This window comes from Chaetodon auriga, chromosome 16 (genome assembly GCF_051107435.1).
Source record: "Chaetodon auriga isolate fChaAug3 chromosome 16, fChaAug3.hap1, whole genome shotgun sequence".
In the NCBI taxonomy this organism is placed as follows: Eukaryota; Metazoa; Chordata; class Actinopteri; order Chaetodontiformes; family Chaetodontidae; genus Chaetodon; species Chaetodon auriga.
In genome coordinates this window covers 19,633,977-19,914,721 of record NC_135089.1, presented here as the reverse complement: position 1 = coordinate 19,914,721, position 280,745 = coordinate 19,633,977, and the positions used below count along the sequence as shown (strand labels likewise).

The 280,745-nt window shown below is 42.3% G+C and overlaps 11 protein-coding genes and 1 long non-coding RNA gene across 23 annotated transcripts in view; 5 read left to right on the top strand and 7 right to left on the bottom strand.

The window, feature by feature from the left end:
- Positions 1-58,272: 58,272 nt before the first annotated feature.
- On the top strand, positions 58,273-79,655 carry col1a1a (collagen, type I, alpha 1a). Its single transcript, XM_076752426.1, has 49 exons — positions 58,273-58,515; positions 60,695-60,886; positions 61,341-61,363; positions 61,704-61,739; positions 63,220-63,312; positions 65,208-65,276; positions 65,365-65,409; positions 66,300-66,353; positions 66,446-66,499; positions 66,607-66,660; positions 66,762-66,815; positions 66,908-66,961; positions 67,395-67,439; positions 67,552-67,605; positions 67,710-67,754; positions 67,881-67,934; positions 68,701-68,799; positions 69,009-69,053; positions 69,201-69,299; positions 69,673-69,726; positions 69,815-69,922; positions 70,655-70,708; positions 70,841-70,939; positions 71,035-71,088; positions 71,184-71,282; positions 71,392-71,445; positions 71,552-71,605; positions 71,798-71,905; positions 71,996-72,040; positions 72,733-72,831; positions 73,013-73,120; positions 73,493-73,654; positions 73,773-73,826; positions 73,954-74,061; positions 74,194-74,247; positions 74,514-74,567; positions 74,653-74,814; positions 75,077-75,184; positions 75,545-75,652; positions 75,746-75,799; positions 76,364-76,471; positions 76,623-76,676; positions 76,776-76,883; positions 76,980-77,033; positions 77,181-77,288; positions 77,444-77,723; positions 77,873-78,063; positions 78,355-78,597; positions 78,938-79,655. Exons 1-49 carry the CDS (start codon positions 58,434-58,436, stop codon positions 79,082-79,084), a joined length of 4,344 nt encoding a protein of 1,447 aa, XP_076608541.1. The 5' UTR covers positions 58,273-58,433; the 3' UTR covers positions 79,085-79,655.
- An 8,786-nt stretch (positions 79,656-88,441) lies between these two features.
- Positions 88,442-95,665, bottom strand: LOC143334705 (uncharacterized). The gene is made up of 6 exons (XM_076753625.1): positions 95,430-95,665; positions 93,302-93,738; positions 92,312-92,457; positions 91,975-92,143; positions 91,724-91,886; positions 88,442-90,737 (listed from the first exon to the last, which is right to left on the bottom strand). Exons 2-6 carry the CDS (start codon positions 93,605-93,607, stop codon positions 90,445-90,447), a joined length of 1,077 nt encoding a protein of 358 aa, XP_076609740.1. The 5' UTR covers positions 93,608-93,738; positions 95,430-95,665; the 3' UTR covers positions 88,442-90,444.
- Positions 95,666-98,710: 3,045 nt separating this feature from the next.
- pex12 (peroxisomal biogenesis factor 12) lies at positions 98,711-102,462 on the top strand. The gene is made up of 4 exons (XM_076751665.1): positions 98,711-98,913; positions 99,866-100,001; positions 100,463-100,998; positions 101,704-102,462. Exons 2-4 carry the CDS (start codon positions 99,879-99,881, stop codon positions 102,140-102,142), a joined length of 1,098 nt encoding a protein of 365 aa, XP_076607780.1. The 5' UTR covers positions 98,711-98,913; positions 99,866-99,878; the 3' UTR covers positions 102,143-102,462.
- A 176-nt stretch (positions 102,463-102,638) lies between these two features.
- hdac5 (histone deacetylase 5) lies at positions 102,639-160,707 on the bottom strand. 8 transcript variants are annotated; one of them, XM_076751663.1, is made up of 30 exons: positions 160,464-160,680; positions 150,741-150,814; positions 146,523-146,683; positions 131,343-131,429; positions 129,018-129,286; positions 128,771-128,915; positions 128,543-128,648; positions 126,916-127,049; positions 123,348-123,479; positions 123,052-123,161; positions 121,439-121,555; positions 121,008-121,119; positions 120,682-120,795; positions 120,376-120,569; positions 120,180-120,298; positions 119,860-120,055; positions 117,122-117,233; positions 115,776-115,909; positions 115,243-115,363; positions 114,481-114,530; positions 114,291-114,398; positions 114,149-114,204; positions 113,924-114,011; positions 112,502-112,621; positions 110,554-110,651; positions 109,952-110,070; positions 109,705-109,838; positions 108,644-108,725; positions 108,322-108,499; positions 102,639-107,788 (listed from the first exon to the last, which is right to left on the bottom strand). In XM_076751663.1, the coding sequence occupies exons 3-30, from the start codon at positions 146,593-146,595 to the stop codon at positions 107,749-107,751; spliced, it is 3,348 nt and encodes a 1,115-aa protein (XP_076607778.1). In that variant the 5' UTR covers positions 146,596-146,683; positions 150,741-150,814; positions 160,464-160,680; the 3' UTR covers positions 102,639-107,748. The 8 variants fall into 8 exon arrangements, 7 of the variants coding, with proteins under 7 accessions (XP_076607778.1, XP_076607779.1, XP_076607777.1 ...); XM_076751664.1 differs by lacking the exon at positions 150,741-150,814 and adding an exon at positions 138,861-138,934; XR_013078286.1 differs by lacking the exons at positions 146,523-146,683; positions 150,741-150,814; positions 160,464-160,680 and adding an exon at positions 138,861-140,531 and having other exon boundaries at positions 102,639-105,505; positions 105,542-107,788.
- Positions 160,708-167,570: 6,863 nt separating this feature from the next.
- On the top strand, positions 167,571-177,757 carry cyb561 (cytochrome b561). Of its 2 annotated transcripts, XM_076753678.1 has the most exons (6): positions 167,571-167,850; positions 169,632-169,839; positions 173,907-174,005; positions 174,091-174,194; positions 174,302-174,459; positions 174,923-177,757. In XM_076753678.1, the coding sequence occupies exons 2-6, from the start codon at positions 169,635-169,637 to the stop codon at positions 175,113-175,115; spliced, it is 759 nt and encodes a 252-aa protein (XP_076609793.1). In that variant the 5' UTR covers positions 167,571-167,850; positions 169,632-169,634; the 3' UTR covers positions 175,116-177,757. The 2 variants fall into 2 exon arrangements, with proteins under 2 accessions (XP_076609793.1, XP_076609794.1); XM_076753679.1 differs by lacking the exons at positions 167,571-167,850; positions 169,632-169,839 and adding an exon at positions 173,043-173,263.
- A 749-nt stretch (positions 177,758-178,506) lies between these two features.
- tanc2a (tetratricopeptide repeat, ankyrin repeat and coiled-coil containing 2a) lies at positions 178,507-223,439 on the bottom strand. Of its 3 annotated transcripts, XM_076752244.1 has the most exons (30): positions 213,698-213,799; positions 213,523-213,631; positions 209,846-210,008; positions 209,505-209,609; positions 200,560-200,699; positions 199,703-199,871; positions 199,290-199,610; positions 196,280-196,405; positions 195,925-196,191; positions 195,109-195,245; positions 193,703-193,934; positions 193,440-193,612; positions 192,305-192,385; positions 192,017-192,217; positions 191,623-191,757; positions 191,007-191,203; positions 190,810-190,918; positions 190,173-190,295; positions 189,936-190,073; positions 189,742-189,840; positions 189,195-189,386; positions 188,930-189,023; positions 187,100-187,233; positions 186,871-186,994; positions 186,247-186,422; positions 185,850-185,982; positions 185,115-185,206; positions 184,858-184,992; positions 184,407-184,507; positions 178,507-183,523 (listed from the first exon to the last, which is right to left on the bottom strand). In XM_076752244.1, exons 3-30 carry the CDS (start codon positions 209,901-209,903, stop codon positions 181,600-181,602), a joined length of 5,916 nt encoding a protein of 1,971 aa, XP_076608359.1. In that variant the 5' UTR covers positions 209,904-210,008; positions 213,523-213,631; positions 213,698-213,799; the 3' UTR covers positions 178,507-181,599. The 3 variants fall into 3 exon arrangements, with proteins under 3 accessions (XP_076608359.1, XP_076608358.1, XP_076608360.1); XM_076752243.1 differs by lacking the exons at positions 213,523-213,631; positions 213,698-213,799 and adding an exon at positions 223,168-223,439; XM_076752245.1 differs by lacking the exons at positions 209,505-209,609; positions 209,846-210,008; positions 213,523-213,631; positions 213,698-213,799 and adding an exon at positions 223,168-223,428.
- LOC143333874 (uncharacterized) lies at positions 205,575-208,145 on the top strand. The gene is made up of 3 exons (XR_013078313.1): positions 205,575-206,776; positions 207,829-207,899; positions 208,009-208,145. It is a non-coding gene; the product is annotated as an uncharacterized LOC143333874 (long non-coding RNA).
- A 6,225-nt stretch (positions 223,440-229,664) lies between the features above and the next one.
- Positions 229,665-249,683, bottom strand: LOC143333450 (synaptic vesicular amine transporter-like). Its single transcript, XM_076751489.1, has 16 exons — positions 249,619-249,683; positions 247,412-247,513; positions 245,770-246,091; positions 245,605-245,663; positions 242,817-242,900; positions 242,502-242,594; positions 236,476-236,565; positions 236,312-236,355; positions 236,098-236,158; positions 235,330-235,425; positions 235,067-235,148; positions 234,784-234,835; positions 234,132-234,195; positions 232,132-232,251; positions 231,209-231,342; positions 229,665-230,192 (listed from the first exon to the last, which is right to left on the bottom strand). Exons 1-16 carry the CDS (start codon positions 249,620-249,622, stop codon positions 230,172-230,174), a joined length of 1,428 nt encoding a protein of 475 aa, XP_076607604.1. The 5' UTR covers positions 249,623-249,683; the 3' UTR covers positions 229,665-230,171.
- Positions 249,684-252,267: 2,584 nt separating this feature from the next.
- LOC143334186 (ornithine decarboxylase-like) lies at positions 252,268-257,068 on the top strand. Of its 2 annotated transcripts, none has more exons than XM_076752825.1 (9): positions 252,268-252,346; positions 252,705-252,826; positions 252,964-253,137; positions 253,252-253,424; positions 253,659-253,875; positions 254,707-254,790; positions 255,463-255,625; positions 255,980-256,101; positions 256,543-257,068. In XM_076752825.1, exons 1-9 carry the CDS (start codon positions 252,325-252,327, stop codon positions 256,798-256,800), a joined length of 1,335 nt encoding a protein of 444 aa, XP_076608940.1. In that variant the 5' UTR covers positions 252,268-252,324; the 3' UTR covers positions 256,801-257,068. The 2 variants fall into 2 exon arrangements, with proteins under 2 accessions (XP_076608940.1, XP_076608939.1); XM_076752824.1 differs by having other exon boundaries at positions 252,278-252,346; positions 252,702-252,826.
- A 645-nt stretch (positions 257,069-257,713) lies between these two features.
- On the bottom strand, positions 257,714-262,567 carry LOC143334360 (uncharacterized; the record flags this gene model as incomplete). Its single annotated transcript, XM_076753130.1, has 4 exons — positions 257,714-258,391; positions 258,563-258,694; positions 259,657-259,980; positions 262,501-262,567. Coding segments are annotated over 4 exons (684 nt in total), but the record flags the coding sequence as incomplete, so codon positions are not given.
- Positions 262,568-263,368: 801 nt separating this feature from the next.
- LOC143333904 (scavenger receptor cysteine-rich domain-containing protein DMBT1-like) lies at positions 263,369-268,130 on the bottom strand. Its single transcript, XM_076752280.1, has 8 exons — positions 268,100-268,130; positions 267,219-267,533; positions 266,593-266,907; positions 265,396-265,710; positions 264,530-264,838; positions 263,838-264,131; positions 263,479-263,666; positions 263,369-263,386 (listed from the first exon to the last, which is right to left on the bottom strand). Exons 1-8 carry the CDS (start codon positions 268,128-268,130, stop codon positions 263,369-263,371), a joined length of 1,785 nt encoding a protein of 594 aa, XP_076608395.1.
- Positions 268,131-272,728: 4,598 nt separating this feature from the next.
- rarab (retinoic acid receptor, alpha b) overlaps positions 272,729-280,745 on the bottom strand; it is a 16,406-nt gene continuing 8,389 nt past the window's right edge. The window contains exons 2-9 of the mRNA XM_076753011.1: positions 278,728-278,882; positions 277,968-278,109; positions 276,679-276,839; positions 276,403-276,579; positions 276,051-276,255; positions 275,847-275,914; positions 274,786-274,876; positions 272,729-274,282 (exon numbers count right to left, since the gene is read on the bottom strand). Of these exons, the coding sequence (XP_076609126.1) occupies positions 274,005-274,282; positions 274,786-274,876; positions 275,847-275,914; positions 276,051-276,255; positions 276,403-276,579; positions 276,679-276,839; positions 277,968-278,109; positions 278,728-278,882 (1,277 nt within the window). The 3' untranslated portion in view covers positions 272,729-274,004. The remainder of the gene's footprint in view (positions 274,283-274,785; positions 274,877-275,846; positions 275,915-276,050; positions 276,256-276,402; positions 276,580-276,678; positions 276,840-277,967; positions 278,110-278,727; positions 278,883-280,745) is intronic.

The window sequence follows — 280,745 nt, the reverse complement described above, 5'->3', positions numbered from 1 at the left end:
AGACATATACAAGGCCCCTACCCCTCCCACACAGGAAGTTCACTTTGCATCCTTTTGTTTTCTCTCTTGGTAGTCATTTTGTATCTTTTATTGTCATTTGTGCCCCTTTCCCGTCATTTTACGTCTTTGTCTCCTTATATTTGTTTTGTGCCCCTTTGTAGTTGTTCTGCATCTCTTTGTAGTCATTTGACTTTCCACCAAGAAAACAGTCACTTCATACAGAGGTTGTGATACTCATAAGTCAACTACCAATTGTTTTAGGTCTACCTTTTGACACTAGTATGGGGGGGGGCGGGGGGTGTCCAATCGGATTCCAGGGGGCCTGGTCCCTCTGGCTCTGCCTCTGCCTGAACTTGTGTTTGATGTATTGATATCTGGGGAATTTTGCCAGAAAAGTTCTGTGGATGTGTACATTTATGAGATGAAAGTGTTTTTTTTTTCTAACCCTTTTTTTAAGAGAGATGTGAGAATAAATTACACACACACTCACACGGCCACACTAAACATGCTTTTGTTCAACATGAGTTTTGTAGGACAATCTGTTGTCTCATCATATTTCTAAGTGTTTACAATGCTCCTGCATCAATTACTTCTCCATTTAAAGCATGCATTGGATTGGAACATCAATGTTTAATGCTCTTTTGAAGTAAGTATAAAAAAAAAAAGCAGAGAAGAAGAGTAAAATCTATGTGATCCTGAAGAAGGACCTCAAAATAACACCCAGCCTGTGTCATTTGCCTACTTTGGTTTGGATGTAGAAAAAAGCTGGAAAGACAGAGTTAAGCATTAAACTCAGCCATGTGCAGAAAAACCACAATACTGAAAGTAGACATCCCTGTGTGTGTGTGTGTGTGTGTGTGTGTGTGTGTGTGTGTGTGTGTGTGTGTGTGTGAGTACCGCAACATAGAATTACATGAGGCTGGTCTGGTGGTGGATGGGTTTAGATGGCTGAGGTCAACTACACATCCAGTTAAAACATTGCCAAGCTTCAGCCAAGTGACCTGATTGGTCAGAGTCTGGCCCACGCCATGCTGAGAGCTCCCTCATTGCACGGCTCTCCCTTTCTGTGGTGGCCAGGCTGCTAGTTTGCCAGCTCTGCTGCTGGAGAAAACAGTACACGTGTATATCCGATGGGTACGAGCAATGATCCACTAGAGGGAGCTTTACACTGAGGGACATCCAGCTGCTGCAGCCTCAGAGATTCGCCCACTCACAGACACACTCGCTGACTTTTGAGGTCCAAACAACTGCACACAGACAACAGAAAACACAGGCGTGGAATGATATATGGCTTGCAATCATGGAGTATACCATTAAGTTTATTTATATGGCACAGTTCACAAAGAGAGACAAATTTAAAAAGCTTTGTAAAAGAAATTATTTTGTAAGAAACAAATATTTACACACACATTCAAAGCAACAATAATAATGAAGACATAGAAACCACAACATTCAAAAGCAAGGAGAGCGAGAGACCATAAGATCACAGCCGCCACCATGCCCATCAGCATGCTGGCCTTCTGACCCATGAATACTCAGTAGCCATTACTACATTATTACCCAGTACTGAGCACTCATGGGTTGGACCACACCCGACGTGGCCTTCGTTAGATCTCAACTACACATCTTTGAAGTTTCAGAACTCCGTCTTGCACAATTGTGACGCTATTGCATTGAAAAAAATCTGTCCACAGACAGACAGACAGACATATAAACACCTGCCAAAGTACTGAAAATCACATCAGTGGTACTGCAGGACCACAATTTGCCATGATGACAAAGACATTGCTCTGAGTTCCATTCATTGTGGACAACCTAACCCTGATTCAAACCTTAACCACAATCACTTCATGCCTAACCCTAACCTTTACCTAATTTGGTTCACACGTTACCACTAACCCTAATTTAACAGGACTTCAAAAATCATGTTTCTACTCATTAGGACTGGGCTTTGGTGCCCATGAGGACTACTGGTCCTGACAAGGTTAATGTTTACATACCAGCAAGGTGGCGGTGGATGCAATGGCCTCTACTTCCTACCCCCCTGTATCTGTCGTCCTTTCTTGGACCGCACCAGCCCATCCTTCGTTTTGATCTCAACCACATGCCTGTGAAGTCTCATGACTGCGTCCTGCACGGTTGTGTTGCATCGACAAAATCTTTCTGCAGACAGACAGAAAGGCATATAAAGACCTGGTAAAGAACTCAAAACCACTTCTGCATTAGTTCCCACTGCAAAAGGTGTTCCCAGGACCACACACAGACTGACAAGGTGAAAACAATACCAATAACAAAAAGGCTTCCCACCAGTAAAAGATTTTCGTCTGGTGATGGTAACTACACCAAACTCCAGATAAGAACAGGAAGTAAACCAGTTCCGGGTGATCTGATCTGGAGTTTCACATCTTTCAAACCAGATGGTTATCTCAGAGGAGTTCTATTAGTCCTCCGTATGATGAAGCCAATTGTTTGCTGCCTTTGTTGCAAAGATTTTAAAAGAATTACGCCAATCCAAGACACATTTCACAAAGACATATCAGAAAAAAGACTTTGTACAAGTCTTAATTAGAAATTGAATAGGATTTTGATGCTTATTATTTTATAATGATACAAAATGTACAAAAATGTAACATTTGTTGGCTCAGTGTGTCCTGGTAACTTAGTCTTTAAGACACATACCATGTTATTGCAATGTAACTGGTTGGAACATGTCACCCCTCTCTCTTCCTCTCCATGTTCTCTGTGCACATTCACCTCACACTGGAAGCCAGTGTAGGGACCAAAGATGAGTAAAATGCACTGGTCTCTGCACAGCTTCAAAGCAGCAGAGCAGCAGAGTTCTGAACAAGCTGCAGACATGAGCAAGACTTTTCTTTGCTAATGCTGGTAAACAGGACATTATACTGAAATAGTCAAGATCTGAAGTGATGAATGCATGAATGGCAGTCTCCAGGAGAGAAATGGCTTGATCTTGCAAAATGTTCCTGTGATGATTGAAACAAGCCTGAAGAACTAATCGAGTATGATTTTGGTGCTTTTCACCTAACTCTCAAAATGTCAAACCATTCCTTTAAGTGCTGTGAGTTAGTGTCTCCTGCAGGCTGTGAAGGCCACACTGTGATGCATTTCTCTGCAGAGCAGCTGCAAGAGCACAAGCGCCATTCCTTTATTTCTTGCCAGTGTGATTGGCTGTGATCTGTGCTGTACAGCAAGTGAAGCCAGGAAGATATTCCACACTAGCATTCACCACAAGGATAAGAACCATCTTCTTGATAATATTTTGGATTCTTCTCTCTGCATTGTGTGATATGGACAGTGCAGAGTTGTGGACGGCACACCTGTGTGTCCTTCTTGTTGGCTGCCCATCAAACAACAGATTTTCAAGGTGGGTTCAGAACCAGTGATGATAGATTTGTCACAGATAATCAAGTCAGCATGGCCTGAGTAGGATCTGTCATGCGCAGATGCCCAGTCCACATCGAATAGTTCTTTTTAATGTAGACGCGGTGGCACTACTTATTTTCCATATCTAATCTTCTCGCTCCGATGATGAACTGTTGTGCATCAAGATGTCCTGCACACATATGTGCATGAGTGTATCCCTATACCCACAGCAGCATGCCTGTCCAGGCCTGTCTCTATGTGTATGTATAGGCAGAGGTCAAACCAGTGTAACCGAATGAGCCTACAGGTGTGTGCGTTTTTAAAGGCTTGGGTGATCATTGAGTCATTCTGCCTTCCGGGCAAGTTTAAATGAACACAAATGCTGTAGAGGGCTGTAGCGTTTCAGTAATATTGTAATGTGCTTCTGAAATGAATGAAGCCAGGAGAGCAGAGAACAGAATAAAAAACACCTACAGGGAGAGAAGAGGAAGAGAGAGAGGGGAAAACTATTAGGAAAAGTGGGCTGGAACTTGAGGTATGCTGGAGGCAGGCACAGACAGGCTGACTGAGAGAGGCAGAGAGACATAGACCAGAGAGAGAGAGTGAGAGAGGGGGTGGTGGGTGTTGAGATTAAAGAAGAAACAGATGCAGCAGTGTGAACAGAGGGCTGTGCTGCATTTAAATTAAAATATAATTTCACATAATTTCTATTTATTATGTCACATTTCCCTTTTCATTATGACACTTTAATACGAGGACAATGACTGGCTCTACACTGCAGTGCAAGAACAATGCTGCTTCTTTATTTCCATGTCTTCTACGTGGAGCATCAGCTGGTAAGGGACAGCGTTTAACCCAAAGCACAGAGCTAACATTAGCTTGATAAGCTAGCTACCGCCTCACAATGAGTACAGAACGTTACATACATTTGAAGTAGGCTAGCACATTTTCTGCTGCAAATGATACACAAGAAAACAAGTGGAAATGTGACTCTATTTTCCCTGACTGATCACTACAGACCAACGTATCCACTTGAACGTCTTTTAAGTCAACAACAAAGTGCAGCCATGCCAGCATACTTTGAATAAACGCCTCAAAGCAGAGTGCTGTTCAAATTTCAAAACAATTGGTACTGAACCCCGGCATGGAAACTGACAGTACTCCAAACATTTATTTTACCTCTGACATACTGTAATCATAGAAGCAGTGATTTTTTTTTAGGTGATGTAACATGTGAACATGTTACTTTGTGTTTTTTTATTTTTTTAAGGAGTAATTTAGTCCATTTCTGCAGGGGTGGATCTGCCCAATAAGACGACCCTGATTATAGCATCATCATCTGTGACCGTGGTCATTTTGGCTGTTCGACAGCAGATTCAGCCCATGGTGCGTTTCTGCAGGAAAGACGTGATGAGATGCTTTCCGTTCATTTTCACTCATCATGAATTTATTTCCTCTGCAGTGGAAAAATATGTTACACAAGCACCGGAGACTCCTGTAGATGAAACTAGGCTAACAAAACACTTTTAAGACTGACTGACTCTAAAAGACAAACTATGAACAGACGATTATCCAGAGCCAGCACACCAACTCCAGACAGCGACACTCACAGCTCTCCTGCTACTACAGCTAGCATCACATCAACAGCATATCTTGGCAAACTAGAGAGTAAGCTGAATGTCCGTGGGCAAGTAGTCGAACGTTACCTGACGCAAATCACAAACATGACGTCATCAAACCATCACATATGTTCCACACCTATCATGCATCTTCATGCCTTTCAACCCTCGGAGGTCTGTCCACCGTTTGAAAGCCTCACCGATCTCATGTTGTATGTTAACGTCCTGTGTACAAGCGTGAACGCCACCTGGCTGGAATAGTGTTCTGTGGCTCTGTCTGTCTCCCATTTACAGAGCCAGGGCTGTGTACATAGAGGGTGCAAATATTCGCTGAATTTGACAAAAAACTGGGTTGGATTGACTAACCTCAACTTTAAGGCCACAAACAACCCATAATGCAACACTCTCCAGATGAGCTGGTGTGGAGGTGCTCTCTCCATTCAAAAAGAATATCAGACATCATCTAAGTCTTTGAATACAAACAGTTTTTCAACTTTTTCAAATGTAATTCACACAAGAATTTGGGCCAACACATTAAGTACCAGCATACATTTGAGGTACTAGTACTTTACTTTATACTTTATACTTATACTCTACTTTTACACTAAAATTCAGGGGGAGTTATTATACCTTTTCTTGGACCACATTTTTTTTACTAATTGCTTTTCAGATGAAAACTTTACATAAATGCAAAAAATGAAACATAATTAGAATTATAACACAAACAAACAAACAAACAAACAAACAAACAAACAAACAAAAACCACCTAAAACCAGGGGCACCTTCAGATATCTATGAGTTCCACCAAGTTCCACAGGCATACAACATAAATATGATGCATTGTTGTGGATAAAATGGCACAACAGTATAAAATTGATTAAAAGACATTCGTAAATTGCTAATGTCAAATTTCTGCATCTACAATACTGATAAAGTCATTGTATTCATTCAATACTTTTGATACCTGAAGCACATTTTTGCTAATAATACTTATTTTGATTAAAGTAACTGTAATGACATTTTTGAATGCAGGACTTGAAACAGAATATCTATACACTGTGCAGTGGCTACTTCTGTTCTGAAGACTACTTCTACCACTGATTCGGGGAATCTTGTACAAATGGTGACTCAGTCTTTCCAGTCAGATGATTGGCTAGAGACTAACGGTACAGTTTCTTTGTGTTGTGTTATTTGATCCCTTCATTTCAGCCAGTTAGAAGGCAGAAAGCCACTGGACTATTTTCCCCATGTTGTCTGTACATTTGCTAAGTTTTAACATTCCCATCAGAAAAGGACTGAATGAATGTAACAGTCATTAAAGACTAAACTGGATGTCCCACATGTGCTTTGGGCTGCAGTGATTCATTAGACATTAATGCACACACACACACACACACACACACACACACACACACACACACACACACACACACACGCATACTGATGTCTTCGGGGGCACCCTTTTTGCTGCTTTGCCACATGAAAGCACACACATGGTCAAAGAAAGTACACACTAATAGAAACACATTAAAAGCTTGTGAAGCCCTTTGGCTGTCTCTCTTCATCCCACATTCCAGGGGAGTTCTCTAGCTCAGGGTGAAAAGACACACCCTGTGAGGAAGGAGGAGAGAAGGGAGGGAGGTAGGAGGTGTACAAACTCAGCCTCCTCTCAAACACTTTGCTTCAACCATGACTGACAGAGGAGGAGGAGCGAGGGATGAAGGGATGGGGTGTTGCTTTACTGTCTTTTGTCTTTTGTCTGTTTGCCTTTTGAAATCAGCTGTTTTAAATTATTTCTTCTAATCCAACATGTACAACACTGCCTTGATATTTTATCTCTGGTTATGCTGAGGGACGTATGCCAGCCTTTAGAATGAAGCTTGATCTGCTGTTGCCTTTGTGGGTCAGCGTCTTTCTCAAGGATGCTTCAACTTGTGGATCCACCAACCATAAAATGCACAGGCTACCAGCTCTGCTAGCTAAGACTCCAGCTGCTGTTTGACGTAACCAAACTGCAGCTGTCACCTGAAATGTTCTTCAGCAAACTTTATTTTGAAAGTCTAACTGGACGTTGCATATTTAATGCGCAATGACAACGTGTTGTTTTTACGTCTAGGTGAGGCAAAATGGAACGCTGACAGAGTGGTACAGGGGTATTGGGGGTCTATAACACACTTTGGTGCGATATTGTGATAGACTTGTGTTGTGTTTAGCAGGGGCGGGGCTTCTGCACAGGCAAGCCAGGCAGTTGCTTGGAGCTCCCTGCCAGTAGGGGGGCCCCAGCCTCTTATTTACAATAAGGATTTTTGATAGGCCCTGGCTTTCAGGGACCTCTGTTGGTCCCTGGACCTCACTTTGAGAACCACTAATCTATTTTTTTCAGTATTCACCTCAAATGTCTTGAAAATTGTGCATTTATGTGTGCCAAAACCAAATTTTTGCAATGTGCACGGGTGGGGTCGGGGCCCCAAGGATTTCTTGCTTGGAGCCCCAAGAGACCCTAGCAACGCCACTGGTGTTCAGAGCTTGTTGCACTGCTCCCAAGTGGCCAAAAAGTAATGTTTTCGTATTGTTGTGGTGTAGTACATTTCTGATACAAATTCCTTTAAGAAGTGTTATGAAGAATCAGAGCACTTTTTAATATTCGGTAAGTCATGCAGTTTCCCCTTTAAGAAAGTGAACATGTTTTCCAAGCAGGCCTGTTGATAATAGTACTGAAGTGCTGTACTGAATCAGGATTTCAAGTGCATGGTTATCAATATGTTGAATAGAGCACGCAAGTTGCCATCAATCCGAGCAGCCGGTTATTTAACTTTCAGTTGGTTAAGCTAACAATCGAAAATAAAAACCAAAACAAACAGGTTTTTGTCTTATTGACGCTGACTTGTGCAGCAAGGAGAGATTTAAACAGAAAAATCATTTAGCATCAGTCACGCTGAAATAACTTTGTGAGAAAGTTGAATTGCAGTGAAGGAAACACTCAGCTGGGAGGTTTTCTAACCAAAACCAGCTTGTGTTTCTTTCCTGGTATGACCTGATGGTGAATCTGCTTTTTCCATCCTGAGCAGACGGAGGGGGCGATGAGTGTGTGTGATGTGTGTCTGTGTGTATGTGTGTGTTCATACTTGTCGGACTGAGAGCAAAGAAGAAGAAAATAGAAAAATCCAGCAGATATTTCTTCTGCCCAGAGTGCATGTCAGTGACTCACATCGTCATCCACACACAGCCAATCAGAGAAGACTTCCCCTGCCTTCAGCTCAACCCACCCATATCTGCACACACACACACACACACACACACACACACACACACACACACACACACACACACACACACACACACACATACACACACACACATCTGGCCTGCTGATGTTCCTCGCTGATCCACATCACTAGCAGAGAATCCTTTTTAGTTAGACTTCCCCACTGCAGTCGATGGCCCCGCCCCCTCAGAATTTGATGCCTAGAGACTGTCCAGACCAACACACACACACACTCACCCACATACACACACACACACACACACAGCAAGAGAGATACTGCTTAGCCTCCAGCCTGTGATCTTTCTCTTCCACACACATATTTTAACATAAACTATCCTGCTGGGTCCTGTGTTGGTCCAATAAACACATGGCCTGTCTTGGAGTTGGGGTGGAGGGGTCGGGGTGGTATGAGGAGGTATTTCTTTCCAACTGCAAAGCAAACTCTGTTTGAAGCCTTTTCACACTCACACATAAAAAAGTAGCTTATCTTATTTGAGTAAAACAAATGCATTGCATGAAGGTTTGCAGCCGATCATTATAGAGCACAAAACCTGCATCAGAAATTGGAAATAAAAATGTAAATCATAACTGTCGTTTAAGTTCAAATTAGATGCATCTTTCATTATTAACAAATGCAGGTATGATTCATCTTATTTTCTTGCAAGAGCCCAAAAAAAGCCCCAGGTTCACCATGTGCCAACTAGTTTATGGCCATCTGGTGAATTGCTACTTTGCATGGTAATATGCTCCACTACCACACACTGATACATTAACACTGGTGCATTAAGAGCCTTGAAGTGATAGTAACTACACTGGTCACAAATATATAGTTTCAGTTGTAAAAACTGTAATTTACTAAAACAGCAGGCCTCTTTCATTTTTAGCAAACGCAGCTCAAATAGGAGCAATTTGTTGGGATCTATTTCCAGCTGTGGATTGACACACATTTGATGCACTAGTGTAGTGGTTCCAAAAATGCTGTTAACCATGGCTCCTCTGCATAGAGTTTTTTTTTGTGGCACTTAGAAAGCTAAAGGACGTAGAGGTCGTAGATTTCCATGTTACCAATCTTAGCTATGGTGGAGCTGCTTATTTTACATGGTTTTTGCTTATTTCTTCCATTGACTGATACATCTGCATCATAAAAATGAGGTAATCTAAAACGTCACCTCGTTTTTCTTACACGTGGTGAAACATTAGACACAGACAGTAAAAATGGACATGAATAAATCTTGCAGACCCTGTGGCCCCTCCTTAAGGCACTCACTTTGAGAAACATTGCTGTAATGAGTATTTGGGGCAGCAGGACGACATGTGGGTTTAAGCCAAAACAAACTACAGCGTGTGTTCATGGTCATGAAGGAGCATGTCAGCCAGTGCAGAAGTGTGGCTCATTGATGTGTTTCAATAGGTTTCAGACAACAATGGAGCTCTATGGTACAGAGGAAGAAGATAAATCAGGCAGTCTTTCTATGGGGTTTGTTGACAATAAGAAAATATGGTCTATCACCAAACAGAATTTTTAATCCTATAAATCAATTATGTTCTTATTAGTGCAGTCAGCTATGTGACCCAGATAATGCTGCTAATGGTTTGATTTCAACCATAATAAATATGGAGATGAACTTGGAGGTACTGTAATGTAAGGCGACCCCTGCATATGCTGAGGCTATGATCTGGCTCACTCAATGTATTTGTTCATCAGCAGTGTAGGTTTCATGCACTCGGTGTGTGTATGCTGACAGTCAGAACAGTGTGGCACATGAGAGGAACAGACAGCATCTTGGAGTGTTTTGTTCTGCCTCCTTTCGCCTTCCATCTGGAAACAGGACACCTCCTTCCTTTCCTTTAACTCCACCCTTCCTCTCATAAATCACGCCCCCTGTTTCGCTCCGTGGTTCTACCCTCAGCCGCCCCTCCCTCACTCTTGCCCCCGACACCCCAAATCTGCAGTGTTTTCCCACTTATAGTGATCGCTTATATTAACCAGGTAATCGATTGTGTTGTTTCTTCCTGTTCCACCACCGGTAAACCAGTCCACCACTAAGACCAGTACTGGTACCAGTACCAGTACAGCAGCTTGGTGGAGCAGCAGGGATCCAGGGTCCGTGTGTGTGAATGGGAGTTCTGGTTGTGGGAGAACAGGTACCTAAAGTGACCACCAGTGGGCGCCAGGACAATTCTGTCTATCAAAGTAGAGCCGCAGAGATCCCAGGTACTGTTAAAACTACAGACAGAATTGATGGGAGGATTAGTCTGTTATTATTGTTGACCTCTACTGCAGTCATGGACACACATATAACTGCTTACAAATAACAGAAGGTTTGATCAAAAGTGTATGTTAAAAAAAGGTTTTCAGGTACTTGTGTGTTGATCACACAGAGAACATATTAAAAAAAATGATGACCTGAGGCCTCCACTGATTTACTGCTGCAAGTGCTGATCATCTGCATAGTTGTGGCGACTTGGATTTTTGGCCGAAAAGGGAAAACAACGAGACTGAAGTACAACTGCAGTTGGAGTTTTGTACGGAGGAAAAGCAGCATTTCAGACTGGCTCCAGACCTCTGAATTACTTCCCACATCTTAGATTTTTTCAGAGATTCAAATAGGTCTGTTGCTGTGCTTACTGGCAGCAGCTGAACAAAACTAGAAAGCCAATCAGAGTTTTGTAGGCAGGATTAAGAATGAGGACGTCATCTTTGTGTTCCAGAGCAACAACTGTGGATAAAATCAAAGCAGCTGTGCAGGTTGTTGTATGCTGACTTATAGAAATAGCAATTTTTAAAGTCCTGCAAACTTGGTTTCAAATCTTAGGCATTTTTCTATAACCTTAAATATTTATTGACTAAATGTGCAACAATGAAAGTTAAAATTTGGGCAAAAAAGACCCCAGCTAGTTATTATTTATTCACATTTAACACCTAAAAGGTCAACAAACCTGCTCCATCAGAATTCTGGGGCTGTGCTTTGATCAGATTTCATTGGCAGTGACCAAACAACACACAGGCTGTCATTTGAGTCAGTTTGCCCTGCTGAGCCCCACCTACTTCAACCAGTCAGAAAAGCACAGATGCAAATCTCAAAAACCTCTGTCTCTCTATCTGAAATAACTGATTTTAAATAAAATTAAACTTAAAAGTTCATGTTTATGTAGAAAACAATGAGTCATAGTGAGAATGTGAAGGTGAAAACATGTTTTAATCCAACATGTTTCTTCAATTGATGTACAAAAACAAAAAGTTGACTGCTCCTAGAATAACATGTCCTCATACGTCAAGGACAGAATAGATCAGGTATAGGCTGGTTAGGTACAGGCAACAAAGTGCTTGGCTAGGTGTAACAAAAGAAAACGGTGTGGGTTAAAATAAGTACATCAGTTACATAAGTTAACCTTTATACTTAAGCTGACATTAAGTTTTGCTTCCACATGGGACACGAACAACCATCTCCTGGGTGAAAACCCTGTTTTTGTTTCATCTGGAGTTCCTACTGGTGACAGCTGTCGGGAGGTCCATGCTTAGAGGTGTTCTACATTTTGAAACATACGCTTTTCTGTTTCTTTCTGAGAGTCAGGTGAAGAGATTGATACCACTCTCGCGTCTGTTTGCTACTATAAATATGAAACTACCACCAACTGCTCCTTAGCTTCTAGCACAAAGAGCCACTCTCGCTGTTTCCTGTTTCCAGACTTTGTGCTAAGCTAACTGGTCTAGCTTTCCTTTGCAGACATGAGTGTGGTATCAATCATCTCATGTAAAGCTGGTCAAGAACGCAAATTTCAAACTGTTGCTTTATGAAGTTGCTAGCATCTAACCTGTCCCTGCTGATCCATGAATAGAAAATATCTGACAATTTTGGAAACACCTGGATTATGTTATTTGGTTTTCTTGATGTTCAAAAGCAAAATTACATACTGAACAACTGCAAAGTGTGAAAATAAGTCAATAAGAAAAGTCAAAATCGCAAAGACTAAACACTTTCCCAAAGGAGAAGACAAACCCTGCAGTTAACTATTACAGGATGGGAATGTGCACGTGATTGCAGCGTCATAAAAGAGGCCCTGCTCCGTCAGAACTTTACTAAGATTACAACAATGAACTTTACTTTCAGACTCAAAGGTGACCTACAATTCTTTGGATACTGTGACCGTGAACAATTTCTGTTGGAAGGAAAAAATTTGATTGGGAAGAATAAACAGTGCAGATCAGAGGGACAAACGCAGATAAACACAGAGAAGCAAGAGAGAGAGGAAACCAGGCCGCATATAACTGTTATAGTGTAGGCAGTGATGAGTAATACGTTGGCTGTGTGTGTGCGTTGGTCCTCTGCAGATCTCATCAGCCAACTGAGATTCCAGCATCTCCAATGTCCCAGCGCCACATCAGCCAATAGTATGCAACCTACCTTGGTACTGACCAATCACCACCAGTTTAGATGAACACCGCACACTTCTCCACTAGCTCCACCCAGCAGCGGCTGCAGGGCCCAGGCAATCATCTGCTGCAGCTCTCGGGCTTCTTCTCAGAGGGTTTTCTCTCAAAGTGAAAAACTTCCAGCTATTTCCACTGCAAATCAAACTTCATTAATATTCCTTAATGAAGAAATTAGTTTTTATTGATCCCCACAGGCTTCAAAGCATGACAATGTGCAAAACTAAAACAGGGAATGTCAGTTAAATTTCACCATGTATTCCTCAGCACGCTCGAATGCGGTTGTAAATCTATCCAAAGCAAAGTTCAGGGTTTTCTGCAAAAGCCTCTGAATAGGGATGTGCTACTTTCTGAAACTTTGAAACCAGATCTCATCAGCAAGATACTGGACTATCCAGCAGAGAGTTTTTTTTCATGCCCTTCCAGTCCAGTGAAAACCATGCATCTCTAAATTTAGTGATTGTGAATTTGGATGTTTTTGACAAACTGAAGGATTCAGTGTTCCTCTATGGGCTGAGAAAATTCTCCTACTTCTTGGATTAGCTGGAAAATGCAATGTCACACAGATGAAAACCAGGCTGTGCTCGGGAAAACTTGACTTGTTAGAGATACGTGGTTCTCACAGGACAGCAATGCTACAAACATATGATAATATTATAGGATATGATGCATTGCTAAGCTAACCAGCTGCTGGTTATAGCTTCATATTCCTAACACAGACATGACAGTGGTGTCATCTAACTCCTAGCAAGAAACAAATAAGTCACTACTGGACTGAGCTCCACTGGTAGACCGAAGTTACTTGACAGTTTGACAGGCCGCCATACAGTCACGCCATTTTGCATGCATCATGTGACCCGTAGCACACACACTTCACACAGACAGAAGAACTGTACAGTCGCCAAGATGTACCAGTCCAGGTGAATACAGTGTATGAATCAGTTACTGCTGTTCTGGTTTCTTGACATGTGTCAGTGCAAGGAAACTGGACAGTGCTCCTGATGTGATGTGATGCCCGAGTAAATTAGCATCTCCTCTGTCATTCTTGAAGCTAAGAAGAATGAAGATGCATTAACCAACGTGCAGAATTTTGTCCCCACCATGAGAATCTAAAAGTGAAAGACAGGAGCAGGTACGAGTCTAGATAGGAGATAAAACCTGAGGGTAGATATTAAGAGATCTCTCTTTTCTTCCTGCGACTCAGCGGGAATTCCTCAGTCTCGCTCTGCTGAATCTGAGCGCATCAGGATTTATCTGAAGTCACTGAAGATCAGCTTTCACTCTTCCTGCCTGGTCTGGTCATAGTCTAGTTGCTTGTCTCCTGATTGTGATCTCTGGCCCACACAATTCAGACAGCAGAGTTGCAACTGCTCATACTGTGCCTACCTTTTGTTCAGCACAGCGACAACATTTCCAGAACTCAATGTAAAATCCAGAGAATTGTGGGAAAATAGTTCAACTGTAGTGGTAGATTTTTGCAGCTATAATATTGGAAGACACTGATTAATCAATGCTGATGTCTGTCAGCTTGGTATCATAGTCTATCTATCTGTGTTGCATGATGCTCCAGATATGAGTTCTCAAAGCAAAACTCTAATGAATGTGGAGGTCTTCGGCAGGTTTTGAAGCCCCGGGTCTCAGGCTGAATTGGAAAAGATGATGGCCTCCATACAAGAAAAATAAAGTATCCCACGAAGAACAAGGCAGAATGAAGCTGCTATAAACTACCCATTTTGTAACGTAAAGCCACAGAAATCCCATTTAAAACACCACCATAAAACTTCAAAAACATGCAGGTCCAATCTAAGCAGTTCCTCCTCTCCGTCCCTGTGTGGAGAGACTGCCTCTTTATCCATAACCCCCCTGCTAACGTGGCTAAGTGCTAACAGAAAACAGCAGACAGCAGTTTTAAAACACTCTTTAGAGGTGTGCAGGAGTGTGGGGGGTTAGTTAATAGGCTTTCAGAGCAGCTAATATGGAAAGAAGGAGTGTTTAAAAATTGCTGAGAGGAGAGGAAGAGGAACATGAAAAGAGGAGAAGAAAGGAGAGGAAGAGGTGACCTGTGGCCCCCCGATGTCATACTGGAAACCCCCAGAGGGGGAGGGCATTTTAAAACCACTCCATAAAGAAATTTAGGAGTTTGGGGGATGCCAGCGTGGCAACCAGGTAGATGCTGATCTTTGAGCTTAATGTGTGTGTGTGTGTGTGTGTGTGTGTGTGTGTGTGTGTGTGTGTGTGTGTGTGTGTGTGTGCCACTGCCACTGAGCTGGCCATCTTCTGGTCTTGTGGCAAGAGCCGATGTTGGCTTTTAGCATCGGGACAGGTAAAGCTGCAGAGGTCGGAGATGTTATCTGTCAGCTGTGGCTGTAAATTAATCAAGGTGAGGATGCTGAACTGGTGTCTGCAAAGCCTCCACAGCCAATCTGATGCCAGCGTTGGCTTTTTTGAGCACACCTGAAATGTTTCCCACAGGAAAACTGTGCGGCAAGTACTGTGTTACCTTAGCTGATAGAAAAATTATGAAAATAAGACCCCAGTCTGGCTGTCTGTTTACTGTCAAAAGCAGAAAACCCTGCGTAAGAAAGGATGAAAGAACAATAAGAAGAAACATCTCATGAGACGACAAGAAAATTATGATAAGATAGGAAGCAAATGTAAACAAAGACGGAGAGAAGAAGACGAGAAGATGGACGTAAGATGAACTGTTAATTGAAGAAGTTTGAAGCACATTTAGCTTAGTTTATTTAATACTGCTCTCTCTCTCTCTCTCTCTCTCTCTCTCTCTCTCTCTCTCTCTCTCTCTCTCTCTCTCGCTGACTTTACACAAACACAGTAACAGCCCCATAAGAGGTTCTGGTTTCTAAGGAAGCAGTAAACACACCAGGTATCCCACCATGCTCACTGGTTCTCCTCCTTGATCTTTTGATGTGTAAAAACTTGTTGCCGCCAGTAACACCAGGCACAGTGAGAGCGTGCACACACACATGCACACCGCACCAGTAAAATCAGGTCCAATATATTTTAATGGATGTTTAGCAATAGCCTTAACAGACTAGCAGCAGCATTGCTGATAGAAAGGAGGATTTTATACTCTTTCACTGCTTTATTCTATATCATTTATTTGTGGTGTTCAGTGCACTTTCATATCTAGCAGAATGCCTTGCAAAGTCCCATGTAATTGTAATTCATTGTTACTGTTTTTAATTTAATATCAGGCTTACTGTTCACTCTGCTAATGCTGTGTTAGAGCTATGTAGCATTAGTGCTAATGCAAACCCATTATTTCACATGAAAAGAATTCAACTAGCCAAACGCAGGGCAGCTTTTATTGAAAGTATTGGTCGGTGAGGTTTACAGTGAAGTCATCATTGACCAAAATTGTTCTTTGGCCTTTTTTGACAGTGCATCAGTTTTCTATATATAGTGGGGTGTGACAGAAGAAGTAGCAGCAGCCATATTGAGCCGTTAAATGAAGAACTGCAGGCAACAAGCTGCAAACCTCCAGCAAAAGTAACCAACTCTTGTTATCAGACGTCTGCTTCTCTGGAAAATTGCTCATGCCATGTGCAGGTACGGTCGCGACTACGTTTGTCTGATTTTCGTATTAAGAGTCTCTTTGACTGCAGTATAAACAGACACACCAGCTGCTCTTCTTTTGCATTTCTGGCTAAGTATCTGTCCACCGAGTGCCTGATAAACTAAATTTCTTGTCATGTCATCTTCACTGAATCTCCTGTATCCATGATATCTGCCATGGCTCCCTTCTAAGGATTTTTTTTTTTAAGTTACTCAGCCTTACAAAGCAGTCACCTGCTCTGGGACCACAGGCCACAAAGAGCCCCGACAAGCCTCCAGCTCACCATGTGGCATTTGGGTCAAGGTGATGTGATTAATTTCAACTTTGAAAATGCACAATATCAACTAACATGATAAGTGCCTTAAAATGGGTCTTATTTGATCACCTGATCTTGTGGCCCTATATTAAGGGGGATCATAGGCAGGTCATGCCATGTTGCTCCAGGGCCCCCTTGCAAAGTGGTTCCGTATTAGCTGCCTGCAACCATGCGCCACATGTGGGGAGTACAACAATCAAAATACAGCAGTCCCTCCTCAGATTGTTTTATTTAGATATGTTTCAGGGGTTATCCAGCAATCCATTATCACACCACCCCCAGATTTATCTTACCACCCAGTGGAGTGGTCATGGGCTTGTGGGAAATGTTCGTCACTAAAAACAAATGGCATGAACAGCACCTCATATTATGTGTCATGGGCATAGGGCTGGACTTTAAATCTTTTTTTTTTTTTTAAACATTTTAAACTGTTAGAGTTCTGGCTTCACTTTGCATCTTTAATGTGTCAGAGAACAGAACAATATGACTCACTGAGAAACAATGAGACAGACCAGCACTGTGCACATATTTCACGTGCAAACCAGCAACATTTCTACAAAGATGGAGGCTGCTGCTGCTGAAATGCATTCTGGTCTACTGAGGCTGTTTCAGTAAATGTTGGTGTTACTCATTGATCAGATGACACATTTTGGCTGATGTTTAAGATCCCTAAAACACTTTCTGCTCTCAGACTCCACCGCAGAAATATTTGGATATGATGTCATGTTATAGACAACAAGCCACTTACCCATGGGCAGAAGAAATATTCACCAAATGACAAAATGCAGCCAGGAATGAAGAGAACAGAACTGACAGCTGTTTTGAACCCAGTTACAATGTTTATTGAAGTTTTCCTTTAATAGAAGAGCACCAGTGGTAGTAATGTTAATAGCAGCGTGGTGAACGGCTGCTTAAACACACAGATTGTCTCTTCTCTCCTCACTGTGCCACTAAATGAAAAGGTTGGAGGCTTTTAAATGCCTCATCACACCTGCTGCCAAACACAAAGTATGTTAAGAGCGGAGCAGAGGTGATGTGGAAAAGAAGGAAGCTGCTTGTTGATGGACACTTAAGAGTTTTATTCCTCAATGGAGGCTTGACAGGGCAGGCACATTATTACAGAACGGAAAAGAGACAAATTTAGCTTTTTCAGCCTTTAAGTAATGCAACATCTCTGCCGTTTCTTCTTTTACTTTGTGATTCCAGAGAAAAAGCGCGGCTATTCTCAACACACTGTACATCTGTTGAACTGTAGAGATGACTGCGAGAGAAAGAAAGAAAGAAAGAAAGAAAGAAAGTATGAAGGAAAGAGGCCAGTGGTCAGTCCGCAGACGCAAGCATTGTAATCTACACACACAGAGGCAAATACACAAATGTTCACGTTCTCTCAGCCCAAGGACCATTAGTTCCCACACACACACACCAAAAGAGAGTCTCTAATTTAATGTGTATATATAGCAGTCTGAGTGGCCTGGATGCCACGGTGGATGGAGGAAAATGTAGAGGCGTGATTACACACTACTATTCCCAGCCCTCCCCCTCCCTTCCTGTAACTAACTCACCAAATCTGTGAGAGCTTTTATTCTGAAAGGTCAAGAAGCAAGAAATGTAAGAAATGGCAAAGCAGGCCGATGAGTAACACTAGCAGTAGTGTGTGTAGTGTTACTCCAGTTGTAGATAGAGGGCTGGAGATGCAAAAACAGCTTTAGATATGAATAAGACAAAATTAGGAGATTAAAAAAATAAAAGTTGTGGCATTGTATCGGACTGTCATGGTGAAGAAGAAGAAGCTAAGCACAAAGCTCTTGATCTATTAGTCTCAACCCTCAGCTATGATCAAGAGCTTTGAAAGACTGACATCACTGATACAAGTGGTTTTCCTCACATGCTGTCAGGGCTCAAACTTACAGGGCGTCTCCAACGCAGGAAGTTTCCCAGGGGACCAGGAACTTTTTGAGGATATCAGAAACTAAACCGACACAATTTCGACACAAAGTGTGGAAACAGCTAGCCTGGGTGTGTTCAAAGGGAATGAAATCTGCCTACTAGCACCTCTAAAGCTCAATTAACACAACATATCATACCTTATCAGTTTAATTCCTACAAAAAAAGAACAAAAAAGGTCTTCATTTATATCTCTTTTTCCACCTCTGCAGCCACTCCTTACATTTATTCACTGCATTCACAAAAAACATCAGTCAATCATTAAAAAGCATTTCAGATGCTGTTGGAATGCCATTGATACAGTGGGGCCAATGTAGCAAGGCCAGCAAGTGGAGCAGGCAGCTTTCGAGGATAACGGTGTTCGTGTGTCTGTGCAAGAGCAGAGAAATACATCCACGTTCAGGTTTTCCATGAGACCCCTCAGTCCAAGTTCAGTCAAAAAAAAATCTTACAAATATGCAGAAGAGTCAAATTTAAAGTACTGGACATAAAAGAAGAATGGATAGTTCTCTGGATAGTTAAATTATTCCTGCAGTGTGCATATAAGCGTGCGTGTGTGCTTGCATGTGTGTGTGTGCATGTGTGTGTATGTGTGTGCGTGAATGTATTTCTGCATTGAAACACCTGGCCTTTCCAAAAGGAGGAGGGGATCAGGCGTGGTTTCCATTGGTGACAGTACACCTGCTGTACAAATATTCACAGTTATGATGAATTCCTTCCATGTGTTCAAATCATCGCAAAAAGGACACACACACACACACACACACACACACACACACACACACACACACACGCACACACACACACATACGCACGCACACGATCGTCTTAAGCTTGATCTTCAGTAAAACCAGGTCCCTTTGTCTCTTTCTGAATGCCAGTGTGCGTGTGCATGTGCAAGTATGTGTGTGTGCGTGGGTGTGTGCGTGTGCCTGTGCGCGTGTGAATATGCATGTTGGCACAGCAGTGAAAGGGAGAATTGAGAATTTCTGGAACAGAAAAGACGATTTCTGCTCTTCTGCGTCCATCATCCTGTCTTTCCAGATGACTGCAGGATCGATCTTTTTCTTTATTTATTTATTTCCTTATTTCTTGTCTCTTTTTTTTCTTGAATTCATTTTTTAGTCACTTTAATGAAAGTGACACACAGTCCCACAGTATCATCAACTCCAGTCTCATGACTGTTTATTTTTCGTGCAGCAGTTCATATTTTATATCATATCCCTGAAAGGTCAGCCCCATTTAAGAGGCAATTCCATTAGAATGAATTGATTTTGTTTGTTTGTTTGTTTGTTTTTCTATATGGACAAATTCCCAAACACACATGTGCCACAAACCCACATGCATGAGCACATAGATTAATATATGTCCACCCACACTCACATCAGCTCCAGTGTCCTGGTGGAAAAACAGCAGCAGGTTTTTTAATCAGGCCGCCAGCTGATATACACACACACTTGCGCGCGCACACACACACATTTAACAGTCACACATTCATCCCAGCAAGAATAGAAAGAGAGAGGCAGAGGTCTGTGGGTTAGCTGTGTGTGTGTTCTTTTCCCCGAAGCAGGAAGTGATCAGAAAATTAAGGAGTAAAGATGATGTAGTGTAATATTACAGCTAATTATAATATAACTGTGTTTTGTATATGTGTGCACCTTTCCTCATATACAAACAGTACACACATTTTTCTTCCTGTCACTTAAATTTACCCACAATGCCATCAGTCTAATTCATAGAGGACTTTTTCACATGTGCAGTTGTGCTGTGGAACACCTGTAAACAGACTTTTACAGGTGTTCAGGAGCACAACTGCATGTGTGAAAGTTCCCCTTAAAAGTTTTAGCCGTTCCCCTTTAAAGTTTTAGCCGTTCGGCTCCCACACGTCAGTATGTATTAGCAGAGCGAGTTTATACCATGTTTTTCCTCACTATCAACAAAATGCCTTGAAGACTAAAACCAACAACTCAGTCTCTCAGTATTTTTCTGTGTCCCTGGCCTGTCTGTAGCACCCAGCAGCAAGACTTTTCCTAATAATGACACAAAACTTCAAACACATGCTGCATTTGTTGGGGACTATTTCTAGTAATGGATTAATACACATTTCAGTACATATTTTTGTGGGAGTAAGTCAAAATAAATGACAGAGACTGTGTCCGTGCTAATAAACATGTCAGTTTGTGCAATAGTGTGACTCACTGATGTGTTTGTAAGAGAATGTCCTCACCAGATAAAAGTCTCAGTATCAATCAGTAGATTGTACAAGTAGGTTATTATGACCCATATTTATGCCTATATTTAAGCGGCAGTCACTAGTCGTAGTCATTATGATGGGAGCAAAGGAGGAAGTCAGGTGATGTAGTGTAAAGAGCGATAATGTCGGCATCTGGAGTAAAGTGCAGTGAATGGCTGCGTCAAACAAACGCAGGACTTCCACCCAGGAGACCGCTGTTCATGTTCCGTGTGAAACCAAATGTCAATGTTGACCTTTTTCAAGCTACATAACATACTTGTGTGACATCATGTACATAACAGTAACAGACTTACTTTAACCCATGATCCTTTCCTAAACCTGAACTAGTACTTTTGGTGCTGAGTAGTTTTTGTCTTGAGAACGAACATGTGCCTCCCTCATCATACTGGCTACTGTCGTACTCTCCAACGGTGATATATGTTGTATTGAGAGTCAGTGGCAATCGAGCTATTCAGTCACTGAGGTATGAGGATGTGTTGGTTTGTAATAGTATTTGGACGACAGTGGAGCCCTACAACAGGAGGAATGCAAAATAACGGAGAATAAGATATATCATGCACACAATACTTGTTAGACGGAACTATTCAATCTTGCTTTGGGTCTTTTCGTTGGATTTGATGACAAAAAAAAAAAAGAAAAATGTGGAATATCACTAGACTTATCCTTCAATTCTCAACTCCTGTGATTTCTCAGCGTGAGGTGAGGACAGTGGGCACGTCACTCAAACTTCTTTCTAAACCTTCCATGAATGTCAGCTGCCTTCTGTACTGCTGCGTCTGTGTGTGGTTTCCTGAAGTCTACCCTGAAAATGAGAAGAAAAACTCACCACAAATCAACTGACCTCTCTGTTAAGAAGTTATTATTGTCCTCTGTCTCTCTCTCTTTTTTTCTTGCCTGCTTCGGCCGTCCTTTAATCACTCAAACCCGACAACACATGATCATAGGGTACGACTGTGTTTATGTATTTGTGTGTGTGTGTGTGCGTGTGCGTGCGTGTGTGTGCTCTGTATTCTTGACCTTCTTGACCTTGACCATCTCTACATCTGTAATATTGCACATATGCAAAATCCCAGATGGGATGAACAAAAAAAAGCTTCACCTTTCCTCACCTTTAATGCTGGTCTGTGGTGCCTCTCCTCATCCTCCTCTTCCTCATCCTCACACACACAGACACACATGCACACACACACACTTATTTCCAGTAGGTGAACCTCTAATCATAAGAAAATAACAGGGGTGTCAAGGTGATCATAAAACCTCACATATTTCTCCCTTCTGCCTCCATAATGTCACATATTACAGACCAAGTGGCATCATGGGAAACACCTGCTTCAGAGCACACAGGTGGTACTGAGAGAGAGACGGGTGGGGGATTTAGACAGAGAGGAGGGGTCTTCAGGGGATGTGGAGAAACATGTAATTTGAAGTGTTTTAACAGGACAGGTGAGGCCTGTTCGAGGAATGTGTTTCGAAGAGTGTAATTATTTTTGTAAAAGGGATACAGTTTCCAGCAGATTGTCTTGTTGGTCAGCTTAACTTTTGAAAGAGGGTAGACCCAAAATTCATTCGTGAGTGCATTCTGCATTCTAGCATTTGGTGATGGCTGGAGCCTTACTTTAGCAAACAAACACTGTGTTGTGATGGCAAAGTGCATGCTAAATAGATGCCTGTCAGGCACAGGGTTTAGCCAAGAGTCTTCAGTTTGCCACTCCATTCACAAACATGTGCATGCTTTGCGAGTAATGTTTATATTCAACCTTCACAGGATAACTCAGTATCAAGCAAGGGTGCGTAAATGAAATGATGTTTTATTTTTAAAGCTAATGAATCCTGCCAACAAGTCCTCCAACCTACATCACAAAGTTGGTCATTTCTCAAGTTAATTAAATCTGCTTGCTTAAAGGAAAAGTTGGACATTTCTTCTTCACTTCCTTGCTGATTTTTTAGATGAGATGACTGATGCCACTCTCGTGACTGTACGGTGAATACAAAGCTGCCGCCAGTAGCAGCCATCTAGCTTAGCTTAGCACAAAGACCTCAAACAGGGGTCAACAGCTGGCCTTCATGCTAAGCTAAGCTAATCGTGCCCAGGCGATGGCTTCAAATTTATCATACATTTGTGAGAGTGGTGTGTATCTCCTCATATAACTCAGCAGAGAGTGAAGATTAGGGATATTTCCTCTCTCAACCTTCTTTTCCTTTTGTAAGCATTAGGACTGTGCTAACTGACTTCTTAGTTAATGATGGTGCATGGCGATAACCTATGTGGTCAATTGTTTTCATATTACACAACGTAGAGCGATAGAGGACAGAACTGTGACTGCAGAATTTAAGGCAAAGTAAACAAAAGAAGACAGAAGAGAGAGAAGGAAAAGAGGAAATGGGTGAAGTCATGTGGGTGAGACGTTAAGGAGTGTAGGCAACAGAGAAAGAGAGAGAGAGAGAGAGAGAACACACAAAGTGAATATGCAGACTGCAGTAACAGGAGTCACAAGGAAAAAGAATCTCATGCCAGACAGTAACAGTGAAGGAAAGAGAAAAGAAAAAGGCAGATGAGAGAGAAGAGGAACAAAATGATTAACTGCAGTCACACGTCAGCAAACTACCCACGCAACTACAACATAAGGCCTACTTCACGAAACCAGGGTGGTCATGCTTGTGGGTATGAGGGGACAGATATCAGATGGAAGTATCTCTGAGCATCATCAGCACAAGCAAAATATCGGTCTGCAGTTTGGTTCTCCTTCCACCTCTGACAATGAAAGAAATGCACCACAGCTGATTCCAGCAAGACTCCAAATCCAGCTGGGAGGAAGGAATGGAGTCTAACACACACACACACACACACACACACACACACACACACACACACACACACATGCACGTGCACACACGCACACACACAGTGTTGTGGTGGACTGTAACTCATGTTAGGGAGTGGTGAGAGTGTGAGAGAAACCAGAGCAGAGAGAAGTCGTTGAGAGAGGGGTTAACTCTTCGTGTTCCATCCACACTGACCACATGGTGAAATTACAGGGCTTCTGATATAAATAGTCTGTGTGCATGTGTGTGTGTGTGTACATGTATGATACATCATAAGAACATCCCATTTTATTCCTTTAAGCAGTCTAGTTTATATAGAAAAAGTTTTTGTCTGTAAAATCAAATTTTTGTTCCCTTGACAGCAGAGGCAGCAGCTGTCGCCATCTTTGTTGTGTACCGTTAACATGGACTGGATTCACTGTTGACTAAAATACTCTTAACTGTGTATAACATTAGTTTGAGACAAGCAACTAAAACCCTGAAAAACTTTAATGCAATGCTGTTCTTGAAGCAAAGATAACAGTAATAATAATGAGAACGTAGATACCTTTAATGGAAAATAGAGGAATTACAGCGCAGGAGAGGGAGGAAGCCTAAAAGTCTTATTTAATCAAATCTAAAAAAAAATGACATTGTCACTCATCAAAAACAAAACAAGCGAACATAAAAAAGAAGACATAGCACAAAGAATATCTATACATAGCAAATGTATTTAAAAAATGTATTTAACAATGGTCAGTCAGTATAAAGAGCGAGAAAGCCTGCATGTGGAGGAAGGTGGGGTGGATGTCGGTGTCCCAGGTGAAGCCGAAAATCAAAGGTGATCTATTTGAAGTTACATAAAGTACTTAAGTTGTGCAACATATGTAACAGTTATGTTTTTAACCAATGAGTATTTTTCGTCACACACATGCTACAGTTATTTTAAAGTAAAGTTTGCAAAATGTGGACTTAACAAATTTTTTCCCGATTCAGATATTTTGTTCCTGCTGGCCTGAATCTCAGAGGAGAGAGGGAAGAGAAACACGAGGAAAAGGCAGATGGTGACGACATAACGGTAGAAGAAAAGAAGGAGGGAAAGCGGAAAGTTGAGGCAGAAATAAAGCAGAGGGAGAAAAGACATTGGAAATTGAGCGGTGAGGGGCGGCGGAGAAGGCGGAGAAAGAAAATGATGTCGCAGACAAAAGGAAAGACAAAATAAGAGATAGAGAAAAGGAAGGAAGGAAAGGAGGAAAAAAATGGATAAAACCAAAGGAAAGATAAAAAAGAGACAGTGAGAGTAAAAGAGAGGGAGAGAAGAAGAGAGAGGAGCCATGAAAAACAGTGAGGACCCGGGAGGGAAGTCAGACATTTGAGGAGGAGAGAAGAGACAGAGGGAGGAGAAAAATGGAGGGAGGAGACAGACAGAAGAATCACACATCATACATGAAATCCACACAGATATCATGCAGCTCCTCTAAAAACGACTTATTATTCAAAATAATTATCATCCAAACTGACAGAAAGTGAAGGTTTTAAGTGCTGGGCTGAAATGCATCACGGAGCGACGAGCTCTAAACATCTGGCAGTGATGTCATAATTGTGGGACCGTGCTGACGCGTCACTGGAGAACAAAAGAGAGTCGAAGGAAGTCAAAGGCGTCGCAGACTGACTATCGATGATGACCAAATGACCGAGTCCTCGTCTGTCCAAACTGCACATGAACCCGTTCTTCTGCGGTCAAGTCGCACACACATGCACACATGCGCACACACACAAACACACAAACACACATATACATACAGTAGACTCTGCAGGCAGTGGTCAAAGGCTCTGTAAAACATTGACCTCAATGGAAAAGAATGCAAACCCTCTCTCTCTTTCTCCGTCTCCTCCCCTCCTGTGTCAGACACACACATATTGGTTAGATTAAACTGCCACGGAGAGAGAGAGAGAGAGAGAGAGAGAGAGAGAGAGAGAGAGAGAGAGAGAGAGAATATTCTTTTCCCCACATCTGACCCAGACGCTCTGATTTTCCTGTCATCTCTCATGTTACTTTTCTTTCTCACTTCAGCTAAGAAAGCTGAAGTATCATAAACAACAAACCGCTTTTTACCTTTACAGCACTTTTCTAAAAGCAAAGTTTACCTACTGTAAATAAGAGTCCATTACAAAGTTTGTGTATAACGGACTCCTAGTTTCAAACTAGTAATTTACTCAATCGAGTTGTACCATTTAAGCTTGAGGAATGCAAGTAAATTTCAGTAATGTCTAAATGTGTTATTTGGACATGAGAAAGTAGGTCCAGTAAAAACAAAAGTCTCAAAGCAATGTCAGTACATGATTTGGTTTTTCAGTACATTCCTTTTCTTCATCAGCAAGTTTTCATTATGCCCCATGGATGCAGAGGAGTGAGTAGCAAGCCCTGGAATGAGTGAGTGTCATCTGCAACGCAAGCACCATGCTGGCAGCATTCCTACGAAATTTTGTACAGAAAATCATGGTGCCCAGAGGATGAATCCTAATAACTTTTCATCATTGTCAGGTCAGATTTCAGTTTGTTCAATACTTTGGTTTTTGACCAAATGCCTGGAAAACTAATGACATTACATCAGCCTCAGCTGTTTAGTGTTAATTCAATGTTACCATGTTATGATGCTAAGCTAAAATGGTAAACATTGTACCTGCAACATACTTAAAGGTCCAGTGTGTAGGATTCAGTCGATAGGTGACTAGACATCATTTTACCAGCCCCTTTTGAAGCTTGTCGGAAAACCTATGGTGGCTGCTAAAAGACGTGAAAGGCGGTCTCTAGAGCCAATGCTTGGTTTGTCTGTTTTGGGCGTCTGTACAAACATGGCAGTGTAACATGGCAGACTCTGTGGAAGAGGACCTTCTCCCTCTGTAGATGTTCATAATACTTACTCACTTCCACTTAAGTAAGGTTTTGAGAGTAGGACTTTTGTTTTTACTGTGTGGTATTGCTACTTTTACTTCAGTAAAGTAAAAACTCCAACTTAAATAATGGATTGCAACACTTCTTCCACCGCTGTCCAACACAGAGCTGGAGGCAAATGTGTGCTTGCTCAGAATGACTCATGGAATCACTTCTGCACTGAAGGGGATATCTGAAAAAAAAAAAAAAAAAAAAAAAAAAAAAACTACCAAAAACTAGCAGACTTTTAAAGATGTATTCTCAATCCTTACAGATTTCTATCAAAATGTATCATTGCAACAAAGTATTTCGTATTTTGAGCAATTAGCTAGCTGTATTTTCATTAATGACCCTAAACAAAGATAGCGGAGAGAAGTTTGTATTTGTCAGTGTTAAGTTCCCAAAGCCAAAAGCAACATCATTTAACTGCTGCCCTGCTAAGCTTCAACGACTCAAACCTCAAACTGACTTATCTGAGGAAATGAACAAAGGAAAGAGGAAATGATAAAATGTGACACTGTTGACCAAGCACAGCTGGGTGGTTTTTCAAGCAGCCAGACAACTTGGACTACTCCAGCTACCAGACCGTGAATGTTGTTTTGGTTCCAAACCGACCATTCTTCCAATGGGACCCCATCAGTTATACATTTGTACCCCTGGTTTACATTGGCTGTGCCTCGATATCATCTAAGAAGCTGAAGTAAGTGTCAGATACAGAAGCTTTAGTTGGTTTTGTACCCAAGACGAAGAAATTGGCACCATGGGGAGTTTTGAGAGCAGTGCTATCAGCTAGTCTCTAGAAACTGGCTACAGGAAACCTTAACTGTATTCCATCAATTGGAAGAAGGAGGTCAGCACTAAATGATTATTTCTGTTAGCTATGCTAGCATTGGTCAGTTTGTGCTGATATCATGGTTTTTAAATGAGATGTGAAATGTTTCTGTGAGTGTTTTTACACATTCTATATTCTCGAGGACAAAAGGACCCTCATGTATCTATTCTGGAGGTTTATATTACGACCACCACTTTTAAATATTTCAACTTTGCTTCTAAGAAATGATGTTTCATCAGTCACTTTGACATGACAAACAGTTGTAAATGTTACAAAATGCATGAGGCCTGGTAGCCAAGAAGCAAGTAAGGGGCACAAGAGTTGTAGCAAATTCATAATGCTTCATTGCAGCAGTTGAGAACAAAATGCTGTGCCATAGTTGGTCAGTTCATCAGAAATTGACCCAGAATTTAAAAGTACATTGATTTAAGCTGCATATTGTAAAATCAGCTTTCTCAACAGTGTAATCATTAGGTACCACCAACCGTTAGCAGTGCACAGTGGGAGCCGTTTTGAAGGCTTGTATGGTTGACTTTTTTTAAATAGAACCATATATTTTCTTACATGATTGTTAATCTTTTGTACTGATGATTCAATCAGCAGGGTTTCATGCTGATCCAAGCCACAGCAGTGGTCCAACATGTAACATTGTCTGTGGGAAAACTGAATGACGTGATTTTCTGACTTTGCCTGAAGTACCACCATCATCACCATTTATGTCCAAAGGCCTGTGGAACCAATGACATTCCCATCAACCTCAGCAATGTGCTTAGTTCTAATTAGCAAATTTTACCAACTAAACATCAGTAATGCACTGTGAGCATGTTAGCATGACGTTAACATTTAGCTGAATGGACAGCCTCACAGAGCTACTAGCATGAATATAGACTTTAAGGGCCCTATCTTACAGTCTGCACAAAGCATCACACAGCACAGTGCAGGTGTCTTGACTACTTTCAGACTGACCAAGTAATACCCAGCACCCACATTGTCTAAGTAGTAAATGTACTTACATCTATCTGTGCACCCACGTGTTTGTTGGTGTTAAAATGGCATGTGGTCAGGTGCATTGTTGGCACATTGCTAACTTGAGGCAATAGAAACCATTTGCAGCATTGTGTAGAAAACTGTTCACTTCCAAAACTTGTCAAATCCGACATTTAAGTAGCAGTGAAACCGGCTTTTGAAGGGAATTGGAGGTGACACTGTTCGGTTTAATTAGTGTTACGGCAAAATAAAACTATGATTAATTAAGAGGCATAAATACAACCCGTTTGTGCCCTGGGCCATGTTTTGCACCCAGAATATGCAGTGTTTTACCAGCAAAGTGGAGTTGGACACACCCAAAATGCACTTGCACCCTGCACTTTCGACCATGTGCTATAGACTGTTCAAATAGGGCAGCTAGTCTGGTTTTTATGTGCGTCTCAGTGGTGAGTTGGAAAATTATTGTCCCACTAAATGCATACTTCCCGTTACAGGAGGATATGTTTGGGAAGGCTGTGTTTGCATGATTGACAGCTGTCTCAGCCAATCATAGCCACAGTCACAGTCACAGTGGTTGCTGCTTGCTTGTCTCTCCCCAGTGCGACACAGGTGTCACCCCTTTGCCTAAATTAGGTGAAGGGGTTTCTTTACCAAATACCAAAATATTATTTCCAACGATAAGCCCAAACACCAAGTTACGTTAGCTACAGCTGCCATGTTTTTTAGTCTTTGTGGTGGAAACCATGCTCATTTAAAAGGGTCTAAACATATTTGATTTTATTTTAATCTTTCTACTGTGTTACTGTTTATTGCTTTCTAAGCATAATAAACCAAATCTCTGTCACGCACAGGCACGCACAGGCACGCACAGGCACGCACGCACGCACACACACACACACACACACACACACACACACACACACACACACGACTACAAAAGGGCATCACAAAGCACAGTGTATGAGAATTTTTTCCTCCTTTCTTTCTTGTATCATAGTTAAGAAAAAAAAAACTTACTAAGGTATGAGTGTTAAATAGCCACTGTGTCTAAATAAACGGTTAGGAAAATAGAACTGCCTCCTCCCCCTCTATCTTTTGCTCTTTCTCTCTGTGTGGTTGTCTTTCAGCCAGTCTCGGGGTTTGTCTTCAGGTTTTGCAACGTCACCCTGCCACGTCGAGGATAGGCTGTCTGCCTCTTTCCTTCTCTCTCTCCTTCACACACACACACACACACACACACACACACACACACAAGATAGAGGTCAAGAGAGGTAATGATACGGAGATGAGAACTGTTTCTAAGTGAGGCTGCGAGAGAAGAAGAAACAAGTGAAATAAGAAAGCACAGAGGAAAAATTCCTTTCGCGTGTCACACATCACAGGGACTTGAAGACATGTTATCATTATAAACATTAAAGCAAACCACAAAAGTACATCACTTTAATCTCTTCGAGACAGATAAGTGAGAGAGAAAAGACTGGCAGAGCAGGAGAAAAGAGAAAATGTGAAGCTAGCAGACACAGAAGGAGCAGTAAGACGTGGGGCTCGAAATAGACTGAGAGTAAATGGAGTTTATTCTGAGAGCTGTATGGGCAGGGCCGCCTGGAAGGCTTCCTTTAGGTCCTCATCACCTCACATCAACTCTGTAAACCAGCCTGGAGTTGGGGAACAGCAGGCATTCTGGGTACTAACAGCTACCAAGAAGCAGGTTAGTGTAGTTTTCTCAAAACGATCAAAACTGCTGACTACAGATGGTGTCCAGCTGCACACGAATAATAATCTAATTAGTAATCTAATTTGGTCAATTACCCATTTTAATTTAGTGAGTTGAATCAAATATCTGTGTAAATGTCCAAAAGATATATCCTAAGATTACCCTCAAACCCCTTCCAAAGTTCCAAAAGATTTTCTTCCACTAACATGACTAAATGAAGATATACTGCACATCTGGTACTTTCCCACCTGCAACAAATCCATCAAATGGAAATATCCAAGTCAGGGCCATCATAATGTGGGGTATAGTGGACCTGCGTATCCAGGGCCCCAGCATGAGGAGGGGCCTCAAATAGCCTGGAATTAAAGGTGTCTTTTTCTCTCAACCAGACGGATATATCTCCGGTAACAGCTATAAGATGGATTAGCATGAAGTTTTGTACAAACATTCATGGTCATTCTACCTTTTTCTTATGCCCACGGTGTGTTCAGGACCTTGTATATACTGATTTTGCAGACTGTGCAGACTTTCTGAAATGCACTTAACTCTTTATTACTGCTTACTCTAATAATCACTACAGATGCATGTGCTCACTTGTTGATTCAATTTTATGTATTAAAAGGAAATAGGGGTCCACTGAGGCTGCATTTGTATAGGCCCACTGATTCTAGTTGTCTTGTGTATCACTTTGAATCATATTGCCTCGTAATTCTGTCTGGCATGTTTGGATTTTGGATCTCCATAACAAATTTAAGTAGTTGGGGCAGACCTCAGATCAGCAGGTTTGCTCCTTCATGCCTGCAGTAAATGCTGTTTGATCACCAGGGATGTGATGAAGATGAGTGCACAGTGATGTTCAGAGATCCACTCAGCTCAGAAATAGTGAGCATGTCAGACTGTATAAAGCAGTATATAGCACTGTGTAAATAAGGAAAATGGCGTCCATCAGTGCAAGCGCATTTTATGGGAAAAGGAAAAGTAAGTGCATCATACTTTATACTGAGCAAATTTTGGCTTGAAATATTGTTGCCATATTTTATATAAGTCTCTTAACAACACATTAAAACATTGTCTGACTTATTAGGGCCACGGGGCAAGCCACGAGCACTACTGCCTACAGCAAAGCTGTAGACAGTAGTGCTCGGGGCGAAGCCCCGAGCACTATTGTTATCCTGCGGGTTTTTTCTTATTATTATTAGGGCCACGGGGCAAGCCACGAGCACTACTGCCTACAGCAAAGCTGTAGACAGTAGTGCTCGGGGCGAAGCCCCGAGCACTATTGTTATCCTGCGGGTTTTTTCTTATTATTATTATTATTATTATTATTATTATTCTTCCTCTTCCGGACGTTTTTCGATTCGCTACTCCTCCTACAGTTTTGGGAGCACCCACGCAAATGTTATATCAAAACGTGCGTCTCGATCGGGATCGCTATGCTATTATTTTTCTTAAATTTATCGCAGTTTTTCGCGACGTAAGTCGCGAAAAACTGCGATAAATTTCCCATAAGAAATGAATGGGAGGCCGTAAAAATTGTCGCACTTTTTCTACTGGCTACTGCTCCGGCATACTTTCACCTAGAGACTCCATTTAAACTTTAAATTGTAGACACAAGTCTTGTCTATTGGTGTATTAAGCCACGTTTTGATAACTCGTGTAGTTTTTGAGTAATCCCTCATCAATGACCATGAGCGTTTTTGGAGAAATTCTCTGATTTCAATGGGTGTGTATTGCGCGGACAGTTAGAGGCTAGAGTGGGTGACATCATCGCTAGAGTGGGAGAGAGCCGAAAAAAACGCCTGGATTTTTGCTCTTTCCACGCTCCTCCCGGCCACAGTTTACACTCTACAGGCATGATTTTTTCCACAGTTGTAGACAAACTTGTCCTCTCTCTCACAATGTGATCGAAAAATCTGTGAGAGTTACAGAATTTGAATTAGCAGCCTCTAAGCGCGGCCACGTCTGTCTCTGCTCCCCATGCACTCCAATACAAAGATTTTCGGAGAGAAGCAGAAAGGAGCCCCGTTTTCAACTCGCGACTGTGTCCACAATATATGCTGTAGAAGCATAAAATTACACCAAAACGTTCAGGAAGTCCTCAAGGCGCTCACGGTGTCTTTGTTTTTCTGATAGGAGCTTCCGTTCTCTCAGGAGAAGCCCAAATGTGAGAGGAGTGCAGAGGCAGAAAATCGCTCGTTTTCTCCGCTTTTCTGTCGCCCCTCTCTGTCTGCCCCTATCGTCATGGGCAACCAAGCCAAATTGCCATGACAACCACTGGGCCTCAGTGGCAGAGAGCCTAAAAAAAACTCCAGATTTTCTGTCTTTCCAGGCTCCTCCCGGCCACAGTTTACACACTACAGGCATGATTTTTTCCACAGTTGCAGACAAACTTGTCCTCTCTCTCACAATGTGCTGGAAAAATGTGTGAGACTTACAGAATTTGAATTAGAGGCCTCTAAGCCCGGCCATGTCTGTCTTTGTCTCTTTTTCTCTCTCTGAGTGCATGTGTGCCTGAGTGCTTAGAGGGGGCGTGTGTGTGCGTGCGCAGCTGGGTCTCATAGAGCATGATTGGGAGGGGCTCTGAAGTTGCTGTGGCAACCTCTGAGGCTCAGTACCTCTGTGAGCACTTCTCTCTCATGCTCCCTCACACACAGAGAGGCATAATGGGCATATAATGTAATGTATATGTACGCGGTCGGGCAGTAGACCCCGTGGCCCTTTCAAAATTTCCCGCAGGGAAATTGTCTAGTTATTATTATTATTATTATTCTTCCTCTTCCGGACGTTTTTCGATTCGCTACTCCTCCTACAGTTTTGGGAGCACCCACGCAAATGTTATATCAAAACGTGCGTCTCGATCGGGATCGCTATGCTATTATTTTTCTTAAATTTATCGCAGTTTTTCGCGACGTAAGTCGCGAAAAACTGCGATAAATTTCCCATAAGAAATGAATGGGAGGCCGTAAAAATTGTCGCACTTTTTCTACTGGCTACTGCTCCGGCATACTTTCACCTAGAGACTCCATTTAAACTTTAAATTGTAGACACAAGTCTTGTCTATTGGTGTATTAAGCCACGTTTTGATAACTTGTGTAGTTTTTGAGTAATCCCTCATCAATGACCATGAGCGTTTTTGGAGAAATTCTCAGATTTCAATGGGTGTGTATTGCGTGGACAGTTAGAGGCTAGAGTGGGTGACATCATCGCTAGAGTGGGAGAGAGCCGATTAAAAACGACTAGGTTTTTGCTCTTTCCACGCTCCTCCCGGCCACAGTTTACACTCTACAGGCATGATTTTTTCCACAGTTGTAGACAAACTTGTCCTCTCTCTCACAATGTGCTCGAAAAATCTGTGAGATGAACAGAATTTGAATTAGCAGCCTCTAAGCGCGGCCACGTCTGTCTCTGCTCTCCATGCACTCCAATACAAAGATTTTCGGAGAGAGCAGAAAGGAGCCCTGTTTTCAACTCGCGACTGTGTCCACAAAATATTCTGTAGAAACACAAAATTACACCAAATCGTTCAGGAAGTCCTCAAGGCGCTCACGGTGTCTTTGTTTTTCTGATAGGAGCTTCCGTTCTCTCAGGAGAAGCCCAAATGTGAGAGGAGTGCAGAGGCAGAAAATCGCTCGTTTTCTCCGCTTTTCTGTCGCCCCTCTCTGTCTGCCCCTATCGTCATGGGCAACCAAGCCAAATTGCCATGACAACCACTGGGCCTCAGTGGCAGAGAGCCTAAAAAAAACTCCAGATTTTTTGTCTTTCCAGGCTCCTCCCGGCCACAGTTTACACACTACAGGCATGATTTTTTCCACAGTTGCAGACAAACTTGTCCTCTCTCTCACAATGTGCTGGAAAAATGTGTTAGACTTACAGAATTTGAATTAGAGGCCTCTAAGCCCGGCCATGTCTGTCTCTGTCTCTTTTTCTCTCTCTGAGTGCATGTGTGCCTGAGTGCTGAGAGGGGGCGTGTGTGTGCGTGCGCAGCTGGGTCTCATAGAGCATGATTGGGAGGGGCTCTGAAGTTGCTGTGGCAACCTCTGAGGCTCAGTACCTCTGTGAGCACTTCTCTCTCATGCTCCCTCACACACAGAGAGACATAATGGGCATATAATGTAATGTATATGTACGCGGTCGGGCAGTAGACCCCGTGGCCCTTTCAAAATTTCCCGCAGGGAAATTGTCTAGTTTTAACTGTAATTTAACTTAGTATTTAAGTAATTTTAAAAGTGTCCTAAAAAAAATCTTAAAAAAAATGTTTTCAGTATTTTAATTACCCTACAAAGATTGGGGCTTTTTTTTTTCTTTTTTTTTTTTTTTTCTTTTTTAAATTGTGATTGGACAATATTTTTTTCCTGGTAGTCAAGAGGATATAAGACTCTACTCTTTCTTTACCAGTGCTTTGAGTGCCAAAACCATGAAAGATGTAAATCATGCCTCAGTTGGTTAGGGAGGAAATTTTAAGGAAAACAAATATGTCAGTGAGCATTGTGCTGAGTTTTGTACAAACCTTTTGCAACTCGGCAGAGACATTGACTAAAACTGAATGCCAAATGCGTCGAGTTCAGTTTCTCAAACTGTATTGGCTGCAAAGAAGTCACACGGGGTCACATACTGAATCTGAATAATCACAGGATGGCTAATAAGATAAGAAAGAAGGAGAAACACACAGCTTATGACTCCTTATCTTGTTTCTTTCTTACTGTAAAGATTCTGTCTGCAGACAGAGAAAGGACTTCTGGGTAACGTAGTCCTCAAACAGTTACCTTTTGCTGCCGTTGTGGTGTGAAGGAGATGACAATGCTCAGCATCACAGTGGATGGGAGGACCCACACCTTGACTTTACTGTGTGTTTTCACAGGCCGTTGGGGTTGCTGACCTCTTAGCCAATGAGGCGCAATCTTCAGCAGTGATGGAGAAAACACATGTAGGACCAACAGGAGGCAGGTTTTACGTTCCACGGCCCCAGACTAACAGACAGAGTCCCATCTCCCATCCAGAGCCCAACCGGGTAAATTTGTAAAGGTCAAAACAGTGGTTGTAGTGGTTCTGAAAGGTTTCAGGCTCAGGTCAGGTTAAAGAAGAGCAAAAACAAAGTCAAACTTCTCATGAAAATCATACAAATGTGAGTACTTTTTATTATTATTAAACAGCACACCTGACACCATGTGAACCACCTTGTGAAGTAAAGCCATCTAGAAGCTCAGGGGTGATAAAACAAATGGCAAAGGATTAATGGAGGCATCCTGAGCCTCGAGCAGAAGCAGCTGGTAAAGCTTTTACCGTGTCAGACTGAGCAACTGTTCCACGCCGGCAACACTAACCCCTGACCTTTGACCTCTACCAGGGGATGAGCAGTGATGTCTCTCAGAGTGACCTCTGCTCTCACGTGGAAGTTTGTAGACACACATATACACACTTCTTCGATCGACGTCCCTTTACTCTTTTAGCTTTCTAGCCAGGACCCCCAGCCTGGAGGAATCCTAGCTTTCCCATCATGCCTTTCTCATCCTGGAGACAGAGGCAGAGGCGGATTTACACCGCCACTTTGTCCATCCCTTGGTTGGAGCCGTGGTAACACGGGGCTGAACGTTTCCAGATGTTCCACAAACAGAAACTTTAAGAGAAAAATTAACAAAGTAAAGGCTGTTGTGTTGCGCTGGCTGAAGAACATTAGCTAATGAAGTACAGCATGCACACAGGGGGAGCCAAGGAAATGACACGAGATCAGTGTTTCTTTTACAATACATTCATATACTATGAAATGTATTCACACTCAGAGAAAGCCCCTTTTCTAAATAGTATAATGTGGGGTCCAACACACTGATTCAAGTATATCAAAATGACACAACACAATCTAAAACAGATCATTTTGGCAGATCATATCACAATCACTGATCCCTTCTGTTATCTCCTCACTGCTGATTGAGCTGATAAGTGTGTGTGTGTGTTCGTGTGTGTGTGCGTGTGTGTGTGTGTGTGTGTGTGTGCTGGAGAGTGTCATTTTCTAACCGCTGTGTGTTTGGACAGTAGGTGTGTAACCGCAGAGGTAGTGCAGATAAATGTTGCTGCGCTCTGTGTGTTGTGTCTCTTCCTTTTCCTGGGCTGTGGGTTTGGCTAGCAGCCAGGGAAAAAACATTAGCTAACGGAGCTGCGGGGCGCTGGAGAGCTGAGGCTCTGCAGACCGTCCTCTGACCGTGGAGGAGTTCTGAATGTAGGGAAGGGTTTAGTACCGCCCACTCTCACTTGATTTGTTACACTTTTTAAATGGCACAGAAAGGGATGATACAATACACTCTAGCCACATGGCCGGGTTATCGCGTCTGCTGTATTCCTCCTCTCTGCCTACTTCTCTGATTCTTCTACTGGATTTTGTTGCTGTTCTGCCACAAACGTCAACGATGTCTTGAGATGTTCATCCACACAAAAGTCTATAATATATAAGACTGTAATATATATTGTCTAATGAAATCAAGAGTGGACAGACCTATCAGGGAGATGGTCTGGTTGAGAGGAGACCCCTGGTATTAACATACAGTCTGAGTCTGAGATGTCTAATGTGAATGTTAGAATGCATCAAAACTGGAAGGTGATCTCATTTGTCAGACCATGACTGGAGGTGGTCTGGCTTGCATTGTAATGCCGTTTAATGAGCCATCTTATGGGTCAATGCATCCATACAGTATGTTGAAATGTCACCTAAGTCCAGCTGCTTGTCAAAAAGCTACAGGAGACTCCAGGAACTACTGTCATATGCAAGACAAGGGTAATGTGACCAATGGGGCAGGTGGACTCTGATCACCTTCTTACAGTTTAAATAATGTCATCAAGGCTGTTCAAAAGAAGACTGCAACTGCCTTTGACCATCTCTGTCTTTAATGTGACCCTCGCATGTTGTGACAGTTCCTCTGTTCTTTGCACTGCTTCACTCAACCAGACCTGTGTTTGCACACTCCTGCCTTATAATAATAAAGCCCTCAAGCACATGGATTTATCACTCAAATCAACCTTGCTGCATCACATCTTAACATCTCCCAAAACAAGACACCCAAATTGACACCTGACACAACAACACAGGACACTGTGGGGATGTGTTGTTGCTGGTTTCAGCCTGCATGCCTGGTTAGCCTAGCGTAATCACTTTAACATCACCTCTCTAGGCAGCACACAGCAAGACTGCCTTTATAAATGCATGCTAATGGCGCCTAAGCGCACCATGAGGTGAAGACACACACACGCAGACACACAAACAAACACACACACACACACACTAAAGACACACACACAGGTGTGACTGGAGACTGGAGGCTGTGGATTTACTACACAGGAAATGGAGGACAGGAGGAGGTTATGACATGTCATTAACACACACACGCACTCGCACACACACACACACACACACACACACACACACACACAGTGCTAATACAGTGCCACTTGTAACACACAGCAACAGTCTCCATCATAAAGGAACACTGGAAAATGGAGCTGATGGTGTGTAGTCAGTTGTAGATTAGCAGTAAATGAAGTTGCATAGATGAACTTGTATTCTCTGACCACACAGAACGGCATTCATCTGTTCGGGTACAATCAGAAACTATGTATGCAAGAGTGTGTGTGTGTGTGCATGTGACCAGTTTACACTTTTTTGCAGTAATATTTGCACACACACTACTAAATTACTTTGCAGTGGTGGCAGGGCTTCCATTGGCCACTGAGGATAAACATCCATGGAAACAGGGACAGCTAGGAGCCGAAGCAGTCTGACTTTTTATGATGAAAATGTGCCAAAAAGTACATAAATGGGCTATAATTTAATATTCAGACATTCACTGAGGTGCATCCCTAATAAAATTTCATCTGTTTTTACCAGATGTGTCATTTGGTGCAGAAGTAAACACGACTGATGTCTGTGCTGAGACTTGATTGCATACAAAACCCACAAGCTGAAGTTAGGGACTGTCTTGAAAGTGCATGCAGATGGAACAAGAGAAGTTTTTTGTGGACCTCCCCTTATTTTTATGCACAACCTCCTTTGAAAAAATGCAGTATGGTCCAATAAGCTTTTACGCCAATCCTTCTACTCTGTCTTCTTCTTCTTCCTTTTCTCAGGTCAATACTGTTTTCATTTTGCATCATGGACCCTTCAGACCAAACCTTTTGCTTGCCCTCTTCTTACAACCTCTAGTTTTTAAGGAAAAAAAACTTCCTCATCTATTTCCACTGCTCATTAACAGTCTCACAGTTTCTAATTCAACTCAGTTTAGACTTAACTTTGTGTGTTTCAAATGTGAATCGTGCCTTCTTATTTGATTGATTTAGGTACATGGTTAAAATATTATGTTCTTAGTGTTATTTAGATGTGTTGTGGGCAGCTAAACTGAAACATCTGTATAATGTGTATAAGTGGCAACAGAAAACTCAGAAGCAAGCCAGACAAATCCAATCAAATACCTGTATAAGCCCCCCCTACTAGCAGTATAATGTGACTGCATGTGAAATGAACAGATCCAGATCGTAGCTCATTACACCTCTAATGAAAAAAAAAAAAAAACACTCACAACTAAAATGCTGGTGAGCAGACCTTTAGACAAGATGCTTTAGTTTACTTTCCAGAAGGTCAAGATTGCACATCAGGCTGCATAGCATGAGCAAGAGGCTTATTAATAATGCTATATGAATTAAATAATACTGGATTAGGCACATTCAAGACTCAGAAGTATTTATTGGAGCATTTCATAATGAACTGCACCATCAGTGTAATGACAATTAACAGTGACTGTTGATCAGCTGACTCTCTGTGTGTGTGTGTGTGTGTGTGTGTGTGTGTGTGTGTGTGTGTGTGTGTGTGTTCCAAAAAAGACTGGAACAGGGGCTGAATGCTGTCTGACATCACCAGACTCAGACTTCTCCTTGAATGAAGAGCCATCGCATGCTAGTATGTCATGCCAATTAACACCACCTTATCATTATCATCATAACGTTCTGCCAGGTTGTGTGTCTGTCCCTGCGGTGGGGTGTCTGTCTGGACGTGTGTTGGGCGTGTAGCCAGGTTTGTTTACATACCGGTACATGAGCTTCAGTCATACAGACAATCATGCAAACAAATGCGTGTGTCTGTGGCTCATTCACTCAAATTTAACAATGGAGTCATGGGATGTCTGGGGGGCAAAAAAAAGGAAGCAATATGCTTATTGACTCTCTTGCCAAGAGTTTGATGAGAGGATTGATACCGCTCTCATGTCTGCACAGCAAATTTGAAGTTCCAGCCAGCAGCCACTTAGCTTAGTTTAACACAGACACTGGAAATGGTGGGAAGCAGCGAGTCTGGCTCTGTCCCAAAGCAACAAAATGTTTCCACCAGCACCTCTAAGGATCACAGATTAACAAGTTACATCTTGTTGGTTTAATTCACTCAAAAACCAAAGTGTAAAAACAACAATTAGATGTCTGATGGTAATCTAAATGTCATTAAAGTGTCATCAATATTGCAAACAAATTTCACAATAATGTTACCACACTCTAATCAAAATCTCATAACTTTCACTCTGAGGCTCTGCATCGCTCTTCAGCAGAGATCAGTGAAGTAAAATAGAATAGAAAAGAATAGAATAGCTTGAGTCAGAGCATTACTGGATATTTTCCTTCTGCTGATCATTTCTCTCTCTGCTGTCTGGCAGCAGCGCAGTGCTCATAGTTTCCATCCTCAGCCTGTCTGCGCCGTGTATGTGTGTGTGTGTGTTAGTGTGTGTGCGAGGAGAGGGGGGATGGGTTTGATACTCCTTGCATGTTGGGAAACAGAAAAAGTAAGTGGAACAGAGAGACATAAAGTGTGTTAAACATTCCTCCCTCTCTCTCTCTCTCTCTCTCTCTGGCTGTACTGAGTCACTCTTCAGCCTTCTTTTCCATTTGTTCACTCTCAGCTGGCCCCCTCTCCTCTTTTTAATCCAACCCATCCTTTATTCAAGACTTTCCTTCTTCATTCCAGTCTCCTTCACTCATTTGCATTTCCCCCTTTTCTTTCTGCGCAAGGAAACTTTATTTGGACAACTGCCACATTATTGTTAGACCCTCAGCCTCATGGTTCACAGCTGAGGCAACATGTCCTGCAAATGAAAAAACGTTGTTGGCATTTATCATAAGTATGTGTTTGGCTGCTGATGGGTGACGTCACTCATGTTCCTGGGATGTTAGGTTGTGACCTGAGGGTCTCCCTCTGCTGACGTAGAGCCTGTGAAGACGATGCTGCCCCCTCTGTCTGTCTGTCTGTCTGTCTGTCTGTCTGTGGTTTGCTGTTTGAGAGGCACAGAACTCAACCACATCAGTCAGAATTCAGCTGTGTAGGTTTCTAAAAGACCAACTGCATCATGGATACAGAGAGAGGGATTTCAGACCTTAGAGCAAAGTGACTTCATTACAACAACGATTGGATTTGGTTCAGGCAGCATGTAATGAAGTGTTCAAACAAAGCATGAGACAAAAGTTATTTACTCCAGTTTGATCGCAGGATCATTTCTTAGTCATGCAAATAAAGCAAATAAACACAAGTAATTGACCAGCGTGTTTATTCACCCCAAACAGCCACCCATACCTGTACTTTAGCTGTAAGCTAGCGAGCAACAGCAGGCACCAGAGACACCGGTTCTTCTCAGTTCCCCTCTGTTCTCTGTATGTTATTGAATTAAAGCACATTTCCCCTCCAGTCAGCAGTCCACGTGGACACAAACACTAATTACAAACGCCCAACAGTGGGGGTCGGCACCTCTGCGGCTCACTGCTGGAGATGAGATGAGAAGGCAGGGTGAAGACAAATCCACTTTTAATCCCAAAAGTTTCAAAAACAAACTCTGAGCTCTTTTCCCGCCGGTCAGTGGCTCCAGATCAGGTCTTCCCCAAACAAAAACTCTTGCTGAATATTTTCAACTTGTGGATAAGCAAAGACGGGAATTTTGTAATTTCCATCATACACACACACTCATCACTCATTCACGTCTTTGCATTGATTTTGTATGTTATCTTTGTTTTACATTTATATGTGATGCCTTTTAAACGTCAGTGTCGTTAATTAATACAGTTGCACCAGATGCAGGAGGTCGACAGAGTGAAGAAAAACAAGGGAAAACGAGAGCAGTTCCAGAACCTTTGCTTCAGGACTGGTCGACTACCCAGGAACGAAGCCCTTACAGCTGCTGGTCTCCCTCTCTCTCTCTCTCTGCTCCATACAGCCACTTAGATTCGATACTACAACCTAAACTGTGCCCAGATTAAGGTTCAGAAACTCGACCCCATCGTGGGGGGAGTTCTGTGGATGCAAAAGCAGAGCCAACGACAATGTCAACACCTTAAGTTACTAATCCTTAAGGTCTTTGATCTGCTTGTGGCACCAGAGAAAATGTTAGGGGATCACCCCATACATTAATAGGGTTCATCCTCTAGGGACCATGATTATACATAACAAATTTCAGGGCAGTCCGTCAAGTAGCAGTGGAGGTAAATTAGTCTGGATTAAAGTGGTGAGCCAACCAACATTCCCACTGCTGGAGCCAAGTCCACAGCGAACAAATGGCATAAAAATGAGATAGAACGAGGCAAGAGCAAACTTGCAAACTTGAGCAAAACAGTTGTGCTCATCCCAGCGTTTCGTGACTCACAAGAACACAAAGAAATAAAGGCAAGACTGCTAATTCTAAATATAAAACTGCCTTCCTCGTTATAGCCTTACAAGAAATAACTAGAAAAGAGGACAAAGCCACACAATTAAGCCAAAGTGACTGGCAATGAATTAAAAGGGCTATCGAGACTGCAACGGGTGCAGCAAGCCCTCATCTCAAAACTCAACGCTCCTTACAGGATCAAAAAAACATCACAAACGATTAGTGAAAACACTAGTATGGATGAAGTCTGCACCCCACCAAACACACACACGACAAAAAGAGAGCTGTGCAACCGAACACCGCGTAGCACACATAAACAGAGCTGTATGCCAACATGGAAGTACTGGGAAGTAACTATCATAAGGGATTTCAGAGAGGCTGTGACACTCTGCAAGCTTTGCACAAAATGCGTGGTGAACATTCACTTGGCGTTCAATCCAAACACAATTTTAGTATAATGGTTTGATTTCATATATGCCGGTGTAGCTTTGGCCTCTTTTAATTTTGTGTTGTTGTTTTATGTTTTCAGTGTGTTCCAGCTATTTCTTCTGGTTACCAAAGGAGCGCGTAGCATTTGCCACACACCCATATATTTAGATGGCAGACACCCTCCTCAAGCCTGTCTGAGTTTACCTTGGCAAGCGCATCAAAAACAGACGATGCATGTGTGTGTTAGTGTCTGCCTGTGTGTGTAGTTTTACTGATTGCACGGAGGGAATCGGTGCCTTGCTCAGGGGCACCTCATGCCCCAAACAGCAGATACACTTTACTACAGTAATTACTAGCACTGACTAGTCGTACCACGAATACATAGTACCAGTGGTAGTATTTTCTGGGAAAATCAGTGCAGACCTGAGTTCAGTTTGACCTCATTGACGGAGAGAGAGAGAGAGCGAGGGAGAGACATAGAGGAAGAGTTACAGAGCAGGGGGAGGGAAAGAGAGTGAGTCATACATGTGGACGTGGCTTCCCTCGCTCTCCTTCTCTCTCTCTCTCTCCGTTTTCTCTTGATCCCTGCCTCTCGTTCTTCGTCCATCCCTCTTTTTGCTTCCCAAACCAGAGCGAGGCCTACAATTATCTGTTTTTTTGGCACAGAGAAAGAGAGCGAGAGAGAGAGAGAGAGAGAAAGAGAGAGAGAGAGAGAGAGAGAAAGAAAGAAGGAGACTACGGACTAAGATCTTCATCTCAACACTCTATCTCTCTCAACCCCAGGAAATTCCTTTATAATGTTCTTTGAGATTAAACTGATTCTGACTCTCTCTCTCTCTCTCTCTCTCTCTCTCTCTCTCTCTCTCTCTCTCTCTCTCTCTCTCAGTTGTAATTCCAGTAGGCGGTTTTAATAACAGGTGGCACTAGAGTGCAGTCAGTCTAGCCCACAGGCCTGCACTTTACACACACACCCACTGAATTAACTTATTACATCCTTAAGGGCAATTTCAAGTCTTTCTATGGTGTTTTTGATGTCTGTCACTCGCCTGACTCACAGAGCAGTTGTATGTCTGTTTCTGCAAATTTAAGTCTGTGACATGCATGTGACAAAACACAAATCTCTGTGTGATTAATTTTTATCATACTTTTTCTTCTCTACTATCTATAGGTTGAAATCAGAGGTGTTTTGCTATTCGTTCAGGTACTGGAGTGCACTTATGACGCATGTGCAGTTAAGTTATAGCTTATTTTGAAGGTTATGTAACTGCAGTTCATTCACTGTAGAAAGTTTACATACATTAGTCAGTTGTAAGTGACCACACCATCAAATGTTAGAGTGACTCTGGATAGTTTGATTATGTTGAGGATATCACGCAGCAGTCAGCTTTACTGGTTAGTGCAATCGACAGCTACCAGCAACTTTTAAGGTGAAACGTTTCCTTGCATGTTACTCAGTGCTCAGTGTTTTTATTGGCTCATTGGGACAAATAAGTAAAAAAAAAGTAAAGAAAAAAAATGTATATGAATTTCAATTTGAAAACTGTGGATATTCTTATGTTATTTCATCACTTGCAGAAAAAACATGGGGGAGTGTCATTCCAGTGTGCTCCAGCAACATTACATCTATGGCTATGCTTACTGACAACATATCTACAAACACTGATCAAACATGTGGCCTTTGCTGTGTGCTAATTTTCTGATGAAAATACAATCATATCGTCATGATATTAGTGAGGGCAGTCTTCATTTCAGGCAAGATGTTGTGTTGTGCTGCAGCAAATCCTGATAGTAGAACTGTTTGAAGGTGATTTTTAAGTTTAATTCAGTCCACTTAAGAAAACTGGAAAAACAGAAAAGACACGCTGTGGTATAATGTGAGGAAAATTACATGTTTCTCTGAGTTAGTGCTAAAGGTGGGTTCGGATTAACCCTACTTCAAAAAACGGAAGCATAAAAATGGCATATTGGTGTTTTATGGTGGATTATGTGCTGAACAGTTTCTTAGCTAAGTGCAATAACTGTAATGTTATTTTGATGCTTTGTTTTTTGCATAGATGCAAAAAAACAACATATAACATGTAAATTAGTGGTAGGATTTTTTCACCTTTTTCACTATTTTGTGCGTCTATGTAGAAGGACACAGCAAATCTAGAATGGCCAGTAAACAGATGATCAGTTCCTGTTGAGCACTGACACACACACACACACACACACACACACACACACACACACACACACACAAACAAACAAACACATTCACATATCCAGGTGAAACCCATGATTATTAGGTGGAAACCTCCCATTCTTACCATACACCCTCTTGCAGTAAATTATTATTAGCGGGAGGCCCCTTTACACACACACACACGCATATGCACACACACATACCTACATAAAACCCTGAACTCCTCTCCTCACCTCTACTCTTTGCCAGTAGCGTAAACTTCAAACAACCAATAGCTTCCGTCCATAAAGAGCCCATTACACACACACAAACACCTACAGACACACACACACACACACACACGCATGTTTAACCATTGCTGAGGCTCTCAAAAGCAGTAATGAGAAAGCAGCAGGTAGGCTAACCTTTTCATCCTCCCTCTCTCTCTCTCTCTCTCTCTCTCTCTCTCTCTCTTTCTCACACTCACACACTCACACACACACACGCTGTCTTGCTGTGTGTGATGACAGACAGCTGTGTATTCAGGTTTTACAACCTGAGCGGAAGCTCAAAGTCGACAGCACAGCAACATCAAAGCAGCTGCTACTGTACAGTTAATACAGTTTAATTCAATATAAAAGCAAAGAGCTCAGTTCAGTTCAGTTGACTCTGTGAAATTCGCTTTAATTCTGTCAAATTGACTTTAAAACATGAAGGAATGCAATGATGACGAATCCAGGTTACATTCAACTGAGCACAGTTGTTTCGTTCTCCTCAAATGTTGTTTGTGTGGAGGTCCAAAACATGATCACATCTTTGCATTTACTGACACTCCAGCGCCACTCTGTCCTCACTTCCCTTTCTAATCTGTAACCATGGATGCACACTAATCTGCTGGCATGTGTGCACTGATATTTATAATCTTTTTTATTGTAGATTTATAAAATTGTTGTGTAGCAGACGCTCTTATTTTATCCACATTAAAGTGTCTTGTCTGCATTGACACGCACACACAGACACACCATTAGACAGCTAACTCCTAAGTGGTACTGTATCAAATTTATTGTCTTAATTTGAGATAAGAGGCAGAATTCTATCCAGCTGACTTCTGACCAACCCCTGAATCACATCACTCCCCACAAAGTAGATTTAAGTATAAGTAGGCTATAATACTGATGGCATTTAAACACATTCATCACTGAAGCACAGGGCATCCAAGTGTCTGCAGCCATGCTAGCAGATCTGTGAAGCTGTATTTTAGCACAGCTTTGTGCCACAGGGCTTTGAGCTAAATGCTAACATCAGCATGCTAACATTAAGCATCAGTGTTAGCAGCTAAAATATTTACTATGTTCACCATCCTACTAAGAATGATAACATTGCTAATTAACACCAAACATGAAGTACAGCTGAGGCTGATGGGAATTATTTGGGCAGGTATTTGCTCATCCTGATGGTGGCGCGAGAGGAAAAGTCAGGGGATCACTGAAGTCAGCAGGGTCAATCCTGCGGTAACCATGAATGTCTGTACAAAATGTCATGTCAATCCATCCACTAGTTCTCTAGATGTCAGTCTGGACGAAAGTGGTGGACTGACCAACCAACAGTCCCAACTCTAGAGCCAAGGCTAAAAGCTGATACACACTGTACACAGCGCATATAGAAACTATAGAATTTAGCTAACGAGTGAGAAGCTGAAAGCTTCTGTGACTTAAGTACTGATAGCAATGACAATTTCACCACAAGGTCCTCGTACTGAAGTAGCTCTTCTACAGCAGAGGCAGCTTTTCCCACCTCTAGCATGTTTGTGAATGGATCAGTGAAGTCTGACTGCTGCTGCTCCAGGTTTGTACCACACAGAGTATTTGTGTGTTTTACGCTCAGAACTGTCTTGCTTGCGTTGCTGGCTGTATTGTGACTGAAGCTGCCAACAGTTCAGATCCAGATCAAGAGGGGATCACATTTGTGTCCGTGTGTGTGTGTGTGTGTGTGTGTGTGTGTGTGTGTGTGTGTGTGTGTGTGTGTGTGTGGTTATAGTGATGGCAGCTCCACCCTACAGTCTGTCTCCCTGCTCACTGACCACAGTACATATACAGCAAAGAATGGAAAGCCAGTCAGATAGAGGACAATCAGAGAATCACACAATCAGAAAGACAGACAGTCAGACAATCAGTCAGACAGTCAGACAGTCAGCTAACAGTCAGAGCAGAACAGAGACTAATGACTGCTTCTATTTCAGTCTGTTTGAAAAACACACTGCCCTTTCAGCCAAGGACACACACGCCCTTTTCTTACTCCATCTTGCTTTCAATCTCCTTTTCTTCTTCATTTGTCTCCTCTAAATCTTGTTTTGTTCTCCTCTCCATCTTCCTTTTTGTCCTACTTACCTTTTTCTTTTCTTACTTCTGCTCCACATGCTTTTTGACATCATCTTTTTCCTCATCAGTCTTCTCTCTTTCCTCCCCTTCTCTAATCTCCCCTTCTCCTGCTTCTTGCAGTCACAATAAAAAGTTCTTGTCACAGTGCTGAATGTTTTTCTGCTTATTCACACTTCGTCCAACTGTGTGACTCAGCGAAACTTGCAGACACTCAGCTCAACCCAAAATCCTGACCCTAAATCCAAAAACATAGTAGGAGCTTTTGGGTTATGAGACGTTTCTGACCGTGTTATAGAGTAATGACTGTCTCCCAAGCAAGAGTTTCATGTGAACGCACCAAACATGTCATTGTGAATATAGTTAGAAAAGTTGGGCAAAGTTTGAAAAGTAAGCAGGATTAGAGCATTATTTTTGTTTTGTTTGTACAGTTTTACAGAAAAAAAGGAAAGACGCGACACCCAAATGTTTGGACAGCCCAAAAGATTTGAGCTCTCATACAACTTTTAGCAAGGTTTTAGATTAGAGACTCTCATTCATACAGGTCATGGTTCTTCTAAGTGCTTTACAAAGGCAACTGCATTTACTTGAGGTTCTGGAAGACGTCTGGCCTCTCATCCAAGAGGCAGACCTTAATTAGCTTGTTCGGGCTAAGGTTCGATCACAATCGTCATTAAGTAAGGCCAAGTGATGCAAATTGCACAGCTTTATAAATACTGTGACTCCTCAACCCTTGACCCAAAAATCAGCAATCATGGGCTCCTCTAAGCAGCTGCCTAGCACCCTTAACATTAAAACAACTGAAACCCACAAAGCAGAAGAAGGCTGTAAGCTTTTTCAGGCAGCTTTTTCCTCAGTTCATGGTGTAGCTAAGAAATGGCAGTTAACACAGTGGAGTGGAAGTCAAGAAAACTTTCAGAGAAAACTGCTTGTTCGATTGCAACCATCACACCATCTATCAGAGGATGGCTTCAACAACGGTATAATAATCCTAAACACAAAATCCACAATGGATGACCCTCAAGAGGACCAAGATGAAGGTGTTACAGTGGTCCTCACAGTCGCTCAACCTCAACATCACCTAAAATCTGTACATAGACCTCAAAAGAGCAGCGCATGCAAGACAGCCCAAGAATCTCAAAGAACTAGAAGCCTTTTGGCTGGAGGAATGGGCCAAAATACCCCAAACAAGAACTGGAAGTCTCTTAGCTGGCTACAAAAAGCCTTTACAAGCTGTGATGCTTGCCAGAGGGGGTGTTCCTAAGTACTGACCATGCAGGGTGCTCAAGGTTTTGCTTCAGGCCCTTTTCCTTTTTTGTTATTTTGAAACTGTGAAAAACAGAAATGAAAAAAAATCTTTAATGTGTCTTTAATGTCACATTGAAGATGTGTCCACTTTAACTTGTGACTGTAGGAAATCAGGTCGTCTTTTACAAACAAGGACAAAAGGTATCTTAATTTACCAACAGTTCATATACAAATGGAAAAAAAAAAAGAGAATACATTCAGATTGCCAATTAGTCTTCATGACAGTGATTAGGACATATGCTTAGGCAGGACTATGTTCATGTTCCCTAAACTCCCCCAACCCAAACCTTCCATTACCCACCACACACACACGCACACGCACATACATATACCACTGTGGTTCTCCGTCAGTCTGCTGCATTATTCTCAAACTCTTGGATCCAAACTAGAGGGATAAAAATATGTTTGTGAGGAATTTTAAACGTTTGAAGGAGGGACCCGTCGGTACAACTTTCTCTCAGGACGAGCCAATGAGGACGAAGAGCCAAGAGGGGACTAATTTGAGAGTGTTAATTGTGTTGTTTTGAAAATTGCAGGGATTTAGAGGTGCATTTAGTTCTACAGTCGTGCTACACTAAAATAGATCTGCTCTGAATGTAGTCAAACTGTCATGTTGTAGTATTAGCCCTCACTTCCACCTCTCATCCTGCCAATCGAAAGGTCGAGAGAAAGTATGTAGAGTTACTCAACAGGTAATTTCACCCCATCAGTCAGACTGGAGGAGGGTGGAGGGCATTCTGGTAATATGCCTAATACATGGCTAGCTGTTTCCTGTTCAAACATCTCCATCTGTAACTGTGATTTATTACTGTGAACAGTTGAACAGTTATTCCTTTTTGCTCCTCTTCTTCTACTCCTCCTCTCTCCATCCCTCCATCCCTGCCTTCCACATTCTTCCACCCGCCTCCTTGACTCGGCGTGATTTCATCTGCTTTTTAACGACACAGTCGGAAACTAAAGTAAGGAAGAGCCTCGCTCCCAGAGGGCATGAAGGTTTAGGACCATCCATCCCCCTCCCTCCTCAACCCACCTCTCACCTGTCTTTGCTGAAAGATGAGCAGCAGAAGCCAAACAGCATTAACACCTGGACTGACAACCACCCATCAGTTAAATTTGTGTGTGTGCTCTGTTTCAAGAGTAAGCGTTTCTCATGCTAATTAGGCAGATATAGCCACATTCACAAGACAGCAATGCAACCACTGACATACTCTATGTTATGAAATGCAGATGAACTGGGCACTGGGTAAAATAATCAACCACCAAATAAGGAAATACTCACTGTACTTGTACATTAGGTAGAGTTTATAACAAAGTCTCAAGACAGTCTCAAAAGACAAAACCTCAAATCTGCATTCATTCATTCATTTTTTGGCCACTTTGGGATTAACAATTTGTAAACACAGCATTGACATATTAACACCATATAAAGTTAATACGGAGAAAATCTTTGCAAACTGTTGCCTATTAACACATCCAGCACACACAAAGGGCAACATGGCCAACCAACAGCCAATATTCTGTTTTTGGTTTCTATTAAACCCAACAACTATTTATCCGAAGTCATCAAGTACAACACCACTTGATCTTCGGTGTCTCGCACTAGCACCCTTTATTGTCTGTGTGTGACGTGCCAGGATGCCAGCCAGAAAGTCTTTGCAAGATGTGGTTTACATTGTGAAAAGGTCGCTGCTGTACTTGGTTAGGCTTAAGAAGAGAATGATTTAGGGAATGCCTTTCTGACACACGGATAACACTGTGAAACTGTCACAGGTGGGGTTTATGAAAAACACTGTTAAGTTTTGGTTTAATTTTTTAAATCTTTGACTCTGGTTGCACACAGGACATGAACACCAGTCTCCTGAGTGAAGGTCATGTGTAATATCCACCACTCTTACCTGACCTGCATCCTTCTAAGGACTTTTTCACTCGTTAGATTACGTAACTTTGCTCTGAGCACGTCATGTTACCACGGATTGGCTCACTATGGAGTAAGTTGAAAACCTGGTGCATCTGTATTACACGCCAAGGGAGTGACAAAACAATGGTATTTGGCGAACTGAGGAATGAGCCCAGGCTTGACAAACAGAAGCTTCACACCACTACATTGGCCTGGATATCTGGCACTGCTAACTGGCACTGCTAACTGCTTTGTCTCCCAGTAGCTTCCATGGCAAGGTGATGGTATCTCCAGAAGGAGCACCGTCAGCACTGTCAAACTTACAAAACATCTCGTGGCATAAACCTGCGGAGGATCTCAGATGGTGGTGGGGCCTCTTTAACTTGTTAAGTCCTGATCAGTATGATTAGCACTAGTGGCACTATTACTGTTATTAGTCTCTGCTCTTCGAGTGAAACCTTTCATTTCACAAAAGCTCAGCATTTCTGGAATTCTGAAGCGTGGCCTAGTTTTCTGATGGATGAGTGTGTTACATAATAAGCTCTGATCATGATTCATGGCTCACATTTAAGATGTGTTTCCATGCAGATAAGACACTTTATTACGCTTTGTATCTTTGCCTATACTGAACTTTTTGCCTCTGCCATGAAGTTACCTCACCTCAGAGAGAGAGTCAGTCAGCAGTGTCAGTACCAAAGTATTGTGACCTTCTTGCACCAAGTTAGAAAGTGAGCACAGCACTCCTAACCTTCATGTATGAGATCTAACTTTGCATTCCGTCACAGATCTACAATTAATATTTGACTTGATTTCACATCTGATCTTCTCCCTAATCAATTAATCAAATGTAGAGATATAGTTGAGTTGAGTTGAGTAATGTCAGCTCTGCAGCTGTGTTTAGCTGTGTTTCACACACATAACTACAGTGAGTGGTGTCAAAGTATGTGTGACCTTCACTCAATACCATGCCTAAACACATCCTGTGTAGAAATACGCTAGCACTGAAGCTCCTGCTCTGCTAATATGCTGCTTACAGTACACCTTAACTGCCCTTGATTTTACTCACTTTATTTCAATGTTTCAGTCCTCAGACCTTCATCTGGAAATAGTCATATACACCAACATTGCTTGATGTACCTGATGACATACTGAGCACCATGTGGTCCTTTAGTTCTTTCACAGTTTTAAAGCAGCGCACCTGTCACCAGTGATGGTAATATCACTGACAGAAACAGAAGAAGCGGTAATGACAGAAACCGTTGCTTGACTAATATGAGGTCTAAAGGGAAAATGCTTTTAACTTGAAGCCCCTCAGAAAGCAGGGAGCATGTCATTTGTCCATGTGCCAGGAATAGAGGGGACACCGTGTTAGCATGAGAAAATATTCCAGGCATCCCCTGACTAATGACTATAATCTACAAACACTCAGGTAAGCAACAGGTTTGGGGTGTTGGAGGATGCAAGTCAAAGGTCAGTGTTCAGTATGGTTGCGCAGCATTGAATTCATGTCCAAGCCTGTTATGTGGCCTTTTCTCTTTGCAGTGGCAGCCCACACCAGTCTGTGGCTCTGATGCCATTGAAGCGATGATGTGGCAATGATGCCATAGCAGCTTTCATATCATACAGAGAAAAATTGGAGATTCCACCCCCACCAGTAGAAAATACAGCTCTGCTCTGCCCGGTTGGGAGCTTGGGTGAATCTTTTTCCAAATTCTTTCCCTTTGTCAACTTTCCCCATTGAGTTTAAAAGCTCCAGTTAAGGGTTGACCAACAATCCATCCATGATTTTCATCTCCTCAGTTATTTTATCATCATGGCTGAAAGAAACAAAGAGAAAGAAAAAAGAACTCTCCTAAAATCTACAGGATGGGCTAATGTGCATGGGCTTGGATGTATACTAAACACTCCTCTGTGTGTGTGTGTGTGTGTGTGTGTGTGTGTGTGTGTGTGTGTGTGCGTGTGTGTGTGTGTTGACATCTACGTGTCAGATGTACTAACAGATAAAAGTGAACCAAGCTTCACAGCTTGTTAACAGTTGTCTGCCTTTTCTCACTTTCTCTGCGGACTGTGTGTGTGTGTTTGTGTGTACATCAGTGCATGTGTGTCATCACATCCATTAGATTGCAAATGAAAGAGTGTTGAAGCTCTCATAGATCAGTCATTTAAAAACCAGTTGAGCTGCTACACACACACACGCACACACCTTGTAATTGTGCCATTTCAAAAGAAACAGAATAAGAATTACTGATACTTGTGTGGAATCCAAACTAGTATTCTATGAGTGAATAACTAAAGGTGCCTTTGAAATATTACTGTTAAGGCCATTTTTAAGCAATATCCATCAGATCTCTTTATATGACGAGCATCAAACACTTGAAGGTCTCTTAATTCTGCACTCTGAAATGTGTGATACTGATTTAGAGGAACAGTACTGTTTAATAATCTTTGATGATTTCTTGTCCTTTATTGTAGCATTTGTAATGCTTCTGTCTATTGGATTTCAATCCATTTTAATACGTTTTTTTACTCAAAAATAAGCAGGGTATTTCTGTGTAAAAAATCAGTTTGGGGGCTGTTAAGAGAATTATTTCAAAATGTGCTGCTGCCTCTTCAAGTTCCTCCTCGCGGATTTTCCATGAAAAAGAATTTGACTCTTCTTCTTTTCAAAGATGTTCAGCCAACATTTCCCTCGACTCACCTCCCTTTTTTCGGGCGTGCAACCTGTGGACGACTCCTTCATTATGAAGGCTTCAGCGCAGATGAGCATGGGTGACTTCTTTGTGACACATCTTCATTTCATTTGTCACGCCACGTTCAAATGTCTGACGTACGAGTTTAAAAAATAGAAATAAAATCACCTGTCAGTGCCACGCCACCTCTCTGACTACACATCACATGTAAAAAACTGCAGTGAAAAAAATGAAATGAAACCTTTTCAGTTTCCACAAACAAACGTTATGCTGCTTGTGTCTAATTCTTGAGTATTTTCCCAAAGAAATTTTGATACTTCATTTTGCATTTTCACCCAGAGGTGTAACTGCTAAGTGATCCACAGACAGTACCATCTTCATCATCTTCACGCAAAAAGATTTAGCAAGTACTTTTGATCACAAACTATTCAACCACAGATAAAAAATCTGTATTATCTGCTCAGTGAAAAAGCATACAGCTATGAAAGGTCTCCCTGTCTCTCAGTTAAGTCACGTCCTTGCTCACAAAAGGCTAACTTTCCATCATGTACTTCCAGGATCTTTTTAGAAGCCACCTGTAAACTGCTTTCATTGGCCTACAGTTTCCTTACTAAATCTCAAAGGCTCAGCATCTTCCAAGGTGACCTGGATAAGAGTGATTTCCCTTTTCACAGTAACAATTATACTAACAGGATCCTTTTCCCTTTCTTTATTAATGTTTTTGTTACCTCAGTGTCTTTCTACCTCCTGCCTGACCTTGTGGGATAATTAATATCATTTTACTTACTTCTTCCCTTCCTCCTGTGCAGGAATCCCAAACACTTCAACGGTTTTTCTCCAACTCTGCTCTGCCATGGAAACATTGGAAATTACAGAGTTGGATTGTTTTTGCTCCACTGATCACTCAGACTTTATTGCTTTATGGCTGTTGCAATGCACTTTAATTAGATCACACTTGTACGTATGGACTGCGTCCTTGCTGATCTGCGTGTGTGCTGCTTCGTCTCGGGGGTCAAACATACTGTTGTGCTTGTAAGAACTGATGTGACCTTCCTGTGTGCTAAAGATAAACCCCTTGAGATTCTGAACCAGCCAATTAACTTACAACTAGTGACTGACAGCTCTGTGCATGCAATGCCTTCTATGAAGGACTTTTTATGAATCAAAGTCTTCATGTGCATTTATAGAGCTAAAGAGAAAATGTACATGATTCTGTACTCTTTAATTTAAGTCACATTATTTGGAAAAAAAAAAAAAAAAAAAAAAAAGTCTCAGTCATCACCTCCACAAAAATAACATATTTGCTCCAGACTGCATAGAAGGAAAAACACAACTAACATCTGTTTGTTGTGCTTTTTTTTTTATGTATGTATGCATATTAAGGAGACTGATCATTTTTAGCATCACTTCATTTCTCAGTCCTTTAAACTACAATTACAGCTGTTTTATTATCACTTATGCAAAAATCTTTCAAGTTCCTTCACACCCATTTCATTCCAAATAGCTTATAGAAACTGGAGATTTCCAGTTCAGTCGGAAAGTGTGGGTACTCACAGTGCTGATATCACCTTTTCATGTTGTATTTAACAATAACACGGTCGAAATGATGCAAAATGTATAAACCATCCCTAGAGTGATGATGCCATCACCCTCCTGTTTATCTTGGAATAAAATGGGATGAGAAACATGAGAGTTATCCATATCGAAAAGATTTTTCTATTGATTTTGATGGTGAATTTATTCTGGTTTTTTGCATGTTTGTTTTGTGTTCATGCGGGTCCTGACTAACACCTGGAAAACTTTACTCCACTCACTTCATCTGGTGCCGAGCTGTCAATTTTTAGAGTGACTGAAGCAAAACAATAAAGTTGCAAGCAGAAAAACCAAAACTATGAGCTAAAAGAGGCTATAATACAGTCAGCTGATAATTCTTTGTAGTTTCTTCAATATCATTCATTTTTTGTTCTCTTATTTGTTATTTATTAGTGTGCACCTTAAAGATTGCATCTTTTTAATTTCGTTGTACTTGTACAATGACAATAAAGACTTTCTATTCTATTCTTCTATTCTATATCAGCAACCCCTTTCACATACAAGTAGCCATGTCATCCATTGCACATATAAAATTATGATTATATTAGCTTTAAAGTTTGCATTAGCACTGGCAATAACCTTAGTAAGATACAAAAGAGATATTTTTTTGTTTGTTTGTTTTTTATTCTAATGCAATACTTTGGGTGAGCTTGTCCACAGGCACCATTTAAAAAAAAATCATTTCCAACATCCAGTTAAAGAATATACAGTGTTTCTGTTCAGATCAACACTTTGCTGTTTGTATCGCCGAGGCTCATTCCTTTTATATGTCCAAACTCAATGCTGCATTTTAACTGAAGCCATTATTTGAAGTGTAAAGAACTGCTCACTTACAGCTGACACACTGCATATGACACACAGTTTGCTGAACGACCGAGAGTTGAAAATGCCACATGGTGAAAATACTGTTGAATAATAGGTGAGTGTGCTGCAGAAATGACAGTGATGTGTTTTTTTCATCAGAGACACACTGGAACAAAAACTAAACGTGTGCGTGTGTGCGTGCGTGTGTGCGTGCGTTTGTATGTGTTGGTGTGTGACGCTCTGAGGATCCGATCAGAGCTGGAGGTTGAGCTGGAGAATGATGAGGTGGCGCTTTCTTCCCTGTCTTCTTTTCTGCCTCTCTTTCTTCCTGAAAGACAGATTGCATTCCATCCTCTTCCCTGTAAAAAAAGGAACAGGCAGACACATGGATAATGTGAAGGTATCTGCAGTGTGTGTGTGTGTGTGTGTGTGTGTGTGTGTGTGTGTGTGTGTGGGAGAGAGAGAGAGAGAGAGAGAGCGAGGGAGAGCGAGAGAGAGAGAAAAGAGGAGTGAATTAGAGGCTTGCCTGGCCAGCTTCAGACTGTGCAACGTGTCTGCTGCTGCTGGATCAGATGGCAGAAAGCTGCTTTTCTGTGTCTCCCTGCAGCTCTTCTGCTCCATAATGTCTGCTTTCTGCTTAATTACAGCTCACCTGCAGCCTGGCCGGCGCTGCACACAGCCTTCTGCGGGGGGGAAACGAGAGAATCGCGCATATAAACCTTTATTTGGACTGGGGGGAAAAATGCAGCCGCTAAAAAAGGGCTTTTATTATTTAGAGCCAATAACAATCATAATGTCTGCAAAACCCACAATTGTGCAGGTATTTCAAAACAGAGGCAGTTTCGACCAACTGCAGCCGCTCGCTCAAAACAATGCAAACATCTGGTTAACGCATAAGAAACAGTTAATTTTTTTTTTTTTTTTTTACATTCAGACAGGTATCTATCTATCTATATTAGATAAAGGAGCAGCAGCCATCACAGTGCACCTTGAAGTTACTATTTCAGACGCAACAATTGAAGTACTGATACTTGGATTTAGGCTGTACACTGGAATGTAAAATGCGAACCTACTCAATTAATATTGAAAACTGTATTTTGTTGACCTGCAAGGTATCTGAGGTGAATATACAGTATTTTAAAAACACCAGTGTGTCTTTACAGAAATGATGCCCTCATTATAAACCAGAAAACAAACTGTCTAAAGTTTTCATTGGGACTGGGAAGTTCTTTAAGACATTCATTCATCTGACACCATGGTTTTCATCAATGTCTTGAAATGAAATCAGCTACATCGACTTGAGATTGCAATTAATGATAGGTAACATTCTTGGTCCCCAGATGATGAGCCTTAGCATTTCGGGCACGCCTGAATTTTTTCTCTAGTGCCGCAGACAATTTTATCTGATGACAAAAGAGAAGATACTTTTTCTGTGAATATTCATGGTTCCCAGAGGATGAATCTTGTTTTTTTTGTGCTCCCCTGGCTTTTCCCTACTGCCAAAATCTCTAATTGCAATAACGGTCAGTGAGCATACTCCCCACAGAATGAACATCTCCAGAGGGAGCTGCGTGATGTCTGATCAGTGTCCTCACGTGATGTCATTTGAGTCAGCGTTGGTTGGGTCTGAGGCATATAAGTTTGTAAATGAAAAAAATCTGGAGGTGTGGAGTCAGAAGTGAACTTACTGTGAGCTCTGTAACCCTCTCATCTCTGCTTGAGGAAAGAAGCTCAAGGTTATCTGCCATTATCAAAACACAACTGAATCACCTGAGTTGCAAGCACCAGAAGGATATGTGTGTGTCTGTCTGTGTGTGTGTGTGGGGGGGGGACTCCACTCAGCACTGTGATAGTCTGAGCCTGACTTGTACCATAACCAGAGCTGCAAGCCCGCCGTGGGTCAGGTCACATGACCAGGTGGTGTAGGTGATGTGTTAGCTTGGCTCTGACACCTGAAACAGGAGAACTGCTGATGAGTCACTGTTGATGAGTTGCATGTGAGTCTGAGATAACTGACTTTAAGTCTCCAGTATGGGAGAAGCTCCAAAAATGCTACATCCTACAATTCCCACAATGCAACAGTCTTGTCATTACACCCTCCCTGCCTGGCATTAAACTGACGGTATGATAAAGCTTGAATTAAACACAGCACAGGTGTCGAGTAATCCAACAATCCAAAATGCAACATATCATCCTTAAAACAGCTATTAGCAATATTTTTATAATAACACTGTGTCAAATGGCAGGCAGCTGTTTACAATGAAAAAGCTCTAACAAAACCATTACACACTACTTGATGACGAGCGACGACGAACGACAAGCTGGTAAACACGGAGGAGCATTTAGCAGCTGAAGAGCCAAACATTTCCCTCAGGAATTGGTGGAGACCAAAAACAGAGGAAAAAAAAAAAAACACTAATTCAGCTGAATGCTAATGTCGCTCAATAACTGCTTGACGAGAAAATAAGCAACCATTAGCTTTTCCATATCAGCTTTAAAGGTGACGGTCTGTCAATGACATCACACACTGAAACTGTATAAACAAGTTCTTGTCAAAACTCTAGTTTTAGTTTTGGTGCAAGAGATTGTAACATTAAGTTTCGTTTAAAGTCACGTGAACAATCCCAGCAATGAGGTTTTCCAAACCTGAGGTCAAACCTCCACACTGATCAGAACTGAATTAGCAACAGAAGCAGAACTTCAAGCTAAGCTAAACCAAACCAAACCAAACACTTCAGATAAGTAAAAATCTACAACCGAAACCTAATTTAAGAGAAGTCCAAGAATCCTGCTGAATACACCAAAACTGACTAAATCTGTTCAGGTCTGAAGACATGAGTTTGTGAACTCAACCTCATCTAGAGCTACAACTGCTCTGAACAGCTCAGACTGAAGTGAGACTACCAGAAGCAGTCCACAATTGAACTAAAATCAAAGTGAGTCAGGAAGTAGACCAGAACCAGAAATAAAATCTGGATAGAACCCACGGCTGCTGGAGGAGGAGATCCTCCTCCGACCCTCCGATGCTCTTCAGGATCAGGTTTCCTCATGCTCAGCCCCCCCTTTCCAAACCCTTCTGCTGTGGAATTATGGAAGGAGGGACCTGCTGATTTTTCCTCTTCTTTTCTCTCTTTTCTTCTGCTTTTTTTTCTTTCTTTGAAGGAGGGGTCCATTCTTGTCTTCCCTAAACGTGAGCAGCAGCAGCTGGGTAATGAGGGTGCGTCCCCAATCGGTGCAGTCCCCAGCACCTCCCAGTTCTTCAGGCTCCCATATAAAAACCCTGGTGGAAAGTGAGTGTAGGCAGTAGGGAGTTTTCTGCTGGGGTCAGGAGGACTGTGAACAGACGAGCGGACCCTGCCCCAAACACCCGTGTATGAGTGGAGTGTAGCAGAAAAAGAGAACACCCCCAACTTTTTCCTCTCTTGCCTCAAAGAGTCTACATGTCTAGTGGCATCTAGACATGTTCAGCTTTGTGGATTTGCGGCTGGCGCTGCTGCTCAGCGCAGCAGTGCTCCTGGTCAGAGCGCAGGGCGAGGACGACCGTAAGTTTCATCACTGTTTACTGGAGCTTCTCAACCCTTTTTTTCCACTTTTTTTTTCACTGTTTTTTTTTGAAAGTGGATTCTCTCTACGTTGGGTGGACGGCTGCTGAGATCTTAGACAGAGAAAAAAGGAAAAAGTTTGAACTAGAAATAGGAACTTTGATGCGTGCTGCTCCTTTGTCTCCACATAGATAGATAGATAGATAGATAGATAGATAGATAGATAGATAGATAGATAGATAGATAGATAAGCTCGGGCAGCTTTAACAGTGCAGGGTGTGCGTAATGCACTGGGCATCTCAAGAAGGCCTCTCTCTCTCCCTCTCCTTGTGCTTGTCTATGTCTCTCTACCCCCACCTCCCCCATGCATGCAGAGCGAGTTGCTGCAGGTTTGCCAGGCTTTCCTCCAGGCGAGGGTTCCTAACAGGGACTAGCACAAATGCATGTTTAATCACATTCAACCCCAAAAACAGCTGGAGTATTTTCAGAAAAACAGCAGACTACACTGCCTGCACCCCAGCCTCGCAAAGGTTGATCTCAGCCTGAAAAGGTGGTAAACCCCACTGTTTTGGATGTAAGACTGGAGGAGGAAAAAAACGGCCTTTGCATGCCATCGGCAGTAAAGATTCACCCGCTTTCAGCAGGCACGAGGCAGACAGGGAGAGCGTTTCACGGGCCTGATTGATGTGGCAGAGTAATTCACTGCCTGGAGCCAAGTGTTGAGTTGGCCAGGTGAGCGAGAGAGTCACATAGAGAGAAAACAGAGAGAGAGAGAGAGAAGGAGCTGAGCAGGCGTAGTCTTGTCTACTGGAAACATCTGACCTCTATAACCTGAGCAAGCTTCCTCTTTATACCTTGAAACAGATTTTACAAAAGCTCAGATGTGTTTAAAAGAGATTACAGAGACTCAGGGGAACAAAGGCCTCTGTCTGTGTTTAGACACAAAGATGTTCCTGCCGTAAGAGGACAAAGAAAATCAGCTCAGCTCTGGAAACAAGAACCAAGGAGCTGAAATTCAATTTTTCCAGATGTTCCTCTTGTCTGGAAAGAACTCAGCTGTCTGCCTGCCTGCCTGCCTGTCTGTCGGTCTATCTGAAGCAGATGTGGTTTGACCCTCTGAACGGTCTCACAGCGCCACCCAGAGGCTTCTCTCAGATCTGCCGACACATCTGGCCGCCACGTCCCCCACACCGCCTCCTTTCCCCCTCCTCCTTTTCTTCTTCTTTCCACTCTTTTTTTTTTTTTTTTGTTTCCTCTAATTACAAACACATGCGGACTACGTTTCCACCAGCTGCTGCCAAGCCGACAGTCTACAGCGCTGCAGCTTTTCCCTCTGAGCTCAGCACTTTGGCACGCTGCATTTAGAAGCCCTAAAAGGAGCCCCAGCTTTGGGTTTAGTTTCGCTAAGAGGGCCACAGCAGCATCGGTGAGGCAGCTCAGGTCGGAAAATGTGACTCTGAGTGAGAGCAGTTTTTATTGCTGTTAAAGGGAAACGCGTTTGGTCCGTGCGTCTTGGTGAGGCGACGCGCGTCCAGACGCAGCGCGCCGCTGCCCTCTCTCTCACCTCAGCCTGTCCTCTTTGGTCTCTTTCTGAGGTCACCACTTCCTGTCCAAACCTTCATCAACACTCACTTCTGTTGCTGGATGTTTTAGAATTCCTGTCTTCACCATTTCCTCTGTTCATGGTCATAAGTTTTGTGTCAATTTATCTTTTCCTTTGACGTATTTTCTCAACGTGCAGCACTTTAAAACTTAACTTTAGTGCTAAAAGTTCTGTAGCAAACAGAATCATAGGCCTGTGTAGGTCCCAGCTATTATCAAATCCATGAAATATACATTTTTGATATTATGATTTTATTCAAATGTGGCTTTCAGTTAATGCTATAGGCTAAAGGAAAGGTTTGAGCATTTTAAGAGAAAAAAAAGTTTGTTTCAACATCACAAAAATGAACATTTACTTTTTATTTATTTATTTATTAGTTTATTTATTTTAATGCATGAAGCTGAAGATGAATGCAGTTTGAAAAGTTCATATCACGTTAATTTTTTTTTCTATTTCTACAATAAGCTCACATAAAAGGGCTAACTTGCTAATTGCATTGTTCAGGTTCATGTTGCATGTGCATATGTGCGTGCGTTCAGGTGTCTCACCTGTCTCTCTGTGTGTCGCCCCCCTCAGGCACGGGCGGAAGCTGCACCCTGGACGGCCAGGTGTTTGCGGACCGGGATGTGTGGAAACCAGAGCCATGCCAGATCTGTGTGTGCGACAGCGGCACAGTGATGTGCGATGAGGTCATCTGCGAGGACACAACTGACTGCCCCAACCCCGTCATCCCCCACGATGAGTGCTGCCCCATCTGCCCCGACGACGGTATCCCATCTCCACCTCCTCATCTCTTCTTTCTTTACTTGACTTTTTTCCTTTCTCCGTCAGTTTTTCACTGCATTCAATCATCAGTTTCTTCCTTTTTCTTATTTATGTTCCTTGTCTCCTGACAGAAAGTGTAAAGCATTCAAACTCTTCCAGTCTTTCCTTTCCATCTCTGACACCCTCCCTCACTTCTTTTACATGAGTGACGAACATTACCAAACACATTATCAGCATCAGAAACACATTTATCGCCTTGCTGTCACAAAGTCTGCCTCTAAATTCATGATTTGAGGATTTCTTGCTGTCTGTGCATGTGTGAGTGACCGTGAGTGTGTGTGTGTGTGTGTGTGTGTGTGTGTGTGTGTGTGTGTGTGTGTGTGTGTGTGTGTGTGTGTGCGTGCGTGTGTTTTATTTCATAATCATAATTGTCTGTCTGTGTCTCCTCTCTCTGCAGGCTTCCAGGAGCCTCAGGTTGAGGTAAATATTGATTATTTCATCATTCAAATGACTGTAAAAGACTACATTTTATCAATCACTCTTATCTAATGATCTTCATGTACTCTGTATTGATCATGATCATCATCACGTAATTATAATTCAATGAAAGAATCAGACTTAATGGGTTTGATGTAACTATTGATAGGAATATTGATTACTGATCATTGATGAATGGGTGATTTGGATATATGATCACTTTATAATCACTAATGATCAGACACATCATTAAGCATGTGAATCACATTCTGATATATCAGCTACATAGTTTCGTTTTATCATGTACTGAGACACTGTCTTTTTGTTTTTTCTTAACTTACAGGGACCCAAGGGTGAGCGCGGACCCAAGGGAGATAGGGTAGGTTCACATTCTCTTCCTCTTATGAATCACTTATCAGTTCTTTGATTTCTGGTTGGCTGAGGGCCACGCGATGTGTTCACGGTGTGGTATTCTGAGTAGGTTCTTGTGTGTTTAAGAAGGAGCAGCTATACTGACAAAGGTGTGATGGCTTTAGGTGATTTGTCTTTCAGGAAGATATGGAAATAGGACAGATCATTGAGCCCAGTCCAGCATTTAAAATCTTACTTACATCAAAGCAAAGAAAGTGCAACAAGAGCACTCATGTTACTGACAGGCCACAGTGTAAACAGCAGCGGGTCCAAATGACTTCAGGTCTGGCAATTTGTCTTAAAAGTCCCAGAAAATAGAAATACAAAAGTAAACTGTATATATATTTCATTTAAACTGCACTGAAGGATACTGCTTGTATTCTACCTCTGAATTTACTAACCAGCCCTTGTTTCTAGAAATCATTGTAAAGTAAATTCAAGCAAGAGGTTTGCTTTAACAGGGTTCATTATTTACTGAGAGCAGTGAAATGATCAGCGACTGAACTGAAAACATGATGGGGTCATGTTGAAACATGCAGAGAGGGTGAAGCTGTTTGGAGCAGGACAGGAAGTAGAAACTTTGCTTGGTTGGAAGTTAGAAACTGAGGAAGAGATTTTGCTTTTTTCATTTTTTTGTTTAAGCAAATGAAGCTTTTGGACTTTCCAAAACTGGAAAGATGGTTTTATTTGAGTTATGGAAAAATCTCTAGCTGTGTTTGGGATTGCTTTTGCAGTGGTGATGCCACTTGTTTATTGTTATCATTATTCTTTTTCCAGATCCCCATGTTGATTTGATCATTCAATTAATTTTTTGTCGTAATGGGATTTGATTCACCCAGTTGCACAGACGCCTTTAGTTAGCTGTATTGAATAATATGAATGCAGCTGAAAGACTGTGGCTGTTTTATTTTGGCGGGTCAGCTCACCTTCAGCTGAGTCAGGAAAGGGATTTATAATCATCTATAATTATGTGTTTTCAGTAATGATTTTTATAATGCATTCATGATGTTATTTATGATATATTATTTATATCATTTGTTTCAATTTTTTTCGTGATCATTTAATTTCCTACAGAATAAGTGTAGTTTCCTACAAAGGGTCAATGTTCTTACCCAGTTCCTGTATCCTGATGTCACATGACCACTACCAGTCTGCTCATGGTTGGTCACATGGTCAGTCTTAGAGGTTAATAAAGTGCAGCTCTTCCAGGTGTAGTGCTGCTCTCATCGCTACAGGGAGCCAGTAAGCCTGTCGAGACACACGTAGGAAATGAAATATTATACATAAGGATTTCTAACAGAAGTATAGGCAGTCATGTGACTGAGGTGGATGTTGTGTTTCCTCTCTTTGTTTATATTGATGTGTTCGAGCATTCGAGCCCTGGTGGCTCTTCAGGTCAGTCTGACTCTTGAGGCTGACCCATTCTTTCTGTCTTTCTCCCATTGCAGGGTCTTCCTGGTCCCCCTGGCAACGATGGTATCCCCGGCCAGCCTGGACTGCCTGGACCTCCCGGCCCTCCTGGACCCCCCGGCCTTGGCGGAGTAAGTTGTTATTTATTTGTTTTTTGGTGTTTTGTTTTTTGACTCATTTAGGTCTAAAATGACCAGTTCTAAGCCGACCAAGGCTGGATACAGAAGTCACATGACTTGTGTGTAGCTCATTAATTGGACAGAGCTGTGGCATCATATCAGCCTGCTAGTGTCAGTAACAGCAACTTCTTCTTCTGTGGTGGTCAGGCAGATTAAGAACACGCAACAAAATTGCCATTCAAGCATCAGCCCCACACTCATATTCCATTACCCACGATTCCTTTTGTTAACTGTAGATGTTGGACTGCATTCTCACACCAAATGAACAAGAGCACCTCAGTGCTTCTGTTAGAAAAACAAGAGATTTCCAGATGTGAGCAAATTGTTTTGTTTTGTTTTGTGAATTACATCAAAGTGCACCAGTAGAGCATGCTGGGTGTGAACACCACTTCGCAGAGGGCAGGAAGAGCTGGGAAACTGAACTCCAAGTTGAAAGCCAAACTCCAAATTACTTGGACTTGGAGTTTGGCTCTCAGCCTGGGGTCAGAGGTTCAGAAGTTTATTAGGGTAGATGCACAGGGAGGGGGAGGATATATGCTCAGGACACTTGTTTGATCCATTAGTTGATGTAGAATGGATAGATTTACCATGGTAACCGGGTATAGAATCCATCCTCATTTAGTATATAAAGCCATCATTCCCACCTGCTTTCACTGTAGCTCAGGATACTGTGCTAGCATCCCCAGACTAATTTGCATTCTTACTGTATGTATAGTTTGCAAATGATAATTCACTCAGCTAAGCTAACATGACATCACCACAGTCTAACTTTCCATGCTTGGATACAACACATCACTGACTAACATGCTACTTTGCCACACAAAAGTATCACAATCTAGTTTAGCATGCTATGGTTCAGTTTACTGTTGACTTCTATCCTAATTTTGTATACTGAAGCAACATTGCCACATTCTAGTTTAAGATACTGAGCTGACATCGAATCCTGTCGAATTTTGCATTCTTACGTAGAATTTATTGACTCACATGCTAATTCACCAGGCTAAGCTAATATAACACATCACCCCAATCTAATTTAACACAGTTGTATAGAATTTACCGCTAACTCACATGCTTCTTTAATACAGATGTGAAATCAAATTAAGCATGCAATGTTTCACTTGTGCCATTGACTCCCATCCTAAAATAGCTCTGACTTAAATCCTTACTGGCAACAACATATCAACAACATTTGATACGGTAAACTAGCAGAGCCAGTGTTAGCCTACCTGGTCTCAGACCACATATTCTCCATGTGCAGCAGTGTGTCACACAGTGTCCTCTGTGGTCAGATAACAGCAGGGGCATCCAAAGAGCTCAACAAATCCTACATTACCAACATCTGATGAGGTCAAAGGTTGTGGGATGATTGCCCCTGACAGAGTTTACCCACATGAAATGATGGGATGTGATAGGAGACAGGAGACAGAGTTGGACACTTGTAGAAACCACCTGCAGCAGTGGAAACTGTACTGTGAGACTGGATCTGACCTCTTTTGCTTGAGGTTGCTTCTCTATGAATCTTAATTTTTTTAGGATTTGATTGAGACATAACTGATGATGTTTTGGTTTGTTGTGGGATATGCTCCAAAATCTATTGGAAAATTTCTTTGGAAAGATCTTGCTTTTTTGATCTATAAGCCCCTGAGTGCACATGCTTATAGAGGAAGAGAAATGGTTTCTTGAGCTTCTTGTGAAAATTAATTGTTTTACATATGACTGGCATATAATGCTCAGGGACAAAACAATATAGAAAAGTCTTTTTATCCATTTCAGGTATAGTTTAAACCACACTATATGTCACATGACAGATGGATTGGAATATTTATATCTCTGTTTGCCTTTTCCAGAACTTCTCCCCTCAGATGTCTGGTGGCTACGATGACAAATCCCCTGCCATGCCTGTGCCTGGACCCATGGTAGGACACACACACAAACACACACGCTATCATTTCAGTGTCACTCATGGTGATGCAGTGTCTGATCTTGCCTATGTTTTATTGACAGGGCCCAATGGGACCCCGTGGACCTCCTGGAGCTCCTGGTCCCAGTGTAAGTACACCACTTCCTCTTCCCTCAACTCATCATGTTTCAAAGCTGAAGCTGTGAGAGGATAGAGGAGGAGAGGGCAGTGTGTGTACCTCACCATGACATCACTATCCTTTCCGAAGCATGAAGGCAGTGCCACATTCTACTACACAGTTCATTTCCTAATGAATCTACAAAGTCAGTGTGTCTGACAGGTGTAGACACAAATGGGTTGAAAACTTGCAAGTATCCTGTGGCTTTATGAGTCTGCTTCAAAAATGAACAGAGACTGGAGGGAAATGGAAAAAGATAGAGGGAAATGAGAGAAAGAACTGCAGCTCTGGAGCATTCTGACTTCAGTCAGAGGCTCAGTTAAACTGAAAACACAACAAGCTTAACTTACTTACAGCTAGCGTCTGTACAGTTGGTTCAATGGCTGATTTGGGCAAATAAACACAGCAATCAGATTTGCACAAATGAAGCAAGGCGAAAATTAAAATTCGAGTCCCACCTGCAGAGGTGTAAAGCCAGTGAAGGCTGGATCAAATCTGGACTGAGCGATCAATGCAGCGGGCCTCAGCAGCTTTGTAATGTCGTTGAATTTAGCCAGGACTCACTCTGAATATACACCAACGAGTTACATAAACAGCCACTGGAAGAGAATCCTGCCATATAAAGAGAGAGATAGTATTTGATTATTCTCACACAACAGCATTTAAAATTCTGCTACTGTTCCCACCCAAGTGAGCTGACAACAGCCATGAAACAAACAAACCCCACTGACTCACAGACAGATAGCTGTGGCTCATGTGTGCATGTGTACATCAAAGTCAGAGAGCGTTGTCAGCATATTTGTGCAGTACTGATGTTGTAAGTGTAGTAGTGAATGTGTTTATGTGTGTGTCACCCTGCAGGGACCTCAGGGATTCACTGGCCCCCCTGGTGAGCCTGGAGAGGCTGGAGCTAGTGTGAGTATTGGGAACACAGAAACAAATGCACACCTGCTTTGCACCTAGGTGGTGTCTTGCCATTCTGAACTTGTGTGTTTCTTTCTCTGTAGGGTGCCATGGGTCCCCGTGGCCCCGCCGGCCCCCCTGGAAAGAACGGAGAGGATGTGAGTCAACTGGATCTGCTCATATTCAGCATCTGTATCTCAATTTGGATTGAAGAATGACTTAATCCTGCCATTCATCCCTTTTTCTCTGTCTCTCTTTCCCTCAGGGTGAGTCTGGCAAACCTGGCCGCTCTGGTGAGCGTGGACCTTCTGGCCCACAGGTGAGTTACCAATGCGGTCTAATACTTGGTGATGTAATGTAAGAAACAAAAATTGAGCTGTGATAATAAATTGTGTCTCCTATGTTTAATCTTTTCCCTAGGGAGCTCGTGGTTTCCCAGGAACCCCTGGTCTGCCTGGCATCAAGGGACACAGAGTGAGTCAGCGCTCACATCCCTGTTCTAACAAATTAACAATGCAGCATCTCCTAACTGTTTACTTCATCTGTACGTCTCTCTTTTCCTGCAGGGATTCAGTGGTCTGGATGGTGCCAAGGGAGACAATGGCCCTGCTGGACCCAAGGTGACTGTCCCTCTATGTTACCAATGTAGAAAAAGGTTTTACATATGCTTAGTAGTACTATAACAGAAGCAGCAGGAGCAGTTGTAAAAGTATCAGTAAGTATCATATATGCAATGATAGTAGCAGCACTAACAGAGGCAGTAGTAACAGAAGTAGCAGCTGTAACAGTGGTGCTAATAACAGTGGTGATAGTAATAGCAGTGCTAGAGCTTATAGTAGAAGTACTGACATGTGAAATCTTTGGACTCACCCTTTAATTAAGTCTTGGTATTAGTATTATTTGTGGGTACAGTAGTAGCCATATTTACAGCCATGTTGGCTACTTATTGGCTAGTAGCAGCCATGTTGGCTAGTTCAAGTGATGTGGACAAATGATGCTAAAGTTTCTGTCGTCCCCATGACCTCACCTGCCTGTGTGTTATTGTATGTTTAGGGAGAGGCTGGAGCCCCTGGAGAGAATGGAACCCCTGGCGCTATGGTGAGTATGACAAGCCCCTCATCTGAGCCAAGTAGCTGCCATGTTGGATTTGCCCTCCCTTCCAGTGCATTTAAAGAGGAAAGCTGATTGACTCTTTCTTTCTCCGTCTCAGGGACCTCGTGGTCTGCCTGGCGAGAGAGGCCGCACTGGTGCAGCTGGAGCTGCTGTGAGTCCACACACACACACTCTGGCACGCACTCACACACACATACAGCTACTGTAATCAATCAGTGAAGAGATCAACCAATCATGTCTGTCTGTGTGCTGCAGGGAGCTCGTGGTAACGATGGTGCTGCTGGTGCTGCTGGACCTCCCGTAAGTCTCTCATTCTCTAAAGCCTAAATGAAGGTTAAGTTGATGTGTTTTTTAAGATGCACTGGCCATGGCCAGGTGGATCTGCTACATTTGTCTGAATCTCTTTGTCTTATTTTTTGCTCTCAGGGTCCCACTGGCCCCGCTGGACCCCCTGGATTCCCTGGTGGCCCTGGAGCCAAGGTAATACTACATCCAACATGGTCCATGCCAACAAACTCCAATTTTTATGCCCTTAACCTTCAGCATCTTGCTAAATCGTTCACAGCTTTCACCATCCAAAATAAGACTACACATCTTTTGCTATATCTCCTCTTCTCTTCTCTTCTCTTCTCTTCTCTTCTCTTCTCTTCTCTTCTCAAGAAAGGTTGTAGCAGTCAATAGATACTGGCATTACTTTGCAGTGCTTTGACACATCACTCATAGCATGTGTGTAGGTAGATGACCTCTAGTTTGATCTTTGGTGTAAAAGGGGTCACATGGGGTGGGAGTCAAGCAAGGTCATCCAAGTTTGGTTTATGTGGTAATATATGAAAAGTTTCTTCAGTATGGATATTAAATTTGAATATTTTTTGAGTGTGTTGTTGATATACACTTAATGTCTTTTATATCAACTGCAAAAGCTGTGCATTTTATGAAGATTAGTATATAGCGATACTGTTTGATGTTACTAATTATTAGGTGCGTTGTAGTGAGGTTGGTTGCAGGGATGGATGACAAGTGCTCTTTAAGACGCCACCATGGTGACTTTTTAAATATATGGATATTTTTAATTTGAAGACAGTGGACACCAAAAATACACTAATGTGTTCTTCCACTTTCATATTTCCTTTCAAGAACTTTTGCTTTTTTTCTCATGCTAATATATTTCATCCCTCTGCAAGTCATAGTTCAAGTCTTGGGTATGATTATCTGACTGAGTCTTCTTCTTTGTTTCCCCTCTCACCAGGGTGATGCTGGACCTCAGGGTGCTCGTGGATCCGAGGGCCCCGCTGGAGCCCGTGGTGAGCCTGGTAACCCCGGACCTGCTGGTGCCGCCGGACCCGCTGTAAGTACAAACAATACCCTTCTATATCAGACTCTTCAGGTCTAGTAAGAGATTACAACACAGAGCAAGTGTCATTTTTTCAAGTGAAGACAAAACAGTTATCAGAGAAGCCAAAACTCTCTCAGACGATGCACCTTTCTAGTGATGTGTTAGCATCTACATCACCAGATTCAGTTGATCAAAATCTCCTCCCCTCTTTCATCTCTCAGGGAAACCCTGGAAATGATGGAGCCGCTGGACCTAAGGGATCCCCTGTGAGTATCTCTCTCAACACTTTTACTTTATAGGCATATTAGAGTTGAGGGTTTGAATCCCTTTCTGGCTCAAACGCACTGATAAAGCAGCTGTTTTTCAGTATAGCATGATGTGACTGTGTTGTTGCTGTGTACTGCCCCCTGCAGGGTGCTGCTGGAGTTGCTGGAGCTCCCGGATTCCCTGGACCCCGTGGACCTTCCGGACCCCAGGGTGCTGGTGGTGCCCCTGGACCCAAGGGTAACACTGTGAGTAAAAGCTCTCTCAGTGCTAGCCAAAGCTCAAAATAGTGTTTTCTTAAATCTGCCCCATGTAATGGACAAAATTGCAAATAACACTTTGGTCCAAACATACTGAAGTAGAAATAAAACTAATGAGTCAAAACTAAACATAATATGTTATTTCAGTTTCCTCCCTGTCTAAGTCAGATGTTGATTTGTCAGCTTCTTGTGTTGTTATTTAGGCTTTGTCTGTTCATTTGTTGTTATTTGTTGTTGAAATCAGTCCCAGTTATTGTATATTTGTCATGCGTTCGTCTATGTGTTTCAGATGACTGACATTTGCAGCTGAATTATTTTTTGTTGGTCTATTTATGTTTAATTATTTGCCTGATTCCCTCAGGGTGAGGTTGGTGCCCCAGGAGCCAAGGGAGAGGCCGGTGCCAAGGGAGAGGCTGTAAGTTGAGGTTCACCGCACACAGCACAGCTCCGTATACACACATGCATGAATACACTCTCTTATGCCATTTGTGTGTGTTCTCCAGGGTGCTCCAGGAGTTCAAGGACCCCCAGGACCTCCTGGTGAGGAGGGCAAGAGAGGAGCCAGAGGAGAGCCTGGTGCTGCAGGAGGCCGTGGAGCTCCTGGAGAGCGAGTATGCATCTCATGTAGTTTTCACAGTGTTATTCTGTTTACTGTTATATTCTTTAAGGTGAATTGAAATGAGGAGGGATGGTCGCCTGTTGGTGTATTCTTAAGTCAAATCTCCATACAGAATTTTAGATGTATTTTTTAAATATCTGCTTGAATTACTATTTTAAGGCATTTATGTTACTTTTAAAAGTGTCAGTTTTAAATTATTCTTAGCTTTGCACAGCTACAGTCTTAAATATATATATTATATGATTCTAATGAATTTTAAAAAACACCAGTCCAGGCAATGTAATTAAATATTCTCCTCTGCTATGAAACCAAACACTAATGATGGAAAAGATCAAAATACTGCCTTTGCATATAGTACAAGTATATATAATTTCGGCCACAAATTATGCAAACTTCTCATTTATGCCATGTAAATAAACTCTCTTGTGCCCCCTGCAGGCCAGAAAACATAGAGCTGCAGGAACTCAGCTTACTTTCAAGATATTTTAAAACATTTTGACACAGTATCTGGCATATTGTACAGTATCCTGAACCTGAATGTGGCCCACAGCACATCATGCCTCAACTGTGAATTTCTTTCCAGAGTACACCAGAGCATACATCACAATGCTAGCATGGACTGACTTCATGATAAAGGACATGTCAGGATCTCAGTCAGGATCTCAGTCAGGATCTCGGTAATAGGTCATAAAGCTAAGCAAAACATGCTTTACTCTCTCTACAGGGTGCCCCTGGTGGTCGTGGTTTCCCTGGTGCTGATGGCTCTGCTGGACCCAAAGTGAGTTAAACACACACGCACAAACACACACACACATTTGACATGTCCTTCCATTTTGGTTACTGTTATTGAGGTATTTTTCAATTTAATTAATCCTTCTACTCTTTTTCCTCGCTTTCTCTCCCATCGTAGGGTGCCAATGGTGAGCGCGGTGCCCCCGGTGTTGTTGGACCTAAGGGTTCTACTGGTGAGCCTGGCCGCACTGGTGAGCCTGGTTTGCCCGGAGCTAAGGTGAGAATCCTTGCTAACTGTCTGTCACATAATTGTTAGCAGCATCATTTATTCACTTTGCAGGACCTCCTCTGACCTCTGACTTCTTTCTGTAGGGTATGACTGGTAGCCCTGGCAGCCCTGGACCTGATGGCAAGTTGGGACCTGCTGTAAGTTTATGTTCAGTATAATACATTTGATCTCAATCAAAATGGCTACATTTTGTGTTTATTCAAGTTAATCCTCAATTAATCCTCCTTTCCAGGGAGCCCCTGGACAAGATGGCCGCCCCGGACCCCCTGGCGCCGTTGGAGCTAGAGGCCAGCCTGGAGTCATGGGATTCCCCGGACCCAAGGGAGCCGCTGTAAGTGATGTGTCTCAGCTGCTGCACAGTATCTTTGATCATATGTTTAGGATTATTTTAATCACAAAAAATGTGCCTGGTAATAGTGCTTTTCTACTCCTGTGTCTAGGGTGAGGCTGGAAAGCCTGGTGAGAGAGGAGTAATGGGACCCACTGGCCCTGTTGTAAGTTGCCTACACGGTCTTCATCTTTTAATCTATTGTGCTCTGTACTCTGCCTTCCTGAAAGCAAGATGCTGTGTGTCTAAAAGCCTGCCATCTTTCTACATAGGGTGCCCCTGGAAAGGACGGTGACGTTGGTGCCCCAGGTCCCAATGGACCTGCTGTAAGTAAAACACACATATATACACACACACACACACACACACACACACACACACACACACACACACGCATGCCCCACATAAGCTTATTAGCAAGGCTCATTGGCAGTACCCCTCATAAACTTGATGGTGTCTCATCACCTTCTGGTCATTTTCAGTTTGCTCTAACAGTCCTTCTGTTGTTAATTCTACAGGGTCCCTCTGGTGAGAGAGGAGAGCAGGGACCTGCTGGAGCTCCTGGTTTCCAGGGTCTTCCAGGACCCCAGGGTGCTATTGGTGAGACTGGCAAGCCTGGAGAGCAGGTACTGACTGAGATATGGTTGATAAGGATACCTAATTAAATTGAAACTTTCTAGTAAATGAATATATTAATTGCCTCTCTGTCTATCTAGGGTCTGCCCGGTGAAGCTGGAGCCCCAGGACCTGCTGGATCTAGAGTAAGTAGCCCTTCATCATTATCATCATATTTACATAGTTACTTAGCGGTCTGCTTCAAGCACCATCCATTAATGGAGCATCATAGTAGAGTTGTCCTTTTTTAATCAGTGTATCTTGACAAACAAGGTGACAAACTCTTCAAAGGTTATGTTTGTTGGTAGAAATGGATTCAGTAATATTTGCAATTGAAGACAACTGTCTCGAAAACTAATTTTGGTTCCAAAAATAGGTTGCTGTGACACAGTGGCTTGACTTTTGGCCATGTTTTTAGTCCAAACACTTCAAACTTGAACTTCAAAAGACTTGGTTAACATGATCTGACTAGCCACCAGTTTCATCTAGCAAACACACAAATTTTAATGCTAACAGGCTAGAATTTGGTTATTACAGGCTAATGCTGAGGGGATGACTTAGCAATGTAGATAGCATGGATCTTTTATAGCAGAGGATGTTTAGTGTGTCCAGGAAAGGCATAAACACGTTGATCAGAACGTTTTGAAAAGTATCTCTCACACAGACAAATAGTGTAGTGTGTTGGGATGAAAGCTTTCCACCCAAAATTGGTACCTGCTTTTTGTCGAGTATCATCAATCTTATACATAAGTGATCCAGAATCAGATAGATCCTCAGGATTTCTTGACTCTTGCACTTTCACTTCAGCTCATTCAACTCTCAACTCCCTTTCAATCAGGGCGACAGAGGATTCCCTGGTGAGCGTGGTGCACCTGGTGCTGTTGGACCTGCTGGTGCCCGTGGATCCCCCGGAGCTCCCGGAAACGATGGTGCTAAGGTAAACCTGAGAGGCGTGAAAGAAAAACAATCTTGATGGCTGCAGAGTTCTCATTTGCTGTGCAGTCATGTGGCACACAGGTAGAGATAGGGCAGCATTTTCTACTGTCTCATTAGATCTAACCCCTTTTCTTCTCTTGCTTTTGTTTTTGTTTTTTCTTCTCCTCCCTCCTCTTCCTTAGGGAGATGCTGGAGCACCTGGTGCTCCTGGTGCCCAGGGTCCTCCTGGACTGCAGGGAATGCCTGGTGAGCGCGGTGCCGCTGGTCTTCCAGGACTGCGTGGCGACAGAGTGAGTAGCCACAACAGTATTTCTAGTACTCCCAATATTCACAGTATATAGGATGGTGTGTAACTTGTCACTGCTTGTGACACAGAACACTTCCAGGATTGTCAGAGATCTTATGCGCTATAAGCTGCAGAAACATTCCACTACGATGATTCTGGACAGTTTAAAGCTATCACCATCATCCACAGCAGCTTCACAGAATTTCACCACCACACCACTGGCATACTCTGCATCATTTTATTAATAGTAATTCAACATTAAACAGTAATTACAAATCAGATGTGGCACCACCTACAGAATGCATCTAGTATTACAGGATCTGATGTATGATAACCCCTTGAATTACTCACTCCCTGTCTCCATTCAATAACCCAGGGTGATCAAGGAGTAAAGGGTGCTGATGGAGCTCCTGGTAAGGATGGCCCCCGTGGTTTGACTGGACCAATTGGACTTCCTGGACCCGCTGGAGCCACTGGAGACAAGGGAGAGCCTGGTCCTGCTGGACCTGTTGGACCCGCTGGAGCCCGTGGAGCCCCTGTGAGTACCTGTCTATTTGTCTATCAGGAACACAAGATGAAGCCCCAGTTTTCTCAGTTGAATGACAACTGAATGTTGAAGTCCTTGGCTGACTCCTCTTACCCCTCCTGTTCTTTAGGGTGAGCGTGGAGAGTCTGGACCACCTGGACCTGCTGGATTCGCTGGACCTCCTGTAAGTCACATCTTCATGAATGTCCTGGATTCCCTCATCAATTCTTTTTCTTTTGCTTGAAGCTTCAACGCAGATTTTACTGAGAAATCATTTGTCTCTCTCTCCATACATCATCATTCCACTACAGGGTGCTGATGGACAGCCTGGTGCTAAGGGAGAGGCTGGAGAAAATGGTGCTAAGGGAGATGCTGGTGCCCCCGGCCCTGCTGGACCCACTGGTGCTCCTGGACCTCAGGTTTGTAAACTCATACATTCACAACTCATTATAATATGAAGATGTGCAGAAAATCCTTCAATTTAGAGTGAACATCAGAAGTCTCTGTGGCTACATTGATATGCTGACTAACACTATAGTGTGTCTTTTCAGGGTCCCGTTGGAAACACTGGCCCTAAGGGAGCCCGCGGACCCGGTGGACCTCCTGTAAGTCACCACTCACTCCTCTACTTTGTCCTTCTCTTACTCTATTACATTTACATTGTCATCAACCTGCATGACTTCAGATTCAGAGATAGTAGAAAATACTTGAGTAGACAGTCCATTATAAAATGTGTTTTTATTCAGTTGTTGTACTTTTATTGCAAAAAGCTTGTTGTTTATTATTCATCTTTGTTTTTTTTAATGTGTGCACTGACTTGATATGGCAGTTTCCCCAGCCACAGTCAACTAATGCACATCTGTCTCCTTAGGGTGCTACTGGTTTCCCTGGTGCTGCTGGCAGAGTTGGACCTCCCGGCCCCTCTGTAAGTCTATTTCTAATGTTACTAGCAGTACTAGCAGGGCTTAATGTCCAGGATGGTTTTCAGCAGTGCTGTATGCCTCCTATAGGGCAACCCTGGACCTCCTGGACCTGCTGGACCTGCTGGTAAAGAGGGACCCAAAGGAAACCGTGGTGAGACAGGACCTGCTGGTCGCACTGGTGAGATGGGTGCTGCTGGACCCCCAGGACCTGGTGGAGAGAAGGGTAGCCCTGGTGCTGAGGGTGCTCCCGTAAGTTGTCTTTAACGTGAAATCCTCAAAACAAACAAGACTGCTAGTGGAAGGAACCCTCTATCACAGAACCAAATGATTGGTTGCCAATAAAAAACTTATTTGACAGCAACTAAATTATCCCCTTGTAATAGTAATGAATTAATTAAGTCTCCACAATTTCACAGGCAATATGCAGACCTTATTTAACCCAACCTTCTGTTGGTTGCTGCCCTACACTTTGATGTTTAACCACTTTGTCTCTCTTTGTCCATCCCTGCAGGGTAGTGCTGGTCTGCCTGGACCTCAGGGTATTGCTGGACAGCGTGGTATTGTTGGTCTGCCTGGACAGAGAGGAGAGAGAGGTTTCCCTGGCCTGCCCGGACCTTCTGTAAATTCCTATTGTTACTCTATAAATCTACAAACTGCACAGTGGATCTGGCGTAACCAGAATTTCCAAACGTCTTTAACAAGGCAATATCATGTATAGAATCAAACATGACACCAAATCTAGAATGATCGAGAACCACTTCTAGAGGATGTGACAATGAAGCCAAAACCACTGAGAATGATTGGGGAATATGATTCAACTCTGGTTCAGTCCATTAACACTGTGTGGCCTTCAGCAAGCAGGATGCAGTGTTTCTAAAGTTTATCCTCAAATAAAAATAAATTCAGCGATAAACTTCAATTAGTTAGAAAAGTAACTGATATGACTGGACTGGACTGACTGTGGCTGTATCACTCACAGGGAGAGGCTGGAAAGCAGGGACCAAGTGGTCCTGGTGGTGAGCGCGGACCTCCCGGACCCATGGGACCCCCTGGCCTGGCTGGAGCCCCTGGCGAGCCTGGACGTGAGGTATGAAGAATCAATCATACCTGTTCACTAAGTCTATTTGTCTGCCTTTTGTATAGTGGTGTGAGTAATCAGTTAATCTGCTTTGTGTTTTAGGGAGCCCCTGGTAATGAGGGAGCAGTTGGTCGCGATGGAGCTTCTGGACCCAAGGTGAGTTCAAATGACATCATCGCTAACTCACTAGCACTAGAGAGCAATCTCATTCTCAGTCAAGGTGAGCAGCTAAGCCTCGATTTTTTTTCAAAATGAAAGTTACACTGGCACAATAAACTTTGTCTGTGGCTCTAGTTCGCTAGTTCTAGCTTACCTAGCCTCCAAGGTCAATTAGCAAACAACATGTTAAATGCACTGGTTTCTGCTAGATACAGTGATGCTTAGTTGCACATCAACTGCAGTTACCTAGCCGAAGAGCTGCCAATATCACACAAAATCACAACTATGTGTCTGTAAAAAGTCTGTTGATATGGATAGAAACATCATTATCAGCTGTTGTCAGACTTAACAGCCTCCAATATGACAAAAATCAATGGCCGTCTTTGAGATCCAAGAGGAAAGATATTTGGTTTTATCTGAGCCTTTTTCATCATGGCAGCCCTTTAAATTCCTTGAACATAGGACTGGATGGATCATGGGTGATAAAATACCGATATTATGTAGTATAATATTATGTAAGCTGGTGGAAGGGAAAAAAAAAAGACTTTGTCTGCGTTTTAGGGAGACCGTGGAGAGAGTGGTGCTGCCGGAGCCCCTGGTGCCCCTGGACCCCCTGGTGCCCCTGGACCCGTTGGACCCGCTGGAAAGAATGGTGACCGTGGAGAGACCGTGAGTGACAAAATTATTTTTTTAGTTTAGTTGTTGTCTTTTAATGAAAATATGAACGTCAGTATATGTTAATCAAAGTTATCCATTGATATAACATCTACTGTGGGCGGGAGACCTGCCTCTGCATTTAACTGATTTTTGTATGTTTCAGGGACCTGCTGGCGCCGCTGGTCCTGCTGGCCCTGCTGGACCTCGTGGCCCTGCTGTAAGTAACAACATCAGCACCATAGACCACTACAAAAGATGTAACAGCATTAAGAGGAAGGCAAAACAACACTCTTCACCGACTTCTTCCCTCTAACAGGGAGCTCACGGACTTCGTGGAGACAAGGGAGAGACCGGAGAGGCTGGAGAGAGAGGCATGAAGGGACACAGAGGATTCACTGGCATGCAGGGACCTCCTGGACCTCCTGTATGTCACTTTACACTCACACCAACAGAAGTACAAGTGATATGTTCAATCTGCACACTTTATTTCTAACCCCTGTTTATGTTTGTTAACCTACAGGGATCTTCTGGAGAGCAGGGACCCGCTGGTGCTGCTGGACCTGCTGGACCTAGAGTGAGTGAACAGACTACACGATACTTAAGTGCTTGGAGTAGTTTTAAGGGTTTTGCATTTTAATATTTGCTATTTTCCATGTCTCAAAGTGTTTGGAAGGACCTTGAGAGTCAGAGACTTTAAGGTTTCTCTTTATGTTGTTTGCAGGGCCCATCTGGATCTGCTGGTTCTCCTGGTAAGGATGGTATGACTGGCCTGCCCGGACCCACTGGACCCCCTGGACCTCGTGGACGCTCTGGAGAGATGGGACCTGCTGTAAGTCTCAGACAACAGTCTAACTATCCATCCATTCATCTGTCCTCTGGTTTCTCCTTCATTCAGAGGTTGTGGTTTTGTAGGAACACCTCAAGGCTTCTACCCGCATTGAAATAACCTCTTCTTTTCCTCCTCTTCCCCCACTTGCCTCTCAGGGTCCTCCTGGACCTCCTGGACCTCCCGGAGCACCAGGTGCCCCTGGCGGTGGATTCGACCTTGGCTTCATCGCCCAGCCTCAGGAGAAGGCCCCCGATCCCTTCCGCATGTTCCGCGCTGATGATGCTAACGTTCTCCGTGACCGTGACCTGGAGGTGGACACCACCCTGAAGAGCCTGAGCCAGCAGATCGAGCAGATCCGCAGCCCCGACGGAACCCGCAAGAACCCCGCCAGAACCTGCCGTGACCTCAAGATGTGCCACCCTGACTGGAAGAGCGGTGAGTAAAGGCCTTAACAGAAGGTGGATATTGGTAGATGGCAGCATTTACGACAACATTAAGGCAATTACCGCATTTAGGATTGGAATATCTGCTTAGAGGACAAATAGTTTGCTGGAGTTCTGACTTTTCCTCTCCAAACTCTCCAGGCGAGTACTGGATTGACCCTGACCAGGGCTGCACTCAGGATGCCATCAAGGTCTACTGCAATATGGAGACTGGAGAGACCTGCATAGCTCCAACTCAGCGCGAGGTTGCCCAGAAGAACTGGTACAACAGCAAGAACATCAAGGAGAAGAAGCACGTCTGGTTCGGAGAGGCTATGACCGATGGCTTCCAGGTAAACACGTTAAACCCACCAAAGAGGACACTTTCTCCCTTGATCCCACCTCCTCTCAGTTTCTTCTGCTTCTCTTTAACCTCCCCCTCCTCCTGTTCTTCATCACTTTACATCTAAATCCATCCCTACTTAGGGCAGCTTCCATCTCAGTTCCTCCTTCCTCTACTCCTCTCAATTTCACTTCTTCTCACCTTGTTCTTGTTTTCTCAATTCTTCCTAAGTTTTCCAATTCTATGCCTCTCCTCTCACAGTTCAGTCAGTAACTTCTTCTCCCTCCTCTCTCCTTCACAGTTCGAGTACGGCAGCGAGGGCTCTCTGCCTGAGGATGTCAACATCCAGCTGACCTTCCTGCGTCTCATGTCCACCGAGGCATCCCAGAACATCACCTACCACTGCAAGAACAGCGTTGCCTACATGGATGCCACTGCCGGCAACCTCAAGAAGGCCCTGCTCCTCCAGGGCTCCAACGAGATCGAGATCAGAGCCGAGGGCAACAGCCGCTTCACCTACAGCGTCCTGGAGGATGGATGCACGGTAAGGAAACTTTAGGCCCACTGTTGGATGAACAAGATGAATAAAATGCTAAACAATGTTAGCAAGGAGGTCAGGTCAGACTTCACAATTTGGCATGCATATATAGTCCCTGGTAGGATACATCAGTGATTTTGAGTGAGATAGCGAAGACATGAAAGTGTTCATCAGACATCAAACATGCCTGCTAGCTGCTGTAGCCAGTCTTACAGTTCATTTGTTCAAACAAAAGTTCAGGCGTAGAGTGGAGAAAGTGGAGAAATTTTGATATTTCCAGCATTAACTATGCAGTGGTGAATTTCAATCTTGACCCTAACTCTCCTCTTGTCTTCTCTCTCTCCAGTCACACACCGGTACATGGGGCAAGACAGTCATTGACTACAAGACATCGAAAACATCTCGCCTGCCCATCATTGATATCGCTCCTATGGATGTTGGTGCTCCAGACCAAGAGTTCGGCCTTGAAGTTGGACCCGTCTGTTTCTTGTAAAAAGAGAAATCTGGACTTGAAATTGTTGTTGTGTGTGTGTGTGTGTTATATTTTTTCTAACAGTCATCTCTCTCTAAAAAAAATCCCACCAAAACGTTTCTCTAATGCCATTTTTCTGAAAAATCCAACCCCTCGCTCGTGATTCTACGAGTTCCCATTCGGCCGTTGTTCCAATGGTCCACTTTGCCTAAAACCTGCACTTCAACAAGATGGCGGCGATGTGGCGGAGTCTGCATCGTCGTTTTTGGGACCACTACTTTTTTTGTTTCTGACTCTTTTTTTGTTTTTTTTTAACCATCACCAACACCAAGGATCCTGTAGAGAAGACATTTTGTTTCACTGGCAACAAGAAAATAATATATGCTTCTGTAAAGTGTAAAAATTTACTTCCCCTCTTCATCCAGCCAAACCAGGCCACTCTGGAGTTTACAGAAACCAACAGAAACACACAGGTGACTTTTGTATTTTTATACACCACTGCGGTGAAAGGAATGAAAGGACAGTCCCAACAGACAGAACCCAATTGCTTTGTACCACGTTTCAGGTGTTGATGAATAAACGGTGAAACTGACAGCCATGTTTGTCTCTGTTGTTCTGCCCCCCCCTTCCCCCCCAACCTCTCCACCTGCCCCAGACAACACTGACAACTCCCTCTTCCTCATCCGCTGATGTTGTAGCTGTCGTGATTTTGTTTGTTGTTGTTGTTGCATTCTTGTCTGTTCCTTTCAAGTTTACCCTTTTTTAAGAAAAGTCACATTAAAACCACCAGCAGAGAAACATGGGTTTAAACCTCTTTTTTGAAAGAAAAAAATCCTATGGCTACCTCAGAAAAGCAAGGAATTCCAGCTGTAAAAAAAAAGGGCCCAGTGTTTTTAAAGTGAAGCCTGCAGTATTTGTGGCGGTCGGTGGGGTAGTCAAGGTTTACTGACACTTTAACAGAAGCAGGAACAGCTAAAACTTAAGGTGCTATTCTTTCTTTGAGGTCTCCTGGCCGTGCAGTATGGCTTTGCTGTTCTGTAATGTTGAGCTCGCTCTGGTGTGGCAGGGCCCTCTTGGTGCTAAACTGAAACCACGGCTTTTATTCTTGGTGCCAGACTGACACAGACTTCCTCTATTCCCAGCCTTGGTAGTGCTGCCGATCAATCTCTAGCTCTGTTTCTGAGCTCAAGTGAAAAGTGGATCCGCTTGTCTTCTCTTCATAATACTTTTTGGTTTTATGTTTTGAACCTCCCCACCACCTTTCTGTCATCCAAATTCTTCTCCATCCTTTCATCCACCCATCTGTTGTAGTTTCTTTCTTGTTTTCTTGTGCGAAGGGTGAATTTTCTCAAAAAAATTGCAATCAAACAGATTTTCAAAATGCACAGAAAGAGAGCCATCAGCAAAGACTTTGTGAGAGAAGGCAGACAGACACACCCATGGGGGAAAAACACCACAAGGATCTGTACCTATTTTGTATATGTATAATAAATTGAGATGTTTTTAATTATTTTGAATGCTGAAATAAAGCATGTTAAGTGGTCTAACATTGAATTCTGCCTAATTTCCCTGACTGACTCACTGACAGCCCCCCTCCCCACCCCACCCCCCAGGACTTGAATTAAAGCAGTTTATTTTACCAACTTTGTAGAGCGACTGATTGAGAAAACAAGATTAAAGAAAAATCAAATGTTTTTTTCTTGTCTCTTGTTCAGTCTATATTTCTTGGAGGGGCCAATCCAAACAGAGACCGAGAGTGTGACTGTGTGGAAAGAGAATAAGATGCTGGACTGTAGCAGATTGTTAACTTTGGTTCAGAGGCTAAATCAGGTCATAGTTTTAGCTTTTGTCATCCTTGATTGCTTGAAAGGTCAGAATGGGTCAGGAAATATGTTGAAGCAGTGCTGTGACGTTTTGCTTCTGATCTGAATTCTTTTTCTTGGCAATTTCAAACCTCTTAAACATCTTTGTTTGGTGGTATGGTGAGTCAAAAATGTCAGCCTCCTCAATCAAATTTTTCTGACAATTTTGCTCCAAACTGTGGTCTGAAAATGTAGCCCCATAATAAGCAGCTCAATACATGTGGCTGTTTAACTGGGATGTACAATATCTGGGTCAGAAAAGAGGAAAAACTGTGGCCTACCTCTCAGTGGATGGAGAATCCTTGTTGTTGTCAGGCAATCCCAAAGAGCTGGTGATGCTTCATCCAGACAAATGAAATCCAATTTTTAACATCCATAATCCACCAAGAAAAGACTCCAGCACTCCTGATAATCCAACATTGATGATGATATTTATCTGAAATAATCCATTGTTTCCACAGTGAGGCAGACCATCTGCACAGCTCAGGCAGTAGGAGTGAGGGGCTGCCGGGTGGACCGACTCTCAGCTCAGCCTGTTGGCATCAGCTTGGCTTCACAAAGACACTGATTGTCCACCTTGAGGGAGGCAGCTACCCAGGAACAGTGGATAGGTTTGCACTCCCAGCGGGAATCTGGATTATTTCTGCAAGAATTCGGGTCTTTATTTGAGGCCTGGGCAGAGGAATGTTGACCTCTCCAGTTTCAGACACAGAGAGGGCTCTGTTTGCAGAGAGGAAACCCCTCTGCAGGCGAGTGAGATGCAGGCGTTGATGTTACGCTCAGGGTAAACATCAGAGGGATGGTGATGAGTTGAGGCCAGGTAAAAGGCTTTCACCAACATCTAGGAAAAGTGCAGTTTGAAATTGTGTTCATTTGATAACCAGCTCTGTTTTGTTTTTGTTTTGTTTTTTTTATTATTATTATTATTATTTTCTCTCTCTCTAAACACAGATCACTCACTGTGTAAAGCAGTCTTTCAGGTTCCAACAGCCATACACGGGACATCTTCATGATCCTGCAGCAATCAGCTGCAGACGATCACTTACTTACATACAATACAATATTGTGGTAGCAGCAGCTGATGGACGACCCTGAGCTTACACTGATTAAATATGTTTTCTACAGCAGCCCGACCACTGAAGACCCATTCAGTAATAAGAGTTTCTAAAGTGTTTCACTTGGATTTATTATTCACTTAAGGAATCACAATGGCCGCATCTATTAAGTCATATGTGTATATGTGTCCAAGCTTACAATAATGCTCCTGAACTGGCTGTGATCATGAATGCATGTCAGAAGCAAAACTTTATTATGTCTTTGACATGGGAGAACAAAATATTTGAAAATGTATCTCGAGTTTGCTTAAACTAATATGTCCTGAGAGCTCTAATGGGCTGCAGGGCTCTCGAGAATGAACTCAGCAGTGTCCCAAATAATTTAAGAGTAGCTGAATGAAGAATCTTTGCAGAATATCTTACCAGTCTTGCACTTAAAAAACACTGTGGGGTTAGTTTGAATTCTTTCACCATTAATCATAGACCTCCTTAATCCCATTAAAGGGTGTATTTTGATGAACATTTCAATCTTTACTATCAGTGTTGGGAATATTACATGAAGACTGGAATACATCATTATACATTAGTAATTACTAATTACACAGCAGTAAAAGTAATGTGTTCAATTACTCATTACTTTGCTTTGTTACTCAGCCCAGCTCTGTTAAATGTGCCTTTACACCTGCAATAACAGATTCTGGCCATTTGGGGGAAGCAAAAACAAGATGTGAGCACAGCATTGACATATCATCAGCTTTTAAGCTGATATGGCAGACTTGTTATTTAGCCAACTGTGTCTGTCTGCTGTTTGGTGCTGAGCAGGTAGTGTAAAGTGGGTTTTCAGAGCTGCCATTTGCCATTATTATTTATAATAAGAGTGATATTAATATGATCCAGTGACACAAACAGTCAGTACGGAGAAGTGAAATGACTTTCTTTGGGTATGCAGAATACGACTCTGTGACTGTTGAAGGTCCATTTAAAGAGATGTGCAACATGAGAGGGGATGGGAGAAATACTCGAACAGCGAGCGGAGCAGACGACAGGGAGGTGTAGTTCTGTGCTGCCAGTACTGCACACTGCTCCACAAACCTGTCTGTCTTTAACAAAACCCCTTTGACAGCATCACCAGAGTCATCTGTTATAACCACACAAGCAGCAGATACTGAGAATATCTGATATCAGACCGCTAATTGCAAAGTTCTAATTTATTATCCAATCAGGGAAATGTTTCCTGCCACAGATAGTTTCACACGTCTGCTGTATGAATAATACACGACTGCTGTAACATTTAACATCAAAGTTTCCTGATACACACGTAGTGGCATCAAGGTGTGTACAGAGAAAGTGACTTAAGACAATTTCAGTCAACACTTCTGTCTTTTCATTTCACACAGTGATGCAGACACCCGTCAAGCTGCACCAAAGCTACACATAGCTGAAGATTGGCCCGCCGCCTGATCCTACCTCTCCTCAATGACTGTGCACCTTGAGCTGTCTACAATTTTAGACGAAAACAGATGAACAAATATGTGACTTGACATAACAAATCAAGCTTAAAGTAGCTTAATTCTGCCTGCTGTGCATGTCGGAGAGGTTTTATTACTTGCACTGAGAGAAGCTGGGTGAAATGAATGAAAGACATTTTTAAAAATTCAATTTCAAGGGGATGGACCAACCAACTGCCACTGCCACCCTCAGCGTGGCTAAAAGGCATGTCAAAGAGTGCAGAGCTTTTTATTCTGGACCTTGACATGATAACAGATATTTGATTTTTGGAGACTGCTGATGATTAAGATGTAGAGAGGTGGAGCTGAGTGTGGGTCCTGTTTAATACCTCACACCCTCCACTTTTTCCTTCAGAAGCTCAGCAGGGGTACTGGTGGTTTCTACATGGTAGCATGAGCCAATATAATCCGCTCGCATCTGAAGCCCAGTTTTATCTGCAATAGAATATTGTAGGATTTTGAGTAACACAGTTGTGTGTCCCAAATGTTTGGGAAGGTTTTCACTCTCTCTGTTATCCATTGTAAAGTAAATAATGTCTCTCTTTTTGTGTCCAGGGGGCTGTCTGGGTATTCAGGTCCATCAGACTCCCCCTGCTGTCATCCGCATTGCTAGCTTTGTGCAAGACATAGCTTATGTTTCTGTGTTATGTGGATTTCAATATCAGTGGGAAACTAGCAAGAAAAGCTGCCTATGTCTTACAGAGAATTATCAAAATAAATCTGAATATTTATCACTTCTGAAAGTGTCATCAGATGAGTCATCCTTAGTTAGTCCTCACATGGTGCTGGTACTTTATTCAGACCAGTGAGACTCTCTGTTCACTATTTCTGCAGGACCTCAAAGCTGATCAGTTAGATAAGTGCACAGCTTCTGTAACATAGAGAAAATGGTTGCCTGTTTCATATATTTTACTGCTCTCATGCAAATCTTTTTTCTTTTTCCTCTATTCTTTCATTGGATTTGCTAGCTGAGGAGATGAAGGTGCTTTTTCTTGGTTGGAAGGAAAGAGCAAGTTTAAGAGTTGATCACGCACTGACCTCTATAGGATGCAACTGGTATTACATATTTAAAGACGAAGCTGAACCAGTCAAATCATAGATAATATAGTTTTAATGTGTTTTAATGAGTAGACTGGTGTTACTGTGTTTGTATACATTCCACTGAATGGAAGAATAAAACATTATAGCTTCGTCAATCAGTCGTTATAACAACAGTATTGTTTGGTAATGTAATAACTACAGATGATACTTGATATTCTCTGTGTCATTAGCGTGTTTATACTTTGTTGCATCATTCATCAAAAATGTTGTATTTATGATGTTCTGTGTCAGGGTCTGGGGTTTTGTTTTTGTTTTTTTGTTTTGTTTTGGTGGTGTTTCTGGTGTGGTGGCTTCAGTTTGGTCACACATGATCATACCATGTGCAATACTGCACGAGTCTCTGCTGTGTCTCTGCACCAGAGAAATCCCTGTGGAAGTGTTGCATCTGAGTCCCAATACTCATGCAAGAGAACAGCAGCGGAAGTGCAGTGTAGTGTATAATGTTGCACCAGTGATGAATTTTGCTGTTGAAGCGAATTGCATCCTTTTCTCACAGCAAGCCTGTGTCCAACAGGTGATGTTTATATACTACTAATTTACAACAGCAGTTTAATTAATGCACCTAGTGAGTCACAACACGTTTGACTCCATATATACTACAAACATGTAGCACTTACATCACTATTAGTGTATTAATATTAGTTGTGAACATAATTCAGGCAGCAATTCAGTTTCTCACAACATAATTGGACACATTTGAAACAAAAAAAACGGAATTTCTAGGAGTCACATGTTCGATAGGCAGATCTGAAACCAGAACAGTCTCCTCAGCAACTTGAAATGGGCTCATTACAGAGTTTTGTAGTTTATGAAACATTGCTTAGTCCACCACAACTGATGATAAGTAAGTGCTCAGTGTATGACAGTGATCATAATAATCACATCACATTTATGTAACAAGGTGCATGTCTGGTGTGAGGTGTTGGAATTGATAATACAAGCAAGGTTTTTTAATAAATGACCGAAAATGTGTCCTTCTCTGTCTGCTACACAGGCGTCATCTGGAAAACACAACAACTGAGAGCGCAGTGACACAAACCAGCTGATTCTCCTGGTTTCTGTAAATCAAATGAAAAAGTCTGAATTGCTGTGAAGGCCTTTATGCTCAGTGTGGCTAATCACCCTCTGCAAAATTAGGGCAACTTCCTGTAGTGTTAACAGCACCATTACTCACTTATATCCATTGTCGACTGATAGTAAATGATGCTGCCTGTTTGTGAATTGCTTCATGCTGAATTTTATTCTCAATAAAGGTTTTTCAGAAGAGAGATACTGAAGTGAAACCAGTGCTACCTGCCATGAGTCAGTACAGCACTGTAAACCAGCACAGAATATACTTCCCTCCTGCCGGATGCAATCACACAGTTGTCAGTTGTTGTGGGTAGTTAATCTGCAAGTTCTGTCAGTTTCCACACATTTCTGAGGACAGGACTTCACAGCCCACATATCTCAGCCTGCATGCCATGACAGACTCTGGGAGGTATTTTTAGCTGCTTGCTCATCTGTCGTTTTCTCAGAATTCAACCTTTTCTTTCTGACACATGTTTCACAGCGCTAAGCCCCTGCTCTACACACTGGGCTATGTGGTGATACTGAGACTTTCCAGTTAGCACAAGTTAAAGTTGATGAAAGCCACTATGATGGCATTAAGCACCATTAAATCAAATATACCATTTTTGTGGTTTTAAAGTAGAGTTTACTTTTTCCACCATGCACATAATGTATGGCTGCAGAGAGTGGTTACATTTGTTGGAAAATTGTCCATATACAGTGAAACAATGTTAGGTGTATCATCATAAATCTAAGCATCAAGTTTATCATCAGATATTTTTTAAATATCTGGCAATACCACCTTTATCATTAATGGACATGATGTATGGATCAAAAGAAGAAAAAAGGCCGTCAGACTTTTGGTCAGTATTCATTTACATTGTTCTGTTCAGTTGGCCTTCTGAAACTACGAGTAAAATGTGTTCTTACATCAGCATTCGGTCATACACAAGTAAAGCAACAAGGCCTCCAATCATAACATGTCTTTGTGGAATTATATTGCATGATATTCATCCTCAGAGCATGCATGCAGCACATGAATGACAGCCACGTCCTCGCTCAGGATATATGGGCATTATAACTTGGTTGTCTCCATCTGTTGGACAGTCAGTGCCATTACTCCACTGACTTAGGTCTGTGGTGAGCTTTAATGCACGTTACAGGAGGAAATGCAAAATATAAGTACTTTAAAATGGTGAAAAACAAGTTTGATTTTATTTAATTATTTTAACTAAAGATTTAAATAACATAGGCACACATGCACCATCAATACAGTGAGAGAAATATCAAATTAAAATAAAAGAAAACAACTTTTAAACCCAAATATTAGAGCTGTATTAATCAATGACTTTACATTATTATTGAATCAAATGATGTTCCATAATGTAAAACGGGTGTGCAGAACTTTTTAGCCTTTTGATCACATTGTTTTGGTTTTCTTCTGAGCTGCTATATCAACTTTATCGGACAATGATGCATCACTTTCAAATTAATTCAGCTTTAATTAACAGACATATTCTCAACTAGCTTCACCAGTTTGTTGCTAACTAGCAATTATTTTTTGGTACATTTCTGATAGAGTCAGAAATCAGCAGCAGTCCTCAGTCCTCCTTCAGCAGCCTTAGGGCCTGTGGGAACAAACTCTGCCTAAGTCTCTCCGTGTTGGCCCTGAGCAGCCTGTAGCGTTTCCCTGATGGCAGCAGGGAAAAGAGACTGTTGTTTGGGTAGCTGGGGTCCTGGGCGATCCTCCATTTGCTCTTGATCTGCAGCGCTTGGTGTAGATGTCCTGCAGATTGGGAAGGGTGGTTTTGAGCGTACCACTCTCCTCAGAGCCAGCTGGTCTCGCTCGGTGGTGTTCCCCATCCAGGTGGTGATGCTCCCACTCAGGATGCTCTCCACGGTGTGGGTGTAGAGGTTCCTGAGCGCCCTGAGGGCGAGCTTGAAGTCCCTCAGCCATCTGAGCTGGTAAAGACGCTGGTAGGCCTTCTTTACCACGGAGCTGAGGTGGTGTGACCATATCAGATCCTGAAAGATGGTGATGCCAAGGTACCTGAAGTTTTCCACCCTCTCCACCTGGGCCCCATTTATGCTGAGTGAAAGAAAGCTCCTCTGCTGCTTCCTGGAGAAATCCACTATCAGCTCCTTGGTCTTGGAGGTGTTCAGCTCCAGGTGGTTCTCCCTACACCAGTTTGCCAGATGGACGACCTCAGCGTGGTTTAAAGTGATGAGTGATAACAGTACTTTTGCTGCAATGTAATTCCATTTTCATGAGTAATGTGTAATTGATTAGAGGTGACAGGTTACTGTTATGTAACCCAGTACTGGTCCGAATAGTTTTTCTTTCTCTGATGAGATTCTGACATTTCAAAAAGAATCCTTACTTGAAATTATGTAAAGTATGATTATGCATGATGAACGAACACAGTAAAGATAAGAGAAAGACAGTCCGACAGTTCTCTGCCTCTTTAATACCCTCCAACACACACACATACACACACACACACACACACACACACACATTTAGATAATGTGTCCCAGTCCAGCAGTAATCATCTTGACATCTGGCCTATGACCTCAATAGGACTGATTCTCTCTTTCTGTCTCCCTCCATCAGTCCAGCAGTAATCCTCTGTGGTGTTCAGGGACATATGGTCTGTTTTAAGACCTCAGTCTGCTGATTGTCAGACTGACTCCCAGACTGTGAACTTAAATTCTTAAAATGTGTATGGATAGCTGACAGGTTGTTGTCGCACTGGTATTGGTGGATGCTCAAGAAGACTGAACTTACAAGTTTGTCCTTTTCACTAATTTTTTAATCTTATGTTGTTATGTTATTTCATGCCAAGAGTCAGAGGTTGTGACAGTCCTGCCTCTCTCGACTTTTCATTTTTTCCATCACAAATACACAGTAGAGCCCTGCCTCTGAAACTGTGCTTATATACAACTAATTTGCAACAGCAGTTGATATAATGTTTACTGACAATGTGTTTCATTTGTTTTCCTCCAGAATAGGCAATCCTGCAATGCACCATTCACTTGTAGAGACTACAGTATTATTCAGCTTTTGCATGGTTATGTTTAGACACTTACAGCACTTAATGTTAAGGAAAGACAGTGATAGTGATCTTTCCCAAACCTTAACCTTAACCAAAGCACTTAAGTCCAATCCAGGCAGTGATTACATTTTTGACACAAGGTCACAATGAATGCAAATTAGCTGTATATGTGTAGGAGACAGGGTTGGTTTTGATAACCACAGAGTATACATGAATCTTTATAGTTAGTAGTGGAGGTTTAAACACCATCATTAGCAGCTTAAATTCTTCATGCTTTGCCTCTTCTTATTATCTATAGTCAAATAGTTGTACCAATTTAACACTGTTATATCATTTAGAAATACTGGGAAGAGGTCAAGGTCAAAAATTGACTAAAAAATGCTGATAACCTTACAAGCCTTAAAACATAAACATAAGGTTCAACACTATATTTTTCAAACAGTCCCTAAAAGCATCACACAGTTATTTTGCAGTATTTTGAGGAAAGTGAGCTGAGATTTCAGATTGTGGAGATTAAAACAGACACGGAATCAAAAATTTGCTCAGTATCATTCAATGCTGTTGAAGCAGTTACAGTTACCAAAGCAGCCATTCCACATGCAGGAATTGAGTTGACAGTTTAGTTAATTGTGGATGAGTGAGAGAGGATGTACGAAAACATGAAGGTCAGCTGAGCATTTTATGGATGTGAAAAACACAAACAAGCTGATGCTAGTCAGAAATGACTTTGGTACACAGCAAGTTACACTGAGGGAAACGACTGATGAAAGCATCTAATGAAGGCTTTATTGATTGACTGATTATTGCATCATGGGAAATGTAGTGTCCAGTGTGGATTTGACCTTTTCTTTTTTTAATCTTTCCTTTGCAAGCAGCCCAACTTCAAGGAAGTGCAAAACCAAATAAGTGAAATACCCCTTTAAGTTATCACCCAGGCCAACTTACAAAGGCTAAGATCTTTATATCTATATCTTTATTTACACTTTATAGTATCTATAGTTTAGATACATGGCAAATATTAGAAGCCTTGTGTTGCTTTCCGTGCTGTCTGGAATTGAAACTGGAAAAAACATTAGAGGATTGGCTAGTTTATAAATCACTGTAATCATGCTGCATGCACATGACAGTACATTTAAAGCCCCCTATGTGCAAGATTTGTGGCAACTCCACATGGTGATAGGAGCAAAGAGGCTTTAAAGGACCAGTTTGTAGGATTTAGTGGCATGTAGTGGTGAGGTTGCAGATTGCAACCAACTGAACACCTCCTGGGTCACCCCTTCCTTTGCAAGTGTGTAGAAGAGCCTACTGTGGCTGCAGAACTCCTAGAGTCAGTGTTTGGTTTGTTCTTTCTGGGCTACCGTAGAAACATGGTGGTGTTACATGGTGAAGAGTTCATTCTACATTATATTCCATTTGTCCTGTATTCTGCTATCAGAGCCCTGTAAATCCTACACTGGACCTTTAAACGTGTGGAAAATACACTGTAAAGAGAAAACATGAGCAACACTTTAGTGTCCTTCAGGTCTTCTAGACATGCATTGCTATTGGCTGTTTGAATATCAAAGGAAAAAGGGAATTTGTCCATTCAAGAGATCGTCCGTTCATGTCAATCAGCCGTGCTGTATAACACGTGCCTCCTTGTCACTCGAGCATCCTGGGAGTTCACTCTACAGACTCACAGATTCTCCATATTGTTCGGCCTCCTCTTTCTCTCACTGTTCATTATGCAGGCTCTCAGGATGGTGGTCTCTACGTTTGCGTCTGCGACTCAGTGTCCCAGTTCTTCCCATGGTTCCTCTTCCTGTTCCTCTCGGCCATCACAAGAGCCGCCACCACAGTGACCAGCACCGTGACAGTGATGACGAGCACGGTGGCTGTTTCTGCGATGCAGAGCTGGCTGTCAACCCATGCCAGCGAAGCCCCGGCCAGCTGCGGCGGGTCTTTGCACGTCACGTTGCGGTAGTCATCAATGTGGAGGTGGCGAACATGCAATATCTTACTGAAGACGCGATGCAGGTCGCAGTCACAGCTCCACGGGTTGCCTGGTGGAGCAACAAGGAAAGAAGATAAGACAAGGCTCAGAATTGTTTTAACCTGATCTGGTTGCTGCCTAAAGAGAGGACAAATTCATTGGTTTATATGGTTTGAGTAAGAGAATTGTACTCAATTGTATATTGAGAACTTCGGGTCTGGAGGTGGTTAGATCTGCTAACTATTTAAAGATATACTTAAAACAATATGTTGCAGGTGTACCAAAAATCATGTCAATGTCGGGTCTCACGTCCTGGCAGGGTTGGAGGGGTGGTGGTGAATATGTGGTAGCCTAATCAGCACTGGATACACTAAAATATACCCTGTGTAATTTTAGAGAGATACAATATGTGGTCAGCAATGGCAATCAGAGGGTGGGGTACTGGGTTTTAATGCTGATGAGAGAGAGGCCATGAGTTGGTTGTGCATGTAAGAGCATCACCATTCCTAATGCTTTCCAGCCTTGTTCTAGTGCTTGTGCTGGCAGGAGAGTACAAAATGGTCATTCTTATCTGATAATATCTGTTCAGCTGAATATGTTAATCTAGTCTGTCTGACTGATGGATCCTTTATCTGACTGAGGTTTGTGCAAGCTGTAATCTCTGACCCCGACCACGGCTCTGAAACATCGGTAGCCTGACTGTGCTGTGCGTTGATGAATCCACGCTGCTGTCTGTGGCCCCGAGTGGCAGTAATTGTGCTTTTTCTCTCAGTCCTGCCTCTCTGTCAGTTTCATCTTTATCTATAATCTTCTCTAAGTTATATAGTGTAAAAATCCAATTCCAAACTATATTGAAGCCTATATACACTATAGATTAGTGTCAACGGGCTCATAGAGACACACTGCTGCCTGTAATGTGCTATAATATCCTGATAATATTTCTGCCTGTGCAGTAGAGTGAATAAATAAACACATTCATATGAGCAAGACTGACTTGACTTGATCAAAGGTTCCCACAGGATGAACATGGGTAACAGTAGCACTAATAATGGAGACCTGACAGCTGGATGTGTGTAGCTGTTGTATGAAGGCTGATGAAGGTCTTAAACTTGAGGTGATGCAGGTTGTTTCCCTCCAGATCGAGAACTGCCAGGCTATAGAGAGGAGCCAGAGCATCGTTGTCTATCTGGGAGATGTTGTTGTTACTCAGCTGGAGCACCTTGACAGACAGACAGACAGACAGACAATCAGACAGACAGGCATATGGGCAACTTGACACACAGTCATTTCAACAGGCATTCATGTACCTCTAATCCAGGCAGCATATCCAAGCTCCCCTGCTGCACCACAGTCAGTCTGTTGTTGTGTAGGTACAGCTGTCTCAGCCTGGAGAGGCCCCTGAACACACCAGAGCCAACCGACACCAGCTCGTTATGACTGAGGTCCAGTTTCTCCATGCTGTCCAGATACTCCAAGCTGACGGAGAGACAGTTACATTTTCTTTCAGAATAAGCAGTGAGGAACTGCACCCCCCCATCCATCAGTACCTGCTCTGAGGAGCTAAAGGAGGCTGATGGGAAGATGGAGTATGATGGTAGAGATGCATTTCCATCACACTTTGAGGACCAACAGACAGACAGGTACCTGTATCCAGATATATGCTGCAAGTTGTTGTGCTCCAGTCGCAGCTCTCTGAGCGCAGACAGACTGGCTGAGAAGTCGACAGGGAGAGATTTTAACTGGTTCCAGCTGAGATCCAGCTTCTCCAGGAAGGACAAAGAGAAAAAAGCCTGTGGAAAGGAAGACAGACAGAAAGACAGACAGAAGCATCAGTGTAAGTCCTCTGTTAACCCGTCTTTTTCTTTTACAGGAGCAAACAAACTCCTTCCATTCTCCCTTTGCCCCTGCCTTCTGAGACCCAGATGGACCACAGATCTTGTTTTTAGCATTCATCCCTCCCTTTTTAATCCTTAATATTTGCATTTCTTCCTCCTCCAGCCTCACTCTTGTCCTCCATCTGTTCCTGTTACTTTCCATTCCTTCAGCTCTACTGCTTTCAGTGCTTTCTTTTCAAACGTAATTTCACCGGCTCTCAGAGTGTACACCAACACTTCAACAGATGTTTCCTTTCAGCTGAGCAAAGACTTCTGCTTTCCTCTCTCACACTCGTATCATCACGTCCATTGCTGTCATCCTGGCATATCAACTGACTATTCAACTGTTAATTCAATGCACAACACTTTTATTTCCAACAGACACTTCCAGTGCATACCGATGCACCATGACATTGCAGCTGCTTTCAATGCTTTTGCTTGAACTCAACTGCTTTCAATATTTACCCATCAACTGACAGTTCAACTGAGTTCAGCGCAGAGCTCTTCCACTTCAACTGACATCTCCATTGCTTTCATCTCTTATTCTTAAAACGCCATTTCAGCTACTTTCATGGCCAACACTTGAACTGACAGTTCAACTACTTCCAGTGATTACATGCTTCATCTCTTATTCTTCATTTTGTACTTAAATAAGAATTCAGCTGCACTCAACGATTACACTTCAGCAGTTCTGTTTTCAGTACACAGCACTTCTTCTCACTTCCAGTGCTTTCACCTTCCTCCATCCCATCATTCCTACCTGTGGTTGAATTTCTTGTATATGGCTGTTGGTCAGCAGCAGCACCCGCAGCGACCACAGTCCGATGAAGGCTCGGGTGCCAATCTCGCTCAGATTGTTTCCTCCCAGCTCCAGCAGCCACGTGCCGTGTGGGAGGCCCCTGGGGACGTGCTCGAACCCACGGCCACGGCAGTCCACCAGGTCAGCGTGCTCGTAACAGAGGCACTGGTGTGGACACAACCGTGAGCCCTCGATGGATGGGAAAAGGTAAGGGGGGAAATAAAAGGCAAGAAGGAAGAAGAGGAGGGCCACGAAAACGAGACACATATTTCCCCGGACAGCACAAGGAGGGAGGCAGCGTCTTCAAAGGAGCAGTTTAAGTGTGGAAGGTTGAATGAAGCTTGGTAGTTTAATTTTGGCCTTCACTTCACCAAGCGGTGCAGTCAGCTTAGACACAACTGAAAATGAGAAAGCAAGCATAGCACAGAGTTTAGTTTACTGAAATCAGTGAGCTTGTTTGTTCGATCTAATAAATGTTTGAAGCTGCATTTATTGATTTTTTTTCTTTGTACATTTGGGGGCTGCAGAACAGGCTACAAACCACACCCAGCAGACACAGAGCTATATTAGTGTTTGTGTGTATTTCTGCCCACCAGACTAATGAGGGCCCAGTATCCACTCGCTTTTCACCACCAAGCCCTGAGGGAGACGTCTTGCTCTTTAGCTGCTAAATGCTACATATGTTCAAATAGTGGTTAACTCTGTCTGTTGGCAGTTTGGTGGTGCACAGTGGGTTTGTCAGAGAGTTTGGGGGCTGAAAAACAAAAACAATGAGATCATTTTTTGTGGGCTTGGCCCGCTCAGCATTCATCCATAAGGGCTGCATTACTACAAACCTGAATGCAGCCCTTATGGATGAATGCACATGCAATGTAAAACCTGAAACCTGTGTGTAACAGCTGACCTGTGGAGATGAGCAAAACATTAATTACCATCTTATCCTGCCCAAAGCTACAGCTGCTGTGCCACGAGTGTAATAAATGCACACACAACTCCCTCAATCTAAAGACAAACGTACTGTTTCAGCTGCTGTGTGCTGCTGCAGGTGTTTAATAAACTCTAAGGACAGAATCTGTCAGCTGTGGACAACAGACAGAAGAACAGCACTGATGCTTACTGATGTACTGATGTTTGACACCTGAACAACATTATTGTAAGATTCAGACATTAATCTAACACGCTTCACACCTGCCTGAGTGACAATAACAGCTTTATTTAGATAGACATTTCAATGTGATACTGTTGAAAAGTAAAAGAAGTCATCTGCATGGAAATTGGTTTGTCATGTTGGAGCTGTGTGCACACATCTGCTGACTAACGCCGTGCAAACTGACCCAGACATGCAGCACTGTGTTCTCCCATTCCACGCCGTGGCATTAAAATACCCGTACTGAGGACCAGAAATCTTTGAGTTTCAAAACCTTCAAATCAGGCTCAAGACACTCAGGACTGAACCTACAGAGCCAAATCTTTGGAACTGTGCTCACAGCTGCTGTATGGACTCAAACAAGATGCAGGGGGTGTTCTGTGAATGATACACATCCAGTGCCTTTTGGAGACTGTCGCACCAGCTTTCTTTCAGCTTTATGGGGAAATCTGAAGTCAGCCACAAATATCAAGGGGAGCACACATGCCAGCATTAAAAAAAATTTCACCATTACATAACTGACTTACCTTTGATTTTTCCCATAATTACGACTTGTTTTTAACACAGGGTTTTCATCTGATTTATCCCCCATTTTCAGAGCAAATGTAATTACATAATCACAGTCATTAAGAGCAGAGCAGCAGAAGGGATTAACTCCCGCCTATCTGATATACACACACTGTATAAAAGCAATATTTATATCCAGCATTTATTCATTGGAAAACAGCTCCAGAATGACCTGCTTGTTATATCCACATATTTTGCTCACTATCAATACTAATAAGTACTTTTAGAATGAAGAGTACCACATACAGTGATTTTTTCACGATAAAATACATACACATTTAAGACTAAAAACTGACCACAAATTAAATCACACAAAAATAATGTAAAATCAGTCAAATCAGCATCCAAAAAGCACAAATTTCCTGTTCGACTCACCTCTGCTGATGAAGAGCCCAGGCAGTCTCCATGCTGGAGCTTCAGCTTCTACATGTCCTGACTTCACTGGATGACGGCAAAAACAGAGACAGGGAGATGATGGACAGAGAGAGAAACAAAGACAGAGTGATGATGCTGATGGAGACTCTTAGTGCAGTCAGCTGTGTCAGTAATCCTCTAATCCTCTCCAATCACCAAATGTTTCCTCTCATCCACTAAACTCAGCTGATGTTTTTATCGTGTCTCGGGCTCTGTCCTCCTCCCTCCCGTTTCCTATTAATACCACAAGGGAGTCTTGGCGTTCCTCCATCTCCACCCGTCTGTTTCACTGACTTTGATATTATATAAAGACTGTGAACATCTTGTGAAGAGTTTGCGTGTGAGCGTGTGCACACAGATGGACGATGGACCGACAAAGAAATTAAAAAACAGTTGATTTAACTACAAAAATTCACATGCTGGCATCAATGCTGGCTCCATTCAAGGCTGGATTTATAAGCAGACACTTGACCTCAGAAGTCCAGAGTCCCTGAAAACACCAGTCTCGCTGTGTATCAGCTGCTTGGTTTATTCACAGTTTAGGAATATGCAACACTAAAGCCCTGACATAATGCCCTAAGTGGGTCCTGACTCAAAACCTAATCCCTGAGGCCTTGTCTTGAGGATGCTGTGGTTCGTTTTAAGACTGTCATTATGTCAGGTTTTGCTCATATGCTGCATATGTGCATAATATATAAGAAGAATGTGTTTAATCAAGTTACCACACAGCAAATCTGGAGCATGGTCATAATTCAGCATGTCTGATACTGTCCTCAGCTTCAGTGCGCACTGCATCACAACTGTTTGTTCCTCAATTTATCCGGCACTGATCTTCTTATGTCAGCTTATCAAACTCCATGGAGATTTCATGAACGGTTTTCCAAATGAACTCAGTATTTAAGATCATTACCCATGGTGTTAAAGGCTTTTTTTGTGTGGAAACCTGATAATTTAATGATTTAAGCTCAAAATTGCATTTCAAGACAGTGGCCATACAATATTGCAAATTACATTCCAGATCCTCTCCTTTGAATCATCCATCTTTCCTTGAATACAATATTGGAAATGTTAGAATTCAAAATCAAGGCTGGATTGTTATGCAGGCTAAGCAGGATAATTACCTGGAGCCCCAGACCTGCAGGGTCTCCCAAATCCACAGGTTCACTGTATGTCAATGGTTTAGTTGTTTTGATTGATTGCATATTTGTTGGGAAAGTGGCACCTCTGAAATTAGATATTAACAACGTCTGCATTGCTAATCAATCTGTTTGTCTTGTATTGGCCCCAGCACTTTAGTTTACAGTGTGCTCATATTTTACATTTTCAATCCAGCTTCATTTATGCTGTAACGACAATCTTATGCAGCAGCTTGCCAACCAGATCAATAGATACACACACAATAGAAGACTGGTAATCACAAAGTAAAGAAGAGTATGTTCTTTAGAACTATTAAAAACACAGACATCTTTATATTTATTTGCTTTAGTCATTTAGAGTATGAGATAAAATGTCCCACATTCACTCACTCTGGCTTCTTAAACATGACCATTTCCTGCTTTTCTCTGTTTTACATCTCTATAAATTGTCAGTCAGACTAGACCATCTTGTTGAAGATGTCAGCTTTGGCTCTGAGAACTTGTGATGGACATTTTTACTTCTTTATTCAACATTTTTATTGAATAAACAATCAATTATCATCAACAATGACAACAGTTCTAAGTTGTAGCTCTTGTCCAGCTCTGACATCTCTCTCACATCACGCCAGTCTAAAATCACAACATGAGCCAGGTCACATTCATTTCAGCACACCGCATCCTGCATGTTTATTTCCCAACCAGAACGCTCTATAGGTGTGTCCCAATTCAGGGGCTGCATCCTTCGGAGGACCCAGCCTACGCGGTCTCCGGAGGCTGGGTCCTTCGGAGGATCCTCCGTCGGCCGCATCAACTATCGTTAAATGGGACGGTCTAGCCTTCGGAGCATTTCGTGATTGCGTCACGACGTCATAACTTCTTCCCTCCTAACCCGGGAAAAACACACGTACGGGGTGCAGAGATGCGCCCGTACAGCTCCCATCGCTTGTAAGAGGCGCGAAATGTAGCCTATTATACAACTTACAAATTCACCTGATGTGAATATCTTCACAGCTTCGCGTCGGACGGTTCACGCCTCCGCGTCGTCCATTCATTTCTGAAAATGGACACCTCGAAGGGCGTTATCCCGCTTTTACCATGGTCACTTACGAAAGAAATAATATTAAGTCAATTATTAATACGTTAATCTTGTTTTTTTTACCGTTAAAATCGACTGAGTGGACTATTTAATATCGCTCGTTGTGACGCGTTGCCAAGGTAACCGGCTCTGGCCACAGAACCTGCAGCTCGGTCGGCGCAACTGTTATATTAGACCTAATCAGTGGAGGGAAGTGACATGATTGCTTAACGTTATGTTACGTGATACAAAGTATCGTTTCAGAGGGCAAGTGCACCTCTTACCACTTGTGTGTGTCCAGAGGATGATGCCAAATTTTGTTTCAAAGACTCAAAGTCCACAGATAGTTTCCTAAATCATTTTTATTGCAAGAAATATTATCCACCATTCACTCTGATCATTAAATGTGGTTAAAGGAAACTATAAAATCACTCATGTTGTCTACTGTCTTGCCGTTGTGATAAATAAACTGTGAAATAACGTATGTTCTGAGTTTCTGTTGCCACGGTTACCAACTAGCGTTTGAGCCAGCGCAAAAATTTAGAACAATCAGGCTATTTGACCGGAACTTTTTTATAGTTGTGCTACAACACTTTTTAACGGAGACCCTGCAGCCAATCACAATCGAGTATTCACCCAAAATAAGATATTAGTTGACATACGAGCTTGTAACATTTGTAAGTGAAGAGTTTTGATAAGGCTAACTGTTAACTGAGCTCCTCATATCAACAGGTCGCCATTATTAAAAAAAACAATCGGTGCGCAAAGCATCTTGGGATATGGGAGGCCGTGAAGGATAGTAGCGACGCATCCTCCAAATACAGGGAAAAGGAGGACGCATTTGTCGGCTGCATTTGGAGGATCCTTCGAATTTGGACGAATTGGGACAGCCTTCGCGCAGCGTTATGACGTAATCGGCCTTCAAATCCATCCTCCGAAGGATGCAGACCCTGAATTGGGACACAGCTTGTGAAGCGCAGGAAATGCGTAGCAGCGGCTGCGTCATGACGTTGAAATAAACGCAAACGTCTGAATACGGAAGTGGCGGTTGTTGTGGAAACCGTACGGTCAGTAGCAGAAGAGAAATGGTGAAAATGCAGTCTCTCTGTTTTTGCTGTAATGTTCAGCGCAGCGTGAAGTGTTTTTAAACGGGTGTGTGATGTTAATGAAGCCGAAGAAGACTCCAGGAAACGTCAGCGACGCGGTCCTGCTAACTAACAGCTAACAGAGGAAGGTATGTTGTCGAAGTTTGACCACATGGCTGCGTAAATGAGCCATAGTAACCCCGCCTGCCTTTGTTATTGTTATATTTATTCTGTGTAACCAGTGCTGCTTTGTTCTTGGTCTTAGCTTGAATTGAGTTTAACTAGCCTGCTTTGTTTGAGGCTGACATGGACTTTTAGTGACCTTTAACCCTTTTGCACAGGTCATTGGTACCTGCACGCCTCCATGAGTGGGACAAATATGATACTAAAATTCTGAATATATGCCGTCATCGCCGTTTTGCACCAATAATTATTAGAGTTCTACGCAAGGATTATCGAAGAATTGTATTGTTTGTCATTTGCAATACATTTCAAAAGACAGCCGTAAGAAAAAACATTTGTGTTTGAGACAAACGACCTAGTTGTGGCTGCCATCATTGCACACTGTTTTTTTTTTACATTTTACAGTATAGTTTACTTCACGTTTTACTTTGACAGATGTGACAGATGTGTGCTGTGACATACACGTAAGCTGTTATTGAGCAACTGAGTCTGGGTTGTCTTAATCTCTGTGTCAGAGACTAAATTTAAACCCACCACTGATTCCTCATAAATAGCATATTAACATCCTCCTACATATATACAAATGTAAAAATTATATAAAAGTTACACATGTTACAGTAAGTTCTCTATATTTACCTGTCATAATAAGTAAAACATTTCTTAAATTCTGAAGGTGAAGAATTCTTTTATCTAGACGTTCAGGTGACAGAACGGTCAGTTCAGTGGTCTCTGAGGATTAAACATTAAAAACAGGGGTAACTGTTATTAAAACAACCCAGCAGGGAGAAAAACCCATGCATAGCTTTGTGTCTAATGCCAATACGTGAGAGATGCAAAACTGGGGCCATTGCATGCCATTCCTCCAGGGTTCTTCAGTAGTTAACCTTGTGCTGCAAACTACATCTCTTTGTGTTGTAGTTCTGCAGCAGCCATGGCGGAGGCTGGAGCCCATCTGACCTCCACCGCTGCGAATGAGCAGCCATCCATCTTTGAGGTCCTGGCACAGGAGTCTCTGATGGAGGCGGTCAGACCAGCATTGAGACACGCCATCAAGGTGAGCGAATGAAGGTGCCTTTTTTAAAAGGTTGTGTATAATTGTGCCAGGGTGGCACAGTTATGGTGGAAATCGGAATCATGACGTTTGCCTCTGAATTGAGACTGTGATTTTTTTTGTAATGACAAAAGATTTATTGCAATCTATATTATCTTCATACAGACAAACAATGTGAAAATTAGTACATCGCTTCCATGCATCTTAATGAAAAGCTAATTTCAAGGAAGAGAACGTGATGCACACTTGTCATATGTTGATGCAGCACTGGGAGAAATTGGCTGCGTTTCTTTGATGATTCCTGCTAATACAAAGACTGCAGAATGGTCACATAAAAATGAGAGCACAGATTGCCTGAGTAGAGACTGAGATCATAGTTGGATTACTCTTGCAGCCTTAAACTGTGCTCTGCAAACATACTTCTACCTTGGCTCTAACAACCTCGGCACTGGTGACCTTCTCAGGTTCTGGCAGAGTCCAACCCGTCCCATTTTGGCTTCCTGTGGCGACGCTTTGATGAGCTCTACCTGCTGCTGGACCTCCTCCTCCAGAACCACTTCCTGTCTAACTGCAGCTCCTCGTTCTCTGAAAATTTCTACGGACTGAAGAGAGTCTCAGGAGGGCGAGGACTCCCTATTCATCTGGGGCTGCACAGGAAGTCACACTGGCGTTCTCTTCTTCTTCTCTGCCTTGTGCCGTACCTTCGGGCCAAGCTTGAGGCTACGCTGGCACAGCAGAGGGACGAGGAGGACTTCTCCATCCGGTTGGCACAGACCAGGAGGCAGAGGCTGTACCGGGCAGCCGTGGCAGCTTACCCCTACGTCAGCTCGGCCTGGCAGGCCTGGGTCTTCTGCCAGCAGCTGCTCTTTGTCTTTGGAGTCACCAAGACCCATAGTCCTCTGCTGTGGCTGGCCAGGGTCAAACTGGCACGACTTAATGCTCAAGATATCAGAGACATGGAGCTGAAGACCAGCAAAACTGGCAACCCAGCTGTGGGGAGGTACGTCTCAGTTCAAACACATTTTCTGGTGTTGGAGAAAGGGTTGTAACAGCTCCCACAGGCAGGACTCAGTTACCCCCAATTGCATCTTACTTACTTACACATACTTAAGTTGATAAATGCTAATGGTAAGTGCTAGGCTCATGGTGGAGTCATGGTTTGGTTAGGCTCTGCCATCCTATTGATGGAAGCCAGATTTGTATATAACCTGAAAGCAAAGCCGGCCTTAGAGACCTAAATCAGAACCTTGGACTGCTGGTTGATTTTCACACTGTACTGAAATAACTAAAAGCAGTGGCTGCCTGAAAGGAAGAAAACAATGAACAAACCAGCTGTTTGGCTTTGCAAAGTGGTCAGCAGTAAATGACTGTTTATTAAGCTCTGCTCTCATGCCTGTCAATCTTTCCATTCTCACACTGTGCATATGGAGTTTACAGAGATAAGAGTAGCAGACTTATCATTGAAATTCACAGTAATTTTTTAATAAAAGCAAGTCAACAAAGGCAGGCTTCTCATTTCTAGCTGACAGCCTGGATTTTGTTATGTTGGTGCCGTTAAGTTTTGGTGAATCGTCAATCACTCATAACAGAAGACCACAGAAATAGACAACAGGAGTTTAGGTCAAGAATATAAAACTGTTCTTGCATGATGTCAGACACAAACATTAAACCCACTACCCGCCATGCATTGTTCTTCTGTTTGCAGCCTGGTGCAGAGAGCATGGTGGTTGATGTCACAAGCAACAAGGGGCGTGGCCTTGTCCCTCTCCACCTCCCTCTCTGTGGGCGTCTTTTTCCTGCAGTTCCTGGAGTGGTGGTACTCCTCAGACAACCAGAGCACTGTGAAGACCCTCACCTCCCTGCCTGCTCCTCCACCCCCCCTCCACCTGCAGCAGGAGCAGACCGGCCGGGACTCTCCACCCATCTCAGGCAATCAGGGTGAAGAAACTCAGCCGGGCTCCGACAGGAAGAACTGTCCGCTGTGCCGGAGGCTTCGCACAAACGCCACGGTGCTGTCCACCTCCGGCTTTGTCTTCTGTTACCGCTGCATCTACGCGTACGTGAAAGTCAACCACCGCTGCCCGGTCACCGGCTACCCCACCGAACTGCAACACCTCATCAAGATCTACTCACCGGAGAGTTAGACCACACAAGATGAGGACATATTCAAGTTCAGCTCCAGCATGTGTGGACTTTCTGACAACAGACTTTTTCAGAGAACAGCGGCCTTGTTTTTAAAAAGCAAAACTCTCATTAGAAGGCGATGAGTCAGCGAGTTTCCCTCGGTAGCTGAGTGTGTAGGAGCTGCAGGCTGAAAAAATGGTTTAGGATGACCACATTGTGTTTTCCTTTTGCACAAAGTAAGCTTTCCAATGTACTGACAGCGTTTGATCAGATGTTCAGAGAGAGGAGCTAATCTCATGTAGAATATTTATAAATGCATCATTAAATTATCTCCTCAGTAACTGTGCAAATGTCTCTGTTCACCATCCCAAAATCCACCGCATGTACGGTGCCTTATTGGCAGCAAAGCGGCCAAAATGTTGGCCTGGCTCTGTCCCGAGGAGCTTCAGACGTGCTGGCAGGCAGATTTTGTTACCTTTGGACAGATTCTAGGAGTATTGAGAAATGCAGCGTGAAGTCAGTGAATTGCTTTATTGAGTTTCCAGACAAGTTTAACAACAGGCCCACTTAAAAAAAGAAAACAAAAACAAAGAAACAGATAATCAGGATCAACGTCACAACATTACAGTGAGAGTAATAAAAAAAAGAGCTTCATTAAAATGTCCACAAACCCCTGAAATGAAACTGAGTGTGAAGAATCACAAGAGTCACCTTCTTCCCTTTTTAAGCTCCTGCAACTCAATTCATCAACAGGAAATCAGGACAAGAAGAAAAAACGGGCTGAAACTTCGAAAAAGGGACAAGTATCATCATCAATAATAGTCACAGTAATAGATTGCTCGAATAGCGTGTATTGCACATGTGTACACATATATGCACTTTATATACATGTGAGTCAGCAAGAACTAGACACATGTTGTATTGTCGCAACAAGAAAGAATCTGGATTCAAACGACAGCACAGACAGAGAATAGTCAGGAATGTGCTTGTGATCAGTTCCAACAAAACGGCTTCTTCCAAATTTTCGGTCACGAGCCGGACGAGAGAAAGGTAACAGAGAGGACGTCTCCCCTCAAAAACACAAGGAGGTAAAAGAGAGAGAGAGAAGGTGACGGTCACACTGATCCTGAACCTCCTCTGTCCCACCCACAAGTCCAAAGATACCCCTCCCCCCACACTGCATCATAGCAGGACACTACATGTACACCACAGTATCAAACATATCAAGAAATATACAGTATTAACTCATGTAGCAAAATAGTCTGTGTGTGTGTTAAAGTGTGCGTTTCACCTTAGTGTGTGTGTGGGTGGTTGCAACAGTAGAGCTGTGCAGCCTCTGGACTGGGGGGGGGGCTTTCATCACCCTGATGACACACAGCAGCTCACGGGGCAGGGGGTTCTCTCGGTGGCCCCTCTTTTCATTCAGACCCTCCAGACGACCACGGTAGATCCTCTGAACTCCCGCTCATGTCAGTGCGCGCTAACCAGAACTGAGCTGCACTCTAACGGCCTCGAAAGCTTCAGTCTGTGCTCACAGCGTGAACGGGTGCCTGGAGGCAGCAGTGGAAGACCAAGCAGCAGCCACCCCGGGAGTTTACTGGTTTGGGTCTTATTTTTGTAGTTTTGGCGAGTCACTGAAGTAACGAAAGCTTAAATCTTGGAACACAGCAACATGGCTGTGATGAAAGGGTGTGTTTAAATGATGATGATCTGGCTGATAAGGCTGAGGCTCCAGATGTCTGCGGGACTAAAAGCTGGGTGTCTGACTGTGTGAAACTTCTCTTTGTCGATGTTACCCGTGTTCCCATATTAACTTGGTGAATATCCTGTTTCATTTTGCTCGTGGGAGTGACAACCAAAACTACAAAAAATAAGCCCCCCGTTAGAATAAAGCAGAATGCATGTTGAAAACAAGATGTCTGAAGCTGCAGTTCCTCTGTGAGGACGTGATGCTGCTCCAGTGAGAGGGAAAATACCACATTCTGCAATCTGAATCCATCACTTGATTGGTGGTCATTTTAAAAAACAGTTGAAAATATTAAGGCATTTTGAAGTGGGGTAGAAAATGCTAGAAACTGACAGGCTTCTCCGGGTGTGGTTGCTGCCGCTTGCTCGTCCCACCACGTCCAGTCGAGCTCAGACATCAACAGCGACCATGATCGATGGCTAATTTCCATCTTAACGTTGCGAATCTGTCCAACTGCACCACCCTACCTCCCCAACAAGAGGCGCTGCTATTACTGAGCACTGGTATAATGGACAAAATGGCCTTAGTGTTTACATTAGTACAAAAGACTACACTGAACCGCCTGGAAACACAGCTCAATAAATCAATCTGTCGATCAGTCCGTACTCAGTCCATTCCACCTGACAGATCATACACACAAACAGCACTCAACCACAGGGAGCTCCATGAATGATGCAAGCTGTCAGTGCTAAAGCTGGACATTGTAGTTCTCTCTGTTCCAGTCACTGCTGTCCTGTCAGTGTTGTATTGCTTTGAACAGATGACACCCAGAGGTAGCAGCGGGAGCTACAACACTCGCTACGCCACAGAGGGTCCCGGGAAATGGACTTTAGTGAGGTTGAAGATAGTGTCTGACAGAGTCAGCTTACTGAGTGACTCAGCAGTGGGTCTGAGGTGAGTTTCTGTAGATGTGGATAATAGATTGGTCCAGTTCTGACCCTTTGTTGTCCAAGTGGTAAACGGTAGCTTCCACCTCCCCCTGATGTGATCTGTCAGTTTGTGAAGTGATCTCCAAGAAGAGCTCTAAAACAGGAGCTGGTGGCCTCGTGCTGAAAACCGCAAAAAAAAAAAAAGAGCAATAAACTGACGGTCAGTGAACACACCACATTACTCTCGGTAGTATGTTGGAGCCGTTCATCCGTTTTAAAGCTTTTATGAGTTCTGATAAAGAAAGTTGCTAACAAATAGCTTAACGGTCTTCAACGTCTAACTGCAGCTGGAGACTTGTAACATAATCAGTCAGAAGAGTCTTTTTTTTTTTTTTTTTTTAAGCACTGAAGCTCCAGGACAATTAAGTTTTCAATTAAAGGATTTTTTGCAATAGAATCACCAGCAGTCCATCAGTCCTGAACCAGGAAAAGCATCCTATGGGGGGTCAACCATCAAATCTGTTACAGCAAGAATGTTGAAAGTATGAACCCATCAGATGTATCCCACTAAGAAACTAACAGAGGACCCACTGCCCTGACCGAGAAAGCTCTTCTCCATCAAACTCTGAATTCAGTTACTTTTATTTTGCACTGCATGCTGAATATATCAAACAATACACACTTGTGTGCAAAAATGGTTGAATGGTGACATTTCCTCTCCTGACCCCCCCCCCAAACTGTGGTAGCAGCTGCTGCCTGTTGACCTGCTCTTTTCGTCAGGGTTGAAAATGACCACGAGTAACCCCTGACTGAACCGCCGTCTCAAAGCTACAAACAATGAACAGAAGCGTTCCCTGACACCTCCTGCTCCCTCTCTGACATCTCTCAGACCTTGTGCTCCCACTGGTGGCCTTCTGAACGCACTGCGACTTCCTGTGTCATCTTTGATTTGAGATGGTTTGTACTGAGTTTAATGACCTTTCTTGGTCAGGGTAAGTCATATATTTTTTTATTACTGTACACCTAATCTGGTATTTCTCCCCCGTCTTAAACATTGTGACCATCTAGTGAGTTTTTACTGTGAACATTGTTGCTGTAACAAACTTTAAGAGCTGGTCGGAGACTAAAACGTTACAGGAGCTGGTGACTCAGCAGTGATATGGATGATCAGGGCGAGTGAATGACATAAGCAGTGGAGGGGCTAGCTACACCCCCGTAGGACTATAACCATACATCATCACTGGACCAACCTATTTACCCAGTGACCTTTGACCTTAATATCTCCTTTCCTGTAGTTGCTGCTGTTTGCCTGTGGAGGGCAGCGCTGCCTGCCTGGTCCTGCCAGAGGAAACGGAGCTTGCTGTTCGCCTCCAACAACAACTACTACTACGACAAAAATATCCAGCCACCCTCAACATCTGTAAACAAACAAACAAACAAACAGGTGGCGGCCTGATGACATCAGACCATGTGCTTACTTCCTGTCAAACAGCCAAACCTTTAAAACATCAAATCTTCAAATAGAATATATTCATAAGTCCAATCTGATTGGATAAAACACTGTTTACATATATATATATATTTATATAGAATATTATTTTGTCTTTTTTTTATACAAAAAGAGAAAGTATCTTGTGTTTTTATACATATATGTATCTACAGATATAGAAAAGTGACCACACTGAGTCTGCTGTGACGTAACTGTGGGCAACAGGACAGGAGACAGTATTTACACCGAACAGGAAATATTACAAAAAAAGAAAAAAAAAAAAAAGAAATAAGGGGGACATGGTGGTCGTTGTGGTGTTTCAAAAATGTGTCACAATCCCACAATCCCCTGTAGAGAAGAAGGGACGGGGCTCAGGTCACATGACTCTCAACCAAAACAAGTGAAAGAGAGAGAGAGGAGCGGCGGTCTGAAGTGATGCAGTTTCATTACACACATCTTTCAAACAATGAATACTGCTGAAACAGGCCTGATCCTGAGACACTCACCAGAGCCCATAAGAGTCTGATTGAATATTATCATTGACGTTGTATTAATATTCAATTGAGACTTTTACTGGAGATGTCTAGTGTGTAATGATGGCTTTAGAGCTTTTTCTTCAGTCTGTTGGGAACACCTGGTATGAATATTGTAAGATTTAAAAGAAAATACAATTCTTAGCAGTTTAAATACATTTCTGAATATAGATTCATATCAACTCTCATCGTTCTCTCTCCCCCGTCTCTCAAGGTTGCTAAATAGTGAGATAAGAACAAATTAAGGCATCCAGACGAAGAAACAATGACTCAAAAATGAACTGACCGACTGAAACAACAGCAGTGTGTGTGTGTGTGTGTGTGTGCATCAGTGTGTTTCTTCAGTCCTGATTGGCTGGTTGGTTTGCTGAGGTGCTGCGGCGACGGTGTTTTGTGGTTTCTGATTGGATGAGTTGTTTTTTCTTAAAAAAAGGCACCTAGTTCCTCCTCCTCTGCTCATTTTAAAACAGGCTGTTCCTCCTCCGCCAGCCAACCCCGTGTTCGCTCAGCCCGTCTCTGTGACAGACAAACGGACAAGTCGTCTGCTTGCTGTCTGGGCGGGATTTAAATTCAAGTTTTCCACAGTCATCGTCCCGCTGTGGAAACCGAGGAGCAGGGACAAAATAGAAAGACAGGAGAGTGAGTGGGCGACGGAGGGGACAAATTCAGTGGTGCTGTGTACAGGTGGTAATGAATACAGGTCACAAGGTGCGTCACCTTGCTGATCCGCTACTCCTCTGGTTTCCATGGAGATGCTAACAAGTCGTCTGCTCCTCCTTGGGCTGATGAACCAATAGAAAAGAGATGTGCCCATGTTTTTCACAGGCCCCACCATCTCCCGCCGGAGTACTCCACAACAGCACTATCCCAGTCTGCGTGTGCGTGTACCGACACACACTCTATGGAGGAAGAGGAAAAGGAAGAGGAAGAGGAGGTGCCCAAAGGAGGTGAGCGTGGAGTTCTTGTGTGGTTCTTGTTTAAGCTCCTCTTACAATACAGGCTCTTCTTCCATTGGCTCCTCCGTGGACCTGCGGGCACGTCAAAATCAAACATCACATTTAACAGCACATACATGACAAGTGATTAAAAAAACATGAGCTGAAAGGTTAATATTACACCATGTGACACATGCTAAACAGTTGTTTCGTTACAGGCATTATCTCATAATTTGATTTGTCCTGTTCATAGTTACAGTGTCTTGCTTTAAAGTTAATGTAATTAACTTTAATTGCAGTGATGGGTGTGCCTCAGGGATCAATGTCAGGGCCCCTCCTGTTTAGTCTATTTAGATAATGATCTCCCACAGTAGTGAGAGCAAAAAGTATGCAGATGACACTGTTCTGTGCACACATGGAAAAACAGCTGGTCTAGCTGCCCTAAAGCTAACACTTGCTATGGAAAAGAAAAACTGGCAAAAACAACAAAAACAATGAAATGAAACTCGGAACATTGTCTTGAGGGCTGACTGACACATGTACTGGTACCACACTTCTATGCTCTGCGTCCTGCTGGTTTTCAGTCCCCTAAAGATGGCGTGAAGCCATCACTGTGCACTGCTGACCTGCTGGTTTCCGTGTTGTCAGGAACAGAGCTCGGCTGCTCAACGTCAACACTAAGCGAGGCCATGGCGCTGACTGTTTCTGCCTCTTCCTCCGATTGGCCCTGAGACCCCACGGGGCCATCCTGTACCGAGGGGCCACATGTCTGAGACAAACTCTGGAGACAAGACCAGTGTTTACCTGCAGAGATAGAGAGGAACAGACAGACACACATGGAGTCAGCATCAAGGCATGTTGTGGTCTCTCATCACTTAGTATACTTGCTGTGTATGTATGTGTGTGTGTGTGTGTGTGTGTGTGTGTGTGTGTGTGTGTTTTTCTTACTCTGGATCTCTATGACTCTCTCTAGTGAGGCCCAAGCTTTTGGACATGGATTCTCCTGAGGCCACTGAAACAAAGAATCACACTGAGAGAGACAGAGTGTGTTAACACAAATGCATGAGCTCAACTAAAAAACATCCAGCAAACACAGTGAAATGTGTCTCACTGAGGACAATAAGACCACTGACTGAAGGCTTCTTTCTCTACATGTGTTGATCTGTGGTGTTTGAAGGACTTGTTCAGAATTTTGGTAAAATGAGCTGAGCTAGTTGTAAGCCAGTTAACAGCTGTGGTAACACTGCACCCACGATCGTCTCTTTTAACCTGACATCTGCAGAGAATGCGGTACTGACAGGTCACATGACCGAACGATTAATATTTGTCTACCATTGCCAACAATGGCAACCAGAAGTTATGAGACAAAAGTGAAAATCAATAAGGGAAAACTTGGCAGGCTCATAAGGTCAGTAGCACAGGTTGACAGATATGGTCAGTGAGCGGGATTTCTGCCTCTACACAGACATGACAGTACCAAACTTGGCAACCTCACTGGGATGCTGCACTTGGCATCCAGCTGCTGTTTGCCAAGAAGCAGATCCAGCTTGTAATCTCTTTATGAATGCAAACAACATGTTAATTAATTGGGTATTCGGTGTATTTTCCCACTTCGAACAGAACCTGGCTCGCTGTTTTCCCCTGTGTCGAGCCTTTGTGCTAAGCTAAGCTAAACTAGCCGAGTCCTGACAGCTCTGTACTTAACACACAGCCATGAGAGTGGTATCAATCTCCTCATCTAACGCTCCAAAAGAGAGCGAACGCTGAACTGCTCCTTTAACATTCAAATGAACAATACCGTTGTACTGAGCAGTTACATTAGCTGCTCGTTTGTCAGATCACCACAAAGCGTACCAAAGGCTGTTTTACTGGTCTTACTGGCAGTGGAATATTTCCATATTGTTCAGAGAGACGGTGACCAACACCTCCAGGTTGAGAAAGGGTACATGGTTCATGTTTGAAATGAAAACATGAATAATTATTGCTGACATTCTGACTCTATGTCTCACCGGGTCTCCCAGAAGCGCAGAGACACAGGCTTCTGATGCGTCACAGATGGCGGTGAGGTCATGACCGCCCTCCAGCGCCATAACAACACGCCCACCCGCCAGACCCATCAGCAGCTGCGTTAGCTGCCCGAAACCTGCCAACACACACAAGTCACTGTCAGGAAAGAATCACCGAGACTATTCGGCAATCATGTCAATGAGATAGGGTTCATGGTCTGGTCACCATGGGAACCAATGTGGTACTCACACTTGGCTGAGACATTGTATCCTCCCAGAGGAGACTGATGACCCTCCACTGCATCAAAGCCTGCAGACACTAGAACCACATCTGGACTGAACTGCTGGGCGATGGGCATCACCACACTCCTACACACACACACACACACACACACACACACACACACACACAAACACACACACAATGGACATGTTAAAGCATGGTCTTACCTTAAGGTCTGTTCATAGTGAACACAAAGCAACTTCTCTTCTGACTTTATTTGACTGAATTTGCCACAGAGGACTTTTTGTGGCCAGTATTTAGTCACTAGTGAACATCAGCACGAGGCGCGAGTGTAACAGCTCAGAGTCTCATTGATCTCAGACTCTTTGCAGCTCTTTCTGTTTTTCCTCCAGACCCTCTATTTTTCCTCTTGTGCATTCATGGAGTGGAGTCAAACTGCTTTAGGATTAGAAGAGATAATATTTTGTGCAAGCTGAAACATTTTTAACTCCCACAGAGGCATCTGCACCTCTCTCTCTCTCTATCAAGGTCTCTGTTGACCTCGATAATAATGTCACCATTTAAAAAATATATCTAAAAGATGAGGACCCAGTAGTAATAATGTTTACCTAAAAGCAGTGAGGTACTCCACATCGCCCATTGGTGGCTCTACTCCTCCAGTCCACGCTATGTTCACATTAAAACCAACACCTGCACCTGACCCCACCTGCAGAGAGGGAGAGAGTTGTTATTATTGTGCATCTTTAGTGATGTGTCTGTGTGAACAGGTTGGTAATAATAATGTATAAAATACATCATAAAGACCAAAGGACCACTGATATTTGTAATTTAATTTCCAATAAATCATTTGGACTACAGAGGGCGCACCTGTGGCACCACAGTAGCCACAAAACTTCAAGCAAATGATTATTTCACATTTGAAATGAGCAAATTAATGTATCTTAATTAATGTACTTTTTAAGCATTTAAAAAATACTTAATGGCCACCATCTTAGTCATGAAATAAACTCTAATAATACAAGTAAATGGGTGTGAAAAGGGTTCAGAAGACAGCACAATAAAACCAATAAAACACTGGAATTCATGAGTGATTGGCCGACTAGCCAATCAAGAGCCCCCTCAAAGGTCATGCTGTTGCTTGAGCAACAGACACCTCTAACTGTTCTCTTTTAAGAAAGAAAGTATTAAATTACGTCTAATATTTGTGTTATAAGAAGGGAAACACTGTGATATTTGATTTTCAACTTCCTGTTTACATCCAGCAGTAGTACAGGAGCCTCATAGGTCAGACCTATCCATTACCACAACATTAGCCAGTGCCAGCTTCACTGCTCCAGTCCAACAGATGGTGACAAGAAAGGAGAGCACAGCAAGACGACACGGTGGGCTGAGCTGTCGGCTGTAGCCACTTTCTATATGCACTATAGCACATCTGCATTGCTGTAATTATCACATACACAGATGGCCTTTAAGCAGAAAATCAGAGTATGAACAAGTTAATTAGATAAGTTGCATTCAGCATTCACCTTGAATTCAAAGGTTTGTTTTGTTTTCCTGCTGATCTTTTGATCAGACAGCAAAGAGACAGCTGTTGGATGGAGAGTGTTTGCGTTTCTGATTCACCTGCTGAGTAAATGTGTCCTACAGCTGGAGCACCAAATTAGACAACAACAACGTTGCTAGTGTGTTAGCTGAGGCTCTCAGTACCCATAGGGAAATAATCACCAGCTGCCACTGGTATTGTACGAAGTGGTTGATTACTGTGGAGTTTTGTTTTAATGAGCAGGTCTCTGTTTTGTTTGTATTTCTTGTCGTACCGGCACACACAAATGGATGATCATGTATGTGAATGTGCACAAAGAAGAAAGACGAAACAGGTGAAGAGGTGAAATAAGATGCAGAGGAGGCTCATCAGCAGAAGAAAGTGAAGCTGCAGCTAAGGCAAATGTCTGAATTTTCGTGCTATTCCACCGATCGTCAGCTGGTGGCAGCAACACAGCGAGAGGTGTAGCAATGTACCAGCAAAAGGCAGGGAAGGAGACGTAGACATCAAAGACACATACAATGTTTTGTTTAGACACACTGAATGAAAGCGTCACTGTGGGCACCTTTAAACACACAGGCAGTATCGCCATCATTGCTGAACTGCTTTGCAAAAATGCATTTTGGCCTCATCTCCACACTACTGATACCCCGGAGGGAAATTCATCTTATCGCTAAAGGTCAGAGAGAGTGAGTCCCAGTGAGTGTGTGAATCACAGGCTGTGTTTCCAGTGGGTGTACAGTGATGAGAGGAAACACTTGTGCTGTAGTGAGATCACTCTCAACTCACAGGACATGTACAAGGTACAAGGTTTATTTATTTGTCTCTGTGCATTACGGGGACGTGTAATGAAATGCTAGTTGCAGTCCCTTTATGATGATCACAAAACAAAGATTATGGTTGAATAACATAACTATAAAAATAAACTATTATTGCTGGTGGAGTGTGGAGGATGAATGGGGGGTTTCACAGCGTGTCTGTGTGTGTGCGTGTGTGTGTGTGTGTGTTTGTACCTCCTCAGGAGCTCCACTGCCAGGAAAGAAGTTTCCATCATCGTAGCGATGGAGGGAGATGTAGAGGACATTGGGGTCACTGTAGAAGGCCTGCTGGGTGCCGTTGCCATGGTGAATGTCCTGCAGTGACAGGTCACGGTGGCATCAGAGAGAAGGTCAATGGGACGTTATGATACACACACTCTGAACACTCTGTGGCCAACATTTTATCCACATTAGTTCTCTTTGCCTGCAGAAAAACCTGGACAGAGCGACTGGCTGTGAACGTGACGTGTGTTGTTGCAACAGCAGTGCATAAATGCAGCCTTCTCTTTTCATATATACAGTACAAAGGGAACAAACTGGCTTTGTTGTGCATCTTTTAATGTAATGCCCATGTATCAGTCAATACAAACTCATGCTGTGTAGCCAAATGTTGTTTGAATCTACTTAAAGAGGAAATCAAAGCAAACTTAAGGTTAGGGTGCTGAATTAAATCTTTATGCACAAACAAGATGCCCATGTGTTACACAGACCTGCAATTACAGACGGGTCCAGGAGGCCAGGCCCGTATAAGAGGGAACTACAAGACGCTTTACTACAGCAAGGATTTGCACCCTCCAGTGGCTTGCCAAGAGCTAGACCGGGTCTCTGTGTGCAGTGAGTCACACTGACTTTTCTCTGTGACCTGCACGGATGTTAAACTGAGCCCACGGACAAAAAAGCCAGCTGGGTGTTTTTTTTCCACAACAGTATAAACAGACAGTGTGGAGGACAGAGTGAATCAGCTGGCCTGTAAATTACACTTAAAGATCCCCTCCGGACATGTTTTAAGATGTATAGAATAATAATTTGCACCTGGTATGTTTTTCCACGAAAATGTTCGATGATTTTATTGAAATCCTTAAATTGAAATCTACTCCCTGTCTCTCATTTCAAATTCCAGGATCAATGAATATGTAGTTATTTGTGTAAGATGAAACTTTCCTCTCTCAGCAGATGGATGTGAAAACAGCCTCTAAGTGTCAAACTCTGCACAAACATCATTCTTGCACAGTGAAGCTCAAACATTCGACTGCAGGAACAAGAGGAAAAAATACATTTTTGAATGGAGGGTGCACATCTAAGTCAGTGATTTCAAAGATATTAACTGGATGCTCAAATTATAAGAGAGAGCACTTTTCCTCCAAGTTGAGATTCATGTAGAATGAAGTGAGATCCAAGATGACCAAGAAAATGTCCCAGATCTGTCACGTGAAAAATGAATCAGCCTTGGATTTTTATTAAAGAGGCGGATGGTTTTGCATGGAGAAAGGTGAGGAAAGACTGAACTGGTTTAAGGTCGCTCAGTTTTTTACCTGCGACAGGTGACAGTGCTGACAGATTGTGTGTGTGTGTGTGTGTGTGTGTGTGTGTGTGTGTGTGTGTGTGTGAGATGCTCACCCAGTCCACAATGAGGATCTTGCCCACTCCCAGTTTCTGTTGCAGCAGCTTGGCAGTGATGGCTACTGAGTTAAAGAAACAAAACCCCCTGTTCACGCACACACATAGGACAAACACACACACACACACATCCAGAGAAAAAGTGATATAAAGTGTTAGTCATCACCAAAATGAGACGCAGTGGAATGAGCAGTGGTGTAACAAAGCTCTTGTGGGTGTACTGACATGGCAGTGGATTCCTCAGCATGGTGACCTGGTGGACGCACCACTGCAAAGCCGTTCTAGTACAAAAACAGAAGGACGTGTCACACAGAGTGTCTCATGTTTATTTCCCAAAAACTGCGTACACTTTTCCTGTGTGTGTTACCTTCAGCTCCCCTGCCGCCACTCTGAAGGCCAGCTCAATGACCGAGCCGACCGCCATGCGGACTGCGGCCGACGAGTGCATCTCGTTCCACACTGTGTCGCTGTCCACCTGCAGGGGGCAGCACAGAGCTCAAGCACTGATACAGAGACAGATGGACAGAGACGGACAGAGAGTTGAGAGATATCCTCACCCCTATTCCTCCACACGGAAGAACTGCGTACATCTTCTGGCTGATTGGACCTGAAATAATCAATCATAGTAGAGGTTACAGGTGTTGCAGTGTGTAAACAGGGATGAAATACAGAGAAGCAGAATTACAGATTTATCCTTCATTTCATGATTTCCAGCTAAACAGCAGGTCACATCAGGGCTCCTTCAGCTGGTGGAGTAAATAATGGCCCAGGCCCTAAAAGTTTTCTATTTTAAATACCGTGCATACATCCCACTGGCAAAATGAAAGGTTCTTGAAAAAACAACAATCTTTTAGTCAGAGTGACTGTAAACTAAAGACAGACAAGACAAACTGAAACTCTGCTGTTTAAAACACGAGTTGTTGCAGTCTGTCACATGGTCTCCTGTTTGCTGAGGTTGGGGACAAACCAAAAGTAGCTCCACCTTGAGCAGCTACGACATTTAAATGCTGCTTAAACACTGAAGGTGTTAGCAAAATAGTAATATCAAATACAGTAATGTATCAGTCACACTAGACATTTTAATGCAGAACTTTTACTGTTGACACCTAAAGCACATTTTGCTGATAGTACCTCTGTAGCTTTACATAAGTGGGTATTTTAACACTAATATTGTACTTTTTACTAAAGGATCTGAGTACTTCACTACCAGCGGCTGTCATAGAGTGCACGGCTGCAGAGGTGAGAGAGCAGACAGATGGGGAGCTGGTTCCTCAGAAAGACAGACAGACAGACAGACAGAAGGAAAGACAGACAGGTACCCAGCAGTTTCTTGTGGTCCAGTTTGTGTCGATTCAGCGGACTGGTTCCATACAGCAGAGTGTGGAACTCTGAATGGACAGACTGGATCTCATCCAGAGATGCTTTACGCCCACGAATCCTCTGCTCACACACACAGACGGACAGAGAGAGACCGAGTTAGAAATTTGCACATTTTAAATTTGCACTTACACAACTATTGCAAAAAAAACAAAGGCTTTTCCAGGTCAGATGATAAAATGAAACTTATTGAAACTTTGGTGTGTAGATGCAGAGAGGAGGTGTTGGAGTGTGATAGAAACACATATTTACAGTAAATGATGATAAGATCAGCTCTGCTAACTGCCATGAAGGCTTCACTCACTTTCTCTAGGAGGTGAGTGTTGACAGTGTATTGCAGTGCATGCTGGGATAGCCTGCGGTGTGTGCACCAGCCATGACATTACATCATTATGGGCGTAGCTCTTCTGTGAGTACAAAGGTCCTGTTTGCAAAGTGTGTGTGTGTGTGTGTGTGTGTGTGTGTGTGTGTGTACCTCACAGCGGCCCAGCAAGCCCGTCTCCTGCAGTCTGGACCAGATGCTCTGCACTCTCCCAGCATGCTCTGGGTGGATGTGAGCATTGCCACATACACACTGATGCTTCAACATCAGGCTGTCATATACAAGACCTGAAAGGGGGGGGTAGAGAAACAAATAAACACACAAACACAGAGATAATGGCTCACATGATGAAATATTTGCAACTACCTCAGTGCAGGAAAATGTGTTATTGGTCTTCCACTATGTATTTTGTAGTAACAAATCAGCACCACAAGATGTCAGTAGCTGCAAGTGACGCATGTGTGTGACATACAGGACAATGAACACTTCTAATAGAACCAACAATCAGAACCGGGGCTATGATACACATTTTAAATGCGTTATCTGAATCCACTGTTTACATTACAGGACTCACAGTTTATCGAGGTTACATGCATTCTTTGATATTTATGGGCAGAGACAGCCTGCAGCACGCAGCCAGGCTACCTGTTGCAGCTACACATGTTGTTTGAGTTTGCTTGTATTTAAATGCTCTGGATGACAAAATCATTATTAATCATTATCATTGGATTTTTCCCAAATCAAAAATGAGCTGAGTTACCTGCAGCATATCACTGACTGTGAGCAGATCTTAGTGCCTCAGGAGTGCTCTGGACTGCCTCAGATGTCTCTCAGACTTAGGGTCACTTTTAGTGATTGTTTTAGGGGCTTTGTGAATTACTTAAAAGAATAAAATCTTAGGAGTCATAAAGTTAGGACCGACACATCTCTTATTTTTAGGAGCAGCACCTGTGCTACTTTTAGCCTCACGATGACTGACCATGAAGTGGCATGTTACATGTCATTCTCAATCTCTCTCCCCTCATTTCCTGTACGCTCTCCACTGTCCACTCTCTGATGAAGGACTTAAATGGCCTTAAAATACTTTAAACCACAAATAAATGATGATCACTAATCACACATAATGCTTATGATAATACAAGATAGAGATTTTGTCCCCTTAACTCCTGGAGGGCTTTTAATGTGAAACCAATTCAGGAAATGCTGAGTTCGTCGTGGTAGCAAACAGCAGCAACAGCACATTAATGCAGCAGAACAGGAACATGATCAAATATACTCATAAACGAGGAAATTAGCTACAACAGACAAAATGCAACTTAAGAATCTATTGTATTTCAATCACTTCACGGAGTTCATCTAAACCTGTCAGCCAACAGAGAGTTAGCTCCCTGTTGCTAGGCAACGAGCATGGTGGTTTACAGTAGGTGGTTTGACGCCACTGATGTCAAACTCTCATCCAATAACAAAGCAGATGTGCACCACAGCACACAGACACTGACCAGTGGTGAAAAGGTGTTTGACGGGATTGACAGTGGCTGCAGGTGAGGACTGCGCTCTTCCCAGGGGTCTGTGGGACAAGGAGGACTGGAATACGCCCAGCTGCTGCAAGGCCTGATGGGAAGGGGAAGAGAGACAGAGGTGGGGGGGGGAGAAAGTTATGATTCATAGCAGAAGGATGAATCAGAGATCAGTTCATTCACTGCAACGATGGAGGCGAGAGAGGGAGAGGGAGAGGGAGAGAGAGAGAGAGAGAGAGAGAGAGAGAGTGTGTGTGTGTGTGTGTGTGTGTGTGTATAAAACATGACAGAAGGCTTAACACCAGCCCCTCTCCTGTCTCTCTCCCCGTCATCACACATACTGAAATTACTATCATTGCATACTTTCATAAGGATCTGTGTATGAAAACATGCTAACGTACCACTGACGTATTGATTTGACAGACTGATCATCTGACTGATAAAAACTGCTGCTGCTACACTTTTCATCATGACAACAACTGTTACACTCGTGTGTCGTTTTCATGACACTTGGACTGACTGTCCTGAAATATCACTGATCACCAACCTCCACAGTGTGTGTGTGTGTGTGTGTATGTGTGTGTGCACTGCAGACACACACACATTCTGTAGTGTCTATATATAGGGGGTGTTGCTGTGCTCCCTGCTGCGAACTGGGTGACTCATCATGTGTGGGTGGACACTAAAACACACACACACACACTTGAAGACATACAGACATACAGCAACACACCGTGGTGAGTCCAGCGGTTGAGTCACCACCTGGTGATGTCACTGCAGCGTCAACAATTGTGTGTGTGTGTGTGTCAGTGTCTCTGCTCAAGTTCGACTGGAGACCCAGCAGCAAAGCTCTCATGTTTTCGCGCCGAGACGGCTGAAGAAAGTTTGTCTTTGTTGAAGTTGCGTTTCCCTCCAGTAACGGTGACTGCACATATTTACCACGTCACAAAATGACAAAATGTGTTGTCCAATCTTATTTTCAAATCCCATCCTTTTATATTTCTGTAAAATGTCAAAGCTTTTCTTCTGATGACTCACCCCGCACTCAAAAAAATGTTAAATATGATCATACATTTTGGATTGATCCATTCAACCCTCTCCTCAAATAAAAGCTGCCTCCTCCTCAGGCACAAACAACCACCCACAGTGGACATGGATCAGAGATGTGATGAGGCAAGAGAAAAAAGATCAGTGAAAAAACACTGAAGTGTGTAGGTTAGGGTTGGAGGACAACATGTGACCACTCCTGCTGACGTTTAAGACAGAACTCCATCAATTTAGCAGTGCACTCCTACCACACTGCTGGTCTCATGATGCAGATTTTAAAAAAAGGATCGACGCAGCAGAAGCAGATGTCTTTTTTTGTAGCACATTCTTCTTTCTTAATGCCTGCATTACCCACAATGCAACACAATGGACTGACTATGCAGATTCAGGTGTGTTATGCACTTCTTTCTGATTCCACACTCGCAGATTTTTTCATTTTCTGCCTTATCCAGCAGCGTGGACATGTGTCTTGTGTTGCACCTAAGCTTGCTAAAAGAGCAACCCAACAAATATGATTCTCTGCCATACTACATACCATGGGCTAGGTAGCAGGGTCACTACAATGGAAATGTGAAATGATGCAGCCATGGCAGACAACAGAATAAATAGGAAGGGGGTTATGTGGAGAGACCTCAAGTTGTCCACTCCAAAAGACCTCTATTCAGTTTTTGAGAAGGTTGATGTGCTGGAATAATTTGCGTTGTGTTGTTAACTCCATTAAAAGCTTTGAGTTCAACCAGAGTGCTTCAGCATTCCACATAATACAACATCGCTATTCAAACAGCAGGCACGCTATCAACTGGTCAAATACCAGAGTGTTCAGCCTTTGACAGCATATGAGCTAGTTATTCAAACACACTCAGTCTTGTCTGTAACGTGAAAACACACTCTGTCAAACTTTGGTAAACTAAATCCAGGTACATTTCATTGGGAGCACATAATACAGTTGGTATGTTATGTAAAGAGCTCAGCAAAAGCACAATGTGCTATTTCTCTGAAGAAGCAGCACCGAAAAAGAACACCCAACTGTGATACGCAAACGCAATGCAGCTCAGCATTTCTGTGTGTGCAAACAATCGTGCAAGGGTGAAAAACACTCTTGGCCATTTCAGGTTTGGACTGAAGGAACGGGCCAGCCGTTAGCTGTGATGAGTCAGAGAGCTAACGCACAGCAACATCTGTAACAGAGCACACACGGTGAGACACAAAACAGCAGGAGGTCGGCCGATGATGCATTCGTATGATTCATCCCTCTGTGGGATGATGCTGCGTAACCGAAATGTGGTGAATTTAAGGCTGACCTGGGATCTGGGATCTTTGAGCAGTGCTTCCCAAACTGTTTTTGTCTCACCTGCCCCCACATCCCTATCAGATGAGCTCATGCATCCATCCCACCCATCACATTCTACATGTGCCCACTTCAACCAATTTTAAAGTTAGCACTACAAAAGGTGGATATTGTGACAGTATTTGTGTCATGAAGCTGAATAGTCAGTGTTTGGTTTGCTTCTGTTTTTTGGCTGGATCTTCCAACCACTTATCTTTTACTTTTGGTATTTCAAAATCAACATCTAATATAAATGTCGAGCTGCTGAGACACACTGGGACTTTCTGATGTAAAATGGGCAGATTGCAGCACTTTCAGACTCTGCAGAGAGTGTTCACACACAAACCTGCGTGTACCCTGCCCTCTCCTCTTCATCGCCCTCCCTCAGTTGGATGATGTCTTCATCCTCTTCCTCTTCATCCAGCTCGCTCTCTGTGCTCTCCCCTTTCACGTGCACCGCCCCATGCTCCTCCTCACCCTTCACGTGCACACCGAGTCGCTCAGAGGGGTGTGTGCTGTCATCTGACCCCTCCTTCTGAAGCCTGATTGGTTAGAAGAACATGGAACATGGCAGACTTAAAAACAACATTCAGGTGATTATAACATATATAGATATAGATAAAGATTAATCAGTCATTCTGACTGGTTGTCAGAAATGCCACACACCTGTGAAGGCTTGCCCCTCCGTCGTCCTCCTGCATGTCATTGGTCTCTGTTAGCTCCTCCTCAGTTTCCTCTGGGTGGGTGGGCGGTGGCCTGGGAAGCTCTGTCCCCTTCGATAGCATCTACACACACACAAGGTAATGTTAAGTGTGCAAACATGTGCATGTGTGAAATTTTGTGTGTGTGTGAATGTGTGTACCTTGTAGTGTTTCTCCAGGAAGTGCTGGTGTTGCTGTTGGACCACCAGCTGCTGCAGGGCCTGAGGGGACTGGGGCAAAGGTGCGCTCTGGGTCCGAGCCAATGGCCGATGGCGAGGCAGCTTGTTGACCGCCCGCATGCCGCTGGACACGCCTCTCTCTGCTGTAACCAGCGGCGACTGGCTGTACATGGGGACTGAGTGGGTGGAGGATCATAACAGAAAGACAGTGAATTGGACACTATGGGTGGACACTACCTTGGATGTTACTGTAGACTTCAGTGTACTTGTGCATGGGTGTGTGTGTACCAGCTAGCATTGCGGTCTGTTGCCTAGCCTGCTCCAGCAGTAGCACATGTTGCAATAACGAGGAATGGGCAGAGTGAGAGCTGGGGGGCGGTGTCTCCACATCATGACCCACCCCTGCAAGGAAACATTATCAAATCATTACCAATTCAGAACAGTCCAATAAATTTAAAAACTAATTATACTGTGTTTTCCTCATACATAAATGACACTGTATCATACCTGTATTTACATACATATGTGTGTGTGGGTGTGTGTGCGTGTCTGTGTGTATACATATGTATGATTAATCCATAGTAACTTAAATTATGAGCTCTGGTAAGTCTTACCTGCAGGTAGAGAAGATGTGGAGAGAAACTTCCCTGTTAGAGCTCCGCCCCCTCGCAGTGATTGGATGGCTTGACGCTCAGCCTCTTGCTGGGTAGACAGCTTTTGGGGAGGCTGTAGAGGGGGCATTACCATGGTTACCACACAGGCAAGTCTAGGTAACCACCACACAATCACTAGTGTGGTCATATCTATATTGGTCAATGTGATGACTGCAGGTTAGGTGACAACCCTGACTTGTAAAACTAAACATCTGTAAAACTCAGGAGACACTTTCCTGACTGTAATTTCAAAAGGATAATGATATATGTACTGTATGTATGCATATAGGGACATGTATGGTATGCTTTGTGTGTGCCTATATGGTTTTGTGTTGTGTTGTGTGTGTGTGTGTGTGTGTATGTATGTATGTATGTGTGTTGTGTTGACCCACTGTGATGTGTGTGTTGGCAGGGAGGCCCAAGGAGATATTTGGCAAGGAGGGCGAGGTGTAGAGATTCAGAGGACTCAATGTCCCATCAGCCCCCAGCGTCTGATGGAGAGACCTCAGCTGCAGATAAACAAACACACAGGCAGATTGGTTAGTTCAGGTGTCTGTTTCAGTGGAATGTTAGCGGTCGTAGAGAGGGTGGTCTGTACGTATTCATCCAAGTTGCTATGGTAACCATTGTTATTAACACTTACTGTAAACACTGACGAACAGCATCTCTCTCAAATCAAGTCATTTCACCCTTCTTTCGACTTGGCTGCTTATGTGCATATTTAATAACCATCTAATGTCCCAATCAAACACATTTGCCAATAAGAAAAATCGTCCAGCTGTTCCGCCCCACTTCCTGTTTACACTCCACTTCAGATTTCAGTCCTCATATAAAAGTAAATCTGCACATATTGGGATAAATGACGATGCTTGTGAGTCAGCATTTACAGGCCTCATTATCCCTTGTTAATATCAGCAGACTACTTCCCAGAAATTATGTTTCTGTGCAGCAACACAGTAACAGACACTCCAACTCCAAGGAAACTTCTGCAACTTGTCCACATTTGATAAGTGGCACTCAATTCAATGTGAGCCTTGTTAGGTTGCTCAGTGGACATAATTCCACATACAGTAGTTATCTTAAGGAAGTGTTTGATGCAGTTGGGTCCAGTATTCAACCATAATAAACACCCTGATAATTCTTCATCCTTTTCTGCCCATGTCGCTTGTGGTGTACCCCAAGGTTCCATTTTAGACCCCATTCACTGTGCATTACATATATTTGTGCTGGGATCTGCTTTTAGAAAATATAACATTACTAATCATTGCTACACTGACTACATGCAGCTATATTTTCCCTTTAAACCGAGAGAAACACAATCTTCAGTCTCTTCTAAGCTGATTTGTTGGATAGCCAAAATTCTCCAGTTTAATGCACAAAATGCTACAACTTCAGAAACCACACAAGCAAAACAAGACGTCCCAACACTAACCGTAACATGCTGCAAAAACAGAAAAAAATAACTAAATATAGCAAACATAACACAATATTAAAAGAAAAAAATACAAAAATGTGTAGCAAGTTGCACGAAAAACAAAGGAAATGAATTACAAAGCCTTCAGATTCTCTGATCTACTGGTTCTCCATTACCATTACATGTTCCCAGTCAAAGTCAAGGCAACAAGTGATTCCTATTGCTGCTGGGTCTTTGTCACCTATCACCGCTGTTCATTTCCATCCTAAGACTCAGTCTTTTTAAATCTGCCTTTCCTCCTTTACTGTAATGAAAATATAAAGCTACTCTTCACATTACCTGTTTATTTCTGTCCGGTTTTGATGCATTTTTATTTCTCTAAAGCACTTATTCTGCAAATGTACAAATGAACTGACTTGGTTTTTCCTGACCCACAGCGAACTGTAGGGGGCAGGCTCGAGCTGCGTGTCCAGTATGAAGAAATGAATAGTGTCAATGTGCATGTGTTGATGAGTATAACTTTGAATCTTAAAGTAAAGTGTTTGTGTGTGTGTGTGTGTGTGTTTGTGTGTGTGTGTGTTTGCAGCGCACCTCAGTCTGTATGTTGGGGACAGATCCTGTGTTGCCATTGGCGATAGCTGAATTGGAACTGTTGGGACTGCTCGGACCTGAACCTGGAGCACTATTACAGAGAGAGGAGACTGGTCGAGAGACACAGACACACAAAGAAAAAGAGAGGGAGCGACAAATGTAATATTAAAATAATTTATTCATACTGAGTTTACATGTTCAAATTCATACTTCTTTAAGAGTGAAAAACATTTTCATGCAAGTATGTACAACATAAGTGTGTGTGCGTGTGTGTGTGTGTGTGTGTGTGTGTTCACCTGATATCTCTATGGCTCTCTTCTTAAAGGTGCTGATAACCGTTCCATCCTTCCTGCGAAGGAGTGGAGAGCTCCGTCTCTCTGCCACCTTCTGCTTCAACCGTGAACGCACCTTCAGGTTAGGCTCGGAGACTGGACGAGAGACCCAGAGAGACGGGGGGAGAGAGGGGGACAGAGAGGGGGAGAGAGAGGGGGAGAGAGAGGGGGAGGGGGGGGGATAGTTATATTACAGTCTGTTTGGAATACAGCCAAAAGAAGAATATACATTTTATATCAATGTAGTTGCTTTTGTGCATTCTTGATTTTGCCTTTTTTGAGTATTAAATCTCGTCTTGTTGTCATTTTCATGTCTCATTGTCATGTAATTACCTTTTTGTACGTCTCTTTGTTTCTTAGTGTTTTGTTTGGCAGAGAATCTAATGGGGGTATTTTAAGATGCCTGGTGGTTTGCCAGCAGGAGACTATCAGGGCAGATACAGGAGCGCAGGCTGTCTGGTAATCCTACATCACATTTTGGCTGGCTGCACATTTTGGTTGGCTAGTTTGCTTGCCGGATGAGCAGCTACAGTTGGTGTATTTTAAGGTAGCTTCGGTCCAAAAGTCAAGGTTAAGGGCAAGGAGCAGGAAGAGGAAAAAGCATCCAGGTTTTATTGGTTTAAGCTGCCTGAACAGTATCCAACAGTCCTGGATCTGAGGAGTGCTTGGATGCTTTGTCATTGCTTACCACTTGACTGTGAGGCATCGGGGCAGTCAATGACGGAGCTGACTGAGTGAGACTTGGATATTGGCATGAAGGGAGCTTGTACAAGTCGTTTAAATGTCAATATTTTAAATGTGTGCTATTAAGCCATTCACTCCATCCATAGGCTGCAGGGCATATATGGAGGATTTATTTCTCAGCATGTAATTACTAAGACCGCAGAGCCGCAGATGTAAATGAACCTAACCACAGTTAATCTGATTGTGCCGCTAAAGAAGACCTGACGGTGGGCTGTTCTGACATGTGTTGGGCATGTCTGGAAAGCAGCGGGGCACAAATGAAAATTATTACTGCTGCTGAACTTTAAGTATTGGTTGAAGGGAAGACACTTTTGGAAAAGTGTGTATTCATCCTGCACAAGGACAGCTCAACTGTCGGACCGATGCTGTCAGCTGAATAAAAAAAATCAGTGATGGTATCAGAGTTAACTTAAATGGAAGCTCTGTCCTGCTGTTTCCTGGATTTGGGAAAGTTATGTCGCCGAAAATAAGCATGTCTGCTAAGCGGTCAAATGGGTTGTTTTGTTCTTGATCTTACCTTTTTCCTTATGCTGTAACTAGCTCTCCATTGCAATGCAAGAACAATGGTGTTTCTGTACAGTATTTCCTGTTGTCTTCTACATGGATCATCAGCTGGAAAAAATGCAATCTTTTCAGGACATCTAGCTTTAGCCTCAGTCTTTTATACCATGTGCGTAGCCACCGAGTGCATCTTTAAGACTCTTAGAGGATTATTGTTTTAAGAAGAGCCAGCTGGAAACATTAAAAAGTCAGCCTGAGATGACATTTTCAACCAACTCATGGTGCTAACATTAGCTTAATATGCTAGCTTGCTGCAGCTGATTAAGTCTGCCAGTGACAGTTGTCATTTTTGCTGGATTACCTCTGCATGAAATCAAAGAATCCTTAAGTTTCCATCCAAATGTGTTTCTTTTTTTTCCTTTATCTTATCTTAAATTTAGCACACACATGGGAATTAATGAACCACTGTTGTTGGGAGTTGGGGTGACTATAGCAAATTTAAAAGCATTGGTCAAACCTCATACAAACAGACACGATGTGTAAAATGTGCTGGAAATGTGGCATTCATGTGTGTCTTATGTTAAGTTATGCAAGGTTTCCTCGTTGGTCCATGCAGATACGATGTTTTCATCTCTGCAGTGGAGTGGAAGCTTCCGGGAACATTTAAGTCACATGCTTCATGTACATAACGTTATCATTTATTCACTAAGTCTGTTTCCATTGTACTTTGTTGCATTTTGTTCTTGCTGATACACCAACTGTTCAACTTCAGCTCAGTAAAAAACCTTTCGCAGTATTTTTTTATATCATTATTATATATTATATGTGTTTCTTCCTCCAAAATTCTGTCGTTTCCACTCATGTTTTTTTATATGCCCGACTTGTAATTGCACATATAAACACGTAGGTGGAAACATCCTTCCTGATTAAAATATAACTTTGCACTTCAAAGGCAAATCTGCCACTGTTGTCATTGTAAACTACATATGTGCCATGTGAGAACAGATTCATAATAATAATAATAGTAACCTGGTGAACAGTTAGCTCAGGTTCCTGTAGGGTAGTGTTGCTTTCATCAACGAACCTTTATCATGTGACAAAAACAAGACGGGACGCAATGTAAATGCTGGTCATGTGAGGATAACTATGATTAAATATATAACGCAATATTGTTGACGAATAAAAATGAGACTAAATGTGGTTTACAAAATAAAAACTCTGCTAAAATGTCTCTTCATTTTCGTTGACTAAAACGAGACGAGACTAAATGATATAACGTTATTTTGTCTCGTTTAGTCGTGTTATTATTATTTTGCCGTATTTCTGTTTCCTGCGTCTCACTTCAGGTGCTGCATCAGGTCGCACTGCGCAGTCACAGGTGACGTCACTTCCTCAATCCCCACTCACGCCATTATTTAGAAGACGCAGCTGCGGTAGGTAAGCATTAACGACAGACAACTGATGCAGAGAACGGGACCGACGGCTGGTCAGTCGGCTTTGGTTGGTAAAATAAACATGTTGTAAATTCAAATCAGAGCGTCTTCCATGTCTGGAGTGGATGTATTCTTGAGTCTATAAGGTAACAATAATATAATAAGACAACCTTGTTTGAATTGTGGAATGGGTTTGGCTAAAAGAAAATTTTGGTTTTGTCTATACTACTAGGTACCTATACTATATTGACTGGGTTAAACAGAATTGCATTACTAAAAAGAGACTAAAATACAATTTTCATTGACTAAAATAGACGACGACTTGACGACAATAGTCACGGATAATTCTGACTACAATAAGACTAAAATGCTCAGACTTTTAGTCGACTGAAACTTGACTAGACTAAAAAGAGTTTGAATGTGACTAAAACTAATAAAAACTAAAATGACAGCTTGACACCTAGACTAAGACTAAAATTAAAACAGGCCGCAAAAAACAACACAACTGTAGGGACACAACCTCTGACCTCACATGGACATGTTCAGAGAAAATGCTTTCATATGGATCTGAAACTGTGTGTGTGTGTGTGTGTGTGTGTGTGTGTGTGTGTGTGTGTGTGTGTGTGTGTGTGATCTCTAGGTTTGCGCTACCTATTTCCTGGTGAGTCACACTCAGACTGACTCACACACAGACGCACACACACATACATACATATATCTAAAGACACCGCACTCCACCTCCGTGCTGTCCTTCATCAAACTACTTTTTACATGGCAAGTGACAAATCTCACACATACACACACACACACAGGTGCACATACACACACACCCTCCCTCCGCTCGTCTCTCCTACCTGTCTTGCGTAGTGGGAAATCGTCTTTGCCCTCGTAGTTCCCCAGCAGTGGGGGAAGTTTGTAGGAGGGAGGAGTTCCCGGGGTGTTACTCTGCGGAGGAGAGCCCTGCTCCAGGGAGCTCTGCTGGGCTCCCCTGCACACGCACACACACACACACACACACACACACACACACACACACACACACACACACACACACACACACACACACACAGAAAGGGGGAAAGCGAGTTAGATGGCTGACAATATTACATGAAAAAGTATTTTTTAAAGTCATTTGCTGTCCTGCTCAGTCTACTTTTATTTCATTTATAGAATGTCTTTCCTGTTATTTCCTGTTACTGTGAGTTTGCAGATATTTTCTCTGTGCCTCTTCTTTGATTGATTATTTCTGAACAGTGGTGGATTAGGGAAAAGGCTTTGCAAGGACCGACACCAAAATACACATTTACTTAAATTCTACACTGTGAATGGAATATTTCTAAATATCATTATAAAATTAAAATATTTATCCATTTTTGCATCATGGTTTTTCATATATCTCTCTCTCTCTCTCTCTCTCTCTCTCTCTCACTCTCTCTCTCTCTCTCTCTCTCTCTCTCTCATAACATCTGCTATGGAGCTGAAAGTCCTGCTCTGAGATCGAAGAGTTTTCATTCTCGTGGTAACTTTCTCTAGGAGTATGAACTTTCTTAATGTAGGAATTGACTCTTATCTGTGCTGATTTGCTATTTAGGAGCTTGAGAAGTGTTTTCTCTGCTGGGAGGGGCCATGAGATGGAGTTTGAGATTCTGTGAGAGAACAGATGTTTTGGAAATGCCTGATGACATTAAGCTTATTGAAACCTAATTTAACAACCGGAATCATTTTTCAAACTGACTTTGTGTGGGATACAGAGGAGAGCACATGTCTCCTCAGAGGGCGATGTCCTGACAACTTTACACTTCTCTGCTGGGGGAAAATGCAGCTGTGCAACAGTGTCGATGCAGTAAGAACCAGCAACTTCAAGTTAAGTCATTAATCAAACTTTGTGCGCCTCACAATGCAGTCAACGAGTCCTCAGTGATAACAGGCTATGTCGCTTGCATAATGAAGGATGTCTCAATTACAAGTATAATCTAATATATCTGACTCAGCATTTATTACATTATGTGTTTCAAACTAATAGCAGGGTTATAATATTTGAGAAGTGTTGTCATGATTTTACAGTGCATTTCCCTGGGTGACATTAAGGAATTTAATATTTTTGCCTGAACGTGAGTGAAAAGGGGAATCTGAGGTTGGAACAGGAGATGAGGCAACAGCCAGCTGTAAAATGACGCGGCATTGGATGGGCTGATGGGATAATTTCATGCAACTGAGTCAAATTACCTTCTACTTTAATTTTAGTCAACTTTCAGCATGATTCCTAGGAGTGATTCTGACATGCTATTTACATCAGACAATGAGGAGGGATCGCACTCTCATCTGTGAAACATTTTCCCAATTATACAGCACAGAAGCTGCAGCTTGCATTTACATTAAATATTATATATTTAAAACGCAGTTCATTTTCAGACACTATGCAATGTTATATTGATGTGACAGATGTGTGAAGGGACCAATTGAGCCCTCTGCAGTCCTCACCAGCACTTTGGGGAGAAGGAATGGTTCAGTCCACCAAGGCCAGGTTCTTTCTTATTGAGAAGGAACTCCTGTAGCTTCAGCTTTACCTCTGTACTGGCAATGGCACCTTCCAAAACACATCAAAGAGAGAGGACAGCAATCAGGACATTTTGCTGTCTTTATACCAGCAACTTGTATGCACAGAGCTAACACGTGCATAGCATGGTAGTGAAAGCAGTAGTAACCTACTCTCTTTGCCTTTCTCCTTGTTCCTCAGCAGCAGCAGCTGTTGCTCCAGTCGATGTTTCTCCTGCTCTTCGTGTCTTTGTTGCTCTAGTTTCCTCTTCTGCTCCAGCTCCTGCTGCCGCTTTGCTGCCAACAGCTCCTGTTGTTGCTTAGACAGAAACATTTTACCGAGTGACAAATAAACCAACTGAGCTCAGTACAGAAAGTTTGTGTGCTGTGAATAAGCCAGTTAACAGGTTCGGAGACTAACTACCTTACTAACTACCTTCAGGTGCTCCTGGAGCTGGACTTCATGTTGTCTGGTGAGCACTTCGTGTTTTTTCTGGAACTCTGCAAACAACAGTTGTTTCTGGAGTTCCTGCTGCTGTTTGAGTAACACAAGTTCCTGCTGGAGCTGCTGCTCTCTCAGGGTTGTGTCCACCCCTGTCGCGCCCCCAGACAGAGATCCCACCCTGGACTCTGTCCGCAGGTCCACTGGGCCTCCTCCTCCTCCTCCTGGGCCTTCTCCTGGACCCCCACCTGGGAAAGCAGCAATGGACAAGAGGTTAACTGGGCTCTGTTGATCACATTGTGTTGTCTTGTTTGTGTTTTTCAGTCTGTATTAAAAACATCTGTCTGTCTGCTGTCTGTTTTTTTGTACTTGTTTTATACTTTGACAGCTGTTTTTTCATTTCAAGCGATTTTTGTGTTTAATTGTGTTCTTCCTGTTTTTTTTTTTGCATCACATTTTCATATTCTTTTTCCTATATAACTAGCTTCTCTGGGGGTAACTAGCTTCTCACTGGACCACAAGGGCCAGAACATTTCCAAGCAAACACGGTTGGGGCTGCACTTTCAAATGAAAAAATTATAAAAAATTAAACAAAATTAAACAAATAAAGGTTGAAACTCAACACAACAGTTGGCCAATGAAAATCAAAGTAAACCCTCTTGCTTGTGTCTAACAGACAAGCTTAGTGATTCTCTGCCAACTCCAGAGTTACTTCCAGTAGTCCAGACCCTTCGCTGCTGTCAGCTCCAGGGATTGGCCAGCCTGTGAGCTGAATGGTTTGATGGTGGGTACATGACTAGAGAGCATGGAGTTGCAGAATAATCTGATTCTGTGCAACAGGTAAACTATGAATTACAGACTTCTTGCCTCATTGCCAGAGGTTGGCGAGCTAATCAACCATCACTCTCAGGATGGATTGGCGCTCTTCCACTGGATGATGAGCGCATTTTCTGAATTCATTAATATTCTGCAGGCCAGATGGGAAGCTCTGATGGACTTGAGCCGACCTGCTGGGCAACAGTTAACAGTCACCTCTGTATGCTTTAGAAATAGGGTGCCTAACTATCACAGACAGTATCATAGAAGCAAGATGCAACGATCATTCAAATGTGGGGATACTGGCAGACACTTTCCAACAATCTTTTCTAGAAGGCTTTCTTCTTGATGCACACCAAGTGAGGAATAATACCAGTTTGTTTGCCTTAACTGCCTCAAAACCCCTTGGAACCCAATCATTTGCCCAAGAATCATGCAGTCCTAACAACCTGAAGCAACCTTGGAGGCAAGCACTGCTCACCACAATCAGTGCTCTCTATCACAGTGAATGAACGTAAACAGCCGATGGAATGGAGGTTGTTCCCTACTCAATAATGAGACATGGCAACACAGAAGTTGCCTGGATGTAACTCCAGTTATGTAAGTGCATAGATCAGAGTCAAATATGTATAAATGTTACTTGATACAGCCTGACCATGTATGTCAAAGCCATCAACGCGTGAAATCTGTTGCCGAACCATAAGGCAAAACCTCCTGTGCAGGTATCTACAGTGCTACTCACGTTAATATAAATTTGGCTTTAGACTTTGAGTAGTTGCTCCTATAGAACCCCTGCATCTGCTGCACAGATCTGAGATACAATGGGCAACTAATGATTGGACTTTGATTGATTTCATGCATTCATTGAACAACATCTCACTTCTAAGTGCTTCCAAAGGCAACTGGACTTGTTGCCTTTGGCCTCACCACTTTATTTTTTAAAGAATTAAAATCAATGCGGTAGAACCAAACATATCATCTTTTTTATTCCATGCATTCTTCTTCCTTGTCAAAATCTTGATGCCTATATTCCCACAATGCAACTCGACCGCCAACTGTTCAGTCTGAGATTTGGGTGTGCTGTTCTAGTAGCAGCTAATCTAGCCTGGAGCCTTTACCCCGAAGCAGAAATGAGGAGCAGGCTACAGAGGTCTGGCAAGCTCACTTGTTTCTAACTCCACACCACCTGATTTTTTTCTTGAGACTCAACTGACGCAATCTATCAGACTTGACAAAAATCCCTCTGATGGCACAAAAGGCTTTATGCAACTTGTCTCACGTATGCAGTAGTAAACAGACTTTGATGTGTGAAATCTGTGGGGCTCCCCTTTAAGTAACCCTTGAACCCACCAAAAGACCCTTAGAATCCCCTAAAACTCCCGGACAGTCTGCTGGTCCACTTTTAGGAGGCATTCCACCCACTAAATCAAATCCCATTTTTGAGACAAGGAACCTCCCTCAAGGACTCTTAGAGGACTCCCTACTCACCACCCTCTCCACCTCCTCCTCTCTGCTCGCTTGCAGTTCCTACTGGGCTCTGCATGCCTGATGGGAGGCTGCTCTTCACCTCCACTACTGCAGGACAGAGAAAAACAGAGAAAGAAAAGAGTGACTGATTAGTCTGGAAAATGTTGTGGGACTATTACATCATTCATAGCATACCCCCGACCCCCCCCCCAACCTCCCACACACAGAAGCAGTTTCCATTTCATTCAGATGAACTGTGATAGTGGAGTAAGAAGTGAGGAATGCCGCATCCTGCCACCTAAAAATAGCCACAAGCCTAGCATTAGTTTAGCATTGGACTTAAAATTAGCTTAGCGTTACCTTGGCATTAGCCTAGCCTTTATTTAGTGAGGCTAGGCTAAAGGACACTGCAGAATGTGTTAACATGCGCCATACATATTCAGACACAAATGATCAGAGAAACCTGCTGTTATTTATAGCAGCATGGTGAAAAGAAAGGAACAAGGATTGCTGGACGAGCCAGTGCTCTGTTGCATTGCAGACATGAGAATAATATGAAATGTTATAATTGGAAACGTGTCCCTGCTCTCAATCAGTGAAGAAATGCACCACCTTGTACTGATCTGGATTTGTGGCCTCCACTTGGGCTGATCAGTATGATAGATTAATATTGATTTCCTGCTCCAGCCACCAGTGGCATTAGCTACCTTTCACCGCGTGAAATGAAAGATACGGGAACTCATTGAGGAAAGAATTCATTATCATCATTTCAAATCTGTCAGCATGTTGCGGGAAATTCCTTGACATAAAATGGACATGTTCCTTAGATGGTGGCCTAACAAACAGAACGTTTTGGAACATTACAAAATACATGCATTTTGATAATACTTAATCACACATTCTGTATAGCCTCCATCCAAATTTAGGACAAATTTTAACTGAAAATTTGCCAAAGGAAATAAGAATTAATCCTTGTTTCGATGCTCTACCTCTATATTAGGAAGTGGGCAAATACTATCAGTTGGTGGCACAGTCTCCGCATTGCTCAACACAGCTTGGAAGTTTTAACCTCTGCAGTTGACTTCTAAGTCACACGCTTCAAGTAGGTCACGATTTGTTTCCTAAACCCGTTTCCATTAAACTTTGTAGAATTTTGGGATGTCTCTGAAAAAAGGATTTGAAAATGAGGGTCATTTTCCATCTCAAAATCCTACCCCTTACATTTAGACACACAGTGAATCCTAAAATCACCACTCTGCTACAACTTGCTTTAAAATAACAGAGCAACAAAGACTGGGTTAACTAGTTCCTACATTAAGTAACTAGAGTACTGTGTTGACAGCAGACATCAGCTGATCCAGTTCAAAGTTGTTAAATCCAGTTTGCACAAGATTTACCCTTCTGTCTCCCCATTGTGTGACAGATATCAAATGACAGAGGACACACGGCCTCATATTTTCTGGCTCTGCCCTTCACTCTCTAGATTGTGGCCCCAAATATTTAACTGGAACTCCAAGGCCTGTAAAAGAACATCTAATTGGAGGCTGGACTTGCCATCATTGGCTGCTCACAATCCACCTGATTTTCTACAGGCATGCAACAGTCCTTGACACTGGGGATGACTGTCACCCAAAGACATCCATCCATCCTTTTGTGTGTGTGTGTGTGTGTGTGTGTGTGTGTATGTGTGTGTGCATATATGTGTGTGTATAAAAATTAAAAACATGTATAAAATACAGGTGGATGAAAACATTTTCTGTGTGTGGTTATTTAAATTTTTACAGTATTGATGTACAGTATAACATACAATGCTAAGACTCGGCAGCACTCAGATCAGAAGCTCCTATCAGCTTAGCTGCTCCAATCAGCTTACACTGATCACTGTGTGCTTGTGTGTGTGTGTGTGTGTGTGTGTGTGTGTGTGTGTGTGTGTGTGTGTGTGTGTGAGTGAGTGAGACAGAGACAGAGACAGAGACAGAAACAGAGACAGAGAGACTTTGTATGACACCAGTTGGAGTATGTTTTTTAGGTTGGCTTTTGGTCATACAGAGAGCCAACAGGTTAACACACTGCCTGATATGTAGACGGGGGAGGGAGAGACAGAGTTGGGGGGTCTCAACATCCCATCATTATCAGCACCTATCAATGTGCCCTTGAGCAGGACAGTGACACTGACCTGACACAAGCCTGTGGTGACTACACTCTCCTGACCTCAGCTGACCCCTTCTATTGGATCAGGTTACTTCCTGGAAGATGTCACACACTGCAACATCGTGGAAAGTCGGGATATTACCTATATGCTGACCAAGGAGGAAATTCAATTAGGACTTACCTACAGTGTCGTCTGACCTATGACCTTTCTATACTAAGGTGTTCTGATTGGTCACCTCCCATTCTCTGGCACACCCTCGCTGCTTTTGCGTCAAGCGGGTTCTAAGCTAATCAAACACCAACATCCACAATAAGGCCAAGCTTATTAGCCCTGTCCTGGACGACTGTCACTAATTACAGAAGGAAAGATTTCATTATTGCTAATTCTCACTGTCTTAAGTCACAATCTGACCTCTGACCCCAGACCTTGACACACAGAAAGAGACACATGAACTTCATATGCAGTGAGTAACATGGTTGATTTATTCAAATCCAATGTAATAGCTGGTTGCAAGCTCAGATTTTATTTCTGACTAAATCTCATTGAATTAAAGAGCTATTTATCCCTTTCACACACATGCAAAGAAGCAGTCTAGTTTCAGGTTTGCTGGTTTGTGACCATTCTGTTAGCTCAGTCACTGTGGCTGCTGCACGAAAAAGTTGGTAAAAAGCCCAAAAACTGAGAGGTAGGGATAAACAAGGCTGTGTGTCTGTGCATATATGTGTAGCCACTCGCAGCTAAATTACCTAAACAAATATTCTGGCATTTCACTGTGACGCACGTGTCTCCCCTTCCACTACAACACACACACTATCCCTGTGTGCATGTGTATGTGAGAGACTGGTCTGTGTGTGTGTGTACAACAGTCCGTTTGGCACAAGAGCAGCATTCCACAGCAGCCAGCGTCTGACGTCAAACTGAAGACATTTATAGTCTGGTAAACACACACACACACACACACACACACACACACACACACACACACACACACACACTAACGTACAGTCTGACAAAGAGGCAACATTTCAGTCAGTCATATCAGTCTCTAACTGACTACAGCTCACTGCAGTTAAACACAGTTTTTCATGTACCAGGACGAAGGCAGTAAAAAGAGTGAAAGACAGACTGTGCATCCAGTTCGTCCAGTCGGTGAATCCTGCTAGAAATGAACACAGACTGGTGGTTATACCTTGGCGCTAGCATGACTTGGTATGCATCACACTAATGCAGCACAGACAACTTCATGTGGTTGGCCAAAATAATTTATGAAAAGATTACGAAGGAAGGTTCCATGTTTTCACTGGGCAGGTCCAGTTGGATTCCCAGTAGTGTTCTATAAGGCATCCCTCCTTAAACTGGTATCAGAACAATACTTTTTATAACACTGCAACAATTACTTCTGTTTCCAATTAATCTGCCAAATACTGTCTCGACTAATCAATCATTAGGTCTACAAAATGTCAAAAACTAATTAAAAATGTCTGTCACAATATCTTCAAGGCCAAGGTCATCAAATGGCTTGTCTTGTCTAAACCAACAGTCCAATTCCTAAAAATATTTACTTGATTATCACATAAAAAAAAAGAAAAGCAGCAAATCCAGCCAACTGAGAGGCAGGAACTGAAATGCCATTTTTGCTTGAAAAAAGAGAGTCTAAAGCCATGCTAGCAGCTCTGTTAGGCTGTACTTTGGTGCCGTCGGGCTTTGAGCTAAATGCTAACAAATGCATGGGGAGAAATATTGTCAAAAGTCCAAAAAAGTAAGCATGGACCAAACAGAAATGACCCAGAGCAGCTCAACTTTAAATGAAGCTGATGAAGACAAGGCTGGGACACATCATGTATGTATAGCAGGGCTGCAACTAACAATTATTTTCATCCTCGATGAATCTGCCGATCATGTGCTCAATTAAAAAAAAAAAAAAGTTGCCAATTCATTTCCAACGATTGATCAATTAATTGACTACTCTTTGCAGTTCTAATGCAATGTTACAGTTAATAGAGGATCTTTACTGACAGGAGTGAGTCTGACTGTGATCCAGCCTACATCCAGATAACGAAGCTGTTTGCTGTTCAACACACTCAGTTTCTAAAGTCTCTTTCCTGCTACACAGGAAGTGTTTCCAGTCAGCTTGGAACAAACAAGAAAAAGAGGTGAATAGTTTGCATGAACAGACTAAAGAAAGCAGTCCACCTACAAGCGCCTCGAATGTGACAGATGATCTCTGGAAGTTGTAGTGCAGAAACACGATGACCTAAGCAACGAAGACGGAGACTTAACAAACACAAAATTGGTCTAGCCGTTGACAGCGCTTGTTTTTGCAGCAGGTAATTCTTCGCTGTGACTCCGAGAGGCTGATTTGAACTCAAGTCTTTGCTCTTTCATCTGTGTCTTCTGATTACATTTACCATTGATAACCATTATCAGACACGGTCTGTCAATAAAAAAGATGCTAGAGATTATGCTGAAAAAGGTTCATAAAGACAGAGGTATGTAGTTTGAAATCCAGTCCAGTTTCTGTCACTCCTTTTTCACATTGCTGCTGCTGCTGCTGGGAGGTATTTCTGGAAACCAATATTCATCTTTTCTCTTCTCTCTCTCTCTCACTCTCCCTCTCTCTCTCTCTCTCTCCTTCATTCTGCATTGCTAAAAGGAAATAGGCACTATGACATCAGCCCTGCAAAACACTCTAAAAAAAGCCAGGAGAGAGAGATTGAGACAGAGGGGGAGAAAGAGAAGACAGAGCAAGAGAGAGAGAGTGAGGTAAAAATAGTATAATGGCTGTGTGTACTTTAGACAAATTAGAAGCTAAGAGAGAGAGAGAGGAGTCACATGTGTAGTGTTGCTATAGAGACTGAGGGTGGGTCAGAAGTATTATGGGCTGGCAGACTGTAGGTCATCTACAGCGGATGCTGTCTGCTGTGTTATGCCAAGCTTTATGTCTTTGACAACATCTGGTTCAATCATTTGCACAGTAAGTGTGCATGTCTTTAAAGCTGCACGAACCAATATTTTTAAATTAACAATGGGTCCAATGACTGTAAATGTGAAGGAGGTCACTCACAGTGATGGACCCGCAAAAACGTATCCCTAACTCCTCAGTTCCCCTCTGCTCAAAGGAGTGTTTTGCTATCTTGCAGCTCTTTGTTTTGGTTTACCCACAGCCTGCAGCTTTAACGTTTTGGTTCACTCGCAGCGCTCTCATCAGCCTCTTTTCCAGAAGCTGCAGGTATGCTGTTTTCAGCGAAAAGGCATGGACAAACCAATTAGAAGCTACCTGGCCAGCAACAAACACCAGGCAGACTAAATTAGTGACTAGCTAGTGAACGTGGCGGAGCATTTAACAGCTAGAGAGTTAGTGAAGCTCAAAACATATCTAAAAAGAGACTAAATATTGCACTTAAATTTGTAATTTGGACAGAAACATGACTCGAAATGACAGCTACAGTTTGTCAGTCACTAATTTTATTAGCAAAAACATACTGCAGGTGATAAAGGTTTTATTGATGGGAACTATAAACCATTTTGCTGGTTTGAATAGTTTCATTCACATATTTGTAGTCACCAACAATGCAGTTCTGTACTTTTTTCCAAGTTAAGTTAAGCAGCTGCATCAGCAGCATCAGTGTCATCGAAAATGCATAGGTTTTAAAGAACAGAGCAAACACAAGGACAAAGAGCCCCTTTAACACCAATATTCAAGTGTCTGTGAGCCTGTTAAGCCTGAACACAAACACACAAACACAAATATACACTGACTTGGATTCACCAGTGAGCCAACACTGTAATTTCAGTCGAAAGAAGATTAGAGTGAATGTGCGTCCTGCTTGTACCAATTAACAACCTGCTGGCATCAAGAGGTGGCATCAAGCCACACTCCAAACCCGGCTCACCTCACTTCAGCAGCTTCGCTGTTCAGCAGCCTTTATTGTACCAAAACCTCCACAGTTTGAACGTCCACAGCAGACATTATTAGATTTAATAGCCACATGTCTCACTAAGGGCATTGGATGTCTTTGCTCACACTGTAAATGTGTGTTTCAGCATTAGAGAAATGACTTAAATCTAAAAGCGAAGATAAAGGTCGTGTCCTAGGAGTTGGTTGAACACAAGGCTCAGGAGAGCACCAGAGTGTTCAAAAATGTTCTTCAGAGTCTCAAAAGGTTCTCAAAAAAGGTTAATCATACTCACTACACTGACAAAGAGCAGCATACAGCAGTGGATGGAAATCATGTGTGATTTACAGAACAGCACCTGGGCCTTTCTTGCCCTTTTTCTCCAGAAAAACTGAAGAGGAGGCATTGTGCTTCACGGATCAACTCTGCCTCCCTTAATATGTTTTTGTATTGCATCAACACCCTTGTCATTCCTGGGCATAATTCCAAATTGCTGATTTTTGTCTGTATGTCCACAGGCTTTTCTCAACCCCGGGCAAATATACCTATATGAATGGATAGAAGAGTGAGTCAGTCTTCCAGGAATCTAAGAGCCTCAATGAAGGGACATTCTGAGCCTTATTAATGTCAAAAACAAAATAGTTAAGTAAATAAATAATGTAAGACTATTGGACTTCATCTAACTTTTATTTGGGGGATAGTCATGCTCTCAGCTTTGGAAGTACAGTTCCCATAATCAACTGACTTTGAGGATGTAAACAGGAAGTATATTGTTTCAATGGATTCACTGAGTTAGCACTGGGGTACAACTGGAGTCCTGTTTATTTTAGCTAGTGTTTGTTTACATTTTGGTGACCTGGCACCAATAGAAGTGTGCTGAATTAGCTACTAGAAGTTCATGTTTGCAGTGTACCCATGAATGTATGAACAGACAACTATCAAAAAATTTAAAACATGATGATTCTCAAGCAAGTTGTGGGGTCATTTTTCAGCAGATTTCTGAAAGTTCATTTGCAATAGGTCACACTGAATCGAAAAATAATGCATCATGTTTGTCGTCAGATTTCACACAGTTACGACTCTGAAAGGTAGCACGAGTTTTGACGAACAAGGCAGCAGTCGGGCACTAAGACTTTTAAAGTCACTTCACAGCCTCTGTTGCTCAAACCGCTGAACGTGTCGTTGTTCCCATTGATTTTAGAACAGCAGCATGCACCTGTCGGCTTCCCCTCACACAGTATCTTTGCCTCAAGTCTCTCCCCCTGTGCTCCTCTGGGGAGGTGCAACTCACAGTTTGAAAACCTATGACCTAAACCAACTGTCTATCCTTATATCCTATTCCATCAACAAGCAACCACCCACCACCACACGCACACATCCTGTTTTTCCAAACATTGCAAATAACACTTTTTACATGTGGATCCAAACCTTTAGTCTGTTGGACCAGCAGAGCAGCCCCCCTCCCCACCTCCTTTCCCAGAGATGACTCACCGGCAGTGGGCATGGCAGTGCTGGAGCCCCTGCTGTCACTCAGGAGCTCCAGAGGCTGTTGGTGGCTGTCTGTGCTGGTAGAGGAAAAACAGGACTCAGTCTCATAGATGGTCTGCAACATGGCGCACAATCCTGATACGGTGGGATGCAACAGCATGCCAAGACAAGACACAGCGCTCTATTTTGTCACAAAAAACACGAGTCAGTTCCTCTTCCGAGACAGTGGCATGGCTCAGTTTAGGATGCAAGTTGCCGAGGGTGACGGGAAACAAAAATTAAAATATGGTTTCAGATATTTCGAAGCATGGATTATTCATTCTAGGAGGGAATGAAAAAACTTCCAAATGTTTTCTGTGTTTCTATTGTAAAATTGACTGAAAAATTACCATGAATTCCATCAAAAATTTCAGAGAAAACTCCTTTGTGCTTTTATTGTGTAATCCAGAAAAGGTAACCCGTTTAGGATGCAGTCTCAGTTTGATTTTTGCAGGTAGCCTCTGCCTTTCAGTTTTCCTCCAGCTTACGCCGTCTCTGGCTCTTCAATTTCTGCTGTGATCGCCAGTCACTGACACTTGGGACACAATCCTCTTTTCTAACGTTGTAGCCTCAGCTGCAGGTTCCAGAAATCCTCCCCTCTGCTTGGCTCGAGGATTGAATCAAAATCGAAGTGGGAAGACAAACAGCTTTTAAGAGTCAAATTCAGGAAATACAGGCTCTGTGTTGACCTGAAATGTGTCTCTCTGGTCTACATCACCTGGAGTCCTGGTCCATGCAGAACGCTTTTCTGGCTCCTGACACAGTGAAAGTGGTTTGTGTGTTGCAGATGGTAGAAAAAAAGTTGGTGTCCTCTGGTGCACTGAACCCTCTCTCAGTCTTCACCATCCAAATTGAACAAGTAAAAACCGAAAACAGGAAGGAATCAATGAAATCTCCTCGCTGTAAAACTGAGCATTTCCATAAGGTGAGAAGTGATGGAAGGGATCGGCTGGAGAGCGGTGCTGCTGCAGCCTCTTCACCACTTCCCGCTGCTAACAACACAACAAAAATACAGAGATGAGGAGAAGCTGAATTCCCCTGCTCGGGTGCATCAAAGGATCCTCATGCTGCTCTCCTCCTGGACGACGAGAGGGAGAGGAGAGGAGGAGGAGGAGGAGGAGGTGGAGGAGGAGGAAGAAGAGGAGAGGCGAGGACGTAAATAGCTTTGGGAGAGCGCTCCCCGAGGTTCCATGCTTCCAAAATTAGAACGAAGCGCTGAGAGAATGACAGAGAGAGGGAAATGGAAGGAAGGAGAGAGAGGTACAGAGCAGTATAATAAAAAAAACAGAGGAAATGCGAGGAGAGGAAAGGCTGGGCTGGAGAAGACCAGCGGCGAGTTAGAATCCTCCCACAAAAATGAGCAGCCAGAGCTCACACGCTGTCCTCTTATCCCCCGCTTGAAAACACACAAAAACGGGCAAGCTGCTGCAGAGCCGAGCTGGGTACAGTGACTTGAAACAGCTGCTGGTCAGACGGCTAATATTCACTGTCTGAGAGTCACTGGTGTGCGTGTGTGTGTGTGTGTGTATGCGGGAGTGTGTCTGTGACGCTCTTTGAGCTGCTGAATGAACGTTGAGAGAGGGAGAGAGGAGACAGAGGGAGGAGGGTGAGCAGGAGAGAGAGGCTGAAAGTAGATCACTGGGTGGAAAGGAAGTTTAGACGGATGAAGGGAAAGTCAACAACAGCTTCTTTCGTGTTAGCGTCACAACACACAAAAAGGAGAAAGAGAGGGAACAAGGACAGTCCTCCAACATCCATCCCTCCATTCGCCTTCATTCATTCCTGTTTTTGCTGCATGTTTCTGGTTAGATTGACTGACTTTTTTAAAGATTAAAGACCAGGAAGGAGAGAGAAGAGAGGAGAAGAGGAGCATTTACTAACACAGGAGATGGGGGGTTGATGGAGGGACTATAGCTGAAAATAGCCTGCCAGGGAGGAGGAGGAGCTCGAGATAAAAATAGACAGAGAGAGCAGTAAGCCTACAGCTCTGGGGTGGGGTAGAGGGGGCTGTGGGGGGAGGGTGTTGTCATGTTTCTGAACTGCACTGTCCAGAGATCACCTGTCAATCAGACAGCGTGGGTGGGACTGTGACCTCTTCCTCCGCTGATTTTATGTTGATGCAGTTTGAGTGGTGTAGGTGGAGATGGTGCCCTTTATAACCATGGTGGTTACGACTGCTCATGCCGCTGCCTTGTCCTGTCTGTGTGCTGCGTTCAATAAGATGAAGCTGTTCCACTTTTTATTCACTGTGCCAGCCTTGTGGCGCTAGGGATGGTAATGTCGGCCCTATCAGTCGGTCCTACACACTGGCTCGAACTGAAATGTCTCAGTGACTCCTGGACGGATTTGGTGATCCTTTGACTTGTCATCCAGCGCCACCAGCAGGTCAAAGTTTCCTCTTATCCACTGAATGTGTCAACATCTACCTGATTGATTAGCATCAAATTTTGTTGGTCCCCAGTGGATGAATCCTGAGCTTGGCGGTGATCCTTAATGTCCTTTTTTCAATAATACTCCTCACATAACTAATGGCATTCCCACCAGACTCAGCCATACTTTGTTCTAACTGCAAATATTAGCATGCTAACATGTTAAACTAATGAGCTAATGAATCGTAAACATGGTAAACATGATAAATCGGCCAATATTAGCATATTGTGGATATATTGGTATTTGTGTATATGTTGGCCAAGAAATTACAGTACAGAAATGCCACACTAGGTTTGAGGTACTCTGAAAACAGTGTCTCCATCAAGATGAATTTTACACTGTAATACGTCCTCGTTAATATGTATTTGGTCACAATTTAAAAGAAAAAAAGCAAACCAAAGAATCCGGATAAATATTTGTTTGTTTATGTTACGTATTTATATTTTATAAAAATATTGGTCAATATATTGTTATCACATTTCTTAAACTTTCAAATATCGTTATCAGTGTTACCTCAGAAATCGAATATTGGTCGGAATATGATTCCATATCAGCTTTCAGCAAGTGACAGTTTTATATACTAAGTTCTATGGACACATTTTGGTTGGTACCAGAAAGTACTGAGGTTTGCTACCAAGCCCCATATGTTATAATAAATTTAATGGAATATCAACACAGAAAGCCTTTATACAACCAAACAGTAATGTCTTTTGTTCACCAATCCAATGGATTCAGATGAAGGTATTTCAGCACGTAAAAAAAAACAACTGAAATCATGCAAAGTGAATTATTATCAGTGAGAAAAAAACTGGCTTAAAGGAATACTTTGTGAAATATGCTTATTTGCTTTCTTGCAGAGGACCAGCTCACAGCTCGCAGCTGTCTCTCTTGATACCACTCTGTACTGTATGTATGCAAATATGAAGCTACAGCCAGCAGCCAGTGAGCTTGCCATACAGACTGAAAAACAGGGGGGTACAGCTATCTTGGCTGTGTCCAAAGGTAATGAAATCCACCTGCTAGCACCTCTGAGGCTCACTAATTAACTCATTATAGACTGTGTTTAATTCATGTAAAAACCAACTGCTAATCTCTAGAAAACTGTGCCTGGCCAAGAGATTTTCAAACACTTAAGTGGTTTTCAAACAGCAGTGTTTTAGAGGTGTGTCACCTTGGGCAATGTCGTGGACATTCACGAAAATGTTGCTCTATAACCAAAAGCTGCACTGTTCACTTTTCTCACTTTGCTGTCAGTGTGGATATTATTAATTGAAACTGCTGGCTGCTATTTATAGTAGTTGTTTGTTCCATTCAGCAGCTCGGCCCTAAGTGAAGCTGTGCTTTAAGGAACAGGTTCCAGTGTTTTAAAGGAGTGCAACTGGATGTCACTGACTGCTGGAGTGCATGGATTACAAAAAACAAAGGGTCAGGATGAATCAGGCTTTATGCAACCAACGCTAATATATTAAAAAAAAAAAAAAAGTCTTGAATGGCCGCAGTACAATGCATGATGAACTGATACAATGTAATTTCAATGAGGTAGCTGATTTTGACTCCTCTGTATTCATCAGCTTCTCATCCCTGGCTGATCGCTGCTGCTGTGATGACGGTTTCCTTTCCAGGAATAATAATATTTCATTGAATCATTTTATCATCACCTTCTCCCACCTCCTCCTCATCACCTTCATCGCCCTCATCATCCTCACCTCCTGTGTAAACAGCTCTGTGTGTCCTGAAGCAGATTTAGGGCTGCCTCAATATGACTCATCAGAGAGACTAAATACATAGAAAGGGGAGACAATGTAAATACTGAAAACTAATGTGTAATGTCCTGTATTGTTTTACTGAAGCTGCTGCATTGTTTTTCTGTTATCCCGTACTGTGATTATTTATTGAAGACTTGTTCTGTTACCTTACATCCTCATTTCAAATCACTGTGGCAGCAAGAGAGTCAGAGTGAGACGCGACTGACCAGGCAACATGTCTGACATCTCAATGGTCTCACATACTAAACACATCTGTTAAAGGTGTGTGTGTGTGTGTGTGTGTGTGTGTGTGTGTGTGTGTGTGTGTGTGCCTACTGCAGTAGCTCAGTGGATGACTCATCTCTGCGTTTCTATTTGAGGCGCATCAACCCCTGGAGTCATACTGCTGTCTGTGTGTGTGTGTGTGTATGTGTGTGTGTGTGTGTGTGTGTGTGTGTGTGTGTATATGTGTGTGTCTGTTATGTACTATATCTGTATCCATGACAACCAAATTACAGTCAGTCAGTAAACTAGTCACTCAGTCTGAGGCAAAGGTGTCAAAAAAAACCTCAGGTGTCTTGACTGTGTGCTACCCAATTAATCCAATTAATTTGCCATCCATTGATTGTCAACACACACACAAGAATACAGTAAATAACATTAACATTATTTGTTGGGAAATAATACGGAACAATGCTGTCACAGAAGCTCTCACACAAGTTTATCCATTTGGAATATATCCAGCAACACTATGACAGATTTCAATCACACAGCAGTCACAGCAACCCTCAGCGGGGGCACACCTCCATGTTTTATCACTACTTTTTCTGGCCTCCTGCTCTATGTGACAACCTCCTAAATAATTTCATGATCTCCCTGTGTGGCACTTTGCTGTTTTACTATAATTTGTCCTAACTAAGGGTTAAAACCACAACGATAAAACATTTTTGATGTGTGCCATAACATCGCGCAAATCTAAGCTATTACAAACCCACCCATGTTTCATTATTTACTACTTGTCTTTTTTATATGAATTTCTTGTTTTTCTTCACTATTCTGTTTTTTAGCCATGCTAGCAAAGTGGCTCTAAGGATGGAAATGTCGGTCAACCACTTCGGTCCAAACTGCAATATCTCAACAACTATTGGATGGATTGGCATGCCATTTTGTATCGACACGCACAGTCCTCAGATGATGAATGCTAAGGTGATCTCCTTTGACTTTTCCTCTTGCACCATCATCAGGTTACATTTGTGACATTTGTGGTATTGGGAAACAGTGGCGGAGTGACCCCTAAATTCCACCAGGCATGGCTGCGCTACGTTCTGCCTGCGATGTGGCCGCCAACACTGATTGCAGCCATTCTAGACAATGCTTGCAATTCCATCAGGCGTCCCAGAGGCAGTTCTACGCCGTGCTCCGTCGAGAATACTAGTCTATTTTTGATGGACAGTGCCTCAAGCTGCCCAGAGCAGATCAAGCCAGGCAGGAAGTTGACACACGAACAGCGTAGAGAATTGGGTAAATTTTCAATACCCTGTGCAGACTCCCAATCGTATGTCAAAAACAAACACAATTAAAACAGACACATAAAAAAACCATTTCGCTGCATAGACTACTTACCCACGACAGAAGGACAAATATCAAGAAAAAAAATGACCAAATCAGCAAAATCTGGACAAGAGAACACTTCTGAAATGTTCCAAGTGGGGCTGCGTGGCAGACACAACAAACCGCACTGCAGCCAGAACACAATGCAGCCATGCCCAGAATATTTTGCCTGTGCTAAAGAGCAGCTAGCTAAAAACGTTCTCCACCTCAGGTCCACATTGTCCATTCCCATGGTGCGAGGACAGGATGCGCCAGTGGACAATGTGTTTAATGGACACACTGATCAGCAGATACAGGTTAGTTGCACTGGCTAGCTAAAAAGCAGTACAAAGTCCACTCAGTTATCTGTGCAATATAACTCCTTTGCTATTTAAATTTGATACCGAAAGACAAGGCATTTTTTGACACTTGATAGTATCAAACCAATTCATTCGGTGCCATCAAAATTCAGTACCCATTCCTTACCCTGGTTACCATTAACCCTGAGGCAGCAATGTGTGTATGCACAGCGTGACAAAGCATGGCTGAATACTGCTTTTGATTTTACTGCTATAATAGAACTAAGGATTGATTTTCTATTCTATACGTAGCAGCAAATGAGTGAACAAGGGAGTCACAGTCAACGCTACCATGCTGATGTTTGGCAGGTATAACGTTTAGCATGTTTGACACTTTTTTTTTTTTAGTGTGTTACCATGCTGACTTTAGCTAATTAGCAATGAACACACAGTACAACTGAGCCTGATGGGAATGTCATTCGTTTTGCACATATTTGGTCATAAATCATCGTACAAATTTTGACCTGATGATGGCAAGGTGAAGTCAGAGGATCACCAAAGTTATTACAATTCATCCTGAGGGGGGATATGAACAGCCATACCCAATATCATGGCAACCAATACAACTGTTGCCATTTCAGTCTGGACCAACGTGGTGGCTGACGGAGTGACTTGTAAATCTCTAAAGCCATATGTGCTAATACCGCTGAAAAAAAGCCACATTTGTGACTACACTGCTTGTATGATATGTTCATTATTCTGATAAAAAGGAAAGCCTCCCTGATCATGAAAATGTTTACAAATACTATACTACAAACATACATTATACTGTACAGGCTTCAGAGCACTTCAAATGAAACAGTTTGGTGAGTGACACTCAGCCATATCATTACTGTCATAAACAGACACACAGGTACTGGTTTATCACTGAAGGGCAGCAGAGCAAAGCAACATACAGTGTGATGATATGACCAGTTCTCTTATTGACCTCAGTTGCATCAGCTGGAAATAGCTGCTAGGAAGCTTCAAATACTTCAGTCCTCCTCAGACTGTTTACCCCCAGTCGGTAGACTGAGCTGCTCAACAGCTCAATAAAATTCCCTTACTATAATTGACTGCGCTGACAAGTGTAACAACAGACCACACAACTGACGTAATCCGACCCCAAGAAAAACGGATAAAGCTTGCATTGCTCATATGGATTCAACCAGGAGGGCAAATCTTTGACACAGTAAATATAGAAATCATGCACAAGGATGGTAACCTGTATTGGTATCGGGTGTAGGTACACCCCCCAATTAAAAGAGATTACTCTTGTGCTTATAAGAAAGCAATATCTCTGGATAAAACAAAACAGAAAAACATTTGACAGCCCAGGGAGTCAGACTAACTATGTCCTATCACAAGCCAGTTCCCAATGACTTGGCTACCACCTACAACACTAACGTCAGCACCAGCCAACCAGTCAGACACCATTTCATTTGTTAAACCAGCATATGCACCTGTCTCACTCCAGTTCCACCAGTATTCACCACAGCAGCTCTTTGAGATGGAAGACTTACCTGAAACATGTGATGAATTCATGAAGGTTGAACCTGGACTTCCCTCCCCAATCCTTCCACTGTGTGCGTGCATTAAAGTGGGTCTTCGGAGTCGGCCATGTGTCGGAGGGCAGATGATGGACAGACAGATGAATCAGACTTTCTCCTCAATGTCAGCTTTTCTGCAGAAGAGAATATAACATCTTCAGCACTTGCTATTCATCTGTTTGCTTTTTTTTCTGCCTTTCTTCACACAGTAAAGTTAACTGTTCGCTAAACCCCACCCCTGAACATCAATTATCCAGTCGTGGTTTAGCAACTGGAACCAGGCACAGCAAGTTTGTCAAGCTTCAGATTTGCTCCCATGTTGAAATGCTAAAGGTCCATATACAAAGAGTTTGGAAGGTGGAGTACACTTCCTTTAGGCTTTCTAAAACCAAAACCACACAACCAAAAGTGTAAGAAATGGATCAGTGTGTTTACCTGTTTCGCCATAAACCACAAGCATTAATGTTAGCAGCTACCTAGTTTACTAGCTACAGTGGTGACCTAACCCAGCCATACTTCCAAGAAACATTTCATTTTTTGTCCAGGTTACAGTCTAAAAAAGCCACACTCATGATAGCACTTCCAAACTGTAGTATTTTCCTACTGAGTGGAAGTTAGCCAAAGATGATACGTCAGAGTTGAGGCTAATGCTCGAAGCTCTGTCCTGCTCTTTAATAGATTTGGGGAAGTTGAAACATGCTGTCTGAAATATAAACAACTAGCATAAATCAATTGTCCAAGCATGTCTGCAAACAAAATCAAAGCTCTATCACTTATATTACTATAAGCGCTACATTGCGGTGTAAAAACAAGGCGTTTCTTTATTTCTGCATCTACGTGAATCATGAATCAGACAGACTTCAGCCTCAGTTTTTTAGTACGATATCATGTGTATATTTCAAAATCTTAAACAGGGTTTTCCTTTTAAAATGAGCTGGAAACAGTAAAAGTCAGCCAAAGACAGTGTTTTCAACAAACGGCAGCACTAACCTTGGCTTTATTAGCTAGCTAGGTTGGCATTTCAACCACAAACTCAACATTAACCAGGTCGAGGTGAGAAGCTGGCTTTTCTCTGAATCTGCCACCACTATAAACTGCATATGTAAAAGCTTTGCTCTTCTTTGATTTTACTACAAAGGGGCATATTAGGGAAAGGTTTCTAAAGATAGTGTGCAGTACTGTTATGGAGTAACACTGCATTTCCACTGAAATGTATTTCCTGGTGGCTTCTCCTCAGTGCGTACTGTTGTTTTGCCATTGCTCAAGGAAATGGCAGAGGAAGAAATGTGCTTAATGAACATCCAGAATTCTATGGGTGAGTCAGATAACTTCCTGTAGTCAGTAAAGACTTCTGGTCAAAGATGTAAGATAATATCCAAACTTTCTCTTCAGTCTGTCCAACTTGTACTTTACAGTTTGTTTTGCTTCTTGAATAAATCTTGCAATCTTGCAAGCCCACATTGTTCAGACCTTCAAGTTAATCACACATTTGCTTCTTTACTGTCTCCAGATGAAGACATTTTGACGTGTCACAGCTGAAACGCACAGGTGGAACTAATTACATTAATGAAGACACTGTCTCAGCAATTAGTGCAATGAAATACAGCAGTTGGTGTTGTTATTAGTTCCACCTGTGTTTGACAGGTCAAAATGTCTGCTGTGAAAAATGTCTATTTAACTTCAGATTCACATTTTTAATCCTGGTCATCACTGATCTTGAGGCATTTGTGTGTGTCATTTTTCACTGTGCCACAGAAACTGACCATAGACATGAAGCACATGTTCTGGATCATGTTACGTCAATAAAATTGGCCTCAGTATTTTTATGAATTTCATCAATTTCAGAGTTCAGAGTGATGTTTGTGAACATCTTGTTTTGTCTGACGAACAATCCAAAACCCAAAGATAAACAGTTTCAAATGACAGAAAAGAAAGAAATAGAGTAGTTATATATGTCATAATATTGTATTATCATTGTATAGTGTGTATACTACCTCTACCATATATTATATGTAACACTATAGACTTGAATATATCTTCACACATTGTATTTATTAGTCTTATCTAAACTCATACTTGCACTACATTATGTATACACATATCATGATGAATTTGCAGTGCTTGATTTTTTATCTTTTTGGCACACTTCAATAGTTTAAGATATTATTACTGCATAGCTTATGAATGTAGTTCTTTACATGTACATTTCCTCTCTGGGGATCAGTAAAAACTAATGTATTTGTATCTAATGTTTTGTCTGTTGTTTTGTTCAGTTTTATATCCTGTTCCTTAAGAAATTGCATTCAATTTCACTTTTTTCTCCTTAATACGTGTGTTGTGTCCTGAACAGGAGTTACATCATATTAAGAAAAGAAGCTGCAGCCTGTTGCTTATTGTGGCTCCCTGGTCCTCTGACGCCACCTACTGGTCTTACATAGTATACTGTATAAGTATGAGGGAGGGAGCGAGAGGGAGAGAAAGAGACAGAGAGAGAGAGAGAGAGAGAGACAGACAGAGAGAGAGGAACAGGACACACAGAAAAACATCATGGATTCCAACATCCTGAATAATTGTCTTGAATGAATGTGTGTGTGTGTGTGTGTGTGTGTGTGTGTGTGTGTGTGTGCGCCTGTGTCTCACAGGTGAAGCTCATGCTACTTAGCCGTAATGTGATTTAAAAGAACACGTTTAGCTCGGATTCCCCTCAACCCACCCTGTGTTTCCACACAAACACACTCATTTGTTCTTCACACCACACGCATACAGGCACACACAGACTCACAGCAGCAACAGCAGGTCTGTCTGAGGTCTGCTGGCTCTGAGCCCAAACACAGATTCCAGTCATTTAATGCTCTTACTGAAGGAGGGGGGCATCTCACTGTGGGTGGATTCATCATCATCATCATTATTATTATCAACATCCTCTCCATGTCACCTCGACCCAATGTTTACTGGCTTCAAACTGCAGCTGAACTAATCTTGACTGGTTTACATGTGAGGTTTAATGATTCACTTGTTTGGATAACTGGTAAACACGTACTGTGCACTGAACTGAATAACAGGGAAATTCAGGTGTTTGTGTTTTACATGTAAAATAAACTCATCTAGTACAGTACACTGTCTACTGTGCATGCAGGCTACAGTAAAAAAGTTTGCTTGTGATTGTGACTGATTTCCACAGGTTACAGAGCACACCAGTATAATCTAATGCAATCCAATACAACAGCCCTGCAATAAAAATTCAAATAAAGCATGAAATGCAGTTTGTTTTAGCATTGTAATTCAACACTTTAGTACATTATCCCTAAAAGGTTCAGATGACCAGTATATTAACACCATAAAAAAACATTTGGGAATGATTACACTGTACATCACTAGTTCTGTTAAATACATGTTTTAGGACATAAAAAAATACTTTGCTTTGAAACACTATGATATGCAATCAAGTTTAGTTACCTTGCAAAAAAGTGTTAAAATTGCTTCTACTCCACCCACTCAGTGAAAAATCCATAATGAATATGATTCATAGACTGTTTTTTCATTTTACAGTTTAACTGCTGGACAAGAAATCTCCCACATCACTGCAAAGGGTTACATTCTCAGTGTAAGTGTACTGGAAGTTATCATTATGGACATCAAATCCAGTATCAAATCAAATATTGATCAAATATCAATCAAATATTTTATTATTATATTATACCTGATCTTATTAGGTTTTACATTTCAACATATATAGCATCAGAGTTTAATAATTCTGGATATTTTGCAGACCAGGAAGTGCATCCATGATGGAACTGGCTCTTGTGCGGTTTCCGGACTAGTTAAGACACATCATGCTCATACGTATGCGTGTTAAATTAAGATTCAATATGAGCACAAAGAAGCCATCCACTTCAGCAGATGAATGTGAAAACAAACTGCACATACATCAGTCTGCACAGTGAAGATCAAACATCCAACAATAAGCAAAATTCATTTTTAATGCCGAAATTGCCTCATATCATACTATGTATAAACATTTGCAGCCTACAGTATATGAAGAAGCTGGCTTAACACTGCGTCTTCCCACACTGGTGCAGCTGCATTTCCGCTGGCAAAGGTTCACTATAGCTGAAGTGACAACATCTCTAAAATGAGTGTTAGTAGCAACAACAACAACAACAAAACAAAGACAACAACAAAGGTTCTTACCAGGAACATTGCACAAGTCCCTGCGGTGGTGTTGGCAATGTCCTGAAGCCTGAACAGGAGGGCTGGCAATCAGTCTGGAGGAAACAACACAGTGTGTAGCATAATTTTCATTAACCTGATGATTATACTTTTGGACTGTCAATTTCAGGAAATAGTCAATTTCCTAAAGCCCAAGATGAAGTCTTCAAATGGCTCGTCTAACCAACAGTCCAAACTAGGGATCTTCATGATTTATCATTGATCGATTAACTGCCCTTAACAATTTAACTGATTAAAAATGCATTAACTGACAATGTATGTTTTGTGTGTCATTTCTTCAGAGCTTACATACAGTAACTTTTACAGGACAAGGGGAGGTGCTCCTCCTTTGCTGTTCAGAAAAAACTACAGGCACAACACAGGAAGTGGTCGGTGGGAAATGGAGAGGCAAGATGAAAAGGGCAAAACGTAGTCCTGTGGGGAAGCATTACGCTGTTAAAGAGAACAATGCTCAATGTAAATATTGCAACACCGTTTTCGAATACAACTCCAGTATGTCATTGTTGTACCATCTGAAAAGTCAGCACCCGACGATGTCAGTACAAGTCAAAAGTGGAACACCGTCCTCCCAACAAACTATCACGTTTGTATTAGCTAGAGGAGGCTATAGCAAGCGGCAACTGCCAGGGCTAAAAAAAAAAAATGAAGACTGCAGTTCCTCAAATGGCCACTTGAGTGAGGCTCCAAAAGTGAGTCAATCCCCACTTTTATAGCAGAAATAGACACGTTTACAGCCCGGGACAGACCAGTTGGTCTCTATAGCTAATTTCCCCATTCACAACAACAGTAGTGGGGGTCAATTTTTTATAAAACTCATTTATTTAATTAAGGCTTAAAGTTTTGCAGAATTATGGGTGACAACCTTGTTTCATTTTGCCCACCTCTGTTCCATCCATGCTCCACGTCTTAGCCCATTTTTGGATTAGCCGGGAGTTTATGTGAGTCAGGCATGCCAAGATGGCAACAGCCAGAGCCACTGTCACTGAGCTTCACAAAGGCTCTTCATAAACCATTGGCTAACATCACGGAGACTACGTCTATGTTTTATACGGTCTATGGGCTGCAGTGATGTGCAGAGATAATAACTAGGCTATGCTTTATGGTGGAAAAGGACACGATGGTGGATGGTAATGAAGTTCCTGAGCCACTGAACTACATCGAGCCAGGCTATCGCATCCTCTCAAGAGGTACAATTACTAGCCATGTGGAGAGTCGGTACAATGATAAGAATGACGGGTTTAAGGTGGAGTTGCGTTCAGCCAACAAGCTGGCCTCAACGACTAACTGACAGTTACATGCCACTACATCAGAAGAAAAGTCAGCTGAAAAATTGAACCAGGCTGTGCAGACATGGGGGCTATCTAGTCAAGTGACAACCTGCATACATGACAATGCAAAAAATATTGTGGCAGCAAACAACTGCACTTGTGCTAACAGTCATTCTGTTCCACGCTTTTTGCAACAATGGACTGGCCAGCTATGTGCACTGGGTCATTGCTGCAGCTGGGAAACTGGTGAGACACTTCAATCATGGCATCATAGCAATGGAGAGCAAGCAGCAACAAATGACACTACTAGCTCACCGGCTCATACACTTCTGCAAAACAAGATGGAACGCTCTTTACAAGATACTGGAAAGAGCTAGAGCAGCGCTTGGGAGGATGTAGCGCCAGTCTTGGAAGGACTCAAGTGTGCCACTCCCATTGTGTCTGCTGAAAAAGACGTCTTAATCTCCAACACGTATGGAATGAGGGTGCAGTAACTACATTGCTTATTTTGTCCTAGTTAACCTGGATTATTATTTTATTACGTGTTAATTTGCGCTCTATCTAATTTGACTGAAACCATTTATTGGCTTAATCAGAACTGCTATTGTAAATGCTCATGCAAATGTAACTTAAGGTAACTCATAAATAGCTGTGAATTTTGTGCACAAGTTCTTTCCACAGACATGGCGTCATCAATGTTAGACCCTTGCCACAAACACCTTGGATTTCTTAGTTCAGAAAGGAGACTACATGCCAATTCTAATCTGCTAGCACTGGCACCAGCAGAGCCATTTGGTGATGTGGCTGCTGCAACTGATGAACTGAGGCACATTATGGCCAGCAGAGATGAAGACAGAGGAACACGGCCTCTGATGAATAGGGAGCCAGGACTCGGATGGGGGACAGCCTTGCTACAGTCATGGTACTACTCTTTGGAGACCAGTACTTTTCAAATGCATCCAAAAGTGCTGAAACTGAAATAAAACTTCCTCTGCAACAAACCCGCTCCTCTGAATGTAAACCTCATTAACTGGTCGAAAGCAAACATAAAACGACTGGTCCGTTGAATAAGGACAGGCAGAGAGCAGCTGTTTCAGGCGAGAGCCTTATTGCTTTATTATTGTGCTCATTTAAATTCTTATGCCATGTTCATGAACATAACTATTGTGTCACTTGAACTGTTTAAATAAAACCTAAACTGAGAAAACAAGGCGTGTTTTGTATCTTATTGCTAATGATTAATCAACAATTGATTGTTAACCTATTGAGCTATCTGCAGATGAATTTTCTCCCAATCCACTAATCAATTAATTGACTAATGGTCTCAGCTCTATATGCCATGGCCTGCTTCTACTGAAAATGTTATCTCAATATCAGTAGCTCTAATTAAGTCAAATATTTTTTGTTCTGCTCTTCATTAGGTCTGTTGACTATAAGCTTTTGTTCTGACGATGTCCATTTTTAACAGGCAACAGGTGCATTTAGTTTAAGGACAGTAAGGAACATGCGTTTTAATGCAATACGCCATGATCGGAATGTGATGGGTCTGCCAAACCACATCTGGAGGTCTGGCTCACATTGTGTTTAGGTCTTAGGTGGGAATAAATGTCATCCATACAATAAGCTGGCATTTGTAATCTACAGGAAATGCAGATATTTGTTTTTAGCTAATTTAAAATATATCTTGTTCAAATTTAGAGCACAAGCAAGCACAAGACTGCAAGTCACACCTGTAATTACTGATTATACAGATATTCTGTAGCATGAAAGCGCCAAAGGACATGTTACAGAACTGAATAAAAAATTAAAGCAATATTGGTGTGGGTGAATGATATAAAATGAGAAATGACGGTGTGTGTGTGAGACACATTGTACTCATCTGTGCAGCTGATCTGCTGTTAGCAAGGCATGTAATTTATCTAGTAAGAGAGAAGTCTACACTGCCACACACCCAGACAAACTGACACAATGTTTTTTATACAAATAAAAGGAATAACTTAATGTATTACATTTACAATTGGGAAAAGATAATTAAAAATCTTTCATAGAGTTTCAGAAAGTTTACAGAGGGAGTCTGATTTGTGCCACCTCAAATTACTCAGACACAGGTTCTGGCCTGAAGAATTGAAATCTGATCTGAATGAGGATAACGGGAACGCATTAAAAATACCAGCTCTAAACACAAAGATTAGATCCAGATCCAGATCCCATTTTAATACAAAGTGTAAATGGATTGTGGTTTACAATTGAAACAATTAATTGCTGACTGATGGATAAGTCGCACAGCACAAAAGAAATTGGTTATTTTTTTTCTATTTAAATGCCAGTCATTGGTTCAACCATCTGACTGCAGGGATATCCTGCTTTTCTGTGTTTTATATCACGGTCAACTGATTATCTTGTGGTAATCTTTGGGGAAATTGAGACAAGCATTTTAAAATATTTCCGGACACTACAAGGACAATTAATTGATAAAATGTGAAAAGAATGTCAGCTTTACATACTGTAAGTAATCATAAGTTGCTGTTGCAGTTAATTGTTAATGCACGATGAAAACTCACAAAAGCAAAAACTGAATTCGAGTTAAGATCTGTTATTAGTAAATCTGCACCCAAATGGTCTTGACAATTTCTGGCCAACGCTGCCTTTACAGTAAGTGGCGTCTCTCCAACTCCGCCAACTCTGGAAAGAAGTCACAGGAAGTCTGTGTCACAGCAGCAACTGGGCTGGGTGCTGTGGTAACAGTGTCAGGGCCGAGATAATGGGATGAAATGCTGTGGGTGAGTGCACGTTCGTGTGTGTCTGTGTGTGTGTGTGTGTGTGTGTGGACTTAGGTTATGGAGCTAACTAGCTGTGACAGACTAACCTGCTGGCCAACTGCTCCATTAGCCTAATGACATGCAGACCAACACACAGACCACACACACAAAGAAAGAAAGAAAGAAAGACAGGAAGACAGAAAGAAAGACCAAAAGAAAGACAGCAAGAAAGAAAGGAGTCAGTTTGAAAATAGAACAAGCTACCACTTGAGTCATGTGTCTCAATGCTGCCAAAGCATCAAGAAATTTCAATTTTTCTCTCTCTCTCTTTCTCTCACTCTGCCTCCCTCTCTCTGCTGCCTCCTCCTCCTCCTCCTCTTCACACCAACATTTCCTAAAATACCTGGCCCCTCCTATTCTGGAGAGGAGCAGGAAGTGCTGCCTGGCAACCAGGGAGCTGGCTGCCGTGGTAACGGTTCACCTGAGCACCTCTTCCCTAAACAAACAGCAAGTGTGAGCGAGTGAGAGAACAGGATGTAGAGTCCGACTGTCTGTCTTTGAACAGTATCTGTTTGTAGTCTATATTTCTTCCTCGTTCCCACTGCTTTTTCCGTCTCTCTCTCTCTCTCTCTCTCTCTCTCTCTCTCTCTCTCTCACACACTCACACACACACACACACACACACACACACACACACACACACACACACACACACACACACACACCTCTCCAGCTGGCTCAAGGAGAAAGGAGACAAATACGCATATTCCAACACACACAGACAGTTTCTGTCCTTTCAGGAGTGACATGAGGACAGCATACATTAAAGATTACTGTTCCATGTAGAGCTGCAATGAGTAGTTGCAGCTCTACATATACTGACCACCTATTATCACACGATTCATTGTTTTAATCAGCAGAAAATTTATCCACAACTATTTGGGTAATCAATTAATTATTGTTTTTCAAGCAAAAATGCCAAAAATTCTTTGGTTACGGCTTCTCACATGTGAGGATTTACTGTTTTTCCGTGTCTTAACATGACAGTAAACTAAATACAAACATAACACCACACAAACAGCCTGCCACACAACAAAGAGACTCAAGTCATGACCAGCTTTATGCTTACTGACATCTATTTAAGCTTTTTCTGCAAGTTCGCAAGTGAGCAACATGTCTTGTTTCATCAGGCTCCCATGTCAATCAGGAGGAGACATCACAAGTGTAATATAGCGTGGTGAAGGTCAGGACCCCCAACAAGGAGTCACAAGGTAAATGTGAGGAGGGGCCAGATACACAGAGGTCGAGAGTAGAGAAAACTTATTTCAACTACACCAATGCTTGTGTTTACTCTATATATTTGCCTTATTTTTGTTAAGTAGCGGCTAATTTTATCTCCCCAGGACTCTTAAAATTACTTAAATCTACAATACCTGTTTTTCTTGGCTACCTGGGGGCAGTGGAAACAAGTTGTGAATACAACATTAACATATTATCACACATCCAGCAGCTACAGTGCAACATTATTACTCGTTTAGAGCAGTGTTTCTGACCACCTGGTGGATTTAAATCCAAAATTCACTCTCTTTTAGCTCTGTTTTTGGTCTCTGCCAACTCCTGCGGGGAATATCAGTCTGTCTTCTAAACATTTCACTATATTCACAAGCCAAATGCTAACTGTGTCTGTCTACTGGGTGGTGCTGAGCAGCTAGTGTCAAGTTGCCTTTTAGAGCTTTTTCACTGAAAACAGCTGCCTGCTGTGGCTGAAAATGACAATGAGCTGGAAGTCCCTATAAAGCTCTGCAAAGCTGAAGATGAAGGTGATAATTATCTGCAGGTTTATCACTGTGACCCTTTTCACATTGTTATCTTACTTTTATATTACTATTTGATACATTGGTTATGAAAATATCGATTCCAGCCACTTTAAATAGAACACAGCAGTAGATGCTGCCTCATTTCAAGGGGTTACAATCTAAAAGGTACATTTCACAAAAGGACATTTGATGACATCACCTTAGGCTTTAGTTTTAAGTTTTATAGACCAAATGATAAATAAAGAAAAAAATGACTGAGCTGTCGTTATGTCTTAAGCCTTGCTGCTGATTCCCAAGTTGATGCATTTTAGAGAGGAATATTAAAAGATAGGTGCATTACTAGAAAATCAATCATCTCAAGTGAACTGGGAATTGAGTGGGTGTCTTCATCCCAGCAGTTGCATTTAGGTTTAATGTACATCTACATTTGGCAGAAGAGAATAAAGAGCCACAGACCAAAATAGAATAGGCCTCATATAAATTCTGTACACTGGAGGTAAAAGTCAGTGGCATGGCCCTTAACGCTCTTATGTAACTAATGGAGTAACCCTTGACTTGGAAGATCTGACCCCTGTGCATGATAGAGCTGCAAATCCCTCACCACCATCCTTCAAACCAGACTATGACCAGCTGGAATGATGTGGGGGGGGTCTAGCCCTTCAGGGAGGAGGGGCCATGGATGTATTATGAGATCTGGATACAATGTTTCAAGATGGTGCCCCCTTTCTTTCCTAAGGCTGCTACGCAGCACATAAGCAGGCAGTTCTTCAGGCTTCCACATTTCTGGGCCCACAGAGTTCTTGTCTGGTTGGACTCACTGACAGCCAGAATAACAAGAATTTCTGAATAGAGGTGGTCATGACACCTTACTTTATAGTATGACCGTACGGCTTCAACTGTGACACAACAAAGAAAAATTAATAATAAAGGGTGTCTGTTATTTTCAGTACTGTGATGCAATGGAAGGAAGGAAATTTAAATGTAAAGAAGGAAGGACAAAGGTGAATTAAAGGATTACAGGGTGAGGAGAGCCAGGATGAAAAAAAGCAGAGACAGAGTGTGGGATGCTGTGAACAAACTTCTACAGCAGCTGTCAGAACTAAAAGAAAATCATGTCTATCCAACTACTCACCAATCTCCCCATAGAAGCTACCTATCTATGTGGAGGATGGATGCCTCACAATCTTGACAGACGGGTTAGAGGCATTTTACATGAGAGGAATCTATTTTTGTCATATGCATTTGTGGGACATCACTGGTCCCAAAGAGCACTGAAAGATGATAAAATCTTTAGCACTTCATATGGCAGAAGTACTGCATAGAGATGGAATTAAAGTGGTCTGTGATGTGTTAGTAGTGATGTACTGGGCTGCATCACTACATAGTACCACTTTTGGACATGATGGCGTTACTGATGTGTGTGCTGTGTCTCTGGAGCAGAATAAGTTAGTGCGTGTATCCTAACTATGTCATACCACTCATGTATGAATACAGAATGGTCTGGTCAATAGCTACTGCAAAGTAAAATGACAATATCCCAACTAAGTTGTCATCTGTTGGCTCCCCAAGTTAGCTAGCTATCCTGAGGCTCATGCAAATGCCATACTACCAGAGTCAGCACAAACAGCCCACAGCAACACCCTACAAGTTTGGGTGGGTCGCAATTTCCACAGGGAAGCCACAGCTACAGTGCTAATCGTCACTGAGAAAGCTTCCACTTTCTGGTGGAAGTAATATGTTGAAAAGATTCTTCAGGATGGCAAAGACACAGGATTTGCTAGGACGCTCCCAAATTCCCTTTCTTCAGTAGTCTGTTCTTTTGTTCATATATACATACACATATGATGTGATACCATCCAGCAGTCCACCTCTGCTGGAAGCATCATTCTTAACTACTATCTTGGGTAAAATCATTTCACTTCTATCATTTGCATACACCTGTGAGACTTCCATACTTAAGTTAATAAAAACATTGAAGACGTAAAGACTGTCGCCATGAGATAAAGGTAGCTTACTTTATCTTTTTAGTTGATATAAGCATTTGCATGAGGCTGTAGACCTGATCACTGATACAAAAAAATGGAGGCGGGTTTTGTTTTCATTGTGAGATCTGTCCTGCACGCTTATTCTCATCAAATGGTCACCTTTTTACAGGCGCTGAATGACACGCTTTAGCCACTCCATGGCATGCTGAGTCATGATTGTAGGTGTTTTTACACCAGTGGATTTGTGTTACCACTTGAGAGCAGCACCAATTCTTAATGTTCTTTGCACTCGGCCAAGCTGTGTCAAGGAGATGGTCCTAAACTTCAGCTTTTAAGTCTGGATATGCTCAGCTTTCAGTATTTTTTAGTACGAAAGATTTCTATGGTTTGGATCCCCTGGGCGGCCACCTAAAGGTTTAACACTGACTACTATTGTTTAATTAATAAAACTGACATTTTAGCACTTTTTCTTAGCAGACAAGATTCAAATACTGCAAGGGAGAAACGGTAAAAGAAGACAAAAGCACAGTAAACATGTCATATTGCAAACCACAAAGCCTCTGACAGAGATGGAGGTGTGAGGCATCCTGGTCCTATTTTAAAGTAGGTGGTATGTGGTAGCGATAGTTGCACCAACACGTACATCGTACATATATAAAAGAATTTGGGCTTGCTTATCTAGATAGCTGCTTGTGACTAATGGAATCATAGTCTGGCAACTGCACCTGTCTATCTTTTTGGGCCCATTTTAATCAGGCTGATTTATAATCCAATGCACGAAAACATCACAGACAAACTATTAAGAGCCATCCCCTGTCGCTGTCCAGTCAGCTCCACAAAAGCATCATCTCCAGGGCCTTTCTTTTGTGGGATTCTTTGCCATTCAAAAACACGACATAGCCAGCAGCAGTCAGTTTTGTTGTTGTGAGCTTTTCCTCATTCTTTGACAGCAACCCAGGTAAATGTCATGTGCCAGACACAACTTGGCGACTGATATGCAGTTTGACAGCAAAATGTACGACACTGTGCAAGATGTTTTCAAACTGACAGATGACACGGAAAATAATGTCATGAAGTAAAAGGTTGCCACATTTCATGCTGTGCATCAACTTGATCATTTGGAAGAAGTTGCTGTCCTCACTGACAACACAACTGAAGCACAATGCCAGACACCTTCAAGAATAGAAATGTGAGAGCAATGTACAAATATGGTCCAAATAAGGGACCTCATTCACAGATGTAAGTGTACATTGGACAATACAGAGTATAACATTATGCTACACCGGTTTATAGCCTCCTTTGTAGCTTTCAGAGGATGACTTCTGATACTCACTTGCTAGCAGCTATTGTGTTACCAGGGTATTTGGTTAGATGTTCAACACTGATAGCCGCTGCTGGCTTCTAGCCACTAACCATCGGTGCAGACGGTTAACAACTACTGTCCCATGTTAGCTTTTCAGGCTTGTACTGAAGCTGGGGGCTGTTTAACTTACTTGTGCCCCAGTTAGCTGCTAGCTATTGAGTTCTTTCTTGGTGAATAACTGCCGCACAAAGGTAACTACTGTGTGAAAGCAAATATAGCTGTTAGGTGTTACCTGTAGCTCGTTAGCTGTTGTATCAGTCAGGTGTCAGCTGGTGTCCTTGAGCTAGCTGCAGTAGTATGGTAAGTGGTACTAAGTTAACAACGACGTTAACTGTATCGAAGTGTACTTAGGCAATGACTTAGCAAGCAAGAGATTTCAGTCCTCAATCTGGAGGCATTCTTCAAAACCCCTTTGACTGCCTGTCGGTAGGTATATCCTTGTACAGTCACGCACACACGCACGCACACGCTCGCTCATAAACCACACGGTACCGTGGATGTCGGCGGGTCCTCCTGGAACGCGTATTAGCGCAGAGGTCGCTTCCTCCCGGCTTTGGTTTCCGCCGAGGCTCGGTGTGTCCTCCTCGTAGAGCTCCTCTGCGCTCTTTTTTCACATGAAAACGTGTAATTTAACAAGCAGGACGCGTTTCACCTCCTCCATATTTACAGTCTGCCTCTCTCACCCTCTCACTCTCTCTCTCGCGCTCTCTCTCCCACCACCAACAACAACATTATTGACGTCCTCCTCCTGCCACGTGACCAGTCTGCTGGGCCTAAAAATAGACTCAATAGAAACCAATGGAGGCAGACAGACATGGCAGAGATAGGCAGGCGGACAGATACACAGTTTAGTTTGTCCTGCTTGCCAGTTTCACCCCACTTTACCATGTTTCCTACCCATATGGTGCCTCAGGACACACAATGGAGCTGCTGACTTGGACGAACTGCTCACTGTGGGACCCACAGATAACACAGGCAGGGACTGAACACTGGAAGACTTTCAGGACTGTTGCCAATCACTTGAGCAATACTGAGCTGGTCAATAAAAAAAGTACTTTAAAAAACATTTTAATAATCAATTTATTTTTTAAGTTTACTTTATCGAACAAATGGCTCAACATCACACTTTCTGGCCTCTGAGACGACTGTTGGCTTTTACTCACGGCCGGTTTACTGGCTGGTTTTGTTTGAGCGTCTGGGATGTTACCATTGCAGTCTAGTCATGGAGCTAAGCATCAGATTTTAAATATATACATATGTACACATATATATATACACACACACACAGACACACACACAGACACACACACACCCTGTGACCTTTAGCAGCACTTATACTGTTGATCTGAGGGTATTTTCAGAATTCTCAAAGACTCTTCTCACCATCTGGAGAAATAAATATAGCAGCTCCACCCCAGGTGCTTCCAAAAGCCCAAGTTTTACTGCGTGACAATTGTTTTGTTGGTTATTTGTTAAAATGTACTATTAAATCACAATGTCAACTGACAGAGCCTTTAGGTGAGACCAGCTTTATTGCCTGACCTTAAATCCCCTGCCCTGAAGAGAGTCCCCGTATTCAACTTGAGATTTTAAGACCTTCATTACTGGCTGTTGTCCTGCCTATTCTGATCAAAAAACAAAAGTGCAGATTGCCCCGTACCGCCCTCCTTACCTCTTTACTTCTTTCTTAATGCAGTGTGTATGCTTTTCCCATGCTGCTTGACACCAGATTTGCTGTGTGATAATCTGACCAAACACAGAATTATAAAAATTGTAAGCAAAAAAACAGGTACTTCAAGTGAGACAATGTGGCTTTTGAAAGAAGAAATAACATATTATTCCTCTTCCACATGAAAAGTTCAACTCAGGACATAAAATACACCCTTTGTCGATTCAACACACCCAGAAGTTTTGCTGCTACAGCCTTATTTGGTCTGGTATGACAAGACGTTTATGGTGGATACTGTTAGCAAAGTTTACAGACTTTATGGCTCTTCTCTATTTATGCTACTGCTATACCATCTTTTAGCATTCACCATAATCCTATAATTGTCTCTTATGGTCTCAGGAGCCACTGTTCAGCAAAAGTTACACAGTGTCACGTTAAGGCCCTCATCATGTCAGGTGGGAATTAGTGAGGTTTAGTGGTTAAGTGGCCTATATATTCCCAAACATCAATTAAAAAAGCAAAAGCCAATTGTTACTTTAACCAGTAGCAAAGCCGTGTAGCACATTTGCCAGTAAGTTTGCACTAACCAACATTTTTCATGTTTTCCAATAGCCTATGGCATATACTATATGTTGATATCAATAGCATGAGGTGAAGAGTCATATTGGATGCCAAATGTCCATAATTTGACATTATTTTTAGCCATAAACATCTCAGTGATCCTCTGACTTCAGTGGCCTTTGGGACATCTTGCCCCATCATCAGGCTGAAATCTCAGTTTGTCCAACACTTTGGTTTATGACCAAATTCCTGCAAAACTAACGACATTCCTATCGCCCTCAGGTGTACTTTGTGTTTTGTCTGAATTAACAAGCAATAGTTTGCAAACATGCTTGACTATGATGATGAACATGAGAAACTTTTTACCTGCTTAACATCAGCAGGTAAGCATACTGATCTTAGCATTCAGCTCAAAGCACCGCTGTGCCTCAGTGCAACCTCACAGAGCTGCTAGCATCGACGTAGACTCTTGTTCTATTATTCAACTAGCATTTCCAACACTTAGATGGCCATGAATCTTAGCCCACTGTATCATCGTGAGCAAATGTGTTGACAACGACTCACTGAGACAGTCAAATTGCGCAAGCTGAGTACCAAGCAGCCCTCGCTAAGAACGCATGCAAAATACAGTGCAAAGATGTATTTGTGGAGATAGCACAACAGAATCGTGTTGAGACTCAATTTGGGAACGAAGCCTGTGAGGTTTTCAAAACCGATTCAAAAATGACTGTAATTATGATGCATACAGATAAAAACCAGAAACAGAATTAACAGTGACAAGATTTAGATGGACAAAAGGAGAAATCTCTGTTTCATTCATCATTGTTTACAACATAAGGCGAGTAGAGGGAAAGACAGGATAGAAGGAATCATAGTTGAAGCTATAAATATCCCCACTCTTAGCAAAATGTGACTGCAAAACAGATAGATGAGGAGGAGGAGGAGGAGGTGGAGGGAACAGAAATGAAGGAGTTTGGGGAAAATGAGCAAGGAAGGAAGGTGAGGGAATGGAACAGTGCAGGGAGGTTTGAGAAAAGATGAAGGGAGGAAGGAGCGAAGCTGGGAGAGAGATGGAGGAAGGAAAGACGGAAGGAACGCTAGGGAGCGGGATGATGGGGGAAAGGAAATATGAAGGAGAGGGGAGAGCAGAGAAACAAGAAAAGAGAGGAGAAATATTCTGCTTGAACAGAGAAAAACACATAAGGTAGAAAAGAAAGAGAGCGGGGGTGGAATGAAACGACGGAGAGAGTGAGAGACAGAAATAGAGAGAAAGAAAGAGCTATTCTGGTAATGATGTTGTTGCCATGGAGATGCTATCCTCAGTCAGACTACTCCACAGGTGCCTTGTGGGTATTTTTAAAGGACTTCACTGATTGGTGGAGGTCTTTGGAACAGAGGACTGTGGATTGGTTGATATAGGTGAAGGTCAAAGGTCATTCCATTGAATCCCATTACCCTCCAAAAGCTTTCTCATCTACTCGTCCTTTTCTTCTTCCTCCTTCCATTGCTTGCTAGTCTCTTAATAGTCATGAACTTAAGTCAAATAAAGCTAAATATAACACACCATATACTTCTTAATGCAGCATACATGTCTTAAGCATTACACCTACAGACTGTGTTCAGTTTAAAGGAAAGCCCTTATTAACCTTCTCAAGCCAGAGACCTTTGTTTACATTAAAATGCCTGTAATCTATATTTTTATATCAATAGTGGATTACATGACTACTTGTAGCATAGGTGAAAGGGCTTGTTTGCAGTGACAAACCTGCAGAAAATAAACCAACTCTGCAGCTCCCTTCAGCTCTACTGAGTATTTTTGCACCAAATGGCAGACAGACAAAGTGAGCATAAAGGAGCGTTTAGCTGTGAGACAGATATTTCTGTCAGGAGCTGGTGGAGTCCAAAAACAGAGCTAAAAGAGAGTGAATATATCACTCACAGTGCATTCATCAGGTAGACAGAAACCTGACTCCAAATGAATGCTAATGCTGCTCCTTGTCAACTGTAAATAGGCAGCTTGTTGCTGACATATTCACCAAATAAAGCTTTGAAGGTGATAGCACAACAGATAAAACTGAAAGATACTGAATCACACGACAATTAAATGTGGAAAATTAAAGTTAATATTATTAAACCTGCATTTTTTGGTCAGTTGAGAGCAATAAAACTCCTGTGGATTACTGCGACCAACCAGGAAACAGATCAGCCTTGGTAATTTGTACAGATTAAACAACAACATGTAACGTGTTAATTCATGACTTTCAGAAGTGCTAGTTGATGTTTTTTGTCCCCTTTAGACCGAGCCAGGCTAGCTTTTTCCTCTTGTTTCCCATCTTTATGCAGAGCTATGATAGCCTGCTGCTGGCTGTGGCTTATTTACTGTCCACATGTCAAATTGCTATCAATCTTCTTATTTGACTCTCAGCAAGACAGCAAAAAGTGTATTTCCCAAAAGTTCGCCAGATTTTGTTTCTGAGGAAAGCAAAACCCCAATCACAAAGGAATTTGAAATCACACACACACACACACACACACACACACACACACACACACACACACACATACATACACAATATAGCTAATATATATAACATTAACACACCACAGTCACCAAAGACCAACTGCTTTCAGGTGATAGGATGGAAATTCACAAAATTACATATAATTTCTGTTCCATTATGAAATCAGTGTTTCTTTAATTGTGACCTAATGCTGCACCAGTGGGTGGATATAAAATCTCAGACTAATAGAAGCATCACAGGTTCAAACCCACACAGGTAAAAATGCGTCCAGCCATGCTGAAGGAGGGCCAGAGACTTCATTACATTATCACACGGAGAGAAGATGAGAGCGACGGGCCCACTGGTGTCATTAAAAGTTATAAGACAATAAAAGATGAAGACAGAGGGAGTGAGGGAGAATGATGAGAAAAGATGAACGAATAACATGTGAGTTTGTAGCATGCACACACACACACACACACACACACACACACACACACACACACAGCAAAAGGAGCAGTGGTGAGTCAGCCTCCTGTGAGTCACAGGAGAAATCAGAAATGTCAGACAGAAAAAGAGCACACACACACACACACACACAGCTGTAGCCACCAGTTACTGACATTAATGGAGGTAGCCTTGACAACTGTTCTCTTTCCACCTTCTGAGTTAAGAGTCACACACTGATCGCACTGCAGCAACACGTTTTCAGACATCGAATAAGACTGTGACAACAATTTTTACCCACACAGACTTTAGGTGAACATCTGATGGTGAACGGAAGCTCATCTAGAATTCTGCATCGTCCTGTGCTGCGCTCTGAGCCACTGAGGGGTGAACACCACTGAGCCGCTGCTCTTCCGAGTTATCCAAGACTGCAGCGCCCTCAAGAGGAGAGGAAGGGAGGATGCATGAGGTTAACTGATGGTAACAGTGAAACTCAATCACCTCAACTGCCTTTATAAAGATCACTTGACTAAATGTATTTATTACTGTATGTGGCTACAATATACTTTCAGTACTTCCATGTTATGCTTATTTACATCTATTTCAGTACATTTTAGAAGAAAATATCATACTGTTGACTAAATTCATTTGATAGCTTTAGTGGCTGCTTATTGTGCAGCTTCAGATTGTTCATACATAACACAGGATGTCCACAGATGAAATATGCTGCATGGTTGGCGCACTCTCTGAGGAAAATTGTTCCAAGGAGGCAAATATGTACAGTATGTAAAGATTCACGGCAAGAGCCTCTATCAACATTATTCTAATGTGGATAATATTGACATATTGAACTTCACTTAATATACACCTTCTCAACTGCATTATACTGTATGTAGGATAAATTCATCTATATATTCATTTTGCAATTACTGAACACTGGTGTACGACAATATTGTATTTGATCTACTGTAATTGATACACATATCATGTTTCATTCTGATTCCTATTCTGTTTTAACTTCTGCACTATTGTCTGTCTTTACGTCTTGAATTCTCGTTTTTACTTGCTGCATGTTTGTATGAGTATAGCTGGAGGGAGCCTGAGAACTAAGGATTTCACCGCCGGCGAGTGTTTCATTCTAAGTGTTGTGCACAAGAACTTAAAACAGTTTCCACAATAGGTTTTGAAGTACACGTGGTGAAGCACTTGCATGTCAGGAGAGACAGAAACACGTGTCGGTGTGTGCAGAATGTGCACAGTCATTTGACAAACAATGCGTTTTGAAAGCGTTGAAGCATTTGTTTACACTCTTAGTCTGTTTTAAAAAGTTGCATTAGTCACATGAGGGTAAAAATGTGCAGGACAACGAGAAAAGGCAAGCAGCCACTGACAGAAACTGCGAGCTCCCTGCAATGAACGAGCGAACATGACGCACATGGACTATCCAGCGTGGATGAGGTCTGAAGACTTACAGCTCTTACTAAGTAAACTCAAACATGTGTGCGCTAGCTAATAGCTATGCAACGCGGTGATTACCGTGAGATCACATAATGTACCAGCTGTACAACCCGTGCGTAACATTACGCACTGTGCGTCCACAACCGACTGCTAATGCGCAGTAGCGCACATGTCCTGCGGATACATAAGTGAAAGGGAACTTATTATCATAGACTCATCATGTTGACAGCGGCTGAACGTCTGCGAGAGGACGCTTTCTCACGTTGTGGAGCGATGCGTGTGCGCCTCAGCCAGCAAGCTCTCCGCACTCTGCATCATACTAAGACTTCCAGATGTGATACTTGCTGATAACACTAATAATACTTCTGATCTTTACTGTACTTGCGTAAAATTTTCAGTGTGGGTGTTTTACTTGTAACGGAGTGACCAATCTGGAGTACTTCTTCCGCCACTGCACACACTGGATGAGTTCTATTCCACTGATTACATCATCTCGTTCAGCTCCTGTATGGTTTGTTACCAAAACCTCTAGAACACTTTTCAGATCAACTATAAATGATTGGAAACAAATGGGTTTCATAATCAGCATTAACAGCAGGCCTACTATCAGCGGAGGTAAGAGCAGCAGTATTAGTCATAATATTAGTGATGATAGTAGCAGTGATGCTGCGATGCCAGAGGTGTTGAATAATTAGAGTTGGGTCCATTAATCCAGCGGCTAATTGTTCTGATTTGCCTCGTCTGCTTCTAATGAGCAGCTACGACTCCCTGGCATACACTCCCCCTCCTCCCTCGCCTCCACCTCCTCCATCACCCCACTCCAGTGTTGTCAAGGCAACAAACCTTTACACCGGAGCTGTTAGTCATCGGTCCACGCAGCCCAGCCCCCACCCTTCTCTCGTGATGTTGCTGTGACGTTATTGTGACAAGTCCACTTCAATGTCCGCGAATAGATTTATTTATATATTAAATATCTGAGTTGGACTGCAAGACAGAAGTTTTCTGTGATAATGCATGAGCGTAATAGAGGGCTAATAATGATAACAACGGCGCATGTGGTGGTGTAACACTGCAGTTAGTTATTTCCTCCTCACAGACTTGCTGTCACATGGGTTGAGCTTATAGGAGGGTATCCAAAACACACGCACACACACTTATCTGCATGGCCACAGGGAGGAGGAAGGCGGGTCTGTAAATACACGCCAGGACTTCCTTGGGAGAGCAGAGCGGATCCTGCAGCGCAGTAAGTGTTTCAACTCTTTCTTATTTTAACCCCCTTTCCCATTTAGAAACTGCCATTTTTTTAACGCTGTCATCATAACTACCAAAGCAGAAGTGAAATGATACCCACAGAGTGAAACACAGTGTGGAGCCGTGCAGATCCCCAGCAGCGGCAGGTAACAGGTGACAGCTCCCTGTGGGACCTGACGCCTGCCAGCAGCCTTTGATTTCCTCTGGTTCTCTATGATATGATTGTAGACGTGGCGGTGTGTCTGTGTGGGAACAGCTCTCTGATGTGTCTGGATCGGGGGTGATAATTGACTTAGGTGTCTTGGAGCGGGCGGTGCTGTGTGCAGGAGCTGCGATCATGAGGCGAGCGGGCAGAAAGCCATTTGATTTCTGCTCTGCTGAAGTCCGATCAGCTCCGTGCGACACTTCCTGCATGGAAGCCCGTCGTCGTGTTTGTGTTGCATGACTCTTCCGCTGATGGAAAACACGATAAAAAAGCAGCAGATGCGGGTTCCGTATCTTTTTTTTTTTTTTTTTTTTTTGAAGAGTTTATTTTGAGAATATTTGCTCCAGCTGAGCTTCTTTACCTGCAGCCCTGCCTTTTCTTAGTTTTCTGAATTTAATCATTTGACGTTTATCTACTAATCAAAGTTGTTTTTTTTTTTTTTTGTTACCGTTGTGAGGTACTTATACTTGACTCGAGTATTCCCATCTTGTGTTACTACTTCATTTCAAAGGGAAATACCTTAATTTTATCCCACTGCATTTCCCTGACATTTATAGTTACTTTTAGGACGAAGACTTTACATACATATAAAACTCAAGATCGGAATCTAAAATATTATTTGTAGTTAGATATTAAACAACCCAACAGTTAAGTAACTCAAATTAACCCTGTCTCAACCAACTGCAACAGTAAAATACTGCTTTCATGTGAATGCATCAATTACAGTGATCTAGTAATATAATTACACTGTCAGGGGCCATTCTCATACAAAGATAAAAAAAAAAAAAACTATATACAAGTCTGTCTATATGATTGCATATACAAGATATGAATGGAAGTGTATCTGTGTTACAAATATCACAAGAACAGGAATGAATGGAAAATGAAAGTGCACATCGCACTGCAAATGGACGTACTGTAGGAAACTGCACAGTGGACTCAGTTTGAGGTGTAGTATGGCAATAGTGTATGAAAATAGTCCTCGTCAGTGTCTGGGAGGGAAGATCTGTGGTGCATGTTGGTGCTTTGGCCAGTTATCTGATATAAGAGACATCCATGTAATTGCAGCTGATACAAGGGCTCACTGTTCTCGGATTTGTCACTTGATATCATCATGACAACCATTTTTTCCCATGGGTTTGTGTATGAAATCCAGATTTGGTTGCTCTTAGCAGCACAGGAGTCGCTGACGGCACTGCAGTGGAAGCTGATGGCCTTCATTGGCTTTGCTGTGGGGATGAGGAAAAACCAGTCTTGAGACATTCATGGCCCTTTGTGCGATGGAACACTTTAGCATGACCAGATTAAGCTGTTAGGTGACCCCTGACCTCTCTGCAGTTAAATATCCTTTTGTACCACACTAAGGCTTCAATGACTCAATGTCAATTACAAAGGAGGGAAACAATCTGTTACCACATACAGAAACCTGATTACTTCACCATGTGGTGCTCTGCAATTGTCTTTCTCTACCTCAGCTTTGTAATTCAATTCATTTTCCTATAGTTCAAGGAAGAGTGCAGCTCAAGGCATCAGTTGCAGTCCGTAATCTTTCTGTCTGTCATTCTCAGATCATGGACAACCCTGTTCCACGTGCTCGCGGCTTGATGTTTGTGTGGCTGGTGGGAGCGTCACAGGTTCTGGGTCTGGCCTCGGTGGTGCTGACCGCTGTGTGGATGGGTCACTATTCCGGGGGCTTCGCCTGGGACGGCTCAAGGAGGGAGTTTAACGTACACCCTCTGTGCATGGTACTGGGGCTGGTCTTCCTGCAAGGTGACGGTGAGTCCACTCTGATCACTGATCAGTGCACGCTGTCGCTCTCGGAGGAAACTGCAGTTTCACATCCTATGATAAATTTTCACTGGACAAATGGTGTAGTTGCATGATGAGTGCCTCAGCCTACGGAGGCCAACAGTTGTCAGTTGTTGACACCAGTTTATACGTATCAAATAACATACAATCTAAGACTAGCGTGTTCTTCCAAGCCGTCCCTGAACACAACGCACACAAAGCGGTTGATATCTGTAGATGCGGAGTGTCATGCTTTCCAAGAGAAATGGACAAACGCATTTGTGAGTGTGTCCCCGCAAAGAAACTTAGACATGAATGATGAAAAGGGCTAATCTCAACAGTCGTTAGAGCCCCAAACATACTGAACTGAACGAGCTGCAAGGACAAACGCACATGGGTAAAGTTAACGCTCTTCAGTGGAGTTTGCACGCTCAACAAGCAGCTTCCACAGACCACATTCTGACAGAGACAGTGTTCTGCAGGCAAGTTCTCTCAGAGCTTCTCAGCCCTCTGCTCTCAAAATGTGAGACCGTTTCAAGTGAAATTAAAGCTGTGACAAGTTCAACTGGAAAGAGGAAACACTGAGCGTTTTCCCACAAGAACAAGAGCCTGTTACGGCATCTGAACATGCTGCTTGGTTTGAAAACTGCTTCAGGCATCTGGTGAGTTTCACAACATGAAAAATAAAGTAAAGGAACATTACATGCATATTTCTATATTACATATACATATTTGCTGTCTGTTGTGGAATCAGCTGATGCAAAGCAAACCCTGCAGTAAAACCAGGCTGAACTAAAGCAAATCTGCCTGAGAACTCTGTTACACCACCACATTCACACCAGCATCTTTTTCATTCAATGCGTATACAATCAAAACATGTTCAAAAAACAAAATCTTGAACATCCTCGGTTTCCTCCATATCCATAAAATCCACCAAAGCTTCTGTTCCAAAGTCATTCTCCAAACTTTTGAGCTGTAATCTTTGATGTCTAAAAATCCTCTGCAGTGTCAGTTAGAGGTCCTTGCAGGAATTGAGCCCTTGTCTCTGCCCGTCTGCTCTTACATCATTTTGTAGTCATGGTTACGTGCCGTCATTTTCAGATAGCCTTTTGTAAATTGAGTGAAACTGGAAGCAGACGTAAGTGGATGCTGTGTTTTAGTCAGCCTGTTGGTGCTTGTCTGCGGTTAGGACAATGCACGTGTGTGTGTGTGTTAGCCTAAAGCACTGTGTTGCAGACCCTTTGCATTAAGCTAACACTAGCCAGACACGCATCAAGGCGCCACCCGCCACCCTGCAGGTCTGATTTATACAGAGGGAAGGAGAAATGGTTTGGATCATTGTCAGCTTGTGTGTGTGTTTGGGACATGTCCAGTGAAGCTTTGACAGAGTGGCCCAGCAGGGAATGGAACCAGCGGCACAGAGAGGAGCCAGTCAGCAAACTCAGCAGCATCTTTCTCAGCCACAGAGCAAAAGGATGAGGACCTTTTCAAAACTGGACCCTGTAGGTCGTCTGTGTTATACCGCTGCTGTGACTGGGCAGCACCTGAGTAAAGCTTATGCATATGTGAGGGGGGAGGAGGGGGCTCCCTTGGGAGGGTCAACAGTGGTGTCACAGTGGCCTTGGCCATGTTTGATTATTGAACATATGTCACATTAAAATGTGTGTTGACTGGAACTGCTTCTGAGGCGTCTGATGTCAGATGGCAGAGATGAGGACGATGATGATGATGATGATGATGCTGCTCTCAGCTGGTTTTCCAGGTTTGGATCGGTCAGTCTTGAGCAGAACTGTGGAAGTTTGTTGCTTTGCAGCTCAGTGACTTCATGCTGAAGGTTGTCAGGCTGTGTGTGTAGCTGAGTCCACAGCAAACCGTGTAGCAAATATGTTCAGTTCCTTTTGTTGACTGTTCATAGTTGTGAAACTCCCCTAACGCCTGAAGAAATGCCTGGAGTTTTCACACTCGGCAGCATAAACACGTGGCCTTTGTTCCTTTTGTTTCCTCTATCCAGTTGAACTTGTCACAACTTTAATTTCATCAGTTACAAATCAGACAGCAGACAACTTTCTGTGGTGAGAAAGATTTTTCTTTTTCCTCAACTGTAATTTCCCCCATTACCTTTTCTCACGGAGATGGTTAAAGTCGGAGAGTCTGGCAGTCAGCAAGTCACGCTTTTTACATCATTTATCTTCACTTCCATCCAGTCACATGTGAGGCTGCATCATGTCAGGTTTGGTATGTGTGACATAATTTCAATTTTAACTGAAACATTTGGCCCTAATTAATGATATCCAGTATTCAAAAGACCCCATAATCATATTCTGGTTTATGAAATAATAATTCCACATTCAGGATATCAGTAATTACACATGCAGATAATAAACAAATAATATAAAGGTGTTCTGCCAGTAGAAATGCTTCCTGTGCCTCTGAGCAGTACACATTATGAATACAGAGTGCAGGTTGTTCTTAATGTGCAGGTGTTTATGAAACAGGTGACAGGCTGCAGAGAGAAGACACTGCTGCTCTGGTAATGACAACTATGTGCCATTACTAGTGTTTGCACAGTGCATGGACACGAAGTCATCAGAAGTCTCTACAGCTGTGATGCTTCAGAGGAAAGGATGTCTCATTTCTCCAAAAACACATTTCCTCCTTTCTTCTCTCCTCACATGGTTTCTTTGTGTCTCTCTATTAATCCTCAGTGGGAGGGACTAAGACTCAAGGAAAGGACAGCAGTGAGGGAGACTTGGGATGCACCCTTTATGTCACCAGGCCTCAGAATGTAATATTTCATGAAGATGTGTGCTTGAAATTCACTGTGTCACTTTCTGGTGTGATCAGCCCTTTAAGTTCCTTTTTTTTATCATTCTACACACAACTACTTCCTTCATCTTCTGTGTGTAGAGCTGAGTGTAGCACCATGAACGCCTTTGCGGAGAGACTGTCCAAACGTGTGTATTTAACAGTCATTGTTAATAATGGCTGCTGGCTTTGCACCCTGCCTTCCACTGTGGCCTCTCTGAACAGCCATCACCTTTGCCTTCACATACGTTTGGATGGCACCTGTCCTCCTAACTGTTGCTCTCCAAGTTTTCCATGATGCGTTCATGCTGCCTGCCTGCCTGAAATGAAGACAAAGTGAGATGTCCCTGTTTGTCCTCCTCTGTTTCGCGCCTGCAGCCCCGGGTACTTTTGCTAATGAGAGTAATCAGATTAGTTTAACTGGTTCACAGCTGTCTGTTACAGAGCTAGATTGCATTAGAGCCATAAAAGCAAAGGTCAGCTGGACATTAGACGGGGACTGATGAGGGGGGTTAGGAAGAGATGGAAACAGCCCGGGGACACACACACCTCAGAGCAGACTCACTGTCATCCAGTCTGCTTTTGTTGCTTCAGGCCACGTCCACAGGTAAGTGAATACATCTGACAGCCAGTCTTTTTTCTCTACAGTCTGTATCCACACTTTATCAGCAGCTTTGGTCTTTGGAATCGGACACACTGTGGTCTTCATGCTCATTCTGTAAATGGCACTTCACGCTGACAAATGCTTTGTGGGAATGGTATGAAGCTGTGGCCACAAGTGGCTAAGAGAAAGAGTTTAAACTGGACTCCATTAGCAGTTGTGTGGAGTTCAAACTTTAGCTCTAATGAAACCATTACAATTGTCTTCACTGTCAGTGCATGAAGATATGAGCCAGAAGTTGTTGAACATTGTAGTTTTTACTGGAAAGGTTTCATTAGAAATATGACTTGATATATTCTCTTCATTTTCCTTCACAGTCATTGATTCTCTGTAAGGTTATGAAGATATTCCTGGTTTCCCAGTTTTATCAGTTACTGATGTATTCATTGTCCTGGGTGTTTTGAGATTTGCTTTCCCTGTTTGATTAGTTGTTACAGCCTTTTCTATGAAGATGTGTCGCTTCACACTGTGAATTCGATGCTGTGTGTCTTGTAAACTCATTGCTGAGAGTTTGCATTTTCCGAAGAGAAAGTGACTTAATGTTCTTGTAAAACCACCTCTCTCGCTCTCTTTGTCTCTGTCTCTCCAGCCATCCTGGTCTACAGAGTATTTCGAAATGAGGCAAAAAGGAACGTAAAGCTGCTTCACGGCATCATTCACCTGCTCGCCCTGATCGCCAGCATCGTAGGTGAGAGAGAGATGTGCATGTTCGAGAAGCTGAGAGAGAGAGACGGGAGAAAAAGATGCCTAAATTATGTTGTGTGTGTGTGTAGGTATTGTAGCTGTGTTTGACAACCACAATGCGGCAAAGATTCAACACATGTACAGTCTGCACGGCTGGTGCGGCATGGGTACCTTAGTCTTATTCTGCATACAGGTACACACATACACGCGTGCACTAGTAACACATGAAGGAATAAAAATATAAGAGTAATGTGCATTAAAAGTGTAACACTAACTTGTCACCTCTCTCCACTCTCCTAGTGGGTGATGGGTTTGCTGTTCTTCCTGTTTCCTGTTGCATCATCAAGGTTACGAGCCTTGTATCTCCCCATCCACGTGTTCTGCGGTCTGGCTCTGCTGATTATGGCCATAGGGACTTGCCTGCTAGGCATCACAGAGAAACTCCTGTTCAGCATCATGTAAGGCTGTCTGCCTGTCTGTCTGCATCTGTCTGTCTCTGCTGTCTTATTATCATAAAACAACACAGTCACTCGCTTACGCTTACTTGAACGGTATCTAGCAGTGCTGATAGTTTTGGTTTCATTTGCTCAAGTTTTCTGAGATATGCATCTCTGGGAATTCTACCACCACACCAAGACGACTAGAAAAGACAAATTTCCTAAAGAAAATTCAGGTGTGCTTGTTTACGCCAACTGTATCAGGTGCCAATACTGTAAATGTGCTACATGAGAACGTTTGAGGTGTTATTTGAAGAATAATCTCTTAAAAGCATTCAGAATTTTAGCTTCAAGTTTAGGCTCTGAACTGTCACTTCGTATGTAAGCCCTCCAATCAATCAAATGCCTGAAGGGGTTTTCACACCCAGCAAATTCAGGTGTCATTCTGATTAATGTCTTTCTCTATCTCTCTCTCTGGGCCCAGGTCAACCTACTCCCAGTTTCCTCCAGAGGGGGTACTGGCCAACACCTTGGGGATCGTGCTGGTGTGTTTTGGGGTGCTGCTGGGCTACTTGATCACCAAGGAGGAGTACAGACGTCCGCCAAACCCAGAGGAAGAGTCTCTGTCTGTCCACTTTAAGACCCTGACTGAAGGGAGGTCACCCACCACACCCTGACCTCAGCAGGACATGTGACCCGTCTGGACACAGTGTCCTATCAACAGACTAGCTGTGCTACTAGTTACGAATGGCTGTGTTCAGAATAGAGTGTTACCAAGCTAACCTATTTGATATATGACTTTCTCCCAAACTTATTTATTTCTGCTTTATGTGGATCATTAACAGAAGAAGTCTTGCAAATGCTCATTGCAGTAGAAGGAAAATAGTATCACACCTGTCATACAGCTTCAAGCAGGAACGCAAGCAGCTCAAGCTGACCAATCACAGTTCTTGTTGTCTCCGCATGGTATCTCTGTCGCTGCTACAGTCCCAATGTATAGTGTACAGTGTAACCCCTTAATGCAGAAGTACGAATGTAGTTTACGTGTATCTACAGCTCAGAAACACTGTCGTGGACTAACCACATTTACAGGTCTATGGCCTTCCACTAGAGTTCTGCTCAAGCCTAAACCTGAGACCCAGGCCCGGTCCATAACTGTATCTTTAACACCAGACCCGACTTAACCTGACTGTTTTTGCCAAAACTGAGACCTTACTGAGACTTTGTTAGAGCCACCAGGTCAAGTAGCAGAATTCTACATCCCACTACAACCCACTGCATGTGAATGTGAAACAAATATTTGCTTCTGTTTGCAAGACTGATTCTGACTTGGGAAACCTGGATTGGCAAAATGCTGTCATGAAATGAGTTGCTACCTTCTGATGCCAATGAATCTGTTATCCAACTGAATGTTTTATAGTCAGATCACTTTGTAGAGTGATCGTGTCGGGACGTGCATGACAGTTTATGAGTTTAACGGTTTTAATCCAGGACTTTGAGTATTTGGATCACTAAGCTTGTGAAAAACAAGGTGTGTCAAATTTAGCAGTCTGCATCTGTATTTCAACGTATTTCAATATTTTCTGCTGTTCTGTATGTTATTTTTTTTACTATGTATCTTGAGCATCTTTGGCACAAACGTTCTTTTTTCGGTTGAACTAAGTCGTTTCCTGAGTGCACACTGGGCAGCTGGATCATTTAGGGAAATGTGAATGGGCTCGGTATCCTGACTGCTGAAGGACTCAGATAGTACAGTTTGGCTTTGTTACACACCAAAAGTCAAACTGATGCAAAACATTATGCTCGCATTTGACCTTCTCCTTGACCTACGCAATCCATTTGGAACCACCCATGTCTGCCATCTTGATTTTCTCAATTTTGGTCTGATCACTGAGGATAAGTAAAAGTAGATCAATTGAAACGTAACTTAAAATTCCAGAAAGTTTTTCAAGTGGCTAAAAGCTGTGATGTTTGCACAATTCATTCCTCTGCACATCAATATGTAAAGCTGCAACGAGACTTGTGCCAAGTGATCATCCAAGACCAATCAGTCTTTATTAAACTAAACTTTTAAAAGTCAGAAGAAAAGGTCTCGTGGAGGGTTTAGCTTTTGTGCAAATTATTTACGTCACACTACTTTTGTAGGTCACAACACTATTAATTGCATTCAAACTAAGCCTTTCCTTTTATCTGATGTCCCACAGGATCTGTACCTGTCCCAGATCCAAGTGGCAAGAAGCCCAGTCAGTGCAGTTTGTCCTTTAAACAATGCAGAAACAAATTGCACTCCGTTGGTAAGTCGTCTGTATTTAAAGGGAAAATTCTCCACTTTATATGTGGATGTCCAGTTAGTGTTGATAAATTTAGTCAACTGAAGCAATAAATTCCTCAATGTGTGTTGTATTGACCGAGCAAAGACTGACTTCTCCTGCTGTAAAAATCCTTTCTTCCCACCGCAGATGCATCATTTGATGTTTGCACAGTGAAGCAGCTGGTGTTAGAAGAGCTACCGGCTTTGTCAGTTCTCTGCCTCTGGGCAGCCAGAGGGCGCGTAGCCGCTCAAAAACAAAACTTCTTTGTTCACTTTTGTTGTACTGCAAACTAGCTCACAGTCAAAGTCAAGGTATCTTTACTATCCCCCAGGGGCAGCTTGTTGTACAACTAGCAGTAAGCACATAACGATCACAATCAACATGATTTCATAATAAGAGAAGTAAACCCCACAGGCCTGTACCGGCATCCGAGCTTATGTGTGTGTGTTAGTGTGTGTTGCTGCTGTAGATGTCCTGGATAAACATGCTCTGAGGATAATGAAAGAGCTACATGAAAAAGAAACCACTCAGCACCATGGCAACGTGGGCATCAGAAGCATACACGCAGTGCATCCTGGGACATATATGCCCTGCTGGCAGGAGAACTCAGCTTTCCTGTCAGCGTAGTCGGCGCTAAGGATTTTATTGCTTCAACTGACTACATTTACCATCAACACTAAGAGACATCCACGTTAAATGTGGTCAAATTTCCCTTTAAATGCAGTGTCTTGAAGAAAATATCTGTTCAGTATGTATCCAGATGTGTTATCAGTGTTACTGATGGTTACTTGATGCATTTTTACCTATAGCTCTTAAATTCATATCTTTGAATGTTCAACCAAATTAAAAACATGTAGCTATGTATATATATTTGGCTCCAGGACTCAGCACCAGTGCCTAACACAAAGCTGTCACTTATGTTGTTTGTGTTTGACAGTATCATCTTTCAAAGGGAGGTCTTAACCCCACTGGGACAACCTGAAATAAACAAAAATGTGTGAAACGGCAGTTTGTCCAGTTGTGTTTTTCACATGACGTAAACTTCTGATGTCATAAAGCCGCATCAGGTTTGGGTGGCTGTTTATTTAAAAGCAGTTACAGCAGATCGAGCGGAGCACCGGCACATCTAGCAGCTAAAGAGCCAGATGACACCACTCAGGTACTGTATCACAATTTTTAGCAATTTCTTTTGCAGGTTTGCAGGCAAGAGTTTACATTCAAATGATCAAATATCGCGTCTTTCATTGACTGTATATACAGTCTTTCTGAGCACAGTGAGAGGGGTGCTAATACTTTTGATTCTGTGAGGATATTTTTCTGATAACACTTGTGCAAGACATCGCTCTGTAACACTGGGTTGTGGGAGTACCACCAAATAAATCTCTATGAACACTGAAGCCTTTAAATCTGGTGTGTGTGGCAACCTTCCCACTCTGGTGCACAGGTAGCGATTTCACGTCAACCAGTAATGATTGGTTTACCAGAGCTGAAGGGGGAGCAACTGTAGTGACGGAGCATGCTACGGCAACTAGGAGAAAGATACAGACACATTTCATAAGATCGAGATGAGTGTTTGTGTAATTACTCTCATTGCCAGAAGGGGGTGACAAAAGTTCTGCACTGCAGGTCTGGGCTGTATTACTAATTATTGGATGACCATAAAAGATGGTGAGGAGTTTCCACACTGATGGCTCCCGTAGGGTCAGTGCCCTAACACCCCCACCAACAGGAAGAAAGAGACAGACATCTGTCTTTCATTCAGCTTTATTCCTCTTTGCAACGTTAATTCAGCAGTCAGTAACTTCACATGAGGTGACACATTCATGTTGTTTAAAATGTTTAATAATGATGTTCTTATTTTTATATGTAACCATCCTGGGTTTTAAATATTAACCTATGTTACACACAGTGAAAAAGCCCCCAGTGAACCCACACGCTCAGGTAATGCTTGATTGTTTCAAACTCTGGGCTTGGGACCCCTAAGCAGGTTGGGGTTACATCCTACATATACAGCACAACACATTGTTTTACTGACAGACAACCCCTCTGTCATCCGGCTCGTCAAGCATTTAAAGCAACACTGATGCACTATGACAAGCTGTTTCCACACTTTACTATTTTAATCATTTTAAACTACTCATGAACATCCAATTTACTTCCTAATTACGCACTTGATCGTTCTAATCGGGCAGAATTACATACCATTCCCAGCAGTACGACCGTGAAAACGGCTCGTGAAGCAGAAAGTATTACCACATCTGGTCACAGCTGGAAACTCCTGAGCAGTAAGAAATAAGGGCAGTGGTCACAGAGACTGTACCATGACAGAGAGGTCAGAGGTCATAGGTTCCACCAGCATCAGCAACTCTGAAAGCAAGCTGCTGATTCATTAGAAACATCAAAAGAAATGTACAAAAATCAGGCATTCATGTGCATAAAATACATTTTTAAAAACTGAAAGCTTCGTTCCACTTTCTTGAATACCATCTGTTAATTACACCCTCCTGGAAAACTAACCCCCCTCGTTACTGCTGCTACGCCTGTCAAGCTTTCCATTCTCACACAGCTAATGTTCACTTTACAATGATCAGGGTGACAAAGGGTGATCAAAGTTTTTAGTCATTTTTTGAAACAACCGATCTTTGATTCCAGACAGAGGAAAACAAAAGCAGGCTTCATATTTGTATCCATCAGCAGATCGTTTCCCCATCTGAAATGAGAAATTCAGCTGGCTGATTTTATCAGCTGCAGCTACCCAACTAATAAAAAAACATCTCCATCTGATCTGACCTTGAATGCGTCCTTGCAGATCTGTTTTACGAGCCTCTTGTAAAAGGGATCTTAAATATGCACTTGATGGCTACATACGTGATACTGTGCTAAAAAATGAGGCAAAAAAATTTGGCATCCCTACGAGGTGATGACTGAGGTGGAAGACATACACACAAAGAAACAGAAATGTTCTTGTATTGCGGTGTACAGCTAGTTAGTCCTGGTATTTTAAACATAATAAGGGAAAATGATAGATCAGATAGCATCCAGGACCGCCTTCCACACAGTGGCTACAGACTACACAGTGGATATGCTAGTGATGAACTGGATGTTTTCACACAACCTGCAACCCTACAAACTAATGCAGTTAGATCATAGAGTTTCCCTTGGCTCAGGTACTACTGTAGGTAGGTAGCTAGTTAGCCAGGTCTGATAATGATTGCAGCTCACTGTTGAACCCATTCCTGACAGTTGTGCTTTTGGTTTTGGAAAGGCGAGGGAAACATACACCAAACTCCAAAATCCAGAGCTTGACAGGCCATGCCATGCCTAGTTACAGGTGCTAAGCTGTGATTGGACAATCTCTATTTTGGGCCGAGTGGTCAGTTGGCTTTAATTCAGTTATTGACGATCGAAGAAGCCAATTACAAGCTCACGGGTCATCTGAGTAGTATGTTTCCATGACAACGCAAAGGGCTCTGGTACATCATTTGGGATCCTTGTAGTTTGCATAAATTAAGACTTTGAGGACTACATAATACAAAAGACCTTCATAGAAAAACCAAAAATAACTCTACCTGAAGCAAAAAATCCCAAAACATTAAAAGCCATTTTTACAGGATATTCATTGATCAATAGATCAATTGATCATAGATCAATGCCACCATACACAAGCAGGAAGAGACGCTGACACAAAACTGAGCAAAGCTTGAACTTTGCTCTATTTTTTTTTGTCTCTTTGAAAAGGTTTCCATTTCTCCGTTCTGTGTGAAAAACCCTCCAAATAAGCAGATCGAGGCAGATCCAAATGGAATATACAGTCTTAAGAGAAACAATATTTATACAGTTTAATACAGATATAACTTAAAAAAGATAAATATCACTTACTTTTCTTTTATATACAGCAAGTCAGTGCTTTTCCAATGACAGCATTATCCTAGTTTCTCAAACTATGGCTTGGGACTGGGTCACTGACCAGCAACTGACTGGCACAAGTTTCAGAGCCTGGACCCTGCAGTGACTGTATCCAGGTTTCTAGTCTTTTTTATCTTTTCATTACTTATTTCAAACTCAAAATGCAAATCTTCATTAAAGGCGTCAGCAGCAGACAAAGGTGATAGTGGTGCTTTTGAGTCTCTCTTGTAGGAATGTATGTCACCATCTTCAGGCGTGTATGTGAGCTTGGCAGAAAAACTCTAGAGAAGTGCATTATGGGCATTCAATGAGTCTTCAGTTTTGAAATGTACTGTAAGCCAGAGATGGACACAGAGGGAAGGAGTTTTTCGGTCCTTTTTTGTGAGTCTCTCTCCTCGTTGTGCTTTGTAATGGCAGTAGCTGTCTCATGTTTTAGCACTGTCCTCCTTGCGTCATTCCTTCTGTCCTTGCTCCTTCTCTTTTCTCTGGCTGGTTAACGGACAGAACTTGACCTATTAGAGGCAATACGTTCCATATCGAGCTTATATGTTCAATTTCTACTTTCCCCTGTCTCTTCTGAACAATAAAGGAATCATTATGCTTCAACTGGACTGCTTGTCTTTCTGAAATTCAACCTGGAAAACACGCCCACTTCGCTCAGCGATTGGCCAAGTGTGTTGAAGTGAAAACACAGGCAGGATCTTTCTTCTGAAGTTTTCATGCTCTGTCCCATCCCATGTGAACAATTATTGCGTCTTGCCCCTCTGAACATCGTACAAACTATAAGTCTTGCTACATGCCGTACAATCTAGCTTGTTTCAAGCATAGCTAGGCCTTAATAATTCCATAACCCCAGTGAATCTTGCAATATGGAAGTGCACTCACTTCTTTCAAACTCCTCATCATTAACCCCCCTCCCTTGTCCCTGACTTTAAGCTTTCCTCTATACATTGGACTCTACAAAGGGTCTTTTTGGTTTGACAGGAGAGGTAGGGCCTGTCTGTCTGTCACTCGGTCTGTCTGAGCAACTATGGATCACTGGCAGTGTTCGAGCCAGCTTCACATCCAGGTAGGAGGGATTCTGACTGGCAACCTGCCCCGAGCCTTCACTCTGAGGATTGCTGCCTTGCAGCACCTCATAATAGTCCAGCTGGTTGTCATGGACAAGGTGACCATTGTGGGCATTGTTGTTGCTGCGGTTGTGATACGCAATAGAGGATGGCTGGCGTTGACTGAAGCCTTGATTGGCAGGGGTTTTACTAGGCGAGGTGACGACTGTGTCCACTGAAGACACGGCCCAGGAGCGAGAAGGGCTGAGACAGGACGCAGAGCTGGAAGGAGCTTGTTGTTGATAATGTTGGTGTACCCTTGCCGTCCTGTCAATAATGCCCATAAAAGGAGTGTTCCTGGATGAACGACCCGCCTCTCCAGGGTAAGTCCCACCTCCTACCATGCATAATTCTGACTGAGGAGAGGACGTGAGAAAGAAATCGTCGTGGTAGCCAGTAACCTCTCCCACAGTGGCCAGATCTGATGGTAAATCCATTTGCTGGGCAGAGGCAGAGGTCCTGAAGCCTGGGCCATAATTAACGGGCTGCACACCAGCGAGGCTGCCGCTGCTGGTGGAGAAACGGACGCTGTTGCTCTGGGAGTGGACAAGAGGCCTGGAGGGAGGAGCTGCAGAGGAGGTTGGGTGGGCACTTAGTGGGCGTCGTAGTCCCCCCTGGTGGTGGTATTGATGTAATGATGGAAGGCTATCAGGAGGCCCCATTGTCGCCTCAGTAACTTCCATTGGGTAGTAAGCTGCTTTGGATTGGTTGAGGCTTAACTGACGAGCCTGGCTAAATCGATTTATCCCTGCTCTCTCCTCTCCTCCTTCTCTCCAATAGGCAGGTGCAGGTCTTGCCTGGCAAACAAAGTCAATATCCACATCATCTAATGGATATGAAGCTCCAGAGCTCAGACCACGCTGAACCTGCAGACTAGACCTGATATCTAGGGGGCTTGGGCAAATGCCTTCCCCCAGCTCAGCCAGTTCTTGGGGTAGTTGGTCAAACTGGGAGTAGGCAGAACTTCCCAAAATCATGCTTGAGTGGGTTGAGGAACTGGGCTGACTGGTTCTGACAACCTGAGCTTTGGCTGGCTGGAGCCACTGGCCTTGAACAGGGTTCTGCTTCTGCAAGGATCTCTGATTGGACAGATGGTGGTGGTGCTGCACTCCCTGGTTTTGGTCTGATTGGTGGAAGGCTGAGATGGAATGTGGATGGAGGTGAAGACCTCCATTTCCTGACAATGCAGGCATACTTTCCGACATTGGGCTGGTTCGCTGCTGATGCTGCATCGGGGATGGAGGAGGGCTGAAATGGTGATAGGAGGAGGATGGAGGAGGAGGCGCAGAGTGACAGGGAGAGGAGGAGGAGGGGGAGTGGGTGGGGCTCGGGAGGTGGCGATACAGGTGAGTGGGGGAAAGGGAAGAGGGTGATGGCACCCTGGGGTGGCTGTGGGTGTCAAGATTATGAACAACAGCTGCAGGGAGGAAGGAGGAGGAGTGAGGAAGAGCATCTCCTTCTCTGCAACTCTCCTCCTCTTCCTCCTCCTCCTCTTCCTCCTCCTCTCCCTCCTCTTCCTCTGTAAGCCGCTCCCTGTCCTGCACCTGCAGACAATCTGAATCTCTGCACCTGGCCTCCATGATGGACATGGCCACATTTTGTTGATAAATATGATGCGATGAAGAAGGGGGGGAGTCTTGTTGCTGTGCAATCTGCCGACACTCCTCCTTGACCCGGGACAGCAGGCGCTGGATCTCTCGGTTGGATGGGCACAGGCGGCTGGCCTCAATCAGGTCCTCCAGGGCTGCATGGAACTGTCTGAATGGTGGGACAGGAATACGATTTGAGAGGATGAAATAAAGAGAGAGTTCTGCAATGACTGATAGGTTCCCTTTCAGTTTTTCATCCTTTCAGTTTTCCCAACTCAGTCTTCAGTCTCATACTCCTTCTACCAGCTGATTTACTGAATTTGGATGTTCTCAAAGGTGTTGACTGAGTAAAAAGTAATTACATCCAGGCTTAAAATCCTTCTAGCTCCACCAGCTGCTTTAACAAGTTCTATCTGTGACTGTAGTACAATGCTACATCACAGTTGGGTATGGTCGCAACAGACTATATTTAACCACACTCACCTCTGATAATATGGGTGTCAGGCCAGTTTTGCAATGTTTTCCCCCTTTTAAGGCATTATTAGAAACTACAAGGGACTTGGTTTGGCCCCTAGACATATGGCACATGGAAACATGTATCCACGCCTTTATTCTTGTGACTTTGTCAAATTTTCTCATGTTTGTTACTTGCAAACTTGCTGTTATCAAAGCAAATGCCTTTATTTTTGCAATCTTTACTGTTCACGATGGACAAACAACAATGACATTAGAATACTATTATGAAGCAGGAAAGATTTCTCTTTCATGGAAAGTAAGACCGGAGTGATGTGAAGCTAAATATTGCAGCTCCTAAACTCCCAAAAGATGACAAAGATGCTATACTTGAGTGTCATCTTCCGGTTTACTAAACAGCGACTTAACATTGTTGGCGGTCCCCACACAGATTGCTGAAAGCATGAGGTCTCCTAACTTAATAGCCTCCAGCTGGACATTGATAAAAAAAGCACAACACACTGAAAGGGAGGAGTTTGTGATTTGGTTAGAGTTAGTTTGTTCCATTCAACCACTTGTCTTTAGGTTGCTATGGTTACCTGCGGCTGCGTTTGGCACGGGCTCGGGCATAGAAGGCTTCATAGGATTTAGCTTTCAGCTCTAGAGCTTTGGTAGCAAACTCTTCAGCAAGGCCAAAATCCTGCAAGCAAATAAAATACATTTATGATGGTACATTAATTATTATGATGATCAAAACTTTTATCTGACCAGGTAAGTACAAACAGAAACACTGAAAATACAAAAACGGAACATGCAGATGGAGGAGAGAAGGTTGTGAGAGATGAGATTAGAATAAAATGAAATACAAAGTAAATGAAGAATGAAAAACATTCTTTCGTGGCATTAAACTAAAGCACATCATGGGTTAACATAGAATTGACTGATTACACTGATTACAAAATCAGTGGTTACAAATTCTGTTGTGATTACGCATTTTTCTCCAGTGCGTGTGTGTGTGTGTCTACGACAGAGAGAGGGGCAGAGACTCACGCTCATCTTGCGGTGGCAGCGTGACAGGTTGAGCAGCACACACACTCTCAGCTGTCTGAACGTCTTCAGCTCATCCCCTGGAAACTTCTGGAGAGCTGACTGATAGGAATGAGCGGCTTCCCTCGCTTTGCCTTGCTACAAATGCACACACACACAGAATACACCTGGTTAAACATCTGTGTTTTTGTATATATATGTGTGTGTGTGTGTGTGTGTGTGAGTGAGTGATTGAGTTTGCCTGTGCTTGCGTGGGTTACCTTGTACAGTCTGTCTCCCTCTTGCATCAATTTACTGAGCAGAACCATTAAGATGTCTGGTTTAGAGGTCGCCATGGCCCAGGTTGCTGGTCCTACACACACACACACACACACACACACACACACACACACACACACACACACACACACACACACACACACGTACTGTGATACCAGCAAGCATATGTGTCGACTGTATTTTTCTGTTTGTTTCTGAGTTAGCTCAAAACCATTTTATTGCTTATTAAGTGATTGGTTTCGATGTGTGTAGCGCCACCATGTGGGCATTTCCAAAAGACTTTGAATATGTTTTGGTTAATAATTACTGAAGCACAAAAGCAAAACTGGATCGCTTGGTTCCACACAAATCAACATGAGCCATGCGCTTTTCTCTTACGGTACCACATTTTCCTGCCATCTTGACTGTTTGCAGTTTTTTTCTCCACTCCATCAATTCCATCCAATCTTTAGCATTTTGGGAGAAACTTTTATTGGCTTTCTTTCTGGGAGTTAGATGAGAAGACTGTCATCACTCTCGAGTCAGTATGGTTAATATGAAACTACCACCAGCAGCTGCTTAGCTTATCTTAGCATAGGGATTGCAAACTGGGCAAAACAATAATCATCGTAGATATACTAATATGGCAACTAGATGAATCATATGGTCCTCCAATGGCCTAGTGGCTATATATCCACAACATCTCTGGTTTGACTACTACTGATTCATGTTTCTACCTATTTTGGCTCCCTTTTTGAGCAGAGCGATGACCGCTGAAGTGTTTCTGCAGCCAACCGCTCGGTCCAGAGGACGCATCCCGCTGCAGTCCACATGCTCCACTGATGCACCATGATCCACCAAGTACTGCACCTAACACAGGAAAAGGACAGAAACAACAGCAACATTTAGCATGATGTCTGATTTTTATGTTTCTTTTCTAAAAGGGAAGGAGTCTTGTCACCAACTTTTCTTCACTACTGCTATCAATGAATACTACTAAGAGTATTAAAAGTCTATTTAGCTTAGAATATTTTTACAAATTTACTTTGTCCTCTGCAGACTCTGCAGGACATGTGAGACAGAGACAGACAGATATGCTTCTAATACAATGACAGCTGCATCTGTTTCACACACCACTTCTGGGTCACCACAGAAGGCAGCCAGATCCAAAGGTGTCCGTCCACTGCGATCAGCATGAATTGTGGCTGCACCCCTCTCCACCAGCTCTCTGACCAATTGGAGCTTGCCTTTGAGACACGCCCAACTCAGCGCCGTTAACCCTTCCCTGTCGGTCTGGTCGAGAGAGGCTCCTGGAAACGTATAGGCTGTATGATTCATCTCAGTGTACATTGGGGGCACAGATAATGATGAGGTCAGAGGTCAGCATTAGGATTAGAGGAGGTGACCACACTGATTAGACTGTGAGAAAGAATCAACTAAATGAAATCCTACATTTTCAAATAAAAGCATTTAAATTATGGCCTGGTTTCAAATAATAGCTAACAAATAAAGGCAAGTCAGTCATAAAGACATACAGTATATCTATAGGGAGAGAGTTAGCTACAGATACACACACACATGCATACATACACACATGTGTAACTGGGTACGTAGTGATGAGTGGTGAGTAGACACGACTCTACTGTTGTACACATGGACTTCGAACCAAAATATAATTAAAGAGGTTTTGTTTTTGTTCTGTATTCACGCTGGTGTTGCTGCGTAATACTTCGCCATCAGCAATACACGGGTGGTTACCATGATCCAGTAGCAGCTGGGCGGTGGTCATATGTCCCTCTGAGGCTGCTGTCATCAAAGCAGTTCGACCCTGCTGGTCGACCATGTTCACCTCCACCCCGTGATTCAATAACAACTCCACCACCTGGCCAAGAGACACAGACGTAGACAGACTCTACATTTCTGTAGCAGAAATCAAACTAAACATGTGTTTAGTCCATGTGTGTGTGTTCTGTGTGTTCCACCGTACCTGCCAGTGGTCACGTCTCACAGCGCTGAAGAGCGGAGCCACACCTCGCCTGTTGCCTTGATCAACAGCAGCCCCCTGATCCAACAACAGCCTGCAGACCGCCAGCCGGCCACTTCCTGCTGCTGCTGTCAGAGCTGACGCACACAAAGAAGGAGGCAGATGTTAAAAATATATGTTATGGCACTGAAAAAACCCCCTGTACTGACTGAAAAATAGACTCCTGCTTTTAAGATGTTTGGGGAAATTAAGATTAAATGAGTGGTTGAACAAGAGTGAATCTGTAAATTAGTTTGAAAAGAGGACATGCAATGATCTACAAATTTGGAAAACATTGCTATAACATGCAGAAATGAAGGAGCCAATGGGGTGGGAAGTTTTTGGAGAAGAAAAAATGTTATGAGGATTTGTGGAGAATGTACCTCTCCATAATATGTTTTAGTGTGATATGTAAGGATAGATTAAAGAGTAATAAAGTCTTACTCTCCTATTTATGTCACTAGATTTGGACCAAAGCCACTCTTAGTTACTATGTGGTAGTACTTTGAATGCAGCCCAAATGACAAGGGTGAGCTAGCCAACCTGGATGGTAAAAGTCACCTTTCAACCTATAATCATTTAGTTTGTCATGTCACAAAAAATGTGCACACTTTGTAACATAGCATTGAACTTCAGCTTTGATTTAGCTGACTTTGAGTGAAGCACTAGTAGTCCTGCAGTATTAATATTAGCAGTGTAGTAGTAGTTGTGCACTGGCAATGTACAAGACACATTAAGTTCTGTCTTATCTTAACACTTTTGGAGTGCTGTTATAGCAGCATCGTGTGACATTAGAAGAGATACCGTCATATCAGTTTTGTCAATAGCAGAATAACAGTACAGTAATAAGTCTTGCAGTACCATGACTTTCAGTTTATATAAGATTGGGCTTCTTGTTTCCATTCTGTTTCACTTTGCCACCATAAGCTCATCTTAACGTGACTTTCTCTGACTGCAGCCCCTCTGGTTCACAAGGCTGATGAACTGAAAAGCTCACTGCTGTAAAATCATTCTATCTTGTGATAAAGTTTGAAGCGTCCTGCTGCTTTACAGGCAAATCTTTTCAAACATGATAACAATCACTGTCACAATCAATGCCAAAGTATTGAAAGTTCCAATGTGGGATGTGAGATATGTCTCTGCCCGTCACTCACACTGATGGGCATTTCCACTCTCATTCTGAAGGGTCTTTACAGCTGACAAGACTTACAGTTTCAAGCATCAGTGGTATTTAAGGAAGCTTCACAGTAAATTCCTCGTTTTGGGGCACACTCCGACGTTTTCTGTCTATTTTCATCTCATCTCAGTGCTTTTATCAGACCGAGGGTCTGTTGCCACACTGATTTGAATTTACATCTTGTTGTCAGTTGGAGATATTGACACACAGGACTTAATTTCTTCATGCTTGCTTTGTTTTAATATGAATCTTGCGTCTGAGGCCGCACATTAGAGAGCACTGCTGTGTTTGAAGGCTATTACAGGCTGTAGTTGCTTGTGTGTTTATGCATCTCTTGTCTGTCTGTGTTTAGGTCTGTACTCCCTGCACACATGCATGTGCTGTAACATTATTTCTAGAATGTTATTGCCTGAAATGTGCCAGTCAGTCACTTGGGTCTGGTTGTTTCTGGTAATGTGATCGCAGGGGGCCCCACAAAGAGTGAAGCCAAAATAAGTAATAAACAGCTAACCAGCACTGTTTGCACTACAAATTACTAGTACAAATAACGAGTCGTAGAGTAGTATTCACACTGTGTGAACATTTGCTGTGTAGTTGTAGACAACATTTTGTAATACCTGTCTCTCCCCATAGACTGTCAGGTGTGTTGATCTCAGGTCTCTCCTCATCTCTGTCATCTTCCTCTGGAAGATCCAGGAGGTATGACACCATCTACACCCATACAGTCATTATAACCACACACAAACACACACACACACACACGTGATACACAACATACCAATGTTACAAACATATTATAAATATAATTTCACGGTTCAGTAACACATGATATTTTAGAGGTGTGTGTGTGTGTGTGTGTGTGTGTGTGTGTGTGTGGTTGACCTCTGCGTGGCCCATGCTGGCTGCTGCAATCAGAGCCTGCTGCACTGCCTGGCACCTGTTCGCCCCCCTCTGACCGCAGCAGGAGGTGCAGCTCCAGTCTGAATGCTTCAGCAGAAAGCGCAGCACCTCCAGGTGGCCCCGCTGAGCCGCGTGCACCAACACACACCGACCTGAGCTGTCCACATGACCCACCTGAGGACACGAGCGGACGGAGACTTAGATGCAGTTGAAAGCAGTACGATAGTGCTTTGCAGCAGTGACGGCACAGCCTCATTTCAACATACACATACAGTAGGGTACATCAGAAGTCCGTGTTTGCCTCACTGTTACCTGTTTAACAAACACCTGCATGTGAAGAACAACCTGCATTCTGCATTTCTACTGTGTCCTGCCCAGAGGCACAGGAACCCGCTGCCATTTGAACCCACAGTGTCATTCTTGGTATGACCAGGGGATGGCACCAGGCACACAGTTTTCACATGATGCACACAATGACTTAAAATCTCGAGAACCAGAAAATCTAGCCGGCAGATGAGCAGACAGCTACCTTAGCTGAGTGCTGACTCAGCATGGTGACGATGTCCAGGTGTCCAGCTGCAGCAGCGAATCCCAGTGCAGTCAATCCATCATGTGACTTAGCATCCACCTAGAAGTACAACACAGGAAACCTCAAGATCCAATCACAACCTCAGACAATGTCCGGTGCTGGAAATATTGCGATGTCAGTGAAGATTTTTTTACCTGAGCTCCATGGTCGAGCAGCAGCGCCACAGCATCACTGTGGCCCAGGTGAGCATGAACACACAGCAGGGGGGCGTTGCTGAGGACATCGCTCCGGTAATCCACATCAGCCCCACCCATAATCAGCAGCCTGCTCACCTGGACAGGTAGGGAGCCAAGTTACAGCCTGTCTGTGTTACATGTAGTGTTATTGAGTGTGTGTGTGTGTGTGTGTGGATGTCGTGTGCAGTATGTTACCTTGATGTTGGGGGTGTAGAGGTTGCGCAGCGATGACACAGCAGGGCTCAGGTTTTCCGTGCTGTAGGACAGCCACAGCCCCTGCAGAACTGAGGAGGAAACCCCAAGCTTCTTACTCAGTCCCTGGAAACAAGAATGGATGCCACAGAAACAAACAGTTATATGAGTACATGGACATTTTCTCTATCAATAAATCAAGAAACTTACTCACTTTCACAAACTTTTTTACTACCCATTCATAAGACATCTGTTGGCTATAGTTAGCTAATACAGCAAATAATTCTAGTGAGAAATGGCAGCTAGCAGTGACAACACTAACCTCGACTACATATACTAACATTAGCATAAATTCTATTCATGCTGTTTGCCTGCCACACAATTTAAGAGCACAGAAGCCCTTTCACTCTGGACATTATAATAGTAGCATCAGCTTGTACGAAAATGGATGCATTTACATAAAATGGATGCTTTTTTCTTTGGGTACTGAATGTTTTCCACACATTCCTTTTGCGATCTGTGCAGTTTATGGCACCAAAACAACTCCTTGCGTCGGTTCCCATGTTTATGCTGAGTCACTTTAAGGCTCTGTGTGTGTGTGTGTGTCTGTGTGTGTGTGTGTGTGTGTGTGTGAGCTTACCTTGTAGATGTGAGCCTTCAGGATGTGATGTCCCAGCTCCAGTGTCTGCTGTCGGCTCAACTTTCCTTCTTGTCTGCAGAGCCAGAAGGCCAGGAGAGTGTGTCCACTCCTGGAGACAGACAGAGACACAGCTTAGTGAAATACTCTCTTTTGTCCTGTCTTTTTCCCTCATGCTCCCTCACTGCTAGTCAGTGTACCTGGGGTCACAGAGAAACCTGTCATCCTGACCCTCCTCTCTCCACATCAGCCACTCCCTGAAGGAGGCGTGGTTCAGCATCCTGCCGCCGTCGCTCCGCCGTACCAAGAAAGAGGAGAGCTGCTCCAGACGGTGCATAAACTCCACCCACTGCAGTGTTCCTCCAGTCAGAGCGGCCGCATTCACCACCTCAAACAGCTGGAGGAAGAGAGGAGAGGAACAGTCACATTTCATGTATATTGATGTCAAAGATGTGCCAACAAGACTCAGAGTCTACAGCTATACTAGCAGCTCTGTGAGGATCTACTCAGGCACAGTAGTGTTTTGAGCAAAATGCTGATGTCAGCATGCTAACATGCTTTCAATGACATTGCTAACATGCTTATGTTTAGCAGGTGTAATGTTTATGATGTTCACCATCTTAGTTTAGTGTGTTAGCTGGTTAACACTAAACATTAAATACAGCTGAGGCTGATGGGAGTGTCAGCAGTTCTGCAGGCACACATTAAATTTTTGACCTGCTGACAGCGCTGGCTGGAAAATGAAGGTTGTTAAACTTCATTCTCAGGGTGACGTGAATGTATACACCCTCACACAGACACAGCGATGGTGTGTACCTGCTGGTCGGTCAGTGGGTGCAGTGAGGCCACAGTAACGTTGAGCAGTGGCAGAACTCTCTGAAAAGACGACTGGGTGGGAAAGCGTATGTTGAGCTGCAGCAGGTAGACCTCCGCAAGACTCACAGGAACCACCTACACACACACACAACACACACACAAACTTAAAGGTTTCTTGTTTACTGTCTAATTAACACATCTTTTCAGAGTAAGATAGCACATTTCTTCAAAAGCTTTACCCATTTCTAGTTTATTAATAATGAAATACACAAAACAAGCAAAACAACTGCAAAGTAGGTAATTGTCTATTATAACTAACTGACTAATTTCATTTTCCTACAATCCTGCTTTCATTTCCTGAATTCATCATCCACTTCACACACTTCTTTCTTACCTTAAAGCTGGAGCTCTTTAGGACCAGGTATCCTCCCTCTATCAGGTCCAGGGTCAGTTTCAGGTAGAGGTACGAGCCCTTGCTCAGGCTCTTCAGGTGGCTGATCAGCTTGGCCAGAGCTGCGTTGTCAAGACGACCATTGCTCAGCGACACGTTGCTCTGGATCTCAGCACTGTTGTGGATACGCTGCATCAGGTAACCCTGAGAAAACGAAACAAAACACAGGCATATGTTCAGATGTACAGGTAGACAGACAGACAGACAGACAGTCAGGCAGACTGTGGGTACCTGTAAGTCCTGGTCTATAGCGTTGTTCTCTTCCACTGTGTCGAGAGAGATGTGGTGGAAAGGTAAAGAACTTGTGATGTCCTGATTGAGAAAATACAGAGAAACAGGTTTTGTCAGTTCAAGCAAACCCTCTGCTGTGTAGAACTATTGTTACTGGGAAAGAGCTAAGCAGGATATGGTCCATGGTCCACTGGGTTTGTCTGGTACCCACAAGCACAAACACACACCCAGTCCAAACTCTATCAATGTGTCACAGCTCAATGGAACTTAACATATACAGTATATCATATGTACACAGATGGCAGAGAGACAGTACAATATCTGACATTCATATATTCATCATGAGAGAGTGACACTGGAAAACAATATGAAACCTCCTGCTGTGAGAAACAGAGAGGATGGTTTGGTAAGAGGATGCAAAGTCCAGCAGAGAGCAGAGTAGGAGAGACAACAGCTCTTCATGCGCCCAGAGGCTCAAACAATCGCATGGTAAAGAGTGAGTCACAGAAAACCAGAGACGGAAACGAATGAAAGAGTCAACAGATAATTAGAATAAGCAGAATTAGAATAATCAAATCAAACCAAAAAGCTTAAGATATGGGGAGAACATCTTGTTCTTGGAACTGCACTGTATGACTCATATGGAAATGAACCATGTCATGTGATACACCTTGAGATCAAATCTTACTGAGAACACAACAGAACCTCAAATGAACATTTAATACCCAAGAATTGACATTATATACATTTCCGTTCACTATCCGTGCAACAATTTGGCCGTGTTATAGCACACTGACCAGACAGCCACGTACTAAGGTTTTGACCGAGTCCAGTTTAGACAAGGTTCTTGATTCGAGAAGAGGTAAACAAAAGCAGCTTCTCATCAACAGCCAGTAGACAGAGATATTACCGGCTGACACATCAACTCCAACATCAACGTCAACCGCTGTAGCTAGCAAGCTAATTAAGCTAATGTTAGTGTTGTGAGTTTGTTGCTAACTTTCTCAGATTTCCACCTCACTCTTGTTAAAATGAGAATCATGTGAAAAGGGTGTTAAAAAGTTTTAGAAAGAGAAATGTCTGATTTTTGTTCCGTCATTCCACACAGTGGGGAAATACAGTATAGTGTGTATACCTGCTGACTGGTCCTGACAGTGGTAATGACCTTCAACCAGGAAGGAAATTTCTGGATGTTTCTGGACAGGAAGGAAGTCAGTGTATCACCGTAGTCCGGCCGGTGGAACTCTGCCTCATTCAGCCCATCAATCAGAATAATGAGCCCCGCCCCCTCCACGTGCAACTTCCTCTCTGGAAAAAAGCAATAAAGAACAGAAGGGATTAAGCAGCAAACCCGGCTGTACAGGATAGAAGCTTGCAGAATACTGAAGAATCTACTACCTCTGTAGAGAGTGTCCAGTGGTTCCAGTATTCCTCTCTGGAGGGCAGAGCTCGGATCCTGGATGCAGGAGCGCAGACTGAGCATGCTCTGTAGCTGTGGCGACCGGTGCAGCAGCTCCCGATAGGCCGCCAGCTGAGGGGCGTCACTTAGCATTGCCGCCATGTTGTGGACGAACTCCGGGACCAGACAGGTGTGACAGTTATCAGCTTGACAGAAATGATATGAAACTACCTGCAAAGACAGACAAGGAGAAATATTTGCATGTTTTGTGGATTTTAGCAAGACCTTGAGTTATTGTCGATTTATCGACTGGCCGTTTAAGATTCTGAGAAATTTTGTGATGAAATGTGTCCATCTACTCATTACAAATCAGCATAAAACCATTCTGTGTAGCATCCATATTAAGACTGACCAGATGCACCCAACATCACATTCAGGTTAACTGTACTGGCCTCAGGAAAACTCACTAACTGTTTGGAAAACAGGCTCGGAAGCTTTCTTGCTAAAAGTGACATAAGAGGATTAACACCTCTCAAGTCCTGACAGTATATATGTAGCTAGAGCCAACAGCTGGTTAGCTTAGCAGAGCACAATTACTGAAAACAAGGGGGAAGAGCTAACCTGATTCTGTTCAAAGGGAACAAAGTCCACCTTTCAAGTCTACTTTAGAGGTGTTGATATGTTACATCTCATTTGATTAATTCATAGAAAAACTGAAGTGTAAAAAGGACAAGGTGATGACAAGATTGTATGAGATATGATGTGCTACTTAGTGAGTTTTAGAGGTGCTAGTACTTTAGATTGTGTTACCTCTAGACAGAGCCAGGCTGGCTGTTTCTCCATGTCTCCAGTCTTAATGCTAAGCTATGCTAATATACAACAACACTAACATTTACCGTATAGATTGTAGAGTGCCAAAAAAGTTACAAAAAAAAGAAAAGAATTTTCCTTCAGTAAAAGTCCAGATGTGTGATTAACTAAATGTTTTTAAAGTATTACAAGTTAAAGTCTGAATAGCCTGCACAGTTACTTTATTGCTAATGCATAAATGTCTACACAGCATTTTTATGTTGTGTCTGGTTGGAACTAATCTTAACTACTTTTCATTATGATTTTTTGTGCTCATTATTGCTCATTACATGTTTTGTATGACAAATCTTCATTAGCGAAGTAACCCATAACAGTAGCTCTCAGATAAATGTAGTGGAGTAGAAAGTTTAATAGTTTCCTCTGAAATGTTGTGCATCAAATATGAAGTGGCATAAAATGGAAATACTCAAGTCCAAATACCTAGAAACTGTGCTCAAGTACACCACTTGAGTTAATGTACTTAGTTACTTTCAATAGCCACTGTCATGTGTTGTGAGGTACAGTAGATCCGCATTCAGTGAAGTGGGGATCCTACCTGTCCTGCAAGCCTCCTCAGCGCCTCCTCCTGTCTCCTCCTCATCTCTGGAGTCCCAGGACAGCTGCCTCCTCCTCCTTCATCTCCTCTTCCTCCTCTTCCCAGGGAATCGTGGGAGAAAGAAACAGCCTCTACATCTGGAGTGAAGGCCGGGTGAAGAACATCAGAATGAGAAAAAATGTCAAATCTCAGTAAAGACGTAAACACTCAAACCATCTCTCTTTCTCTTTCTGGCTGCTGCCTTCTTTGCTCTTAACTACATTTCTACTGCTTTTGTGTATTTTTTCCACTGCATGATTTAATGGGTTTTTCTGGTGGTTGGCCCGGCTGTGAGTCTGGATGCTGGTTGTGAGTCTGGCTGATTTTATTGGGTTCTGCATGATGACTCAGCTGTCTCTTACAGAATGAATACGCTTTTTTTCTTCATCGATGGAATAACTCACTGGGGGTCCTTTGGCAAGCACATGATATGGGCTCTATCCAATAATTTAAAATGTCCCCTTCAAGTGCCCATCAAGGACAGGGTATACTGCATAAAATTAAGCTAGAAATAAAACATTTCTAAAATGACATAAGGCTTTTTATCTTTCTGGAACTGGAATTCTTGCAGATTTGCCTACATGTCAATCTTCTTTTGGCATCTTTGACATCAACTGTCAGTCACCAGGACAGGTCCAGTCACCATGAATTAGGGATGTAATGCAAAGCTACTATCTGTATCTACATTTCTTTATGAAGAAGAAGAATCCTTTATCGTCACATACAATCATACTCTGCACACCATAGTGAAATTTGTGGGAATATATATATGCTTACTTTTAGGCATGGCCTGGTTGGTGGCAGCAGTTGGCCACATACGGTTTCCATGACAACTGAGTGCCACCAAACGGGCAATGATGGCTGTTTTGCCAAAGCCCATGTTGCCAACGATTACTATCCCCCGACTGGTTGATGGGTCACCACTGCGAAGACAAGCATCCACCTGCTGGAAGAGCCACTCCCTGCCGGTGAACAGCAAATCGGATGATAGACCGGGAACCTCAAAGTGGAGGGGCTTCAGGTTGAGAGAGGGAGTGAAACGAACTGCAGGAGAAGAGGGGAAGAGAGGAGTAATGTAATACAGTACTGCTGCTAAAACAGTGCTTGACAGTCCACGTTTGTATGCGTTTACCTCTGTGGTCCTGTTGACTACGATTCCCAGAATTCTGCCTGGGCATTCTGAGGGACGTCCTTGAAGGGATGTGTCTCTGCTGCTCATCCAGATAGGCTAGATCTTCAAGGTGGGCAGAACTAGTGGCTAAAGAGACAGAATGATGGAGAAAGTTTCTTTTCTGCATAGGCCAGAGTAGATATGAGTTCTTCCAAGTTCCGGATGGGTATGAAACATGTCATTTCCTGCTGTCAGTAGGTGATGCTATGACTATAACGGAGTATTGGCATATAGATGTATTCAGGCTGGAATTCTTAGAAAATAAGCAACATTTAGGGAAGACGTGACCATATGCAGTTGAGTTACGAACCATATCTTGTTTTATGACAAAGCACGGACATTCGACATCTCAAAACGGCCACGCCATTCAAAGAAAATTCAAAAGCTTAACTACTTTTCATAGTTAAGGTCTTTTATATACGATGACAAAGTTTAAGGTAGATCGGATTAACCTCCTATGGGGAGTTCATTAAAGTATGATCCCTGTAACAGGCAAAAAATAAACTAAAATTCAACATAAATTCAAAATAGCTGACTTCCTGTTGGGTTTAGGTCATGGCATTGCAATACTTTTTTTTTTTCCAAGTCTTTTGATGTTACATGTGCCTGCCAAATTCCGTAGATCTAGGTGAAAACTTCTGCAATACTACTCACATGTCTGTATGGTAAATATGAAGCTACAGGAAGAAGATGGTTAGCTTAGCTTAGCACAAAGTCTGGAAACAGGGGGAAGGTCGCCTGGCTGTATCCAAGAATGCCACAAAATCCATGTACCAGCACATCTACGGTTCACTACTTAACATGTTAGATTTAGCTTGTTTAATACGTACAAGTTGTAGTTTTTAGTATGTGACTATTTCCTGGCCTTGAGCAGTTGACTTCCTGGATTTTCCACTTGTTGCCTGGCAACACCAGAGTGTTGACAAATTCTCCTAAATGGTACACAACATTAGAATTTGTGACTTCAGTGCTGTTTTGTTACTGGTCTTAAAACTCAACGGCACCCAGGGAACAACCACAGCAAACAGATGTATAACCTGCAGGAACAACAGCATGATCACATGAAAGAAGCTAAAATCTAAGTATTACTATGCCCAAAACCCAGGGCTTGAAACACTGAAAGCTCAGTGTGAAGACCTATGGTGATTTTGCAGATTTGTGGTTTAAAAGAAAAATTTTAAAAACAAATCAAATGTTGTCTTCCTCTTCTCGTCTATTGTTAGTGGAGAACAGACAGGATTTAGGATATTGTCTGCGGAGTGAAATGTCGACGTCCACTATAGTCGCTAAGAAGCTGATAAATATAGGAAACCTTGAGTTGTCTCCACCCTTGAAAAACAGACAGAAACCTACCGAAAGTTTGATCAAATCAATCCAGTTACAATCCTGCAACACCACAGAGAGTGGTGTGAGAGCTGGCTGTACCTCCTGTCCTGTGTGTGTGTGTGTGTGTGTGTGTGTGTGTGTGTGTGTGTGTTTTGAAGCACGTCATTCATGTCACTTCCTTCCTTTCCCAAAGTGCTCATGGTTTTTAGTTTTTATGAGACACAGAGAGGAAAAGAGGAAAAGGAGGATGAGATGTGAACATGTTGTCCAGGCATTGTCACGGTTTTTCAGCCTGGTTGTTTTGTATCTACACACGACAAACTACAGATATGGAGCTTTTATCACCTCGTTTTAACATTTATTTTTGTGTACAGATTAAACAAATGAGCTACCTATCGTATTTTGTAAGCTTAATGAGTTTGCACTAAGTGATATTTCATTTGCAGTTTGAAAAATGAAAAGTATAAAATACAAAAGATAATAAAAAGTTAAAAATGTTAAAATTCTGTTAAATGTTAAAACTCTACTAAAAATGTAGAAAATTCATGAAATTAAATGTTTAAGAGCTGATCTACAAGCTTGTAGATCAGCTATTTTTTTCTTTAATTCCATTTAAAAGGCTTAAGTCATTAATTAATTCATGTAATCATGATGTTGAATTAAAATATTAGCATTTAATTTAAGATTCATTTAAAAATGTTGAATTAAAAATGTTAACTTTGTTTTCTCTGTCTTTAAAAGTTTACAACCTAATTTACTGTATTGACCAATCAACTGACGAAGCCAACCAACCACAGAACAAAAGTTGGAAGAAAAACTAAAGTTGATTGAGTTGGAAATTTGAGTTGTCCTTGAGTCCTTTGGAGTGGAGGAGGAGGAGTGAAGAGGAGGACTTTTGGCGGTTAGATCGGGAGGAAGAGGCATGAGGACAAATCAATAAAGCACAACAAGTTCTTTTGGAAAAGTTTTTGCCTACAGGCATCCAAACACACACTATGATGTGGCTCTTTTAGTCAGTCTATGTAAGCCAGATATGGAGCAAAATTTGTTCGTAAGACAGTACATTGCAGGCTGTGACACCGGAACAATTAGCTGAATGATACTGAAATGCCAAAATAAAGTTGAGGGGAACTGGAAAGTTTGGTGATAATTCTCTGTTGTTGTCACAACAAGTGACCAATTTCACACTACAAACTGCCATTTAATCCATCGCTAACATAAAAATATTGATTAATGCAGCTTTAACAGATGTTTATTCTTGTAAAGGGCTACACTGGGCCAGGTTTTCATTCTCAAAAGTCTTTAAATATTTAATAGGCATAGAGTTGCCTCATGTTATCCTGAACTGCAGTTAACTGCACTGTGGCAATGATTTTTGGAATCTTGTTGGTACTAAAAGGTGAAATAAGGAGTCGTAAACTACTTATATGCCTCTGTTTGTTGGAAGCCCTGTTTTTTAACTCAGACTAGAGACATAATTATCATGGAAGCAAGGCTTTGTTAGTTCACTGGAACTACTGAACTCACTATAGTTGAGAAAGAGTGATGTATTTCCTTCCTAACAGGAAAGAGTGTGTGGGAGAGCACTGCAGGACTGGAAACCACTTCATTCACACCCACTCACGTCATCCATTTACCATCTTACCAGCAACTGAATTCGGGCGGGGCATGAGGTAGAGCGGGATTGAGTGGGTGGAGCCTGATGAGTGGGCGGGACCATGGCCTCGGTCTGGGTGGAGTTTGTTGAGGCTGTAAGTGGAGGCGGCCATGTTGTCCTCCACTCTGTACAGGAAGCCGTCATTTATTCTTCCCGCAGCCATCATACAGGAAGAGGAGGTGGAGGCCACCACCGGCCGGCCCACCTGCTGCCAGAGGTTGAGGCTGCTGCCATGGTAACCATCACCGGGGTACTTGGCGCTGTCATCCCGCTCCGCTGCCGACTCAGCAGAATAGCTGGTCAACGTGGCTGAAAGAGAGAGAGAGAGAGGGAACGATAAAGTTAATAATTTAGTAGCGTATGGATTTTCTTCTGAAGAAGCTGCATCTACAGTATGTCACCTATGATGCCGCTGTCTCTGCTCTCCAGCGTTGAGGTGGGGGAGGTGACGGAGGCATGGTTAGAGGAGGCGTGCTTGTTGTTGTTGTTGCCCTCGCTTCCAGCAGGAGGCTGCAGTGTGGAGCAGGGGGAGGTGCTGCTACTGGCCAGACTGGAGGAACGAGAGATCCTCTGTGAGGAAAAAAAAAGAGATTGTATCCTCATTTTCTTGTATATATATGTATATGTGTGTGTGTGGTTTCTAATTTTGTTTTTTACAGTGTTGCAAATGTGATTTTTGAACAATGGCTTTTATGCATTTATAAAGATAAAGCATGCTGAAATCTAAATTTGAAAGAGACACAGATAAACCAAAATGTAAATGAAATTTAAGAATAGGGACTTTTCACTTAATATCCAGGTTATGTAATACAAAACACATGTACATAGAATACATTCATTCATTCACATTAACTTCGCCCTATAGAAAGGAAGACAATCATGATAAGATGAAAAAGACCAAATAAAAGTAAGATAGAATAGATTTTCAAATGAGAGAGGAAATAAAGGATATACTTCAAAAATGAATCAAAATGACGTTAAATAAATACATTCCAATAAATAGAGGTAAATATAAAGTTTAAAAGTGAGCTGGAAAAGGTGATTTTTAAGATAACCATACTAAATTGTGATATACTGTAGGCTGATAAAAATGCATCTTACAAGTAATGCTTGTAATGCTTCAGAGAGGTAGGTTTCAGGAAACCTAGTGCCTAGTTTCAGGAAAATGCATTACAATTGTGAATTGTTTTCTATATGAACTTTGAGCAACTACATGTGTAGGGTGGCCCAGAGTTGTGTCTATATGTGAGCTGCTTACCTGTTCATCATCCTCGGCGTGGTAAGGGGACCCCGGCTCTCCACCGATAATCTTTTCCCCGAGCAGGAAGCTCAGCCTGGTCATCAGAGCGTCAGCCGCCTCGTCTACTGAGGGTGGTGGTCCTAACTCCTCTTCCTCACCTGGAGAGAAAGAGTGAAGAAAAAAGGTTTTTCATTAGGTTACAGGTAACAGACTGAACTGTAGAAAACTTCTCAAGCACTCCAAGTCTACCACAACAGCTAGAGGAGATTAGGAGAGCAAATTTAAAATGGAGCACATATCAACCAGGAATTTTGCACTCAAAGCTGGCTCTGTGTAATAACAGATTTTCTGAGCACTTAGGGCAATTACTTGTGAACACAACACTGATATATTATCACTTTCTAGATTGAGAAGATGAAATTGTTGCTTATATCCACATCTCGCAGTCACAGAGCAACATCATCATTCACTCTGAGTTGTGTTTTTGTCCACTTGGCAAATGTAAGTCCAATATTCACCCTCCTCTTCTGCCTGTTTTAGTCTCCATCAACTCCTAAGAAAAATATCTCACTCTTTAGCTGCTAAATGTTCCACTATGTTCACCACCTAGTGGTTCAATTTGTCTGCCTGCTGTTCTGCTATGATGCTTAGCCGCTAGTGTTATCTGATCCCATTAATCTTGTGCCATCATCAAGTGGAACTTTTAGATAGTCCAAAAAATTTGGTTTATGACTAAATTCCTGCAAAACTGACATTTCCATCAGCCTCAGCTGTACTAATGAGCAAATGCTAGCATGCTACATGCTAAAGTAAGAAGATGAACATATTAAACATTGTCAATTTTTGCTCAAGATATGGCAATACAGCCTCACAGAACCACCAGTGTTGCTACAGACTCTTACATCCCATTAACACCTGGTATTAAAATAGGATCTGGATCCAGATACATTATCTGGATAATAAACAATCGGATCATGCCTCTGCGTTCATTCCTGGTATTTTTAATGCTTTCTCATTATCCTTATTGAGTAATTTCAAGTGGTGCAAATCAGCCCCAGAATTCCATAAAAAAATCAGTTTTGCGTGTTGTTGAATTAGGTACCACTTTATATACTTTATGAAATAAATAAGTTATTTGTTACTGTATATAATTGAATTCCCATCCTTATTTCTTTCATTTTTCACGCAGTTCCGATGATCACACAAAAATAAAAAATCCCCTCTGTTTTAAGTGACAATTGGTAGGTGTAAGATATCCTGTAGGTTTAATCTTGGGGTTAAGGCAAAGATTAGCTAAATAAACAACGTTTTAAGTTAGCGTTTTGCTATGACCCAATGCAAGACAATCATAGTGTGAACTACCAAGTTTTTAGGAGTTAAGGAGTCCCATCCAGGAAAGCCTTTCTGTCAAGTAACAGTGTAATAAATACAAATAGAGCCACATAAATTGAATTTGCACTGGTGGAAACACACTAGCAGAAACACACTGACCACCGGAACAACCCACAAAGTAAAAAGTCCACATTTACTGTACTCTATGACCAGCTTTGGTCCTCCATCTGTCAGTGAGACATAGGCAATGCTCATCTGTTCTGTTGCCCTGGAACCCCACCCCCTCACACTATGTGATTGTATCTGTGTAATCAAGATGAACAATGGGTATAAATCTGTCCAATCAGAAGAGATTCTGAAAATAGAACAAATTGTAACTTAAAACACATACACACACACACACACACACACACACACACACACACACACACACACAAATGCATGATTTCAAAAGCAGAGTCCACTGGGAAGACTGTGTGGAACAGTAATTGATCTCCATATTAATATATCCGCTATCATGACCTAAATATGCCAAGAGTAGACATGCACACGTGCGCGCACACACATGCACATGCACAAACATGCACGCAGGCACACACAGGCGCACACACACACACACACACACATACACACACACACACACACACACACACAGAAAACTGTAAACCACAGCATGAAAGCTCATACTCTCTGTCTCTTTCTCTGACAGTCTATAATTACAGCTATAAATTGCTGACTGTTGGACTAAATACCAGAGAAGCATCGCAGACACACACACACACACACACGCGCATGCGTACACGCACACACGCACACAAACATAAAACCAACCAAACACAAAGTACACTGGTAAGACTGTGTGTATGCACGCACATATATGCATGTGTGTGTGTGTGTGTGTGTGTGTGTGTGTGGTCAGTCAATGACAGGGTGTGTGAGTCGTTTTTAGAAAAAGAAAAAGAAAATGGAAAGATCAGATATAGAGAGCCCAGACGTTTTCACTTCTGTCTCGTTAACTACAGTAGGTTCTGATTCCTTCTGTCAGTCCCTCCTTCCTTCTTTCCATCCTCTCTCATCTCCATCCTCTCATCTTCTTTCCCTCGAGCTTAGCTGCTGTATAAGGCCTTTCTGACACAACTACTTCACTTTTTATGTGCACAACGGAGTGCAACATTATGAATGCCTGCAAGGAAAGACGGAGGGCCATGATCCCTGTATTTGACTGATAATCATGTTCTTCTCTATGACAGCACTCTGCTATTGAGGTCGGCTACTCTGAACAGCTCTAAACAATGTGTTTTTCAGACTTGGTTGGCCAACACGTTGCATAAACCTGTTTGTTTCAAGCATACCCACCTTGATCCTATTTCTCTCAGGTTGTTTTCAGCTCTAACGATAATTGAGAGGAAATGAGCACTGCACATGAACACTGAACGCCCACATGACAACGAACCCCATGGAAAAAAGCATGTTGTTTTGAAAAATAAACATAGAGCAGATGTGGTAGTGACTAGTTTTAGCGACTCTAAAACCAGTCAAAACTAAAGAACCTGAAGCGGCAGGTCTGTGCCAGGTACTTGCTGTTTGTGTCTGGCTTGACTCATGTGCTGAAGGCCAGGTAGTGCTTGTGCATGGCTATGATATGGTCTGATGATATGACATGGTATGATACTGCTTAGCTCGCTAACCATGTAATTACTAAGTTACCAAGCTTCATACCAAGCTAAAAGCTAAATGCTCAGGTGGTCTTCAAACGGTTTCTGACGCATCTTCATTATGATCATCATTCAGCTAAACTCAGAAACCAACAGGATGTCACTGTGTTTTGGTTGATGGACCTGTCAGTGACACAGTGAATGCATGCTTAAAGGCACGATGACGAACATAGGAAGAGGTCATCAACATGAAGTGTGACTCTCATTATCAATCAACATTACATTATTTTAGTCTACAGGCTGACAGTTCTAACTTTAGTTTATTGTGTTTGGTTTGATATTAAAAAGACACATTTCTATCAATGTCTCCCTTTAAATTCATTTAAGATTAAAGGCAAAAAAAAATCAAACATCATATCTGGTTTTCCCTGGGAAGAAGCGCTTCCTCACTGCTATTGAACATTTATGTGTAATTCCAGACAGGGACAATGCCCTCTTTTGCTTGCTGAGCCTACACCTCATGTTCTTGCACAGAGGTCATCACTCCGCCTTTAGTGTGGGTTGTCTGTTATGTCAGTAAGCTGATGGATCAATACATACAGAAAAAAATATTGGTTATTGTGGTCAAAGTCACCAACATCAACCAGGCAAGACAGACCATTTTTTCCATCCGTGGCTCAGGAAATATTGGGTCTGCCTCTGTTTCCCTCAAACAACATCATGCAATGAGAATTACTCTATGGCTATGAGGGACTATGAAAAGGTAGGTTTCATAGTCCCTCATAGTGAGCTTTTTCCCCCTTCAGTAACCCTTTCTTGAATGGAATGGTGTACCACCCTGAGAACAAAACGCCAGGCAGACTAAGCAGCCCAGTACAGAGAAAACAAAGAAACGTGTGAGTGACCAGTGCAAGCATGTTAGCTGTTAGCTTGCCAGCAACAGTAGTCCATGACCTAGTCCAGTGAGTAGCCATTTCTGGTTTTCCTTTAGTGTTCCCTTGGCAGCCCACCTCTCCTTTTCAGCATTTCAGCTCTCCTGAAATGAAGAACATCTCTGCTAACATCAGTTGGAGCTTTGACAAACAGAAACTGAACGTATGGACATATAGAACAAAGTAGAACCCTCACTGTTGAACTGACTCCAATGACTTCACCTTTCACAATCAGAGATGATACCTATTCCAACAGACTAGAACAGAGAACAAGAGATCAGTCTGCAGTCTGTTTCCAGTCGATTCCTTTCATAGATGTGACTGTTGGACTCACTATGAAATTAGAGTCAACAGCAGCAGAGGAGCATATGGTTAAGCCATTCACATCCCAGTTTGAGGGGCAGTCTTGACTCAAGATAACTTGTGTAGGCAGCTATCATCTACATTTCTTTTTGACTGACAATAGTACGTTGTACACAATGTAAAGATTCAATTTTAACAATGTAGACACTCGACATCGTGCAAACAAATTCAAGTTCAAATTATGAAATCAATTCTTCATATATCACCCAGCCCTTGTAGGTCTGTACTGATTACACCTCCGCTAAACACATTTACCCGAATTTTAATGGAAGAAATGCATTTGTCCATCCATGCTCAAGGAGAAATTAGATTAAGCAATGATGGCTAGTGTAACAGAAGCGAACAGAGGACTTTCTTTCTCTGGATTCTTTTGGTCCATGCTCACAAGACACAATTCATTGAAATATACAACGTAAACTAAGATTCATCGTCATTAGTAACTATGAAAGAAAACCCCAAACAGACACCAATGTAAAAAGTTTTGACCCTGGTAAAACCTGTCTGGCTGCTGAAACAAGACCACTGTGACAGAGAGAGTCCTTCACTCTCACCTTCATCCTCATTTCTTCTTCTTCCTCCTACAGGACGATCCACCCATTCCCTACACAGCTCAGAGCTGTCCTCGTGGGACAGACAACAGCAGATGTAAAACAACAAGCGCTGTAGGAAGGAGGAGGCGTGGCTGACGACCCCTGCCGCTGTGACATCCCTGCCGCAGCTGCACCCATCCGCCGATCTCCATGGGCGCCGGGTGGAGGACCGCTCATGGCGGCACCACTTGGATCTGGAGCGGGCACACGCTTTCAAAATTGCCGCCGTGCAGTCCATAGCTAGCTGGCAGTGGGGTTCTGATTGGTTCAGAGCAGTTCCATGAAGAAGGCGGAGTCACCAAATCAAAGGGCTGCTACTGCCCCAGAAAACAACAGTTACTGTGATGAATGAGAGCAGAGTTCTTAAACTCAGCACTTTGTGTGGTTTGTTGAACTGCTGAAGAGCTGTTTGTCCTCTCCATCAAGCTTTCTTGCTGAAACTTTAAATGTTCATGGTGACATCACTACCCAGTCCTCTTCCATTTGGTCCTGAGCTCCTCCTTCTCCAGAGTGCACAAAGGAGAGAGGGAGAGAAAGATGAAGGAGGTAGGAATGAAGAGATAAGAGGGGGAAGAAATTCTACACGAAAAGAAAAAAACACCACAGGTAGTCCAACCTCTGAAGCAGAATGACTGCAGTTAATAAGCAGGACAGTCAAACATGTGAATACTGCAGTAACAGCCAAACTCCTCATATGTTCAGTAAAGGTAGGTTACTTTCAGAGGAGAAACCACAAGGCACACGCTTTTGAACTTGACCGCAACTCACGGCAGATCTGGATGGTGCAATCCACAGGTTATTGTCCTTTTTAGCCCCAAAATGCTATCCTTTCCATTCACAGGTAGAGCCTCCTCAAATCCAAGCAAAGAGACAAAACAACAACTGAAGCACACGGTGGAAAGAGTACATCTCCTCCCAGATGATATCCTCTTTGGTCAGAAGCACATAAGTAAAGTTTCCATGTGTTAGAAGAGTTTTTCTTTCCACAGCAGAGCCTCCATATCTGGTCTGAAAGACGACCTCCCTCGTCTGACTGCACCGCAAATCAAAACCTCCCCTCCTCCAACCAAAAAGCACACACACATAGGAGAGAAAGGGAAGGACTGCAGGAGGAGCTGAACGGAGAGAGTAATCTGTTACATGTCGAGAAGCGCGACAAAAGTTTAGAGAGACAGTTCGGTCTTCGGTCTTCTTATAGAAGAAAAACACAGAGAGACAAAGACTGAGGGAAGACTTGGATGAAGGTCGGCAGAGCAAAGAAATCCTGCAATTAAAGTGAAACTCCTTTTCCAAGAACAGAAGAGCGTCTGACCACAAATCACAGTGAAGATGGAAGATTGGAATCCACTTTAGTCTAGAAAATGTGAGAAACGTAGAAAGTACTGAATAGAGTCAGACTGAATTCAGCATCAGTTAAAGAATGTTTAGATGTTCAGCTTATGTCTCTAAAAATGATTTTTGATCAAACCATTTTATATAGCAAGAGGAAAGGGAGAAAGATATTCTGCAGTCCATACAAAAGAGAGAAAAGTAGCAACAAATTTGCTCTACAAAGAAGTAGCGAAGTCAGCTTTCTTGGCCATTTAAACTAGTTGATAAACCCACTCAACACTACCTGCTCAGCACCAAACAGCAGACAGGCACAGTAAGTAGCCAGTCGGTGAATATAACAGAACATTTAGCAGCTTCAGAGCAAAGATTTCCCTCAGGAGGTGGTAGAGACCAAAAAAGAGCTAAAAGAGAGTGAATAGTGGACATTCAAAAACACGACTCCGACCAACCGTTAGCTAACATGTTCAACTTAAAAGCTGATGATATGCCAGTGTTGTGTTTGCGACTTGTTTCCGTTGCTCAAGTGGACAAAAAATGAAACAGAACAAACAATAAAAAAGTTATTATAGGTTTACAAGCTTAATTCCACCAAATCACATTAATTCCACTAGAGTCAAAAGCTGGCAACTACTGAAACATGCTAAGCTAGTTAGCCTTTATCATGGTGCTTTTCTTTATTGTCACTGGATTTAGCTATTGCCTCATTTAGTTATGTGGACCACAAAACTGAATTAGGAAGAGGTCATTTAATTATAACAGAGATTACAGATAGCAGCAGAACAAGGAAATTTAGTTTTAGTAAACGACGGCTTGAACATTCCAGATTACCAAACCACAGTCCAGCTACCGAGGCATGTAGCAATATAAGGAATGCACTGACTACACAGTCCAAGTGCAGTTACTGCGGTTTGGTTTGTAGCTGTGTTTAGTAGTTACTGCAGATTTATTAAAAAGAAGAAGAAGAAATTATGCATTTCTTTCATGTAATAGTTTTTCATGGAGTAAAACTGGTGTCAAAAAGTCATATTCAGGTCTTCACTAGATTTTGACCAAATGTATGGTGACTGGGTTTTGCCTTTATAGAGCAGAGATGACAGGAGTGAGGAGGAGGAAGACAAGAAGGAGACGGAAAGGGAGAAGAACAAAGAGCAGAGGTGAAGGGAAACAAACTGAAACCAGAGCTTGTGTGTGTATGTGGGAATGGTGTAATGGTGTGCTGACTTGAAAAAGTTGCTTTGGCTCATTATGTTTCTGTTTTGACAGAGAGCGAGCGGTAGAGAGACACAGAAAGAGAGTCGGAGAGAGAGTCCACATGGTAATGTTTAGGAGAAGTCTGTCAAATCAACCCCGAGGAGGAGGAAGAGGAGGAGCAGCAGGGGAGAAGAGGAGAGGAGAGGAGAGGGAAGTTGGCAGGGGGTTGGGTTACGTTTCTGTGTTTTCTCTCTCACTGAGGCACAGAGGGACGATCAAATGTTGGGTCAAAGGTCACCCCCCCACACACACACACCGTCCCCTCCCCACCCGCTGCCAGACACAGTTTAACAGGTCCCAGTTGTGTGTATGCAACAGAATGGGAGACAGAGGGAAAGAGAAGGAGAAAAAGAAACTCTGCAATGCTGGTTATGGTTTCTCCTTGATTCTCTGTTTCTTTTCAACCAGTGACTAGACTCCATGAGGTGGAGTATGTCTTATCACTTTATGAGCCCAAATAATGGGGCCCAATCGCCAAAGACTTCATATCTCTTAAACTTGACTTCTTGTACCTCTATATTTCATAAAAACTTCTTTCAATTGGTCTTGCCTAATTGAAGTAAAAGGAGAATGTTATACTCTCCTATATGTTTTAAAGTGTCCTTGTAGTCTATTTACAAGGCATATCCTGATCAAGTTTTATTTAGCCTTGAGCCTTGAGAGTCGGAGTCCAATCTGATAGTTATGCTCACCTAAATGTTGATTACATATGTATCTGACATATCCATCACTCTAAAACTCAGCTGATCTGCTTCATCAGAACTCGTGTGGGTGTGGTGTGATCTGATTTGATGGACAGTCACAAAACAACCCACCATCTGTCATCAGATTTTATTTGAAATGTTTCTAAATCCTGACTGCAGCACAGAGATGCGTGACATCACAGTTCCTACCGAGCTCTCCCACTTCAAACCATTGAAAGAGGACAGAAAACACAAAAAATACAGTAAATCTCTCATGAAATAATGCTGTTCTGACATTGGCAGATAAAAGTGTTTTCATGTAGGATCACATCACTGATAGGACGAATGTGATTGAGAAAATGTGTTTAAAGCTGTTGACATACTGTGGAGTTATGATTCAGTTTAATAAATAGTCCCATGACGCAGGTGGTTTTTAATGCTATGAGACAGGATTTTACTCGTCTATACTGCAGTGCTAATGTTACTCTGACCACAGCCTGACAATGTATCCTATGATGGTCTGAATGTGGGACAACACACACTACAGCCAATCAGGATCCGTCCACGGTCAGACTTTTCTACAATCACAGAATATGGTGTGACGGAGCCATGTTTGTTTTGCTAATGTTAGCCTCGTAGCTGCCAGCAGTTCAGCTCGAGATTGCCATCTGTTTCTCCCTCTGTGCGATGAATATTGTTGTCTTGTTTGTGTTGTGTGAACGTGTGTTTCTGTATTTGGCTTATCACAGATTGTTATTAAACCATATGTGAGTGCACCACACTGAGTGTCTTCTGATAGATAGATAGATAGAGAGATAGACCTACCAGTTCTTTTTGCTAGACGAAGGTTTAGGAGAGGAGAGGAGGGAAGTGAACGAGTGAATCCCTCCATCATCCTGACCTCTGACCCCTCTGAATCTATGCTGGCACCTGTTGAAAGAGAGGTAGAATCACTGAAAGAGGCCGCTGGACACCACCAGAAGAGCATATCTGCAACCTGTCACCTGATAGAGACACATTTCCTCCATAAAATTAACATATATGGAGCTACTGACATGTCTGGATATGGACAATGGGATGAGAGGCAATCCTTATGAACAGAACACAAGACAATGGAGTACACAACACATATCATGACACGTGTAGTAACACACAGAGGTACTGACCGCTGTTGTTCTTGCGGCTTTTGCCTCCCAGCAACATCTTCAGGCTGTTTCGGAACATGACTGCTCACGACGACAGGTTACTGACAGACAGACAGGCAGACAGACAGACAGACAGACACACACACACACATACACACACACACACACTTTCTACCAACACCCCCTGGGAAGGGAGACAGAGACAGAAAGAGACAGGGAGTCAGTGAACTATTTAGTTTATAACTTCCTTTCCAGCTGAATAGTAATGTCCAGTGATATTCATGCAGGTGTACAGCACCACCATTATAACCTGACACTTCTCACTCTGCGGAGACTCTCATGCCAACGCTGTTTGCTGCTGCAGCTCCTTTCATCACCTTAACCTCATCCTTACTGTGTTATATTCTCAGTATTTTTGATTTCACTAAGATTTTCTGTTCTTGTATGTGATTACTAATGGAGAATTAATTCTCCTGGAGAAAGCCTTCTTGCTGCTCAGATTTTTAACGACCTCCCTTAAAAAGCAGAGCCTTTTCCACCAAATCTGACTGTATAGCTGTTTCCTCTAAATCGTCATTCTCTTATCACAGGTGTCTTTGATTGCACTCAGCATGCAACATACTATCTAACACGGCTGTGGAGTATCTCAAAGACCAACATGGGTACCTGTTCCTTTAGGTTCTGTAGTGCGTGGAGTTAGTTAGTTTTGCACATGGACAGACATGGACTGATGTTAATGACAATGATAGAGGGTTTGTTGGTAGTATGAAGTCACCTACTGTTGCTATTACTCCTGCAATTTGCTGTCTTTACATCAAGGCCCAGATTTTGCTGAGTCATCCATGTTTGATCAAATGTCCACATAATGCTAAGAGTACTCCACCGATTTAATATTTAACATTCATACTGATGGAGGACAGATTAAAAAAAATGCTGAAAACCATAGCTATCTTACTTCACACATTCTTTTCCCTTGTCAAAACCTGGTGCGTACATCACACGCAATGCAACTTCACTGCCGACAGTTCGGTCAGGGATTCAAGCGTGTTTATGCTAGTAGCGGCTAATGTAGCCTGGAGCCTCAAGCAGCGATAAGGAACAGGTGGCAAAGGCCTGGTAAGCTTCTTCTCCTCACCACCAGATTTTTTTTCATTTGAAAACTTGAGTTTCAACAGGTTAAACAAATGAGACACAAGTTAATCAGCGACTTTATGTGTTCTGGTAAGCAAACCTTCAAGCCAGGCTATCTGCCCCCCTCCTCTGTTTCCAGTCATTATTCTAAGCTAAGCTAACTGGCTACTGCTGGTAGCTTTAAACGTAATATATATATATATTTTTTGCCCCTCTTTAATAAACTCATTACTGAATGAAATGATGTACAGTCCATCCAATAAAATGTCAGGGGGAATTAAAGTTCCAGTACAGAGAAAACAGAAAGAAACTCAGACAGGTATTGACTGACTAGAGTTAGCATGTTGCTGGTTGGCTGGCATGTCAGGTCACCAACGAACCCTGCGAGCAGTCACTACGTCACCGAGCATTTACGACGACACATTTGGCAAAGACACACAGAAGAATTTCACTGTGCAACTTCCTGATGTGACCAAGCCCTTAGTAATTATTCTGTTTTTAAATTCAACCCACTTTGATGGAAGAATCATCTGCACTGAATCTACACTGGTTTGCGAGCATATGACCACGCTTGTTTTAAATACATACTTTATGATTGTCCTGCAGTTAAGTAGCTGACTCTGCAGAATATCTCAGTGTCCGACTGGCAGTAGAATTATTGCTCACACGCACATTCACTCCACCCCCCTCACCCACCCCCCGAGTACAGTGTCACTTTTGAACACACCCAACTTGCTGGCTGGCTGTTGTTGCCAGGCAACCATCTGCTGTTGCTAAGCAATCCATTGATGAACATGCACATTAGAATATAACCCTGTTCACCTGCTGCTCTCTGTGTGTGCGCTCTTTAAAGACTACAGGGCTTCATATGTGGGTCACTGTAACAACATCGAACTTAAAGGTGACTTCATTAGAGAAGCACAGAGCCCGTGTGACTCCTACAGGACAAGTCTGAACACACTCCGCCAACCTGTCTTCAACTTGACACTCCGTAGAGGTACAGAGGCTTGTCATTTTGACTTAATCCCCAACAAAATCTGGTTCAAATCTCTTGATTTTGTCATACAACCGTTTCATTTAGGCAGTGCAGCATATCCAAGACAAACATGTACGGTCATACACACATGCAGCAAGAGTTGAGAGAAAGCCTGTTTTTCTGTTTTGTGTGTGTGTATGATGAGAGCAGTGAACAGATGGCAGGTTAAAATAGTCATTGGTTTCTATCTCACACAGGGACATGTCAACACACACGCTCACACATACACAGAGACATTTTTCCATTTTTAATCTGAATAGAAATTCTAAATAATAAAACTGTCTGTCAATTGGGCATTTTATTGTCTCCGATACCACTATGTAGTCTTTGTTTAGTTTACAGTCAACGGCGCCTCATCCATATAACTGCAGACACAGAGGAGTACCATGCAGGTATTTTAGTCTTTTTCTTTTGCATCCATGACATCTACAGACAGAGTTTTCCACACAGGGTGCTGGTGTGATGTTATTTGTTCGGCGGCAGCGAGAGGCCAATCCCAAAGGCTTGATAAATAATGTTTCTTGCAGTGTCAAAAGGAAATTCTGGAAACTGTGACTGATTAACCTCCTAATTTTTTCACTATATATATGATAGTCTATGATTGTCTATGTCCCCATGTGGTGTCATACAGCTTCACTATGTGTCTTGAGATTGTGGTGCAACTATTTTATACAGTGACTCCAGTTCTTCGTTGTCCCACTTGTGTCTATTTTTATTTATTATCTTCATTTACACGCCTCAGTTGTGGGCATGCTACCCTCTTCCCACTGGCTCATAGGCCTGGTGTCCCCAGATGTGAGATCTGAAGTTGGACCTGTGTCCATTCCCTCGAAGCTTCAGTTACCTTAGTAAGGAACATCTTCTCCAAACCCCAGTCAAAGGTACAGCACCCCTCTGCAGCTGTCACTTACAGCAGCATGTGGTGTGTTCACAAGCAGTTACATTTGCTGTGTTAACGACAGAAGTAATCTGTTGTGTTAAAAGTTAGAACTCATGTGTTAGCAAGAATTTGTTCTGATATTCTCAAATTAAGTCTTGATTATAAAGTGGAATGCCTACATTTAATTTGGATAAGTCTCTTCTTTACCAGAGTCATGGACTAAGTTCAAGATGATGGCATCCATCTGTCTTTAAGAAGATCATAATGAAGATCTAATCTAGATTACAAGAGGACATGTGTATGTGTGCATGTGTTTTACTTGAGTGTAAAAAAAATCTGTTTGTTTTTTGTTGGTGTGTGTGTGAGTCCAAATGTATGACAGACAAGTAACATGCAAATATTGCTGTAAATCCCAGTTCAAATGTTTCTTGCTCAGTATTTCATCAAGAGACGTTTCTTCAAAATCCAAAATTTCTCAGTTTCTCTCTTTCTAATCGAATCAATAAGTCACTGGCGGTGTGACCCATCGGAGCAGAAAATTGCTGTTCTACGACATACAAATGATTGAGAGAGGTGTTGAAAATGTTTGTGTCTGTGTGACGTTGAGAGAGTGAGCTACATACATTTTGAGCAGCAGAAGTAACCACTGACCTCTGTCCCCCTCTGTTGACCAGCAGTGGTCACAGCAGCACGGTTAAGAACTCTCTTCCTGTCTCAGTCTCCACTTCTGAGCAGGGCTTCTAGTCCACACATCCAGTGGCTCCACTGAGGAGACTGATCGTTTCATTACCACATCTCCTGCTCTGTGTCATGTCATTAACAACACGCACCAATCAGCATCTTTACATGAACTGTAGTCCCCGTCTTGACTAATGCTGGATTGAAAAATGCGGTTTTGTAGACTGCAAAAACAACACAATCAGTGAATTTGGGAAACAACCTAAACAATGTCTCATTTTGAAATTACCTCTCTTACCTTATATTTCTATAATATCTCCTCTTTATCATATCACCCACAGCTGGCTCTTGAAAAGCATGTGAGCACCTGGTCTGAAGTCTGTGCAAGGCGCTCACATTCTCACTGCTCATTCTTCTTTCATCAACACCAGCTTATATGTGAGAAACGGTGCGTGCGTGGTTTTTTTATGCATGCACACTATTTTTACATGTGGCCCCAGGCGTGTACTGCAGTGTAAGGAATGGGTGTATTATAGAATGAAATGCACACATGGCCACGAAAGACTTTGTTTGGAATGAATTACAACAAACTCTTCCTCCTCTTTGTCCAGCTGGTGGTGCCCTCGTGTACCACCTGGCTTGACCATACCAAAATGAATGTAACTTATTTTCATCACAGTTCTGGCCTGCACTTAATCACAATAACAGCAAACCTGTGTGTGCCTCTGCTGCATTACAGACTTCATCCATTATCATATATAAACAAATTCCACCTACTGCACAGAGTTTTTGCACTTCTATGCTCATGCTGGAGGACTCTGCCTCTAGCTTTTTCTGCTTTCTAACAATCCATGCACAGGCACAGACACACACACATATGCAGGTACCATACGTGATGGATGAGTCAGTAGATCATTGTAGCAATGTGTGGCATGTGGCAGACAGCCGTGTGCTCTCCTACTCTCTTCCTCTTTTCTCTCTCTTTCCATTGGTCATTACATTTCCTCTTGAGGGAAACAATCTAGAGTGTGTGCGTGCACGTGTGTGTATCCACACAGGAGAGAGTAAGAGTGAGAGTGAGTGAGAGAGAGAGAGAGAGAGGTGACTCCACAAGGACAAAGCACACCATGCCCAGATGCTATGTGTGTGACTGTGTGTTGCTGATTGACTGGTCAGATAAGACACTGCTGCCAGTAAACGCTTCATATGTGTGTTTAAAGTAAAATTCTTGAAGAGATATATTGTGTCAGAACTCATTTAACTGAAGAATAATTTGTCCCTGCTTCAACCTGAATCAGCAGCAGGCATCTCAAAACCTGGGCAAAAAAAAACGAACAAAAAAAAAAAAAACCCTACAACTCAGCATGGCTCGTCCAGAAATAAGCTCAATAAGCTTCTATTTGCAGCAGTTACATGTCATCACGTTCTTTAGATGTGCACCACGTACACACAGCAGTGGCTAGCTCAGCCTCGCAAATGTGTGTAATGTGTGTCAGTGTGCTAATCCTTGATGACAAGCTAGCAGGAACGATGGGATTGAGTCTAAAAACCAAGGCTGCATCCACACACACACACACACACACACACACACACACACACACACACACACAGACGCATGACTGAACGGCAGCACATACATTAATACGACAGAACATGTGTCCCGAAAAGAAGAATGTTGCCTTCTTATGTAAATGCATTGAAGACGAATTAGACAGCGGTGAGGGAAATAGAACAAGACTCCTTTGTGTCTGGCTGAGAGAGCGAGAGATGACAATGAAATGAAAACTAATAAACTACAAACCATACTTGTCAGCTTTTTATTCCATACTCTCACTTTCCCATCCAATTTTTCATGACTGTTTATTCACAGATATTTTTGGAAGCAGCAGTAATTGATTTTTTGGTCACTCTGAGGCAGTACGACAAGCTGTATTCACAGCACAATACCATATAACATTTTAATGGCTGACGTGTTAGCGAAAGTAATTTACACATACAGCCGACGTGAAGCCACGTTAGCATTAATCTGAAATCGTGTTTCTTCCCACCTGACAAATGTAAGTCTAATATTGAGTTTGCTCTGTCGTTGCCTCCAGCAACATGTCAGAAAAACATCCGAATCTTTAGTTTAGTCGACATTAACTTTATATGCCTGCTGCTTGGTGTCGGGCAGGGAGCATACAGTGAGCTTCTGGGAGATTTTTCATTAAAAACAGCTGCCTGCTGCCTTTGAAAAACAACGTTGATATATATAAAACAGAATTCATCCATTGCTACTATAACATATTAATCACTGTAGCTTTATAATAAAGTCTTGAATGTGTCATATAAGGCAGACGATGCTAATATACACATATGCACACAATTGCACTTTTGTGTTAATGAATGACAAAAAGCACCAAATACAAATTACCCCAAAGACAGGAAAGCAAAAAATGGTGAAACATATGAAATTAAGGAGAGATGTGGGAAACTGATCTGAGTCAGTCGTGGCCGCCTGCAGCCAGGAAATGTGACTCAGCACTGACGTGGTGAGCAGCTCATTCATGTGAGTGTTGGTCTATGTGTGAAAGAGACAGAGATGAGTATGGTGTTTGCATCTCTCTCTCTCTCTCTCTCTCACACACACACACACACACACACACACACACACACACACACACACACACACACACACACACACACACACACACACACCATCTGTTGTCAGTTACTGCTCCATCTGACCTCCTCTAACTTTTTTTTTGGCTTAAGCACACAAACAAGAAAGGAAATGTCCAAATTCAAGAGCAGCAGAAAGACACAGAGCAGTACGTTTTACTAAATGACACCTTCAGGGTTCAGTTTGACACTACTGTTCAGCACAGATACCTGTTGATGCAAAAGATTAAACATCTTCAGATTACACATTCTCAAAGGGCTCAGCTAAAAACGAAGTATTACTGTGCACTTGAACTCAACATTTGGGCTCAGTCACCACGTTGGAAGTTCTTGATCTAAACTTTATATCAGTCCTCTGTTTTAATATGTCGTCCTGGTACGAGTCGAAGTCGTGAATTCTCATTATTCAGAAGACAACAAGCCATGTCACAACCCAAACAGACCCTCGTGCTCACACATGTCCGGACAGAAAAGTGTCCCCAGTTTATTTCCGCAACAGCGCACACGTAGACGGCACAGATGGACGACCCAATTACTGCTCAGCGCTGATTTTAATATCACCACCAGACACAGCATATAATGCAGGGCTGTATACAACAGATCGAAGCTTCATTCATGGTGCTCACATCTGAACTCTAAACCTACATTTGAAGGCTATTTTGTTTTTCTTGCATGTCTATTCATTCTGTTTACACCCAGTATCTCTGCACAGCTGCAGATTGAGATTAGCCTATGCTAATAGTATCAGTATATTATATTAACATTAATTGATACTATTACTAGAATTATTATTACATTTTGACAAAACTCAGTTATATTCATTAAAGAATGTTGATTTAATTAAAAAAAAAAAAACACTAACTCATTTAATCCAATGAATCAGTGATGATGTCCTAAAATATGATGACAGACATTCGAAGCTTCATTTGAAAACCAGCATCAAGTAAAAACTAGCCTGACCCACACAGTCACAATGGCCACATTTATGTTTTTAACACTTGACTTTTGAGCTGCTTCCTCATGCAGACCTCCTCTCTTTCATTCTTCTCTGGGCTGTAAACGGGAGCTTATCAGATTCAAGCTAATATCTCTGTCCACACGAGTCATGTCTCGCTCATCCAGCTTTGTTTAGAAGGCGTGCCTATTTTCAGCCATTGTGCTGTGTGTGATCTGAATAATGGTGATGCGCACCATTACAGAACCGTCAGTGGTCAGGATTCCACGCAGCGCATTGTAATCCAACTCTAACAAGCCTGAATCACTCAATGTGTCTGTGAATTATTAGTCATGTTTACTGTCAGTGTCTTGCTGTTACTCAGCCACAATCTTCTCCTACTCTCGTCTCCCTGCTACTGATCCTATCTTTAAATGACTCCAACCACTTTTTGACCACTTCATGACTTCCCTTCTCTCTTTGGCATAAAGCATCATCGACCACACAGATGGATGACAAATGAAAGTAAAAATCCCCATCAAGTGCCCCAGCAGCTCACATGGTAGAGCATGTATTTAACCGGTAAACAGTTAAATCTTGCCGCCATTTGGTGCCAATGGGCCAAGCTGCCTTGTATAGCAATGCAAAGGGATTTCATGTAACTGCAGCTGTAGATTAAAATAGATCAAACTGACACATCATATATCCTGCTTTCTTTTCAGCCATCGGACATTAAAAGTGAGATTGTGCTGTCCAACATTCAGCACGTTTTAGGCATGCTAGCAGCATGGATGTCCGTGGTGCACCTCAGAAACTATTCATGTCCACCTCAGAATGAATTTTCATACGTGTGGTGATCCTAACTTTGGTGTTTAGTTCTAATTAACCAAGGTTAGCATGCTAACAAACTAAACTAAGAGGATGAACATGGTAAACATTATATAAGAGCATGTGACCAATGCCATTGTGAATATATCATCCTCATGTTAGCATTTAGCTCAAAGCACCATGACTGTAGACTCTTCGGCTCGCTGTATGCAAACTGCTGTTGAACAACATGCAAATTTAATTCAAAGCCTTCTCCCTGTTCTACCTGTTCCCAGATCAGATCTATTATCGGTGTGTCTGTGCAGCAGAGTGTACGCCCTTTTCTCCTCAGGGGGATTCTGGGATGATCCAGGCCATGCTTCTCCTGCAGGTCGATGGGGTTTGCCCACCCCTCCCCAACACCTCACAGGGATATCCCCTTTTAACAGTCCACACAAAGAGCTGCTGCTTACTTTGAGCAGGGGAAACGGCCAGTATCATTCACGTAACTTATTCAGACACCACGAGCACACTTGCAGTACAGGACTGGTTTGTTTGACTAGGGTTGGCTGTGTGTCTGTATGTGTGTTTGTTATTAGCACTAGCGGAGTGTAAAAGGGCCTTCAGCTGAACCCACACACAGTCACACTCACGCACACACAACCAGACTCTTATCTCTCTTCCCCAGAGAAGCCAATCCTGACTTCCTGTAATCGCTCAGGACTCCCCTCAGCTTGCCCACATACAGGAAGGGAGTGTGTGTGTGTTAAAAAAAGTTCCTGTCGATAAGCAAACAAAGGGCCAACTGATATCCTTAACTTTTTACCCCTTTCTTCACGCTGTAAACTTTTTCACTTTTATACTCTTTGAGGTATTTAAAGCGTCTTGAGGCAACTTCCCGCTGGCGGCCCCCAGTGGCTGTGAGTGGAAAGCGTTTACAACTCCGGAACGACTAAGAAACATCTCCTGTGTGGAGATATGAGCAAACTTAAAACCCAAACTCAGAAAGCCTCATAGAGGAGGCAACAGCGGCGGGTTGAGCATTTCATTACATTAAATGTCATATCTTGCGCTGCATTTTTTTATTGCGCTGTTTGACTTTTCTTCTTGTATTTTAGCTTATTTTGAGCTCTTTAATTTTCTTGTACTCCTTTTAAAAGCCTATTTGTGTGTTTTGATATTGTCTTTTTATATTGCCTTGTGTTTCTTCCATATCTGTTCTTAATGTCTTGCCTTGTTGAAAGGTGCTATGCAAATAAACTTGCTTTGCCTTATGCTTAATCAGTATATACCATTTTGAGCCAGGATAGTCTGGGAGGAGATCAAATGTAGTACTCAGTAGTACTTTTCCGGAGATCACTGTTCCATCCAAGAGGCAAACTGTGAAAACTGCACAGCCAGTGACTGCTACAACTATAATTACTATAATAATATGAGATTTTAACGTTTAGACATATAATACTTCATGTGAGTTCAAAAAATCATGGAAAAAACAGGGTGATCAGCTACACCCTTTTGTTCCACTATAGACAGCTGAGTCTGTCCTTTAGCTTGAATGTGCAAAGATCCTCAGCGAAGCCACTGAGGTATCGATGTGATCTTTTTAAGAGCACTGAGGGATTCTGACTTTACTACCTGCGAGGGTTCACCATTGGTCAGTGCTCAACTTGACTGCTTGCTTTCTGGCATCGAGCTAGATTATGATGTGTGCTGTCACCTAGCACTCAATTATATATTGACCAGGAGACCAGGAGTGTTAGCAGCTTCGATTCTGCCCTGGATTTTATGAGTTTTGGGGGGTTTTGAGTATTATGTATTGTGCACCGTTGGGGCTTCAAGAGGCCAGGGTGCACGAACAGGCTGTGTTGGTATTCAGTGGATGTAAACGTCCAGTCAGCTGCTGGGAGTCCTCTGGAGTTTTAGCAGTGTGTGAGGCACTGTAAAAGGCATGTGGTCCCATGGCTCTGGAAATATGGAAATTTTTATTAATATCATTTTAACGCTCACTCAGCCAGCAGTGGACTGCTGGCAGTTACAGGGGTGCTGAAAAGCTGTGGGACAGGAAGTTAAACATCCCACAAGCAGAAGCACCCAAAACCTTGAAAACAGCTGACTTGATGTGCACGTAGCACGTAGGACCACAGCTCCCAGTGAGCCCAGCAAAAACACCCGTCAAAATTCTGCATTTGAAGCGGTTGGCGGACGACAGCAGGGATAAAATAATCCGGGTTAGATTAACAGGATTAACATGATTAATCTCAATTCTCTGCTCTGGTTTAATCTGAAAATGTAATATGCTAATTAACAAAGGTACTAAGAGTATTTTATTTTTGTGACTACCTTAGACTTGAGTCACAGAACGATTTTTTTACAAAATGATTCAACAAAGGAAGAACAGCTACTATGTCGATTTCTTTGGAGTATTTCTTGCTGTACTGCTCAGATGGCTGAATATAAAGATTACAAATATTTTTCCATTGTGACACAAGGCAAAGGGAACCACAATAACCTCAATTATTAATGTCAGTTCTTGTTGATGCTGCATAAACTGTTGATTGATTGTGTTGACTCAGTTATACTGTCATTTTTGAGCATGTGTGGTATTGTATGAAAAGGTGTTTCTATTTTGTCCATCTTCACACAGTACAGCACACCCCAGAATCTGACTGTACTTAAATAACAAATACAATCCTAATTATTAAAATCCATCATTAGAAAACACTATATGTGGATTTCACTGTCTTATATTGACACAGGCTGTATGGGAGGTGGTTTTTCTGCAGGTGGGTTTGGGTGGGCTCGTCTGAGTCAAACATCCAAGGCTGGTTTCATTCCTGGGTTGTCCCCAGGTGTGGCTGATTTAGCTGATTTAGCATGAGGAATCCAGAAGTAAGAGAGAACTGTCTGACCCGTCTCTGACAGACTTACAGTATGTAAAAAAGATGATCAGCAAAAGGTCAGAGAGGGAAGTAACAGGTAATATAATGGTTTTATTTGCCTGTAACCTCTGTCACTGCAACACAGGGAGTGTTCTCCTTTTTACTGCACAATATGAAAAGCTCAAAAGATCATCAAGGATCGCAGTCAGGCGGTCCACACTCCACTCTCACTCTCATCATGTGGAAAATGATAGCAGAGTGTTAAATCGCACCCTGCCCATCGCCCAGACACTTTCTTCCCACAGGAAGTCAGAACTGTGCGAACACAGGCACTGCACACTAACACTGTGGATCATTTCCCATTATCACACTATTCTGTGATACATATTCTAACACTTATTTGTGAGTGTGGAGCTCAAGGTGGGAGTGAATCAGCTGGACAGGTTCGGGGGGGAAAAAAAATGCGCAGGGTGAAATAAAGTGTCAGAATGAATGGTGAATTTATGGAGAGTGTTAAATAAATCAGGAAACAATCCACTGTCACATCGCACACACTGCCATGGCACTGAAACGAGTCCTTATGTTTTCTATGCATTTAATTAGCACTGGTGATGCTCTGTCAGTGATCTAATTAAACTAATGACATATAGTGTGTGTCTGAGTGAGTGAGTGTGTGTGCGGGAGGGGAGGGGGGGGCTTTTAATCAGAGCAGTGTTAAATCCAGACTATGAACTACAGGGTTAGGCAGATTAACATGGGATTACACCCATCTGCACCGCCACTGTCTAGGAAAAGAAGCCAAAGAGAGCGATAACAGATCCTATTCCCGTCTCATCGTCTCTGTAGTTTTGCATTGATTTTCTTAAGATAAAAACGTTGATACAGTCATCTGAGTCGCCACTGAGCTACTGGAACTCCTCTGCCCGGGGTCTCATTTCTCATGCCCTTAACTTGAATGCATCAGATTTGGATAGATTTGGGCAGAGGTGTTCATGACGCTGACATTCATGACCTCTGCACTGAGTCTGTTCAGACCTCTGCGAGCCGCCTTCTCTGCGGGGAAACGCTAACAGCACGTCCTTCCTCCCGCACATGATCATGTTTTGATTCAGAGTGTGCACAGAGAGGAGGGGCCGTTCACAGGCGCTCTGTTGTCAATGTGATTGTAATGGGGGAGAGAGAGAGAGAGAGAGAGAGAGCGCAGCAGGGGTTGAGCGAATCAATGCACTGCACGCAGCTCTACAGGAAAATAAGATTTGACCATTTCAAATAGGAAAAAAAAAAAAAAGAAATAGAAAATCAATATGTGACGGTGAGTGCTGATACTGGGGTCGCCGCAAATACATCAGAGTGTGAGAAGCACTGAGATAAGCAGATTGATATGTTGATAGATACATAACTATGTATCCATTTATCAGCTGACTGCCTACACAGATACAGCAGATAGAAAGATAGATTCAACTCTGCCTACACAACCAGCATGCACACACACTCAGAGCCAACACACTGATGTAGATTAATATTGGATGTAGCATTGTGAGAGATAATCCAGTCATTTCCACACAAAGGATTTCTGTTTCCTGCCAAAACAACTGTTGACCACCAGCTGGCTCAAACAGAAGTCCAGTCCAGTGCAAGCAAAGAGGATATGTGACCAAAATGCGGGGAGAGCGGGACAGAAACAAGCAGTGGCGCTCGAGAAGGGCGGGAAAAGTAAAATCCTTTTCATACACATGCATGGACAGAGGTCTTCATCGGGGTGATCTGTTCCAGGCCTACCACGCTGCGTTTCCTTCCCTCTGTATCGTCACTTTACCTTCTTCCACTCTTCCCAGTGCAGCCACAGTGTTGAGCTGCTGTCTGACTTACAATCAGAAGGAAATGATCAAACACTGTCAGCTGCAGACTGGATCATACGGCTGCACCTGTAATCATCCAGACAACATGGAAACAGGTCTCTGTGGTATTTAAGGATCACTTCAAAGTGATGGTTTATGTCCAGGCCAAGACATTTCTGCAGTAACTCTGCTGCTGTGGTGAGACCAGTCTCTTCCAGTCATTACAATATCAAATCCATTAACCAAGGACACGCGCTGATTAAAAACAACAACAAAATCATCTCAACGTTATTATCTGCTCAGGATTTCTTGGATATTATGGCTACGCTGGTAGGAGATGCGAGCCTCCACACACACACACAGACACACACACACAGACACACAGACACACACACACACACACACACACCATCATACTACAATATAACCCTTCTTTCTTCGCACGCGCGCTCACACACGCACATAGAGGTGCACAATGACAGGATACACACGAACCTACCTTGAGCGTTTGTTTTCCCTCAGTTCACCGGTGAGAAGAAAAGCGTCAGACCGGCAGATAATAGGTCGGTCACGGTCGGATTGATATCAAGCCCTCGGTGTGTACTCCTCCGTAAATCCCCGGTACAAGCCAGCGGAGTCGTGCGTGAGGCGGATTCCCTCTCTTCCCAATTCCCCCATTCATTCCCGGGTGTTCGTGCGTCCTTATCAATAGATGAATGGTGACATTGTGACCATTATTCTCCTTGCGCCGGTGAGCACGAGCTGACGTCTGAAGAGCTGCTCTGGTGGCACGAGCCTCCTCCGGTCGACGGGAGGTGATGAATTATTCACGAAGGGGCGTGGCCAGGAAGCTCAGCGTACGTGTGTGTTTGTGCGCGCGCGCGCGACAGACAACAACAGAATCTCTGGCTCCGGTTGAACCAGCAGCTGTCATGATCAAGCGGTCATGGTGTGAAGGAGGACATCTAGTGGCCAGTAGATGAATTACACCTAGAAACACTAATGACAGAGTGTATGAGTGCTGTGTGTGGGGAAAAAAAATATAAATACAAATGTGATTAAAAAAAAGAGATCATGACATGATTTGTGATGTTTTAAGATAAGATAAGAGATAAGATAAGATAAGATAAGATAAGATAAGATAAGATAAGATAAGATAAGATACTTTATTAATCCCCCATATGGGAAATTTGGGTGTTACAGGCAGCAGCAGTAGTATCAGAAGTATAAAAAGACACAGAAAGGAATAAAATACAAAATAGAAAAAAATTAAAACTCTGTATATTTACATTCTATAGAAGGGAGTACAGTGTTTTCAGTATTGCACATTAGATAAAAAAAAAAATATGTAGCAGTATATAAAATATTATTGCTAATGAAAAAAAAACATACAGGGAATGGAGAATTGCACATGGGTTTAGACTTGCACATGGTTCAAGTACAGTGTTTTTCACTATCACACATTGGTTAAAAAAAAAATGTAGCAGTATATAGAAGCCATGGCATGCTGATGAAAACATCTCATGCAATATCTAGTGCAATATTACACACAGAGTCACACAGTGCAAAAGAGTGCAGAGCAGTAAGTACGAAAACACAGTGTTTATTGTCAATGAATCCCATGAAAAGACTAAAACCAGCCATGGATGTATCCTCGTCGTGGGGTTGCATTGCTTAAGTTCTTCTCTTCAGTGGCAGTTCAGTGGTGCAAAACTCATCGGCGCTGATCCACAGTGATGTGAAAAAAGTGATATGGTCAGATGAGTCACCCTTCACCGCGTTCTTGACAAGTGGGCGAGGGCATGTTTGGCGTACACCAAGAGAGAGGTTTAGGCCTGAATGCTTGGCTCCTTCGGTGAGGGCATCCAGTGGCTCTGTTATGCTGTGGGGGACATTTTGCTGCCATTGTTTGAGTCCACTTGTGGTCAGAGAGAGAGGGGTCCCTGCAAATCAACATAGTGCTGTTCTGAGTGATCACCGTTATCCTATGATGAAACATTTCTACCTGATGTCTTCCAGGACACATTGGCCCCATCCATAAGGCACGAGGGCTCCCTGAATGATCTGATGAGCTGATGTGCTGTTGCCTTGACTGTCACCAGATCAACCCAACTGAACACCGACTGTGTGGGGATTTTGGACCTATGAGTTAAACAGCGCTCTCCTCCACCACCATCAAATCACCAAATAACAGAATTTCTTCTGGAAGAATGGTTTCCATCTCTGCAGTGGAGTTCCCCAGACTTGTAGAATCACTGCCAAAGCCCACTGAGGCTGTTCTGGCAGCACATGGTGGCCCAACACCTTACTAACACACTTATGTTGGTTTTTCCCTTAATTTGTCTGTTAGGCTGACCGAGCAGTACCCAACAATAACAACACCCTCAACAACCACCTCATGAACTCCTTCACCACACAGAGACCGCCCCTTATATAAGGTACTCGCCTAATTGGCTGGCACGTACCATTGACAGACAGCAACACAGATATCTATGTCTATAAATATACAATAAATATTTACATAAAACCATCACCAAAAATCTACACAGTCTCAGTAATTATTTACACACCAAATACACTTAATACATACCAATAAATATCTTACATAAATAAATACATTTAAACAACGCAGCCAAACTTCCCTCTACCAACTTGTTGTTACCTTCAGGGCACTGATCAACAGTTTGAACATGGTGCCAGCTGCTTTCAATTTGACATTACAAATGGCAGTGGTTTAAAAATCACACTCTACCTAAACATTTCACCATTCTTGAGTCAAACGTCACTGCGTCTTATTTCCTCTTTCACACTGGAACGACGAGGTGGACAAAAAAAGTTATGGAAACTCATGTCTTTATAGGATTCCTTTTTATATCCAAGCATTTTCTGATCTATTCTAAAGAGGATATCGTTCTTAAATTGTGGCCTAGTCGTTGTGCAAATACCCACAACAAGAATATTAATAATGACTCTATGTCCTGACAGAACATTGTAAGCTTTGCTGGCATGTTTTCTGATGATGAACACTGATAAACTGGAAATATTAAAATTTTATATAGTAACAGCAGTTACATAGTATGACAATAAGAGATTCATCTCTTTATTAACCTTGTAGGCTACAGTATGTGGTGCGTGTGCCCTCACTGCTTCCCCAGTGCAGCTGTGCAGATAGCTACGTATTCTTCAATGGCAGAGTGACAACTGTGTGTGTGTGTGTGTATGTATGTGTGTATGTATGTTTACACAGTCACATTGTGGGGACTCACCTGCCTTATGGGAACAAAATGCAGCTTAATGTAAATCATTAAATTTTAAGGTGAAGACTAAGGATAGGGTTATGGGTTAAGTAAGGTTAGGTTAGGTATAGGATTACACAAATCCAGTGCCAATGGCAGCAGTCATCAAAAAAATCTTTGACTGTTAAACTCTGGGATGTTCAATTCGATTCAATGGAATGTTTTGCAGCGTTCTGAAAAGCCCTATAATAAGGAACAGTAATGAAACAATACAATGTTGTAGAAAAACCATATGTTGTGACAGTTTGCCTCAATGATAGCCTATTTAAGTCTGGATCATCACCTTTATTGCGATCTTTTCAAAGACTGAGCTCTTTGTATTTGCCGCCCTGGCTGTCTGACACAATGTCAACTCTAAAACTGCCTCAACATCATTGACTCCAACTAAAGTTAGATGAACCTCGGCTATAATAACCATAGACTTCTCTCTATGACTGCTTTCAACGTCTGTGTGGAGAATTCTGTATCCACCAGGACAAATTTACTACATTACTCCTGACATAGGAGGTTGTCCCCAAGGAAAAAAAGAGGATATATAGGTCAGGAAATAAAGGGGAGCTGAAGAAGATGCAGAGGGAATTGAGGAGGGGGATGAGAGAGAGCAAGAAGCATCTACAGGAGGAAGGCTCGCACAGCCTCAATTTGTCCCAGACGGGGAAAGAACTCGGGAGGATTAAGGTGAGAAAGGCTGCAGGTGTGGATGGTATCAGCTCAAGGCTTCGCAAGTCCTGTGTGTGATATCAGTGATACAGGTGCACTCACATCCGACACCAGTGAACATCCAGGGAACAGACAATCAGAAGGCGGAATCTTACCTGGGTGTTGATGTGAATAATAAGTTGGACTGGGCTACCTTGCATTTTCGTTTCATGAAACTAAGACACTTGGAGGATTTGAAGGAGTTAAGAGCAAATCAAATCTACTCCTTTGCTTATGTGTTTTTGAATTTCAGCTTTATGAATTCACTTATTGTTCCTGAATCCACGTTTTGCATACATTAAATATATCCAAATAATCCTATCTTACAGTTTTATTTAACAAAAGAAAAGTTCTAATTTAGAATTTGCATGCTGTTCCTGCCACTGAATTTCAGTAGGCTGAAATTTTCAGCTGCTTTTCAGATGGACAATCATGGCTGAGAGGACGCCAAGATTCTGAAGCAGAATCAGTGACATTAGACACCAGAAGAATGCTCATCTCAACAGGCTCTTCAATGAACATGGCCAGAAGAGGCTTTTACTTCCTTAAGAGGAGCTATTTTTGTAGATACTTATGTGGTCTATTGACTTCCACACCAGGATACACTGACATCAATCCTCTTTCAATGACAGTCTGCTTTGTTTCATTGTCCTAACATTCCACAAAAGCATTTAACAAAAAATGTTAAATGAATACAGAGACTAAATGTCGGTTCGTAAAACGGCAACAGCCAAGTCAAAGTCTGGCAGTTTGCAGCATTAATCTTTTCAAGCACCTTTCCAGTGCTTTTAACATTACCATTCTTCCAGCAGCCAAAATTCAACCAGCCACGCATATTTTTTCCATTTCATAATGGCACTTTTGTGTTTAAATAACTTTTACTGTTTCTTTTTGTTTTATCTAACATTTATCTTGCTTTGAAAAAAAAAAAAAAAACACATTTTCCCATTAAAAGTGACTCATTTTACATTTATTCACTTATGGTTATCCATTTTCAAGTCTCTCTCCTTTTTCACCACACACACACACACACACACACACACACACGCACACACGCATCCATTTTAAGTCTGGGCTTATATTCATAAAGCTTCCGAGTACAAAGATTTGCTTCGTTCGTTCTAAGAAAATTCTCAGAATTAAGATTTTCAGCTTACAGTTAAGACTAAATTCTGGTGAAGGTCAAACATATTCACAAAGCATCTTAGCCCTTAAGAAGCTCCTGGTGAAAAACTGTTAGGAGTGGGGAGGATGACTTTTAAGAGGCTTAAGAGTTTCTGAAGCAGAGGAGAAAATGGCGTAAAGACAAAGAGGAAGCGACTCACATGATGACTGGGTGGGTCAACGATCCCGCAAGAGGATAAATGCATGGGGAATATTTTTATGACCTTCTGCTTCTTTCTGTTCCAATTAAGCAGAATTATGAATAATGCGAATAATATGTCCATATCTAATTCAGCTCGTTCTCACTCGCGTCAGCTCAGGAGCAAATTGGTGAACAAATAGGACTTATTTACAAATCCTTTATTTAGAAAATCTGTCATTGCCTCAGCATTATTTTATTTTGTTAATTGGCAGAAGTTGCTCAGTCCATGTCCAAATGTCTAAACTTTTTCGCTCTTGCAGACCAAGACCGAGCACTGAGGGCTGTTCAAATCCACAATTCATCCAGTCCACCAGAGGCTTCAAGCAGACTTTCTGCAGACTTCCTGAGAGTCCACTAGAGGTGCAGATCACTGATTTAATTACCCACAGTTGATTGCAATATGGACTAGACATGATTTTTTCAATAGCCAATTGACAAAAAATAAGAACTTATGATGAATGTGTAAAATAACTGCTTGTTGTGTATTACTTGTAAATAATATGTACACTGTCTGTATGCTGTCTGAATTGCATTCCTTGTGTGTGTTTACGTTACCTTAGCCAACAAATGTGTTTCTGATTCTGTTTCTGATTCCAGGCCCAGCTGGTTCTGAGTGGAGGCAGAGGTTGATCCTGTCCTCGTGAACAGCTGTCATTGCTAAGGTCATGTGGCACCACTGCACCTCAGATGGCAGATATTCTGCACGTGTCTGTGCATCCAGTTAGATGATGCTTGAGGAAAGTCACTTAAGGATTCCAGTGTGATATGATCATGTGAGCTTGTGATGTAATATTTGACCTGTAAAAATAGACACAGACACTCACTTCTATATGTACTATGTGTGGATATTGTGGGGTCATGGTGGACATTAACATTTGAACCACATTATTTAGCTTTCAGACAGTTCCACTTCACCTGCGTCACTTTACGCAGCCCTGACAGTCTGCCCTGGATATATTTGTGCAGAAGAGTGTGGCAGGAATCGACCTGGTTGATCCTGAGGCTGTCAGAGCTTCCATGCTTGCAAGTTGTGTATAGAGAAGGAGAGCGTGAGTGAGCCCGCTCCGAATAAATCCAGGAGCTGCTGCACTTTAAGCGGCGTCATTGTTGCTTTATGAATTCAATAATAATAATAAAAGTCTGCAAGCAAATGATTGTTTCGCCTGCTCTTAGTGCATTCTGCCATTTTGCAGTGGTGCAAGAAGTATTCAGACCCTTTATTTAAATACAGTAATAATGAAATACCTGCATTAAAAAGGTAATTTAAGCAAAAGTATGTTCGTGTTGTAGGTAAAATATACTTAAAGTAAAGCTCATTTTAACTACTTAATATGCTGTTGGGTTTTTGAATATGTTTGTAACATTGCTGAAAAGTCAATTTTTCATGAGCTCAGAAAAACAGTTTTCAGCTCTGTGTCAATGCGTTTTTACAGAAAATCCTGGACGGATTTTAAATAGTTTAAATAGTTTAAAGAAGTAGGAGAATTTTCTCAATTCTCTGACTGTGTCTCTGACATGGAGTATATGATATGATGAAAATATAATTATGAAAAAGAAAGACAAAACACAATGTTATTATGAATATTTTAATAAAACCAGCACTATCTGGGAGGCCTCTGTGAAGAGCGATCATCTTTCCCTGCATCGTCATTTTTGCCCTGTTTTCAGCCAATACTTTGCATTGCTCAGTACCAGTCCTAGTTCCTGAAACATATAATACAAAGTAAAAATAATGAAAGAAATATGAAAATAAGAGTCCACTTTAAAACAAGTCCTTGTGTGGGTAATCCTTTCAGATTGCCGTGGCTTCCTCTGGCGGTGGATGATGCTCCTGGTAGCGCTCTAATATGTCACTGTATGTGCTTCGCGACAACTCCCAATCTGTATTTTCCACTGTCCATTTGATAGTCGTCAAGAGAATCACTCTGGACCAAAAAGTTGGACCAACACAGTCATTCTTGGAGCTATGATGTTATCGTGGCCAATTTGACCAGTGGAGAGAAACTGTTTTGATTTTGATCTGTTGTCTATCTTGAGAATGGAGCGTCCTCACTTGGCCTTTGTCATGAAGAGTGAAGTTCCATGGTGGTTCTCCATACAGGCCACATTCATTTTGATTGGAAGTTCTCAGGCTGAACTTCCTCAGTGTTCCTTTGTTATCAGCTGGAACACAAAGACGACACAGGTAATGACTGATGCAAATGGTTAAACAGTGTAATAACACAAGCAAAATAAATGCTCTGCACGGGTTTGTCATATATAAATGACCAGTTACTATGTTTTATTTATATATGCATGCATGGAGAAATGTGTTCCAGAGTTAGTAGTACTCATACAGTTTGGAATGAATGGGAAATATCCAATGAAGTTAACTTAAGTGAGGCAGTTCAGCTTCAATCAGAGAGAAAGGGAAGAGGTGACCCGCATGTCCTTGAGTTCATTATCTTTCTAATTTCTGTGTTCTTTATTATGCAGGGTGATGAGAAACACAATCAAGAGCTCTGCCATTGTTATTAGGAGTTGTGACGTGACATTTGTTACTCACAATGTGATTGGTTGATGCCTTTATTCATGGAATGAAAGCTCAGGAAGATTGAGCTCATTTCAAAGAAATGAATAAAAAAAAAAATTAGTAGGTTTGGTGCCACAGCGTTAACCACGTGTTTATTGTACTCGGCAGTAAAAGTGTGACCTGACCTTGCTAACCAGTTGTTGTGCGTTTGTTTTTGCTAACTTGACCGTGCAGCTCTGCGGGTTGCAAAATGCCGATATTTGTTTTATTTATGTGTGAATATTGTTTCAGAGTAAGTAATATTGATACAGTTTAGAATGAAATAAGTAACCTGAAATATCCCATTATTCTAACTTTTGTGAAATGTTCTTAAAAATCTTGAAGATGTCATTATAAACAGCACTTTTGTTTGAGGTCACTCATCTTGGTGTAAGAACTATCTTATTTAATTTAGTTATGCATAAAATTCAACTCAGTAGACACATTCATGAACTACACATACATGTAGCAAATTATGAAAAAGTTTACTTCTGCGAGCACCACAAATGAAATTTTATTTACCTCCATTCTACTGGAGGAGGCTGAAATCCTAAAGACAGATATCTCTCAATAAGCACTGTTTTATACAATAAATGTGTTTTAAAGAATCCCCCCCCCCAGCTCTCACCACTCGTTCCTCCCGCTGAGGTGGACTGAAAAGGAAGACACAGAGGGGTGCATAGATTACATTTACTGTTCCAACCATGGCCATGAGCCAGGGGAAGCCAATCCATGCCACTATAGGACCGGCAATAACTGGACCTTTGGACAGAAGAGACAGTATTCAACACCTTAAAAGAAAAAGAGACAAATATTCAGGCACTGTGGGGCTGTTGCTCTGTCATTAGCATGGCTGCAGTTTAAGTCTTTGGGCAGGTTTAAACCTGCATTGTCTGAAACAAATTCACATGGTCTTCCTTGGTTCTCAAGGCTGCCAATGAAACTGCAGCTGTGGTTTAGCGTCCACTAGAGGCACAATGTCTGAGGTCTACGTTAAACCGGCTACAGTCCCTTTAACTCAAGATCATATAATTCAGTGTAAGGGGGGATTTCTAGAGTTCAAATGTTGGAATTTCTGTCAAGTAAGGGAATAATTTGGGGGAAACATGCTCATTTGTTTTCTTGTTTTGAAGCTACCACCACCGGACGACTAGCCTAGCTTCGTACTGGTAATGGAGAACATGTCGTCAAGTCTCATGACATGTGTGCTAATGCCTTTGAGGTACCATCACTGTCACAGGAAATCCCATCCAGTACAGGGCCTCTAAAGCAATTTTTGCACAATTTGCAATAGGCTTTGTAAATATCTCCTCTTTTGTCCCAAACTTGCAGTAATGGACATTTAAAAGAAGGTAATTCTGTGTGGATTTGTCCCTACGTGCAACTGTTTTAACATCTCATGTAGTTATGTCATGCAGCTGTAACTGTGAGATCTCAACTGTGCCTTTACAAAAAAAAAAACAAAAAAAAACACTATGACAGAATTGCACATAGGAATAGTTTTCCCATTCACAAAAGAGCCTCTGTTCCGTGATGTTGAAAAATGCTCACCTATACAGAATCCAATGCAAAGTGCGACATCAGCAATAGCGTAAACTGTACCATATACTGGCACATATCTCAGGTCTACCAAGTAACCCATGAGCGGCATTATTGAGGAGTCCACTGTGCCTGGTAGAAACGAGATAATCATTGATTAGTTCGACCAAAAAGCGATTTGATAGTTTGTAGGGACGCTATCTGCCGTGACATTACAGGCTCATTTAGGATCTCTCCTTGCAGAAAATTGTATTGTTTTTGTTTAAACAGTAGAGGGCACAATCATAGTCATTTGTGTGCAAGCCAAGCACTGCTAAAAAAAACCTAACCAGAAAATTGATCACAGATGGGTGGATGTGACGAGCAACTCAGATTACAGTCACAGCCCATGGTATAAGCAGCGAATGGGAAATGAAACCAATCCAATCACACACTGGACTCATGGCTGAGGTTTGAAATCTGCTGTTTTGGAGCGGGAGCTCGACATGAAGAATAACAACAATCATCATGGCACTGCTGTTGTTACAGACAATGAAGAAAATATGGATGATAGAGGTCAGACTGTGCCCACACATTAAGTGTTTTACACACACTTTAAACATCGCTTCACCAGCTGTCTGCTCGGTCTAGTGAGGCGTGAAACAGCATCATTTCACTGCGGTTCAACTGCAACAGCTGATCTGACCACCAAACAGAGACGGTTAAACCTGCCAGACTGATCATGGATGTCGGCACCCGATAGAACATCTCTTTTAATTATTTTTTAGAGGACTGCTACTGACTGCTGTGTTGTTTGTGTTTTGACATTGTACATATTTCAGTCATTCATTGCCAAAGAATTCATGGCAATTTTTTGCACATGCTTAGGCCATGGCTGGCTGCTTTTATTTTACTTTACGAAAGAGGGAAAACAGAGCACTTTACATACAAAACAGTTTTTGCATTTCTTAGTTTTTCTTTTTTTTTTTAATCGCAATAAATATCGTATTGTGATTTTAATATATATATGGAATGGGGTCTGATTTGAATACATGTTTTGACTGACAATCGATCAGTTTCTCCAATAGCAGACAAAAGTCTTTTTTCAGGAGAAGCCAGTTTTCCTTCACTGAATGTCAAAAGATCCAACATAAATAATAATGTTCCGATCACTTGGATGTGCAGAGAGGATGCCTGGCAGCAGCTCTGTTATTCATGGTGTCCCCAATCAGAATGGTGTCTTGCTTATGAGTTCTGGGTTTACCAGTATTATTTCTGGCCCTTGGCTTGTCAGATGGGGAGCTAGTAATATTTCTCCTGGCCTTGGGCCTTGCAGCGGTCTCGAGGCTGTTTCTTGGGTTTCGGCCAAGCTTACTGCTCGTGCCATGATTGGTTTCCCCGGCCTCAACATAGTTACTATTATCAAACCATTTGTCATCCAGAGTCAGTGCTTTCTGGCTGTTTGCAGCGAGAGTTCAAGTGGTGGAGTGAGCATTCTTTAATGCCCTCTTCAATTTAATTTCTTGCTGGATTTGCCTTTGTGGCAGAAGACGTCCGACCAAGTCCTGGCTTGAGTGGAAAAGAAGTCTGTCCATTTTCAGCGACAGGTATAGAGGCTGCTCTTTGATGCAGTGTCAATCTTCTTTTCCAGCTGTGCAATTCTCTCCCTCAGTCCAGTCAGTTGCTCACAGTCTGTGCAGCTCACAGATTTTAACATATTCACTCCATCCTGATCGCAGGTTTCCAGTCACAGCAAAAAAGGCTCACGCTGTTTGGAGGACATGCTCGCACACTACCAAGAAATTAGAAAAAAAAGTAATAAAAAATATGGTGGCAGCCTTCTGTGTCTTTCATTAATCTAAGTCTCTGTCATGTATATGTATCCAGGATCCTCTTTCTAAAACCGGTGGCAGAGAAAAACGAGGGTATCAGCAAAAGAATGCAAGCAAAGCAGGGAGCAAGCAAGAGGAAGTGTCTGCTCTGTAGGACAGCGGGAAGTGGAAGTTTGTAGGAAATTATTAAGAATGACTTACCAACTGAAAAGCCAATAAATGCATTCAGAACAATCACATGATAGATGGTCTTGGAAAATCCAAACTGAAATATAAAGAAAGAAATTTCCAATGTCATGGAAAGAACTTGAAGACTGACACGATCATAGACAAAAGTGTGCAAAGTCACCATTGTCATTTTTATTTTTCTATGTACTTTATTTTCATTATATTTATTACTTTACTTGATTTAGATTACAGCCTGCAAATTACAGTGCAATTATTCAGTATATTCAGAGTAAAATAAGTAAATAAATAAATGATAATGATAAGGGGGTAAAATTATACTGTTACAGTAAGTATTTCCTGAATTACTGAGTACCTATTATTATAAAGGACCGTACTGGCTAACAGGACAGGAAAATTTGGGAAAAATGGGGTAATTGTGCTGCTACGCGATGAGACGAGTTACTGTATTTATTTTAAAAATATGACATATCTAAATAATGAAACAGTTTAGGAAATTCCACTGTGAGAAGTTTCAAAATACGAGTCCCCTGTAGGCATAAACTTGTTATATTTTGTAGTCACAGATAAGTGCCCAGATGGTGTTTAAAATAATTCCAAAATATTTACACTGTATATGGGGGCTGTAATCTTAAGTTTTACCATTTACTTAATACATGGCACTCACAAAAACGGCGGTTATTCCGGCCAGGATCATTCCAATACAGGCAGATAGCCAACTGTGAGAAACGATTAACAACATAGTATAAACACCAGTGGTCTTGGTGTATTTGATAACAAAACCATAATGAAAAGATTGAAACACTCACATTAATGAAGAAATTAAAATGTACAAAAATAAAAAAAATCATTAACTGCTTCAAAAACATCCCACTAGGGACTCTCAAAACAGTATTTCTCTGAAATATTAACTGTTAAAGTCCTCTTTGGTTTTGACCCAATCAACATACCTTCCACTGAATTTTTGCGACAGGTAACCACAGACGTTGGTTGCAATGAGGTAGGAGAGGCTGTCTGGCAGGAAGACAATGCCTGACACATAGAGATGGTGAGATGGAAGAAGAAAGCAACAGAGAAATATAGTGTACAACTACAGTTTGACTTTTCAACCTAGATATTTTGTGGCTTACATGATGACTACATAAATGAACAATGAATTCTTATATGGGCTGTGAGTGCTTAGATGAGCACAACACAGGTGTGTCTTGAATACCTAGCTGCCATTTGCTAGGACACATGGTCTTCATCATCCAGATAGGAAGGGCTGTCTCTATTGTGGCTACAACCATAGTTGTACAACACATGGCTCCTGGAAAACAGAGTCAATAGAATATATTTATTATTAACTTTACTATTACTAGTAAAGTTACTACTACTACTATACATTTAGTATGCTCACAATCCTCATACCATTCCACAGAGCAACAAGACTTTATGCTATTGCCTGGTTTTCTTATTACTAAACCAAAGAATTTCATGTTTATTCATTTAAACAGGGACAACGAACATGAACTTTATATAAAACCAGAGATGTCATGTACTGGGTTTTAGCAAATTGCTCTTTTCTGCCTGTAGTACCAGAGCATGTAGGCAGAATAATATATTGTGTGTTGGGATATTTTAATTGAAATGTGCGACAGGTTCTCGGCATTAAATCAGAAAATACATTTTTACAGGCTCACACATTCAGATATGTGCATGTGTTTTTTTTCACATGCAAACACAAGGTGATATGCCACTGCAGGCTGTAAAATTATTATTGTTAATTTTTTTGTAACATTTCACAAGCTGAGAACAGTAATGATTCTTTTTTGCTGTGAGACAGACAGTTTTTGTGTTGAGGTAATAAAACATTCAGTTTGGTATTGGAAAACCAGGCAAGTGTGATGTGGAGACAAGCACAGAGGACTCAGAGCATACCAGATGACATCAAACTGTATTGTCTATGTATACTGTTGACTATTTCTGTTATTTAAAATACCAGCAGCAATGAGAATGTATGGATCTTTCAGTAGAGTCAGCAGTGGAGTGCCTTTTCCCATCTGTATACAAGCACAGAACATTGTTAGAGCGGTGAAATTTGAATAAAGTTTGTAGTTAATAACTTTTAATATTAATTAAAATGAAATTAGCCACTTACTTACTGTAGTGTTATCTATTTGACTGACTGCAAGAGAGTAATTGAAATACTTTACCTTTGTTTGCACCTGTGATGGCTGAAAGATGAGGAAATGTAAACCTGTGTGTGGACATTGAAACAGGACAGTCTGATGCACAAACGCCACAAACAATTGTTTCACACTAATACTTCTGTGGAGGATTAAATGTTTTATCTCAGGTACACAACATTCCACAGTACCTCCACCCAACACAGCGATGACAGCCAGGACCAGGAATGGAGCCATCTTTCCCACAAACTGATACATGACACTGCCAAATGGAGCACCCGCTTCAGGATACAAAAGAGATAAGTGAAAAAGTTCAACACTGAAGTAGAAGCATGTTGTAAGTGGAAAAAGCAATTGGATGGTGAAACCTCCATGATGGTAAATATTTTTTGTTTAAGGTAGCCTTAAGTGATTCACAAGGGAGCATAAAATACATTTCTCTTTTGGTGGCCATTTTCAGGCATCCATCCATTTTCTTATTCTGTTCGGGGCAAGGAGCTGGAGCATATCCCAGCATGCATTGATTGCAGAGGACCATTGTGGGCAATGCTGTAATCAATGAGGAGGGCTGTTTTTAGTAAATAATGTATTTTTATATTATTATTTTTAACTTAATAGCAGACCCCTTTAAGTTCTCCAGACAGCTCCTACAGAAGTGTAGTGGCCAACAGGAGGAGGTTGACAAGCATCTCCATGACACGCACACAGATAGTGAGAGAGAGAAGGACCTGGGTGAGTGTGAAATTCTGGTGAGATTGACCGCAGCAAGCCCAGTTGGAAGGAGGTTCAGGAGATAATAACAGCAGCAAGAGCAAGCTTGGCCCCTGGACCCAGTGGAGTACCAGTGGAGTCAACAAAAGATGCCTCAATCTTCTGCAACAGTTGTGGAGGATCCTGAGAGTGATATCTCACACAACAGTGGAGATATGCTGAAGGTGTCTATATTCCCAAGGAGGAGAACACCAGAACATGGAACAGTTTAGGACCATCTCGCCTGCATATGTATGCCTCAAGCATACAGGAGTAGTCACTCAGAAGAATCAGAGAAGCAGGAGAAGGGAGAGGAGACTTGCCTGTGCCTGACTGATGCATATGGTTACATACTATAAAAACTGGTTGACACCACATTGAATTGCCACCATGTCCCAGGGAAGATCAAGGACCTCATTCTTAATTGTTACAGTAACTGCAATTTGAGAGTCTGTATCAGTGAACCTTTTCGACCTGTCTATGAACATGCTGGCCAAATAAGCAGTGTGTAGAGGTCCCTTGTCCAGATCTGGTGTCTACCAGCCACCCATATTAGCATTTATGGATGATCTCAATTTGATGACAACATGAGCCCCAGGTTGTAGATGGCTGCTGAGAAGTATGGAGAAACTCATCTCACAGGCACCAATGAGCTTCAAACCAGCAAAGTCCAGATCCTTAGTGCTGAGGAAAGAGAAAGTGGCTGACCAGTTCCACTTTTCCCTGGGAGGCACTCTGATTCCATCTATCTCAGAGAAGTCCGTAAAGAGCCCAGGTAGGGTATTCATCAGTTTACTGAAGGATACTGAATCAATCAAAGCAACAGGTCAAAAACTGGAGAACCATCTGGCTGCAGTAGACAAGTCTGTCCTTAATGGGAAGCTTAAGGCATGGATCAATTAGCATGCGATTCTCCCATAGATCCTGTGGCCCTTACTGGTGTATGATGTCACAATGTTAACAGTTGAGGGTTTTGAGTGGAAGATCCGCCATTGGCCTCCACAGATGGCTGGGGCTTCTCAGGAGTCTAAGCAGCATAGCTCTTTATGTGTGGAAGAACAAGCTTACTTCCATTTATCAATATGACAGAGGAATTCATGGTTGACCAGACAAGAGAGGTACTGCAGTATAAAGAGTCCAGGGACCCCAAAGTATCTGGTGCTGGTATGGAGGTCAGGATAGTAACAAAGTGGAATGTCCAAGATGCAGTGGAGCAGGCCAAGTCCTGGCTTCAACACAAAATACTTGTGGGCTTAGTTGCATCTACCACATTTTGCATTTTGTATTTTTGTTGCCCAGAATCCCCAATTCGAATTTTTTCTTAGTATCTCCCCACTTGTGCAATGGTCAATACTATGCACTTAATGGATCAGTCAAGTCAGGAGATCTTATGGGCTATCAGAAGCCCTTCATGATTGTACCAGAGATTCTTCTCATCTTTAGATGCCCACCTTTGTTCCCATAACTGATGTTCAAGCTTAGGCGCTGAATTCTGCAAAGTAAGGTCAATTGGTGTAACTTCATTAGTCAATTCTACTGCCATTTGTGTGATAATTACTTTAGGGGAGGTAGCAGTCAGTAAGTAAGTGCATTGTTCCCATTTGTTGTGAATGTATTGTCTGTGTGCTGGACACTCGAGGACCGTAATGCTGGGTTTCCGGCTGGGTTTCAATGCGGCCAAAATCAATTTTTTAGTTTGGTTGTGATGCTGTATGGGTGAATCATCTGTCTTCAAGGAATCTCGGGACTTCCTTGTAGCACCAAACATGTGACATACACCATGAGCATAGGCAGAGTTCGTATAAATTTTCATAGAGCAACCGTCTGCTAGTTCACAGGTATGTGTCAATGCAACAAGCTCTGCAAGTTGAGCAGAACAAGGCTGAGTACATTTCTCTGCTTCCAGTACCACCATTTCTGTGTTGTGTTGTCAAACAGCGGTACATCCTGTCTTCAAACCATCTCTGTCCCTACAGCAGGAACTATCAACAAAAAAGTTCAGATCAGGGTCACTAAGCAGAGTTGCACTCATGTCAGGTTGTAGTTTAGAGAATGTTTCAACTTCTTTTATACACTCATGTTGCTATCCATTGTGTCATAGAGGCATGAGATCTGCAGGGATTTTACCGTACATTATTTTATAAAGACATCTGGATACTGTAACAGCTGATAGAATTCTTGCTGTCTTTGGGCTGTGGGCACAAATTTAACTTTTTCTATCAGGTTTACAAGTTTGTGATGAGTTAGGATGGTAATTGGGTATCCCATCATGGACCCCAATTTCTTATACTCATACCCTGCAGTAATGAGAACAGGGACACTTGGGTGACATTTGAATTGCTGTCTTAACTAATTATTTTTACCAATGCAAACACTGCTCCTTGTTTACCCAGAACTAATGCTGCTCAGCCAATTTGCTTAAGTACCCATCCAGCAGAAACTGCAGTATCGGTAATCCATAATAAGTACCATAATCTTTTGTAGCTAAAAGGTTGTAGCTATTTGTGAATAGGGGCGAATTAATAGAAAAGGACTAGAATTAAAATATTATAAAATAGGAGTAGTACTTGTGAACCTTCTGAAATAATAGTTGGTGGCTTCTGACAGAGAAACTTAATAAATAAATGCACAAATAACTCTGGTTGTACGCATTGTAAATACACATTGAAAAATAGCAATAACTTCAAAAGGGAGAGAACACTTGTAGACAGAGAAACAAACAAGAAGAGGAATAGTTTTTTTTTTGTTTGTTTTTGCTTGTGTATTTACTTTGTAATTTGTAGAATAATTTGTGTAATTTGTAATTTTTGTAATATTGTTTGTGGGAATAGTTTGGTAAATGGGGGATCTGAAAATAGGGAAACAGTGAGAGCAGGTTGGGAGTAAAAAAGAATAAAACAAACAACTTGATCAGTGACCATGAAATGACTGACCTTTGGATGACTGTTGAACAGTAGAGTGTGTGGGTTTGGCACTTCAGGCACATAATCTTCAACTGCTTCATTTACTGCTCTAAGGCCATGTACAAATCTATATTTATTCTTATCTCTCTTTAAGACTAAAATGTTGGTGTGTTGCTGACAAGGTGGGGTTCTTTTATTAGCACTACAGCTTTCAAAAGTCCCTCGATTATTGCTTTAATTCCCCCCTCATCATCAAGCTTGTGGGGTTTCCAGGGTAATTTGCACCCTGGTTTTACCTTGACTCAACTGTTTGAGCAGATTTGACTATCTCCACATGAGTATAATGCTGATACCCTAACTAAATAGGTACCTGCTTAAGTATTTCACTGAACAGGTCACCAGCAACAACCCCCTCAGGGACCTGTGGAAACCTGACTGCTTGTGGTGTTGACTGATATCAAATAGATACCATTATTTTAATGTAGTTTTTTCTCTGCTATGTCACACATCAGGACATTTGGTGGGCTTGTATTCTACCTCTAGTGCCTCTTTAAACATAGGCCCCAAATTCTTAAACTCATACCCTCATACTAATGAGAGTGGAGGGACGTGGGTGACATTTATTTTGAATTGCTGTCTTACTTAATCAGTTTTATAATGGAAAACGCTGCTCCTTGTTTACCCAGAATTAATGCTGCTGAGTCAATGCTGCTGGTGTTTCAATTGTTCTGCATTTTTAAGTCTTGAGTCTTGAAGCATTATAGAGTGCAGTGAAATGGAAGGTCTGTTTTTTTTGCCTTCAAGGGAGCTGTGATGATGGGTTGGAAGTGTGTTATGTCTCCCAGCTAGTACACAAGATGTTCTTTTTTGTTGGCTTGAGCTCCCCTTAAAGCCATCAACCATCCTTCCTTTTTGTTTGTGTCAATTATCACTCCACTTGGGGAGCTTAGGATGGTGCGTTCCAGTCTACAAAGTGTATCCCTGCCCAACAAACTCACAGGTGTTTGGTTGGAAATTTAAACTGGCAGCACTGCAGTTCTCCCTTTGTACTACTGTGGTACAGGTTCCGAGGTTGGTGTCGGCTGCTTTGTTCCTGAGAATCAGATGGTTCTGACATATTGCTCATGGGAGGCAGCTGGCATCTTGTTGATTTACACAGCTGTAGGCGAGTCTGCCTGAAATGGCAGTTTTTTAACTATATAAATACAGTATATTTCTTAGGAACCTTTTGTATATTTTCTGAATTCTGTATTTTTGATTTTAACAACAATTTTGAAATATATACATAAAAAACACTTATTACTGGGTTTTTACAGCAACAGGAGATGAACAACGCAACTGCATTCTTAGTTTTTGCACATGTACCCTGTGTGTCAGCCACAGTACATCACATATAATCATGCTCTTGCAGCACATTGTACCTCTGCTCAGATGCTGAAATTAAGGCGGCAAGTTCTTCACTTGTTGCAGATCTCACCACTTCTGCAACTCATCTTCTGGTGAGCTCAAACACAGCTTCATCCCTAATATCTCCCAGGAGGATGGTGGGGAGCATTGTACAGGCAGTGACCACGTTGTGGACAATTAGCCAATCCAGTGGTAAAGTCTGGAGGAAGATAGCTCTCCACTGGGCCTTCATTCTGCCAAAAGAGGTCTCAATGATGCACCTTGGCCTTGAATGGTGCCTGTTGAAGCAAGCCTGGATCGGTCCCTTGACCGACTGCTTGTGTGGCAAGACGATAATGGGGCTGTCAATACAAAGATATCCTCCATCACCAAGCAGAGAGTGGTCAGCAGGCCGACACACCACAGACACAAAAGTAGACTACAGCAACAAATCCTGGCATCGTGGACTTAACCAGGGTAACCACGAAAGACATCTACAAATCTTCCTGTGTGGTTATAGACATTTTGCAGTTCAGCAGAGTAAGACGGTTTTCTGTTTAAGTAACAGGTGGCATCATTGGCTGCAGCTTTGATCTGTATATGACAGCCATCTATTGCTCCCAAAGTCCTCTGGAAAACACCATTGTTGTCCAACCTGTCAAAACTTCTATCACAGCCTTCCTTTCCTCTTCCATCGCTGGAAGCCAAATGATGCAGCCACATTGGTACAAGAGGAACTTCATAACATCCTTGGTTGAATCACACAGTGGTTGAGCATGGAGAAAACTCGGGAAAATACCCAAAAGCCAACCAGAAGATGAGGGCGAGCACTTCAGTAGTTTGACGACACCTCTGTATCAAGTATGAGTCTTGGGTGTCTGCTTGGCGTATTGAAACAAGTCACCAACAGCAGCGGTACACACGCCGCTTATAAAGCACTTTACATTTTTTGCCTGGTGACCACAGGACACAGAAGGGCCAGCAAGCACATTGGGATTGCAAGCACACCTAAGATTTTGGTAGAAATTTTACCTCTTCTAGTTTATATACACCTTAGAGGAATGTCTGTGAGTCAAAGGTAATTTTTGCTGTATAATAAAGCAGTTTTGCACTTATTTTTTCAACCAAAAGCTCTTTATTTTTGTATGTGCACCTAGAAACTGTGTCTGTATACACACCTATCAATCCTAAGGACAAACCAATGAATGATATACTCATCGCATGCCCTCTCTCCTTGCCATCTTTGTACACATCAGCCAGCATTCCCATTCCTGCAAAACAGAATCAATAATACAAAAATAATAATAATAATAATAATAATAATAATAATAATAATAATAATAATAATAATAATAATAATTAGTATAAGTGGAATTTTATAGTTTTTTTTTTTTTTTATCAATTTAAAAATGGACATGAAAGCCAGTTCTTTTTTATTGCTAAATTCTACCAGTTGTTTTAGTGGATTCAACTCAAAAATGAACATATCTTACCTGCCACAGACAAGCAGGATCCACCTACACCTTGCACTGATCTGACCAGCAGCAGTATGATGTAGCTCGATGAAAAGGCAAACACTTACAAGAAACAAAGACATAGAGATTCAATAACACAAAAATTAGAAATAGATAATAAATAATGCATGAAGAATGAACTTTTTGGTTGAACACATGGTAAAAAACACAAAATTCTTCATGCATTTGTGGAATCACATATTGTAAATCCTTATTTGAATAACAATCCTCCGCTGCCCAAAGTTTCTCTGTTCAGATGCTGATTTAGCTCCTTTGCTTACTAACAATCATATTAAATTTAGTTTTAGCCTTAGTCCCTTAACTGAAAATAGTAGTCAGTTTAAGTCACATTTTAGTCTTTTATTTGTTTTCATCAAGATTTAATCTGTGGAATCCAGTTTTTGTTTAATTTTAGTCAAATGTAGTCATAATTTTCTCAGACAGCTGCATGATACTGTAATGGATTTTGAACTATGCATTTAATCAGTAGGCTGAGAATGTGTGACTGACTTACCATACTTTTATAAATCATATAAAAATGAACGCCTAAAGTGTACTAGCCCACCTGAACACAGACAACTTTTTTGTCTCGTCTTCACTCGTCAGGGCCTGATGAACAGAGATTTCGCTGTAATTTTTGTTATCAAAAATTAGAAATAGATAATAAATAATGCATGAAGAATGAACTTTTTGGTTGAACACATGGTAAAAAACACAAAATTCTTCATGCATTTGTGGAATCACATATTGTAAATCCTTATTTGAATAACAATCCTCCGCTGCCCAAAGTTTCTCTGTTCAGATGCTGATTTAGCTCCTTTGCTTACTAACAATCATATTAAATTTAGTTTTAGCCTTAGTCCCTTAACTGAAAATAGTAGTCAGTTTAAGTCACATTTTAGTCTTTTATTTGTTTTCATCAAGATTTAATCTGTGGAATCCAGTTTTTGTTTAATTTTAGTCAAATGTAGTCATAATTTTCTCAGACAGCTGCATGATACTGTAATGGATTTTGAACTATGCATTTAATCAGTAGGCTGAGAATGTGTGACTGACTTACCATACTTTTATAAATCATATAAAAATGAACGCCTAAAGTGTACTAGCCCACCTGAACACAGACAACTTTTTTGTCTCGTCTTCACTCGTCAGGGCCTGATGAACAGAGATTTCGCTGTAATTTTTGTTATCAATATTTTTTTCATTTACGTTGTCGTTACAATTTAGTCATGCAATAAAATGACGTCAACGAATACTTATAGTCTGAATTTTCGTTGATAAAATTAACACTGCCAGTGGTGTTAGCTAATGTTACCGGTTCTTAATTCAATGCCAGTTGTAACGGGTATATTTAGGACCCAATTGCGGTATCACCAGAACACGGATATAGCTTGTAGCAACTTTAATTTCAGGCTTGGCAGAGACAGATAAGCAACAATGTACTTCAGTGATCAGTGTGGAACTATAGTCTCTCAATGGAAACCAGATTCTCTTGAAATGTTTGGTGAACCAAACATGAATAGTCACATTTGTACAAAAATCCAGAAAGTGCAGGGCAAGGTTCATGGTCAGAAACAAAAGGCTGAGGTGTTTACTGGGGAACAGGAGAACAGATGTGGTCAAAGGCAGGTGGGTTTGGCAATGAGAGATCAGTCCAATAGTAATTGCTGGAGAGTCTTGCATGGAAACAAAGAACAATCTGGCACTGAGTGAGTGTGGGAGAGCGGCTGAAATACTTGACTGATTGGGAATGAATGTCAGGTGTGTGATCAGGTGAGCGGGCAGGAGGGCATGGCTGGCAGGGGAGTGAGAGTGGAAGTACTGACTGGGCATGTGAACAGAAGAAGGAAAATCTTCCTTCAGTTAAGAGACTCAATATACTGTGACAGCCAGTAATGGTGGCTAATACTAATGGTTCTTGGGAGGAGACAAGTAACAGATTTATGGACTAAATTAATTCACGATTCCCCTGAAAAATACATAAAAGGCCAGCACAAAGATATTTATAAAAAGGTAAGCTAACGTAACATAACATTAGCTTTACCTTCAGCTAGCTATCTTCAATGTTGCCAAGTAGAATGAGTCCAAGATAAATTCAAGCTGTCAACCACCTGTGTTGTGCAAGTTACTGACAATTAGTAATTACTTACACTTACTAAGTACTTTTCTCACAAGTAATTGATTTACTTTACCAATTACTATATATAAACATAATTAGATACAAGGTAAAGTAACTTTGTGTTACTTTTGAATGCATGTTTCAATTCTCTTATTAATGCACACATAGCCATATTATTTCAGTGTTTCTGTGGCTCAGCGTGGAACAAGACAACTGTCCAAAACAAGCCGCTGTATTGATGGATGCATATTGTTTCACATATCCATGAGACATGAAATACGATCTAGGAAGTCCAGTCTGAGTAGCAGGTTTGTGAGTTTAAAGGCTCTGCAGACACTAAAACACTGCACAGCAGTTCATAATAATGTAAGTCAGGAATTTATAACTCTGGGAAGTTACCACAGCGGCAGTCAATGTATCATTTATCATAATGATTGTAAGTTAAACAAAAGAAATTAAGTGTTCTCATTACAATGAAATGCTGTTGCATCTATTTGATTAGTCAACACAGCCTAACCGGATGACGTTGCATTGCCTTGTGACAAAAGTCAACCCTTTGTTTCTTTGCTTGGTCCATCTGCAATGGCAGCTTGCCCCCACATTAACAAAGTGGGAGTGCGTGTTTTCACTGTCTAATGTGATACTTACAGGTGGTTGCTGAAATGATTATGCAGAAACCAGCACACAGTGGGATGTGGTATCCAATCCTGTGCAACAATACAACAATACATAAGTAGGGACCACTGACTCGTGTATTTGAACTTGATAAATGTGTGCCCATTCCCCACAGATCAAAGTATAAAAGTCACCCACCTGTCAGTTAGTGACCCAATTAAGGGGTTAATGATAAGCTGTACACCGGGCTTTGAGGCCAACAGCAAGCCAACTTTGATGTTGACTGCATCCAGCTCAGCACCTGCTCCAGAACAGTTTGAATCAGGGGGTCTGTGGGCCACGGTGGGATCACTGGAGAAAGCTGGGCTCTGGTGTGGAGTTGCAAATGTGGAGTCCAAAATCCCTGATCTGTTCCTGAGTGACTGGATGGTAGCAGGACTGACTGATGAGCCAGTGCTGTTCCCAGAAGTGGTGGAGGAAGCCTGGTCAGTTATGTACAGGTAACTTGGAAGGATTGGCACTGCCCACAAAATAAAGCATAACAAAATCTAAATCACACGTTTTTGAACAAGATTTGATCTCTTCAGCAGATTGCCCTAAAATGACATGCAGTGTTATTTTTTAAAGATGACCATGAAAATTATAGTATTATACATGAATTTACAAGCACAGCAAGATCAGCATTGCTGACAACATTCAGAGGTTCATTGTTTCATTGACTGATTCATCACCTTACTGTTCCTAGCAAAACAAGTAAAGTCAACATCAGGGCTCTCAAAACACACACATTTCAACCCGGTCACACACTCACATGCCACACCTTGTATTTGTCATGCAGAGAAATTACCAGGATAACGCCAACCAAGCTGTGCTGCTATTTTTTATAACAGTGGAACAGGTAGAGGAATTAGTGATGTGTCGGTCGCAAATGAAAAGGGCTCTTAGATCTGGCTCTTTGAAGTAAACGATCGGAACTGGCTACTGCCTGGTAGCCAATTTGTTTTTGTCTTTTTTTTTCCCGACTTTTTTTTCCTGTTCAAGCCGCATGTGATTGGTCAACTACATGATGTGTGGCGGCTTCTATGTGTAAGTGCTGAGCAGGAGGGGGAGGGGCGGGGGTTACACACAGCGCACACGCACATGCACGCACACACACACACACACACACACACACACACACACACACACACACACACACACACATAAATCTCACTCTGAACACAGTTGAAAACTTGAGAGCCCTGCAACATCTTAATTGGCTTTGTTGGGTGAATGCAAATAAGTAAGGTTAATCATCTCAGTTAAGTGTAGTGGGGGGAAAAGTATTCAGATATTTCATGTACAGTAAGTAAAAGTACTAAACCACCACACTGTAGAAATACTCCTTTACAAGTATAAGTATGCACGCATTATCTGAAAAATGTACTCATAGTCTCAAAACTAGTGTTCATGAGAAAACTGGGCCCTGTTAGTGTTGTACTGTTCTGTATTATATATTGTGATCACTGATGCGTTAATTTGTAAGAAACATTTTACTTTTATAAACTGCTGTATGCTATTTGAGATGGAACTAGTTTATGCAGTTGGGTCATTTATTCTGTGACAATTTATAGTATTTAATAAGCTGGTCATATGTTTGTATGTAACATTTTAACATGCACCTTCAGCTGTCAGATACATGGGGGAATGTAATATTTGTAGCAGAGGAGGATGAAATGGAAATACTCAAGTACCTCAAAATTGTACTGTGCTTAAGTTGGTGTACCTAGCCATGTTCATCCATGGGTTGGTTAAATGCTGAAGTAAAGTGTTGGACAACAGGTTGTATGTCTGAACCTACCAACCACTGACAGCAGCATATGATCCAGGAACAAGGCAATAAACACAACAACCACGACCATCTTCTTCAGCTGGGCCTCCCGTCTCAGCCAGGTTAGTAAGTCTAGGTTACACAGCAGACATGTATAGTATTTGTCCTTGTATTCAAAGTTGGTCCAATTCATTGTTGGAAATTGCTCAACTGGAAAGAGTCATTATTAAATTATCTGAATGCAGACTTTTGAAATTATCATAGTGCCATATGGTCATCCCATTTTAGCATTATAAAAGGTAAAACTGGTCTTTGGAATGAATTTCTTATGCCAACGCTAATTTTCTCAGCCATTTTGTCATTAGGGGTGTGATTCACGTGTTCTTACCCAGAGAATTTCAAACTGAGAGGTGAGAGAATTTGAGTGGATGTGCAGGGGGAGAGATGTGAGGCAAATACTGCTAAAAAAAAGAAAGGGAACACTTAATCACCACATTATAACACCAAGTTAGTTAAAGTTCAGCGATATCAGTCTGTCCATTTAGGAACAATTACACCTGCTTTGGTGCAAATGAACGTGACAACAGGTGCAATGGAGAGGCAAAAGCAATACAACCTCCAAAAAGGGAATGGTTCTGCATGTGATGGCCTCAGACATTTGCTATCTCCTTATCCCTCCAGAAGGATTTTTGTCTAGTTCTGAGTTCTGTAAGTGTCCTTGTCACTACTGGTAGCATGAGACGGTACCTGCAGCCCAGTCAGGCTGCACAGGTAGTCCAGCTCCTCCAGGATAGCACATCCATATGTGCAGCACAAGAAGTTTTGCTGTGTCTCCCAGCACAGTCTCAAGAGCATGGAGGAGATACCAGGAGATCAGCCATTACACAAAGGAGCTGGCCAGGGCCATAGAAGGGTATCAACCCAGCAGCAGGACCGATATCTACTCCTTTGTGCGAGGAGGAACAGGAGGAGCACTGCCAGAGCCCTACAAAATGACTGGTGTGCATGTTTTTGACCAAAATGTCAAAAACAGACTCCATGAGGGTTGCAAGAGGGTCTGACATCCTCTAGTGGGACCTGTGCTCAAAGCCCAGCACCATGCAGCTTGATTGGCATTCACCAGAGAACACCAGTACTGACAAGTCCGCCACTGGCATGTGACAAGCGTCAAAGAGTCTGGAGACGCTGTGGTGAACGTTACGCTGCCTGTAACATCATCCAGCATGACCGGTTTGGTGGTGGGTCAGTGATGGTGTGGGGAGGTATATCCTTGGAGGGTCGCACAGACCTCCATGTCATAGCCAATGGTACCCTGAGTGCTGTTAGGTACTGGGATGAAATCCTCAGAGCGTCAGAGTGTCAGACCTTACACAGGTGCAATTGGCCCTGAGTTCCTACTGGTGCAGGACAATGCCCAGCCTCATGTGGCCAGAGTGTTTAGGCAGTTCCTGGATGACGAAGGTACTGATGCCATTGACTGGCTTTCACATACCCCTGACCTAACTCCAATTGAGTACCTATGGGACATTATGTATCAGTGCATCTGACACCGCCAAGTACCACCACAGACTGTCCAGGAGCTCACCGATGCCCTGATCCAGGTCTGGGAGTGTTCCCTTGATTTTTTTAAGCAGTATATATTTGGTGAGGTTGATTTGAGTGAACACTCATTCTGCTTTTTAGTGTAATAACTCACATTTCCAAACAGTATCATTATTTCTAGTGTCCATTGTGAATGAATGTCCATCTTAGAAATCACAGAACATGAAAAAGACTTGCCTTTTATCTCCAGAATTTGCCTTAGAATCATCACTTTTGTTAAGTTTCTTTAAGTATTCTTTAAGTAATTCAGACTTTGAAAACCTCTGGTCAAACCCTTGTTATTTGCAATATTTTGTTTATTTAATTTAGATTTTGTATATTTTCTGTACATATGCAGTCATTTAAAAAAAAAAAAAAAAAGTGTTTCCCTATTGCTTCCATTCCTCTAACACTAGACATTTGTAAATATCTTGAGATTTAAACAGCCAAATCTATACATGAATATGTACAAGGACAAATATACAGCACAAAATATGTATTTCACATCAGTCCCATCAAGACATTTTTAGAATTGTGTAATCATATATGTACATACATCTACATACATGATTACATACATGCAATCTCTATGTATTCACTTTTGCAGAAAACAATCTCAATAATAGATAGAAGAAAGTATCGTAGCTCAGACGTACCCATATTTTCAGTTGCTACAGCGTCACTGCTTTCAAGGTGTTGCCTGGATTTGACAGTGAGCAGTTTCTCCATCTAACACAGAAAAACAGGAAGATTTACCAAGGGCTACACCTTATCCTGTTGCATAGGTGTGACAAAATAACAATGACATTACAGCGTGACCTTCAGACAGCTGGGAGGGATTTCACAGACTGACTAAGACTTAGATAAAGCATGAGACTTCAGATGGACGTCTAAGTTCATCCGCTGCACCAAGAACTAATTTGCCATGAATTCTAAAATCTCAGCACAGGGCAGACCTGGTTGCACCAGCTGTTTGTAAATTCTTCAGGAGACAGGCCACATCCACTTGCTCCTGATGATGTGGATATTTATGCCTGTTATCTATTCAGGTGCGAGCAGATCCCCTGTCACCTGACCTTGAACACCGAATGAATGGTAATCAGGCATTTTATTGGGATTTGTTATGTCAAGGGTGGGGGTCTGTGGTTTCAAGGTTGCCATGGGTGCGCATATGTGTGTGTGCATAGGCTTCAAAATCTGATTGATACCATTTGACAAAGTGTAAATGAAATATAGCAAGATGAGAAAACCCTCTGCTCTGAACACTAAAACGTTAAAGATCAAAGTCTAATTATTTTGCATTACCCCATCCTGGTGTAATTTGAGTTACTCAGATACTCTGCTCAAACCACTGTTGTCCTGAAAATGCTGAGATATTTGAACATGTGCTAGCTCCACAGTTTAACTTGAGCTAGAGCATGCCTTCTAGCTTATTATAACAGTTTCTGTAGTTACATCTGACACTTTCTGACCTTTTTTTCTCGCTACCTTGCCATCCACCTATCACTCTGCCATCTGTGCTGTCTGACTGACTGAAAAGTGACTGAGGTCAATGATCTGCTAGTAGCTTTTAAGAAAATCCACTGATGGTAAAAATGGAAATCCTTTGAAAATTATAATGTTCACAATTTCTTACATCACCTAATCTAGGCCAATTTATGACATAGAAGAGCGTAAGCCTTGGTGCCCTTTCACCAAATCTAAAAATCTGCATTGCAGTTATATATTTTACAATTCAAATTCAACAAAGCACTGTGTGCAGACCCATTAGGGGAGTCACACTAAGACATGTTGTAACCAAGTCCAACTGCCTGAGGATCCGGGCAACAGCATGTCAAAGCAACTTCTTTAATGTGGCTGTATTCCCGGATGTGGTTGAATGTGTTGATGGTATCCACTTCAAAATGAAAGCCCCCAGCATCTCAGTTAATGCCCAGCTTGTATGTGATTGAGACCTATATAAATGGTCTGTATAATGGTCTATATAAAAAGTCTGCATTCACCCTTTGTCACACACATTCATACGATGGCGAGGCCATCTGCTCATTAAGAGCTTTTAACACACACTCGCACACCAATGGCACATTATCGGGGGCAATTTTTCAAGAATCATAAATAGAAAATAGAAAAACATACAGTACAATCAAAACATGGAACATATATATCAAATGTTGTTTTTAATGAAAAGAGATGTTCAGCGTTTCAAACGAAGAGGATGAAACACGCAAAATACTGAGTCAGGAATGTAACAGTATATTCGTTGGAACAATATAGTTTCAACAAATTGTAATATGTTTCACTTTTGATTCATTTGGCAGCACTAATAGTGATCTACTGGCACTTGTTTGCGTGTGTGTGTTAAATGTGGAGCCAAGTGGCTTCAGTCGCTCTTGTGGCTTCATGATTAGAGGTTCGCTTTCATTTCGTCTTGACAGTTGGCAGGCCGATGCACTTCAGAGCAAGAAGACTGGCCTTGCGATCCATTTTCCACACTAAAGTCGATGCCTTGAACTGCAGGGGAATCCTCTCCAATTATGTCCAGAAACATATCTGTGCTGGTTTACATCCACAACAGTGGCATTTACCAGCCAAACATTCAATGACCACGGTCTCCTTGAGACTCATCAGAGTGCACTCGTCTGTGTATTCATGGGTGTCATACTATAATGATTACACATATCTCATTCAGTCAATGCAACAGCACGACAGACAGCATGATGTCTGTAAGTGGCGCTTTGTAATGCTTATTTACATTCTCCTCTCATTAGAACAAACTGTACTGTTCATGCTATGATGAACAGAGATCCTGTTTAATTTGCGGATACCAGAAAAAGATAAATCCATATTGGTTTGACTATGTCAACTAAAACCATCTGAATGTTTGCACTCAATCAATATTTGACAGCTAGTATCCTCGATCCTTGATTGTTTACTCTTATGCTGTATCAACTGCACTGGTCAAAGCTATACCTACACTATTAATTATTGAATGATACTCAGTGAGGTTGAAATGTGAATCGTGGAGAGAGAGCAACTGCCTTGTTAGGACAGAAAACAATACTGCTATACTGCAGAAGTGCTATTTAATAATATTATCAAACACACACACACACACACACACACACACACACACACACACACATGCATGCACAATGACAGAATATGTACTGTTGAGCAGTGTATGATCAGGCAAGAAATTAGGTGTTGTTTGTTTTAATACAGTAGGTGGGGAAAGTGAACTGGTGCGCTCCTAGTTCACTTTGTACTTACTATCTATCTTATTTCCAGTTCTGTTTCATAGGAAGGCTGCTATAATGCTTCCACTCATTTGAAAATATTTGACATTTTCAGGGATACCGAACATGGAGAAGCATACAGGCTGTGGTAAGACAAGTAAAAAACTTCTCCTGGTGGTGTTTAATGTGATGTAACATGCGAGGTAAATGTGCCTATGAATGCTATCACTACATGTGCTTTTCTTTTGCCCCTGACCACAGTGGCATAATTTAGACAAATAGCTATAAACAGAGACAGACAAATCTGATCTTGAGATCAGATCTGTATACTTGTAATATTTGTTGTTTATGCATTTTCATGTTGTCTTTGCAAGTGCAAAGCACTTTGAGCATGAAAGGTGCTATACAAATAAAGTTTATTATTATTAGACGCATAGGCTGACAGTTATTATTACAATAAGTTTATGCTGATGTCTTTTACTGTTTGTTGTCTCATGCAACAGCAGTTTCTACAAATGGATCAGTCATGCATGCTTTGTCCCCTGAGAAATGTGACATTGATATTTTGGACAACGGAAGGACCGTCAATGATTTCATTGATGATAAAATAAAAGAACTAGGTTCACAGGTGAGTGTCAGAGACATCATGGCACTGACGTTTTCATAGCTATGGATCTATACTTGTGGGAAATTATTGCAAGATAGCTGAGTTTCTTGAGATGTGCCTTTTCAAAATAAAATGTTATCTTTGCTTTATTCATTCAGGAGAGTGAAGAGCCATTCTATGTGGTAGATCTAGACGGTATGTTTAAGAGGCACATGAGGTGGCTGACCAATTTACCTCGAGTCAAGCCCTTCTTTGCAGTGAAGTGCAACAACACACCAGCAGTTTTGAGGATGCTGAGTGCTCTGGACACAGGTTTTGACTGTGCTAGCAAGGTACTGTGTCTCTTTTCTTTGTTTTTTCTTTTTTTTTTCCACAGTATTTATTATGGAGAAATGTTTCCTTTGCACTTTTCTGTCTCAGTCTCATTTGAATCATTTTCAACACAGTGTGAAATTCAGCTGGCCCTGTCTCTCGGAGTGACACCTGATAAAATCATTTACGCACATCCAACCAAACCACCGTCACACATCAGATATGCCTGTGCTCATGGAGTAGATATAATGACTTTTGATAATGAAGATGAACTCCAAAAGATTTCTCTTTTTCACACCAAAGCCAAGTAAGTGAACAACTGCTTGCATCTTTGTTCTATGTTGAGTGTAAATTCATTCATTCAATCATTCATCTTCTATACCGACTATCCCTTCCGGGGTTGGGGGGGGGCTGGAGCCTATCCCAGCTGTCAGCGGACGAGAGGCGGGGTACACCCTGAACCGGTCGCCAGCCGATTGCAGGGGAGTGTAAATTCTTCTCTGTGTATTGAGTCATGCAAGTCTTTTGAATCGTGTTCCAGACTGGTTCTCCGCATCGCAGTGGATGATTCAAAATCCCTGTTGAGACTCAGTTCAAAGTTTGGAGCCGAACTGGTGGAAGTCGGTAAGCTGCTGGAACGTGCTGGAGAGCTGGGCTTAGAGGTCATTGGGGTCAGCTTTCATGTAGGCAGCAGGTGCACTGGAAGTTTGACATTCAAGGATGCCATAGCAGATGCCCGACGTGTCTTTGACATCGCGGTAAGTCATTGTCATATCAATAGAACAATTACAAAATACAGTAAATTTACATGTTTAGAGGCATAGTCATTGATCAAGCTTGTTGTGATTATTTGCAGTTGTGATGTAAATACTGGAGCTCTGAACATGAATTTATGTGAGAAAAGCAACAGAGTATGATTTGCCACCACTGCTCCAGTGGAGCTGCTTTGGGTGTAAATGTGTTTGTGTGAGTTTTGGCAATTTGCTCATGGTCAGATGCCTATTGGTGAGGAATGAACCACAGTAGTTGCTAAGTGCCAGTGCCTTTATGATATTTGTGAGTCCAGTTCCTCTTCCCATTGCTGCTTAATATGATCTAAGGGAGGCGCTACATGAATTGTCTCATTTAAAACAGATGCTTTTAGATACTTATTGTATTGGGTCAGTTTATTAGGCATCCACCACATATGAGTATTGGCCACCCAATAATATATAGGATATACTGTAATTTGGCAAAGCCAACCCTCAGTCTCCCTGCTGCCTATAAATACTTAGGTTGATATTGGCCACAACTTTGATTGTCTTTTTGTCAGTTTCATGACCTTCCTTCACTCCCATGGCTGCCTTGGTTCTGGGGCATTTTCTTCAGGTAGTGCTGTAGTCCTAAATCTGCTTACCGTCAATTTGATTTTATAACTCCACAGATTGAATATAAGCCCTGTCTGCTTTTAGATAATACCAGTATGATTCAAATATCTGGGTCCCATGGTGAGCTCATCACTAACACCTCAATACATGGCCCCACCCAAGTCCCAACTTATGAACCCGTTATGATGTCTTATTTGTAAGTGGTACTGATATTTTTTTCAGAATTTATACGGTGTCCAGATGAGTCTCTTGGATATTGGTGGAGGGTTCCCTGGGAGAGAGGACTTTCAAGTGAAATTTGAAGAGGTAAAATAAAGAAAATGAACAGTGTTAGTGCTTATTCATTGTTATATTCTCCATGTATATTGTATGTATGTATATTATACAAATAACTACTACAAATTTTTGTAGACGTGTCCGGACTTCCTCAAGGACAGTGGCATTACTCAGGTCTCTTGGGGCTCCAAGAAAGAAATCCCTGGGGCCCCCACCCCACCTGTGCATGCTGCAGAAATTTGGTTTTTGCACACATAAATGCACCAACAGAGGTCCCTAAAAGCCCAGGCCTATCAATAATCGTTGTTGTAAACAAGTGGCCGGGGCCCCCCTAGTGACCGGGGGCTCCAAGCAACTGCCTGCCTTGCCTGTCCCCACGCCCCGCTCCTGCTCAAGGACTATTCAAACTACTAAAGAACCTTTAGATAGACAGATCCATCTGGGTGTACAATACAACCATTGCCAGGTGTAAATATATGAAGACATTTTTGAAAATGTATCTACGTTCAATTCACCGTCATGGTTGTATGATTTATCTATTGTCAAAGTTTCTCTATCTCTACTAAGCATGAAAACATTTTATGCAGTGTTGGAGACATCAGAATTTGTTATTTGGCCTTCGTCCAGATGTTCTAATTCCATGGATCATACGTCATAGAAACACAAAATATGCTTTTACCTCATTGTGTTTTGCCCTCCTAGTTTTCAGAAGTCATTAATGGAGCACTGGATGAATTCTTCCCACCTGACAGCGGGGTGCAGATTATTGCAGAACCAGGTCGATACTATGTGGAATCAGTCCTCACACTGGCAGCAAACGTCATTGCCAAGCGGGTTGTCACAGACGATATGGATGAACACAGCAGTAATGTATAGATATGTCTACTGAAGAACATGAATGGTGCCTGTATCGTACACAATATTCAGTATCATACACAAACTAGATGCCACAAGTTTACAATATGTGGTTATATCTAAATTTTGCTTGAATTTAAATACAAGAGGTTGTAGGTGACAACTAGCACTGAAGCAACTAGCAACTGAATTGCAGGGTTGAGATTGGTGACTTTGACTGAGTGCCAGATACCTAGTTGCATGTGGGGACCATAGATTATTTTCATTGTAATTTTCCTATTATTTTCAACATCTTTTTAAAAAAATGTATATTTTTTTAGTTGCTATTTTACTCACTTTCATTATTGGCCATAATTTTTTCCAGATGATGAGGAAACCAGCCACAACAGAAAGATGATGTACTACATTAATGATGGAGTGTATGGCTCCCTGAATTGCCTTATCAATGACACTACCCACATTGAGATTGAACCATACCTCCACAGGGTAAATATCAACCCTCTCGTCCAATAAGAATGCCAAATTCAGCGATTTCAAATTCTTGCTTACAACTATATCTGTGCATAGTGACTACTGAATAGCTAAAATTAGACAAAGATTGTGGTTATTACACATAATCCATAGATAAGCTATGGATAAATGGCAGGTTTGTGACCGAAAGCAAAGAAGTCAGACTGCGATTTCCACAAGCTTATTGATTGAGATACTTGGCTCTAAAACAAACGCAATGACCTAACTCGATATCATTGTCATGTTCAGTAATCTGGAATTGTTTGCTTTGAATGAAATGTGGAATGGCATATTGGAGACTGTAACTTACCATTTGGCCTGATGAAATTGTAAAAAGAGATTTAAACATATATTGTAGGAGAATATGAGCACCAGTGTGGTGTGGATTTTATATTTCAGTGTTTGTGCTCTATCCAGGCCGTTGAGAGCAGCGAGCAGAGATACCGTTCTATCATCTGGGGTCCAACCTGCGACAGCTTTGACAAAGTAACAGAAAACTACTGGATTCCTGAGTTGTACGTGGGGGACTGGCTTCTCATCGACAACATGGGTGCTTACTCTGTTAGCGTATCCTCTGAGTTCAATGGCTTTGAAAAAGCACACATTTACCCTGTGGTGACAGCTGAGATGTGGCATGCCTTGAACCTTTCTAACATCTACAACATTATCTATTAATGATCTGCTAACACAATATTGACAAGAAGCACAAACATAGGCATTTAACATCTGTCACTGGTTGGTCAGTTTCTTGTATCGACATATCTTGTCGTAAATTAATTTCAATCCACCATCAAAAATTTTTTCTCTTAAATGAAAACTGCGCTTGTCTGAAGTCATTCTTAGTTACGGGGTATACAGCATGAACGTAGATTTGGGTAGTCAGTGTCAGGGTGCTGCTGAATTGTTGCTTCCAATATTTTCATGTTACCAAATGGTACTGTCATTTTAGGGTGACTGGTAAAATCAACGTAAAGTTACCAGGTTTGTTTGGAACATGATGAATTGTAAAAAAGTACAATTACCTGTGATTGTGAAAATAATGAAATGCACTTGTGTTCCTTTATGTAGATTTGTCAGTGAGTGTGTGAGTGTGTGTGTACTACCTTTACCTCCACCAAGGAAGCTATTGGATTACATTAAACGTAACTGTCACTGCACAAAGTGCAAGTACTGGAACAACAAAATGCAGTTTATGATCTAACTACACTCTAATAAATTGCTGTAAAAAGACACTTCTGTGGTTCACCACTACACCCCAGCCTCCACTTCCACATGGCCTTTTTTGCCATCTGTACTATGGTTGTCCTTTGCAACTATCATTACCTGGTACTGGTCCTGCACCTCCATACACACATGTACTTCTCATGTGTAGGTCACACTGGACCCCAGTTTAACCTCTGTCTGGATAACAATGACAGACTGTCATCAGAACATACAGGCTCACATACTGACAACACCAACACCTATCCTACTGTGAAAGAAGACAAAACTCTATCTTTTCTTATCTTCTTCAAGGTTACATCTTTATTCCAAGATGTTGATCTATCATCTTTTTTTACTGTTTCCTGTGTAGCTGTTGCTTTGTTAGACAAACATAGGTGCAAAAAAAATTGGAGCATGGTGTTAGGCACTACAAAGTCAGCTGGAAATATCAATTGTCATTGCTTCTCAGAATCTAAACCCTCCAACAGATACTTTTTAATGGCAACAACAAAACGTGTCATCCACAGGAAAAGTTCTGAACATTTTGATTCTCTAACCTTCACGTCTGCCTTGTGCTTTGTATTCAGATGAGTCTCTTTGGTTCCTTACGTTAACATTTTGGGAGTGCACAGATTGATTAAGTGTGCTTTACATTAACAGATTTATGCAGTATTCCAGTGCCAGAGCCCCATGGAAATCATTTTGAAATGATTTTTGCATGGCTTTGATAAACACCCTCTTGTTCTCCATGAATATGATTGTCTTCATCAAAGGGATTGGCGACATTCATATAAGTATATTCAAAACCTGCATCCTCTTTCTCTCTGTTGTCCTCTACAGTAAATATTCTTGGCCCTTACATAAAAATTATCATCTTCATTTTCCCCGTCACCTCCATCACTCTACTGTTCCTCATAATCATTATCTTCTTCACTCTTGTCATGATCATGGTTCTTCTTATCACACATCTCTTTCATCACACTTTCTCCTTCCGGTCTTCTTACATTGCACTGTTCCTCCTCCTCCTCACCCTCAGTGACTGCGTACTCATTCCGAAGAGCCACTGCAACACAAGCATCACAACAAAAATGTATCAAGGCTGTGATGTCTGCGACTGTCACAGAATTTTGTATGCATTGAAACATAAACATTTAGTTCAAAGTGTGTCTTAAAATGAGGAAAACAATTAGCGGTAGTTTCTTATTTCATGTAACGTGTGTCCTGGTGAGCAGACATTGAGTTTGGGCCAGGGCTTCAGGCTGCTTGTCTCGTTGTCTTTTCCTGTAGCTCAGAAAGACCATCACCGAGACTGTGACGAGCAGCAGCAAGGGTGCAAAGACTGATGAGACCACCTTCGACAAAGGCACTAAGAGAGAAAAACATTAGATAATTTTATTGCTGACATGTCTGATTTAAAATCAGTTTTTTAAGGCAGTTTCTGACTAACATTTTGTGCTCTCAAAACAGAATACTTATCACCTGCATGCCCTGACTTGTGCGTACCTTTCATACTCTAACTATTTATTGCCTGTATTTAATATGATTTCATTTTGATCTTGGACATAAATATGAGGATATACTTGGGGATTTCCCTTTTAAACGCAACACTATGTTGCTGTTGAGATTCCTGGTAGGTCTTTTCCAGGACAATGAACTGGTTCACCATGAAAACTTTCATGATACTGCTGTCATCCAATTCCAAAAACCTTAGCTTCAGGGTTCTGAAGAGCTTTAAAAATGTCTTCTTTGTTGCCTTCAAACTTTTGCCTGACTGAATGCGATGCACCAAATGTGTTAGCTGCCCTTGACAAGGGGAGACTACTTAAATATTATATTAATTATTTAACCGAACATAGAATATAATTATACAGTCAATAGATGGGGAGAACAAAGTATTAATTAGAAGTGACAATATAAAAGACACTGGACAACATTTGAAGTGAATATTCAAATGTTGTATCGAACAGCTTGCCTTCAAAATTTTTCGATTTCTATTTTACACTCACAATCCCTTCCCATTCACACCAAGGAAGGAGATTGCAATAAAAGAAGTCAGTCTGCAGGTGGGTGGCTGACAGACTTGAATATGAGAAATTAATGATGAGGCTGTGTTGATATTTATCGAAATAATGTCAAGATATTCTTTACATATGATATTATATTATATGGTTAGCACTTATTCTAGATAGTTTGCAACTTTATTGCTTCCATCAAAACATCATAAAATGCCTGGAAAGGAAAATGACATGCAAGAGGCAATGTATCATCCAGGTACTTCTGATATAGGTATTAAGATATTTGAAAAAAGAAAAAATTCTGCCGTCTTACATTTAATGGTGGCACTCATCAATTCCGTCATGGCAGAAGTGAATTTCCTTGTGGAGACTGTGACTTCATACACACAGCCATAGTTTCCCTGGTGTTCATACTCAGCCACAGGGAAGTTAAAGGAGGCTGAGAGGTTAACTGCTGGCTTGGTGTAAGTCATGTTGGAGCCAGAGAAGTAGAGCAAGAAATGGCCTTCAGAATAGGTGGAGTTAATGGAGCAGGTGATGACAAAGCTGTAACACCTGGTGACCTCTGCACCTTCAGGACCCCAAACCAACCCTCCATTAGGAGATGTCAGGGAGATGCTGGGCTGCTGCACTGGCACTAGGTAAAAAAGAGACAACATTAAGACAATGTAGACTAGATGAACATTACAAGGCTAAACTCCCTCCAGACATTTTGAATCGAAACGTTCTAAGTGAGATTGGCGCTGCAGTGTCTCCACTCTTATCTGTGAGACAGGCCTCTTCTGCACCAAGGGTCTCATACACTACAAAATTCAATTAGAAATTTCATCACAGAGTGCAGCAAGCTGGCCACTTTGAGCTCAGAGTGATGGTCCATGCTACAAGGTAGATGCAGAGCAATGGTTGCCATCTAAGCTGTGCTGTATTTCTGGACCCTCAAAAGGTACCTGTGCTTAGTCTCAATAAAGACATCGCCTATCAGGTCAGCCTTTTCATTTCATGGGGCTTCAATGACAAACTGTGCTGCCCTGGATACCCTTAATCAGACCTTGAAGAAGGTGCAGGGAGCTGGCATGGAATTATTGTGGCCAGGATCTATCATATGGTGTATCTTGGCTTGTGCCCAGGGACTCCTAAGCATGAAAAGGTCCTCTGCGATGAAAGAACAAAAAAAGTATGCATAATAATCCAATCAAAATGAAAAAAAAAAAAGAAAGAAATTAAAATGTTTCCAAGAATGTTAAGTCTCATGGTTGATTGGTTTATTGTTGAGATGGCTGGGCAAGTGGTGATCAGTGAGCAAGCAGCAAGCAGACAGCATGTATACACTGCACAGATTCAAGATCAGTTTTTCTGAAGCCAAGTCAAGGTTAAGTCAAGGTTGACACACTATCAGTTACAGTCCCCTCCAAAAGTATTGGAATGGCAAGGCCAATTTCTTTGTTTTTGTTGTTCACTAAAGACATTTGGGTTTAAGATCAAAAGATGAGTATGAGACAAGAGTTCAGAATTTCATCTTTTTTTTTCCTGGAATTTACATCTAGATGCGTTAAACAACTCAGGGCATACCGCCCTTTGTTTGAACCCACCCATTTTTCAAGTGAGCAAAACAATTGGAACATGTGACTGACAGGTGTTTCTTATTGCCCAGGTGTTGCCTTTTAGGTTGATTCATCAAACATTAAACAGCTCTGCATGACTAGTCTCAGTTTTTAGCCTTGGTTTAAAACTATAAAGAGTTTATTCCTTGTTAAAGAGGGTAAACCAACATGAAGACCACGGAGCTGTCTATGGGAGAAAAGGAAACCATTTTGAAACTAAGAAAGAAAATCGATAAGAGCCATTGGACAAGCATTAGGCATAGCAACCCAACCTAATCAGGAGGAGGTTTATCATGCAGCAGGACAATGACCCAAAGCACACTGCAAACAAAACAAAGGACTTCATTAAGGGCAAAAAGTGGAAAGTTTTTAGACTGGCCAAGTCAATCACCTGACCTTAACCCAATTGAACATGCATTTCACCTCCTAAAGAGGAGACTGAAGGGAGAAACCACCCGAAACAAACAAGAACTGAAAGAAGCTGCGGTAAAAGCCTGGAATAGCATCACAAGTGAAAAATACATCTGTTTGGTGATGTCGATGGGTCGCAGGCTTGAGGCAGTTATTGCAAGCAAGGGTTATGCTACCAAATATTAATGTTATTTACTGTAAGATTTTTTTGTTCCTTTGCTTTTGCTCCCCTGTGGTCTAATACAAATGGTGATGTATCCTAAGTTGTTTAATACATCTACATGTAAATACCAGCAAATAAAAGCTGAAATTCTGAACTCTTGTCTCATATTCATGTCTCGATCTTAAACCCAGATGTCTTTAGTGAACAACAAACACGAAGAAATTGGCCTTGCCGTTCCAAGACTTTTGGAGTGGACTGTAGGTTGTATCAGTGAGAAGTGTACAGACAAAATTGCCAAGCATCAGATAATGGATGGCGTTAACCAAAAGCCCTGACATGGACAATCCTTTTTCTGATGAGCTGATCCAGTTTAGGCTTTTGGCAGCATGGAGCAAGATACGACCCCTGAAAACCTATTGCAAGCTGTGCTGAGGAATGGACTCCAGACAGCCCTCCCCACTGTTTCTTACACTGCCTGCAAGAAACTGTGTTTCATAATTGAGAGCAACGATGGTTAAAAAAAAAAAAAAAAAAAAAAAAAAAGGCAAGAAAGAAGACCCTCTTCGCTCGTCAAGTTCATTATATGTTGGCTATTGCAGCTGCCAGCTGCCTTTTCTGTGAACTCAGATTTTACCATAGTCTTGTGTGATAGCACCTGGTTTATTGATCAGACTATGAGTGTCAGTGCCCAGGAGCCTCTGGGGTACTAATCCACACTTGGTGGCCAGGTTCTTAGTAAAGGTCTCTAGGTTCATTTACATAGCACTGTGTTTCTGTATTTCACTTGGAGGGACCTTGATGAAAGCTGTCCCCATGATGGCCAGTTGCCTTACCCCCTACACCAAGGTACTTCTCAAATCATTCCTTCAAGGGGCCATTGAGGAAAGTAAGAACCATACACACACACACACACACACACACACACACACACACACACACACACACAAAACAAAAACAAAGTAGAGAAATGTATTTTTCTTACCAGTAACAGAGAGTCTGACAGAGTCACTGAAAGGAGAGCTGAAGTTTCGACTTGAAACCGTTGTATGATACTGACATTGGTATGATCCCTCGTTATCAAAGTGGACTTTGAGGATGCTGAAGGTAGTTGAGTTGGTACTTGATGTTTGGGCCTTTCTGAATGAGCTTGAGATTTTCTCCAGAATGAATGTTCCATTTAAGTGCTCAGTTGGGATTGAACAGGTGATGCTAACATCATGAGCCAAGGTAGCATCACCAGCAGGATTTGTAGAAATGCTGGGCTTTGGGAGGCTCACTGAAAAAATAACACAACGTTAAAGTGATAGATAAACAGTATCACCTTTGAGCTGAGGTGTATCTCTGTAATTTAACTTCTTCGCATTTCTGCTTATTCAATAACTGGTAACAAAAAACTCAACATTGGCAAATACATGTTCCCTTACCAGTAACAGAGAGCCTGACAGAGTCACTTAAGGGGAAGCTGATGTTTTGACTTAAAATCTGTGTCTTATACTGACATTGGTATGATCCCTCATTATCAAAGCTGACTTTCACAATGCTGAAGGTGGCAGAATTGGTACTTGATGTTTGGGTCATTTTGAATGAACTTGAGTTCTTCTGCAGGATGAATGTTCCACCCAAATGCTGAGTTGAGATCAGACAAGTGATGCTGACGGCCTGACCCCAGATAACCTCACCAGCAGGATTCATGGATATGCGAGACTGTGGGAGGCTCACTGAAAAACAACAACATGTTAGACTAAGAGATATCTCGCCTTTGAGCTGAGGTTTGTCGCTCTAACTTCTTGTAATTTCTGCTTAATTCAATGCAAGTTATCAAAAAAAAAAATAATTAAAGTATTTTTTTCTTACGAGTAACAGAGAGTCTGACAGAGTCACTTGACGGAGAGGTGAAGTTTCGACTTGAAACCCTTGTATGATACTGACATTGGTATGATCCCTCGTTATCAAAGTTCACTTTTGGGATGCTGAAGGTAGTTGAGTTGGTACTTGATGTTTGGTTCATTGTGAATGAGCTTGAGGTTTTCTTCAGAATGAATGTTCCACCTAAATGCTGAGTTGAAATCGAACATGTGATGCCGGCATCATGACCCCAGGTTACCTCATCAGCAGGATTCATAGAGATGCTGGGCTTTGGGAGGGTCACTGAAAAAAAAAAAAAAAAAAAGAAAATAAATATTTGAACAGCATTTATTGTATTTGAACAGTAAATGCTGCCTTCGAGCTAAGGTGTATCTCTATGTTTTAACTTATTGTAATTTCTTCTTAATTCAGTTCAAATTAATTTAAAAAATCAACAAATATGTTTTTTCCTACCAGAAACAGAGAGCCTGACAGAGTCACTTAACGGGGAGCTGAAGTCTTGATTTGAAATCCTTGTCTGATACTGACACTGGTACGATCCGTCATTGTCAAAGTTCACTTGAGGAATGATGAAGGCAGCAGAGTTGGTACTCGACGTTTGGGTCTTCCTGAAGGAACCTGAAGTCTGTTGAAGGATGAATGTTCTGTCTAAAAGCTCGGCTGAGACTGAACAACTGATGTGAACATTCTGACCCCAGGTGACCTCACCAGCAGGATTCATAGAGATTCGAGGCTTTGGGAAGCTCCCTGAAAAAAAGTATTTGAACAGTATTTACTAATTTGAACAGTAGATGCTGCCTTTGTGCTGAGGTGTATCTCTATGGTTTGACTTCCTCTTCTTCTACATAATAGAATTTCAACAAGTGAATAAAAGAAATCACTGGAACACTGATACGATCCCTCATTACCAAAGTTCACCTGAGGGACATGGATCATACCTTATCATCTTCAAGAGCTCATCCTGTACAATGTACAAAGCATACTGTACATGACCACTTTATTATAGTTTAACCCTGAACCCCAGAAATCGATTAGTACTCCTTCTCTGGATTTGCTGTAGGTCTGATGCTTTTGTGATGTTTTTTTTTTAATATGACCACAAGGTCTTATTATTTTAGATTGTATTTCAGTGGTACATCTCTCACCTGAACAGACCACACTGGCATCCTCACCATGTCCACAGTTGTGTGTTCCAAATTCTCTGTGCGGACAGTCACTGACAGACCTTTCACTTCCTGAACAGCCCACATCATCAAGCCAGATTTTTCCGGTTCCTGGACCAAAGGAGGCCGAGTGAGGGGCACTCTGTGCTGTCCCACAACCCAACTGCTTGCACACCACCATAGCATCCTTCAATTCCCAGTCGTCATCACAGACTGTTCCCCAAGCGTCGTTGTGATAGAGTTCAACTCTTCCGGAGCACCGAGTCGACCCAGCTAACCTAATCCGACCATCTATGAGACATGTAAGAGATATTTTATACACAACATTCATGGAAAACTACAGGAATCGTATGTATTGCACAGGAGAATGGACTGACCAGCAGCAGGTAGGTCGTATGCGTGCAAGCCATTAAACAGCCACAAATCCTCTGCTCCTAACTGTCAAAATCATATGCACCCATGTTCAAACTTACCTCAGTGTACTTATTTGTACTTATTACTCATTACAATCAGTGTAATTACTCACTGCAATTTCCTTTCTTCAATTACTTTAATCACTATGATTAAAATAATCCTGTAATATTGCTCTGGTGGCTTTGGCACAGTAGTTGACATAGATTGTTAATACATACATTCTATGTATTTAGCACATGTGACATAGCTGAATACAGATCAGTTTATAGTGCTGCTCTGTATAAATACATTGGAACAACTGCATGAACAGCAGAGATGAAAGCCACACAGAGCCAGAGTGATTAGGAATGACTGATACAGGTACCATGCAGGAAACTGGTGGATTTTAACATCATTACTACTTTTAAGGATGAGTTCTAAAAATGTCTTCTCACCTGAGCAGACCACACCAGCATCTTCACCGTGTCCACAGTTGTGTGTCCCAAATCCTGCGTGCTGACACTCAGTTAGAGACATTTCACTTCCTGAACAGGCCACATCATCAAGCCAGATTTGTCCAGTTCCTTCACCAAAGTGAGCCGACTGATGGGCGCTCAGTGCTGTACCACAGCCCAAATATCTGCACACCACCTTAGCATCATTTAAGTCCCAGCTGTCGTCACAGACTGTTCCCCAGGCACTATTGTAATAGATTTCAACTCTTCCAGAGCACCGAGTAGACCCCGACCCGGCTAATCTGATCTTTACACCTGTTGGAGAGGCAGGCATGTGGCGGAGAACATAATGAGCACAACAGCAATGTCAACCCAACAGGTTGAAACTATCCTGCCAGCTGTTTTTGTAGAAATTAGGATTTTTGTATATAGAGATTTAAAAGACTGTACTATGTTAGGCAGATCTTTTGATAGGCAGCTTAGATACAGATTTGTTGCTGCTTTCAACAAGTTCTTCTCTCCCTTCACTACTTCACTTTGAGCTTCAGAATCAATTGTTAGCTTTTGCTGGTAACTGTCATGGCACTTCAAAATGAGGTTGTTTGTTACATTTTAGACACGTTAACCCCCCTGTGAGCAGCAGCATAGCTGGAGATTTGCAGATGTCTCCCACTTATTCCAACTAAGCAACCACACAAACTATGCCTAAGCAGAAATGAGCTATGGGCCCCTATTGATGCTCTATTATTCCCACTTTCTGCATGTTATGTATGTGCTCTGTTGCCTTCAAGTGCTCATCATGTGCAGTATAACAGCAGACTGCACATGACACCTTCATGATATTTTTACCTTGAAACCTAGATTCCAGTTAGTACTCCTTCTCTGGAACACTAGTCTGTATCCGTTTTGCTGTAAGCCTCTTAAATTGGTGATGGCTAATTTATTAAAACACAAGACCTCATTATTTTACTTTATGTTGTGTGTTAGTCGTGCATTTTACCAAACAATGGAGTTAATTTAATAATCATATACTGAAAGCCATACACTGAACCTGGTGCCTTCTGGGCCCCTGAGTTTCTAGGGCTCTGGGACAGTTGGACACTTTGCCCAGTTGGTTAGCTTGGGTTGGGGCCCCTCAACTTTGACCAGGTAAGCTAGGTGAATCAGCAAAATCTTTTAATAAACATATCTTCTCACCTGAACAGACCACACTGGCATCCTCACCGTGTCCACAGTTGTGTGTCCCAAATTCTGAGTGCTGACACTCAGCAATAGACCTTTCATTTACTGAACAGTCCATATCATCAAGCCAGATTTGTCCGCTTCCTTGACCAAATCGGGCCGAATGAGGTGCACTCTGCACCCCACCACAGCCCAACTGTCTGCACACCACCATGGCATCATTTAAGTCCCAGCTGTCATCACAGACTGTTCCCCAGGCGTTGTTGTAAAAGATTTCAACCCTTCCAGAGCACCGAGTAGACCCAGAGCCAGCTAATCTGATCTGACCATCTATGAAGCACATAAGACACATTTTACACAAAACATATATGGAAAACTACAGGAATTGTATGCATCACACAGGAGAATGGACTGACCAGCAGCAGGTAGGTCTCATGAATGCAAGTCATTAACCAGCCACAAATCCTCTAACAATCAAAAACACATGCACTCATGTGGAACAACTGCATGAACAGCAGAGATGAAAGCCACACAGAGCCAGAGTGATTAGGAATGACTGATACAGGTACCATGCAGGAAAAACTGGTGGATTTTAACATCATTACTACTTTTAAGGATGAGTTCTAAAAATGTCTTCTCACCTGAGCAGACCACACCAGCATCTTCACCGTGTCCACAGTTGTGTGTCCCAAATTCTCTGTGCTGACACTGTGTTATTGAACTTTCACGTCCTGAACAGGCCACATCGTCAAGCCAGATTTGTCCAGTTCCTTGACCGAAGGAGGCCGACTGAGGGGCACTCAGTGCTGTACCACAGCCCAGCTGTCTGCACACCACCATGGCATCATTTAAGTCCCAGCTGTCGTCACAGACTGTTCCCCAGGCACTGTTGTAATAGATTTCAACTCTTCCAGAGCACAGAGTAGACCCAGGCCCGTCCAATCTGATCTGCACAGCTGTCAGGCAAATAAGAAATAACAATTATTTCACACAGGACATGGAAAACTACAGGAATTGTATTTATCACACTGGAGAGAGGACTGACCTGCAGCAGGAGCCGATGAGGTCAATAGAAGGGAGACTATAGGAGAGAGAAAAGTCACCTTTATACACACACACACACACACACACACACACACACACACACACACACACACTGTACACACTGTATATACGTATGTGTGTTTGTGTGTGTTTGTTTCTGTGTGAATACTTTGTGGAGTGCACAACATATAATATATATATATATGTGTGAGTGTGTGTGTGTGTGTGTGTGTATTCACTGTAATATAGCAACATGATTGTTTAAGTGTTTTGTTTTTGTTGTCACACCAAGAATTGTCATCTCCTGTAAAATGACTTGAGTCATGTTGTAATCATAATATAATTATATAGTGGTATATAGTCTACTTACACGGTCATTGCTGTTTGCCCTGGTAGACCACAATCAAATGTGTGTGAAATCACCTGAAACTGGCATACAGACTGCAACATGTTGACACACTGAATATATCTTACTCACCTGAAAGCAGGCTAGGTATAAGATTCAACATCCTGGTCAATGCAGATGGCACAGGAGCATCCAGGCTCAGGAGGGTATAGATGCAGAGGCAGCACTGCAGTGAGGTTTGCTGTTTCTTTCCTTGTGGTCGCAGTGGCAGGAGGAATTTGTAGGATGGCATTTCACAACCCATCCTCTGTGTCTGTGACGGTAACATCATTTTAATACCACAGAGCCACAGCTGGATGCTCTCCTGCAGCTGTCTAGTAAAATTTAAATAAAATTTCTATTAGTGACTGGGTACTGCTGCAATATTATAAAACCATCTAACTTTCAAAGACTGGACTCAGGGGGAGATGTAACCTCTGAAAAATACATTTCTTCAACAAGACTTTCCTACGATTTTTGTTTTCCACATATATATATTTTGCATTCTTTGACAAGACCACACACTTACGGCAATGACCTCACCTGGAACTCCTAAAGTGCAAGTACATTAAGTCCATATCTCTCTCTGCTGGTGTTGTTTTGCATAACCAGGGCTGGGTTAAGCTTGACTTTTAACTGACTTCATGCTGGTTTGCAAAAAAAAAAAAAAAAGCTGTTAGGGAAATTCTTATACTTTATGCCCATTTTGTGTGATCACCTCGTATTGACCTCATATTATAATCCGTGTGAGACTTTGTGCTACTATCTCATGATGACAGAGGCTGCGTCCAGGGGAGCGAATACGAGAGAGGAACATTCTTCTGTTCCTCTCTGCCCATGTGTCAAGATAAAAGTCCCATATGAACTCTGTGTTATTGAACATGTACACTGCAGGCTCTGTGTAGTGACTTGTTCCCTTGTGGTAAGAATAAACAATCTACTCTCATAAATTTCAGAAGGTGTTCCTGAGTCTTCTTTAAAACTTCTCCTAACAATAGCGGATACAAATTTTTGTCATTTTCAATGCTTTTGCCTGAAATCAAGGATCCATTGTTTCAAAAATTACATCACATTTTGAGAAATAAATCTGATCCCATCATCAGTGTAAGCAGTACAAAAGCTTTGCAAGAACACAGAACTTGACAGGCACAGGAACAGTAACCATGGGGGTGGTGCTTAGCGAAGCATAGGCTTAAATCTACACTAACAATTATGGTTAAGCTTGATAGAACACTTAATGCTACTGGATTTAATGGTTGCATTTGTATTGTGCTTTTATCCAAAGTGCTTTACAATTTTTGCTTCTCATTCATCCATTCACACACACACACACACACACACACACACACACACACACACACACACACAGATAGCAGCAGTATCTGTGAATATTTTTTGAAAAGTCAACTAAGCGTCCCAAGAGGCACCATGTTAAGAAACAGGCAGTCATGGGGCTTAATATTTCAAATTGTATAATGAATTCAGCTGGATTTTGGATCAGTTCGTTATGGGCACTGTGATATTTACTTCCCTTCAACATGCTGTCAAAAATGACAGAAAATAGACGTTGGTGGTTAAATTCAGGAGGCCTTATGGGCAAACTAAAAATACAAGGCCAGATAAAGGCCATGTTTGGAATTTCCTCTCGTGGGACTAATAAAGGAATATTGAATTGAATGTTAAGATCCAGAAACACAACAGAGAACCAAAGGAAAAAGAGGAACCACAACAGCCCCACTCTACCACAGAAGGCCCGGAAAAGAGTAAGAGCAACCAGGGCTGGTCAGTGATTACTGGACCTTTATGTCTCTGATACCTGACCGACCATCAACAAAAGATGATCCATGGCCCAGCAAAAGGGAGGAATGAGAACAGAGGGAAACAGTGATAAGAGGAGATGGACATTAGATAGAAAGAGATTTAAAATGCTAAAAGCAAGTAAGTAAAGTGTGTTCACACTCACTGAATCAGCATATATTAATAGAAATGTCTTGATTTATTTGGTGTCTGTATTATGGAATGTGTGGAGTCCACTCTAACTGAGGATAGTCCAGCTGTTGGAACTATTCAGGATTTTTAGTGATAAAAAAAAGAAGAATTAAATAGCTAGAAAAGTCCATTTTGAACAAATGTGTCTGGTCACTTTGTGACCTTGTGTGTGTGTGTGTGTGTGTGTGTGTGTGTGTGTGTGTGTGTCTACATGTTATTACGAGTGTGCATGTGAATAAGCAAAGGGAAATGAAAGATGTGGTGGAAAGCAGTAAGGGGGTCGGCGGACACAGATGGCTGAGAAAATGGGGAAGTACCCTCATCAAAATAGAAGGCTTGATTAAAAAATCAGCAAAATATGGGTCCAGGAACTGAGATGTCTGAGGGGTATGACCTGAACTAATGCAACATACGAGAAATGGGGTTGATATTTGTGACATGTAGCGGCTTATTTGTCTTCCAGTTGATCAGTTCATCTGCAGCCACACCTGGTTGGCCTTGTGGCTGGTTACCTAATAGAATTCATCCTGAAGACTGAACAGATTTTGGCAACAACCCTAAAATTAAGCTCTCGCACCCTCTAAGTCCAACAGCCTGAAGAGGGTCGGGTGATGAAGACTATGTTCAAAAGAAGAGAGATGCGGGAACATGATCATGTGGCAAGCCACGACCAGGGGCCTCAGAGAACAATTCTATGAGACAGTGACTATGGGGGAAGGACACCAAGGCCCAGAGGATTGAGAGCCAGGCTGAAAGCAGAAGAAGATCTGGCCCACAGCCAGTGAGAGACATATCATCCCTGACCAGCTATGGCCATCTCTTTCCTTGTTAATGTTACTGAAGATTGCCCACAGGAATGAACTTTAAGCAGATGCACCATGACACTCACATGGGGAGAGATAGAGGGAAATAAGTAGCGGCCTTTCGTTGCTTCAACAGCGAGTTACAGCACAAAAGAAAAAGAAAGGAAGGGCCCGCCTACAGGCTGCACACCTCAAGCTGAGTTTGACTAGTTTGTTGTCGGCAGAGAAGGTGAAACTCAGTGAGACTAAATTAACCCTTAGTGCTACATTTTTATATTGGAGCAAGCTTACTGGAAGGGTAATGAGATCTACACTGACACTGAGATTAAACCCTACCTGGTGAACACAGGAGCCACCGTGTCCACAACTTGTCCGCGCATTCGACCTTGAGGCATTAGAACATCACCAGGAGTAGGTTGGCTGTCACTCTTCCACGTCAGAGATGATGATCTTGGAATATCTTAAATGGTTTTGCATTGCAAAAGACGCAGAAATGTTTATCAAAACTTACTTGTGTCCTCAGGTGTTTCCCTGCTCCATCAATGTACAGTCAGCTTTCCAAAAAGAAAGAAACCCGTGGGTTCCTGGAGAACCTCGCTTTAAAGGTAATTCACATTTTTGATCCCAGAACATGTAGGAGAATGTGAATGGCAATCAATGAAGTGACAAGACTGGCCTGGATGGGTGAATGTCATCAAGGGAACTGATGGTAAAGAAATTTACTGTCAACTAAATGTAAAAAAAAAAAAAAAGAAAAAAAAAGAAAGTGGTACAAGTAAAAGAAGAGCTGGCCTATAACTACCATTATTCATTTCCTAAACGGTGTCATGATCAAACATGTTTTAATTTACTTTATTTAAGTGTGCCATAAGTACGGCATAAAAGTAAGACATCAAATATTATGACAGAAAAACAAGAGAGCAAACAAAAAAAGAATAATACAAAAGACAAAAAGAAAACAAAACATGTTAGCTTAACAGATCAGTTATTTTAATGTGGAAAGCAAACTACGCTGTCATTAAGTCTACATGCCTGTGTGCATTAAGACATGCTGTGTGTTGATCTGCATGGAGGGCAGTGAAAGAGAATGAATGCTGAGCTCTTCTGTATGACAAAATAATAATAATAATTTTTAAAAAAGAAACGAGTCGGGACAGTAAAGATAAAAACAAGTATCATTATTTCCACAATCATTTGAATTGATGCCATCTGATACCAAAGAGAGGCCCACCCCCCTGTGACAGTCCAGCAGAACTGTTACTGTCCCAAAATAAAAAAAAAAGGGAATATACACCATTTACAGTATTTACAGAAAAAAAGGGGGGGGGGGGGGGGGGTAGTTCCTCAAAGACAGACATGTTGCCTTTACCAAAAGCAAGGATATATATTCTAAAATAAAAATCACTGGTCCAATGGAACGTGAGATTTTTGATTTCCCGTTCAGAAGAATTGTTTTCTGATTTCTGAAAGTGTCTTTAGCAGACAGGGCAGTGAGGACTGGTGAGACGCTGCAGACTGGAAGACAGTCTGCTGGTCAGCACTGGACGTCACAGCAAAGTGGTAACAGTTCCAGAATTAGTCAGTAAGTAAGTTATGTTAGTGATGTTAACTTGAGTCTTGATCACAGATTTGAATTGGAGCTATGTGGCCCCTGAAGTCTGGGAACTGATTATTGATGAAGGTGTGTGATACCTTTAAGTGCCCATGTGTAACAGTGAGGAGGAGAGCTGCTGGTTCAAGATCAGCCTGTGTCAAACAGGAGTGTATCTGCATGCTGTTGGATATCTGAATGACTTCAGGCTGTCAGCTGAGGACAGTAGAGTTTTTCTTTCTATATGAATCTGCAGAGTGAAATGAGTGTTTCCTGGGCTTCTATGCTTGCACAAGATGTGAATATTAGAATACATTTCACAGTGAACCACACATTTCAGGATAGAAAATCATCCTTTTTTTTTTATTAAACTCCCCGTATGTGTATACTTTCCAATGAGTTTCACCTCACCGTACATTAAAAAGGACAACACTGAAAATGATTTGTACCTGACAGAGTGTGTTGTTGTGAGACAGTGGCGATGTGGAAACAGACTGTGACAGTTCGTGGTGCAGACTAGAAACACTAAATGCAGCTTGGACATTTTGAGACATGTTTTGGCAGCAGCTCTCATCGCTGAGGCTGAGATTTCCATATCGAATTCTACAGGGCTGAACAGCTCTGGGGTGACAACACTCTGAAGTGTTTGGACTCCTGGTATCACAGTTTGTACCACCACCAACAGACAGAGACTGTATCATGTTACAATGAAAATTTCCTCTTTCCCAGTTTGTTGAAATGAAGTCACTTGAGTTCAATAAGCCGAATGCATCTTTTCTCCCAAAGGGTGATGCAGAGTAACACATGTAGACACACGAGTCTCTCGAGCTGCAGAAAGTCTCCAATTTGTGTTAACATTTCTGAGTCCAGTGAAAGAAAACTGAACCATCATCATAATTTTTCCCTGATGTGTCTGTGAGGGGATCAAAAGCAGAAGGTTGTGGGTATTGTCTGTCTGTGTCTGCGTGTGGTCGAAAGTGGATGAAGGAAGAACTCTTTGCAGCTGTATAGGGGAAATACAGTATATACACATGTACATGTAGGAAAATAACTTCTTGTATCAGTCCATCTCTGCCCGACATCTTCTTGCACATCCTTTTTTTTTTTTATATACAATATATTACACATAATGATTCTACATACTTTACATGACTTTTCACACGGGAGGAAAGGTGTCACTGAGAAGGAATCCTCTCCATCAGTCTGTGCACATTCCAGTATCCTGATAATCCTTCATGAAGCTTCACACAGTCTGCATATAATTAACCTTTGAGGCATTGCAAAAAGATAACAAAACATTCTAAATCATGTTGGTTTTTTTTTTGCATTTGATGTATAAAACCATGATGTCTGGACACAAATCAGTCTTCACAGCATAGTTTACCTGCTTTCATTCAACCTCACGCCACCTTCCTGCAGCACCTGTATAAAGATATTTAGCCTCCCTCCTTGCTGGCATTAATGGTACGGACAATAGATGTCACAATTAGCTCAGAGAGTTTATGAGTTCACACATTTAGGCTTTTCTGCCCTCTGGATTAGTTTTTTCTGCATTCAGTCCGCTCTGTGGATGCAGTACCACGGCGTGCCGCATGGTGGTGCTGCATGTTGAACTTCAGGTGCAGGGGGAGGAACAAGAGGGGGAGCACGGCGCGGGGCTCGGGATGGGAGAGGGAACTGATTTGGGTGATGGACTTGGATGACAGCTCCCGAGCTCTGTTTCCTCCTCTTCTCTGCCCCCTCCTCGACCTTTTCCTCCTCCTCCTCCTCCTCCTCCTTTCCCTCCCCCAGCACCGTGTCCCTCCAGTCCCTCAGAGTTCTCCAGCATTTCCTGGATAAGAGGAGGCATGGAGCCGGGTATCTCCATCTTCAGTGTGATTACTCGCTCGGCTCCTGTGAGACGGAGGCGGAGGGAGAAAATTCAGGGTATCACAAATAATTAGCGGATGAAAACAGTTTTGCAAAGACAAACTCGTCGATATGACATGACTCAATATCCTGTTATGTCTCTTTAGTTGCAGTAAACCTACATGCTTCCAGATAACTGGGTTTAAAATCTTAATGAATTCAATTACTCCTCAGCTTCTGGATTACAAAAATAGCTCAATTGTGCTATGTACAGTATTCATGTGAGTGACGGGATTGTCCCTGTGAGCTCTGATAAACCTCCACACACTCACATTATCGGGCACATGGGCACTGAGGTAATTACCTGAAATATGTCACACATCAGGCACTTGTCTGCTAAATACCTCGAGTGTGAGTGCTGGGACTCACCACGACAACATCGCTCATGTATAAGCAGAAGCCTGAAGAAGTCTGTGCCTGTAGCCCCACCTGAGTAGATTATCACCAGCTGCCACTGGTGTGTGTGTATGTGTGTGTGTGTGTCTCACCCTTCACACTGATGCTCCTGAGGTCAGTAATCTTCATCAGTATCTTGGGGAACATGCAGGGTTTATCAGGCCTTCTCCTCCTCACATAGATCTACACACACACAAAGACATCGAGGAAAAGTAGATGAAGATGTATATACGTTTGTGTGTGTGTGTGTGTGTGTGTGTATACAATATACTGTATATACACGGTAAAGCAGCTGTTATTATCATATTCCTTCTTTAATGTTATTGCCGCTGATGTTTTTTTGGGCACCTTTCTACGTTCTTCTGATGAGATTCTATATTTCTATATGAAAATTTCAGTGTTTTTGTTAATGATGATTGATGAGTGTGTTTTATTGGACGATCCACCTTCCATCTATTTCTGCCACCTCACTGCTCAATAAAAATACAGTGGGAGAAACATTACATGAAAACAGATTTTATCTTCTGTGTTCTTTTTGAATTCTACGTGTGCGTACAGTACGGGAAGTATTTCTGAACATGACATTATTTAAAAGATTATTGTCAAGGAATCCCATGCAGAGACCAAAACCAACAATTAATTCATCTACGAACAAGTATTGTTTGTGTGTGTATCCAAAGTCTGATTTATGTTCGTCCTCTGTGGCGTAGAGCTCCGTTGTTGTCCAAAAGCTATCCAAAACCCCTCAGTGAGCCACACCGCTGCATTGCGTGACATGTTCCTTCATCATTTTGGACACGCACACTGTAGTTTATTTTAACTCAATCCCACTTACACCATCCTGCTGCCCCAAATACTCACTTAAGCACCAAATTTGGATTAATCTGCCACTGAAAACAGTCCCCAACAAATGCACTACTTGCTCCTGTTTGAGTGACGTTTGTCAAAAACTACAATGAGCAGCGGGTCATTTTAAAAAAATGAAAGCAGACACTGTGATCTGTGTCAGGGTATGGAAGTGAAAACGTACTGAGACACTGACACATTCTTGGTTTGGGTCGTCTCATGGGACTCTAATGCTTCCACCTTGAATAGAAGAGCAATGTAAAAAACAAATAACAACATAGTACTATAACAGGAATTAATATCAAACCTTCAAGGCTTCGACAATCGGCTCCTGAAGGACATCCACCTTCTCCGACTCCTCCAGATCCTGACGGTCTGCACAATCACACAAAACACGTTATGATCCGCAGCCAATGGAACAAGCTGTATCACGTGTTTCCTCACACAACTCTGCGTGAGATTTTCATTGATTGATCATTCCAGTTAATATTCCCGGGAAATGAAGCAGTACCTCCACAGAGCAGGCAGATAGCGCTGAGCAATCCCGTCTCTGCATCGTCCATCTCCAGTGGAAGCAGCTGGCTGGCGAAGGAGAACACCAGGTCTGTGAGAGGTCCGAACCCGGCATTGTGCATCTGGGTGCGGTTCAGAGTTAAACCGTCAGAGAAGGTCATGGTGTCCTGGTCTGGGGTGTAGCGGGTGCAGATCCTGAGGATCTAGGAAAAGGGGATGGAGTGGCCGAAAAGCAGACGGAAACAACATGTGATTAATCATTTTTACAGGAGACAACTTTCTGCTGTGCCGCAGGTTGAGGCACTGTTTGGTCTAACTCGCACGGAGCGTAAGAAAAGAGATGAACACACCAGTATGTCGAGGCAGGCGGCTTTGAGCAGGGTGATCTGGTCAGCGATGGTTAACGTCGTGAAGCCGGGCAGCTGCTTGGCGAACTCCACGGTCTTAATGATGCATTTAGTGGACAGCTCGCTGAACTTGTCCCACAGACTGACATCCAGAGAGACGCGGTGCTCGGAGCTGTTGCTCTGCAGACACACACAGACAGTCGTTCCAGTAAGCTGAAGAGTATTCTGATCTATACTTCCAGATTAAAATATGCTTGTCTGTGGTGTGTGTGTGTGTACCGTGGTGTATTTTCCCAGCTGACACAGGGAAGGAAATGTGTCCTGATGGGCCCGGCGAACGCGTTCTATCATCTGCTCTGTGTCTGCTGACAGGACGTAGATCTCTGGCTCCCCCTGCCTCTTCTCCTCCTTCTTCTTCTTCATTCTGTCATTTCGCACCACTGACGGTGAAAGGAGACAAGTGATTTAGCTCAATAGTTTAAGCAGCAATTACATTTTACTATTTTGGCACAGAACATCTTCAGTCAAGGACAGAGTGTCTGGAAATCTTTTGTGTGCTTTTGTGTAAATACAAGGGCAGTCTTTTCTAGACTGAACCTTCACGTCACCACTTAAAGAGACACTTCGCCAGTTTTACAAATAAAGGTCAGTTTACGTGTGATCGAAAGTACTATGCAGCTTGTCAAAACAGTTGGGATGAAACATGGGTCTGTCTTTATGCCTGTACCAGCATTAAGTGTCTCTGCTGAACACTGCACCCCTTTTCTTCCTCAACCACTTGTGGCTGTCTCTCGACTGCACTTGGCTGGCAGTCAAATTCCGCTGACTGCATTGCATCAGCATGTCTGTAGCACACATCAGACACACTGCATAGACAGATGTGTGTCAGTCTAAGGAGCGATTCTGAACAAAGGGGTTCATCTGAGTTTGCATCATGAATGGCCGAGGCCTGTGATTGGCTTAGGACAGGCTTTGGCCAGATTGGGAAAAACGACCATCATGATGTCATGAAGAGACTATACATTTAGAACAGAAAGCCTGAATAACAAATTCACAATTGTAACACACTGGCATTAAACCAGACAGTGAGGGTCTAGTGAAAAGAGGTCCTTGGAAATGAAGATTGCAGTTCTTTTAGAGTTTTGGGGCTACATTTCAAACTTTGGTGCTTTGATTTGACCATTCTTCTTGTAATCCAGAAAGCATGTGAAGGCATAACTGTAAATGACTGGAAAAAGCAGATGTTAAAGTGATACAAGAGGCTGGTTAGCTGGTGCTGGTATGAGGCATGTATTAACTAAGAAAGGCCACCAGAGGGAGACAAATATCAAGGTCAAAATACATCACTGTGCTGCTGAAAAAGTGCACTTTACTTGAACTGTATTGCTTCTCCTTCCAAAGTATATATGTATATACATATGTGTGTGTGTGTGTGTGTGTGTGTGTGTATTATTGACTACAAAGCTCTTTAAAACATTAATAAACATTAGCCCTTCCTTGCTCATCCTTGTCTGCACTTAACTCCATACACACACAGAGTGGAACTGAATCTAATAAAGTGTACTCACACTCCTTGGACATGCCAACCTCGAGGCACTTCTGCAGTCGACAGGACTGACACCGGTTCCTCGTCACCTTGTTTATGACACAGACTTTGTCCCTGTGACACGTGTACACCATGTTCTTCTGGATGCTCCTCCGAAAGAAACCCTGACACAGAGAAATGGAGGCAATGACTGAGGGCCAGAAGCAGGGGGACAGAATACAACACAGCACTTTCAACATTTGAAGGTATTGTTTTTTTTAAACCTGCAACCCAAAAAGGGACGACCTCAGTATTAGAACCAAAACTGCACAATCCACAACTATCATCACTATTGCACTTGACGTTATCCATTGTTGAGCTGACCTCCCAGCTGGTGGGAGGTTATTACATGGTCTAACAGGACATGAGCTTGACCATAAGCACACAGAAACCCCCACACAAATATCAAAGTGGACACTAATTGCACGCACAGATTCTGTGTGTGTGTGTGTGTGTGTGTGTGTGTGTGTGTGTGTGTGTGAAGGATTAGGTGAAGCAAAGAGGCTTACAGATCCTACGGGAGGTGCAAAGGTCGTGACCTCTTTGCTTCCATATTATGCAAATACTCCACAATCTCGTGTGACTATTTTTAATTCAGCTTTTTTTTTGAGCTGTAGCCTGCATCTGTTTACATAAATGTCCTAGTTATCAAGAACGAGTGTTGTGGTGCATGTTGTGTATGTGTGTGTGTGTGTGTGTTGTGTCAGGGTAAGTTTAGCTCAGGCATACGTTTAGGTGCCTACCTTGCAACCCTCGCAGGCGCTGACTCCATAGTGGTATCCTGAAGATTTGTCCTGACACACAAAGCAGGGCTTGTAGATGCGGGGTGGAGGTGGAGGTGACGGGGGGCTGGGGACGAGCAGGTCCTCTCCTGAACTCGTGCTCTCAGTCTCTACAGCTGCAGGAGGAGACAGAGGGAGGGAAATCGGGGAGATTTAATAAGACCACAAATAAAATGTGTTTTTATCAAGTTGTCAGTATCTCTCAGATGACTAGATACCAGTAAGCTAGCTGAAGACTAACATTTAGCTCAGTTTTAAATGTGTGCTGTGAAACCAAAGTCTTTGCAAAAGTAGCCAAAGGAGCCGATGACCAAAACCAAATTAGCTGAGGATTTGGGCCAAAGTTTGGTATGATGAACTGACACTGACACGACTGAAAGGAGATTTCTGGACACAGTATGTTTTTAATATATGCTGATTAATACTTTAATACAGAGTTAGGTGATAAGATTGATATCGCTCTCATGTCTGCATGCAAAATATGACATATGATGAAATATGTCACCATGACAATGATGTCAATGATAGGGACATAAGCGACAGTGAAACCACATTCATTTGGGGACAGGATAGCTGTGAATGATCTCCAGCTACAGTGCATATTCAACGGCACTTTTTGATCAATAGAAAATGTATTTTGAAAACTTCAGAACACATTGTAGCCTATTCATAACATGAGGTATGGCAGTAGTCCTCAACTAGATTTGTACAAGTAGACACTGTGGGGGCTGGACTATCACACTAAAAAATATTTTGATATAAGGATCCTCACAGTCTGTGGGCTGAGACTGTCCATGATAAAGTCATTACTAATAAAACCCCACTGTCAGACTGATGTATGGTTCCATAGTTCATCTTAAAAATGATTTCTGCTTTGACTGCTGCTTGACATGTAATGTTAGTGTCAAACCAGGTACAACATAAATAACAATTGTGGGAAGGCACTGAACAGCATCTGTTGAACAAAGCACTAAACAGACCATGTATTTGCCTCATGTAGACATTATCCAATCCAATATAAACTCCAATCCAATCTTTTAATAGGTTGTTGTGGTGAAAACCAGTGGTTAGGATCTGGTGGGTCTGCTCTAGGTATGAACTACAGTCTTCTTGTCTGCTGCATTGAAGTTCTTCACTTACTATAGAAAAATGTACTTAGATTAGGTTTAGGTGATGCTTTATTGTTCGTCTCATTTGCTCAGACTGAATAAAGCTCACGACAGGGTGTGGTCTGCTTTGTTATGGTGTCAGCTCATTAAAGATGACAAGTGAGAGCCTCCGCGATGGCTTTTGGTTGACAAAGAAAACAGCAGCAGTGCTGTTTGGACATACTTCACATATGAGGCAAATGAACAAGGAAAGGCGAAGGATGCAAAGGAGCCCATACGCAGATGATGCCACAGAGCAATGCTAACGAAAGGTGCTAACACAACATATGTAGCAAAGCACCTGAAGGACAAACAACAACTTCTAGAAGGAATGTGGGGAGAACAAGATGACCCAGTAAACTGTTCTTGATACATGTGGTGTTCTGTTCTTGGCTCAGCAGCTATTTGTAATTGATGATCGTTGATGGTCAGAAGTATATCAACTTAGATGCTGCTGTGCTTTAACATGTTCAGTTGAGCCCATGTGGGAATAGAGCAGGTCACTGTCCAGAGAGTTCAAGCAAGAGGGCAAGCTGATGTTTCTATCATGCCTCTGTCTCGAAACTGCAAGCATACAACATCTTTCCAGTATATGGCTTTCCACTCTCACTGCTACTGTGGATACATCCAAATATATGCAGTGTGATATTGACGCAAAAACAGTCTTTACCATTGAGTGCTCCTACTCCTCCTGCATGTTCTACCCATGTGCCACCCCTCACCCAAACCAAACAGAGTGTTTCCAGTAGGCAGGAACATGTGTGACACGGACAATTTCCTGTTGTGTGCTACATGTGAGGACATTGTCTGGACCTGATTTTTGTGGCTTTA

Bases quoted from the DNA above. Each gene is read 5' to 3' on its own strand.
- LOC143333450 (XM_076751489.1), bottom strand. The intron at 246,092-247,411 runs GTAGGTTCAGAC...TTTTGTGGGCAG, and splicing joins TATGCTGCTGTCAGTGGTTG to TGCCAATCCTTCCAAGTTAC. The intron at 236,566-242,501 runs GTGTGTATACAG...TGTATCCTGAAG, and splicing joins TTTGTCCTTAGGATTGATAG to CGGGTGCTCCATTTGGCAGT.
- tanc2a (XM_076752243.1), bottom strand. From the start codon at position 209,903: ATGTTCCGAAACAGCCTGAAGATGTTGCTGGGAGGCAAAAGCCGCAAG. The intron at 209,610-209,845 runs GTCAGTACCTCT...CTCTTTCAACAG, and splicing joins AAGCCGCAAGAACAACAGCG to GTGCCAGCATAGATTCAGAG. The intron at 190,296-190,809 runs GTAAGCTCACAC...TCTTGTTTCCAG, and splicing joins TGAAGGCTCACATCTACAAG to GGACTGAGTAAGAAGCTTGG.
- hdac5 (XM_076751657.1), bottom strand. From the start codon at position 139,017: ATGCTGTTGCATCCCACCGTATCAGGATTGTGCGCCATGTTGCAGACC. The intron at 120,056-120,179 runs GTGTGTGGCATT...CTAACCAATCAG, and splicing joins GGAGGGGCAAGCCTTCACAG to GCTTCAGAAGGAGGGGTCAG. The intron at 110,071-110,553 runs GTAAACATTATT...GTGTGTGTGTAG, and splicing joins GAGTACCTCACTGCTTTTAG to GAGTGTGGTGATGCCCATCG.
- cyb561 (XM_076753678.1), top strand. From the start codon at position 169,635: ATGGACAACCCTGTTCCACGTGCTCGCGGCTTGATGTTTGTGTGGCTG. The intron at 174,195-174,301 runs GTACACACATAC...CCACTCTCCTAG, and splicing joins TAGTCTTATTCTGCATACAG to TGGGTGATGGGTTTGCTGTT. The intron at 174,460-174,922 runs GTAAGGCTGTCT...CTCTGGGCCCAG, and splicing joins AAACTCCTGTTCAGCATCAT to GTCAACCTACTCCCAGTTTC.
- LOC143334705 (XM_076753625.1), bottom strand. From the start codon at position 93,607: ATGTGTCTCGTTTTCGTGGCCCTCCTCTTCTTCCTTCTTGCCTTTTAT. The intron at 92,458-93,301 runs GTAGGAATGATG...TCCTTTCCACAG, and splicing joins TACAAGAAATTCAACCACAG to GCTTTTTTCTCTTTGTCCTT. The intron at 91,887-91,974 runs GTACATGAATGC...CTGTCTGTCAAG, and splicing joins ATATGCTGCCTGGATTAGAG to GTGCTCCAGCTGAGTAACAA.
- pex12 (XM_076751665.1), top strand. From the start codon at position 99,879: ATGGCGGAGGCTGGAGCCCATCTGACCTCCACCGCTGCGAATGAGCAG. The intron at 100,002-100,462 runs GTGAGCGAATGA...TGACCTTCTCAG, and splicing joins CATTGAGACACGCCATCAAG to GTTCTGGCAGAGTCCAACCC. The intron at 100,999-101,703 runs GTACGTCTCAGT...TTCTGTTTGCAG, and splicing joins GGCAACCCAGCTGTGGGGAG to CCTGGTGCAGAGAGCATGGT.
- LOC143333904 (XM_076752280.1), bottom strand. From the start codon at position 268,130: ATGTTGAATCTTATACCTAGCCTGCTTTCAG. The intron at 267,534-268,099 runs GTGAGTAAGATA...TTTGCCTGACAG, and splicing joins TATACCTAGCCTGCTTTCAG to CTGTGCAGATCAGATTGGAC. The intron at 266,908-267,218 runs GTGAGAAGACAT...TGTGCTTCATAG, and splicing joins TGCTGGTGTGGTCTGCTCAG to ATGGTCAGATCAGATTAGCT.
- LOC143334186 (XM_076752824.1), top strand. From the start codon at position 252,325: ATGGAGAAGCATACAGGCTGTG. The intron at 252,347-252,701 runs GTAAGACAAGTA...CTCATGCAACAG, and splicing joins GGAGAAGCATACAGGCTGTG to CAGTTTCTACAAATGGATCA. The intron at 256,102-256,542 runs GTAAATATCAAC...TGCTCTATCCAG, and splicing joins TTGAACCATACCTCCACAGG to GCCGTTGAGAGCAGCGAGCA.
- col1a1a (XM_076752426.1), top strand. From the start codon at position 58,434: ATGTTCAGCTTTGTGGATTTGCGGCTGGCGCTGCTGCTCAGCGCAGCA. The intron at 72,832-73,012 runs GTAAACCTGAGA...CCTCTTCCTTAG, and splicing joins CCGGAAACGATGGTGCTAAG to GGAGATGCTGGAGCACCTGG. The intron at 78,064-78,354 runs GTAAACACGTTA...TCTCCTTCACAG, and splicing joins CTATGACCGATGGCTTCCAG to TTCGAGTACGGCAGCGAGGG.